We start from the raw sequence: 215,363 nt of genomic DNA on the forward strand, positions 1-215,363 counted from the left end.
TGGTGAATATTAAGTAGTTCCGATCATTTTGTGGGGGGCACTGGGGCCACGCATTAAAAGTAAATTAATCCACAAAACTAGCGTAATTTGTATTGTTGACCTATTTCTAAAATATCAGCGCAACTTTCGTTCAACTTTGACCCCTCTATCACATGGGACTATTTTTGGGCGTAGTGATAGAAAACATAGTTCCGTGTGATAGAGGGGTAAAAAATGTTGCACTATATGGTTGAAATAGGTCAACAATACAAATGATGCTAGTTTTGTGAATTGATTTACTTTTACTGCGTGGCCCCCTGTGCCCCCCACAAAATGACCGGAACTACTTAATATTCACCAAAACCTGAGCAGAATTCCCAATACGGGACTCGGGCAATCAAACAATACAGTTGCAACCACTAATGGTGTTCAAAAGTTCAAAAAATCAGAACTATCCCTTTAAGTCATTGAATTACACTGGAAGTACAAACTCACCGTAAAATTCCTTGGGCTGCCGTCCTGGTTCTTTAGAATCTTAACCCTCTGATCGCTTTCGGTCATGCAGAGGAAATAGCTCTTGATGTTGGCCTGACACTGTGAGAAAACAATATGACAAATGAACAGTGACTGATACAACAACAATGATACCACACTGTATATGATCTTTTAAGAGATATTTTAGCTCAATATGCAGTAAGTGTGAAAAGTATAAATGAAAAAGTGGAGAAACAAGATTTAGTACTAACTATTAACTATTATGAACTGTTCTACATTGAGTACCCGTTAATGCTGCTCGTGTTAAAATAAAATATACTGACTTCAATATCACTAGATTGGTGCCCACCACCAGTTAATAATAAATGTGCTCTCTAAATGTCTGTGGACCAACCCTCTGGCCACAAACACTTTTTAAGATTTTCCAGTGGGCCCTGATCCAGGAAAGGTTGAGAACCAATGCACTACACTACAGTACAGTAGTACAGTACACCCAAGGCTGCAGAATGGCTGGGCAACGTTGAAGCTGCCGTCCCTATACTGGTCAAAAGTGGTGCTGCAGGCCCAGGTTACATTTACGAATGAATCGTGACGTAGGACATGGCGTAGACTCGGTACCACCAGAGCCATCTAATAGAAGAGTTATACGATATTGAGGGGGCAGAAACCGCGCTCTCGAGCGCTGTTCATGCAGCCTGAACTGAGACAAGCTGGAGTTGGAAATGGAAATACATTGTTTTCAACAAGGGCGGTGCAAATAAGAGCTATTTTAAGCATGTGTGCAACATGCCAACTGTTTTTAAGTATTGTACAGTAACAACTAAAGCCTCTTTAATGTTTGTTTTGTAGTAATAGTACAACATAATCTAAAATAAAGGGATTTAAGATCATTAAAGCTGGGCTGTTGCCTGAGTCCAATGCATTTCTGCCTACTTCCGGTCCAGAACTTGTCTCAGTTGGTTGTCCCCATTCTCAATAGAAGTCTATGTGTAGGAGAGCCGCCATTGGACTGAAGCCCCATGAAGTGAACGCAGTTTGCGTAACTCTATATCTGTCTATATCTAAGGCTCTGGGTACCACAAGAACAGCGCGAGGAGTACTATGATAGGAGCCAAACAATCATATCAACGCTCTAGGGGTACTACCTGGAAGACTTTGTTGTTTCGTCGTTGCTTCAAAACACCACTGAGCAATTTACATTGAAGTGAAGGGGGCCATCGCTCCTCAATCCGTTGTCTAGATTATATTATAGCTCTATGAGTACACCTACTGCTTTGTTCTGCCTCAGAGCCACGAGGTCTTCCTGAGCTTGGAACCTGTCTGCCAGGACCCGGTGTCTCTCTCTCCAGGTGAGGCACTCGCTGGTCCGCTCCTGTCTCTCCTTCTCGGCCAGACGTCTCTCCTGCTCTGCCTCCCGCTGAGCCTGGTTGGCCTTCTTGCTCTGCTCCTCTGACACCATGGCCCTGCGCCTGGAGTTCTCCTCTCTGTGAGGTACGCACGCACACACACACACACACACACACACACACACACACACACACACACACACACGCATTGGTAACTTGATATTACTATACAGGCCTATTGGTGAGGACATCAGAACAGTGGTGGAAAAAGTACTCAAATGTTTTACTTAAGTGTGTGTGTGTGTGTGTGTGTGTGTGTGTGTGTGTGTGTGTGTGTGTGTGTGTGTGTGTGTGTGTGTGTGCGTGCGTGCGTGCGTGCGTGCGTGCGTGTGCGTGCGTGTGTGTGTGTGTGTATCAATCAGGAGCCAACCAGCAGCAGCTGCAGGTCAATAGGTCATGGTACAAACAGACATTCCATGCTCAAACAGACAGACAGACAGACAGACCTACACACAAAGCTGTTCCTTGAAGCAGCTAGCACGGCTCAAAAATAATTACGTCGCTTCATTGCCTCGTCATAGTCACAAACAGCAGTTTACATTAATCACGCAGAATAATTACACACTCCCAGTGTGTAATTATTAACAATTTACAATTTAGCAGACGCTCTTAATCCAGAGCGATTTACATTAAGCAAGAACAAAAAGCATGGGAATACATCACATAAATAAAAAGCATTTATCAAGAAACATGCGTAAGCTAAGAACGTAGCTAGAACATATCTATATAATGACACTGTACATATAAACTATACATATATACTATACTACGCTGTACATATATACTATGAAGTGCTATGACTACATACAATGCAATGATTGTGCTGTCTACATAACATGCTATAAGTCTGTATCAAATGCTGTCTAAGTCTAAAAAGTGCTGTCTAAGGGGGTAGGGTAAGTGCTATGGGCCATGGTGGAGTCTGAAAAGGTGGGTTTTCAGACTACGGCGGATATCCTTAAGGGATATTTCACTTCCAGACATGTTTGAAAGTGAAATATCCCCTAATCCGCCAAAATAGATGCTCTGACTTCAGCCCAGCACCTCAAACCTGCATATATACTCACTTCTCTTTAACTTGGATGTTTTCTTCTGTGAATTGTCTCAGCTTGTGTCTGAGCTCATCTCTTTCTCCTTCCAGAGTCCTTTTCTCCTCCGTTAGAGCCCGCTTATCCCCGGACGCTCGTTCCAGCTTCAGCTTAGTTTCAAAGTAGTTCTTCTCTGTTTGCGCAAGCAGTAGCTGTGCATCTGTGTGCTACAGGAGAGGAAAGGACAGAAGGCCACTATGCTATCACAAGCTATAAATGCCACACGATTATGTATTTATGTTATATGATGTTATTATTTTATTTGCTGTAAATTGATGTGGTCGTGGTAAAGAAGAGCAGATTGGCTTGTAAGATTATTCCTTTTGAGTTCAATGGGAAGATGTCACTGCAAAATGTATTCTACAGGAAAAGAACAAGTACAACGAATTGGTCCTTCCCTCAAATACAGACATACATACACACATTTGTATGTATAGGCCTACATTATGGATATATTGTATTTAGTTATCTTTATTAGTAGTAGTACATGATACGCAGTTAAATTGCACGTGAAGTTCTCAATTTCCATATAGACTTCTGTACTACATTGCTACAGACTGTTTCAAGTCAAACAGGGGGCATTGAGCTCTGAGGTAGTATTACAAGTTGTACTGAAGTTGTTACTCTGCATCGTTACTAACAACACAGGAAATGGATATCATGATTGTTATTGTGTGTGCGTGTGTGTGTGTGTGTGGCGTGTGTGCGTGCGTGCGTGCGTGCGTGCGTGCGTGCGTGCGTGCGTGCGTGCGTGCGTGCGTGCGTGCGTGCGTGCGTGAGTGTGCATGCGTGTGTGTGCTAATACATGTAGTGGAGAGAGAGTAGGGGAGTGACATGCTTCAAATGGTTCGAACTGGGAACTTGCTGTTAGGCGAGCCCATACTGTGCACAGTACACGTACAGTGTACACCCTAACCACTCGGCTATCGCGTCGCCCCGTAATTGGAATGTAATTAGGCTCTTGTGTCAAGTGTCAATGACCTTTCTTGCTTTATTTGTGTGGTCTTCCCTTTGTGTGTGTGTGTGTGTGTGTGTGTGTGTGTGTGTGTGTGTGTGTGTGTGTGTGTGTGTGTGTGTGTGTGTGTGTGTGTGTGTGTGTGTGTGTGTGTGTGTGTGTGTGTGTGTGTGTAGTGTGCATGTGTGTGATTCCCCACATTAATGTGCATTTTCAGCTTTTTAAAGCTGCAAACTGGAATTATGAATTAAAGGGACATTTCACCCTTTTTGTAAAAAAATAAATACAAATAATAATAATGACGTTTAGAAGATTTAGAACACTTTCCTGGGGGTCTTTATGTGTGTAATATGTGGTTTTAGATATTTTAGATTTTAGCAGTGAGCACAGTGTCTCACTGGGCTCACTTCCTTCCTGGACTACAATTCCCATAATGCTTTGGTGCACTGCTCCTCCTTGTGGATAGGGGGAGGGCTATCTTACTGAGACAACATGTAGTCCAGGAAGTAAATGAGCCCAGTGTCCATGTCATCAGAGACACTGGGCTCACTGCTAAAATCTAAAATATCTAAAACCACATATTACACACATAAAGACCCCCAGGAAAGTGTTCTAAATCTTCTAAACGTCATTAACATGTTTTGTTTTTTTTGCAAAAAGGTTGAAGTGTCCCTTTAATAAAACATGATTGTATTTGTAACCAAACTGCATGTTAATGTGACTGTACTAGCACATGTGCAGTGGTTGGAATGGAGTTGGTCTCCCTCCTCTCCCATTGAGACGCTGGTGTCTGGCAGGACACCTCCTGGTTGACAAGTAGCCCTGCCTGATGCTCATAAACATCTCCCATGGCCACGTGGCGATGTACTCTATATGTATTAGATGTAATTAGATGTATACATACATGTAGGTATACACATATGCGTGCGTGTGTTGTGTAACCTCTTTTTTAAGGTGCTGCAGTTCGTCGTTCAGTCTGTTCCTCTCCGCCACCGTCTGTTCCAGCTCCTGCTTGCAGCTCAGGAAGCGCGTCTCTGCCAGAGCTCTGGTCTTCTCTGCCTCCTCTCGAGAGTCGTCGGCGTGCTCCGCCGCCCGCGAACACAACGTCGCCCGCTGCTGACTCTGGTACAGCTTCTGCTTTGCCTGGCAGTGGTTGAGAAAAGAGGAAAAGAGAAGGGAGAGCAGACAGATGTACATACATACAGATAAAGACTGAGCGTCTGAGACTCTCAGAGTTAACCCATTTTGACCTGAGATCAGATTCTAAAAATGTCTTCTACATCCTGACAGTTTTCTGAAAAAGCTATGTTTCTATGTCAGTCGTTCTTCGATTTTTCAAAAATAGCAGACCTACAAGCTCGTAGCGCGCCACTCGGTGGCGCGCTATGAGCTTGTAGATCTGCTATTTTTCAATAGCTAAAGCATAACATAATGCTAACACCAAAAGGGGTTCCCGACCAAAATGGGTGAACGGTAACAGCAAGGATTCTGCTGTGAGTATACAGTAGTGAACAGGGGCTAGGTCAAGACAGTGTAGAGGCCATTGACATCTTTTTAAGATGAGGAGGGATTTTACGTGGAAGTGGAACATTAGAATGAAGCAGGTCATGACATGGCGATAGTGTAAAAGATCAGCAATAAAGACTCGGACTTGAATTAGAGTCCGATGAGAGTCCGATGACTCCAAGTCAAATGATTTCTCATAATCACTATGGATCCTGGTGGATCTCTACAGTGACTCTGATGAATGTATTGTTAAACTGATAACTATGCTGAGTATCTCTATTAAATGCTGTGCTGTGAGTAGGATGGGCACTTATAAGTGCCTTTTGATCACCTTCACGGGTCTTTATTCTTTTTTTTTCTTCTGCTGATGTAAACCATGCACTTGAATCTGTTCTGTGAAGATGTTCAAATAAACTAAACTACTTGTAAAAAATTGCGCCTGAGTCTTGTGACTTGCAGGGAGAGTCCTTGCAAGATTTCTATTTGGCAATGTGATGCTTTATTTCAGATTACAGGTCAGTATAGACTAGAGAGACAGGAAAGTGCAGAGAGAGGTGACACATGTCAGACAAGACAGTGGTTTTGAACCCAGGTCCTCGTGCTCAAAGGGAGCTTATTGTCTGTGCTTATTGTCTAAATGGCTGAGCCACCATGCAGGCCCCCCAGGGCGTACCTCTTTGACCTGCGCCTGCAGTTCCTGGTTCAGGTTCCTCAGGTTCCTCATAGTCAGCTCACTCTCTGTACGCATCATGATCCTCTCCATGTGGATCTCATTGGATAAATACTTGTTTTCCTTCCTCAGATCCTCGCATTCCTTGCGGGGAAAGATCATATGCCACACAGTGATCAAATGCAACATTTTAAATTGTTCATCTCTTGTGTTTTATATAGATATATATACAGGTATCTGAACAGCAAATGATGTTCAGTGTGGTGTCGAAGCGCGTGTGTTCACGTTAACATGCCCCGTCCGAGTTGTTTTCCCTGTGTGGGTCTGTTACGCGGAATTTCCCCGCGTGGGTCTGTTATGCGGAAAAGTGTGTCCCAGTATTAATCTGTGTCCGTCCCAACATGCATTTCACTGGTGACCCGGAATAGGACAGACAGTGATCGGTGAATTTAGTAATGATTCCACTGCGCTTGCATACAGCAGTGCATCGATAGGCCGCTGAGAGCGACTGAATCCTCTATACTATACGAGTACTGTACTTGGTCCCTCTACACCGAATCCTTTTGCCGAAAGTAGGCGATTTACAAGCTCACAACATGCTATACTTGTGTGACGCATTAATGAGCTTGTATATCCCAGAATAGGGATGCTTGTGTTCAAGTGGTTAAAGCAAACGGTTCAATACATTGCAAGCGTTTTCGCTGACAAAAGAGCAGGTTTCAGTGTCTTTCTCAATGACACCTGCACTTTGACTGGTCACATGACGAGTCCAGCTGTGATGAAGGACACTCACACCTGATTTGTGCAGTTCAAACGTGTGACTTATTTACATTACAGGACTAGGTCTCCGCAACCAGTTGCCCTCCTATACTGGCATAGTCAAAATGTCAAGGACGTGTGACACGCACGCACACACCACATCCCGTCTTACCTTTCTTTTCCTCACCACTTCTCCTTGGAGGTGGTTGATTTGAAGGAAGGACCCGCTGTTGCCGTGGGCGCTGATCGGCCGAACGGCTCGCACCGGCCTCCGCGACGGCCTCTGCAACACACTCACCTCCTCCAGCACTCCTCCTCGATCCCCCTTGCCGAACCGACTCGCTCCATCGAAGCGACTCACTGCATTCACATTGCTGCTGCTCATGGAGAAAGGCTTGTCCAGCAGCGAAGGTCTCCCCACAGGGGAAGACAAGGTCTGCAGGTCTCCGTGAGACGTGGCCCGTAGGGACATATCGAGAAGGGCTGCAGGACCGGGCACGGGTCCCAAGATTTTCTGGCTTCAGGTGTATGTACTGTATACGGTGCTCTGAACGCAGAAGAGACTCGTACTGCTCTGCATGAAGGGTAACCTAAATGAAGGTTGTCCGGTTTCATGTTTGCTTCCCCAGGCAGATCCTATCCCTCGTGGGGCATCATTTATCATTCATTAGGTAACATGATAGTTGCTATTTTTTTGCGCGATGGTAGAGAGTGAGGAAAGAGTATTCACAATCTAGAGACTTCCAATGAGTGCTGCCTAGTAGTGCTTAATTACTCACAAGCTGCGGAGCCAGTGTCAGTCCTTGCAGGACCACCGTGGCTGTAAGAAGGATTACGATGACAGGACTGTTCAAAGGGGTATTATAAATGCATCGACAGACACTATAACAGCCATAGATGAAACCAGTAAATTATAAAGCAGAACAATTAGGCTACTCCTAATTTTTCATGTTTAAACCCATTTAGGCCCGACGTCGAAAAAAAACAAAAACGTTCGCTCTGAAAGAATATATACCTATTCAAACTAAGATTTGTGCCGCATTTTTATGGGTTTTTTCAAAAATAGCAGATCTACAAGCTCATAGCGCGCCACCGAGTGGCGCGCTATGAGCTTGTAGATCTGCTATTTTTCAATAGCTAAGGTATAACATAATGCTTAGTTAAAACACCAAAAGGGGTCCCCTCTCCCAGAATGGGTGTTAGAAACTTACTATGAAATAACATCAGCATATAAAACATTTATTGTTAAGAACAAATCATATGAAAGCCTGGCTGTAAAAATATTTCTATTCAAAGATCAACCATAGCATAGTATATCTCTCCTCCCTGAGCTCTATTAGCCATGATGGAGACTACGTGAGATCTCAAATGTCATGACTGGGAAAGTGTGACTAATCAGCTTCCAATAAGTTCCTGTTCTCTGTCTTAGTTTATTCGACCATGTTGCTCCCTGAAGCAGACAAGAAAGAAAAACAATTGAGATCCATTATTCACACACACACACACGCACACACGCACGCACGCACGCATGCGCGTGCACGCACGCACGCACGCACGCACGCACGCACGCACGCACACACACACACACACACACACACACACACACACACACACACACACACACAATGTGTAGCAACAGAATAGCAACGGTACAAACATTTCAACAACATACAACAAACAACATAACATAAAAAAATACAGTGTAAAGGAAACAATAACAGCAGCTGTAGAAAACATACAATAGGAACCTCAAAACACTAACTAGGGAAGCAGTCACAACGAGTGCAGATGGAGTCTGCCCTTAAATCAGACATTAAACTTTTAAAAGACCTAAACGAGATCAGTTCCTTCAGCTTAAATTAAACTAGGACAAGTTCCACTGCCCTGCCTGGACTGGTTATTCTGTTGCTTCAAACCAGCTAGGGCAGCACAGACATACATAGATGATCTAGCACAAAATGGCAAAATTACTGCAAATAGGCCAGTATCATTATCAATTAATTGAATTCAATTCAATGAATTCAAGGGCTTTATTGGCATGAGAAAACATACGTTTACATTGCCAAAGCAGAAAGCACAATACAACAATACAATCAAAACAAAAATGATGTACATTTGAAAGTCAGAATCTTCAATAGATCAATTTCTATGTACCAAGATCACTCGGTGCAGGTAGTGCAGGAATACACACAATGATTAGTCTTTAGGGTGGTTGTGTTCCATTTGATATCCTCCTCCTATCACAGCAGCTCACGAATCTTGCTGCTGTGTTTGCACATTGTCGTACTTCGCCCAGCAGATATGGGAGTTTTTTTGTCATTAGTCATGTTTTCAAAATCTCCGTGGGTGGTTGTAATCTGTGTCTCAACCACCTACCCCGCCTCCAAAATGTTTTATATTGTCACTGCGTCAGGCAGAAACCTTGTATGTCCAAAACCATTTACCTTTTAGAAAACGGACAAAAAATAACCTGTGTTCTAAATTCTTCTAATGGATCCAACGTGGTTCATAATCATTTTCATTGGTTAATATTTTATAATCACACAGAAATGATACGTATAGCTTGCGGAGTTAGTTCAGTCAGACATACTCGAGGGGGTTCATGCCATGCTCAAAGGCGCAGTATATACTCAAGGGGTTAACATGCTGCATTACTATGTGGGTGAAGAAAATTAAATTCTTATTTTTAAATAGTGAAAATTGCTGGTCTACAAGACCTGGAGGCGTGATCAATGCCATTTGGCTATTCTGAGTGGCCAAACAGCATTGACCACGCCTCCAGGTCTTAAGTTAGGTCATAAGACCTGGTAATTAAGACACGCATAATACTGCCCGCATGTCATACAACAAAGAATAAAATAGGCCTATAAATCTTTCATGCCCGGCAGCAGCGATATATTTAGTATTAAGTTCAAAAGTGTATAATGTTTGACATTTGTATTCTGAATTATAAATAGCGTGTCACACAGAGCTGTCGATCATGGTGCTAGTCACCTTTCAAACTATAAAGAGACAACACTGCCGGAAATGTTAATTTTAGCAAACACAGGATTAACCTAGAGCAGCTAGAGCACTGTCCATGCTTGGATAGGAACATAGTGTCCTTGTGACTACTTGACACCAAGACAACCAGATGATTAGTCTAAGAGGGGGGTATCATGCACCCCCCGGAAATATACTTCTAATCAGTGTTTTCTTATTGCTGAAAATGATGAGCTATAAAAAGTTGTCAAAATGTCCCACCTACCTCAAAACCCCCTTTTTGGTATATGGCTCTGGCGAAATTGTGTAAAGGCAAATATTAATTCACTAAAATTACATAAATAGACATGGAAGTCTGAAATGTGTCATGGAGTATTCTGACACATAGAGGTAAGTAGGATTTGGGGGGTTGCTACCATTATAGTTTTAAATATGACCTACATTATCCCCAGAAAAACAAAAAAAGATGCTGTCCGCTTGACTAATAATAACAAAGATGGTTATTTTCCAACACATTATGGTGAAAATCACTGCCTCACTTGTATATAGAAAACTTCCCATATCCCTAAGCTTCATTTTGAGCCCAAGATAACCTTTCTATCTTGAATATTACTCTTTAGTCAGGGGCAGGATGTGCCTCATGCAGTAACCAGTAAACAACCGGTGTATTTGTAGTCGACAATCTCTGCCCCATGGGTCCATGTGGCTGTAGCAGCAGGGTCCACATTTCTCAAGGACATTATGTTCATAGAAACACATCCAGAATGAAAAACAGTAAAGATCATACATAATAGAGCCTCATATGAGTGTGACTGACATAGGCTCTGTGGTTGTGAACAGGATCACTGCAGATGCCCCTGCAGTGATCCTGTTCACAACCACAGAGACTATAGGCGTTGAGATCGCCCATGTCACGGTAACATCCGCTTTGGCTGTGTTTTTCGTGCATGGGAGTGAATCTGTTAGAGCAGGGGTTCTCAACGTTTTTGGCCGGGGACCCCCGGAAATGCTTTGGCAATGTCTCGGGACCCCCGCCCCACCCCCTCCCGACCCCCAATATAAATTGACTGCTACAATAACCTTAAACCATTTTGGGCGGGAACCCCTTTTGGTGTTTTAAGCATTGTTATAATTTAGCTATTGAAAAATAGCAGATCTACAAGCTCATAGGGCTACGAGCTTGTAGGTCTGCTATTTTTGAAAAATCGTGAAAATAAAATTAAAAATTTGTTTTTTTGTTTTTTTTAAAAAAATAATTTGGGGACCCCCTAAATAATTTGGCGACCCCCCGAGGGGTCGCGACCCACGGGTTGAGAACCCCTGTGTTAGAGGAGGGTGACCTCTGTATAGCTGCCTGTGACTCAGGTTAGTCAGAGAGCCTGTTCTTCAGCAGGGTGCCGATTCGCCGAACCAAGAGCAATAGTGTGTCATTGTGTATTCCTACGTATGTGTTACGACGTCGTCCTGGTGAAACGTCTCGCTGTCAGGTGTAAAGAAGCAGACTAGACTGACTATCACATGTATGTGCTCATCTGCACCCTCCATTTTTTGATGAATTGAACAAGGTGGACCCTCTTGTAAACAAGTGTAATGCTTAATTGGGTCGTCCACTCACAGTCTTTGCATTGAGTTTGTGCTTGAAATGTACTGTAATTCTGCAAACTGTTAATACATATTTCAATCAAAAGAAACAGTATAGGGCTGGTTCAGCAGTGACAAGAAGGGACTACAGTAAAAGGGAAGGGACTAAATTGGGAAAAATAGGAAATAATGCGCGTGTGTGTGCGTGCGTGCGTGCCTGTGTGTGCTTGAAAGAGGGACACATACAGAGAGAGAGAGGGAGACATACAGAGAGAGAGAGGGAGAATGTGACAGAAAGAATAATAGTTGGAGGAACAGACCGTGTAAGAGAACTAGTATAGGCGGAAGAGAGAGAGAGATAGAGAAGCAATGCACAGGAAGCCTCGCCTGCAGTGGGGTCTGTCGGACCAAACAGAACTGTGTGAAAGATGCTGATGCTGGCAGAAACGCAAAACCCATTCAGAAATCGTGCACTCTGTGTGACCTGTTGCTCTTTGGCTGTTATTTTCCTGTGAAGGACACCATTTTGCAATGTACTGTATAGTATGTTATAGGCCTAAATGTGCTAGTTGCTCACTAATATTTCCGTTTATGGATTGCATGCATTATTGAAGTAAATTTAACACAGGAGAGGATGTGTTCTCCTTTGCCGTGCACAAAGAGTTGAGATTCTTTCTAGAGTGGATCGACTAACTGGAAAAGGAGAAAGAATTTAGAAGCAGCAGACAGCAGGCGGAGATATCTTTCCCGAGTTCCCGAGCAGAGGCATAATCATCCCTTCGGCCTGACGAGAGTGACAACACACGGTCGCAGAGACAAGGGGCAGTATTTTGCGTGTCTTAAGTACCAGGTCTTATTACTTATCTTAAGACCTGGAGGTCACGGCCACACAGCCAACTCAAGGTACGGCCACGGAGCCGACTTGGGGACCCAACGCAGCTCCTCCAAGGAAAACAAACAAATGAACGGAGCTGAACGTGAATCCCCCCCACCGCCCACCCCTTTTTTTCCCTCACTGTATATGTTTCTTCTCCCTTTTGACCTCCTTTATGATGAATTCCTGTTCTGTCCTTTGTCTATATAGAAGTGTCTTTTTGAGACAATTGAACATTGTGGACCCTATTGGAAACAAGTGTAATGCTTAATTGGGTCGTCCACTCACAGTTAACAGCCTTTGTATTGAGTTTGTGCTTGAAATGTACTGTAATTCTGCAAACTGTTAATACATTTTTCAATCAATCAATCAATCAAAGGCGTGATCAATTCCATTTGGCTATTCTGAGTGGCCAAACAGCATTGACCACGCCTCCAAGTCTTAAGTTAAGTCATAAGACCTGGTACTTAAGACACGCATAATACTGCCCCTAAGGAGTTCAACAGCTCCACAGCTGTTTGAACTTTGAAACTCTGCATACACACACACACTTGTACTTTTCTAACAGACTTATAGCATGTTACGTAGACAGCACTAGAATTGCATTTTTATGTAGTCATATCACTTTATAGTACACATGTATAATATATAATATAGTATAGTATGTATAGTTTACAACATAGATACTCCACTGTTACGTTCTCAGCTTACGCATGTTTCATGATAACTACTTTTGATGTATGCCATGCTTTTTGTTTTTGTTATTGCTTAATGTAAATCGCTCTGGATTAAGAGCGTCTGCTAAATGCCTAAATCCACTTGCATTAAGTTGCTCAAAAGCGCTGAGGAAGGAGGCGATTTCACTCCTCCTTCCTTGTAGGAACAGAGTGCATTCTGGGATTGATTGGGCCAAACACATGAACGCGCTGCCATTGCACTGAAACCGCGTTCACGTGTCATCATGAACGTGCGCAATGATAGTCAACGGACCAGCGCGTTCATGTGTTTGGCCCACGCTGCAATACCAAATTCGGCCACTATGTCCATTGCGCCTCAGGGTTTCCTCCGGGTGCCGTCTCTATTCATATATATACTCTAAGCCCTAGAACCCCCAAGCTCTAAATTGGGCGCAGTCAGGAAGGGCCAGCACAATTAGGTGTTCTGAGTTCTGACATGCACCAACAGAATGTGAGCAAACCATCTGTTCTTTTATCAAAAGATAGTCAGTAGCTATTACGATGCCTAGCCTGCTCTAGAGCCAAATTCCAATACCCCAAAATCTCGGTCACTCCAGCATGGTGGTGTTTACGGTGAAATTGGTGACCTGCTGAAATGTGTGACAATCGTGTAGACAATCACATAATGTCCGTGTCTGAATGTAAATCGTTGCACTTTGTTATTTGCAGAGTTAAATTTAGCGTTATTCAGGCCACGTATTTAAAGACCTCCATGTAAGTTGTGTGAAGTCCACAAGGTGGTCACATTTCGGCAGGGTCACCAATTTCACCATAACACACACACCCCCATGCTGGAGTGACCGAGTGTGAGTGCACAGCGAGGGGCCGAGACTTTGGGTAATTGGCATTTGGCTTAGGGGTTGTTTGTTTGAGGATGTCCGGACAGCTGAAAGACAGGCCCTTTTAGAGAGACTGTCCCATGCAGAGAAATATGAAAATTGTGTTACATTTGCATGTTTTACTATAGGCCTTTTTACACATTTTGGATAAAAAAAAATTAATTTGGATATAATCGTCATTGCCATGAGAGAAAGAGGGGTGGGGTGGGGGATCTTTAATTTAAGGATTTTAGTGCTACTGGTGTTGAGGTTTGCCTCCTGTTTAGGTGTGTGTTCTGTGATAGTGGGGCATCAAGCAGCTTTGACCTTGGTTTCCTGCATGCTTCCTCTTCCCATCTAGTGCTGAAGCAACAGCCACCCAATTGCTTCACTGTGGTTTTTGTTCAGATCCTGACGACGACTACACGTTCATTTTCTGCTATCAGAAAAACCATGACAATGGACTGTCTCTTTGTGTTCTCACTGCTATTGTTTTTTGCAGTCAGTACACTGGCATTGCCATTATTGGACAGCGGAGACATTAAAGGTAGGATATTTGTCTTGTGTATCTGCGTGAGGACGTTACATTTCACAGGAAACTCAGCAAAGATTTGCATGCAGCAAATAAGTCAATTTAAGACAAGTAAGGTCAGCAAACATTGTTAGATTAGATATTTTCATATTTGCGTGACAATACAAATGATGTTGTTAATATGTCATCGTCATCTTACGATATAGGAAATACATAAAATATTATCATGTGTATATATTTTATACTGTAAGTGGGTATACATACCCAGGCTCACACATCTTTATAGAACATTAGCATGAATTTGTTATATCATACTAATATTATATGATATATAATATTAAACAAAATATATGATATTTTTGTCTTGTCCAGAGGTCACTGGGGTCTTCATATATCCTGAGCCCCCTCAGGATGTATTTAATGCCAGTGCAGCTAAAGATGCATGCAGATCTCAGAATGCTGCCTTAGCGACCAAAGCTCAGGTGGAAAGAGCACTTCAACATGGACTGGAGACATGCAAGTAGGCTAAGTGTGGTGGGGCAGCTAGACAGAGGAATATATGGCTAAAGATATTTACATAAAGAATATCTCAAAATGTGTATACAGTACACACACGCATGCACACACGCACGAACGCACGCACAAACACACACTGTCAATATTTACTGACCATATACAGGAATACAATCTCATGGTTCAAATCGACCGCAAAAATTGACGATGGGGTTTAAGTTTAATTCAAGAAAAAATGCATTATGATGAAGAACTTGTCTCAAGACACTTAAAGAAAGAAAGAAAATAAATGAATAAACCTTGAGGCATGGGTGGGTTGCCATCTGCCTTGATGGGTGTGTACTGTGGACTAGAATAGTTTTTTCACTTTTGGTGAATCTCTCATGCTGTTTCCCTCTCAACTTTTAAGCCAATTGTCACATAAATATAACGTTGTTGTTTTTACTGTCCAAACAGGTATGGCTGGATAGATGAACAGATTGCCGTCATCCCACGTATATTGGTTAAAGATAAATGTGGCCAGGGCAAAACTGGGTTGGTGGTCTGGAAGGCAGCACTAACCAAAAGATTTGCTGCATTCTGCTTCCAAGTATCAGGTATATTTATGGATCAATTAAAACATTTCAAAATCAGTTTGACTCACTGTTACTGTATGTCATTGCTCTGACTTTAATATTCAGTATTACAAGTTTTTTTTGTTTTTTAGCAGACCCTCTTATTCATAGCAATGCTGCACAGTGCACATGTCCATGTCAAACACAGAAGAGGAAGCAATCAATCAGTGTGTGTGTGTGTGTGTGTGTGTGTGTGTGTGTGTGTGTGTGTGTGTGTGTGTGTGTGTGTGTGTGTGTGTGTGTGTGTGTGTGTGGGGGGGGGGGGGGGGGGGGGACACTTTTGTTCCATACGAAGATGTGTTTGTTATGGTATCGGGTGGTATCCATAGCAACGAGTGTTAGTTCCCCTGCAAAGTCAGGGACGGACATTATGACACTTATGAGTGACCCTATCATTCAATTGACATATGATTTGGAATATCGGATAACACAAATTCAGTCGGTAGAGCCATATTGCTTTCTCCACCCCTATTCTTCTTGTACCGGGTAACGTAACGGGAAACACTCAAGATCTTTGCTTTTTTTACCTCATCACCTGCAGATTTAAAGCAAACACAGACGATGACCACCGACAGCGTACTGAGTCTGACCTCTACGTCGACCACTACACTGCCAGCACAGGTACATGCTTCGACAGCAATGACTCCCCCGGTCACAACGAAAATGAAGCCTCCAGCCTCAATACCATCAACAGCACCACCAGGCTGGAAGCTGCAGGCTCCTGTAACCTCAAACTCACCTCCAACACTCACATCAAAACCGTCAACTGCAGCCACATCATCCTCCATCTCTCCAATCTCACCCCCCACACTGGCATCAAAACCGCCAACTGCAGCCACGTCATCCTCCATCTCTCCACCCTCACCCCCCACACTGGCATCAAAACCACCAACTACAGCCACGTCATCCTCCATCTCTCCAACCTCTCCTACAAGGGCATCTGCTTCCTCCACCACGGCACCTCCTTTGCTTTCTCGCTCGCCGCTGACCTCCATCCCTGCTCGTTTCTCCTCCTCCTCCTCTTTGACTGTTCTGTCTTCCACCTCCTTGTTCACTCCATCTCCCTCACCTGCAGTCAGCCGCGACCACGCCAGAGGCTCGACGTTGCAGACTGTCAGCTCTGCAGACACCTCCCTGGGAGGTACTGTATGTGTTATTCATTCGGAAGCTGAAATCCAGGACTTATTTTTCAATGAATACAAATGAATTTGAACAATTTGTATGGTAGAGTATGTTAATACAATTATAACTAGGCTACTGTAACACATCTGCAGTGGTTGGAGGTGGTCTCCAATAGTTTTAGGGTTTTGGTCCAGACTTACGTTATTTAGTTACGGTATTGATATTAAAACAAAGGTATTCCCATCATAATGGTTAAATTAGAACCATCAATCAAAATGGTCTTCAAGCCTTTTTACTTATCAATAGGATTGTCCCGATCACGTGATCGGAAATCGGGGCCGATCACGTTATTTTCAAATGATCGGAATCGGATCGGGAGCAAAACAACGTGATCGGGACATCCCTAGTATCAATATTATATCCATATCATGATGTTGAACTGGATATTGTCTATGATTTTAGATATTGTACTGTTGTGATATGGTATATGTGTTCTATAAAAATATAAACATCAGATCGGGAAAAATCGGTATCGGCACATACTCCAAATCAAATGATCGGAATCGGATCGGGAGCAAAAAAACATGATCGGGACATCCCTACTTATCTGTTTGACAATGTCAGTAAAGTTATTAGAAGTAGACGGCCATCCGAATTGAACACTAGGCAGTATTATGCGTGTCTTAAGTACCAGGTCTTATTACTTAACTTAAGACCTGGAGGCGTGATCAATGCCATTTGGCTATTCTGAGTGGCCAAACAGCATTGACCACGCCTCCAGGTCTTAAGTTAAGTAATAAGACCTGGTACTTAAGACACGCATAATACTGCCCATATATATATGGTCTCGTCTTGACATTTGAAAGAAAGCTGTGAGTCTGCACCCGTCCCTCCTTTTGTATTGTATTGTCAGTAGAGCAATAGAGCGTGCTTAATAAGGACTTTTGGATTTGGATGTTTTTAATTTTGCCACAGTGACGCCAAGGCAATATGACAATAAAGATTCTATTCTATTCTATTCTATTCTATTCTATTCTATTCTATTCTATTGTAAAGTCTAATCCCAAACTCATTGTGGAGGTTGTCTCCTGAACTTAAAAGAGAAACGGAACTGTTGTGTATGTGGCCTATGAACACAACTAATAAGGAAATAAAACACTGGAGAAGGGAGCTCAGGTTTATAGTACTTTACTGGTCAAAGCCAGAACTGACATACATCAATCAAGGGTATTATACAATGCAGCTGCGCAGGACCTAAGAGCACCTAGCACAAGGCAGAGTGGTCTGCCACATAAAGTAGTCCCTGGATAAGCAATACACTACAGGAACAATTCACATTTTCAGAGCACTATAACTTGCTGCAGGCTTTGAGGCTTGGCCAGAAAGTAGAAAACACATTTGATAGGTTGTCTCCTCCTATAAACAGCGTGTGCAATTTATTGTATTTTTTTTCCTCAGGAGTACCTAAAGCCCTCATCGTTCTTGCAGTAATACTCCTTCTGATGGCAGCAGCAGGCGCTGTGTGGTACTTCAAACTGTGAGTAATTATTCATGTTCATGTAGGATCATCATAACGGAAAATCATGTTTTTTTATTTGTCTTTTTGAGTACTGCATGGTGATTGCGATTTGAATTGTGCTCTGTGTGGGTTGTTTCTATAGCCTCGGTCCCAGCCTTACTCATCTGCGAAGAGAAAAGCCTGGTCACAACCTAAGGTAGCCCAAGATTTAGACTCTCGTAGAGTTTTTTACGATTCTGACGAATCTCTCTACGAGAGTCTAAGCGGCTCTACTGCCAAATGCTTGCCAGGGGTGAACATTTTTGCCTCAAAATCACTCTTACCTTGTACAAATACAAAATCTAAGCTCCTGTATCCTTTGCCCCATTTGTCCGGTGGGTGTACGCAAAACAATTACACACCGTACGACCGTAGTTTTCAATAAAAAAGGTATTTTGATCCACTCTGTCCATACTCTGTCTCGGAATCTAGCGGCCATCTTGGTTTTCTCTCCATTGTAAATGCGTAAAAGCGCCCCTAGCGGCCAGGGTTCTGTTGCGCATTTACAATGGAGAGAAAACCAAGAAGGACTCTCGTAGAGAGATTAGTCAGAATCGGAAAAAAATTCTACGAGAGTCTAAATCTTGGGCTAAACCTAAGGCAGAGAGAGCATAGAATGCATAGCCAGAAGTGTCTGGCCAGAACATCCGTCAGATGTATTTCCCCTGGATACGATATTTTCCGACCAATCACAACACTTGTTTCATACACAGAGAATGTAAACAGATTTGTAAAGCGTCAACATCATTTCCTTGAGCACTACTTCCTCCAAAATCCCATACTTCCGCCAAATTCCAGCATGCACTCTACAGCAGGGGTTCTCAACGTTTTTGGCCGGGGACCCCTGGAAATGCTTTGGCAATGTCTCGGGACCCCCGCCCCGCCCCCTCCCGACCCCCAATATAAATTGACTGCTACAATAACCTTAAACCATTTTGGGCGGGAACCCCTTTTGATGCTTTAAGCATTGTTATAATTTAGCTATTGAAAAATAGCAGATCTACAAGCTCATAGCGCGCCACCGAGTGGCGCGCTATGAACTTGTAGGTCTGCTATTTTTGAAAAATCGTGAAAATAAAATATATATATATATATATTTTTTGAAAATATTTTGGGGACCTCCCAAAATAATTTGGCGACCCCCCGAGGGGTCGCGACCCACGGGTTGAGAACCCCTGCTCTACAGCATACTGCAGGTCTTGCCCAGTGTGGTGGCCTCCCTACTCTCAGACTTTTAGGAGGTTTCATTTGTACACTCGGAGTTCAGAGTCCTGTAGGGGTCCGTCGGTCCAGGTCCCTTTCTTTTCTAATTACCAATAATTAGCTGTGGACCTCCCTGGATCCCCTCAAGGGCCCATCGTGGTCCCCAGACACCATGTTAAGAACCAATACAACATACAGTAACAGATGAGATGACACTCTTGGTTTTGTGGTTTCTTACAATGGTAATATGTTTTATGTATTTTTAATTTAATAGTTACCGTCTCTAACACCAGAAAGAAGATGAGAGAAATTTACTTTCAACACTGCTGACATGGGATGAAAATACAAATTAGCTAAAGACTATAGAGTGTATGCGCATGCATAAAGTGAATGGCAAATCGAGTGGCAAATGGAGTGGCAAAGTGAGTGGCAAAGTGAGTTTAGCGTCGTTTAACGTTGTTTAATGCAATCATATTGGACTTTTCTGTTTGGATGTATGGGCTGTCAAGGCCAGAAAGTAGTTTTTTGGCACTCAGTAGGCATTCCCGCATAACTTCCTGGTTTGATGATGATGTCACGCGCATACCCTCTATAGGTAATCATTTGATTTCACCTCTAACCCAGTCAAACTATAACTGACTCAAGCAAAGCAGTCAAGCAACAGTGTACGGAATGGATAGGCTAAACCCTAAGAGATTAACACATTAACCATATCCACAAAACCAAGCAAGTTCACATGTTTGGGCGTGACATGCATAATACAGCATTTCCTAAAACAACTTTTCTCCCCCACACATTTCTCAGAAATGCTGAAAAAAAAACCCTGCAAGGGCTGATAACTTTACTTCCTATTTCTGTATTGTATTCTTGCCTTAATTTGTGCAGGGTGGCACCCATCATAGTAAGAAGACTTTTACGTTTTGAGTTTAATAACCAGTTTCTTTGATCCTTTATACTAAAATACAAAATGACCTATGAAGGCATGCAGACAAGCAGGTGCCAGGTGAACTGGTTGTGCATGTGGCTGGGACCTTACCTTCTGTTAACACTAGCATGTCTGAAGTAAAAGGAGACAGAAGTAGCATGTTCTTAGATTCATATTTAGAAAATGTTTCAGATGTCAAACATTTCTGAGATGATAGAATGGTGATGGATGATGATGGTCATGGAAGGGGAACCTTCTGAAAGCTTCATGAGCCAAAGATAATCAACTTCAAAATCTAAAACAAACGGTCAAAATGACCTGACATTTCAAGTTTTTACAGGAACTAGAACAGCTAGTGCCCGTTTGGGGGTGATTACAATTTACAATTTACAATTTAGGCATTTAGCAGACGCTCTTAATCCAGAGCGATTTACATTAAGCAAGAACAAAAAAAGCATGGGAATACATCACATAAAAAGCATTTATCATGAAACAAGCTAAGAACGTAACAGTGGAATATCTATATAATGAAACTATACATATAAACTATACATATATACTATACTATGCTATGCATAGTACTATGATGTACTATGACTACATACAATGCAATTATAGTGCTGTCTACATAACATGCTATAAGTCTGTATCAAATGATATCTAAGTGATTAGGTGTGCTAATAAAGGGCGAGGTCGCCCATCATTGTGACGCCAGAACATCATTGTTCTGTCCGGAGCCTGGTGCAGAGGCTTTTGTGCTGGTTCTGGACGACTGGCGATCCGACAGACTTGACACCGGGCACAGAACTCCCTGGTGGTGTAGCACGTGTGTGTCTATAATTTGGACTCAGGGGGGTGTACGGTACGCCTCTGCCTTGCATAGTCCCCAGTGAATAGGCATGTTGCTTAATTGCTTAATTAATGGTACCTTAATTCTGGTTTTCAAATGTCTGGATGTATTGTAGACTTTGATTAAACAATGGACGCCACTTGGTGGCCAAATAAACTGATCACAAATCTCATAATGTTGAAACAGTTTTAGAAGCCACTTTTTAGGCCAGTGCAATAGAGGATACTTTTTTTGCCTTTTTTAAGGCATTCTAACCCAATACACAGAGATGTGGTGGTGGATTTATATTAGGATTATTGCAATTTTGTTTCACACACCACTCTGCTGTGTGTGTGTGTGTGTGTGTGTGTGTGTGTGTGTGTGTGTGTGTGTGTGTGTGTGTGTGTGTGTGTGTGTGTGTGTGTGTGTGTGTGTGTGTGTGTGTGTGTGTGTGTGTGTGTGTGTGTGTGTGTGTGTGAATGAATGAATGAATGAATTAATTAATTAATTCTTATTTTCGTGTCTTGTCGTTAAGACCCATCCCTTACGGGATCAACAACATAAATAAACAATATCACGTTTACTTCCCACACAGAAGTTACACCAAGTATTTGTAAAAAACAGAAATAAGCAAAAACATAAAAATAAAAATAAAATACATCACATATAAGTTTTCTTTGTCCGTATGTCCCAAGCTTTCTCTATATATTCTGCTAATGCAAATATCATCTGTTCGAAAATCCATCTCAGTTGCTCTTGCATCACTTAACCACATCAGATCTATATTTTTACATCTGTTACATCTGTGTGTGTGTGTGTGTGTGTGTGTGTGTGTGTGTGTGTGTGTGTGTGTGTGTGTGTGTGTGTGTGTGTGTGTGTGTGTGTGTGTGTGTGTGTGTGTGTGTGTGTGTGTGTGTGTGTGTGTGTGTGTGTGTGTGTATGCTTTAAAGGAAGAACCCTGGTTCTCGGAGACAGCAGAAGGATGACACAGAGACAGAGATGTGGAAACACGCCGACAGTGACCTGGATCTCCATGGCAACCAAGAAGTACAAGAGGAAGCAGACAAGAAGTTTTCCGACGACATCACCGCTTGTTTGAATTCAGACAACAAAATAAACTCTTCATAGTATAGCTCTAGTGTTCGCTAGTATGGGAATGTCTGTACTGAATGTTTATTTTGACTTTGGACATATTTCATACAATAGGCATCATGGCTAAAACATTTTCAAACTGCCTTCATTCGTTGCCTTCGTTTTGGGGATACTTTGATTCCATTTACGTGTGTGTGTGTGTGTGTGTGTGTGTGTGTGTGTGTGTGTGTGTGTGTGTGACGGTTTGTATTTGCCGTGGTGGAAAGTAACTAAGTACATTTACTTAAGTACTGTACTTGAGTACAATTTGAGGTATTTGTACTTTCCTGAAGTATTTCCCATTTCAATACTTTTAGTTCTACTCCAGACAAAATTTTCACTTTTACTCCACTACAATTTGAAAACTTTAGTTACTTTGGAGATTTTAATTTGAATTACAATACATACATTAACCACTTCAGCCCTATATACAGATTTGGGCCATTTGAACCAAGCTCACAATGCGTCGCAATGCGATGCGACGTGACGCGAGCTTGTAGAGAGGCTATTTTCAAAAGATCTTCTACACATTTTGAACTCATGGGACATTCTGCAATATGAGTACTTTTACTTTTAGTACTTTAAGTACATTTTGATGACGATACTTTTGTACTTTTATTTGAGTACATTTTGAATAAGAGACTTCTGCTTGTAACAGAGTACACCTACATTGCAGTATTGATACTTTAACTTAGTTAAAGGTAAAACATTTTTCCACCACTGTTCTGATGTCCTCACAAATAGGCCTGCATATCAAGTTAGCATGCGTGTGTGCGTGTGTGTGTGTGTGTGTGTGCGTGTGCGTGTGAGTGTGTGTGTGTGTGTGTGTGTGTGTGCATGCGTGTGTGTGTGTGTGTGTCACTCTTTGATAATAATTGTTAATATTTTGAATTGAATGTACGCAATTTTCGGTTAATAAATAGTATACATTTCGTATCTTGGGTGTAATATCCTGTTCCAGTGTAAAAACAAATACCGCCCTTTAATGGGTGCTTGTATTTGTAAGTAATGTTTTTTAAAGGGTGGCGCTGAGGTGCTCTTGGGAGGAGGCAAGAGCAACAACCTAATTAAAATCACTAAGCACTACTAATGTAAATGATTTCAAGGAGTTGACGACAGTAATCTCCAGCAAAGAAGAGATTACATATATTGGCTGTATTCTTGACAACAAACTGACAGGTGAAATCATGGCAACAAGGGGAATCAAAAAAGTAAACCAAAGAAGAAGATTTCTGGGCAGAATGTCCTCGTTTGTCAACAAAAGTGCTCTCAGGACTCTAGCTGGAGCCCTAAGGCCTCACTCACACCTTTCGATCTAGCATACAACATTGATGCATGCTAGATGTAAGCAAGATGTAAGTGTCATGGCCGCCCCAATGCATTTCCAATGGAAGTCACATGGTTTGATACAACATTTTGGACTACAAGCTGTTGTATGGCTTTTGGCTGTGTTTCGACTGCCCCCCTCCCCCTCATACAACACAAATGTTGTGTCAAACCATGTGACTCCCATTGGAAATGCATTACGAGCTTGCATCAGCTATACATCTCATACAACAAGCATACATCAGTCTGTTGTAAAGGTGTGAGTCGGGCCTAATTCAGCCCCCCTTGGCTATGCTTGCACCTGGTTCTCAAACATCTCAATGTAACTAAAGACTAAGCTCCAAACCTATCGGCCTGGGGCCAATGACCCATCTTTTTGCAACCCATTTTGATAGTCTAGGGTGGCCGGTGGCTCCAGGTAGAAAACAGAGTTAAGCAATTTAAATTGGGACTGACAGCTTTGCCCTCTATATATGCCCTCGATCTGTACCTGCATACCTGACAAACTACCTCAAAAGAGTGAGCGACACCCACAGCCACAATGGGGCGACTGTGGCTCAAGAGGTAGAGCAGGTCGTCCAATGATCCATGGGTCGGCGGTTCGAATCCCGGCTCCTCCTGGCTACATGTCGAAGTGTCCTTGGGCAAGACACTGAACCCCAAATTGCTCCGATGTGCTGGTTCGTAGCCTACCTTGCATGGCTTCCGCCGCAATCGGTGTATGAATGACTGGGTGAATGTAATGCACAATCTATGTAAAGCAAAGGCGCTATATAAATGCACCATTTACAATACAAGAGGAAGCGAGAACAACAATCTGGTACTACCAGTAATACCACCCACTTTCAAAACAAACATGGGTAAATTCTCCTTCTACAGCACTGCCACCCAAGTGTGGAATGCCCTGACTCCCTATAGCCTGACTAGTAAGCCAGACTAATATCCCACCACCGGCAGATTCACGTCTGGCCACTACGAGGCTTCTATTCTGACTCCCTCCCTCAAAAAAATGCAAATCCCTGGCGTCCTTTAAAACAGGCCTGAAAATCCACCTTTCAACATGCCAAAGGGAGAGGAAATGATTGCCCCCCCACTTTAGTCTAGTGACTACCCCCACCTCCTTGTAACCCCCTTATTTTTCCCCAACCTGTACGTATATCTTTTATTTTATTTTATTTTTATTTTTTAAACACCGCCGCAATCGGTGTATGCATGTGTGTGTGAATGGGTGAATGTAATGCACAATCTATGTAAAGCGCCTTGGATAAAGGCGCTATATAAATGCACCATTTACCATTTACAGACATGATACTGACCATGATACTGACATGAAACTGAACTCAACTCAACTTTTATATAGCACATTTAACATGACAAAGTCAACCAAAGTGCTGCACAGGTTAAAAGAAAACAAGGGCGAACAATGCAATATAAACAAACATTAAAAACAAACATATAAACAGGCAATAGAAAAACAAAGGAAACTAGAAAAAGTGCCCTTCTGGGCACAGGTCTCCACCAGGAGGATAGGACTGTGTGAGATGTTTGGCAAAATGTTTAGGAGTAATATAAACATGTTTGCCTTTGATGTCAATTGGATGACTTGAGGCATTTGGTTCCAAAAATGTGTTTTGCAAAAATCAACCTGTTGGTGGCGCTATAACAGGCCAATGTGAAAAGGGTGGGATATATTCCTCAGCCTAGTAAGAAAATGTGTGAAAGATTTCACGTAAATTGCATGCTGCGTTCATGATTTGAGGCTTTTGTTCAAAACGGGGCAATCTTGCAAACTGTGAAAGCCAATTATAGACAATTAGGATGGAATATGAAATATCGGACAGATCCGACTTGAGCACATGACCATAGAGATACTGTGTAACGATTTGTGAGATTTTTGGACAGAATCTGGAGGAGTAATATCAAAAAATGTGTTTTACAAAAGTCGGCCTCCTGGTGGCGCTATAAAAGGCAGATGCGGAAAATGCAGGTCAAAGGTTTGTCCTTGGCCTCTAGGGAGTGTGCATGCAACGTTTCACGCAGATCGGTGCAGTTTTAGGTAAAAAATGTGAAAAGCTGCCTCATGGTGGCGCTATAACAGGCCGTTCTGGAAAATGCGGGGCAGAGGTTCATCGTTGGCATCCAGGGAGTGTGTGTGCAAAATTTGGCATCGACCGGGTTAACGGTGCCGGAGATTAGCTGTTCACAGACGGACGGAAGGACGGACGGACACACACACACACACACGGACGGAGTGCAAAACATACTCTCTCCCCATGCCTTCGGCCTGGTGGAGACAATAACTGAGAAAACGTCACAAACACTGAACTGAACAAGAAGTGACACGAAAACAATGACTGGACAAGGACTGACTGGGGAACAAGACTAATATACACATGAGGGCTGATTAGTGATTACACATGAGAAACACCTGGGGAAGACAACATAGAACCAGAACATAATATAGAAATACAAGAGCTAGACAGGCAAAGTATGTGACTGTGACAAGGTGTTGCATTGGTGTGGACTGACCTTAACTTAAAAGAGATCATGAAACACGGAAACTGTGTTCACTTCTACCTTCTGTTTCCTGTACAATCTACAGCTTCCTATAGAATTGTATTGCATAAGAAATGATGAAGAACCACAGAGTCTAGCATCATCATGGGAGAAGTGGTGCTGTACTTGTGTGTGTGTGTGTGTGCACGCGCGTGCGTGCGTGCGTGCGTGCGTGCGTGCGTGCGCAGGGACAGATTAACCCCCATGAGGGCCCCTGGGCCGGTAATATTTGCAGGGACATTTTCGTGTTTTTCTGTGTTTTTATCATATTTTTAACCTAAATTGAACTAAATCAACAGCCAATGAAGGCCCCCAGGAGTCCTTTTCAGGGCGTCAAACCTAGTACCTCACGGTCCAATTTCCCCGAAGGGCCCCTGAGAGCCAAGGGCCCGCTGGGCCACGGCCCCACTGGCCCAATGGCTAATTTGTCCCTGCGTGCGTGCGTGCGTCTGTGTGTTGCAAGTGCATGTTTACATTTAGGGAAGTACAGTGAGGATACACTACAGTATATCTTCAGAGTGTTGTGGAGAGGTCGAATACCTGCAAGAAGAATTGAAGTCATAAAGGTACAAATGGCTGTAGCTAGGCATTGTGAGAACATTGAGGTCCAAGATGAAGACCAAGACGATACAATCTATGAGAATGAAACCACCATCACTACAAGAAGAACTAATGTAGAAATGTCTGAAGAAGGACATTATGAGCGTCTTGATCTGCAAAAGATAGACGATGCATATGAAGATCTACGGACCAAGACCAGGAAGGACAAAGGCCTACCGAAGAAGATACGGCAGTCTGGTGAGATTACTGAGACAAAAACATTTGGGATCTACTTTCAATGTGCCGAGCAGGGATATCAGAGAGAAAATAATATTCACACTTGAATTTACATTTTAAATTAAATGTTTTCAATCTATTAGCATTTAATTAACTATCAGGTGACATTCGGATCAGGCTAACAAGGACAGGAGTGTAATATTAAAGATGATGGAGACTGAGGAGAGATGAGGGACACTGAGACTAAGGACAGTGGACAGTTAGAGGAGTATTTTGATGTGTAAAAGTATTGTTAGAGGTCATTTCAAAGCACTTGGTCCGGTTGGGTTTAGCTAGCAGGACTTAAGACTCTTATCTTGTTTTTGTCTAACAGGGAGAAGGCCTTTCAGAGTTGCTGCTGGGTGTCTGGGGATGCTGTGTCTTATATCACTGGGTGTGAACATAGCCCAGGCTGTGCTCTGTGAGTATTCCATGTCACTAAACTACCACATCACTCACTCAGGGAGTTTGCCGCCTAGCTGTGACATCTATAAAAGCCAACAGTATAGAGCGTCGCAGTCCCGCCCCTTACCATGGAACAGGAAATGAATCCCAATGCATTTTTCCCATAGACATTTCGTAAAGTATTTATTTAAAGACCTTTTAAGCGTCGTACGAAGCCAACTCGAGTCGTGACAAATCATGACAACACACACAATATTTTGGACCAAACAAATAATTACATAGAAGAAAAACAACAAAAAAAGTGTTGTAACCTGCCGTTTTTTTCTTCTTTCTACTTATTTTTTCGGCCCCAAAAATTGTGTTTGTTGTCATGATTTGTCACGACTCGAGTTGGCTTTGTCCGCGGCGTAAACGTCTTTAAATAAATACTTTCTGAAATGTCTATGAGGAAAATGAACGGAGAATCATTTCCTGGTCCATGGTAGAGGGCGGGACTGCGACGCTCTATAGTCTCTCAAGACAGATTCAGACCCCCCCCCCCCCCCACTCCTCTTCTGACGATGGGCTCCCAGATTGCCACAGTATAAACCAAAAACCTTTTTTTTGTTCTTTCTAATTAGCATTGTTTCTTTATGTGTGTATTATTGCATGCATCTGCAAAGTACAGTATGATGAATAAAGTGGCATGTCAAGTTAGTTAATTCACATGAACAATAACAACAACCGTGCACTAGTGGCAACTCTTTTTTTCTTAAATCAAAATGTCCACACAGATGCTTGACCTCATCATGAACAGTAGCAACAACAGAGTTTATAATAACCATTTCTGTCCTCGCAGATCGTTCCATCAACAATAAGCTGACCCAGGAGAAGAACTGGCTAAAGTCTGACAACAACCAGCTGAAGAGACGAATAGCAGGTGAGAGAAGATACAAGATAAATATTAAATTGTGGATTATTATTGATATTTTAATTATTATTTATTATTGGGGATATAGAGGTAGAAAATCTGAGTAAACTCATCACTGCTGGTGTATGACAACTATCATAGAACAATAATTATGGGCTGCAGGACAGTTCAGGTCAGGAACCTGCCTACCAATGATATCTTCAATGCGGGGATGCTGAAATAGAAGCCATTGTTTTAGCATCAACAGAGGGAACAACAGCAATGGAAACACAGACACATGTGTGAGGAGGATGAAATGGCATAGAGAGAGTTGTGGGAATAATATCTGTAAGGTCACATGTGCAAGAGGAGTGTTTGTGTCATTTTGAGTTCATGGCATACTTATATACTTGTGTGAAGTGAGGGGCGATCATCTTACAACATGAGGATGCAAAACAAACATTGAGACAAAGCATTTTTAAAACAAACGCCCCTCCTATATATTCAGATATATATTCATCATATACATCATCCAATAAAACAAACATAGAAAATTGATATTGACCTTATACCGACCTTGAAACATACCTTAGTTACATCACCAATAATAGTGGTCCCTTATTGGCCAAGGGTTTCCACCGACATACAGACGGACAGACCGACAGACAGACATACCGACAGACATACCGACAGACATACCAACAATGGCATTTAATGGGTTAGGCTATAGCCTATAGCCGTTCATAGGAGGGGCTAGCGCCCCTCAAAACCACAAAGTCTAGAGGGTCTAAGTGATAAACTGAAGTGACATTGGTCAATTCCAAATATGAATAAAGTATTCGGAGTCACCCCTAGACATGTGCCACGGCATCCACTTTGAGAAACCCTGATTTAGAGTTTACGACATCCTGTATTCGAAATGTTACTGGCATCAAAATACCAACGTAAATGTACTCCAACGTTTTATGAAATGAAGATCTTCCACCTCACAACACATCTGGCTGGCTTGTAGATCTGCTATATTCAAATAACTTCATTTTAAAATGGGGCATACCGGTACATGTTTCATGTATGCTTTGTATTAATAGTCTTAGTAAGCTGACTGAGTAAAAAGTATAATATATCGGCCAATATTTGAGATGTAGTGGCGTAGAAGTATAAGGAAACCAAAAAGTACTACTGACTAATACTTAACTGAAGTAAAACAATTGTATGAAGTGAGCGGCGCCTTTCATCACAATAATGAGAACGTCATCATACATCAGCCAATCAAAGTCATCGATTCTGTGCTCATACGACAGACATCAGCCAATCAAAGTCATCGATTCTGTGCTCATACGGACAGACAGAGAGACAAAGCTGTGCATATAGGAGCGTCTAGCGCCGCTCAAAAATACCAGACAATTGTATACTGTAAACATGTGTTGTAGAAAACACCATTGATATAATAGAAATAGATTCATTGTGTTACCCTTCACTCCAGTACCAATGGCGTATCCAGGAATTATGTTTTGGGCAAGATGTGTTAATTGTCGTCTCCCCGCTCACAATCAGTTTCAAAGAGATATACCTGCCAGACGAGTAGGATACAAAGGCTGAAAGGCATGCATTTACATTCCAATGGGTGATATTGAGGGACGCGCTCTACCGCGACGGCCAATCAGCTGTCCACTAATAGTTCTCAGGTCTTGTTTTTGTCCTCTTTTTGAGTGGTGTAAACCACTCCTACAACTGGCTTTTTTGTGCAGAAAAAATTAGCATGGTTGCTATGTTCACCCTGTTGTAATGACGTAATGAAATCACACCCGGGTGAACAGGGTGAACATAGCAACCATGCTCATTTTTTCTGCACAAACAAAGCCAGGTAATGAAATCACACCCGGGTGTGATTTCATTACGTCAGACATGATTTCATTACGTCAGACAGGCCTTACACCACTCAGTTCACACGGGTGTGATTTTTTTTTCTCATTGTATTGATTTTGGCCAGGCCAGAAATGGATTTGGACAGGCGGACGCCTGCCCTCGCCTTATTGTAGATACGCCTCTGTCCAGTACATCTCTGACTATTATTATTATTGCAACTATATGTGTTAGAATTGATTATCACTACATTGAAATCTATCTGTTTGGTGTTTTTAGACAAGTCGTGTCCCAGTGGATGGAAGAAGTTTGGATGCAGCTGTTACTAAATAACTACTGAAGAGAAAACATGGCAGCAAAGTAGAGATTACTGTCGGAATCAAGGAGCTGATCTGGTTGTCATTAACAGTGGAGAAGAACAGGTTGTGTGTGTGTGTGTGTGTGTGTGTGTGTGTGTGTGTGTGTGTGTGTGTGTGTGTGTGTGTGTGTGTGTGTGTGTGTGTGTGTGTGTGTGTGTGTGTGCGCGCGCGCGCGTGTGCCTGCGTGTCCAGGTGTCCATCATCCACATAGTTGCATGTGATCTAATTCCATGAAGTGAAGTGAATGTATTGGATAAAATTAATGATGATTCAATCATGTAATCAGGTATTCATCAGAGGATTGAACCCTGGGGGTCATTCATGGATTGGTCTGACCAGGACTGAGGCCAGATGGACGACGTGGGTGGATGGAACACCACTGACAACACAGTGAGACATTTGACATGTTTTTATATTGTAATTCTATCAAAGTCACTGTATGTGAGTGACTGAGTGGATGTGGTTCAATATATTGTTGTTTATTGTGCAGGTACTGGTACTGTATGTGAGTGACTGAGTGGATGTGGTTCAATATATTGTTGTTTATTGTGCAGGTACTGGTACTGTATGTGAGTGACTGAGTGGATGTGGTTCAATATATTGTTGTTTATTGTGCAGGTACTGGTACTGTATGTGAGTGACTGAGTGGATGTGGTTCAATATATTGTTGTTTATTGTGCAGGTACTGGTACTGTATGTGAGTGACTGAGTGGATGTGGTTCAATATATTGTTGTTTATTGTGCAGGTACTGGTACTGTATGTGAGTGACTGAGTGAATATGGTTCAATACATTGTTGTTCATTGTGCAGGTACTGGTACTGTATGTGAGTGACTGAGTGAATATGGTTCAATACATTGTTGTTCATTGTGCAGGTACTGGTACTGTATGTGAGTGACTGAGTGGAGGTGGTTCAATACATTGTTGTTTATTGTGCAGGTACTGGAGGCCTGGAGAACCTGATAACGTTGAAGACAGGAAATGTGCAGCCTTCGATCCCGCGACTGTCACTGGGTCATGGTATAATGAGTACAATTCATCTACAAAGGCCTCAATCTGTGAAAAATGATATTTGTTTTCACTTCATTGATGAAACGGCAGCTCAGTGTTCTGCTACAGTAGTAATTAGTAGTGAAAATTATGAACATTTTATAAACTGTTGTAGCCATAACCCCTTTAATACAAAGCACCAACTATGATGCTTTATTCCTTTTACTTTCACAACTTGAACCCTAGTGACCCATGTGCATGGGGGGGTGGGGCATTCAAATAGCAGGTTTACAAGCTCACAATGCATCACAACACGATGCATTGTGAGCTTGTAGATCAGCAATTTACAGCGAGGAAATTTGCTGAAAATATACTAGAGCAGAGGTTCTCAAAGTGATCTTTGAGGGAGTCGTTTTTGATATACTAGCACCTAAATAAAAGGCTTAAAATGTCCGTGCTGCTTCAGTGTCCTCTCCTCCTTCTGCACTTAAGTATTATGCGTGTCTTAAGTACCAGGTCTTATTACTTAACTTAAGACCTGGAGGCGTGATCAATGCCATTTGGCTATTCTGAGTGGCCAAACAGCATTGACCACGTCTCCAGGTCTTAAAGCGCAAATAACATGCATTTTAAAACTGCTTTTAATATTTAATATCATATTGTCCATGTCCCTCAAAGTTATTTCTAATGGTTTGAGCCTCAATCACCACTCTGATATAACCAGGCCTTGTCATTTATTTCTGGACTTTGAAAGCAGTTTTAGCTGCAGTACCACAATGTCCTGACTGAGGTGGTGGGGGTGCTGATATGCAGATTATTTAATATTTGAGTCATTATAATACTGATGCTAGATAAAACCAGGATTGTTTCCATTCCATGCCAGCTTGGAAAATCAACAATGGCGGACATTGTAAACAAAGTGGAAATGCAAATTTGGAACTGAAGACTGAAGAAGAGGAGGAATTATACAAAGTAGGGTGACATTGATGACATCACGATGAGGCCAAAATCAATTGAGCTGTTCCTGAGAGCAATTTCCATTAAAACACTCATATGATATGAAAGCCTGATTGTTCAAAATTGGTTATTTGTGGGGATAGAAAACACATATGGGAGCCCCAAAAACACAAAATAAATTGAAAAAGTTGAATTTTACGTTATAGGTCCTTTAAGTTAAGTAATAAGACCTGGTGCTTAAGACACGCATAATACTGCCCTATATAGTGTCCTTGCTGCTGTGATGCACCGGACCAGCCGGCAGACTCCCAGGCTTGAGGCACGTTGGTAGACGGGCCAAAATATGTCTAGGGTGACATGCTGAGTGCCACGGAAATGTTATTTTATTAGTTAGAATACATGTAGAAGACCTATTTGACAGTTGCAGAAACATGCCTTGATGCATTAACGAGCATCAACGAGCTTGACACAGAAACACCTCTCCTCTGCATTAACGTGACTGGATTTGTGATTTTTTTATTTTATTTTTGCGCTACACACAGAAGTAGGTCAACAACTGTGCTTGACTCCGAAGGCACCGCACACTTCACATTGGTGTGATTTTAAGAAAAAAAGTGTATCCACTTGTGTCCCTTTATATAAAATAGCCGATCTCACACCGAAGTTCACAACGTCACGCAGAGACGAAATGTTGGCATCGCTGTTGCCAGCCAGGGTGTTCTTGCTGGTGGTGGTTTCATTGTGAACAAGTAGCCTAAGCAGAGTACATTACTGTATGCATACCTTACCTGGCAGGTGAAAACAAGCCACCAGATTAGCATTTGAATGCCCGATCTGCATTGTGTAGAATCGGGCACCACCCCCCGGGCCAGGACAGAAGAGGTGTTAAAGGTGTGTTAAGACTTGGATGGTTAGAGCGGCGCGATTACATACAAAGTCAATGCAAAGACAAGAATTGCGCGAACGGGCGCGGCGCGACCTGGCGCAGTACAAACGGGATGAACCGAGGCGAATATATATAAGGTCTAATTCCTCATGGGGGCCGACGCCCTGTGGCCCCCACGGACTCTACGTCACTGACGTCACGCGTTGTGAGTTTGTACATATGCTATTTTTGATCTTTTTGAACGTTTTCATATTTCTGGAATAATAATGTTTGAAATGTGTTTAAAATGTGTTTCTTTTACAGAAGGCCCTTGCATTTATATAGGCTACCTGAACCTGAATATATTCCTAAAATTGTTGCTATACAAATTGCACTGATCTGTTCAGTACCACCTTGATAAAAAATAAACAATATTTTGTTGCTTAAGCTTATGTATTTACTCACTATTTATTGATTCACTCGTATACCAAGGACTCCATTTCCCCCAATGACCTCCAGCCTGATAGAGTGAGTGGGAACGCACTGCATGGAACAAGAGCACGTCTCTGTCTTGTGTATTCTGTCAAATATCATATAGGAAAATACATTTTGAACAGACTGGCAAGTACATTACTTAAGAAGATCAGTCAGGGCTGGACTGGGACAAAAATTCGGCCCGGGCATTTTCGCGTGAATTTGGCCCAGACCGGCCCACCACAACCAGCGCGCAGATAGGCAACATAATATTATGTGCCCCCCCCCTGCACTGCACCGCCGGGGGGGGGTCAGGGGGGGCGCTACCCCAGAATGGCAGCACGCCCGGACCTTTCCTGGTGGCCTGCCGCCTATTGGCCTGCCTGCCTGTCAAAAAAAAGAAAAAAAAAAGAAAAAGGGTTTTTTTTTTTGTTTGTTTTTTTTATCATGGCGGCCCCCTACGGTCGCGGCCCACCGGGAAAATGCCCGGTATGCCCGGTGGCCAGTCCAGCCCTGAGATCAGTTGTTTGAAGGTTTCAAACCAGCATTTTGATTTTAAAAACTGTCTCAGAGTTTTCATTAAGATGCTTTGTCTGCTGTGTGTATTGATGTATAGCCTAATGATGATGTAACAGAACCAGATTTTATTGTATGTTATGTGAAGTATTGAGGTTGATGATGTACAGAACCAATTGAAGTACAATACCTCTGCACATGTCCACACTTTCCACAGCTCAGCTGCATTTAATACCTTATACATATACATACAACATATATTTTCTAGTGTTTGTGTTGCAACCTGCTCTGCAAAACTCACACACAAATGTCTTGATACTTTAAACTTCTACTCCACTTGTACCTCAGAGGCAAATGTTGTACTTTTTACTCCACTACAATATTTTGACAACTTTAGTTCCTACATTAGTTGATTAATAGATGAATTGCATAAAGAACAGACCTGAATACTAGAAAAAGTGCCCTTCTGGGCACAGGTCTCCACCAGGAGGATAGGACTGTGTGAGATGTTTGGCAAAATGTTTAGGAGTAATATAAACATGTTTTTTGTTTGTTTGTTTTTTGCAACAATTTTCTTCATTTTGTTGAGGAAATGCAGAGCCAGATCACTCATAGCATCTCTGAGGATAGAATTCTGGATTAGCAGCATTTTGAACGAAACGGGCCACTCCTGAAAACTTTGGAAGGCAATGTTAGCCAATCAGTGTAGAATCTGAGAAATCCAACAGACTCGTCTTGATCACATGACTACAGAGATCATGTGTACCGATTTGCGTGAGATTTGGATGAAATCTGTGCGACTAACATAAGCAATGTGTTTTGCAGAAATCGGCCTCATGGTGGCGCTATAACCGGCAGATGTGGAGGGATGCAGGGACAATGTTTTTCCATGGCCTCTAGGGAGTGTGCATACATAAGTATACAGATCGATGCAGTTATAGCTATATAGCCTGTTATAGCGCCACCATGAGGCTGATTTGGAAAATAATTAGTGGCATGTCGTGCTCGGCCTAGTGGAAATGTGCGTGTATAATTTCACAGAAATTGCACACTGCGTTTGTGATTTGTGGCATTTTGTTCGAAACGGACCAATCATGTGAGCTTTGGAAGCCAATCTTAGCCAATCAGAATGGAAGATGGGAAATGGTGCAGATCCGTGTTGATCACATGACTATGGAGATAATGTATACCGAATTGTGTGATGTATGGATAAAATGTGTACAAGTAATCTACAGAAATGTGTTTTGCCTAAATCGGCCTCATGGTGGCGCTATAACAGGCCTTTGAGGAATATTTGGGGCAGAGGTTCGTCGTTGGCATCCAGGGAGTGTGTGTGCAAAGTTTGGCATGGATCGGGCCAACGGTGCCGGAGATTAGCTGGTAACAGACGGACGGAAGGAAGGAAGGAAGGACGGACGGACGCACACACGGACAGAGTGCAAAACATACTCTCTCCCCATGCCTTCGGCCTGGTGGAGACAAACAGTGCAATATATACAGACATCTGTAGGCAATATAAAAAGACTAGAAAACATTTGCTTACAGTGAGGGAAAGTATAGGGCTACAGTACATCAGCTTTCACTAAAAGCCAAGGAGAAGTCTTTAGCAGGGATTTATAAATATTTATCGACTGGGCGGCTCTGATATGTAGAGGCAAGCTATTCCAGAGCCTGGGGCCAGCTGCCGCAAAGGCCCGGTCACCCTTATTTCTTCTATTGGTCGCAGGCACATTCAACGGTAGCTGATCGTGATCGGCCGACCTTAAAACTCTGGGTGGGTACTGACCATGATACTGACATGAAACAGGAGAAGGAGAAATAGTCCGCACACTGTTGTGTAGCTCCCACAGGAAATGTATTTAAGTTTAGACCCCTTATGGGTCTTCGTTCCTACTCTCACCTATGGTCATGAAGTGTACTGGGTCATTACCGAAAGAATAAGGTCGGGAATACAAGCGGCCGAAATGAGTTTCCTTCGACAGGTGGCTGGCATCTCCCTTAGAGATAGGGTGAGAAGTTAATTGAGATCATTGAGATCTTGCCTCCTGTTTAGGTGTGTGTTCTGCCACTATCACAGATCACTATCAAAGCAGCTTAGACATTGGTTTCCTGCATGCTTCCTCTTCCCATCTAATGCAGTGCTGAAGCAATTAACAGCCATCCCCTTGCTTCACTTTAGTTTTTGTTCAGATCCTGACGACTACACATTCATTTTATTATCAGAATTATCAGGAAAAACCATGGCAATGGACTGGCTCTTTGTGTTCTCACTGCTATTGTTTTTTGCAGTCAGTACACTGTCATTGCCATTATTGGACAGCGGAGACATTAAAGGTAGGATATTTTATGTATAGGTATAGATTTCACAGGAAAGATTCTCAGCAATGATTTGCATGCAGCAAATAAGTCAATGTAAGACAAGTAAGGTCAGCAAACATTGTTAGATTAGATATTTACATATTTGCTTGACAATATTAATTATATAAATTGTTAATTTGCTTGACAATATCAATTATATATATTGTTAATATGTCATCGTCAACATACGGAAATAGTCATATCATACGAATATTATGACAAAACCAAATATATGATATTTTTGTCTTGTCCAGAGGTCACTGGGGTCTTCATATATCCTGAGCCCCCTCAGGATATATTTAATGCCAGTGCAGCTGAAGATGCATGCAGATCTCAGAATGCTGCCTTAGCGACCAAAGCTCAGGTGGAAAGAGCACTTCAACATGGACTGGAGACATGCAAGTAGGCTGAGTGTGGTGGGGCAGCTAGACAGAGGAATATAAAGAATATCTCAAAATATGCATACAGTACACACACATGCAGACAAACACACACACGCACGCACGCACGCACGCACGCACACACGCACGCACGGTGAATCTCCCATGCTGTTTCCCTCTCAACCTTTAAGCCAATTGTCACATAAATATAACGTTGTTTGTTTTCCTGTCCAAACAGATATGGCTGGATAGATGAACAGATTGCCGTCGTCCCACGTATATTGGCTAACGATAAATGTGGTAAGGGCAATACTGGGTTGGTGGTCTGGAACACACCACTAACCAAAAGATTTGCTGCATTCTGCTTCCAAGCATCAGGTATATATTTATGGATAAAATCATTTCAAAATCAGTTTGACTCACTGTTACTGTATGTCATTGCTCTGTTGTTTGGTTTAATTTAGAACACAACCAAGCAAAGTGGTTAAAACTCAGCGATTAAAACCCATTTTGGGCGTGGGAACCCCTTTTGGTGTTTTAAACATTATGTTATAATTTAGCTATTGAAAAATAGCAGATATACAAGCTCATAGCGCGCCACTCTTGTAGATCTGCTCTTTTTGAAAAATCGTGAAAATATTTATTTCAGAAAACTGGAGGATTTAGAAGATTTTTTATTAATTTTGAGGTCAGGCCTAAATGGGTTAAAAAAGGTTAACAACCATGCATAAGAATTAAGAATACATATATAGAATACAAACCCTCTTATTCATAGCAATGCTGCACAGTGCACATCCATGTCAAACAAGCTTTCTCCTTTTTACCTCATCACCTGCAGACTTAAAGACGATGAACAGCGTACTGAGTCTGACCTCTACGTCAACCACTACACTGCCAGCACAGGTACATGCTTCGACAGCAGTGACTCCCCCGGTCAGTACAAAAATGAAGCCTCCAGCCTCAATACCATCAACAGCACCACCAGGCTGGAAGCTGGCTCCTGTAACCGCACCCTCACCCACCACACTGGCATCAAAACCGCCAACTGCAGCCACGTCATCCTCCATCTCTCCAATCTCACCCCCCACACTGGCATCAAAACCGTCAACTGCAGCCACGTCCTCCTCCATCTCTCCAACCTCACCCCCCACACTGGCATCAAAACCACCAACTGCAGCCACGTCATCCTCCATCTCTCCAACCTCACCCCCCACACTGGCATCAAAACCACCAACTGCAGCCACGTCATCCTCCATCTCTCCAACCTCACCCCCCACACTGGCATCAAAACCGCCAACTGCAGTCACGTCATCCTCCATCTCTCCAACCTCACCCCCCACACTGGCATCAAAACCGCCAACTGCAGCCACGTCATCCTCCATCTCTCCAACCTCACCCCCCACACTGGCATCAAAACCGTCAACTGCAGCCACGTCATCCTCCATCTCTCCAACCTCACCCCCCACACTGGCATCAAAACCGCCAACTGCAGCCACGTCATCCTCCATCTCTCCAACCTCACCCCCCACACTGGCATCAAAACCGCCAACTGCAGCCACATCATCCTCCATCTCTCCAACCTCACCCCCCACACTGGCATCAAAACCGCCAACTGCAGCCACGTCATCCTCCATCTCTCCATCCTCTCCTACAAGGGGATCTGCTTCCTCCACCACGGCACCTACTTTGCTTCCTCGCTCGCCGCTGACCTCCATCCCTGCTCGTTTCTCCTCCTCCTCCTCTTTGATTGTTCTGTCTTCCACCTCCTTGTCCCCATTCACTCCATCTCCCTCACCTCCAGTCAGCCGCAACCACACCCGAGGCTCAACGATGTTGCAGACTGTCAGCTCTGCCGACACCTCCCTGGGAGGTACAGTATGTGTTCATGTTGTCATGTGCTATATATCTGTTATTCATTCTGAATTGTTATTCCTTATTTTAATGAATACATTTTTATTTTTTACCAATTTGTATGGTAGAGTATGTTCATACAATTATTAACTATAGCACATCTGCAGTGGTTGGAGGTAGTCTTTCTCAGTCTCCGTATAGCCTGGCCCAGCCTTAGAGTATAAGGGCCCAGCCTGTGTGTGTTTTGGTCTAGAGGGGCGGGTGCCGGCCGAAACAGGTGGTGGATCCTATTCCTATAGTTCACCAATCTGAGCGAATGCGAACGAATGCAAACGAAAATAAAAGCCCATGGGTACCGAGGCTACTCTTCCAATGAGACCTTTAGATCCTATAGTGTTCGGGTAGTAGGACAATACTGTTTGACAATGTCAGTAAAGCTATTAGAAGCAGACGGCCATCCGATTTGGACACTATGATATCTCAGAAAGTAAAAGACACATTTGATAGTTTATCTCCTATGAACAGAGTGTGCACTTTATTGTATTTTATTTTCTCAGGGGTACCTAGAGCACTCATCGTTCTTGCAGTAATACTCCAGGCACTGTGTGGTACTTCAAACTGTAAGTAATTATTCCCAATGTAAGATAGAAAATATGAAATGGTGACTGGATATACATGTAGGATCATCATATTAACAAAAAAAGCATGTTTTGTCTTTTTTTGCTTTATATATTTGAGCACATCAATTTACAGTATACACATACACGTGCTTGTATCATTACATTGTAACGTTCTTGTGCTTTTTTTTAGACAAATAATAAACCACCTACATTCAATACATTCAACGAGTACAAAACAGGCTAACAGAAGCCTTTTTAAGTACTGGTGATTGCAATTTGAATTGTGCTGTGTGTGGCTGGCTAACCCCCAGATTAACCCATTAACCATATCCACAAAACCAAGCAAGTTCACATATTTGGGCGTGCATTTCCTAAAACAACCTTCAACAACCTTTACCCCCACACATTTCTCAGAAATGCTGAAAAAAATGAATGCATCCGTTTCCTGTCGCTGCCTGCTGTGCGTGATCAAAAGGGCTGATTACTTCATTTCCTATTTCCTATATCATAGTAAGAAGACATTTGAGTTTGGCACACCAGTTTCTTTGATTCTTTATACTAAAATACAAAATTACCTACAGTATGAAGGCAATCAGACAAGCAGGTGCCAGGTGAACTGGTTGGCTCTCGTATGTGGCCGGGACCTAAGCTTCTGTTAAGAAATTTCAGGTTCTTGTTTTTACAGGAATTATTGCAATTTCGTTTCACGCGCCGCACTCTGCTGTGTGTGTGTGTGTGTGTGTGTGTGTGCGCGTGTGCGTGTGTATGCGTGCGTGTTTTAAAGGAAGAATCAGGTTTTCCTACCCTGGTCTCGGAGACAGCAGAAGGATGAAACAGAGACGACATCACCGCCTCTTTGAATTCAGACAACAAAATAAACTCTTCATAGTAGCGCTAGTTTTCGCTACTAGTATATATGGGCCAGTCTGTACTGAATGTTTATTTTGACTTTGGAAATAATTGTACATACAATAGGCTACATGGCTTAACCATGCCTTCATCGGTTTTGGGGATGCTTTGATTCCATTTACGTGTGTTAATGTGGCTGTGTGTGTGGTTGTGGGTTGTAGGCCTAAGTGTGTGTGTGTGTGTGTGTGGGTGTGTGTGTGTGTGTGTGTGTGTGTGTGTGTGTGTCACTCTTTGATAGTTTTAATATTTTGAATTGAATGTACTCAATTTTCGGTTAATAAATTGTATATCCTATACATTTATTTTGGGTGTGATATATCCTGTTCCAGTGTAAAAACGAATACCGCTATTTGGGTGCTTGTATTTGTAAGTAATGTTTTTTAAAGGGTGGCGCTGAGGTGCTCTTGGGAGGAGGCAAGAGCACTGATCCTACCCATGATACTGACTAGCTCTGGTCCATAGCCTTCTACTGCTTCTACGATTCTGCCCTGAATCGTAGAAGCAGTAGAAGGCTATGGACCTCCGACCAGAGCTAGATACTGACCATGAAACTGTCATGATACTGACACTGACCATGAAACTGACCATGATGAAACTGACATGATACTGACCATGACACTGACCTGATACTGACACTGACCATGAAATTGATATGATACTGATTACTGACCATGGTGCACTGCTTACATGATACTGATATGATACACATTTTTGATTGATTAAAGTATTTAATTTAAATACTTTAGACAGAAATGTAAACAGCCCTGTGGTACTGTACAGTAAGACGGCTAAAATTATAACAAAACTGTTTTGAGGGATTGATTGATTGAATACTTTATTAACAGCAGGAAAAAAGCACAATAAAGTACAGTTCAATACAAGGTCTGCTAAACATAGCTCGAAAAAGGTAAAACACTACAATACCCATAATTCTCATCAACGACGCATGCGCACAGAGCTGAGCAGTCATCCGCAGTTTCCGCACATGGATGGAGCGAGCAGCAGATTCCAAACACAACAAACAGTCGAAGTTCGAACGTACTGCTCGTTCTTTTATTGAATACAAAACAAATATATGAAAATGCCACGTCTCGGTTCCGTCCAGGAGAAAATACCGTGTGTTTTCCAGACTGAGGTGAAAGAAGAACAGTCCAGAAAACGCGACTGCCAGGTTTGTGCGTACAGCAGCGAAACAGCAGCCATTGATCAGTGTATCTTTCATGTAGGAATCGGATTGGAGGCTTTAAGCACGATGACAACCGAAATAGAATTACAAATCGTATATTAAAACGCGTCCAAATTAGTTTTTGGATTGGTGTGCAGTGTGCACTGCCATTACTATTTGGTTTGAGGTTAGGGCAGGCACTGTCATGCCATCCTCATCCCAACCATCTCGATTTCTGCTGTCATCCGTCTGCTGTATTAAAGTCCTGCAGCTGTCGAGCATTTAAATAAATCACATGTACAGTTGACTGAAAGGTGGACTGATGGCTGAGGACGATTTATGAAAAATGTTGAGACACCACAAAAGTTAAACCAAGTCTCATCTGTTATGTTGCACTGAACAGTGAATTAGCCCTTTCTTTGCCACGGTTCTCAACATGGTCTCAGGGGTGGTCTTTGGGTCCCAGGGACATTTTATTTTATCTACTTCAACAACGTTAGAGTACAGTATTGCATCCCAGGACTCCTGGAGAGTGACTGACAACTGTGACATGATTGCGTCCTTTCTCAATTTAGTGAGTCTAAAGCCCAAACCACACCAAAGGGTCGCGTTGGGAGTCTTGGGACAAAACAGTTTATACGGTAAACCACACCAATGCAACTGATTGAGTTGCATTGGTGTGGTCTACCTTAAAATCCGTTTTGTCCCAACCCGACCCTGCAGGATGCAGCCTATTTGCATCACTGCAGTTGGGTACCAAATGGACCCCTCTGAATATTCCTTTTTAGGATAATGTGAGGATTTTTCATTATAGATTGGGTCATTGGGTTTTAGTACCCACTACCCAGTACCCACTCCCCGGTTATGATAATCTCATGAAGTGGGGCCTGTGTGGCCTAAATGCAAAACAAACTGGGGGTCCTTCAAAATTAAAAAGGTTCAGAATGTCTGCACTATGTGTGTTATGTCTGTGAACTTGCCTCGGCTGATTGATTGCATGATCTTGTTGCGATCAGTTATGCGGTGCAGACATTTATGAGACAGTCATATTGTCTGTTTGTTCCACTACATTCTTTATGTTGTACATATCATGCCTTAAATGAATGCACTTCATTATTGGTCTGTTGTCTCAGCCATTTCAGGTTGTTGCAACTGAAAATGTGAATCCTGTAGCACTGGAAGCTCACATTGACTGTGCACTTGCCACAGAAAAACTGGATGGCACGTGCTGTTATGTTTCAGATTATAAAGGTGAGTTGTTTTTTTTTAAACGACATAATTAACCGCTTGAATTTTGTTGACTGGAGTTGAGTCCCCCCCCAAAGTCTGTAATTGGTCCCCTCCATGATGTGCCATTTACGCCATATTGTCTCTTTATTGTTAATTTAATATATTAGCGCCCCTCACTTCACACAGGCGTGATTTTTCCCTTACATCGCTTTGCTGAAGATTGACGATCTACAAGTTCACAGCGCATTGTGAGCTTGTAGATCTGCTATTTCCACCTATTTGCCTATTATCACATGCCCAGAATTGTGTCTGTATAAAAACACTGTAATCTGTAAAAAACTGTAGGACAGATTTCCCAAAGGTGCCATACCCATTTCATTTTCTTTTTCAAGTATATAGCCTGTACTAGGGCTAGTGTTACATTTTTCCCAGATCATATCTAGTGTTACATTTTTCCCAGATCATATCTAACTTGAAAGAGAGGAAGCCTAAAGGTGGCCTTACACTAGCCGATAATCGGGCATTTTTGACGCTCGGGGGGTGCCCGACCGCTCAAAGCGCGATCGGGATCGGCCCGATCAACATCAAGAATGTTTGATATTTGCTCTGCCCCGCTCCGATTATCCTGTAGTGTGTGGTGCTATCAGATTTCAGATTGAAAAAAATCGGCTAGTGTAAGGCCACCTTTACTTGTTTGAAGTGAAATGAAAAATAATTGAAATTGACATGTTTTTCTGTCTCTAGGTCGACCTTACCTCTGGGCTCGACTAGACAGAAAGCCCAACAAACAAGCAGACAAGAGGTTCAAAAAGTATCAACATTCTCACAAGGGCTCTAAAGGTAATGGCAAATTAAATGAAGTTCTCTATTGGTTCTGGACTGGGCCGTTTGTAAGGTGGGCGGCAGATAACTCTAATCCTGTGTTGGTTCTTTATAGGTTTCACGTGGAACTTGGAGGAGGATTTTAAGACGGTTCCGGCAACATGGATCCCAGCTCACAGGGTCAAACATCACAACGGACACCCTCTGCCCGATGAACATGGACACACGCCAGGTCGGTAGAACACCAACCCATTTAGACCTGGGACACACATACGCTGTTATACCTTTCAAGCCGGGAACAACTCTGTGGCCCCTTTTCCACCGGTTGGTTCCCAGTGGGAACCGGTTCAGTTCTTTTTGGTTTTTAGTCCATGAACTGAACCGGTTCCAATTGGGAACCAACCTGTGGAAAAAGGGTCTGTGTGTAGTTGTTGCTATATACAGTTTATTCATTCATTAATGGGTTAAATGAATGGGTTTAATGAATGAAAAAATATTTTATTTATTTTATTTTATTAAGGGGGAGGCGATAGACTGACATATTGAGCATACGACACACAGTATGGCATCCCCCTTGTATCCACCTTCACATTCTGTAGATCCCATGATTTTTTTGTGGCCATATGTAATTGGCCACAAACTAGGACTATAGTGCTAGTAGGAGTAGGACTATAGTAAATAACAATAAAGAAATCGTCGTAAACTTTTGTAAAAAAATAATAATACATATTTAGCCACTTCGAATGCCCCCGTAATGCCCTGTAAAAATGGCAAAAATGAAAGAGCAGCAAATTAAAAAAGTTTAACTAAAAATCATGATTCACACCTGTGTGAAGTGAAGGGGGATCTTATCATCGTACATCATCATCTCATTCCGGCCAATCGGAATTTGCGTTCTCGCCTTTTTGTCTTCGATGTTTGTGTTGCGCAATGTTTGTGTTTACACGAACACTCAAAATTGTCCATTCATTGTCAATGGGATTTAATGTTTGTGTTTAGGACAAAGTTTGTGTTAGCACAAGCTGGACATAGGAGGGGCTATCGTCCCTCAACAACCTAAAACATGAACCTTGGTTGAAAAAACAAGACAATGTTGTCCTTTAACCAATCGATATGGTAGAGTAGGTTAGGTTATTACATTATAACTGCAGTGGTTGGCTCCTTAATCTTCTGTGGAGAGATTTAAACTGTGCCTGGTAGGACACCTACTGGTTAACAAGGTTACAGTTGCACTGCATCAGACTGTAGATGGATAGATATAGATGTACAGCCATATTTACATCATTGCAATTACCCCTCTCTGCTGGGAGAGGGAGACAATGTACATGAGACTTAGTTATGGATTAGGTTTTCTGTATTCGAAACAGGGTAGTGGAGAGATGGGAAGGTGAGGGCATCACAAGGCAAGGGGATCATGACATGGTTGGGAAATTGAGGTGACGTGGTCATTGGTGGTTAATCTGTATCGCTCGTGTGTCCTGCTCAGTGTGAGACGATTCCATGTTGTGCTTGTGCTGTTTTACAGTACTTTTTTTTAAAATATAGCTTGTGCACATTGTAGTCCCGTGTAGTCTATCTCTATTGCTTTTGGAGAATTTTTTATTTTATGTGATATTGATATATATAAATACATGTAGATATTTTTTGAGGCGCGATAGCTCCTCCTATGTCCAGCTTTTGGTGTATGTGCTAACAAAATCTTTGTCCTCCTACACAAACATAACATTCCATTGACAATGAATGGACAAACATTGAAGACGAAGGTGAGGACCTCATCAAACCCTGTACACTGAAGACACACTCCATAGTATGGCCAGACCTCATCAAACCCTGTACACTGAAGACACTGCCCCCGCTGCCATGGAGCTGACCTGTTATGACAATCCATAATGTTGATTTGACCACATCAAACCCTCTACACTCAAGACACGCTCCATATATGGCCAGTACAGAATTCATTCCTTGATCTGACCCCCCCCCCCCATGCCAAAGCGCCAGCAGTCTGCCGTCACCCAGGCGGATGCGTGCATGCTTCTCGCCCTCAGGGCGTCTTACTGGTGTGTATATTTCCCCCCCCATGTACACTAAATATCTTCGCTGAAAATGTTGCCCCACAGAATCAGGATGCTAGAGTTTATGTGGTGGAAAACAAAACCGTTCTGTTTGCCTGTTGAAAGCCTCACACACTGCGTTTCTGGTCTGGACTGATGGATTGTTTTGCTGTCTACTAGGTTGGATTCCAGTAGAGAAAGACAACAAACCGTACTGCTGGCATTCCTCCGTAGTGGACTATGACGCTGGTGTGGCGGTCGTTCTGAGGCCCAGCTCTGAGAACGAAGACGTGTTGTTGGAGATCGCTTTGGTTCCACTGGCTGATCTGCTGGAGCAGACGCTGGAGCTGATTGGAACCAACATCAATGGGAACCCCTATGGTAAGTGTGGTTCTCAGAGTGGGGTCGGGCGACACTCGGAACAAAGATGAGTTGACCCATTTTGACCTGAGATCAGATTCTAAAAAATGTCTTCCGCATCCTGACGGTTTTCTGAAAAAGCTATGTTTCTATGTCAGTCGTTCTTCGATTTTTCAAAAATAGCAGACCTACAAGCTCGTAGCGCGCCACTCGGTGGCGCGCTATGAGCTTGTAGATCTGCTATTTTTCAATAGCTAAAGCATAACATAACACCAAAAGGGGTTCCCGCCCAAAATGGGTTAAAATAAAAAATGTTCACTGTGAAAGAATATATCAAAGCTTTGCGCCGCATTTTCACAATTTTACCAAAAAATAGCAGATCTTCAAGTTGAGCTTGTAGATCTGCTATTTTTCAACAGCTAAAGTTAAAGAAATAATGGTTAAGATGGTTAAACACTAAAGTGATAGCAGATCTTCAAGTTGAGCTTGTAGATCTGCTATTTTTCAACAGCTAAAGTTAAAGAAATAATGGTTAAGATGGTTAAACTAAAGTGATAGTTTAACCTAAATGGGTTAAACTAGTATCAATATCATTATTGACACCCCTACAGGGGCGTGTGTGTTTGTACGCGTGTGCAGCATATGCATGTCTGTGTGTGTGAGAGAGAATGTGTGCATGTTTATGTTTATTTATTTGATATGGACATAATTGCATTGCTCATTGCACAGTTGTACAAATTGTAGATGCATCATTTACAGTGTGTTAGCACATGTGCTAATTTTCACCACTTGTCCACAGGAGACTTTTCTAAAAAATACAATTTAGTTTAAAAGAAAACACCCAATCAAATACAAAAAAATTATACATTCTAATAATATTTACAGCAAAATTACAGTACCCATTACATAATCTCAAATACGCAAGTAAACATAATCACTCAAGCTGCATGCATCTATTCTATATCAGAGTTTCTTTCCGAATTGCGTAAATTAACAAAATCTCCCTCCCCCCTCTGAGAGGAATGGGAAGTAAGAAGCAGCCCATCCATGTCCTGGTGTCTCATGGAAGTGTGTGCGTGAGAAACCCTCCGACTGTGGACTTCCATCAGTTGCGTTCGTGGTTCCAGAACAGTCCAGATGGCGGCGTAGAGGGCATCGTGTGGCACTGTAATAACGGCACTATGGTCAAGGTATATGCCTGCTGCTGGTGGCGCTCCTGTTTTGGGCATGTTATTATAGGAGACGTTTTGAAGTAGTGAAAATGTACAATATCTACCAGCAACTTCTCGCTGTTTGTCGGGCCAAATTATGTCTAGGGCAGGGGTTCTCAACCCGTGGGTCGCGACCCCTCGGGGGGTCGCCAAATTATTTTAGGGGGTCCCCAAATTATTTAAAAAAAAATAAAATAAAAGATTTAAAATAAAAAATAAAAAATCACGGTTTTTCAAAAATAGCAGACCTACAAGCTCGTAGCGCGCCACTCGGTGGCGCGCTATGAGCTTGTAGATCTGCTATTTTTCAATAGCTAAATTATAACAATGCTTAAAAATGTCTTACCAAGCCGAGGGCCACAACATTTGTATTTGGATCACAGCATATGCTCAAGTCAAAACCCAAATTGAAACTGAATCTGAGCGATTTAGCAATTGAGCAGGTAGATGAAACAAAACTACTTGGGGTTACATTAGACAGTCATCTAACATGGTCTACTCGTATTCAAAACATAACTAAGAAAAATGGGAGGGGGTTTGTCCATGATTAGGAGATGTGCTGAGTTTTTAACTCCAACATCTGCTGTCCAGGTCATCCAGGCACTAGTGATATCCCACCTTGACTATTGTCCAGTTGTGTGGTCCAATGCAGCTAAAAAGGACCTGCGTAAATTACAAATAGCCCAGAATAAGGCAGCTCGCCTTGCCCTGAACTGCAATACTAGATCTAGTACACTGTTAAATTATCAGAAGCTGTCATGGCTGTTGGTGGAGCAGAGATTAGCTGCTAGTCTGGCTGGATTTTTTAGGAACATTTGTTCAAATAAAAAAACAAAATGCTTATATAAAAATATTCATTATACCAGTGATAGACACAGACATAATACCAGACATGTTGCAATGGGTCGATTTACAGTGCCTAAGCCAAGAACTGATGCAATGAAGAATACAGTCATGTACAGGGCAATGACTTTCTGGAACTCTCTACCAGTAGCATCACAGAAATTAAGGGTAAAGGGCACTTTAAGAAAAGACTGAAGGATTTCTTATATATATGGCGAAATTGTAATTCTGTTTATGTCAATATACCAGTTAATGTAATCTAGAGTGAATGCACTAACCGTAGTTTTTTTTGTGATATCTGTAATGTTGTAATGTTTTTTTGTATGTATATTATTCTGTGAGGACCCCAGGAAGAATAGCTGTTGCCAGCTAATGGGGATCCTAAATAAACTAAACTAAACTAGCTTAAGTGGATATACAGTTGGGTGCCACCGATATTGTCCCTTATCATTTGACCCATTTAGGCCTGACCTCAATTCTAAATCCTCCAGTTTTCTGAAATAAATATTTTCACGATTTTTAAAAAATAGCAGACCTACAAGCTCGTAGCGCGCCACGAGCTTGTAAATCTGCTATTTTTCAATAGCTAAATTATAACAATGTTTAAAACACCAAAAGGGGTTCCCGCCCGAAATGGGTTAACTGTCCTTTTGCGCAGATCACGCAAACCTCAGCAAAAAGAAAAGGACAATATCGATGGCCTCCAACTGTAGTAGAGAGAAAGTTATGACATACCGGTACATTTGATCATAAAAGAAAGTTGTCTTGCCTTTTAGTAGTTATCCTGTCCTTGTTGAGTAACTGTTATGAGAAAACATGACAATAGACATCACTAAAATGTTGTGATATTATTATTATTACCCAGCACTAGATTAAGGAAAGAATATGCTATCAAAAAATTAAGCAGCACATTACTGATAAAAAAAAAATTAAATGTGAAGTCTGGCTGAATCCTGCAACTATGATCTCTATGGTATAGACTAGAAAGAAGAACAGAATGCAGAGACAATTATTTTCTCAAGCTGTCGATTGTTGCCAAATATTAGTTTTTATTGACTACCGTGCCATTTCAAATGTACATGGCTGACTCTTCGATTTTTCAAAAATAGCAGACCTACAAGCTCATAGCGCGCCACCGCCACTCGGTGGCGCGCTATGAGCTTGTAGATCTGCTATTTTTAAATAGCTAAAGCATAACATAATGTTAACACCAAAATGGGTTAACATTGGATTAGTATTACCCCAGGAAATTTGTAATAATCACGGAGGGCGTCTGTTTTTTTTTAATCCAGTGCGAATCGACCATGTCTGTAATTTGGTCTGTAATAATAATTACAGGCCCAAATTACCTACCAAACGGGTATTTCTTTCTGAACATTACAACAAACAATACATTAACATTTTGGTTCTGATGACCCTTCCAGGTTCACCGACACCACCTGGGCATCAGGTGGCCAGATGAGCACACGTCCCTGGGCAGCAGGCCTCTGGTCGTTCACGTTGAAGGGACAGTGGAGGAACACGACGGCACCAAGAAGGACCTGTTCACGTCCTTCTCCAGGCTGAACGGACGGCGCTTCAGCCGGCTGCTGGATGTTCACTTTGACTCCTAACTCCAGTCAGACTTTGAGAGCCCACCACACACACAGTCTGGCAACATTCCTTTTCCATAACCCATTTTGACCTGAGATCAGATTCTAAAAAAGCTATGTTTCTATGTCAGTTGTTCTTCGATTTTTCAAAAATAGCAGACCTACAAGCTCGTAGATCTGCTATTTTTCAATAGAAAAAGCATAACATAATGCTAACACCAAAAGGGGTTCCCGCCCAGAATGGGTTAAAGCCTCCAAGCTGCTGTGAAGTATACGGATTGTGTTTACATGGTTGGGATTTGAACATTTGCCAATTCCTCTTTGACTTTAATTGCCATACCTGGTTTTTTGCCATTAACCCATTTTGACCTGAGATCAGATTCTAAAAATGTCTGTTTGAAAATGACAGTTTTCTGAAAAAGCTATGTTTCTATGTCAGTCGTTCCATATGCGTATCATTTAATTACCCAGTAACATCGGAATGAAGTGAAGGGTCAAGACTCTATTCAATTTGGTAAGTTGGAAGTGTTTATATAGTGATGGCGTCAACTGACAAGTGACCAAATGGCTGAACTTTAAATTATGTTGCATAAAATATATTGTAAATATGGAATTCCAGATGTTATATTTGTAGGTGGACAATGAATGAACGGGAATGTAAAGAGATTTGTTTTATATATACATAAATATTTAAAAAGAGAGACAGAAGGTTGCATGAAATTGTTTTATTGGCATACAAACAAATCTTACTGTAAATATATCCTTTAAAAAAAAATGTCTACCTCGCCTGAACTTGGTATAAAACGCAGCTGCCTTTGAGAAGAAGTAAGCATTACATTCTTTATGATCTAAGTCACAGCTACATGGATCCAATACTAATGCACTAATGCTCGTATTCAGTGAACCCTCGATTAGAAAAGCTTTATGAAAATTACTGGTTCATACGAGTAACAACCAATATCTGACAACCAGGAATTGGGATCACCAAAACCTTTTATAGTAAGTTTTAGAATAAAAATAATAAATAAAATAGGGCTGGTTACCTACCGAGGCATTGATCATGAGCCACAGTCTAAATGTATCAGAATTCAGCTGATGGCCATTACACTGTAATTTAAAATTAAAAAAAATCTAAATCCTCCAGTTTTCTGAAATAAATATTTTCACGATTTTTCAAAAATAGCAGACGTAGCGCACCACTTGGTGGCGCGCTATGAGCTTGTAGATCTGCTATTTTTCAATAGCTAAATTACAACATGTTAAAAACACCAAAAGGGGTTAACACAGGTACTGAAACGATATAGTAGTTAAGTGATTGACACCCTGGGAATATCAGCTGCCACACCAAACCGGTCACACACTTTTCTCAGTCGCTCCTCCAGCAGAATGTTTTTCTTCACCTCCAAATTGTAGTTGAATTTTAGGTCTTCGATCTCCTCAAAAAAGGTGGGGTCGAAGTTCTCAAGTTCCTTTTTTAGCCTTTTGACCTCCACTTGTAACTGCGTGTTCTCTCTCTTGGACGAATTCAGGAAGGTTTTAAGTTCAGCGTAACCTGAGAATCCAGAGCAGTGTGATGTTACAAGATGATTCTTTACCAGTCGCTTATGTTAGAATGGCAGTTTGATGGAGACTGGTTTATTATGTGGGTGATGATTGGAGCTACTGTATAGAGATGGCAGAGTCTGAGGAATCACATGGCCAGTGGGGTTGAAGGGCACTCAGGGCAGTATTATGCGTGTCTTAAATACCAGGTCTTATTACTTAACTTAAGACCTGGAGGCGTGGTCAATGCTGTTTGGCCACTCAGAATAGCCAAATGGCATTGATCACGCCTCCAGGTCTTAAGTTAAGTAATAAGACCTGGTACTTAAGACACGCATAATACTGCCCTCAGTCTTTTAAGAAGGAGAGGGTTGCTTCCAGAGGCTGGCCCTCAATCTATGTTTAAAGTTACAGAGTGAAGATGAGGAGTTGGCAATAAGTATGTGTGAATTCCAGAGTAAAGAACCTCTGACTTTAATGGAGAATGGTGGTACGGCTGAAGGGAGGATGAATATTGTCAGATTGGGTGCTTTGAGCGCCCAGAGTGGGAGGGCAGTCTGTTAACCAGCGTTGTCGCAATGTTTGTAAAGATGTTTAAGTAGTTGGATACATCAAGCTTGTCAGTGATGAGGGTGTCGTTACCTCACCTGATTGAGAGGACGTTTCTCCATGTTCAATGTGATTGCTAAGCCTCTGTTTGAGTTCCAGTTTCTCCTTCTCCAGCTTACGGTTGGCCAGTCTTCAGATACAAAAATGGAATTGTTAATATATCTATTACCATATGCAAATTCATTATTTAAATGGTGCATTTCAATGCACCGCAGAGGCAGGAAAAGTACATGAAAAGAATGTGGGAAGCCAGAGTGAAATGCTAACCGATTTGTCCATCAGTCACTTTTGCAAGTAAACACCACCATACTCCTCGAAAGAATGCTGATGCGGACACTTAAAGCCACGCAAAATAGTTTTCACGTGCTGTGTTGTGTAATGTGTCACCTCAAAACTGGAACGCCATACATACAAGCATGACTTGCTTGGAGCAATTAAGGGTTGCAGCCAAGCAAGTAAGCAACAATAGAATGAAGCGGTTTTCTTGTTCTGCTTGGTCTTTCATAATATACTGTAGAAGGTTATAGTTTAAAATGTAACTATTACTAATTATTACCTCCACGGGCACATATTGAGTATGTATGTCAGGGTTCCCCAATTAATTTTCCTCAAGGGCCATATTTTGACTAGTGAACCAGGCTGGGGGCCGAGTCCGCACGCGCGAAAAATGTTTTAAATCTTTTCATGAATTAATTAAAAATTGTTCTCAACCAGTGGTCCGGGGACCACCAGTGGTCCTTGAGGGGGTGCCCAGTTTGACATGCATAGGCTACTGACCCCCATTTAATGCCATTTATATCTGGGACACCCCCCCCCAAAACAAAACAAAAAACCTTTTTTTTAAAAAAAATCTTCCAGGGGCCACAAGGGGGCGCTCCGCGGGCCGCCTATTGGGGAACCCTGATGTATGTCATGTTGACAGACTGCTGATTAATTTGTATTATAGTTGGTTTTTATGTTGATTCCTTTTGATGTTGTGTGCATGCATGCTTTTCTTTATTATTTCATTTTGAATTACAAGTTGCAGTGTTTTGGAGGCCAGTCTATATTGGTGGCAGCAGGTCTGTAGCCTGGCTAATAAGCCAGACCGAATCAGCCGTTGGAAAAAAAAAAATTGCCTGCCGGCGGACGACAGTGTGATTTGAGTCTGGCTTATTAGCCAGGCTAGCCATGTAGACAAATAAGTTGAACAGGTGCAGGGCATGATGAGCTAGCGATGTAAAGGCTCTCCCTATTTCAATTGGAGAGAGGCAGTTTTGCCCTAGACACGGTGACGGCGCACAGAGAGAACTACAGCAAGGACCTGGATTTGAGAAGGAACCAAATGGACCCCCCACTGGAAAGGGAAGTACAAATACTCATGAACAAGACACTTTAATCTGCTATTGGATTTTAAAACCCATTTTGGGTGGGAACACCTTTTGGTGTTAGCATTATGTTATGCTTTAGCTATTGAAAAATAGCAGATCTACAAGCTCATAGCGCGCCACTCGGTGGCGCGCTATGAGCTTGTAGATCTGCTATTTTTGAAAAATCGAAGAACCACTGACATAGAAACATAGCTTTTTCAGAAAACTGTCAGGATGTAGAAGACATTTTTAGAATCTGATCTCAGGTCAAAATGGGTTAATCACTGGAACTTGTGGCTGTGCATTCTGCATCTCGCAGTGCTTTTAATGACTTAACCCTGGACGGCTCAGTCCTTTTTCTTGGACATTGAATATTGATGCATTCCCCTCCTATGCCCCTGCCCCATATTCCACTTGCTTTATTGTTATATAATGGCATAAAATAACGGACTTTGGACTTCGTGCCTCACTGTGTGATTTGTGTGGTCTCTACCAATCGTGGTCACATCTTAGAACTGAATTATTTGATTGTTGACACTACTGTGTAACGTGCACCAGGGTTGCCAGGTTTGTGCTGGCTGGGAAAGGTGGTGCCATATGCGTTTTGCTTACTCGAGTGGAGTATGTTTCAGGCTTTAGTAGTATTCATCTGGTGGGTCTACACACGGTATTATACAAAGTGCTTCAATTTTGACAATATTTGGTGTATTCTGGGCTTTAACACATTTTGGGCGGGAACCCCTTTTGGTGTTTTAAACATTATGTTATGATTTAGCTATTGAAAAATAGGAGATCTACAAGCTCATAGCGCGCCACCGAGTGGCGCGCTACGAGCTTGTAGGTCTGCTATTTTTGAAAAATCGTGAAAATGCGGCACAAATCTTTGAATATATATATTCTTTCAGAAGACAAAGGTCAAAATGGTTTAACAAACTATGGGAACAATTTTCATCCCCACATGTTTGTCAGCACGAGAACAGTGTTACCGTAGTGCCTGGAGCTCAGTAGTGTTGCCTGGTTGTTCTCTCATTCCCCTGATGGTGGGTTTCTTCAACGTCTCAACCTGGAGAATGTAAACCACACAAACACATGATTGTGAGCTTGTAGAATACAACACTGTCCTATAACGCATGGGTTTTCAACAGGTGGTCCGTGGACCACTGGTGGTCCGTGGAGGTATTGCATGTGGTCCCTGACCATGCATTTAGTAATGTAGGATTTGTTGATTTGTTTTAAATGTTTCCACTAGTTGAGAAACCGTGAACTGTATGACCTGGTGACCTATGATGAGTCCATCCATGTAGTAATTTACTGACAAGTTGGAGTTCAAGGAATTCAACAGAAAAAGGGAGTTAGAATCTCAAGAAGGGGGAAGTGCACCGGATTGTCTGGTTGAGTCATTATTAGGACATTTTACCAGTAGTAGTCAACGGTTGAGAACAGTGGGATGTATACACATGGGATGCATAGCAAACGTGTTAACTTACAAAAGCACTAATCTTATAGCCCATATCCCCACCCAACACAATAGTGGTTGATTCTAAGTCAGGGTGGTGGTCCCTGGTTCACAATAAATTGAAAACCCCTGCTATAACGCAATTAGGGGTGGGGCGATTCACGTACCTCCCAATACGATATCGATACCTAGGGTGCCGATTCGAATTATATTGCGATTCTTAATTATAATGCTGATTATAATGCTTGTTTTTTTCGTGATTAAACTAATGTTGCTGTGTAGTGTGGTTGATGAGATCAACAAGATGAGAAAGGCAAAAATCACTAAACTATATAAAGTAAGGTTGTACTTGTACCTGATCTTCAAGCTGATGTACGGTCTTAAGAGTTCTCTCCTCCCTGTCGCTGACATCCTTAAGCTGTTGTTTGAGCTCCGAGACGTTGGACGTCTTCTGCGAGAGCTCCTTCTCCAGTTCCCTCATCTTGTTCTCGAACATCCTGAGGACCAGCAAACATGGCTGATTTACACCCTTTTATAACCCATTTTGACCTGCGATCAGATTCTAAAAATGTCTTCTAAATCCTGACAGTTTTTTGAAAATGCTATGTTTCTATGTCAGTCGTTCTTTGAATTTTCAAAAATAGCAGACCTACAAGTTCATAGCGCGCCACTCGGTGGCGCGCTATGAGCTTGTAGATCTGCTATTTTTCAATAGCTAAAGCATAACATAACGCTAACACCAAAAGGGGTTCCCGCCCAAAATGGGTTTTAATGTAACAAGAAGACACCATCTGGAGTTTTACTCTACCTCCTAAAGTGAGAATTTGGAACAATGGATTATGTCACATCCTGTGGATTTGGTAAATGTGACTTCATCTTAAAAAACGTTACGTAAATTTATATAGCGCTTTTATCCAAAAAGCTTTACATAGATTGTGAATTACATTCACCCATTCATACACCGAAGGGCAGAGGAAACCATGCAAAGGCACCGACCAACACATCGGGAGCAATTAGGGGTTCAGAGTCTTGCTCAAGGGAACTCTGGGGTAGCCTGGGATCGAACTGGGTACCCCCTAAGCCACTGCCGCCCCATGTGTTTTATGTTTCAATTTTGCAAAGTCGGGGAGGTCATGTTTTCCACCGGTCAGTCAATAGGATATTTAAAGCAGTTGTGGTCTTGGGGAGCAGGAATTTTGCACAAAACCTGCTGAAAAGGTTGGAGCTGATTTACAATTTGCCAAAAGCGGTTTAATAAGGGAAAATTAGCTTAAGTTGTGGCAAATCTGGAAAAAAAAATGCTTACCACTAGCTTTCTTCACAGATGTGTTCATAAAGGTATCACAGAAAAAATTGTTCCAACCCAACTCCCTTGGGAAACTTTGTGACAGCTGCTGAAAGTTGGGGTACCATTATCAACCAATATAAGGCATAAATTACAAATTTCATTTCAAGTAGCATGTGACATGTCAAACTAGGGGGTTTTCATGATGCTGAATCCATTGCAAGCATTAGTTTTGCACAAAAAACACTCCTCACAAATGTGATGAGGTCAGCACATTTGGGCACATTTGGGCAAGTGGCTAAGGCCGAATTTAGCCCAAGGAGTGTGCAAAACTAATGATTGGAATGGATTCAGCATCATGAAAACCCCCTAGTTTGACATGACATGACACTACTTAAAGTATAATGAAATTTGGAATGATTTGCCTTATATTGGTTGATAATAATGGTACCCCAATTTTCAGCAGAGCTGTCACAAAGTTTCCCAAGGGAGTTGGGTTGGAACAATTTTTTCTATGATAGTAGACACCTTTATGAACACATCTGTGAAGAAAGCCTAGTGGTAAGCATTTTTTTCTTGCAGATTTGCCACAACTTAAGCTAACTTTACCTAACTAGTTGTATGCAGTAGGCATGACATGACACCAAATGCACAGAGCGGATTAACATTAACAATACTCTGAGACGGGCTGACCTTGTTACAATAGAAGCCTTCCAGGTCTTGCTGTCTGCCCCCTCTGGGATGGTACGGGAATAGGCAGCGTGTAACCTCTGCTTGGTTTCTTCCAGCTCCGCCTCTAGCCTCTCATTGGTCACCTCCAGGCTGGTCTTTTTCACCTTCAACCTCTCGGAAGCCTCCATTTCCTGTAGAAAAAAAGGAAAAGAAGTAGATCCATGAAAAATGAGGGGAAACAAAAATGGAATGGAAATATGAATGAATTACTGTAATATTATTGGCTACCCAATAGTATTTTACTTGCCCTTTTTATCTCCCTTCGTAAGCGTTCGTTCTCCATTGAAACCCTCTCCATTCCTTTGGTTTTGGATTCAAGCCTGGAGTTCACCTCTGCTTCGGTTTGCTTCTTCAGTCTTTCATGGTCAGTCTTAACGGGGATATACAGTACGGACAAAAGTTGGGACGTTGGTGAGAGAGTAGAAATATCTAATAATCTTGTGTTACAGACAAACCGATTATCCCATTTTGGGGCGGGAACCCCTTTTGGTGTTAGCAGTATGTTATGCTTTAGCTATTGAAAAATAGCAGATCTACAAGCTCATAGGTCATCTACGAGCTTGTAGGTCTGCTATTTTTGAAAAACCAAAGAACGACTGACATAGAAACATAGCTTTTTCAGAAAACTGTCAGGATGTAGAAGACTTATAGGATCTGATCTCAGGTCAAAATGTTTTTTGTGGAATATGTTTGGGTGTTAACCTTGAGCTTCTCATGTTCCTGCTGAAGGGTGGAGAACCTCTCCTCGAAGCCAGTCGCAGAGGCTTTCTTCAGCGTCTCATTCTCTCGCTGCACCCTGTCCACCACCTTCTTCATCAGACCGATGACCTTCTCCAGTTCAGGTGCGGTTTTACCGCTGTGACCCTCCTGGATGGGAAAGGGTTAAATCAAATGTGAGAGTCGATCTAGAATCAAGAGTGGGGCGTTTTCTATCTGTGACAGCAGGCCTCGACAGGTGAGGGGCTCAAACAAAAGTATGTTTACAGTGCAGAGTCAACGTACTCCGCGTGTGAGGGACAGTCTTTTCTCCACCTCCACCTTCTCCTTTTTCAAAGCGCTGCACATCTCTCTGAGGTGCGATACTTGATCCTGTCAAAGAACACAATGTACGAGAATTAAATACACCTAGTATAAACATCTCCACACACTCACATCATACGTTCTAATGCACAACGTGTTGCGCCTCATACTGTTCTTCTTAGATCATCCGACTCCTTAATATAAAATGGATAAACTCTAAATCAGGCTATGGTGCTTTGTCATTATGGTTAGTCTCTGTCTGGAATTCTCTACCTATTGATTTAAGATTTGTGACCTCATTGTCTTAATTTGTTTAAAAGCAAACTAAAAACGTACCTATTTTCACTAGCTTTAAGCTAGATTGTGAAATGTGTTATTTTAAATGACTCATTTTTGTATTTTAATCATATGTAATTCTCTTTTTTGTATAATTATTGATTTCTGTACTCTTATTATTATATATGTATTGTATTTCATTGAAGCATATTGAGTCCTCGCTTGTCGTGTCTCGTGTGAAATGTGCCATACAAATAAACTCGAGTTGACTTGACTGCTCTAGTCTAAGCAATCTTAGAGTATACTATGTTATAGTATAGTATAGTATAGTATAGTATAGTATAGTATGTTATGTGTATATCCCCATATGCTGTTCATCAAAGGCTATCAAAAATGCTAAATACTGTAAGCTACAACATTTACAAAATATTGTACAGTGGCGAGAGCGACTTCATTGTATGTGCATATAACTCTTTGCACCTTTAGCCTGGGCACGTCTTTGTTTGTCTGCTCCAGCTGAAAGCGGAGCTCCAGGTTCTCAGAGGAGAGCCTCAGGTTCTCTCTCCAGAGGTCCTGGTCTTTCTGTGACGGGGTGCCGGTGCCTCGCCCTGACGTCTACAGGAAGGAAGGCAGGGAGAAGAATGTTATGTACAGCATGCAGCCCACAATTACTAAGAGCTGATTACCGGTAAAAATGAAGCCTTCGGTCAAGAATAATGGTTTAATGTCGTCAAAAGACCAAATTAGAGTCGACGCTACAGGTTGTATACTTAACCCATTTTGGGGGCGGGAACCCCTTTTGGTGTTAGCATTATGTTATGCTTTAGCTATTGAAAAATAGCAGATCTACAAGCTCATAGCGCGCCACCGAGTGGCGCGCTACGAGCTTGTAGGTCTGCTATTTTTGAAAAATCCAAGAACCACTGACATAGAAACATAGCTTTTTCAGAAAACTGTCAGGATGTAGAAGACATTTTTAGAATCTGATCTCAGGTCAAAATGGGTTAATGTCATATCATCAAAAGACCAAATTAAAGTACAGTATTGTGTCGTCGACGCTACAGGTTGTATACTTAAAGTGTCCAAATGATTTGGCCTGGGTTTATAATTTATAAAAGATTCCACTTGATTCATTCATTCTTTATCTGAAGGCTTCAGTTGAAGAGATGAACGGGAGGGGAAAGGTTATACCAACAACGACAACGATACTGCCACAAACTGTACACACAAAGTACACACAAAACCAATCACAGCTGTTGGATGTGGAACGATCTGCTATAGCACTACTGTCTGACACTACCACCTCCACGGACGACGGCGGTGAACGCCTTGAAGAGTACCTTCGAAGGGCTAGAAGGTTTTGATTTTCTTTTTTGCACACAAGCCTTGGTAAAGACCTTAGAAAGTCTTTCTGTAATGCCAACTTCTCTCTCTGCGATCGAGGCCGTGTCAGGTTCCGCCACAATGACTTTATCGGGGTCTTCATTTAAGGTGGCACCGGGGTCCACGTCCAGCTCGGGTAAGAGGGACCCTCCAACAGACAGCTCCGGGTTAATGTTCTGGGCTTCATCTCTCAGCTCCACCTTTTCCTCAGCCTCCGGTGGGGTGTTTGTCCCATCTCCCACAGCATAATTTGGCTCTTCTGGAGTCACCTCTGCTTCGTTGCCTGTCACTTCGACTTGTTCCAGAGATGAAGTACCTAATTCTTTTGGGTCCTGCAGTCCACCATCTCTCTCCACCGGAGAATGTTGTGGATTCACCTCCATTTCACCGCCAGTCACCTCGACTTGCTCTGGAGACGATGACGTGCCTAATTCCTTTGGGTCCTGCAGTCCCTTCCCCACAGCATGCTCTATACTCTGTTGCTCGGCACAGTCTGAATCGGGGTCTCCCTCATCTCTTGCATCTACAAGTTCACTATATTCTGTGCTACAGCTTTTTGTCTCGTATGCCTCGCTTGTCTCTGGGGTTTCTGTTGAGCTCGGTGCTTGTTCGTCCGTCACCATTTGTCCAAAGCCGTCCTGAGTTTCTTTATGCTTTTGCTTTAGCGCCCTCTGCATGCCTGAGTGGTCTACAATCACTGAGCGACGGTTCATGATAAAACAGGGCTCTGCGTTCCCTTTCCCAGGTTTATCCTCAACATCAAAGGTGGCAGAGTGACTCCCCCTCCAAGAGGAGCGTTCCTCCTTCATAATGTATAGAATGAAATTAAGTCCAGCGAGAAATGAGAGGCATTGAAAAGAGAGATGGAGAAAGAAGAACTTAAGAGAGAGAAAGCGTTTTGGTGCCAATAGAATAAATTGCATTAGAACATTCTATTCATGATTTGTTACAGCTCACTTACAGCCTACTAGAAAGTACAGTTGGGTGCCACCGATATTGTCCCTTATCATTTGACCCATTTAGGCCTGACCTCAACATTTTAAAAAATCCTTCTAAATCCTCCAGTTTTCTGAAATAAATATTTTCACGATTTTTCAAAAATAGCAGACCTACAAGCTCGTAGCGCGCCACTCGGTGGCGCGCTATGAGCTTGTAGATCTGCTATTTTTCAATATCTAAATTATAACAATGTTTAAAACACCAAAAGGGGTTCCCGCCCAAAATGGGTTAACTGTCCTTTTGCGCAGATCACGCAAACCTCAGCAAAAAGAAAAGGACAATATCGATGGCCTCCAACTGTACATGCTAAAAACAAGGTTATTTCCAAGTATCATAACTGGGTATTGAGAGAAACATACTGTACTGCAGAATGAAAAGACCACAATTCAAGCTACATTGCTGTATTTTGTGTCCAGGGTTGGACATTACCACATACAGTTTACTGTATGATGACTGGTTGATATTTCTATCCAACCTTTGTTCAGAGGGCCGGGATGCACACGCAGATCCGACACACCAAAGATCTGACTTACAGGAACAACGGTCGGACATGCGCTGCTCCGTGCTTGCGGTTAGGGTTACGTTAGGGTTTGAGGTAGGTTGTCGGTATAATGACACTCGGACCAGTAGTATGTCGGAAACTAAAGCCTGTACCCATTCAGAGGTTGTGGTAGGAATTTGTACACCAGATTTTACGGGGGGCCAGTTTCGGCTGCAATTCGAAACTGGCCCCCCGTAAAATCTGAATCCCCCCCCCCCCCTCACTGTATATGTTTCTTTTCCCATTTTACCTCCATTATGATGAATTCCTGTTCTGTTCTTTGACTATATAGAAGTGTCTATTTGTACGTCTCTAAATGTTTTGATGAATTGAACATGGTGGACGCTCTTGTAAACAAGTGTAATGCTTAATTGGGTCGTCCACACCAGTCCACACAGTCTTTGTATTGAGTTTGTGCTTGAAATGTACTGTAATTCTGCAAACTGTTAATAAATATTTCAATCAATCAATCAAAAACCACCACCAACTACTGCATCATCATGTAAATGAAAACATTGGTGTCCTGTCCAGATTGTGTCTATTTGACGTTAGACTGGAGTCTGGAACCCACCTATGCTTTCTATGGCATAGGCAGCTCCCGGTAGGATCCGCCGGGAGAATCTAGCAGCTGTGTGACATGAGACTAATTAATTACAGCGACAGAGAGAGAGGAGTGTGTGTGTGTGTACGTCAATTTAACAAAGGTGCAGACGATAAGAAATTATCAACGTTTGCGCTACTGTATGCCGAATTGAAGTGGACTCGGCCCCGGACTTTTTTCTCCCTGGAAATTATGAAGTGAACAGTGAAACTGATATTATTACAGGACTTACAGAAGGTCTAGACTGTTCCTCTTTTGCCATCAGGCTCTCCATAGAGTGGAGTCTCTCCTCAAGAAAATGGTTTCTTAGGGTCAGGTCCTCCATGACAGCGTCTCGAGGCAAGGCCTGCTGTTGCCTGTAAGTGCAATAAGGGAATAGGTTAGCGTTACCGTAGTTCTTCTCACCACTGTTACTTGTCGGGAAATGGAAAAATCACTTGTTGTTCCAATGGATCCAATGTAGTGTAGTTATTACAGACTTAAAGGAGAATTCCATGCTAGAAGGCTTTTTTACATTTCTTACCTTTCTTTGTAGTCGTTACGTCCCCACCAAAGAGGTCCAGGTTTTTTTTTTGTGCAAAAACTCCTTATTGGCTATTTCCCCTACCATAAGCCCTCAATGAATTGCATTGAATGGAATGGGAATTGAATGGGGCTATGGGGTGTTGTGCTAATTCGCTTATTTCCATAGAAATAAGTAGTAAAGTGTGCCGCTTGGGATATTATTTACATTATGAAGAGGGGATATATACAAAGAAATAATAATTTTGAGCGATGGAAATAAGCGAATTAGCACAACACCCCATAGCCCCATTCAATGCAATTAATTTACTGTAGGGCTTATGGTAGGGGAAATAGCCATAGCTATTGCACAAAATAACACCTGGACCTCTTTGGTGGGGATGTATGTAACAACTACAAAGAAAGGTAAGAAAACCTTTTAGTATGGAATTCTCCTTTAAGAAACAAAAGTCGTCTTATCAGGACATACTTTATATTGCGTATTTGTGTCTCCAACTCTGCGTTCCTTCGTCTCAGCTCGTCCATGTCTCTCTGGGCTTCGGCCGACCTCTCCCCCACCACCTGGTCTGCGGTCACCCCACGACGACTCTGCTTCTTCTGCAAGGCCACCTTCTCCTGCTCTAGTCTAGGCGCAAAGCCACATTGAAAAGAGACAGATTAAAAGAGCTTTAACCACTCATGACAGGCACGCACAGACCCTGATCTTCAGACACAGTGTATAAGGTAACAGGTACGCTCGCCCCTTTTCCATCTCGCCCCACTACTCTACCTAGCTGTAGATAACACACATAATTCATGTTTGTGATTATTTAAAAGGTATTATCATATTAATTTATCATCGTTAAGTTCACTCTGTATATCCACGGGCATAATAGCATGATGATGCCATTACAAAACATGGGCTACATGGAAGAAATGTGATTAATAACTGCTAGAAGGTCCTAAATTAACTTAATTAAGCAGTCACCGTCTCTGTGACATGTTCTTTCTAAATTTTACAGAGTATAGAGATCGACTACTAATTTCAGATAGGGAGGGAAATACTAAATTAACTGTTAACTACATTAAAAATAATCACGGGGGCGAGTTGGTAAAGGGGCGAGCAGTCTCGTATTCGTGTATAAGACCCTGGGAGGGTCTTTTGTAGAAGGTCTTTGAGTACCTGGCATAGAGGTCTTTGAGAGTGGCGAGCCTCTTAGAAAGACCGTCGGCCTCCCTCTCCTTTTCCTTCAACTCATTCCGCATCTTCTCCATCTTGGTCTGCCATTTCTTGCCCTCTTCCCATCGCACGACATCTTCTTTTGACTGGGAGTTGGAATACAAATACATAACTCTTGACTACGACAAGTACAAAAATAAAGATTTCACATTGTGAGTGGACGGTACTAATGTAGATAACATGAAGATGCAGATATTCATTTGGTATACCTTGTCATCTTTGACACTCTTCTGTTCCGACGGCTCAGACAGAGCTCTCGTCTCGAGTTCAGCCTCCAACTTCCTGATTTTCTTCTGCAGAGTCTCTACTGTGGGTGCCTTACCATCAAGCTCTGATTGTTTCTGCGTGCAAAAAGTACAGATAAGCCAGTTTTATACTTAATCGAAAAATGGTGTTGCGTGGCGGAAACAGCCGATCTACAAGCTCTAACAAGCCGGTAGATTTACCATTTTGCGGCACGCTATTGTACGTATAAATGAAGTAATAAGCAATTGTTCGACTATAACGAACGGTTAAGCATTTTTAGAAGCATCTAACTTTTTGTGATATTCACAGTTTGGAAAGGCATGCTATTTTTGACAGTAGTGGTTTTTAATGGTTAGCGAAAATAGAAGGTTCACTTCCGCTTGTATGCCAGTTCTCATGCATGTCTTGCCCAGGCGTTTTTTTTTTCTCTCCTTTGAAAACAAAACTTCCGAGGCTAGAGTGACCCTGACCTGCAGGCCACCGCTGAGCCTCTTGATTCGCTGCTTGAGCTCCTGGATCTCCTTCTCCCTCTCCTCCTTCTCCGCCTGCCATCGGCTCTGGGCTTTCTGACTCCGCTGGAGGTCCTGGTTCAGGACCTCCACCTCCTCCTTGAGGGCCGTCTCCCTGCCCCGGGCGGCTCTGGAAGACTCTTTGGCAGCGTGGAGTTCCTCGTTGAGCTCCTGCACGCGGACCTGTAGAGAGGAGAGAGATCTCCTGTTACGTTGGTACGTTTGTGAGCTTTTCCGCCATTAGGCCCCCCGTCATCCACACGTGATTATGAATCCCACCAACGTTCTAGGTTAGACCTACTGGCCTACTGAGCTTGTTAGGGTTAAGATTAGGTTTAGTTTTACTGAGGTTAGGTTTAGGGTTACGTTTAGGCTAGACTAGAGCCATTGAATGGAGAGTTGAGGCCAATGAGGGGGCAGAAAACAGCCAAGTCACGTGTCAGTCTAAAGCCAATGGATTCCAATGCATTCCGTAAACTTCCGGTTTGGACACGGGGGTGCACAAAATGCCTTTATATTATGATCATTAATTTAACTGTCTTAAAAGCAATAGCTTAGTCCCCTGCAGAAAATAGCCGATCTACAAGCCAATCTAAGAGACTTTGAGTACTTATAAAAGCGCTATATTAATTGCATGTAATATTCTTATTCGAGACGTAGGGCAACGGCTGGATAATGCATGCATGGAACAGCAGGTGGAGGATTTACGGTATGGGTTTCCTTACCTTGAGGTCTTTGGTGTGCTTATCTATGAGCACTTGGATATTGAGGCTCTCTTCTCTCTGTGCAGCGCCGGTGATTATTTGCTGTTCAGCGTGAGCCGTCATCTCGGCTCTCAGCTCCAACAGCGCCTTGCTGAGAGCCTGAGGGTCACAGACACAGACACAGACACACAGACACACAGACACACAGACAGATGTAAGAACTTGCTGAGAGCCTGAGGGTCACAGACACAGACACACAGACAGACAGACAGATGTAAGAACTTACTGAGAGCCTGAGGGCCACAGACACACAGACAGATGTAAGAACTTACTGAGAGCCTGAGGGCCACAGACACACAGACACAGACAGATGTAAGAACTTACTGAGAGCCTGAGGGTCACAGACACACAGACACATATAAGAACTTACTGAGAGCCTGAGGGTCACAGACACACAGACACATATAAGAACTTACTGAGAGCCTGAGGGTCACAGACACACAGACACATATAAGAACTTACTGAGAGCCTGAGGGTCACAGACACACAGACACATATAAGAACTTACTGAGAGCCTGAGGGTCACAGACACAGACACATATAAGAACTTACTGAGAGCCTGAGGGTCACAGACACACAGACAGATGTAAGAACTTACTGAGAGCCTGAGGGTCACAGACACAGACAGATGTAAGAACTTACTGAGAGCCTGAGGGTCACAGACACAGACAGATGTAAGAACTTACTGAGAGCCTGAGGGTCACAGACACACAGACAGATTTAAGAACTTACTGAGAGCCTGAGGGTCACAGACACACAGACAGATATATAAGAACTTACTGAGAGCCTGAGGGTCACAGACACAGACAGATGTAAGAACTTACTGAGAGCCTGAGGGTCACAGACACACAGACACAGACAGATGTAAGAACTTACTGAGAGCCTGAGGGTCACAGACACACAGACAGATGTAAGAACTTACTGAGAGCCTGAGGGCCACAGACACACAGACACAGACAGATGTAAGAACCTACTGAGAGCCTGAGGGCCACAGACACACAGACACAGACAGATGTAAGAACTTACTGAGAGCCTGAGGGTCACGGACACAGATAGATGTAAGAACTTACTGAGAGCCTGAGGGCCACAGACACAGACAGATGTAAGAACTTACTGAGAGCCTGAGGGTCACAGACACAGACACAGACAGATGTAAGAACTTACTGAGAGCCTGAGGGTCACAGACACAGACAGATGTAAGAACTTACTGAGAGCCTGAGGGTCACAGACACAGACACAGACAGATGTAAGAACTTACTGAGAGCCTGAGGGCCACAGACACACAGACAGATGTAAGAACTTACTGAGAGCCTGAGGGTCACAGACACACAGACAGATGTAAGAACTTACTGAGAGCCTGAGGGTCACAGACACACAGACAGATGTAAGAACTTACTGAGAGCCTGAGGGCCACAGACACAGGCAGATTTAAGAACTTACTGAGAGCCTGAGGGTCACACAGACAGATATATAAGAACTTACTGAGAGCCTGAGGGTCACAGACACACAGACACAGACAGATGTAAGAACTTACTGAGAGCCTGAGGGTCACGGACACAGATAGATGTAAGAACTTACTGAGAGCCTGAGGGCCACAGACACAGACAGATGTAAGAACTTACTGAGAGCCTGAGGGTCACAGACACACAGACAGATGTAAGAACTTACTGAGAGCCTGAGGGCCACAGACACACAGACACATATAAGAACTTACTGAGAGCCTGAGGGTCACAGACACAGACAGATGTAAGAACTTACTGAGAGCCTGAGGGCCACAGACACACAGACACATATAAGAACTTACTGAGAGCCTGAGGGTCACAGACACAGACAGATGTAAGAACTTACTGAGAGCCTGAGGGCCACAGACACACAGACAGACGTAAGAACTTACTGAGAGCCTGAGGGCCACAGACACACAGACAGATGTAAGAACTTACTGAGAGCCTGAGGGTCACAGACAGATGTAAGAACTTACTGAGAGCCTGAGGGTCACAGACACACAGACACAGACAGATGTAAGAACTTACTGAGAGCCTGAGGGTCACAGACACAGACAGATGTAAGAACTTACTGAGAGCCTGAGGGTCACAGACACACAGACACAGACAGATGTAAGAACTTACTGAGAGCCTGAGGGTCACAGACACACAGACAGGTGTAAGAACTTACTGAGAGCTTGAGGGCCACAGACACAGACAGATGTAAGAACTTACTGAGAGCCTGAGGGTCACAGACACAGACAGATGTAAGAACTTACTGAGAGCCTGAGGGTCACAGACACACAGACGGATGTAAGAACTTACTGAGAGCCTGAGGGTCACAGACACACAGACAGATGTAAGAACTTACTGAGAGCCTGAGGGTCACAGACACACAGACAGACGTAAGAACTTACTGAGATCCTGAAGGCCTATTCATAGTCTGGATTTTCGGTGGTGAGGTGAGCTGAAATAACGTTGAGCGGTGGTGAGTAAAAACAGAGAGAAGGGCTGGAGCGGTGGCGGTGGTTTGCTCTTCACCGCGGCTCGTGACGTCATGTTGTAGTTCGGTGGTCACCTCACCACCGAAAATCCAGACTATGTATGAGCCTTAAGGGTCACAGACACAGACAGATGTAAGAACTTACTGAGAGCCTGAGGGTCACACAGATGTAAGACAAGGCCATCTGAGCTCAGACACACGTTATTGCTAAGAACAGGCAAGGAATACAATTTGGCATTGGTGGAGAGTGCAGACAGACACATGTAAAACACAGAACGGTGTCCACATTGATCTACAGGGAATGAAATGTCCACTTGTGCTGGAATGAATAAGTCTTGAGAATTTTATTGTGTGGGGGTGATATTTCCCCCACACTTCGTCAATATACATGTGTCTTCTAGACTGAGCCTGTTAGCGTGCAAGTCATATGTCTCTTTTAGACACATGCATTAGGGTCTCACACGGGGAAGACAGATGTATACACAGCATTGGCGATGATGGAGACAGCTGTTGAATGCTTATAGCTGTGCAATTCAACTCATGTTATCCCTTAGATGCAGCCCAGAAAAACAAAACCCTAATGATATATTATTGATTTTCTTTTCAAAGTTGATGCAATTGAGCAATGAGCATTGGGTCTTCTTTATTTTTCTTTCAATTTAGTCATTGCCAGTCTATTCCGCCAGTCTACATAGTCCCAATTCAGTAAGAGGTTAAAAGTAAAAATATTTAGGACGACTCTATGGCTCCGAGACATGGACACTTTCAAATAAATTAGAGAAACGGCTGGATGGCACTTACACGCGCCTCCCCCTGGCTGGCCAAGGGGAGGCAGTTTAGAGACCAGGATTACTGCATGTTTTTTGTGAGGGTACCTACCCTAGGGGACACGGGGAGAACATGCAAACTCCACACAGAAAGGCCCTTTCGCCAACCCCGCCTCGGGTATGGGCACTGATGACGCGGAGGAGGAAACATGCCGCCAGCACCCACAGCGTCCCGAGCGGGAATCGAACCCAGGACCTTCTAGCTGTGAGGCGACAGCACTACCAACTGTGCCACCGTGCCTCCTACACGTGCCTTCTAATGAGATAACAAAATCTCTCATGGAAGAGCCACCCATCGACTTCTCTAATATACGGCAACCTTCCCCATGTTTCTTCACTAGTCCGATCCAGAAGAATACAGTTTGCAGATCTGATCATGACGTTATATCTTCCCTTCTCTGGAATCCTGTCTCAAAGCAGAGGTAGAAAACTGTCGTTCCCTGATGTCATCGCTATAGGGCCACATGCATCAGTAAGCAGGAACTGGGGACCAACAATGAAGGACCGGGTAGTCTGGCGTGGCATTGTGAAATCAGTGATCGCGGTCGAAAAATGAAGATGGACATAGTCCCTGTCATTGCTATTCCCTACCGTTACTTGGGCAGGTTGTAGACAACCACATCTTGACACTGGTCCGATTCACATTGGACTTGCTGCCAGTTGCTAATCTTTTCACCTGTCGAGTGAGGAGTTTCGCCATCGCATGTGGAGGAACACTCTATTGCTCCCAGTTCCACCGGCTCCTGCTGACCAACCTGTAGGAGTCGCTATTGCACCGACAGAGATTGACCTCCCCTGCCGGCTTCCCACCCATGAACATCCATGTGTGTGTATGATGGAGGACGTGTTATCCGTAAGATGGCTACACACGTCAAAAAGGGCTCAGATCTCTGACACATGTATTACCGCATTCACAAGATATGTAAGAACAGACGAGGAATATGATTTAACCCATTTAGGCGTCAAAATTAAAAAAAAACGTTCGCTCTGAAAGAATATATATTCAAAGATTTGTACCACATTTTCAAGATTTTTCAAAAATAGCAGACCTACAAGCTCGTAGCGCGCCACTCGGTGGCGCGCTATGAGCTTGTAGATCTGCTATTTTTCAATAGCTAAAGTATAACATAATGCTTAGTTAAAACACCAAAACGGGTTCCCGCCCAGAATGGGTTAATTGGCGTTAGTGCACACACACATGTAATACATAACATTACTCACTCAGAAACAGCTGACACTTGACCTACAATAACACTTCCTGATGCGTTCTGTTCACACTTTTTGGAAGATCTCCACCGGACGTTGAATGAACGCAGTTGTGTTTGAAGTTAACCGGCTTAAATCTCACTCATGATGTTTACCATGTGTCCGATTTAAATCCAAAAGTAAAACAGAGCATATATCATGTAGGCCTGCTGCCAAGGTTTTGAGTACAGAATGTTTGGGAAATTGAGAAAATTACCCCCTATAATTGAACTTTCACCTACATCCTTGCAAAACATATAAAACAGTTCATCATCAGCGTGTTTTCTAAAGTGCCTAGCTGTTATTTATCAGAGTCAAAGCATACAGTATTATTTGTTAGGTCTGCTGTAGCCTGGAATATGGGGCAGGTTTATCACCAGAGGCCCCCTTGGAAAAGCAGGTTCCACACAGATTCCAGACCAATATCTACTAGGGCATTCACTTCTAGTCATTTTTACTAGTTGACTAGTTGCCTAGTTTACTAGTCGACTAGTTGTTTAACTACCTATTATGGAAATAAATATTTGTACATTTAAAAACTGTGTACATGGTGACTATAACTATAATCTACCTGATCTTGAGGCCTACAAAATCGAAAAAATCAACTAGTCAACTAGTACCAACAAGGTCGACTAGTGGATTTACTAGTCGACTAGTAAACTAGTCTACTAGTTGCTTAATGCCCTAATATCTACGCAGTGATATTAGTCTGGCCATGCCAGGCTATGTCTGTCTGCTGTTCCTTATGATTGGTCGACAAGCCTTGTGATCTCATCCAAAATGCCATCAAATATTAACCTCAAGCCCAACACAATAAAAAAAAGAATGGTCTTAACCTTGAGCTGTTTCTCTTTCTGGTTGAGCTGTGCCTTCAGTCGCTCCACCAGGTTCTTCATGGTGTTGCTGGGGGAGCGCGTGTTGGAGTCCTTCTGCGCCTCCAGCTCCACACGGAGATACTGCAGCTCCTTCTCCATCTGGGCCCTCTGGATCTGCTGCTCGTCCACCTCCCCGGAGAGGGCCTTCACCTGGCCCACGTGGCGCTCCTCTAGCCTGCGACACATCATCATCAGCTCTGTTAACCCGTTTAGACTGGACGTCGAAATAAAAAAAACCCTGAAAAACCTTATGTTTCTGTATCAGTGGTGCTCAATATTTCATGTCAAGGACCCCAAAAATGATATGTAATATGCCTCCGCCCCCCCCCCCCCCCCCCCCCACATCTGAAAATATGTTGTTCCCCCCCAGAAGCAAAGATTTGAGTTAAAATGTTCACTCTGTATCTGTAATAATATATATTCAAAGATTTGAGGCACATTTTCACAATTTTTCAAAAATAGCAGACCTACAAGTTCAGACCTACAAGTTCATAGCGCGGTAGATCTGCTATTAGCTATTCAATAGCTAAACTATAACATACTGCTTTAAAACACCAAAAGGGGTTCCCGCCCCAAAATGGGTCCGGTTGGTGCCCCAAAAAAAAAATTCAGACAAAAGAAACAAAAACCCTTGGTTCTCACATTCCACAATCTGACACATGATGTTGTTGTTGTTGTAAACCCTTGCACTGTATTGGATTGTTTTTGCCAGGTGCTTGAAAAGCGCATGGACTACATTTCCCACTACCTCTAGTAGCGACCGTAGTGGACGTTTTCACGATTGGCTGCCTCGTCTCTAGGCTTGATTTCAAAAATACTCACAGAATTGATTTCAAAATACTCACCATCACCTACAAAGCCCTCAACAACCAGGCTAGCCTGGCTAATAAGCCAGACTCAAATCACACTGTCGTGTGGTATTTGAGTCTGGAGATGCTGTGTATGGATCTTGTTTCCCGGCGGGCGGGTTCAAACATTTTCTCTTTGACACAATTGGTCAGAGCTACTGTCAGTCAAAGGTCACACACACACACACACACACACACACACACACACACACACACACACACACACACACACACACACACACACACACACACACACACACACACACACACACACACACACACACACACACACACACACACACACACACACACACACACACACACACACACACACACACACACACACACACACACTTCTTGTTTGTCCACATTTGATTTTGATTTCCAGTTTTTAACCTTTTAACTAGTTTTCTAATAAAATTGTTTTTACTTCTGTTCTGTAAAGCGACTTTGGGTACCTTGAAAAGCGCTATATAAATCGTATACATTATTAGGCTGCCTCTAAGCCAATGGGAGACTTACCTATAAAACCCATGGTCTGAATGGCATAGAACCCATACTCTGAACGCCGCAACGTGAAGCTGTGAGCTGAGGCAGAGGCTGCAGCACGCACACTGATTATACTGCAGATGTTCATAAACAAGAGATTTCTGCACCTGGCAGTTATTCTTGTTTGTTTGTGCTCGACTACAATGTTAAGAATGTTATTTAGATAGCATATTTTGTTTAGACAGGTTTGTGATTTTCCTGGTGTTGTTGCAATTGAGGCAATATTTTGTCTTAATTCGGGGGTCGCGCGTGGTTTGATGCAGATCTTTCAAACTTTGGGGTGGGATCCCAGATTATCTGGCTGGTTATTTAAATGTGAAATGAAAGTTTTTGAAAAGATATCACAGAACAGCAATGCTTAATCGAAGACCTCCTTTGAGAGAAATCCCGCACGCACCACACACACTGCTTATACCCACAGAAATATAAAGACATACTCGCTTCAATGACAATGTGAATAATAACAACAGTGGGCTCACTTTGCCCACTCCTGGACGTGCTCTTTCTCCTGCATGGCGATGACGTCCCTCTGGCGCCCCAGCTCTGCCGTGGCGACGCTCAGCCGGTCCGCGAGGGACGACAGAGAGCTGTCCTGCTCCGCCACCGTCTGCTCCATCTCGGACAGACGTTCTAGATGCTTCGAGGTCGTCACGCTGATGGAGGGTTTCTTCATCAGTTCCTGGACATTTTGCACAGTTGCAACGTTACAGTAGTTGGCCCTCTATTAACTCGGATTATTGTTGACGGTCGAACAAACGTCTAGATTACAAAAGTTGTTATATATGGTGTGAAAATGTCAGGGAGAAAAGAGGAGAGGAGGAGATAGTGTGGGGCGACACACACACACACACACACACACACACACACAGACAGACAGACAGACAGACAGACAGACAGACAGACAGACAGACAGACAGACAGACAGACGCTTTGGCATGGGGGGTCAGATCAACATATGGAATGAATTCTGTACTGGCCATATATGGAGCGTGTCTTGAGTGTACAGGGTGAGGTCAGATCAACATTATGGAATGTCAACAGGTCAGCTCCATATATGGAGATCTAAGGGTGGCAGCGGGGGCAGTGTCTTGAGCTGCCGGGCACAAATAACTTTGGGGAGGGCCCGTCTAGAGTTTGAATGGACAGGTACCAGTCACAAGGGAGACATCGAAGAGGAAGGATGGATGGAGAAGGACCAACAAATGGAATGTCAGAACAGGTCAGCTCCATATATGGAGATCTACGGGTTTGAGGTCAGATGTAGAGTTGCTGGCCAATACCGATGACAGCAGGGATCTCCATATATGGGCATTTCCATATATGGGCTTAATATTGATGACATCCCTGATGATGTCACGTGATGTCACGAGGCATGACCATATATGGAGGCTTGGGGTGACGGACTGATGGGACATGCTCGTTTTCATAGTAAATACCATAGGACACAGACTAAACAGACAACACTAGGACACAGACTGAGGGCGTACCAGTGCGGTGCGCTTGAAGCGGTCCAGGGAGGTGTCCGTCTGCAGGTCAAGCTTCTGATGGAGCGCTCTCACCTCCTCCTCGTGTCTCCTGGTCATCTCCTCCTGGTCCTGGGGAGGACCAGCAGTGACAAGGTGTCAAGAGATGGAACAAAATCTATACTGTGTCCTGCACACCTTTCCTCTCCCATATATGCATATAAACCGTTCATGTCACACATTATTATTAAACATGCTCTGAGGAAGGTCGTGTGTGTGTGACCGAAACCTTGCTTAATAAATCCTTCATGTGCGTGTTATTAGATAAAAATGGTGTCCAATCATATGCCAGACAAACATTACAGTACCACCAAATACTAAATAGCAACCAATTCCACTGATCTGTTGCCCGAGTTAACCGATTTTGACCTGAGATCAGATTCTAAAAATGTCTTCTACTGTACATCCTGACAGTTTTCTGAAAAAGCTATGTTTCTATGTCAGTCGATCTTCGATTTTTCAAAAATAGCAGACCTACAAGCTCGTAGCGCGCCACTCGGTGGCGCGCTATGAGCTTGTAGGTCTGCTATTTTTCAATAGCTAAAGCATAACATAATGCTAACACTAAAAGGGGTTCCCGCCCAAAATGAGTTAATGGGGACATGATGATCCTGGCTAGCTAACGTTCGTTCCATTACTAACCGTACAACTAAGCCGCCCTCCGTGTCTCTCTGAAACAGTGCAGATGGGTTGAAAGGTTTACCACAGTGATGTCACTTGACTACAAACCGTGAATGTGAAAACTACAACTCTTTCATCCCGCGACACGGTTGACCTTGTTCACTGTGTCTATGGAGAAAAAGTGATGATGTCATCAGAATGTGAACATCTGATTGATGTAATGGCCAGCATAGGTCATATAGGGCCTGGCCTGGCTGTTGCTTGGTAAATGGTGCATTTTATATAGCGCTTTTATCCAAAGCGCTTTACATAGATTTGTGCATTGATTACATTTCACAAACACACACATTCATACACCGATGGTGGAGGAAACCATGCAAGGTACCAACCTGCTCAATTAGGGGTTCAGAGTCTTGCTCAAGGACAATTCGACAAAAACTCTGGGGGAGCCCGAGGTTTGAACTGGGAACCTCACGGTTTTCCGATCCGGCCGTTCTACCGGCCGCTCTACCCCTGAGCCACTGCTTGCCACAAAATGTGGAAATATACAGAAAGGCAGTTTTTCCTGTGGACATGGCTTGTATAGTAAATATCGCTGTTTCCATAGGCTTTTAACCCATTTTGGGGCGGGAACCCCTTTTGGTGTTAGCATTATGTTATGCTTTAGCTATTGAAAAATAGCAGATCTACAAGCTCATTCCCCGCTACGAGCTTGTAGGTTTAGCTATTTTTGAAAAATCGAAGAACGACTGACATAGAAACATAGCTTTTTCAGAAAGCTGTCAGGATGTAGAAGACATTTTTAGAATCTGATCTCAGGTCAAAATGGGTTAATGCACAACAACAGCAGCATGGACTAGCCATCATACCTGTCTGGCTCGGCTCAGGAGGTTCTGGCATTTCTTGAGCACGTCCTCCTTCTGGTCTAGGCGTCCCTGCAGGTTGACGATGGTTTGATGTGCGACCTTGAGCGCCGGATGCTGGCTCTCCTGCTTCTGCTCCTCCTCGTGGCTGGAGAGGTGGGCCAGGAGGCGCTCCCTGTCGGCGGACGCGGGGAGACGGAGACGCAGCTCGTTGATCACCCGGTCCCTGGACATGACGTTCTGCTCCGCGTGCCATAGCGACGCTTCCTTCTCCTTCAGCTTCTGCGAGACGGACGAGAGTTAAACACGTTAAAGATGGAGTGCCGTGAGTTTTGTACGCCGTATGTGTCTATGGAGTTAACATTACTCTAACAGACCCCCAGGTGTGGTTAGAATAGGCCTATCTCACAGCCCGCTTTCCACGCCCACTTCCGGTAAATAGTGGTGTCTTTAACATTAGCATTTACATGTTTCTTTCTCTGGAGAATCTAAGTACATTTTCTAATGTAAAAATGTGACAGACCAATATTATTATGAAGCAAACAAGATGGTAAATCAGCTCGAACATCAGCTCGAACAGAACAAACCTTACCTTGAGAAAACAAAAGTTGTAGACTTCTTAAATTACCTCTGTTAACATGTAGCGTCTATGGAGTGACGTCACGCTATCACCACTAACCCCGAAAGGGGGCGTATTAAGGGGGGCGGGGAAATTCTGTGAGATAGGCTTATATTCAAATATGTCTTCCCTGTGTCATTTTTGGTTTCTTCTTGAAAGCTGAAAGCCTTTTTAGTCAAGGGCCAATAGAAAATACACAATCTTTGTGACATCATAGCCCTAACCCCTCCCCCATTATCATACAACACACAGCTGTGGGAAAGGCAGGTGGGGTGGTGTTTTTGGTCAAAACAAAAAGTTTTTTGTTAAAAGGTTAAATCACTATATTCTGATAGTAAGCATTGCTATAGAGTGTTTCTTTCAGTAACAGAGGTCTCCCCGTCTCTCCAGCTCTTTAATAATCAAAACGCTAAATGTACATGTTAATGGCATGACTGTAACCTCTGTGCCCAGAGTCACATGCGTTTCTATTTATTTTTGTTAAAATGTTTTGATGTGCTTTCTTATTTTCTAAGAAGCCTTAATTGAGTTATTTCTCGTGTTCATGATGGCTGTGGTGCATGTTGTGATTGTGATGGAGAAACCCCAGACTAACCTGATTGAGTGATTGGCACTCACAGTGTTTGAGGCACCTGCAGAGTGTGGCTCTGTCAGTCCAGGGTGAGAACAGAGAGTAGAGACAGGCTACTTTTGCAAGAGGATTATTTCCCAAGTCTTGCTTAAGTTGTTTCTGTTGGATCTTATTGGATGTACTAATACCACTGAAGATTCCTTTTATTTCCATTGTGGATTACTACATTTCCCGGATCAAGGCTTTCGGTTTGTGACCAGACTTTGCAGAAGAGTTAAAGGTTAGTAAGTACTCACTGCATAGACTTTTGCAATTTGCTTTATTTTGGACATTTGAGTTTAGTATGTTATTCAAAGACATATTTAAGCTAAATGTTGTTACTGATTATTTTAGTAATTTATTCAGAACTGACCCACCTCCCTCATTTTTGCTATAATTGGTACTTAAATTATTATTTTCTTTTTTTAAATTTGTCTTACGCCTTTATTGATAGTTGAAGTGAAGATGGACAGGAAAGAGTGAAGGGGAGAGATGTGCAGCAAAGCTCGTCATGAACGAGACGCAAACACGTCGCGCTGCCAGGCCAGAGCCTACACGTGGCATGTACCTGGGCCGCTGTCGCAAGCGTTCTACGACAGACAGCATATTTAGATGTAATCTGAACGAGTGACACCAGGGAGCAAAGTGCAAACCCACGGTACTGTACCTCATCCAGGGTTTTACATGTGGCCTGCGTCTCCAGGATGGCGCGAGACTGTTCCTTGATTTTCCGCAGGGCAGACTCCAGCTGATGGGCCAGGGGCAGACTAGGGTCTGGCAGGGCACCGGCAGCCTCCTCAAACTGCAAGAGAAAGATACATTAACCCATTTTGGCCTGACCTCAAATTTTAAAAAAAATCTTCTAAATCCTCCAGTTTTCTGAAATAAATATTTTCACGATTTAAAAAAAAATAGCAGACCTACAAGCTTGTAGCGCGCCACTCGGTGGCGCGCTATGAGCCACCGAGTAGCACAATTTGAAACTTGCACCCTATGGCCAGAAAAATAATGTACTCTGTGTGTTTGACAAGGGTTTGACTGGATTCCTACAATGACCATAATGCTTTGGTGCACTGCTCCTCCTTGTGGAGAGGGGGAGGGCTGTCTTACTGAGACAACATGTAGTCCAGGAATATGGTGAGACCAATGCCTGTGACATCACAGGCATTTACTATACTATTCGATCCGTCAAAGCTTATTATTTTTAATTAATAAAACACACATTACACACATAAAAAACCCCAGGAAAGTGTTTCTTGTGTCCTAAACATCATTCAAATGAGATGTGGTTGCGAAAGGCGTGAAGTGGCCCTTTAAGAAGCAGAACTCAAATACAAAACACCTCGTAGACCTCCGCCAAGGCAGCACAAAATGTATTCTTATTTCCATATCTGCTTTGCTTGTGTTTCTTTATCGTGTACTAAAAGGACGACTTTGAGATCCGTTTCACCGCGTAATGGAAGTCAACAAGGAGACAATTTTGAAACACTCATTTCTAATCGCCGGAGAAACTAATGAAGATATATCAGCCAAAGTTTTCAGTTCATGGCAAATGTCTTCTACATCCTGACAGTTTTTTGAAAAAGCTATGTTTCTATGTCGTTCTTCGATTTAAAAAAATAGCAGACCTACAAGCTCGTAGCGCGCCACTCGGTGGCGCGCTATGAGCTTGTAGATCTGCTATTTTTCAATAGCTAAAGCATAACGTAATGCTAACACCAACAGGGGTTCCCGCCCAAAAAGGGTTAAGATCAAAAGTAGATATCTAGAGAAGGCGGTGCTAGATGGTCCAAAGGGAATGATCTTTACATCTGTAAGCAAATAGGCACCTTTTGGGCAGTGCCCAGAATTTCCTTCTGTTGCTTTTCATAGTGTTCCAGTTGGTGATCCAGGTCCACCTCTCGCTGATCCCAAGCCAGCTGGCGCTCTTCATAAAGCTAAGAGAAAGACAAAGAAGTGCATCTCTGAGTATCAGCAAAGAAAGATGTTTTGTTATCCCAATTTTCCCCCATGCATGTGTAACGTAACCCCTGTCACTGCTGACACCTACAGTTGTTCATGTGGGAGGGTGTAAACAAGCATGTGTGTCCTCTGATTACACATGAAGTCGTCAATAGTTTAATGACAGTCAACAGTTTAACATTTTGTCCAACCTAGTCCTTTTCCCTGCTGAACCATAGAGTATATAAAAGGATAGAGACTGAACTGGCGCGAAGCTCCGCCCCCCCAGCTATTCATGTCAGTGGAAGTTGCTCAGTGGCGTTTTGAAGCACCCGGAAGACTGCCGGAAGTAGCTCCTCCGGACGTAGGGAGCATAGAGTATATATATAATAGAGACTGAACTGGCGCGAAGCTCCGCCCCCCCAGCTATACATGTCAGTGGAAGTTGCTCAGTGGCGTTTTGAAGCACCCGGAAGACTGCCGGAAGTCCCTCCCAGGACCTCAACTTTGAGGTCCTGAGTGACGTAGGGCAACCGAGCGCTCAACGTTAAAGCCCAGCTGCACGGGGTTTCCCGGTCATGAATCCACGGGTCCGCCTGTAGTCCCTCCTCCTACCACTAGGACCCAGAGCTTCAACGTTGGAAAGTCTGCCTGCCCCCTTGGTAGGGAGGGATGGTCCTACATGTTAAAGCCCAGCTGCACGGGGTTTCCCGGTCATGAATACACGGGTCCGCCTGTAGTCCCTCCTCCTACCACTAGGACCCAGAGCTTCAACGTTGAATAGCCTCACTGGCCCCTTGTGCTGAACAGGTGAGCAATAGCCTGGAACTCACCTATGCTTTTTATGGCATAGGCAGCTCCCGGCAGGATCCGCCGGCAGAAACTATGCGCAGCTGCTAGACATGATGAGACTAATTAATTAGAGCGACAGAGAGAGAGAGGAGTGTGTGTGTGTATATGTGTGCGTGTGTGCGTCAATTTAACAAATGTGCAGACGATCAGAAATCAGCAGAGAGTGAGTGCTACTCTATGCCGAATTGAAGTGGACTCGGACCCAGATTTTTTTTTCCTCCCTGGAAATAAAAACGTCTGGGTTTCCGAGGCTAGGTGAGCAACAGCTGAGAACATGGCCAATGGTGTTAATCCTGCAAAACCCCCAAACAAACCATTATTTTGGACACAATTCACTAAAGTACTGTTCCGTGCCTGGGCCGGGTAGGACTGCACAATATGTTGTTTCAGAATCATTGCAATTGCAGGATATTGCAATTTACACGTGCAACATGTGTCATTGCAATTGGTAACAGGTCTTGCACGCACATACAGTACAGTACTGCATTCACGGATGTATCATGTCGAGTCCACCAGAGGACTGAACAATGATTAGAGGGATAACCTTATTTGCCCCCCCTCTAATCGTATACATCAAGTAATCAGAGCGATAAATGTTTTCCAAATGGAGCTATTGAAGTGAACATGGTGAACAATCAAACACCACCTGTGCTTTTGCAAGACTTTTCGTGTTTTGGAAGCTTTCTCAAATTCACGCCCCCCGAGACCTTTCTCCACACATAATGCAGTGATTAATGACAGATGAAAGTGTTGACTGGGTCTATATTTTTAAGTCTTAAGGGCCGTGTCCACAGAACGTGTTTTTTTTAGCTACAGTTTGGTGCAACACACCTGCGACTCACCAGACCTCTCGTGTGATCCAGGCAACAACGTGTGCGTTCCTCGCTTCCCGTTTGAAAGGCCCTTAACGCAGATGTTGTCGCCTGGATCAACGATAGGTCCGCTCCAGGTTTGCTCCAGAGAGGGGCGCGACAATGCAAGTGTAAAAAAAATCACACCCGTGTGAACTGAGTGGTGCAACTCCCCCCCTTACACCCCCCCCCCCCCCCCCCCTCCTCTCTCTCTCTCTCTCTCTCTCTCTCTCTCTCTCTCTCATTAGCAGGCAACAGTGCAACACTATCTCTCTCTCTGTTTCTGGCACGACAGCGCCCCTACTGGTACTCATGAGTCACACATGAGTCACACACATAGGTTAACACATAGGTTAACACGAGTCACAGACATTGCTGTTCGTTGGAGTGGTTGCACCACTCAAAAAGCTAAACAGAATCCAGGTCTGGTCAGCCGCGGGCGTGTGCACGTAACGAGCACGCGCGCGACAATTTCACGAGGCCGCGCCCGCGAAAATACGCTTGCGTTGTCGCACCCCTCGACCTCTCTGCGCACACAGGGGCGGCGGTGGCTCAGGGGTAGAGTGGCTGGATGGTAACCGTGAGGTTGCCAGCTCGAACCCGGGCTCCCCCAGAGTTACTGTCGAAGTGTCCTTGAGCAAGACACTGAACCCCAAATTGCTCCCGATGTACTGGTTGGTACCTTGCATGGTTTCCGCTGCCATCGGTGTATGAATGTGTGTGTGAATGGGTGAATGTAATGCACAATCTCTGTAAAGCGCCGCTATATAAATGCACCATTTACCACAGGGAAAACAAAACAAAAACGCAGGTCTCATTGAAAATGAATTACTAAGCGCATTAATCACTAACCGTTTGAAAGGACCTTTATGCTGTTGGCCACTAAGCAGCTCCACTGTATTGTGGATATGGTAGATCAACTTACATATTTATCGACAAAATTAAATTACATAATATTAGTATGGCGCGGCAGTGGCTCAGGAAGTAGAGCGGCCGCTTGTTCGATCCCCCAGAGTTACTGTAAATCAATGACTGTACTGTAAATGTCACTGAAACCTAACTTGCTCCCGATGAGTAGGTTGGTGTCAGTGAGAGTATGAATGCGTGTGTGAATGAATGGGTGAATGCAATGCACATTGCCTTGGATAAAGGCGCTAAATGGACCATTTATCATTCAGTATATATCTCTCAAAAAAGGCTTACAGGAGTATAAAAACGACTACTTTAGTAACTCCTTACCCATATAACTTTTAACCCATTTTGGGGCGGGAACCCCTTTTGGTGTTTTAAACATTGTTATAATTTAGCTATTGAAAAATAGCAGATCTACAAGCTCATAGCGCGCCACCGAGTGGCGCGCTACGAGCTTGTAGCTCTGCTATTTTTGAAAAATCGTTAAGATTTAGAAGATTTTTTTAAATTTATTTCGACGTCAGGCCTAAATGGGTTAAATCTGTATGGCAAATATAAAAGGTTCTTAAAATTGAGGTCCTAAAATTGGTTGAGTTTGAATTTGAAACCAGCTGCTTGTAAACAGGCCGTGTGTCTGTGTGTGTGTGTGTGAGTGAGTGTGTGTGTGTGTGCAACGACGTGTATTTCCAAGAGCTCACAGTGTTTTTCTGGACGACGTCCTCCTCCAGAGAGCGGATGGTGCATTCCTGCTCCTCCACCAGCTTCTTCAGGTATCTGACCTCCTCCTTCTGCACCGTCAGCTCCCTGGCCCGCCTCATCTCGTGCAGCCGAGCCTCCTCCATCTTCTTGTGCCACTCGATCACCTGTTGGCCGTTGACGTAGTGTGTTACGCTATAGGGCAGTGCTTCCCAAACGTTTTCATGTCAAGGACCCCCAAATTGACACTAATTAGCCCCGCGGATCCCCCCATTTGAAGAGATATGCCAGGGATCCCAATAAGAGAAGATTTTTATGGCTCTAGCAGTGATTTTCAACCTGTTTAATTTCAAGGATTTTTAATTTAACTCTGAGAGTGTACAAATGGAACGGGTCCATTTGGTTCCATTTGTACACACTCTGAGTTACAGACCCATAAGGGTCCATTTGGTTCCAAATTATCATTTAGCTGGGTACCCCTGGAACTCCCTCAAGTACCCCTGGGGGTCCCCGGACCCCGCTAGGGCCATAGAGTATAAAGAAGGATAGAGACCGAACTGGAGCGTTAGCCCCGCCCCCCCGCTATTCATTCCAGTGGAAGTTGCTCAGTGGCGTTTTGAAGCACCCGGAAGACTTCCGGAAGTATGGCTCAATGTATGTAAGAACCTTTTTTTCTGTTATAGTCCAAGTTTCTATATTTTAAAAATAACCGTGAAATTTTGTCAACTGAATCAAATCAGTTTATTGATCAACACGTCAATAAGGTCAATATGTCAGAGAGCCGGTAAGTCAGGCAATCAATAATCTAGAGCTACACCCTTCCCCACCACCCACCTTCTGAGCTCCCTTCCCATCCCTGAGTGTGGAGATCAGCTCATGCAGCCCCCTCAGCTTGAGCTCGAGCTCCTCCGCCTTCCCCTCCGCCCTCCTCCTCTCCTCCTGCGACCTCCTCTTCTCCTCCTGGGCGTTGGCCCGGTCCTCCTGCATGCTCATCATGGCCAGGCAGAAGCGCTCCTGCTGGTCCAGAGGCACGGCCCCGGAAAACTGCCTGCCGTAACAGGGGCGGGGTTGTCACAGTTATTACATAATCGTTTAACCCATTTAGGCCTGACGTCGAAATTAAAAAAAATAAATCTTCTAAATCCTCCAGTTTTCTGAAATAAATATTTTCACGATTTTTCAAAAATAGCAGATCTACAAGCTCGTAGCGCGCCACTCGGGGGCGCACTATGAGCTTGTAGATCTGCTATTTTTCAAGAGCTAAATTACAACATAATGTTTAAAACACCAAAAGGGGTTCCCGCCCGTAATTATTTGAGATAATCGCAATTATTTTTGTCATAATCGTCAATCGTTTCCACGTTGACAAATACAAATAAAAATAGCTGGAATAGCAGATCTACAAGCTTACAATGCGTCACGGCAATTTCCGCTGTTATATTTCTTATAGTATGAAATTGATTGATTGAAATATTTATTAAAAGTTTGCAGAATTACAGTACAATTCAAGCACAACTCAATACAAAGACTGTTAACTGTGAGTGGACGACCCAATAAAGCATTACACTTGTTTACAAGAGGGTCCACCTTGTTCAATTCATCAAAACAAAATTAATGAATAATTAGATTAAATGTAATTTCTCTGTATTTTTCAGTTATTTGTCATGGCTGCCCTGTGCATTTTTGATTACAAGGCAAACATTCATATATTCCAACGCTCAGTGCCAATAACAGAATTAAATCGTTAATTGCAAGTAATTATTATTATGACAATTAATCATCAACTTGTGTAATGGTGACAGCTAGAGATGTCCCGATACTGTATCGGTATCAGAAAAGTATCGGATCGGCCCTTATTTGAGTCATATCGGGTCATATCGGTATAAATATGCTAGTCTAACCAGCAATCCGACACAGGGGTAAGGGGTTGACACTATGGCAGGTAAATAAAATGTTGGGGCATGTGGAGTTTGCTTTTGAGTTGTCCAAACTACAAGTGCACATATGAGTGAGGAGTCTGCTATAAACACAACAAGAGATATATAGCTAGATAGCTATAAAGTACTATTCCTAGTCTGTGGACTTCAAAATAAGATTTATTTTATTTAAAATCTTATCTTATTATTCGGTATCGGCTAACACAGAAATTGTGGTATCGGGATCGGATCGGAAAGGAAAAAAAGTGTATGGGGACATCCCTAGTGACAGCCCTACCTGCGTAGTGCCTGGATGGTCTGCCGGAGGTGTTTGGCTCGGTTCCGGCCCTCCTGCCGGGCGAGGTAGAGCGCCCGCTCCCCGGCGTCCAGCCGCTGCTCTGCGCGGAGGTTGTAGGCCTCCAGCTGCTGGCCCCGCGTGGCGGACACCTCCAGCTTGCGCAGAGCGGCCGCCTCGCTGAGCTGCAGCGCCAGGATCTGCTGGTGGAGCTTAGCGATCAGGGCCTTCTCGTCCGAGAGGGACTGAGGAGGAAGTGAAATCGAAGTGAGATCGAAGGTGACAGGAGGAAATGTCAGACGGATGGTACCATATAGACATATATAACCCATTTTGACCTGATATCAGATTCTAAAAATGTCTTCTACATCAGTTTTCTGAAAAAGCTATGTTTCTATGTCAGTCGTTCTTCGATTTTTCAAAAATAGCAGACCTACAAGCTCGTAGCGCGCCACTCGGTGGCGCGCTATGAGCTTGTAGATCTGCTATTTTTCAATAGCTAAAGCATAACATAATGCTAACACCAAAAGGGGTTCCCGCCCAAAATGCGATAAAGGCTAGATGGCTCAAGGCGGAGTCTCTGACGTAGTTCACCCGGCGGCCATCTTGCTGAGGGGCTACAGTACAGTATGTTCTATGGCAGCTCAAACAAAAATAGTCATAACTCGCTCAAATCTTGACGGATTTACAAACGGGTTGGTTTAATACAAACCTATGATTCAGGACGCCATCTGCTTAATTTTAAGTTATGGTTATTTAAAAAGTATATGCCCATAGACACAATGTTATGCTGCCCTTTGGTAAGATGGCCACCACGTAGCAATGTCGCTCTCATTGGCCAGCAGCGCGGGTGAGCCATCTAGCTTTCTTATAACCTCGCCTCACCAGTCTTTCCACCTCGGAGGAAAGCCTGGTCTGTTTCATTTCGGGTATATGATCCACTCGGGAGTGGATGATATCGTTACGTCACGTTGTAGTATTGTTTTGTAGTCGACAGGCAGGAACAACAAACGGAAACTTCCTTTTCCCTCAAACCGGAAGAATTAGCCCTTCACTAAGTCCCTCCCCAACCCATCCTTGTCCAATAGGCACATTAGCAGCGAAGAAAGCTTGACCTGCATAGCAACCGTTGCTAAACTATTTGGATTGGCATTGGACAATCGCTTTTTGGGGTGGGATTTAGTGAAGGGCTAATTAACAATAAAAGCTCTCGTAGCCTGCAGCTTTTATTGAGAAAAATCGGTTTGAGGGAAAAGGAAGTTCCCGTTTGTTGTTCCTGCCTGTCGACTACAAAACAATACTACAACATGACGTAACGATATAATCCGCTCCCGAGCGGATCATATACCTGAAATGAAATGGTGCCCAGGCTAGCTTTCTTATATATCTATGGATGGTATCTGTTCGTTCCAGTATTTTAACATTTCCGCAATTGCATTCCACACGAGTTCCATGTGTGTACTTTTTGTTAGCTGACCAGAGAGAGGCAGTATCTAGACAGTGGCGGATTAAGCTCTCGTGGTGCCCGGTGCTGTACGACCCGTTTCGGTTCCCCCCGGGACAGTTTTGTCAGCGCTCCTCCAGCTGCCTTTGCTTCTAAATTTCGGCACTTGCTGGGTTAGTTGAGTCTTCTTTCACTTTCTCCCTACCGTTTGGTGAGCCCCCCCCCCCCCCCCCCCAAGTTTGATGCCCTGTGCTGCAGCACCTAAAGCCTGTTAGCCTAGTAGCCAAAAAGAGAGGTCGTTTTTAGCCCAATGTGTGTTTTTTTGCAAAACTAATGCTTGGAATGGATTCAGCATCATGAAAACCCCCTAATTTGACACATCACATGCTAGATAAAGCATGATGAAATTTTGAATATTTTGCCTTCTATAGGTTGTTAATGGTATGGTCACATATTATGCCAATTATGAAAATTGCCCAACATATGCAAGTTAGCATCCGGCAGTTTCTACATGCTGGGGACCCATACTAAACATTTCTAACATAAAACCTTGGTGTACTCAACATGTCCGGGTTCACAATGGGGCTCTATGGGCTGGCTACTAGACTATGTTGGTTAATCTTAGCCAAGAAGTACCAATAACGTTGCACTTTTTATTAGTGGCACTGGTGCTACCATGTGACATCCCTCATGCGTGATCTCACACACACACACACACACACACACACACACACACACACACACACACACACACACACACACACACACACACACACACACACACACACACACACACACACACACACACACACACACACACACACACACACACACACACACACACACACACACACACACCTCCAGGATTTGAGGTCTAACTCAAGATAAATTAAGCTCTTTATACAGTTAATATCCCTATATAAACCTCTTAAGGTTACAGCAGTGACCTTGGGGCTCGCATGCAACCTCAGCACATACTGTAGCATGAGCATTGAACGCATCATCAACAAGGATGCATGTTACATTTCTTAGTTAACCCCTTTTGGTGTTTTAAACATTATGTTGTAATTTAGCTATTGAAAAATAGAAGATCTACAAGCTCGTAGCGCGCCACCGAGTGGTCACGAGCGTGAAGGTCTGCTATTTTTGAAAAATCGTGAAAATATTTATTTCAGAAAACTGGAGGATTTAGAAGATTCTTTTTTAAATGTTGAGGTCAGGCCTAAATGGGTTAATATTTTAACTAAGAAATGTAGATGTCCCACAAACATACTATGGACCCCCCTTTACGGTTTTGTGAATAGCATGCATAGAACAATTACACATTGCAAGTAGAACATTACAAAATGTTAAATAATCCGTAGCTTTGTCAAAACCATAGCTTCATTTATTTTTTTATTTTTTGAAAATGATTAAAACCACATGGCTACGGCATTTTGAGGATTACACAAAGGAAAACCAGGGACTTATTTATTTCCATTGAGGTCCTCTCTTTCTGCATTGATCAAATGCAGAAAGACTAGTGTCTAGTGACAGTCTACTGTATTCTACTGTATGAGGCAGTCCAGCTGCTCTACAGTCCATTGTTCAGTCAAATGTATGATCATAATGCCCTCTAGGCTCTTGTCCTTCAACGATGATTTTATTGGTAAAGAATATATTTCAAGCATGAAATGGCTTCGCAGCAGACGGCCCAATTAGACGAATATCCAACATCTAGGCCTGCACACAGCTATTGTGGTCATGGACACTAATGTGTGACAGACATACGAATGAACAACCACAGACCACACAAACTACTGTATGGACCAACCGTGGACTTCTGTTAACAACCCAGCCAATCAAGAGGATTTGCGTTGGCAAAGCCCAGACATGCTGACTTGTGATTCTGACTATAGTCTCGCTAGCTGCAATTTCCGAATGCTTTCATCATACAGTCTGGAGAACGGAAGCTCTGATCATGTACAGTATGCCAGTGGTTCCCAAAGTGGGGTCCGGGGACCCCCAGGGGTACTTGAGGGAGTTCCAGGGGGGACCCAGCTAAATGATAATTTGGAACCAAATGGACCCTTATGGGTCTGTAACTCAGAGAGTGTACAAATGGAACCAAATGGACCCTAACGGGTCCATTTGGTTCCATTTGTACACTCTCAGAGTTATATTAACAGTGGTTTTACAATATAAATTGGGGTACCAGAGATAGAAATACCATTAAATCGGGGATCTGTGGCATAATTCGTGTGAAACTGGGGGTCCTTGAAATTAATATGTTTCGGAATCACTGCTATAGAGCCGTAAAAATCCTCCCTTGTCGGGGTCACTGGCATATGTTTTCAAATGGGGGGTCCGTGGCCTAATAAATGTTGATTTGGGGGTCCTTGACACGAAGAAGTTTGGGAACCACTGATGTATGCGATGAAGCGCAAGTGAAGCCTCCTCACTCCCACTTCCGTTTAGTCTTTACAGTCGCGCAAATTTATCAGAATATAAATAGAAATCATCTAAACATATATAGCTTGCTGCTTAGCAGAAATGGAAATAAAAAAATAAGCTCTAAAGATTTTTTTTAAATATATTTGTTGTGAACGGAAATGACAGATTACTCAGATTTGTAGTGTAGTTCCAGACTCTATATAGCATTCAGAGATTGTGGAATAGTTGTCTGGCTATGCAAGACTAATGTGAGACTAGATATAAAACTGCATCTTGGTCTAGGAGTGCGTGTTGGTAGAGTGAAGGCACGCCGGAACGTGATGTAGATCAGAAGACGTTTGGGAGTTTGGACAGAAATGTTATTATTCAATATTATACCAATGAAGAAATTACATTATTAAATGTAATGAAAACCTAGGCTGGTAAAAACATGGCAGTCTGCTTAAGACTATAGTACGATCTGACGCAAGTTAACTATTTGTGTTTTGGTGTGCACCTGTAATTTGGCAGTAAATCATTTCAGATGGGGGTCCGCAGATACATGGAATGATCTTGTAAGAGAGCCATATTACGGTTCTCAAATATTTTCAAGTAAGAACACAGGAATGTTGTCTGCACATGACCTAGGAATGTGAACATGGAATTCGAGCTTGTTCTTCTAGGAGGTCAGTGGAGTTGCTGACATGTAAAATGTTCAGGTTCATTACCTGGTAGTCCTGGACCTGTCTCCTCAGAGCATCCACCTCCTTTTCTCTGGACTGCTGCCTGGCCTCCAGAGCACACACCTGCATCTTCGCCACGTCTGACACCTCCCGTAGTCTGCAGCGATATAAGCACAGGTTAGAGGTGGTTACTCACTTAAACCTAGTGATGCACCGAATATTCGGCCGCAGAAAATATTCGGCAGAAAATGGCAAAAAAAATTCGGCCTATTCGGTTTCGGCCCAAATAGGCAGAAAATATATCACCGAATAGTGTATGCAATTAATGCATTCAAAAGAGCTGAATAAATGTTTTATGGACCCATAATAGTGATTATTATTTAAGTTAAGTTTTGCCATAAACATTTCTTTTGCCATAAATCAGGTAGCTTTAAGGTACGGCAATGACAGCAATGGTAGGCAAAAATATATATAATATTAAACATATTCGGATATTCGGTATTCGGCCAACTGTTTCCTATATTCGGTTTCGGACAAGAATTTCCCTTTCGGTGCATCCCTACTTAAACCCTCTAGATTTAGTAAACTGGACCTGAGTTGGCTCTGTACTTGGACCGCCTTTTCCCGTCCACACAAAGCTACACAAAGCTTGTAGATCTTCTATTTTTGGCAAATGTCGCCCCCCCCAGAATATGGATGATGGGGCTCAAGGGGTTAAACGCTATATGAGAACCCATCAGCAAATAAAGGAGAAACAGTGCCCTCTTTTCCTTTTGAGTTGACGTCAGTCAACAGTGTGTCTCGAGAGACTAGGTTAAACAGAACACAATATTTGAAATGATATGAATTTGGAGGCCTTGACATGGAAATGTTTGAGAACCACTGGTAGAACCCATTCTGGGCGGGAACCCCTTTTGGTGTTTTGAACATTATGTTATAATTTAGCAATTGAAAAATAGCAGATCTACAAGCTCATAGCGCGCCACCGAGTGGCGTGCTATGAGCTTGTAGGTCTGCTATTTCTTTTTAAATCGTGAAAATATTTATTTCAGAAAACTGGAGGATTTAGAAGATTTTTTTTAAAATTTGGCCTGAATGGGTTAATACAATATAATTTAGCACATTTGCAGTGGTTGGAGGTCGTCGTTTCCTTACTTTTCCATTGCGACGTTTAGACTTGGGACACCTACTGTTTCACAAGTAGTACAAGCTCGAGTGCAAAATGTCCTCTCGCCAAGTGGTCGTGAGTATGGTAAAGTAAGTATCCTTGCCGAGCCATGGGGCCCATAGGGCAGGAGCCTATCTCCTGTTTCTGTAGCGTGAGGCAGCTTGATGTACAAGTACACCCCCTGGACATGACGCTAGTATGTCGCAGGGACTTACCCCCAATCCAACCCTTGATCCCAGTCTCAGGGCGAACACTCTAACCACAAGGCCAGTGAGCTGGTTCATGAGTATGGTACTATGGTACATTGGCTATTGGGTGAGGGTTGGGTTGGATGTTTGGTCTCTGAAGCAGGAGACCTGTGGCTGGGTTTGAATCCCGGGTAGGACATAAATAATACACATTTGCAACTCTAATGGCATGAGAACTTTTTTACCTAACTTAACCACATTATCTCTGGTGTCCCTATTTTGGGCATGTCATTATTTGCTGTAATTTGGGGGGGTTTCTATTTATGTTTCGCCTATAATTTATAGGCGAAACATAAATAGAAATCCCCCAAATTCCGGAGGGAAAAGAATAAATGGAAAACCAGCACACAATGTGTTGCATTGAGCTTGTAGAAAGGATAATTTATCGCTTTCTTTTTTTGAAGATGAACACTGTCATATGATAGTATAAAACAGGGCTTAACCCATTTTGGGCGGGAACCCCTTTTGGTGTTTTAAACATTGTGTTATAATTTAGTTATTGAAAAATAGCAGATCTACAAGCTCGGTGGCGCGCTACGAGCTTGTAGGTCTGCTATTTTTGAAAAATCGTGAAAATATTTATTTCAGAAAACTGGAGGATTTAGAAGATTTTTTTTTAATTTCGAGGTCAGGTCAAAATGGGTTAAGTGGTTAACATATTGATGCATCGTGAAGCATTTTGAAAGTTGGAAAAATCTTTGAAGATTTTCACCTGAAATGAAAAGTGGTTAATTAACACTGCTAGACATACTTTGATGCCTCCATGCGGAGCTCTGATTCTGCCTTTTCCAACTCTGCGACCCTGGCACGGTCGCCGTCACTCGTGGCTTTGCTCACGCTGTCCGCCAGCTCGTCTCTCAGCTCTCTCTCCACCCTCTGGGCCTCGACGTTCAGCTTCATCAGCTGAGGACAAACCAGAAGTCATCTTACTGTATGTCAACGAGTTAGGTCTGCAACAGTTCATCTAATGAAGTTCATTCATCTATTTATCGCGCATTGCCAAGGTTTTTCCACTTTCTTTTTTTTAAATAATTTTTATCCCACGATTTTGTAACCCATTTTTCACCCCGTGTCAATTATCTAATGTGATCCTGGGCTCTACACACCCTCCGCCAACCTGGGGAGAGCAACGGACTTGAACTCATGCTTCCTTCATGCCTGAGTGTCCAAGTTGCTCCTTTACACCTGACAGGGGGGAGTTTCCCTGGTTGGACGTAGTGTGTGGAAGGAACACGTTATTCCAACCAGTTCCTTTCCCCTCCATCAGGCGCCCTGGCTGGCCAGGGGGAGGCAGTTTAGAGACCAGGATAACTGCATGTTTTTTGTGAGGGTACCTACCCTAGGGGACACGGGGAGAACATGCAAACTCCACACAGAAAGGCCCTTTCGCCAACCCCGCCTCGGGTATGGGCACTGATGACGCCGGAGAGGAAACACGCCGCCAGCGCCCACAGCGTCCCAAGCGGGAATCGAACCCAGGACCTTTTAGCTGTGAGGCGACAGCACTACCGACTGTGCCACCAGAGCCAGATATCCGTAACCGGATGTTACAATGACATGCTGTGTGAGGTTTCTTGACCGGTTGTTGTTCTCTCGCTCAGTGCAGATTGTTTTCACCAGAAACGACATTCATTGCGGCGATTTGGAGATACAGGCCATTGAAAGCAGCACATAAGAGTGCAAGTGGATGCGCGCGCATCTTCAAAATGGCCACTGTCCCACTTACGCTGTGATGCTAACGAGCGGCAGCTATCGATTCGATCCGATCAAAACATGGATTAAAGAATATAAATCCTAGAAAACGTAGGCTACGGTTCTGGCGGGCTGCCAGACAAAAGTAATTTTACGCTTTCTACACTTCTGGCGGGCTCCGTGTTAAGTAATTGAGTGAATCGATTATATCGATTCAATCGATTAACCCATTTTGACCTGAGATCAGATTCTTAAAATGGCTTCTAAAATAGCAGACCTACAAGCTCGTAGCGCGCCACTCGGTGGCGCGCTATGAGCTTGTAGATCTGCTATTTTTCAATAGCTAAAGCATAAAATAATGCTAACACCAAAAGGGGTTCCCGCCCAAAATGGGTTAATACAAAATATTAATTGTAATAAAAGGATAGATTTTCACGAATAGTGGAAAAACAGCAGATCTACAAGCTCGCAACTCACCCCCATCGCGACACGCTGTGAGCTTTGTAGATCTAATATTTCTGCACTGGCTGACGACCTACGTACCTCAGTAATTTTGGCTTCCAGCTCCAGGTTGCGCTCTTCCACCTGTCTGAGGGAGTTCCTGGTGTGCTCATACATGTTGTGAGCATGCTCGGCCCTCTGCCTCTCGTTCAGCTCCTTCATCTCCAGGGTGGTGATCCGCCTGGAGGACGACACGATCTCACTGTTTGCCACGGCCTTGTCTGCCTTGTCCAGGGTGTCCCTACTAACACCTGATGGTCAGGGCGAAAGACTTGGTGAGCATCTATAAATAAAACTTGTTTTTTTATTAACCATATTAGCCTCTCTTAGCCTCCTTTAAAGCAAAGGAGCAAAAAAAATGAAGAAAAAAAGATAGTAATAATAAATAAAATTAGTAGTGAAAACAACAATGATTATAATAATGATAACAATAGATGTATATGTATATGTACATATGTATGTGTGTGTATATATGTATAAAATATATATAGATCAACAATACATGTGATCATGTATTATTTTGATCAGAATTATTGTGGATATTGTATATTATGGAATATGAAGCAAAACAAAAAAGTTATACTGATTCTGTTTGTTTTTCTTCCTATAAAGACAACATTTAGTTTTTCTTTGTACATCATATATATATATTATAAGTGGTAAGGGTAGGCATAAGCTAATGCATTTATTATTTGTCTGTTTATTTTATTATATACTTGGAATGTATTGTACATAAACTGATGACCAAAATACAACATTGAAAGTGAAGTGAATGTAATTGTTGTGTTGACGAGGTCTGACATGCTGAAACACGATGCAACAATAAAACAGACATTCACTTGCTTACCAACTGAATTAATGTGCTCCCACGCTTGCTCCAAAGTGTGCAGTTTCTCCTTGGTGATCTCCAGCTCTTTGTTTAGCCCCGAGATTCGCTCATGGAGAGAACTGTTCTCGTTCTGAAAGTGGAATAGACAGTTTCTGACATCTGTCAAAGGTCAACGCCGGTTTTACGGCGAGCAGACAAGACGCTCATTCAGATACAGTGCTTTAACCCATTTTGGCCTGAATTTTAAAAATGTCTTCTAAATCCTGACAGTTTTCTGAAATACTATATGATTCTATATCAGTGGTGCTCCATATTTCATGTCAAGGAACCCAAAAATGTTATGTAAGAGGCCGCTGAACCCCATCTAAAAATATGTTGTTCCAGGGACCCCCCCAGAAGCAAAGATTTGAGTTAAAAACGTTCGTTCTGAAAAAATACATATTCCAAATTTGCGCCACATTTTCAGGATTAAAAAAAAATAGCAGACCTACAAGCTGGCGCGCTATGAGCTTGTAGATCTGCTATTTTTCAATAGCAGACATAACAATGTTAAAAACACCAAAAGGTGTTCCCGCTCAAAATGGGTTAATACCTCTAGAAGTTCAAGGTGACTAGTCCTCTGTACGAGGTTGTTGTCTCTCTGCAGCGTGTCTCTGTATTTCACCGTCAGCTCGTTGTACTGTTTGTTAGCGCTCTCCAGGTCCCCAGAGGGGACACTGTCCTCCAATGCCTTCTGCAGGGCTGTAATCTTATGGGCGGCCATTTCCTAGAAACAGAAGGAAAGCATCATGCATGATGATGCAATGTGTCTTATTCCTCAAGAAACCAGTTTAAAAATGCTGTTTCCCATTTCCTAGAAACAGAAGGAAAGCATCGCTCCCCAGGAAAAGTGGTAGCTGTCACGCTGATCAGTCACACACACACACACACACACACACACACACACACACACACACACACACACACACACACACACACACACACACACACACACACACACACACACACACACACACACACGTAAACTGCCCCCCCCCCCCCCCCCCCCCCCTTTTTTTCCCCCCTCACTGTATATGTCTCTTTTCCCTTTTTGAGTGGTGCAAACCACTCCAACAACCAGCTTTGTCTGTATCTATGTTTGTGTCTATGTATGTGTGTACCTGTACGTGTGTGTACCTGTACGTGGGACCCAAAAAAATGAGCATGGTTACTATGGTCACTGACATTACGTCAGACCACAGCTGATCTGGCTATATAAGACCTTGCACCACTCAGTTCACACGGGTGTGATTTTTACCTCTATGATGAATTCCTGTTCTGTTCTTTGACTATATAGAAGTGTCTATTTGTACGTCTCTGAATGTTTTGATGAATTGAACATGGTGGACCCTCTTGTAAACAAGTGTAATGCTTAATTGGGTCGTCCACTCAGTTAACAGCCTTTGTGTTGAGTTTGTGCTTGAGATGTACTGTGATTCTGCAAACTGTTAATACATATTTCAATCAATCAATCAATGTCTGTTCGTGTCAGTGGTTCCTCGGGGTCTTTTTATGTGGTACATGGGGAGCTTTAGTATTTTATGTCTGCTGTTCTGGTCCAGGTTAGGGGGTGGGCATTTGAGTACAGACTGCACGCAGAGTGCCCCGCCTGGCTTTTTAGCTGTGCCGTGTACAATTTACATGTAAAGTCAAATCAGCCGATGAATGAAGGGCAACAGCTGTGTCATGATGCTGCTGCTCCCTTGGACAAGCTCCTCTTGAAAAAAAGACATTTATGATCCACAGAGAATTTGGTAGCAATTTAGGAGATGTCAAAAAGCGTTTTTTCAAACATCTTGAAATGGCAGAATAACAAGCCAAGATGGACTTTAGTGTCTCTTCAGGCAAATTTGTAGAGTCCCACTGGGTCTCCTCCCAGTGGGACGTGCAATCGAGGACCTCCCTAGGGAGACGCTCAAGAGGCATCCTAACCATAATGCCCAAACCACCTAAGCTGGCTCCTTTCCAAGTGAAGAAGCTTGGACAGGACTACCTGAAAAGGACTACCTGAAATGAAATAATTAACCTTTCTCATGAAGAATGTCCCTCTACCTTGTATCTCTGGAGGTAACCCATCCTCTCCGTGACGGAGGCCTGCATGCGGATGCTGTCGTCCTTCAGCCTGCCGTTCTCCTTGCGGAGATGCTGCTCCTGTTCCAGCAGGATGGTGTAGCGCCGTGTCAGAACCTTCTCGTTGACACGCAGCACCGTCAGCTTGCGCACCGCCTCGCCCGTCCTCCTCCGCATCTCCTCGGGGTCCATCTGGATCGTGTCCAGCAGGGTCTGTTGTTGTGTCGATGAGGATGGAGAGATTACTGAGCAGATAAACATTTAAGTACTACTGCACAGTCCAATGCACATTCTTTGCAGTACAAAGCAGGTACATCCTGTAGGCTCCACTTCACTGAGCATGCGATATTTCAACACGTTGATAAAATGTACTAGACTAGGCCAATGCAATATTTCTCCCCCACATCAGGCGTCCACAGATTTCCTGCAAAGGGGCCCCACAGAAACATTCAAAGCTATAAAGGGGATCATGACTCCAAAACGTTTGCGAAACACTGTATAAACCAGGGGTTCTCAACGTTTTTGGCCGGGGACCCCCGGAAATGCTTTGGCAATGTCTCGGGACCCCTGCCCCGCCCCCTCCCGACCCCCAATATAAATTGACTGCTACAATAACCTTAATACACCATTAATAAATACTGAAACCAGATATACATTAGTTAAGGTGTATGCATGTACTATTTGTACTATATGTAAACTCTTCATTTCCTTTTTCCAGCCATTCAGTTGCAAAAAAGAAAAAAACCTTTTTTTTTGTTTTTTTTATATATAATTTGGGGACCCCCCAAAATAATTTGGCGACCCCCCGAGGGGTCGCTACCCACGGGTTGAGAACCCCTGGTATAAACTATAAAGAGTCATAGTGGTGGCAAAACAAGCCTGATCCATTTGATTGGTCCTCCACCCATGTGGCCTTTTGTTTTGACTTGAGAGTATATTTTCATCACTAGTCCAGAGTATGTTTAAATGGCACTGAACAGACTCACGTTGAACTCTTGGATTCTGATGGCATCGGCTTCTTTCTGCTCCTCCAGGTTGTTCCTCAGCTCTTCAAAAACGTCTCTCTCCTTCTGCCATGACTCCTTCTCACTGGGCAAACACACAGTGACATGATGACTTAACCCATTTTGGGCGGGAACCCCTTTTGGTGTTAGCATTATGTTGTGCTTTAGCTATTGAAAAATAGCAGATCTACAAGCTCATAGCGCGCCACCGAGTGGCGCGCTACGAGCTTGTAGGTCTGCTATTTTTTTTAAATCGAAGAACCACTGACATAGAAACATAGCTTTTTCAGAAAACTGTCAGGATGTAGAAGACATTTTTAGAATCTGATCTCAGGTTAAACCAGTGGTTCTCTATGTTTTTACTTCATTTAAAAGGACTCGCATAACTCTGTGTACAAATGGAACCAAATGGACCTGGAAGGGTCCCTTGGAATCCCCTCAAGAAACCCTGGGGGTCTCTCGACCCCACGTTGAGAACCACTGGCTCAACTGTAGACATAAGACAATACAGATGACGGTTTATAATCTCTGTGATTAAAAAAAAGTGAGGGGCGCTCTTATCATTATACATCATCATCTCATGAACAACTGCATTTATGTGATTGGTTAGCCGATTTGCTCATCTACATATGACGTAGATTTTCCCTTCATTGTAAAATTATGGCATTTAATGTGTGTGTTGCCACAAATTGACATCATATTTGGCGGACATTTGACCTAATTTCTCCTTTCATTGTCAATGGCAAATATGAGACGTGTGTGGACAAAAGCTGTATATAGGAGGGGCTGGCGCCCCTCAAAAATAGTAAAATAGAGATAATTCTGGGGGTCCTTGACATGAAAAAGGTTGAGCACCACTGACATAGAAACATGGGTTTTTCTCAAAAATGTTAGGATTTAGAAGACTTTTTTTCGACCTCAGTCCAAAATGGGTTAAAAACAACATCAACGAAGCCAAATTGGCGTGCGACGGCCAATGAAAATGACATACTGAAATGTGAAGAAAATACATTATTTGCGACGTATAGCCTGTAGATTGGATGTACCTTTGGTGCTCTTCCTGCTGGTGGATCAGTACAACGACCTTCCCCTTGTACTCCTCCAGCAACGTCATAAGTTCACTGGTTGACTCCTCCTTGTTTCTGAGTTCCTACAGCACATATTTATTCGAGTTTATTTTGAGTTTTACAGACAACAACACAAATAATTAACAGCATAAGCAATCAATAATCAACTTTTTCAAATAATGATATAACTAACTACACGGCCCATGTGACTCTCAACCCCCAATTCACCCTTTGTCAAGTCCCGCCCATGGTTCTGCCCCTCTTCGCACCCATTGGTTGCCGTTTCGTGGTTGGACAAAAATCCTCTCTCTCCATCCACTACCATTGAAATAACAGGTTTTTCAGTTGCTTCGTATTGATAATCTGTGCATTCAATTCCTATTTTAAACTTTGTGTCAGTAAAAAGGAACATCACAGGTGCACCTTCATGGTGACTGGGCACATCATGTTTGTTTTTAGTTTTTTACAAAAAGGATGTTTTAGCAAATTCAACATAAACTAGGCGGAACCAGGGCGGAACACGGCAGAAGAGCCTGCTGTTTAGTCAGTCAGGGACCAATCAGAGACTGACAAAGGGTGAATTGCCTCAACAATCAGTCTGGGGGTGGGCCGGTGGCACGGTGGAGGAATCGAACACCAGCTTCAACGTTTGGTGGAGATACATGGTACTTTATTCCACAACTCCATTTTCTTTTAATGTTTACAAAGTTCGAAAAATACACAGAAAATTATTAAATTAAAGGAAAAGGAAAAAAGTGCTGTGGAGAGAGCCTCTAACCTGCAGCAGCTGCGTGGCGTAGTCGTTAAGGTAGCTGCTGGCCTCCGTGCTGGAGGGAGCCAGGCCGTCAGGCAGCTTCGCCACTTCACTCTCCAAACGACTCAACTGACCAGCACAGGAGAGAGAACATGTAGCGTAGCATTTTAGACATTTCATGTGGCACTTTAAAACCCATTTTGGGCGGGAACCCCTTTTGGTGTTAGCATTATGTTATACTTTAGCTATTGAAAAACAGCAGATCTACAAGCTCATAGCGCGCCACCGAGTGGCGCGCTACGAGCTTGTAGGTCTGCTATTTTTGAAAAATCGAAGAACGACGAATTTGAAACATAGCTTTTTCAGAAAACTGTCAGGATGTAGAAGACATTTTTAGAATCTGATCTCAGGGTCAAAATGGGTTAAAAAAAAGAAAACAGAATGGTGACGAGCCTCATCATTTCAGAGATTACCGAAAGATCTGCTGTTCTTCACTTTATGAGAACAGAGATGATGCATCAACTAAGTAGAGAATGTCCAAAGCAATGCTGACTTCCAACAATATTTGTACGTGCTTATTATTAGACATAATCAAATTATTGAATAAGTGGATAAAATGTACAGTATAATGCAAAGCTAAAACTAATACTTTTCCCTGGCACTGAATTGCAACTGTTTTGTTGTGAGCATTAATCACATAAACAAACAACGTGCGTGCGCGCGCGCGCACGCACGCACGCACGCACGCACGCACGCACGCACGCACGCACGCACGCACGCACGCACGCACGCACCATCCTTATGTCTTGTCAAAACAATCTTAATCTCAATTATAGGCAAAAGAATATAACGGCAAAGTGTTTCATGTGGAGGAGGAAGGAAGGCACTGGAGCAACTCAGCAGGGTGCAAGTAAAAAATGACAACGTTTCGATGTATCGGTCACATCTTCGTCAGGTCATGACGAAGATGTGACCGATATATCGAAACGTTGTCATTCTTTACTTGCACCCTGCGGATTAAAAAGGCTTAAACTGTCTGAGTTGCTCGAGTGCCTTCCTTCCTCTTGCTACCAGTCCTCAGGGACAAATTAGCCATTGGGCCAGTGGGGCCGTGGCCCAGGGGCCCTTGGCTCTCAGGGGCCCTTCAGGGAAATTGGACCGTCAGGTACTAGATTTGACACCCTGAAATGGGCTCCTGGGGCCCTTCATTTGGCCATTTATTTTGTTAAATTTAGGTAAAAAAGGTGATAAAAACACTGAAAAACATAAAAATGTCGCACTCACGCGCGCCCTGCAAAGATTACCGGCCCAGGGGCCCTCGTGGGGTTAATCCGTCCCTGCCAGTCCTGCCTCTGAGATGCACCAGACCAGCCTACCACAGGCTTGAGGCGTGGTGGAACTCCCTTTTACTTAATCCGTGTGGAGCTTTAGTAAATGATGGACACTAGAGTTTTTTTTTTTTTTACCAAACGGATGTTTGTGATATCTTATGATAATCCCAGACAGTGCATGTCCATCATTTACTAAAGCTCATGGATGGATTTGACTACAACACTAACAAACTCAAGTACCTGTTCTTTGGTTTGGACGAGCTGACTCAAGGTGCTGGCCGCTTCCTCCCGGGCCAACCTCATTTCCTGCCTGAGCTCGTGGTTTCTCCCCGTCAGCTGGTCGACCTGCGCCTTGAGGTGGAGGCTGACATCAGCCAGCCCACCTGAGTTTTTGATTTCTATCGCCTGAGATGTGGGAAGAAGAGAAGGGGAGGTGAACTGGTGTCAGAATAGTTTGTCTGTGTGCTAAAACCTATGTACATTCTGTGTGCTAAATAAAACCTGAAGATGATGGCTATGAATTAGGGATGGTCCGATCAGGTTTTTTGGGGCCGATCCCGATCACCGATTGTCTTTCTCACGATCGGCCGATACTGATATGGCCGATACCGATCTTGTGCGTAAGAGGCAAATTTGAATATTTCCAAAATTATTATAATTACCGGTATGTCAAAACTCACTGTCAAAACTGTCCCTGTGTGTGGGGTCCTCCCCACACACAGGGGCGAATGTTTAGGCTGTCACAAAAATGCAAAATGAAATGACACTATATATCTGATTGACATTTATATCACTTAAATAGTGTAAAAGATCGGTTTCTCTAGATAGGGTAAATTGCCGATCACATATAGGGTAAATTGCCGATCACCGATCGGAGTGAATATTGGCCGATACGGCCGATCTCCGATCGGTGGCTGATTATCGGAGTATCTCTACTGTGAATTGTAGAGCAATACTGATTTTTGGCTCTGATGCTGATCCAGATAGTTTCTATTAGTTTCTATTTGAGAATATTTATATACTGATTAGCAAACAAATAAATACAAATAACTTAAATCAATTTTATTTAACCATTTAAATCAATTCAAAAATGAAGAAAAGGTCACTGGTAGATCTTCTATTTTTGAAAATTGGATAGAAATCTGTACACATCGACTGCATAATAATAATAATAATAATGGTTGATGTACTGTATAAATAATAATGGTCTGGCTCTAATGAATTGTTTCCCTTACATTGACCAGCCTCTCCAGGCTGGGGATGAGCACGGATTGAGACGGAGATGACACTTGGTTGACCCTCATGGTCTTAAGGATATCTGTCAGCGCGGCCTCCAGGTCAGTTTTCACTTTTGACAGCTCATCCACTATGGAGACACGGGAGCAGGATAGGAGGGGGGGAACAGTGACTCGTCAAACCTCAAACATCTCGCCCTCGAGGCACTGCACGAGTCACATCACGACACATAATATCGTGAGCGGACCTGGAGGGTCTGTTCGGGGTTGTGTTTTAACCCATTTTGGGCGGGAACCCCTTTTGGTGTTTCAAGCATTATGTTATACTTTAGCTATTGAAAAATAGCAGATCTACAAGCTCATAGCGCGCCACCGAGTGGCGCGCTATGAACTTGTAGGTCTGCTATTTTTTTTAAATCTTTGAATAGGTATATATAGAGGGTATGCGCATGCATAAAGTGAATGGCAGATCGACTGGCAAATCGAGTGGCAAAGTGAGTGACAAAGTGAATTTAATGTTGTTCAAAGTCATTTAATGCAATCAAATAGGGCTTTTCTGTGTGGATGTATGGGGCTGTCAAGTCCAGAAAGTAGTTTTTTGCCACTCAGCAGGCGTTCCCGCATAACTTCCTGGTTTGACGATGATGTCACGCGCATACCCTCTATTCTTTCAGAGCGAACTTTTTATTTTATTTCGACGTCAGGCCCAAATGGGTTAAAGGGTGGGTTTTTTACAATGACATTCTTGAGGGGCCACCGCTGCCCCTGGGGGGACTGCCACAGTACTTACATTTGACCTGCAACTGAGCTGACATGGCGCGCTGAAGCTCCAGTTCTATCTCTTTATTGTTCACTTCCATCTGAAAGTATTCATTCTGCAGAAAAACAAACATTCATCACTGGGCGGGTTTTGGGCGAGTTTTGCTTTTTTTTTCCCCTGACAGGAAAGCGAAGACAGGCAAGGCAGGACACGGCACGCAACACGCTCTCCAGCTGCTAAACGAGCCAGGAGGGACTTATTTGTTTGACCATGTGGTCGGCCGCATTAACCAGTAAGCTCCCGGTGGTGCACCTTGTGCATCATTAAGGTGATTATGACAATTATGATGACCGTGTGTAAATGTTGACAGAGTTTAAGCTCAGCCTAATTCAGTCTTTTGAATATATATATAAGAGAGCATCCAGCTCTATCGTAAAATGTGTTTCTTCTGACATTCACTCCTACCCCACAAGGCAAAGACATGATTTTGAATTACCTTTTTGTCGCACTTCCAAACATCAATCTTTCATCAAATTTAGAGGCCCTCTTCTATGGAATTCCCTAGATGCTTCACTTAAATCCTCATTATCCTTGCCAATATTCAAAAAACATCTAAAGAAATATCTTATTTCTTCCTCTCTGTAGATTACATGATTTACTTTGATGTGTTATATTTTCTTTTGTGTGTTTGTTGTTTGTATTGTTTATTTCCCTTTTTTGTGCAGTCTGTGTTTTTTATTTCTTTATTGCACAGCTGCCCCCCTTTGCCAAACTTTTGTATTGTTCTTAATTGAACTTTTAATCTGTTTTAAATCAATGACCTCTTCCATACAGGAAAGGATTCCAAATAAGCCAGCTGGCTTCTTCCTTTCCTTGCATTGTATTTTTGTTCTTTGATATGTATCGTCTATATTTTGTACTACGTGCTAAATAAATAAACCTAAACCTAAAGAGATAAACGGCCACCATCAATGCAAAGCAGAACGGTACTTTCTTTCAACAAATAAAGGGTTTGGTTCTCATCCACGCTGAAATGAATCCGGTTATCGTGTACTTGTCTGTAGCTGACCTTGCGTCTGAGGTCCTCCTCCACAAAGCTGGTCCTCTGCTGAACTGAGCGGCTAGGCCGGGCATCGTCCTCCAGCAGTGAGCTGGACACAGTCACTCCTAAGGAGAGGAGACGTAAGGGGCATGTTACAGTTGGGTGCCACCGATATTGTCCCTTATCATTTGACCCATTTAGGCCTGACCTCAAAATTTAAAAAAATCCTTCTAAATCCTCCAGTTTTCTGAAATAAATATTTTCACGATTTTTCAAAAATAGCAGACCTACAAGCTCGTAGCGCGCCACTCGGTGGCGCGCTACGAGCTTGTAGATCTGCTATTTTTCAATAGCTAAATTATAACATAATGTTTAAAACACCAAAAGGGGTTTTGCGCAGATCACGCAAACCTCAGCTAAAAGAAAAGGACAATATCGATGGCTTCCAACTGTAGTTTGTAATAATATTTGTTTAGGCCTGGCCAGAATATAGTTACAACACCACATACTGTATGGAAATGTTCAAATGTATACTAATTCACACTAAGTGTTGTTATTTATTTTATTTTATACAGCTATTGCGTTGTTAAATCTGGAGTTGTGGTCTCCACACACACACACACACACACACACACACACACACACACACACACACACACACACACACACACACACACACACACACACACACACACACACACACACACACACACACACACACACACACACACACACACACACACACACACACACACACACACACACACACACACACACACACACACACACACACACACACACACACACACACACACACACACACACACACGCTGGAGACAGACAGTGTGGATCTCGGGTGTCTAACCATTGGCATATTTTCTGGGAGTGTCCTGTCCAGTGATTAAGACCTTCTGGGCAGAATTTCATAGATCAATAAATAAAATGTTTGGTACAAATTTGTCCTTAGTAGTTTACTACATTATTTTTGGGACATGCTTCTCGAAGCCCCCACCATAAAATAATGGATAGATATAGTAAATGAAAAATAATTATTAAAAAAAAACGAAGAAATGTTAATTGAAAATGTATGTAACATGATTATAGATGTCCTTAAATAAAGAATATAAAAACACACACTGTATTAGTAAGGGTTGTAAAACAATAAGATTAGATTAAAAGAAATACGGTAATGAGTTAAGTGCAGTTAAAACTGTGTTGAGAGTGTTTTATGTGTACACATTAATCTAAAAAAGATATACGGTAATAGCACTTGACAGTGCAACTATTTCACTTTTGTGACTACATTAGATGTGTGTTATTTTGGAGATTCAATATATTTTATTTGAAATGGCTTAAATGCTCATTTTCTGCACTATTGATACCAGACTCGCTCTCTCTCAACAGCAGGACTGCTGTTTAGAAATACTTCCACACCAACGTGTTTTTCTTTTGCACAACTTACCCCCGGTGTGGGATAATTTAATCTTGTAATAAAGCTCATATGTTCCCATTCTACAATCTTCACAGATTTTGTCAAGATTAGACCTGAGAACAGATTCTACAAAATATCTTCCAAATCATGACAGTTTTCTGAAAATCCTATATTTCTATATCAGTGGTTCTCAAACTTTTTCATGTCAAGGACCCCTGAATGTGTTTGGCCGCGACCCCCCCATCTCAAAATAATAGTTGTACCGGAAGTAAGGATTTGAGTTAAAAAAAACATCAAAAATAGCAGATCTACAAGCTCGTAGTGCGGCACTCGGTGCCGCGCTACGAGCTTGTAGATCTGCTATTTTTCAACACGTAAACGGGTTAAAAGCTAATGCGACATCAGGTCTAAATGGGTTAAATGGTATGTAGTAATTGAGAAAGCCATGTGGTGTATAATCATTTTAATATATTGTAATCTTCTCACCACTGATTTTAATATAAGCCCAACTTATCCCAAACTTTGCTCATTTTACTTCATAGTCACAATCTGAACAAATACAATGGTACCCAGCCAGAGTCAGACAGACTAAACATCACATCTGCTCATCTGTATAACCTTGTGCTATAAATAACTAGCATGAACACAACTATATGATCCAGTCAAAACCATCATGGCTGCTACTGTATAACGTTAAGATCAACCTATCATTTCTACTGCACCATATGCACAGCACTGCATATTATTTTGGTGGGGGACGTAACAACTACAAATAAACAACTACAAATAAAGGTAAGAAAGCCTTCTAGCATGGAATTCTCCTTTAACCCATTCTGGGCGGGAACCCCTTTTGGTGTTAGCATTATGTTATGCTTTAGCTGTTGAAAAATAGCAGATCTACAGAAAACAGAAAACTGTCAGGATGTAGAAGACATTTTTAGAATCTGATCTCAGGTCAAAATGGATTTAAGGAGAAAGACATGATTTGATATAAGAAATGTAAATAAATAATAATAGGTGTCATGCGTTACCTCTCTCCTTCACCATTCGTCTGATCTGTTTCTTCATCTCCAACCTCTCCTCTTCCAGCCATTGGATCTGTACAAGTTCAGGCGGAGAGGTCAAGTATGAGCGGAGAGGTCAAGTTTGAGAGGTCAAGTATGAGCGGAGAGGTCAAGTTTGAGAGGTCAAGTATGAGCGGAGAGGTCAAGTTTGTAAATTTAAGGATAATTAACCCCTGAAGCTCCCATCACTCTTGATGTTACCTCTTTGGTGAGGACCTGATTCTCTGCTCTGTACTGCCGCTGTCTGAGTTCCTTGGACCGCTTAAACTCCGTCAGATCCACTTCTTCTCTGGGCTCCAGACCTGGGGTATTGAATTCAATTCAATTCATTAATGTATTGTCGTCATGGTCACACATAAGAACATTTTAACCCATTAAGGACTGGAACGCAACTGTGTCACTGAGTGCCGCACTATGAGCTTGTAGATCTGTTATTTTTGAATAGTTGTGAAAATGTGTGCAATTCTTTGAATATATATTCTTTCAAACGTTTTTTAACTCATATCTTCGTGGGGGGCCTGGAACAACATATTTTCAGATGGGGTCGGCGGCCAATTACATAAAATGTTTGGGGTCCTTGACATGAAATAGTTTGAGCACCACCGATATAGAAACAGGTTTTTCAGAAAACTATTTTCAACTGAATACAATATGAGTCACTATAAATTTGACTTGACAAAAAAAGAAACAACAAGCTGACCTAGCCTTTCTCTGAAGTCCTCGTTTTCATCCATCAGGTCGTTCATCCGCATCTCCAGCTGATTGATCTCTTTGGTCATGTTCTCCACGTTGCGGTCACGGAGCCTTATTTGGTTTTTGCACTGCTTGATCTCTGCAATGGCTGCCTCCAGTCCGTCAGTGCCCTGTGGCGTAAAGTTACCCACAGACTAGAGTCAACAGGGTTCCTGCTTTGTCATCGACTGAAGGTGTTTTGCGGGACATTTGTTTGCCGTTTGGCGTGACATGAAGGATAATCAAATCTAATTAATTGCATTTTTATAGCGCTTTTCCAAGTGCTCAAAGCGCTTTACAAAGGTTCATTCATTCATACATTGGGAGGTGAAGTGCCGAACAGTCGACGCCAGCGTCCTCACTTCCCACATTCACACACCAATGGTGGCAAGCTCACACCGATCGACTCATTGGAGGCAATGTAGGGTTCAGTGTCTTGCCCAAGGACACTTCGACATGTGGACAGGAGGAGCCGGGATTCGAACCGCCGACCCAGGGATCATTGGACGACCTGCTCTACCTTCTGAGCCACAGCCACAGCCTTCAGCCTTCTGAGCCACAGCCACAGCCAAATCTAAGTCTTTGTGGACACAGATTGGAGTCAATCAAACCAGAGCCATACAGTCTTTCAATGGCTCTCTTTCAAAATAGAAGTGTAATAGGAGAACAATAGACGAGGCGATGTCCCTCCACATTATCGTGTATTATCGTGCTCATACCATGAGCACTTGCCAAATAAAGTTAAAAAAAACACAGGCTGTGTTTATCTCCCACAATAACAACTGAAATTAAAAGGCTAATGTAAATATTGTAGGTTAACTAACCCCCAACGCCTCATTCCTAGGGAATGAGATCTTTGATTTTTTTTTTGGCTAAAATGTAAAAACACAAATAAACCTTTGATGAAAGCCTGCTTTGTACATTAATGAGAGACAGATGAGAGAGAGAGAGAGAGCATGAAAATTAAAAAAGCTAAACACAAGTTGACAAAAATCACGGGAGATATCATCGCCTTTATTTATACTCTGGGGTAAAATTGAGGGCAAGCCCTCATTTTCAATGTAGCCGAGGTTAAATTACAATACCAATCAAATTACATCCATTACATTGTAAAATCAGGGTAAATTACAAAGGGACTTTAACCCATTTAGGCATGAACTCGAAATTTAAAAAAAATCTTCCAAATCCTCCAGTTTTCTGAAATAAATAGATTTTTCAAAAATAGCAGACCTACAAGCTCGTAGCGCGCCACTCGGTGGCGCGCTACGAGCTTGTAGATCTGCTATTTTTCAATAGCTAAATTACAACATAATGTTTAAAACACCAAAAGGGGTTCCCGCCCAAAATGGGTTAAATCACTAGAGCGAGTCTGATGGGTGCTATTGTTCAGTTCCAGCATGGAGCAAATATAGGCAGGGAGCATCCCAGCAATGGCTTTATATAAAAATAGGTGCCAGTGTTTACGCCGCCTCTCAGTCAGAGAGGATAAACCTGAGTTCACATAAAGTGCACAGTGGTGGTTAGCATAATTAGATGGTAGACGGTTGTCTAGGCGCTTTTAAAGGGATGGAGCAGCAGACCTATAAATCATGTCACCATCATCCAGGAACGAGAGGAAAGTGGCCTCAAATATATATATATATATATTTTTACTGTAATTGGGAAAACATAATTTGTTGCTGTACAGAAAACCACGTTTTTGTCTTAGTTTAGAACAGTGGTTCCCAAACTGTGGTGCGTGCACCCCTTGTGGTGCGCGAGCGCCTTCTAGGGGGTGCGCGATATGAAAAGTCTAATGGTGGTGCTATGTCTATGGTTTTAAATATATTAACATATTATGCCAATATATGGCAAGTAATGCAGAATATAGCCTATGCTGCATATATTATGCCATATTCAGGTTCATATATGTGGATAAAAAGGAAATATATGTCTCTATATAGCTTATGCAATTTATATTTCCATGTGGGGGGGTGCATCGGCTAGGTCGGGAGGTTACAGGGGGTGCATGGCCAAAAAGGTTTGGGAACCGCTGGTTTAGAGACAAGCTCAACTATTATGGTATTTAAAAGAAAGTTTGTCATCAAGCCAGATGCCAGAGCCGCTTGCTGATGTTATAAGTACTCTTATCAAAATCAATGTTCAAAGCCCTAGAAAACAACACAAATTTAGTTTTGCTTGCGTTTAGAACAAGTCTTATAAGCCATATAAATCGATTGATAATTGCACTTAATTGATTTTTAAATTAAGATCGTGCCATCGTGTTTGGTGCCAGAAGAGACAAAGAGAGAGAAAAGGGTGACAGTGCATGCAGACAGTGATAGAGTGGAGGACAGAGAGGTGTGTGTGTGTGTGGGTGAAGCACTTTGAGCTGCATGTCATGAAAGGTGCTATACAAATAAAGTTGTATTATTATAATACTCACACTCTCATACATCCTCAAGTGGTTCAGGGTCTCGCTGAGCTCTATGTCCTTCTCCTTGGCGTCGGCCTCCGCCAGCTCGGCTGTTCGCTCCGCCTCCATGGCCCGGGTCTCTGCCACCAGCAGATTAGACTGCATCTCCTCCATCTTCCTCTGTTGGACGGTTAACGTCAGGCCTGGGGGGAGAGCGGAGGACATCCATGCATCTTAAACCATAGTGCTTTGTTTCAATAGCTAATACTAGCCACTACTTCCTATCAGCCAAATAAATTATGCAAAGTCAAGATGCTTGATTGGCTGCCACTGCAATGAAGTACCGGTAGGTCAGTTTATTGAAATTAATGCCAATGGGGCCGCCCGCTGGCCTAGCGGTCCAGGCGCATACCACACACATAGGCTCTAATGCAGCCCGACAGCTCGTTGCGGGTTCGAGCCCCGGCCCTCATTCCCCGTCTCTCTCTCCCTGTTTCCTATCTAAACAGGGATGATGAAGCCCTGATGAAGACCGTATAGGTCGAAACATGTCGGTTCAATAAAGTTTTCCTCCTTTTAACATTAAGTGTGCCCGGATCTCCTCTTTGTTCTATATCGATGTGTTATCCCGATTGATCCCTGCAGGAGCACCTTTTTACTAAACCTGCACACCTCCTGAGCACCTGGTTGCCTCCTTGCCTCTGCCTAGAGGCTGAAACATGTTGCTGACCTACCTCCCATACTGTAGTCCAATAAATACTTTTTAACTGCAAGAGAGAATTATTTTGTCAAGAGTTCCAACACATAACAAAGATGTTATGTTAGGAGAGAGGTGTTTAAAAGTGAAATCCTCCAAAGTCGCCCGTCCCTCCTCATGAACCAGAAACCCATTAAAATACTGCAATATACTGTAAAACAACATGTGAGATGCCAGAGAGTTAACAATATCCAGTCCTTCCCATCCTTTTGGTGAGCACTTTTACAGGGATCCTCCCTATGTTCCCCGGGTCTACGTTCCTCAGAGTTAAGCCAATATGTTTTGGGGAGTGCTCGTTTTTGTCTACTCGACAAAAGCCTCGAGGATCAGCCAAGCAAGCCGCCAGGCGAGCGAGAGTGCAGCGTAGCGTGTGTCGTCAGAGTCGGCAAGCCATGGCGGATGGAATAGGTTGTGTGAACCAAAACAAGCACTCCCTCTGTGTGTCCAGCTGGGGGAACATAGGACCCTGGGAACACAGCAGGTACGCTCCCTACCATAGATGGAAAAAAATAGATGCCTCATTGGCCGCTGCACTTCATTTGGAACGATGTCGGTGGAAGCCAAGTGGAAGTGCGGACGGCACGCTGCTTTGCTGCCAATCAAGTGACAAGTGACAAGTACTGGCCAATCACAGCGCGTCTTTTCCGGGACTTATCAATTAAATCCTCCAGTTTTCTGAAATAAATATTTTCACGATTTTTCAAAAATAGCAGACCTACAAGCTCGTAGCGCGCCACTCGGTGGCGCGCTACGAGCTTGTAGATCTGCTATTTTTCAATAGCTAAATTATATATATATATATAAAGTATGATCTATTGATGATATGATATACTGTATATAATAGAATACAGCATATACATATGTATAAATATATATGACTTACACTATTACATTTAATTATCTACTTAATTTCTCTGAAGTGAATGATTTTATTTAAGTTTATACCATGTTGGTATGTACTGACGTCAAGTGATGACGTTGAATGACCAGTAATAAAGGGGTAGGGTTATATACGTTTTTATTTTTACTTCTCCCTACTCCTTTTCGAACATGTAAAGAATAGAAGAATTATAATACTTGCGGCCAGTGAGGCTTGTTTTTGTTTTTTTGTGAATATTATTTTATTTGTTCTATATTTTGTCTAATTGTATCATGTTCGGAATAAAGTTTTTCATTCATTCATTCATTTATTCATCAATCCAAGGGAGGTTTATTGGCATGAGAAAACAAACGTGCCTCTGACTGGCCCACCGAATGTCCCCCTCTGTGGAGTCTTCAGTGAGACGCAAGCTTCCGCTCATGCTTCCACTATGCTTCACAAGGACTCTCGGGAAAGCTTCCAGGACAAACGCATATTATTAGCTGCCTCAACTGCTGCTAAGAAAACAATTATCAAAAACTGGTTTGAACCGACTGTTAACTTGAAGAGAAATTTGATTAATTGCTTTTCTGATATTTATTTACTGGAGCGTTCTACTGCCAAGATGAATGGCGCCAGAGCGGACACTGTGGACAACTGGTCCAAAGCTCTTGACGCAGTTCAATTAATGATTTAATTGATATGACGTTGTGACCAACGGTTTGCCTTTGGCTCCCTTGTCTGTATCTGTAGCCCTTGTACTGTACACACACTTATTTGTCCTGTCTCGTCCTTGTCTGTGTTTGTTTGTGTTTGTCTCGTACTGGTCTGTAGTGTCTGTATGTTTTGTATTTGTTATGTTGTTTTTCCCCTTTTTTTCTTTTATTATATTTAGCTGACTCATGAGTTTTTCAAGTTACAGTATATTTATGAATATTATATATTATATGAATATGTTTTTGTCTTTAACGGTTCTTTTTTTTCCTCCATTCCCCCCCCCCCCCCCTTTTATTGTCTTCGTTTCATTGTTTTAGCTGTCCCTGTGTAAGGCCACCTATGTGCATTGGTGATTTACATGTTTGTTTTGTTAGAAAATATAAAATAAAATAAAAAATTGATAAAAAAAAAAACAAGGACTCTCGGGAAAGCTTGCCTACTCTCAAGAAGCACACGCCCCAGAGCCGAAGGAGGAGTCTACCTTTAGCACACACCCCAGAGCCGAAGGAGGAGTCTACCTTTAGCACACGCCCCAGAGCCGAAGGAGGAGTCTACCTTTAGCACACGCCCCAGAGCCGAAGGAGGAGTCTACCTTTAGCACACGCCCCAGCGCCGAAGGAGGAGTCTACCTTTAGCACACGCCCCAGAGCCGAAGGAGGAGTCTACCTTTAGCACACGCCCCAGCGCCGAAGGAGGAGTCTACCTTTAGCACACGCCCCAGCGCCGAAGGAGGAGTCTACCTTTAGCACACGCCCCAGAGCCGAAGGAGGAGTCTACCTTTAGCACACGCCCCAGAGCCGAAGGAGGAGTCTACCTTTAGCACACGCCCCAGAGCCGAAGGAGGAGTCTACCTTTAGCACACGCCCCAGAGCCGAAGGAGGAGTCTACCTTTAGCACACGCCCCAGCGCCGAAGGAGGAGTCTACCTTTAGCACACGCCCCAGAGCCGAAGGAGGAGTCTACCTTTAGCACACGCCCCAGCGCCGAAGGAGGAGTCTACCTTTAGCACACGCCCCAGAGCCGAAAGAGGAGTCTACCTTTAGCACACGCCCCAGAGCCGAAGGAGGAGTCTACCTTTAGCACACGCCCCAGAGCCGAAGGAGGAGTCTACCTTTAGCACACGCCCCAGCGCCGAAGGAGGAGTCTACCTTTAGCACACGCCCCAGCGCCGAAGGAGGAGTCTACCTTTAGCACACGCCCCAGAGCCGAAGGAGGAGTCTACCTTTAGCACACGCCCCAGCGCCGAAGGAGGAGTCTACCTTTAGCACACGCCCCAGAGCCGAAGGAGGCGTCTACCTTTAGCACACGCCCCAGCGCCGAAGGAGGAGTCTACCTTTAGCACACGCCCCAGCGCCGAAGGAGGAGTCTACCTTTAGCACACGCCCCAGAGCCGAAGGAGGCGTCTACCTTTAGCACACGCCCCAGAGCCGAAGGAGGCGTCTACCTTTAGCACACGCCCCAGCGCCGAAGGAGGAGTCTACCTTTAGCACACGCCCCAGAGCCGAAGGAGGCGTCTACCTTTAGCACACGCCCCAGAGCCGAAGGAGGAGTCTACCTTTAGCACACGCCCCAGAGCCGAAGGAGGCGTCTACCTTTAGCACACGCCCCAGCGCCGAAGGAGGCGTCTACCTTTTTATGTCTATGCTCCCTATACACCAGTGGTTCAAAACATTTCGTGTCAAGCACCCCCAAAAATACATTTATTAGGCCACGGACCCCCCATTTGAAAACATATGCCAGTGACCCCGATAAGGGAGGATTTTTACGGCTCTAGCAGTTTTTCCGAATCATATTAATTTCATGGACCCCCAGTTTCACACGCATTATGCTACGGACCCCCGATTTAATGGCATTTCTATCTCCGGTACCCCAATTTATATTGTAAAACCACTGTTAATTTAACTCTGAGAGTGTACAAATGGAACCAAATGGACCCGTTAGGGTCCATTTGGTTCCATTTGTACACTCTCAGAGTTACAGACACATAAGGGTCCATTTGTTTCCTAACTATCTCTAGCTAGGTACCCCCTGGAACTCCCTCAAGTACCCCCAGGGGTCCCCGGACCCCACTTTGGGAACCCATGCCCTACACCACTCACCTCTGTCCCTCTTAATGGGCTTCTTCAGCTCTTCCAGGAGCATTGTGTTCTTGTCCATGTCCTCCGTGTGCTGTTCCACCTTCTCACTTAGCATCTTGATTTGATCATCCCTCTCCTGGACTGCCTGGTGGTAGAGAGAGACAGATCAAACACTCACTACGTCATCACCACATGCGAGCATGACCAATCATATATAATACAGAACGGGAGCGCGTGCAAGCAAAGGAAGTGTCAATGGATAGAAAAAAACCACAGCAAAACAACAGGTGTGTGTTAAGACAGAGGAAACTTACGGCACAGAGTTCATAAATGACCTGGAGTCACATGGCGCAGACGGTTGAGGACAGAAGAAAAGGAGAAGGTGATGAAAGGGCTCAGAAGATGAAGAGAAAAAAGAGCAGGAAACAAATTGACAGACACGCTACTGCCCACAAGGACACACAGGCCCATAAACGTGCACGGATGCACACCCCCACACACAAACACCCCGCACACGCACACACACACACACACACACACGCACGCACACGCACCTGCTGCAGAGCAATAATCATGCTTTTGTCTGAGTCCATTTGGGCTGAGCGAAGCCTGTCTCTGAGCTCGCGAACGGTCTGTTGGTACTCCACGACTTCTTCATCTTTAGCAGCAAACAGGCTCTGCAGGGGTGACATGATATATTAGAAAGGTGACATGATATATTAGAAAGGTGACATGATCTATTAGAAAGCTGACATAATATATTAGAAAGAGGAAAATAAATCCGGCCTCACTTTGTCCTCGTATCCAAAGCTATAGATATATAGTATAACAACGACAGATCACTATTGATCTAAATTTGCATGAAGACAAATTAAGACAAACTTTTATCAGGATCCTTAAAGCCATGATGCCCAGCTTTTGCTAGACTCCTTTAGGGCTGCAATTATTATTTTCTTAGCGATTATTCTAGCAATTATTTTTTAGAATTCTGATTAACTAACTACTTAAGCTCTATTTTATACTCTATCCTATAATGGTGTCAGCTAATTAACCCATTCTGACCTGAGATCAGATTCTAAAAATGTCTTCTACATCCTGGCAGTTTTCTGAAAAAGCTATGTTTCTATGTCAGTCGTCAGTCATTTTTCAAAAATAGCAGACCTACAAGCTCATAGCGCGCCACTCGGTGGCGCGCTATGAGCTTGTAGATCTGCTATTTTTCAATAGCTAAAGCATAACATAATGCTAACACCAAAAGGGGTTCCCGCCCAAAATGGGTTAAGACAAACTGCCATTCTCTCTTGAATGCAGATATCCGTGAAGGTATGATTCTCCTTGTCTGCTCTGCTGATCTAGGATTTCAAGCTCATTTTGACGTTTCTGTGCAAGTCCTACTGGATAAGACCATCAGCTAAACAGGTACATTGTGAAACCAAGTCAAATGAAATGAATGTGTTTTGAAATAATGTCTACCTTCCACTCCTCCACCTTGGTGTTGACCAAGACCATGACCTGGTCATCTTCCTCTGACCTGCTGTGCATCTGCTCCGATAACTCTCTGACCTGCAGATGGGACACACACACTTATGATAGGAACATGGACATGCATGCACAGTCAGGCGCTCATACACATGCAATGGCACGGATGTTTCACTGATGCTTTGGGGCAGGACACCTGTGTCTCTGTACTGTGTGCACCTTCAAGGCACACAGACATGTACAGTTGACACATTATGCTCACACCCACAAATGCATGTAAACACCCACCAGCACGTGTGATGAAAGGGCACAGTGGATGAAGAGAAACAGGGTGAAGGTAGTCACTAGGCAGCTAAAAACACAAGGCCACAAGGAGTCAAGGACACACACCACTGGCAAGTCTCTCTCTATGCACGCACGCACGCACGCACGCACGCACGCACGCACGCAGACCGTTATCATACCATTAAATCGGCGAAATCATCCGTTATCATCACCATCGAATGGGGCCAGTATGGCCATACTGGCCGACATTTCCAACTCTTGTCGGCGCATGGAAACTAGGGGCTACTAATATATACTATTCTCTGCCTATCGGGACGTAACTCGGACGGCGCCGAGTCGGGTCTGGTGGCCGTCGCAACGCTCGGCACGGCGACTCGCTCGACTAGCGCCTCGCTCGACGGTGCCTCACGTGGCTCAAGGCCACCAGACACGGCGCGCCTCCGTCAGGACATCAGTGACATTATCACCCGTCACAATCGGTTATAATGACATACTGAAACAGTATGGTGATGATAACGGATGATTTTGCCGATTTAATGGTATGATAACGGTCGAATGGGGTGGACAGAGACACACACAGGTAATATAGCACAATTGGGGAGCACAAAGCTTATCATCACAAACCTGTATCTTTGCTTGGTCCCTTTCCTTCCTGAGCTGGTCCATGATGGAGTCGGTCTGCTGCACCACGATCTTCATCTTGTTGTACTCGTCCGTCATCCTGTCCATGTCCACCACCGACTCCTCCAGGTTCTGTCGCATCTGTTCGTTCTGCGTCCTCAGCTCCAAGGCTTCGTCCTCCGCACGCTGTCGGAAACGGACACGTACAGTGACATGGCTTTGATATGAACTTGGCCAATTACTAGTTACAGAATCTGGCAGTGTGCTCAGTGCATCAACATGTGCCCATTAAAGGGGAAAACCACCCATTTTCAACATTTTACTATGTCATTAATATACCTTAGAGCTGTTGTGTGGAAATAATAAAAAAATGTCCCCCTATTATGTGTTTCCTAGAACTGTAATTATGAAAATAATCTTTTTTTTCAGACCTCTAGTTCGAATGGGGGGAACTTTTTTTATTATTTCCACACAACAGCTCTAAGGTATATTAATGACATAGTAAAATGTTGAAAATGAGTGGAATGCCCCTTTAAATATGGCTACGTGTAGTAGATAGATGGATATCTTCATTATCCCACAGGGGAAAATCAGTAAATCCTTATCCTCACCACAGATGATCATATACACAGTACACACACACTGTTACTGTATAATAGTACAGTACATCCCATCCACTGGCATGCAGGTTCATGTGGGTGTTGTTTAGTTGCATTGTAATCTTGTTATTGCTTGCTTTTGTTGAGTGTCTTCACACTGCATTTTTTTTGCATACGTTTTCCTGTTCTTTTCTGTTCTTGTATTCGATTGGATCGAGTTCCTCCTAACGTTGTTTACAAAGTGCTCTATAAATAAAGCGTACTAATATGTATTATTATTATTATTATGTACCGTGTTGGGGGAGGCATACTATGGTCTAATATATAGCATTGGTTCGACATGCGTCCTCACCTTGGACTAGCGCCTGCTCCCGTGCTTGCGGTTATGGGTTAGGGTTTGAGGTGGGTTGTCGTGTTTCGGAACCAATGACTTGTCGGACCAAACACATGCACTCCCGTGTTGGAAGCTATGTGCTAAATTGTTACGTTGTTTCGAGATAAGCCGAGGCAAAACCCCTCTTTTCCGTTATGGACCCACTAGTGAGGGAGACGGCCAAATACCTGCAGGTCCTCCATGCACTGGTACAGTTCACGGTTGGCTGAGATGAGCCTTTGTTGGGTCTCACTGCTCTCGTCCCTGGCGGACAGAGGCTCCTTCTGGGCCAGCTCTCTGTGGTAGAAGTCGACATCCTGCTGTAGCTGCTCGTTCTGGCCGGCCACAGGAAGGACAGAGCAGAGGTGAAGTTAGCCTATTTAGGCCTGACCTCAAAATTAAAAAAGAAATCTTCTAAATCCTCCAGTTTTCTGAAATAAGTATTTTCACTATTTTTCAAAAATAGCAGACCTACAAGCTCATAGCGCGCCACCGAGTGGCACGCTATGAGCTTGTAGATCTGCTATTTTTCAATAGCTAAATAGGCCTATCTCACAGCCCGCTTTTCACGCCCACTTCCGGTAAATAGTGGTGTCTTTAACATTAGCATTTACACGTTTTTTTCTCTGGAGAATCTAAGTACATTTTCTAATGTAAAAATGTGACAGACCAATATTATTATGAAGCAAACAAGATGGTAAATCAGCTCGAACAGATAGAACAAACCTTACCTTGAGAAAACAAAAGTTGTAGACTTCTTAAATTACCTCTGTTAACATGTAGCGTCTATGGAGTGACGTCACTCTATCACCACTAACCCCAAAAGGGGGCGGGGAAATTCTGTGAGATAGGCTTATTATAACATAATGTTTAAAACACCAAAAGGGGTTTCCGTCCCAGAATGGGTTAGAGGAGAGAGGCTGAACCCAGTTGGCGTCATCTAAAAGACTGCACCACAATATCTAGGACTAGGCCAGTGGTTCCCTTTTTCAAGGACCTCCGTCACTCAGAAACTGTACAAAATGAACCAAATTATGGACTGTTATGGGTCCATTTGGTTGCATTTGTAAACTCTCAGAGTTAGAGACCTGTAAAGGTCCATTTGGAACCCCAGCCGCCTTTTTTTTAGGGACTCAGACTGCTGCACTTTTTAAGGTCATGAACCGTCTGTCCCCTGTGTGGTACAGGACAACCCCTCTGAAGTTGTATCTAACCGTAGGGGCATTTTGAATAGACTTCTGTAGGCAAAGAACATAATTTTGCTTTGCCTCACTCACCGTCTCCCTGAAATACACCAAAATAAGGTATATTTAAATTCCATTTGTAGACTGCAGATGACTGATGATGAGGTTAAATTAAACAAACTATCCTTTTTGTGATTAAAAACATGACAGCGGGTATTATCGTACAAATGTTTTTGAATGGCATCTTTGACCAAGTTCAGTCAGACTGTGACAGTCGTATAAACACACAGAAGCAGCTACTAGATGGTGCTTCACAACATCTCTAAAATGTGTCTAAACACAACCTAATTGTACTACAGTTCAAATACTACCCGATGGATTGGAGACTTACTTCAGAAATCTTACAAATACTTCTAAACTCGCTACACTGACTGCCTCTTACCTTTTTCTTAAGCTTTTTATTCTACATTGGCGGAACAGAGATGAGAAAGAGATGAAAGGAGATGAAAGGAAAAGATTAATAGGGACAGCACAATGACTGCAGTGAAAGGTGACAGTGGGTAGGTACAGTGACAGTACAGTAAAGGAAGGCACAGTGACAGACTACAGTAGTACAGTACATCACCCAAAGACAACACAGAGCTTCGTCATGACAGTATCTGCGGGTATTAGCAAACGTAATTCAATATATTTTTAAGAACCTTTCACTATATTATTATTATGCCACTTTGAGTTCAAACTGGTTACATCAGTATCTTTAAAGGGTGGTTCAAACCAAATAAACATGTTTGTCACATGTTTTCAGAATGCAAATGTAGTCTTGTGATGAGATCAGTCCACATACACAACAGTTTGAGTTGTGTAGATACAGCTGTAATTCATGAAAGTGAACCAACCCAAAAACAACAAACATAAAAACGATCGTTTTCGGTTGATTAACTTCCATTCCTTTCTTGTTGCGGTCCTTGATTACATCCGCCCCACAGACAGAAATCCCACGAGCGCCAAAACACGTTTGTGTAATATTTAGCCGTGCAACCCCACTTCACCTTATTGCATCAATATGCAAATGTAAAATACAAAATCAATCTTTTCTAAATGGATTCATCACCGTCCAATACTTTTGACTAACACCATGGGCTCCATTTTCGTCACTGCTAAACCCATTATCCCTAAACTTCTTTGCTCTTTTCTTTTTTACTATTTTGCAAAACATTTTTGAATAGTTAAAATGGCCAGTCTACAAGCTCACAACGTGTCAATGTAGATTGGCTATAGTTGAACTATTCAAAAATGTTTTTCAAAATAGTAAAAAAATCACACCCATGTGAACTGAGTGCTGCAACTACCCTCCCTCGCCCCCCCCCCCCCCCCCCCCCCCCCCCCCCCCTCTCTCTCATTAGCAGGCAACAGTGCAGCACTATCTATCTCTCTCTGTTACTGGTACTCATGAGTCACACACAAACATAGTCTCACACACAAACATAGACACACACAAACATAGGTTAACACGGACATTGCTGTTCCTTGGAGTGGTTGCACCACTCAAAAAGGCAAAGAAGTTTAGGGATAAGGGGTTTAGCGGTGACGATAATGGAGCCCCATGTCTAAGAAAGATGTATCAACTGTGTGACGTGTTCACAGGTATCATCAGACCTCTCTTTTAAGCTTCCTGACTTCATCTTCGGCCTCCTCCGCTCGCACAAGCACCTGAGGGAACACAGTGGAAATAGATGAGGGTTAATAAAAAATAATAGGTAGAGAAGACTGGGAGTTTAAGCACCCTGAAGGTGAATTATTACATGTAACCAAAAAATATATATATGTCAGCTTCGCCTCGGTGGTTAACCCATTTTGACCTGAGATCAGATTCTAAAAATGTCTTCTACATCCTGACAGATTTCTGAAAAAGCTATGTTTTTAAAAAAAAATAGCAGACCTACAAGCTCGTAGCGCGCCACTCGGTGGCGCGCTATGAGCTTGTAGATCTGCTATTTTTCAATAGCTAAAGCATAACATAATGCTAACACCAAAAGGGGTTCCCGCTCAGAATAGGTGTAACTCCCTGTCTGTGAATTATCTCCCGGCAATGACCACCTAGCCAGATATTATCCCTTACTTATTGAATCTTGTTTTGCTGATGAGTTTCTTTGGCCACTGAAATTACCAGATTACTGTACCAATAGCCTCCAGTACCCAGGCATTCATTTTCATTCGCTATACGGCTCAAAAAAATGATAGCCTGGGGGAACGAGAGACATTTCCTGGTCTAGGAGTGGGAGTGAACTACAGTGCTGCAGAGGGGTGTCGCTCTCAATAGAGTGACGAGTGGCTCTGATAGGTGAACCAATATTTCTCCAGCGCTTGCTCCAGACCAGAAATGCCCCTCTAGACCAGAAAGCCTGTTGCCTGGGCCAGGCTACTGTACCAATCCCCCCCAAGGGATTAATAAAGGTTTAAATGATCTTGTTACACAGGGCAAATTGTATTCATTGGGATGTCTAATACCATAAGATAACCATACGTTTTTAACACTTATTTCAAGTGTTAAAAGATATAATAAATGATTCAAATCAGACTTGGATATGGAAATACCTAGGTTTTCTAATTAACTGTAATAAACTTGAGGAGGAATGCAAAACGAATTTGGGGATCAAACAAAATTCACAACAGCAAGTACGTGAAATATTTTTAAGAGAATCATCCGATTCTACTAGGGCTGCAAAGTATGGAATACTCTCTTGGTTTGATGAACTGCGGCACCCCTAGATCATGAGGCAGGTTATTGTCTTTTTTTTTATGTCCAATCTATTCGTATTTAGTTCATAAAGTTAACATAGATAATTAAAAGGCATTTGAAATTTAATACAATTTTTACTTTTCAGGATTCCAATTCCTCCACAATAGCAACAAATATTTCAGGATTTAGCTGATCTACAAACTCAAAATCTCTTTTGAGCTTGTAGATCGGCTATTTTTGCTACGCCCTCTGGAGTGAGTGTGGAAATATATAGTGGCCCTTTTCCATCGTCATCAAAGTTGCCCACACCTGATCTAAATGATGGATAACGAAGGGGTCGTCATACCTCCTCATTGGTCTTCTTCTCCTTACTCATCTCACACCTGATCTAAATGATGGATAACGAAGGGGTCGTCATACCTCCTCACTGGTCTTCTTCTCCTTACTCATCTCCCTCTTCAGCTGAGATCCTTCCTTCTCCCTTTGCTCCAGTTGGCTCTCGAGCTGCCGAAGTTCATCACGCATGAAGCGAGTGTCTCTCCCGGTGCCCGTGCGCTGCTGAGCCATCTGGACCGGAAGCAAGGCAAATAAACACCACCACCAGCGCCACCACCACACGGAAAACTCTCAGTCGCCGTTCATGTCCATCTGTTTACAATACATACAACACTAGCTTGTGCACGCATTCTTAATTGACAGGTTCAGGAGGTAAAAAAAGCCACCATTCTTCTATTCAATGGAAACCAATTTCATATTAGAAGATTCTGTGGGGAAGAAATAGAAATAGAAAAAGAAAAGAAAAGTTGCAACTATAACAAATGGCTGTGTGCATACAAGGAATTAGCCTTAATCTTCTTACAACGTACACCCAATCCCCCTTGCAGCTGGAGATTCATTCCACCATTGGCTCAAAGCACTGCTGCTGCCAGACACAGAGCGACGTGAGCTGTAATCTGTAATCTACTCTACGAGTTGAATAGAGCAGTGGTTCTCAAACTGTGGGCCCGGGGCCCACTGGTGGGACGTGAAGATATTGCAAGTGGGCCCCCAATTAAAGGTATATTCAGTGATTTCACTTAATTCTTTTTTTGTTTTGTTGTGATAATCCACCCTACTATAGAGCGTGCTGACCATATAAGGAGTTCCTCCCTGTCCCCAGATAACCCCTGGGGTCAAAAAAACGAAGGTTTCGTTTTTGGCTGGGTGGCCCAGCCTTCATCCAATCAGGATAGAGAGGGGCCTTCCGCCAATCATGATCGAGAGGGGGCGGACCTTGGTGTGCGTGCTGTTGGCCTGTCGCATGTCCCCCCACTGTAGTGCGTGCATGTGCACATCTTGTTACCGGGGCAGACCGGGGGGTTTTCCAAATCACCCAAATCACTGAATGCTCCTTTAATTGTTAAAAAACATCATGGTCATCATATTTTGTAAAATTTTGTAAAAGCTGACCACTCAATGGCTTCCGTGTTAAGTGGTCAGAGGGGACACTGACACGTGAACACTTTCAAGATTCTCAATTGGATTTTCAGAAAATAAATTCTATGTTTAACATAACTTAAGCTTAAGACAGTTGCATGTCTCTGTGGCTAAGTAATCAACCCATAAATCAACCAACCTTAATGTACTAGCAATCCACCCAAGATGCTTCCCATAATGTAATCAGCTCTTCAGCCACACCGCTTTACCATTGAGTACTGTTCAGGTAGTAGAAACATCACAGCTGACCATTTGTCACGTGTACCAGGTATGCACAACCCAGAAGGAGAGGGGGTATGGGCAGATTCACACTGATTCACACAGGTCCCACAAGATTTCAAACTGGCCAAAGTAACCCCCCTGCACAAGAAAGGGAGCAAATAAGACCCCGGCAACTACCGCCCTATTTCTATTCTTAGATTCTTATGATTCACATTGGCCTTGAGGGGGGATTCACACTATGGTCCCGGATGCGCACTCGCGACCACTTGGCAGATGTTGTGGTAGTGTGAAATTCTGTGAATGCTGCGTACCGTTCCCGGGAGCGGATCACCCAAACGTTCCCGGGACCTCATCGGGACCGGTTGAAGTGTACTCGGATACGGATCGCTGCAATGTGAAAGCATTGAGGGTGCGGAAGAATCAAGGCCAGCGGGGACCAGGCAACCGTAGTACACTTCATCCAACTGTATTCTATTCAATGCTTTCACATTGCATCGATTCGTGTTCGAATACACGTCCCGAGAGTACCTCCATGTGGTCCCGGGAATGGTTGGGTGATCCGCTCCGGGGAACGGTACGCAGCATTCACACTACCACAACATCTGCCAAGTGGTCCCGAGTGCGCACCCGGGACCATAGTGTGTATCTGCCCCTTGAGAAATGTGACAGAGCAGTCTCTGACAGACTAATTGTCTAATATAATGTTCAACAATACACCCACACGTAATGTAGAAATGGTCGGAAATCTCAGCACGCTCCAAATACGAGCGTAAATTGCTTAATGAATCGGCCGGTCCATTGCATTTATGCTTTATTGTGGTAACATGTAGATTCTCAGTCTCCCAGAAGGTGCACATTCTGCTGTGACATGGACTCTAATATGCTTGTGTCTGCACAGATGCTGTTATTGGGGGAGCTGCCTTGGCTTGAAGCCTGTGTACTGTGGTGTGGTCATAGAGTATATAAAAGGATAGAGACTGATCTGGCGCGAAGCTCCGCCCCCTCCGCTATTCATGTCAGTGGAAGTTGCTCAGTGACGTTTTGAAGCACCCGGAAGGACCGTCTCAAAACGTCTACTTCCGCATTTGCCAACCAAATTTTGGTTGGCAAATGCGGAAGTGCAACCGAGCGCTCAATGTTAAAGCCCAGCAGCACAGGGTTTCCCCGTCATGAATCCACAGGTCCGCCTGTAGTCCCTCCTCTTACCACTAAGGCCCAGTGCTTCAACGTTGGAGTGCCTCACTGGCCCCTTGGGTGTGGTGCCTGAAGAGCTGATTACATTATGGGGAGCATCTTGGGTGGATTGCTAGTACATTGGGGTTGGTTGACTACTTAGCCATGGGTGGAGTCTGTAGACTATATAATGTGTAATGGTTCAGTTGAGTGAGGGCTGCCATGGGGAGAGATTGACACCTGTTCCTTGTGTTGTTTGAGTTGCCTGCGCTTTAGTTATCATTTTTCCATGCCTGGAACACATAAAACCTTTTTTCCCTGCCTGCCTCCTGGTCCATTCCTGTCTCTTTTGTTTTAGCTGATCCAAAATCCACTTGGTAACAGTCTCCTCCTAGTTTAAAATGTATTAGTGCCTTTACATTTGTGGACATATCTTAAGCCTTTGTTTAATACTGATCTTAATTTATTCAAAACTCAGTACAAAAGAATCCATTGGGAATTAATTTCAGTGGGACTGGTAGTGGGAACCTACAAAAGCCTACAAAAAGACATCATCTATGTAGCACTCTATTGGTCAAAGTTATTTGGTCATATTGTATTTCAGAGAGAGAGAGAGAGAGAAACATGCTGAGGGATTTACCTCCAGTTCTTGTTCCAGCTTTGACACCTTGGTGTGCAATTCATTTTCTACAAAGCAGATAATACAAACACATCTTGACTACAGCTGATTTGAAAAAAACAGACAGAATGTGTATGGTGGTAAATTAAAAGATTTCTCTCCACTAACCAGTTTGCGCTTGCTCTAAGCCCGTTTTATCAAGGAAGTCATAGGCTAGGGCAACTTCCCGATCCTTCTTCTAAGATACAGAGAAAAGGAGAGGGGGTGGGGAGACATTTAATTATCAAGCATTACTGTCACCATGTACACAATATTTTGAATATATCGTCCAAGCAGATTGTGAACATTTGGATGCTTGTTTCTTAATTGACGAAGAAAGGCTTTTGCTTTTAAATATGAATCATGATCATCATAATTAGTGATGACACTAATAATGCTGATGCTCTGTTGAAAATAAATCTCCTTTCAGAAACCTTTTTTGTAGCTCATGAACTTCAGAGAATATGCGTTTCACGTACATTACATTACTATAATAAAAATGTATAGGCCTGAATGGCCTCTATAATTGAAACAGATTGACGGACAGATTTTAATTTCTTCCGCAACATAAGATCAGTGGAGTCTGTTGATACATCTTGGGTGACAGAGTATTGAAGGGCAGACTTGAACAAACACTTTTAGCAGGGAGAAATAATGAAAACAAAATCAATAGGGTTCCACTTGAACCTTAATGATACACTTTAGAATCAGATACAACACCTTCAGCAGGGCCTGAGTAACTCTGAAGAGTTGGACCATTTGATCTGAGGATTTATCATTCAGCTCCCGTTCCTCAACCTGCAAAGAACCCATCGTTAACTGTGGAAATTGGTTGCTGATTGATTGAATATGTTATTAGACATAAATGTACAGTTGGGTGCCACCGATATTGTCCCTTATCATTTGACCCATTTAGGCCTGACCTCAAAATTTTAAAAAATCCTTCTAAATCCTCCAGTTTTGTGAAATAAATATTTTCACGATTTTTCAAAAATAGCAGACCTACAAGCTCGTAGCGCGCCACTCGGTGGCGCGCTATGAGCTTGTAGATCTGCTATTTTTCAATAGCTAAATTATAACATAATGTTTAAAACACCAAAAGGGGTTCCCGCCCAAAATGGGTTAACTGTCCTTTTGCGCAGATCACGCAAACCTCAGCAAAAAGAAAAGGACAATATTGATGGCCTCCAACTGTATGCAAAACAGTACAAGTATAGTCAAACACTTTGTCTAAAAGGATTGCGCCAAAAAAGTCCTTGTGGCCTTGTTTCCATTGGGGTCCTGCACCATTGCAACACACCTGTCAGTTTGTCTGTCCCATTTGTTTGTCTGTATGTGTTCGTTTACTTAATTGAACTAGTTCACATGTGTTCATTCAGTGCTTCTGTGAAAGCCATCTGTTGCATACAGAGACTGTGGTCACTAGTCCGTATTCATCGTCGTGTAAAAGTGGAGATATTTTACGAATTACATTTTATGCCAGAAATTACAAATTGCTGCCAAGATGAAATTGAATCCCTCCACAAAAATGCATTTTGTGCTATATGGCTCAATGTGGAAAATCTGGTGACACAAGGTTATATAGACTATTATGGCTGTGGATGGAATATATAAAATGTATTTGTACGTCTCTAATTTTGATGAATTGAACATGGTGGACCCTCTTGTAAACAAGTGCAATGCTTAATTGGGTCGTCCACTCACAGTTAACAGCCTTTGTATTGAGTTTGTGCTTGAAATGTACTGTAATTCTGCAAACTGTTAATAAATATTTAAATCAAATATTCAATCAATATCATGGAATATAATTGGCCATTCTAGGCCAGAGCAACTACTGGTACAAGTTACTATTCGGCTGCCATGAAATGGCTGTGTTGAAACTGAAGTGAAAAAAAAGTGATATTGACACCCAAACCCTTTTAGCCAGCATGCACATTACATGGTTTAATGAATTATTAACGTTATACCATCACGAGCATATCGAAGAGGGGGTCTGCTTGGTTCTCTTCACTGTCAGGTAGGGTTGCTGGGTCTGCTCCCATCACTGTCCTCCAATCGAGAACAGCAGGCATCCTGGCAGCAAGGTGTCTGTCACTGAGGTGCGTTGTCTGGCAATATGATCAGCTTGGTACTTGGTAGTAGGGCAAGTAGCCAAGTAGGCTATCGATCCCATACTTCATGTTTACATTAGCATCAGAGCTAACCTTGGTTTCTGATTTAAATGATTAGGTTCGTAAAGCGATATCCTGTTATTTTATGCTGATCGGGTGATCTAATGTAAATTGTACTTTGAGCTGGAAGGGCACTTATATTATCATACTCTAAACTTACGTTACAAAACATGAGCTAAATCGACATAAGTTGGCACTGTGGTGGCTGCTAGGATACCGTTGACAACAATCGTAAAGCGTTTTTTGTTGCACTTTCTGGCTGTCGTGAAATACTAACGATCGTGTCGTGAACTCAAACGATTGGATTATACTTGAATGTTATTTTTTTCTACTCACTTAAACAACAAACAAAACAACAAACAAACAAACACACACACACACACACACACACACACACACACACACACACACACACACACACACACACACACAGATAATACATTACGAATAATTATTAGTAAGAACTTAAGCATTATAAAAATAGATGACATGAACTATATTCAGTTTTTATACTGATTTTAGAATATTTTATTCTTGTATTCTTGAATATATGCTGTTTTAGGAGAAACATAAAAAACAAATTACAAAAAAAAATCAATATTGATCTTTAGCAGATGAGTTAAATAGTTATGTATGTAAAAATGACAATGAGTAACGTTCTACTCTTAATATAAAGTATTTTGTTAAAATCATTGTTCATAATGTATTTTATATAAATTATTTGATGATGATGATGATAGTTGATGATAGTTCACTCGCTTCAACTCTGCACCGGAAGCGGTGGTCGTTGTGTTGAACGTGCTAGCTTTAGCATCATGCACTGAGTGGAATATCGCTGGCAGATTTAATGCACTAACGTATGTTTTCTATACATTACAACAACGTTCACATTTAAAGCTTCCGATTCACTCATTCTATTTCATTGGAAGAATTCCGTGCGTGGCTAACGAGAAACGATAATACACGGGCAAATGTTTTGCTGTTGAAGTAACCCGGGTAGCTTTATTAAGTCATCGTTAGCTTGCTTGCTATGATATGTTAATGATGTGACTATACTAATGTAATGCATGTATGTATGTAATACGTTATAACATATATTATGTAATGTAATACCAGTTAACAAATGTAAAATGTTAGTTTATACTTTAGCTGGGTGGATAACTACGTTAGCTACTTAATTAATTATTATGTATTACTATAGCAACAAGGCGTGTCACCAGCTGTCATTCCTGTCCATGCACACTATAGTACTGTACTGTAGTCTCAGACTGGCTAACTATGCACTTAGGCTATGTAGTCAAGATAGGAAACTTTGTTTTTATAACCAACTGCTTGAATCCAGTGTCCAGGAAAGGGAACAAGACACAAAGTGATAATGATGTGCCAAGATTCTTGGAATCAATAAACCATGACAGCTGACTGTGAATGTGACACTAGCCTAAGATTTAGAGTTAGACTCTCGTAGGTTATCGATTCTGATATTGAAAAGGTCAGAATCAATGAAATACATCTGCGAGAGTCTAATTCTTAGGCTAGCTGTGAACAGGGGGGAAAGAATGAAGCTCACACATGCATGTTTTAAAACCTGTCTTTTAAAGAAATAGGGATGTTGCCCCCCCCCCCCCCCCCCCCCCCCTCGCATGATTCATGGTCGCGATCAGTCTGCATAATGCATTTGTAGTGGCATTCTGTTTGACGTATAATTGCAGACAACATGGCTGTGGCACTGAGACTACTTGTTATTCAGTAACTTTTGGTTCTATTTTTGGACAGTGATCAATGAGGCCCTTGGTCTGCAATGGCTGCCGTGTCATGGAAGGAGGTCTTGCTTTTGACTGGACTGGTGGTGGGGTGCTACTGGAACAGTTTGTCATGCGGCTTCGTGTTTGATGACGTCTCAGCGATCCTAGACAATAAGGACTTGCGGCCCACGACCTCTCTTCGCAGCCTGTTCGCTAATGACTTCTGGGGGACACCTATGTCTGAGGTAAACTGATTCCCCCTATGCATCAGATTCATCACCAGTGCACAAAGACGTGAATAATACTGTTTAGAATGATCATGGGACATTTGCATTTACCTTTTTGGTGCAAGTACTGTACAATAGACTAGACTGAATAGAGTAATGTATTTCAAATTTCACAATGAAATTTGCTCGCATAATTAAAATGATGATCTGAATAGTGAATATGGCTTTGGAAGATATTCATATAACCTTTTCCTTGACACTGTGTGTGTGTGTGTGTGTGTGTGTGTGTGTGTGTGTGTGTGTGTGTGTGTGTGTGTGTGTGTGTGTGTGAAAATGTCCTAGAAGTGAAGTCGCATAGCCTCAGAGCTGTGTGTAATTGTGTTGATGTTTTGTTGTTGATGTTGTGCTAGTGTTGCATTGACAGTGCAGTACTGGGTGCATGTCATTTGCGGGCATCATACAGACATCTTTGCATGTACCATAATTGTGCTGTTGCACACTGGTTCACACATAATGTCAAAGCTGGGCATACATTTCTTACCAATGTGTTTGTAGGGGTGTCTACTTAACACATCCCACATTGGTTTCTATTCAGCCACCCTAGGGGAATTTTTGACAGCTGCTGAAAGTTGGGGTACCATTAACAACCAATATACGGCAAAATGTTCTAAATTTCATTATTTAAGTAGCATGTGACGTGTCAAACTGTGGGGTTTTCATGATTCTGAATCCATCCACGAAATACACTCCTTGGGCTAAACAGGGCCATAGCAGGTGTGGCCATAGCCACAAATGTGATGAGGTCAGCAGTCAGCACATTTGGGCAGGTGGATATGGCCGTCGCTTCTCGCCCTCAGGCGTCTGACTAACATGGCAGCGCTGTGAGCGCACTCCCTTTGGTGCGTAAGCAAGACACACCCTGAATATGAACATTTGGTTTTACGGTTCTCGAGATTAATAGACTCACTCACTCACTCTTGCTCTCATATTCCAAACTGTGTATAACTGTGTATAACAGCTGTGTCCTGTTTCCTTCGATCATTCTTGAGGTATCTTTAGAGCTTGATTGGACTTTAGAGCTTGTTTGGACTTTAGAGCTTGATTGGAGTCTGCTTGTGAAGAACTAAATCGATTGGACATTTATGTCTGCACTTTAAAATGTATACTACTGTGCCACAATTTATAGTGCTGCTGCAAATCTATAAGCCATGAAAGCTCTCGTACAGTAGGCATAGACTTGGCGAAGGGTTTACAATTACAACATTTTATGAAGCACTGAAAACAGTGGATGGGATGCAACCATTATGAAATGGATGGCTCTTGGAAGGAACCAGACTTGATTCAAGACTTGACTTGAATCAAGAATTGATCTTGGTACAGGATGTTCCAGAACTTTATACAATGTTCAGCTGGATGGAAATGACAGGTAGTTGCACGTGACATCATCACGTTCAAGTCCGTTGCTCTCCCCATGTACCCCATATATGGGGACTAGGTTGGCGGAGGGTGTGTAGAGCCCAGCATCACATTAGATAATTGACACAGGGGTGAAAAATGGGTTACAAAATCGTGGGATAAAAATTATAAAAAAAACAAACCTGGAAGTTATGCAGGAAGTAGGAACGCTTACTGAGTGGCAAAAAACTACTTGCTGGCCTTGACAGCCCATACATCCAAACAAAAAAGTTGTATTTGATTGCATTAAATGACTATAAACAACATTAATAAACTCACTTTCTCATTTTGCCACTTGATTTGCAACTCTATTTTCCATTCACTTCATGCATACCCTCTATAGTGGGAGTGTATTTAATAATCATATAATGGCTAGTGGCTACAACAGTTTATCACACATTTTATTACTGAGTTTGTGAAATTTGCTGCCCATCATAATATGAAAATGCTTGAATGTGCCTTTGAACTATAGTGTGGCCAGACACATGCGATTCGTCAACTGTCAAATACAAGCACAATGAGTCAACATTTCAACTAGACGGACACGTTCTCTAAAACGCCAAATCAGCACAGTGATAGATAGGCATGAGAAGCAGCTTGTAGTAATCTAAAAAATATAAAGTCACGTTAAAAACATTTCACTCACCTGCTGCTAGTAGAACAATGGTTCAGATGCAACATGCGACAATGAGCAATGCAGATTAAAGGTATATTCAGTGATTTCATTCACTTCAAATATTACTTTTTTCTTTTTTTTTGGACAATCCTCCCTACTATAGAGTGTGCTGACCAGTTCATCCCTGTCCCCAGTGAGCCCCTGGGCCCTTTTTGAAACTAGCTCCTCGCCACTCGCCCTACACACTTCCACTTGGTTTGAGCATAGATATATAAATAATAGAGATAGCACTGGGATTCCCATCCCATCCAGTGCCGTCTCTATTATTTATATATCTATGCTCAAACCAAGTGGAAGTGTGTAGGGCGAGTGGCAAGGAGCTTCAAAAAGGGGGCTGGGGTCAAAAAACCCTAGTTTCAGTTTTGGTGGCGGGTGGCAAAGCCTTCATCCAACCAGGATGAGAGGGGCCTTCCTCCAATCATGATCGAGTGGAGGCTGGCCTTGGTGCACATGTTGTTGGCCTGTTGCACTTCCCCCCACTGTAGAGCGTGTGCATGTGCACATTTTGTTACCAGGGGGGACTGGGTGGTTTTCCAAATCACCCAAATCACTGAATGCTCCTTTAAGTCGGTTGGGATCATCAAACGTAACTTATTTTGAAAGAGTTTTTAACAGTAGCCAAATAATGTGGTCAAAAGCTAAATACCAACGGTGTGGTCATGGTGACTAACTAAAACGATGGGCTTTGTTGTACACAAGGATGATATTATGTATATTAAGTTTGAATTGTTGTACATTTCTAGTGTGATTAAGCCACTCCTGAGTAAACACAATGCAGCACTTCTGGAGTTTATCAAACGGCGTTTAAATGACTATGAACATGAGGAAAATATTATCCGGAACTCTGGCCTCAATGCCAAGGACTTACGTCTGGTAAGAACCTAATGTTCATCATCTGGCTAATTGCATCTCTAGGGTGATGCTTGGTACATCATACTATGGGGATGTTAATTGTTTCTCAACTTTCTCAGCGGCAGGGAGGTCAGGAGTTAAGAAAGAAATTACAGAGAGGTCTTTGAAGAACACTGCACACTACCTCAGACTGGGCAGAACATTCACCCTTTTTTGCTCGACTATGACCCGAAGCGCTCACACACAGCCAGAACCAAGTCAACGCTGGAGTGTGTCCTTGCGTGGCCCAGTCAAAGCCCAACATTTTAACCCCACATCGAACATCTGTGGCGAGACCTGAACGATCACAGTTCACCAACCTGACAGTGTGAGATGAAACCTGTGAGAAACTTACACGGTGTGTACTTATCTTTATGATTTGGTGTGACTAGACAGTTATACCTTAACTTATGACATTATTGACAAACTTGTGACTATTTTTTTTAGCACGAGAAACACTGGGATGTTCAGGTTTATGATTACATCTATCTAGATCACTCTCATTAGCTTATTGAAATGCCCACTATCCACCAAACCTTATTCAACATATATTTTCATCCAGATTGAGTGTAGAGCTGTAGGAACAACCTAAAACAACCTATGTATGTTTATCGAAACAATAACAACAACGCACACGCTCACTCACTCACTCACTCACTCACTCACTCACTCACTCACTCACTCACTCACTCACTCACGTGCACACACGCACACATACATGGATGTTCTTATACTGTATGTCAGGGTTCCCCAATAAATTTTCCTCGAGGGCCATATTTTGACTAGGGTACCAGGCTGGGGGCCGAGTCTGCACGCGTGAGGTCGAGGTCTTGCCCTGAAAATTCATTTTTAGGGCAAGACCTGAAAATTCTTCCGCGGGCCGCAAGGGGGCGCTCCGCGGGCCGCAAATGGCCCGCGGGCCGCCTATTGGGGAACCCTGCTGTATGTTGTAATCTGGACCCTCATTTTTGGTGCAGGCATCCTTACATGATGGTGTACTCGGTCGGTAGAAGGCTTGTCTTTCAACCACAAGAGCATGGGTTCAATCCTGGGCACCCCAACTCACCGTATGAGTAGCATGGCTTGGGCCTGGCAAGCTGTGTGGTAGCTGCTCCACCTCAGAAATCCATCTCCTATGGGTCTAGCCAGTCTAGTACATTGGAATGGGAATAGTCCTGCGTTCTGGCTGGTACTGTTAACACATTAAATCCTAAGGACGGTTATACTCGTCCTATAAATTAATTATGCGGGGCGCTCATGAAGTGCAGGCGCGTTCGTCTTAAGGTGTTTGATATCGCTATAAGAAAGCCTTGCTGTGTTTCATTTTTGGAACCGCTCTGGTTGCTATGCACGGTTGCTAGGGCCCCACCCGCACTGTTTCTGTTTTTCCATAGCCATTAGCTTCTGTATTAGCCGCGGCCTTTGCATGCTCTTTTCTCAGATACTACGGCGCTGTCCGTGGTTTTGAACAAATCGCCGATTGTTCGGATGTCAATTGTGATTATCCGGTGATCGCTATTGGAACATTGGCGTTTTCTAGAGCAAGGATTGGCCTATTTTTGCTTGTTAGCATTTGACGCTAATAATTTACCATCCAAAATGGAACCCAAAACCGGATGGCATCATACTAAAACAGATTCTGATCCGGTGGCACCCAAGCACCAGCACTTTTCATCCACCAGGTGGCACTCAATGTGTTTATTAATAAGCCACAATTGTACTTACTGTTGTGGAGTCCCAGTACTATCCCCACATACTTAAAAATCAGGAATATGACAAGCACGCAGACACGATAGCAAGAGGATGAGACTGCAAGGAGTATGAGGAGTAGACCTAAACACAGTTGGAGACGGAGAGGGCATATTTTACGCAGTGCAAAGATGTCACATTACCGTGGATAGACCCGTCTCTGCTGTGCCTTCGCAATGTGCCCAAAATAACCCACACAACACACACACACACACACACATACACCACACACAACGTCCAGTCCCCGTCTCCTTGACAACACACTGCATCCATGTACCCTCACTTTACGTCCTCACTTTTACTAGAAGTATAATTTTGACACCATAGATTTCACTGTGTAGTTTAACTTTCAGCGCCATTTCTGAAAACCTTTGTCAATTGAAGCCTAATTTTGATACTAACACTTAACGCCATTGCCGAAGCCCTTCGGCAATTGCGCTTTTATAGTGCGTTCGATTGCTCGAGCCAAAATGCTGCTTACGTTAGCCGGTTAGCTAGCTGTGTTGTTAGCACAGCACTGGATCGCCCATCTTAGATCGTCGCCATAATAATCCATTCTATCCGTTTCTTTCAATCGCCTGTATCTCCTATTCCTTGTCCCAGATGGCATTTTGGTCAAAACAGCGTTTCTTTGACGGCACAGAGCTGACGATCTGGAGCTCTGCAGAGCTCCGGTCTGGATTCACAATGTAAACAAGGCCGGCCCAGCTCCGTGTAAATTCCTAATTTAGGACTACTGCTAGTGAAGCGGAAATGGCTCAAATTTAAAAAATGCTGGCGTGAATTAGATCCTAATTTTTCAATAAATGATAGCGCTGAAAGGGTTAATTGAACACATTGATAAAGTTCCCTGCCTGAGGTTCCTTGCTGCGGTTATACAGCGCAGTGTGAACGCGAACGCAGCAAATAAAAAATGCAAGAATGATGCAACTTCTCCTCCCATTTACATCGAGTCCACCGACTTAGAGGTGAGAATGCGACCTAGGGTGACCTGCCTATGAGATCTGGTGTTGCCTCCCAAGCTGCCTAACAAAATGTTCCTATGGTCCAGGAAGGCTGATTTAGTATCACATCCTGTTATTATATGGGAGACCGTGTCGAAGTGTCCTTGAGCAAGACTCTGAACCCCTAATAGCTCCCGATGTGGTGCCTTGCATGGTTTCCTCCATTTTTGGTGCATTTATATAGCGCCTTTATCCAAGGCACTTTACATAGATTGTGCATTACATTCACCCATTCACACACACATTCATACACCGATTGCGGCGGAAGCCATGCAAGGTACCAACCAGCACATCGGGAGCAATTTGGGGTTCAGTGTCTTGCCCAAGGACACTTCGACATGTAGACAGGAGGAGCCGGGATTCGAACCGCCGACCCATGGATGATTGGACGACCTGCTCTACCTCTTGAGCCACAGAGCCTCTGCCTGATGGCCTCACTAGTCTAATATCTCCCCCGGTCCATAGCGATATATCCCTTTGGTCTAGTTGTTAAGATATTGGACTTCCATGCGTGAGACCCGAGTTTGAATCCTGGCCATTACATTGGTGCCGTGACCCGGATCGGGTTTCCCCGTGGGAGGAGGTCAAAAGGGGGGGTGAGAGTAGCAGAGTGGCTCAGAGCCTCTGCCTGGTGGCCTCAAAAGTCTAATATCTCCCCCGGTCTATAGGGATATCCCTTTGGTCTAGTGGTTAAGATGTTGGACTGGTCATGTGAGAGGCCCGAGTTCAAATCCCAGGCGTTGCATATGAATGTGTCAATGTCATATGAATGTTAACCCATTTTGACCTGAGATCAGATTTCTGAAAAAGCTATGTTTCTATGTCAGTCGTTCTTCGATTTTTCAAAAATAGCAGACCTACAAGCTCGTAGCGGCCACTCGGTGGCGCGCTATGAGCTTGTAGATCTGCTATTTTTCAATAGCTAAAGCATAACATAATGCTAACACCAAAATGGGTTCCCGCCCAAAATGGGTTAAGCTCCTTGAATAAAACCTCTATATAAATGCACCATTTACCATTTACCAAGAGAGGCAAAGCCAGTGACTTCTGGCTTTGGGGACCGGGAGCATTGCAGATCTCATGAACAGGAATGTCCCAGTAGTTCCATCTGCAGCCAAAGTCAATCCAGAGCTCTTTGATGCTTAATGTCTTAATGAAGTCGATTGCAAAAACTACAACAGTGTGAATGTCTTTATTGCCATTGGCCCCGGCATGGAGCCAGGTGCAGAACCATTCTTGTGTCTTTTTCAAGATGGTTTCTTGGCGAACTGTAGATAAGTAAAATCCAGGTCATTTGGAGAGCACATCATCATTCTTGGTTGAAAGCAGCAGTTCACCCTGAATGTCATCATTCGTGAGCTCATCACTGATACGTCCAAATAGTCGCTGCAGATATTTGAAGATGTGTGTGTGTGTGTGTGTGTGTGTGTGTGTGTGTGTGTGTGTGTGTGTGTGTGTGTGTGTGTGTGTGTGTGTGTGTGTGTGTGTGTGTGTGTGTGTGTGTGTGTGTGTGTGTGTGTGTGTGTGTGTGTGTGTGTGTGTGTGTGTGTGTGTGTGTGTGTGTGTGTGTGTGTGTGTGTGTGTGTGTGTGAGAGAGAGAGAGTGTGAAACATATTGTTCAAATTCTACTGTTGAATCTGTATGAGAGCATTTCAAATTGTACTTGTACAAGTACAAGTTGTACTGTTTCATATTGTTAGCTGGATTGTTCTCTTCTCTTTAATTATTCTTTGAATAGTTATTAGGCCATATTGGTAATGAGCTAAAGTGCTCTAGATATAGATTTAATCGTAAACAGAAATGTGGTGCTTTTAGACTGAATAGCATGAAATAGCCTTTTTTCTCCCTAAGGGCCTGGAGGACTAAACGAAGCTAAACGTGTCAAAAGTGCTGAATAAAGGGGCAGAGTATCATTGTAATTGTAAAAAGTTTTTAATTTTGAGTAAATTTGAATTAAAAAAAAAAAAAAAAAACTATAAAAAGCGTACCTTCTGAAACTGACATGTAATGCACCTTTCAGAAATCTTGAATGCATTCATTGTTCTGAAAGTGAACTTACTGTAGTCCAGGTAAATTAAATGTGGGTATGGGTGGACATTGACGGTTGGATGACTTAACCCATTTTGGACTAAGGTCGATTAAAATAAAGGCTTCTAAATCCTATTTTTTTTTTGAAAACCCATGTTTCTATGTCAGTGGCGCTCAACCTTTTTCATGTCAAGGACCCCCAGAATTATCTCTATTGGGCCACGGACCCCCATCTCAAAATATGTAGTTCCAGGGACCCCCCAGAAGCCAATATTTTAGTTAAAAATGTTCGATTTGCAGCCCCTTTTTCACGACTTTTCAAAAATAGCAGACCTACAAGCTCGTAGCGCGCCACTCGGTGGCGCGCTATGAGCTTGTAGATCTGCTATTTTTCAATAGCTAAAGCATAACATAATGCTAACACCAAAAGGGGTTCCCGCCCAAAATGGTTTAAGGCGTTCATGACTCCTGATTCAGCGGGATTTACACACTGCCACTGACAACAAGCTGTAATATTTCCGAAACTCCACAGGAGCGCAGCCACAAATCCTACCGACCCCTGACCGTGCTCACGTTCCGGCTCAACTACCTCGTCAGTGAGCTGAGCTCCGCCTCCTACCACCTGCTCAACGTGGTGCTCCACGCCGTGGTGTGTGTGCTCTTCCTGCGCGTGTGTCGCCTCTTCCTGGACAGGGCCTCCGGCCTGGTGGCGGCGCTGCTGTTCGCCGTGCACCCCATCCACGCCGAGGCGGTAAGTGTTCATCTGATTATTATCCCATTGAGACTTGAGACCAGATTCTACAAAAATGTCTTCTGAATCCCGACTGTTTTCTGAAAAACCTATGTTGCAACCACTCCAAGGAACAGCAATGTCCGTGTTAACCTATGTATGTGACTATGTATGTATGTGACTATGTTACTATGAGTACCAGTAGGGGCAAAAGTGGCACTGTTGTGCCAGAAACAGAGAGAGAGAGATAGTGCTGCACTGTTGCCTGCTAATGAGAGAGAGAGAGAGAGAGAGGGGTGAGGGGAGAGGGCAGTAGCACCACTCAGTTCACACGGGTGTGATTTTTCTATAATCCGTGGTGCTCAAACTTTTTCATGTCAAGGACCCGCAAAATTATCTGGTATTTTGCCCACGGACCCCCATCTCGAAATATTTTGTTCCAGGGACCCCCCAGAAGCAAATATTTGAGTTAAAAAACATTTGCTGTGAAAGAATATATATATATATATTGAAAGATTTGCACACGTTTTCACGATTTTTCAAAAATAGCAGATCTACAAGCCCGTAGCGGTTCCCATACTTTTCTGGGTCAGGTGGTCCCACTTGAAAATCTTTAGAGCGTTCTGGCTTGGATCTTGGATAATGTATTTCATGTTTCTATGTATCGGCGTCACTAACCCATTTGAAGGTTAAAGAAAAAAAAAATACCATGACTCAGAGAGGCCTCATGACAGAGGCCTCTTCAAGTAGCTGGTGATTCACCAGCTACTTTTCAGGCCTCTTTCCGGTCCAAATTATAGGCTCAACAGGACCCTTGGAGTGAGTGCTGCTGGTTACCTGCAAAAGTGGTTTGTAAATGGTGTTTAGCTGGTGGCCAGTGAGTGGCTGTTAAACATCCCAACCTGTTTGTGATCTGTGACTGAACTCGGTCTGAACTCAGCATTCAGGTTTGTTTGCTTATTTGAACTTGACCTTGTTCTCGTCCCCACGTCCCCCCCCTCACACACACACACGCACGCACGCATGCGCGCGCGCGCACTTGCACACTACCCCAATTAGTACTTGTATTTCATCCCATTCAAGTCGGCTGAATTGATAACCAGACAGGCCCTGACCAGAGAGTTAGAAAAGACAAAGAGAACATTCTGCTTCCCAGGGGTGGAGCGCTATTCCTTTACACAGCAGCTTGTACAGCTTCGACACCCCACCCCACCCCACGCCACCACCTCGCCCTGCCCCCCCCCCCCACCCATGTCGTTGGTCCTAATCTAAGTGCAGTCTCTTAGAACCTTGAAAAAGAGATCATTTGCCTAACAAATGAGTCCTTAGACTTGTTCCTAGCGAATGTCCTTCACATTATCTTCGTCTGGAATCTCGCTCTCAACGGATCATTTGTTTTTCATTTTATGCACAGAGCACTGAAGGTCCCTTCATGATAAACTATGGACAAAGAACCTCCTGTGTCCCCCCCCCCACCACTCCCCCTCTGTCTTTTTTCTGAACGTTTTTTTTGGGTCGTCTCTCTGACTGGTGATGTTAATGTTAATTGTACTGACATCCTGAAATGCAATTATTTAATTTACGGTATAGTCTCATAATCCAGAATGAGTGAGGAGCGAGGTGTCATTTGCGGTCGAAATAATAATAATAATAATAATAATAATAATAATAATAATGGTTCAATTGATTACTCATAGTCGTCGGTGGGTTTCACATGCTCGTTCAAACATAATTAGAACCTTTTTCCGAGTTCCCTGGACATAATGTCTATTGAAAAAGTTTGTATCTCTTCAGTCAAGCAATTACACTGTAACATGGCAGAGAAATATTGTATATTTCAAGTTATTGTTTTTGTTTTACACAAATTAATGCTCTACCTGGTGACGGTCGTACATAAGTGTGGCAAAAACACTGATGCATTTGCCTTGCAAGTGAAAGTGAATGGAATCGCTACTTCTAGCTTCTCCCTCATGGAGAACAACAGTCAGAACAACAGATAAAGATGATCGACAGAAGTAATTATGTTTGACCCTCAAGAATGCATCTACGCCCTGACCGAAGCTTGTGGCCCCACTGTCTGCTAATGTGCACTGGATTTTGAAGTTTTGATTGATTGATTGATTGAAATATGTATTAACAGTTTGCAGAATTACAGTACATTTCAAGCACAAACTCAATACAAAGACTGTTAACTGTGAGTGGACGACCCAATTAAGCATTACACTTGTTTACAAGAGGGTCCACCATGTTCAATTCATCAAAACATTTAGAGACGTACAAATAGACACTTCTATATAGACAAAGAACAGAACAGGAATTCATCATAATGGAGGTAAAAAGGGAAAAGAAACATATACAGTGAGGGAAAAGGGGGGGGGGGCCTTAGGCTGAAGGGCTGCTTTTATCAACTCAGAACCATAGCTAAATTAAAGCCGGTTGTACCACTCAAGGACTTCCTCTCGATTTAACTACTGCAACTCCCTAATACCTGAGAGTGACGCAATTCACTTTATCACGCCTACAGATGATTCGAAACGCAGCTGCCAGGATGTTAACCCATTTTGACCTGAGATCAGATTCTAAAAATGTCTTCTACATCCCGACAGTTTTCTGAAAAAGCTATGTTTCTATGTCAGTCGTTCTTCGATTTTTCAAAAACAGCAGACCTACAAGCTCGTAGCGCGCCACTCGGTGGCGCGCTATGAGCTTGTAGATCTGCTATTTTTCAATAGCTAAAGCATAACATAATGCTAACACCAAAAGGGGTTCCCGCCCAAAATGGGTTTAACTGGCACAAAGAAAAGTCAACACAGAACCCCTGTTCTAGCCAATTTGCCAGTGAATTTTTAGAATTGATTTTAAAGTTTCTCCTTTTTAGTTTTTAAAGCCAAAACGGAGTAGCTCCACAGTACATCGCTGACCTGCTAAAGGCCCGAGGGCACTCGGAGTCATCACCGTTGTTTTTTTTTTGTGGAGTTTGAGGGACTGAGAGGAGCTGTTTACCACCTGTAAACCTGATGTATTATCAGTGGAGCAGGTCTGCATGTTTACAGCTTGATGCATAGTCGTCAAACAGTGTTTGAGGGACTGAGTTTGAGGGACTGAGAGGAGCTGTTTACACCTGTAAAACCGATGTGTTATCAGTGGAGCAGGTCTGCATGTTTACAGCTTGATGCATAGTCGTCAAACAGTGCCCTTGGCCTTGGTGTTCTCACATCTCACTTGTCCCTGGCCCACACCTACGCATCACTTCTTCCACTGCTACAAAACACATTCAGTTCTGAACATTTCTGCAGGCTTTTTTTTGGAACTGTGGAATCGGGTATTTTTTTTTGTGCTCTGTTTGAAACTTGAGGGAACGGGAGAAAGAAGAGTGCCTCTGGCAATTGGCTTTGGGGAAAAACAGTTCAATATCCAACCACCTGGGGGCAGTCCTCAAGTATACAATTTAGTTACCTGCCACCCTTATTTACCAATCTGTCTTCTCCAGCTGGAGAAAAGTATTTTATGGAACAACTTCGACTGAGATACATTGACTCAGATTACCGCCGATTCATGTTATCTTTGTAAAGGCTGTAACGGGTCACATTTCAAATACTACTGACCGTACAAAACTACTTAATTAATAATATGTTTTCACTACATACGATACTGCACTATTACACCTGCTAAGTTGGTTCTACTGTTACTACCACCACGGCAACCATAACTAGTACCTCTACCAGTACTGCTTCAAACACCGCATCACCACATCGCAATACTTATTCGTACTACGAGGAGTACTACGCTGTCCATTAAGCGCCATCACTACTATTATGTATTACTCCTTCTATACTTATACTACAGTACCAATTCTACTACTAGTACTCACCACCCGCCACTACTTACTTATAATTAATATTATACTGCTTTATTAACCCATTTTGAGCGGGAACCCCTTTTTGTGTTAGCATTATGTTATGCTTTAGCTATTGAAAAATAGCAGATCTACAAGCTCATAGCGCGCCACCGAGTGGCGCGCTACGAGCTTGTAGATCTGCTATTTTTGAAAAATCGTGAAAATGTGCCTCAAATTTGGAATATATTTTTTTCAGAACAAACGTTTTTTAACTCAAATCTTTGCTTCGGGGGAGGTCCCTGGAACAACATATTTTCAGATGGGGGTCGGAGGCCAATTACAGATCATTTTTGGGGTCCTTGACATGAAATATTGAGTGATATAGGCCTAGAAACATAGGTATTTCAGAAAACTGTCAGGATTTAGAAGAAACCTTTTTCAGGCCTAAATGGGTTAATATCATACTACTTTGTATCCTTAGGTAACTGGTGTTGTTGGGCGAGCTGAGCTCCTCTCCTCCATCTTCCTGCTGGCTGCTTTCCTGGCCTACGCTAGATCTACAAGCACAGACCACTCTATTGGTAAGTCTGGCCTGATCACTTGCTATCTGTCGTCAGACAGCCATACCAACCACCCTTTGAATGCCAGTGCGTACGTACACAGTAATGCTGAATCCACACCAGCAGCACTACCGTTATTATTTTTTCCCTCCTCACTAAATTGGCGTGTATTTCAAAATGTCTGAAACACCACGTCTAGTTTTATGTCTATTTCAGACCACAGCACTCTTCTTGGCTGCCTCCCTGAGCTTCTCTCAACTTTGATTATCGATTAATTCATTAAGAGACAATTGATATGTGTACTACACACGTCCTCTGGATCCGTCGGTTGGATTGCTTATGACGTGCCCACACGTCGTACGGTCTGAACCAGTTAACATCCCTACACCGAACCTTGCCACTTTCTCAGAACACAGAAGTCCACTGGCATTATGTTTGTAACCGTTTGAGTCTGGCACTCAGGGATAGGTACCGACTAGAACCAGTTCGAATTTGTCACCGGCTCCTGACTGGTTTGAGCCAAAATACTAATAAGGTTCTGGACAAAATACCGGTGCTGCTGCAGTCTGTATTTTACAGCCAATTCATTCAAGTGTTTAATCCATTTAGGCCTGACGTAGAAATAAAAAAAACGTTCGCTCTGAAAGAATATATACCTATTCAAAGATTTGTGCTGCATTTTTACGATTTTTCAAAAATAGCAGACCTACAAGTTCATAGCGCGCCACTCGGTGGCGCGCTATGAACTTGTAGATCTGCTATTTTTCAATATAGAATAGCTAGTATAACAGAATGCTTGAAACACCAAAAGGGGTTCCCGCCCAAAATCGGTTAACAAACAAAGGCTTTAAGGCTTGTGACGGTCTGGTATACTAAGAGCTGCCATGGTTTATTTTATATCCATGAACAGGTTTCTATTTCTATCGTATGTCCAAGAAAAATCACCCTGCCAACAGAGATAAATCTGTTTTGCATTATCTGCGCAACAGTAGATAAAATGTCCAGCAGATACCATTGCATCTTTTAAATCTCTTCTCAAAACGTATTTGTTCAGAAAAGCATTCCCCCCCCCTGCCCCGTTAAATGTTTTTTCACTGAACTTTGTCGGTATTATTATCTATTTTTATCTATTACATTGTTGTTTTTTATATTGCATCTTTAAATATGCTTTCTACTGTTGGCCAGCTGACTGTAAGTTGTAGATTTGCTATGTTGCATCTATCTAATTTTGTTCGATTTTCCTGCTTTTATTGATTGTGTTGTACAGCACTTTGTGACTCCGTCCAGAAAAGTGCTATATAAATAAAGTTATTATTATTATTATTATCCAGTGAAGCCTTGAATTCATGGATAATTCCTTTACAGTGAATAGAAAGAAAATCAAAAAGGAGGAAATTACTGAATTGTTTGATGAATTGAAGAAAATAGGTTTTCCCAAGATGAACAATAACAAAACTATATAAAAAAATCAGTTTATAAACTCCCACACTGCTCTTACTTACAGTATAATCCAAGTGCCATGTATCCAGTCATATCCTCCAGTACTTCCAAAACATATTTTTTGCTCAAACCTTACTAAAACACTCTGGTATAAACATACATGACACATGGATTATACTGTGACAGTTGTGTGGGAGTTTATGAATGTATTATTTTAATGTAGTTTTACTGCTTGCCAGGCAGCACCTGTCTTTTAGCCCCAAGAAAGACATAGCCCTCCCCTCTCTGTGTGCCTGTCTTTCAGGGTGGCACATGTTATCAAAGCCAAGTTAAGCCGGGTTCACAATACAGGAATTGTAATAGGATGTTGAATCATAACTGATTCAGAAGTTGGACAGTTAAGTTATTGAGTAGCATTACAAGTGCGTTTGCAAGTTATGATGCAACATCCAAACTGTGCTACACCCTGAGATGGGGGGAGAATAGGTACATTGCACTGACAAAAATTAAGAAGTACCGTAATTTCCGGACTATAAGCCGCACCTGAATATAAGCCGCACCAGCTAAATTTAGGGAAAAAAATAAATGTGTACATATACAAGCCGCACTGGACTATAAGCCGCAGGTGGCCATATAGATAGATTTAGAAGATCCCCTAGTGGCCGTTAGCTGTAAAAATCCATAGATTAGCCGCACCGTTGTATAGGCTGCAGGGTTCAAAGCATGGGAAAAAAGTAGCGGCTTATTACGGTAATGTTTAATATTTACAAAAACATAAAGCAGCTTCATCGATAACAAAAAAAATAACCATTCACATGCACCTATATTGTCTCGGTTTCAGCTGTAGGAGACTTGGCTCATCCATGACTAACCGGACTTCTGGGCAGGTCCAGGTGAAAAAGTAAAAACAAAGTATCCATGATAGGTATACTGTACTGCAGTGGTTCTCAACGTTTTTGGCCGGGGACCCCCGGAAATTCTTTGGCAATGTCTCGGGACCCCCGCCCCGCCCCCTCCCGCCTCCCGAAATTGACTGCTACAATAACCTTAAACCATTTTGGGCGGGAACCCCTTTTGGTGTTTTAAGCATTGTTATAATTTAGCTATTGAAAAATAGCAGATCTACAAGCTCATAGCGCGCCACCGAGTGGCGCGCTACGAGCTTGTAGGTCTGCTATTTTTGAAAAATCGTTAAAATAGAATAAAAAACAAAATCTTTTTTTCTTTTTTTTCTTTTTTAAATAATTTGGGGACCCCCTAAAATAATTTGGCGACCCCCCGAGGGGTCGCGACCCACGGGTTGAGAACCCCTGCTGTACTGTATATGTATATATCTCCTGTTTCTCAGACAAAGTATAGAGCCGTGAAAGGTCTGGCTATGTGAGACTAGAAAGACCAAAATAATATGAATTAAGAAAAAAATAAATAATAGTAAGTAAATGAAAATAATAATAAATTACTTATAATGATACATAAATTGCATGATTCTTCAAATAAGTCATCAGTTTAGCTTTTGGATAAAATGACAGCCAAGTTCTGGAAGAGGAGGAACTGATACCTTGACGATCGATACTTGGAAGTACCATGATCGAATTTAAGGTTGAAGTGTAGTTGCTTTTTCGATGTGTGATATTCTGTATTTAAGTCCGACGTCATTTTGTAGTCCTATGTTACGTCCGGGTCCAAGTGGCACCAGCTCCCGCCCGCTTCTCATTGTAAATAGAATATCTAAACGCGTGAATCTTTTTACAATGACGTTATTTTTCAGAAAGGAAGCCATTGAGGGTTAAAATGGGTCTTAATGCTTCCAACTCGAGTAGAATTATTAATGTTCTGTACACGTGTACAGAATATGTGTCCATGACAAAGAAAATATATGATGTGGAGACAATAAATACTAGTATTATCATTATTATTGAAGGTGGTAAAGGTCCATTTGCTCAGTACAATATTTCGGGGGCATTTAGAATGTGTGCAGGGTTGAGTATGTTGAATCTAGTTTGCATTTAATGAGGATTTAGTTGACACAATGAAATAAAATGGGATACCAGTAGCTTTGTTGTTGCAAGGAAAGCGGTAAAATGAGACTTTCGTGGTTGTTTTCGTCTCAGATTTAGTCCGACGGAGGGACACAGTATAACTCTATGGGGGACACAAAAGCGACACAAAAGTAGGACCCGGAAGTATCTTTGGAGAGGGGCGCTTAATACGTCACGGCTGAAATACTGAATTGCACTGATTCTCAGAAAAAAAAGAAAACAGCATGGGGCCAGTGAGGCTATTCAACGTTGAAGCTCTGGGCCCTAGTGGTAGGAGGAGGGACTACAGGCGGACCCGTGGATTCATGACCGGGAAACCCCGTGCAGCTGGGCTTTAACATTGAGCGCTCGGTTGCACTTCCGCATTTGACCACCAACATTTGGTGGTCAAATGCGGAAGTAGACGTTCTGAGACGGTACTTCCGGCAGTCTTCCGGGTGCTTCAAAACGCTACTGAGCAACTTCCACTGACATGAATAGCTGGGGGGGGCGGAGCTTCGCGCCAGTTCAGTCTCTATCCTTTTATATACTCTATGGATTTTACCCCAACACATGATTTAGTAGTGCATTGCATCATTAAGCTGCCAATTTTTTGGCAGATCTCTCAGCTGATACTGTAGAGTTCATATGCCATCTGGCTGTGCTCACGCAGACCAGCTTGTTCGAGTCGCTAAACCATAAATTGACTACTTTAGTTTAACCCATTTTGACCTGAGATCAGATTCTAAAAATGTCTTCTACATCCTGGCAGTTTTCTGAAAAACCCATGTTTCTATGTCAAGGACACCCAAAAATATATGTAATTGGCCGCCGACCCCCATCTGAAAATATATTGTTCCAGGGACCCACCAGAAGCAAAGATTTGAGTTAAAAACGTTCGCTCTGAAAGAATATATATTCAAAGATTTGTGCCACATTTTCACGATTTTTCAAAAATAGCAGACCTACAAGCTCGTAGCGCGCCACTCGGTGGCGCGCTATGAGCTTGTAGATCTGCTATTTTTCAATAGCTAAAGCATAACATAATGCTAACACCAAAAGGGGTTTCCCGCCCAAAATGGGTTAACATCCTCACTTCACTGGCTCCCAGTGAATTTCATATTCACTTTAATCACGTATAAAACATAGTCTGGCTCCCGACTATATTTATGATGTATTGTTCCCCCTGGGCCATACCATAGCCAAGTAAGACATCTTAGATCCTCAGATCAAGGTACGCTTCAAAATTAATTTCCCATTGGGTTAAATAAAGTCATCTGAAATCAGGACCCGTTAGTCAATTCCACTCTGCCAAAGTTCATTGTGCAAGGCACATTTATTTGTGTCTCTCGTTTCGACACACAAGGTAATTCACAATGCTTTTCGCAACATTAACCCATTTTGGGCGGGAACCCCTTTTGGTGTTAGAATTATGTTATTCTTTAGCTATTGAAAAATAGCAGACCTACAAGCTCATAGCGCGCCACCGAGTGGCGCGCTACGAGCTTGTAGGTCTGCTATTTTTGAAAAATCGAAGAACGACTGACATAGAAACATAGCTTTTTCAGAAAACTGTCAGGATGTAGAAGACATTTTTAGAATCTGATCTCAGGTCAGAATGGGTTAAGACGGCATGCGTCTGGTTGGCTGCCACTCTGTCTCGCTTACACGGCAGTACATCATGTGTTTAAACTATTTAAGTAGCATGTGACGTGTCAGACTAGGGGAGTTTTCATGATTCTGAAATCTGAATCCATTCCAAGCAATAGTTTTGCTAGCTCTGGTCCATAGCTCTAATGCATTATAATGAATTGCATTTTTATAGCGCTTTTCCAAGTGCTCAAAGCGCTTTACAATGGTTAATTCATTCATACATTGGGAGGTGAAGCGGCGAACAGTCGACGCCAGCGTCCTCACTTCCCACATTCACACACCAATGGTGGCGAGCTCACACCGACCGACTCATTGGAGGCAATGTAGGGTTCAGTGTCTTGCCCAAGGACACTTCGACGTGTGGACAGGAGGAGACGGGATTCGAACCGCCGACCCAGGGATCATTGGGCGACCTGCTCTACCTCCTGAGCCACAGCCGCCCTGAGCCACTCCACGCATTGCATTTAGAGCTATGTTACTCTCAAATTCCGCCACTCGACATGAATGCAGACCAGGCGGGTCGTGCCATTAGAAAGCCTACTTTCCTTAGTGGATGCACTCTGAGCCCCCCCACCACACGTATAAACTGTACTTTTTGGCCAGAAAGGGATTTCTTTTCACCGGAGGAGAAATATTCTCTATGAGGCAATTCTCTGGGCAATATCGGTAGAAGGCGCAGTGGAGTAACAAAGTATTTTTTTCCCGGTGGAAACAAAATCCCCTTTTGGCCAAAAAGTACAGTTTATACGTGTGGTGGGGGGCTCAGAGTGCTCCCACTAAGGAAAGTAGGCTTTCTAATGACACAACCCGCCTTTGTTTTGGTGAGTAGCAAAAACATTCTTTTTATTTAGGCTAAAGAGGAGAGGCTGGTCTGCATTCATGCGAGCGGCGGAAGTTGAGAGTAACATAGCTCTAAATGCAACGCATTAGAGCTATGGATCAGAGCTATAGTTTTGCACAAAAAAACACTCCTTGGGCTAAGTTTGGCCAGTAGCCACTTGACCAAATATGATGACCTCATCACATTTTGTGATGACGGCTAAGGCCATTTTTGGATTCATGAATGTATGTAGACAATATTTTAGGCCAATAATAAAAAAATAAAAAATAAACTATATATCAATTAATTTCCCACTCCACGCTTCCAGCCTATAGGGAACCCATTTTGGGCGGGAACCCCTTTTGGTGTTTTAAACATTATGTTGTAATTTAGCTATTGAAAAATAGCAGATCTACAAGCTCATAGTGCGCCACTTGGTGGCGCGCTATGAGCTTGTAGGTCTGCTATTTTTGAAAAATCGTGAAAATATTTATTTCAGAAAACTGGAGGATTTAGAAGATTTTTTTTTTTAATTTTGAGGTCAGGCCTAAATGGGTTAAGACCCTGAGCATAGGGAGACTATAAGACCCTGACCATTAGCCTGGTTCCAGCCCATAGACCCCGCCCCCTCCACTGAATGGAGGCTCAGAGTCTGATAATCAGGCTACCTGTACATACAAATGAGACTAGAAGACCATGAGTATAGGGAGACTAGACCAGGGGTTCTCAACGTTTTCGGCCGGGGACCCCCGAAAATGCTTTGGCAACGTCTCGGGACCCCCGCCCCGCCCACTCCCGACCCCCAATATACATTGACTGCTACAATAACCTTAATAATAGAGACAATACACCATAAATAAATACTGAAACCAGATATAATCATTAGGGAAGGTGTATGCATGTACTATATGTAAACTCTTCATTTCCATTTTCCAGCCATTCAGTTGCATATTTTCATTTTTTTTTAAATTTATTTGGGGACCCCCCCAAAATAATTTGGCGACCCCCCCCCCCCCCCCCCCCCCGAGGGGTCGCGACCCACGTGTTGAGAACCCCTGGACTAGGCCAACATGAGGAAAGTACTTCAGGCTGTTGGCAAGCAGTGTTCATGGCAAGCAGTGTTCATGGCAAGCAGTGTTCATGCCACGTTCAACAGTCTGTCGTTGCATCTGTGTGCATATCAAAGTGGTGAAATCTGGTGTCTGATCACTTTTTACTGTATGCTAGGTCCTGATCTGTTCCCTTCTTTGGCGGTGTCACACACTGTTCTGTATTTTTGAACATTACAAAAAACACTCGTGTTCAGGTGTGTATTATTGGAGAAATGCTTGGACTTGGCTCAGCTAAGCTCCTCGCAGACGTTCTACACAGCCTGGGAGTCGTGATTTAAAAGGCCGGGTCAGGTTTTATTTGCTTTCAAGACTCTTTGGACGAGCCAAAAGGGCCCTCGGAGTACACCAGGAAAATGTAAATGCATGTTTATGAGTATGTATCCCTCAGAATGAATTTTCCTCATGCAGATTCTGCACAAAATATAGTGACTAGGTTTGGGGATTCTGTAGGATTTTAATGATTGCGGTTTAATTCCTTAACGGTTTCCTGTTGTAACTCTAGGTGGGGTTGGCGAAAGGGGCCTTTCTGTCACTCTGTGTGGGGTTTTGCATCTTCACTCGTGTCTCCTAGGGTACCTGTAGGTACACTCCCAAAAACCTGCAGTAATCCTGGTCTCTATACTGCCTCCCCCTGGTCAGCCGGGGTGCCTGATGGAGGGGAAAGGAACTGGTTGGAATAATGTGGCCACGCGCTATATGTCCTACTGGGGAAACCCCCTCCCTGTCAGGTGCTCACTCCTCATGCATTGAAGGAAGCATGAGCTCAGTTCAGGGCTCTCCCCAGGTTGGCAGAGGGAGAGTAGCGCCCAGGATTACAGTTTTTTATGCAATTGGCACCGGGTGAAAAATGGGTTACAAATTTAGAGAAAAAACTATCTACCCGTAACTCTTGAGGGTGAACAAATGGATTCAGATGTTCCATTTGTACATAATTATGGCTGTCCTTGATATAAAAATGTTTGAGAACCACTAGTATCGTAATCGTATAGCAGACGTGACGTCCACATAACCAGCTCTTGACAGTGTGATCAAACCGGTTCCCAAATGTGACGGAACCGATTCAGGTTCCTCAATGTTGGACCCGGTTCCTCCTGCATTCATTTTGGGGTTAAAAAAAAACCCCAAAACATTTTGAAGAAATATAACTGTGCTTTTTTTCTCTTACGTCCAGGCTGCATAACACACGTGTTATTATTTGTTTTCTTGTCGGTTTTTTTCCAGTATGGACCCCCATCGCTTTGACCGTGGTCCTCGTGGCGGCAGCCACACTATGCAAGGAACAGGGAATTACAGTTGTTGGAATCTGCTGCGTTCACGAGGTGTTCGTTGCACAAGGGGTAAGGTTCATAACCTTGACAGTTTACAATGCTCGCACACTTTGCCATGCTTTCGACAACAAATCTCAGAGGACCTTTTTGGGCCATACAGGGTCAATCTGATTTTTCAAAAAACTGGGCTTCCAGTTCCAGCACAATGTTTGTATGTATAACCTGTTTTGACCTGAGATCAGATTCTAAAAATGTCTTCTACATCCTGACAGTTTTCTGAAAAAGCTATGTTTATATGTCAGTCGTTCTTCGATTTAAAAAAAATAGCAGACCTACAAGCTCGTAGCGCGCCACTCGGTGGCGCGCTATGAGCTTGTAGATCTGCTATTTTTCAATAGCTAAAGCATAACATAATGCTAACACCAAAAGGGGTTCCGCCCAAAATGGGATAAAGCAGTGATCGCAAGCAGCTGTGTCTCTAGTTCCTGCTGCCTGTCTTGGTGTTATATTTCACCACTATATTTTCACACTCCATGTGAAACCATCGCAGAACACCAAATGATTCCCCGTCCCTGTGATGTATCGGTTAATTTTTGTTTTTACGCGTCATGGTACTGCCATTGTGCCATGGTTCACAAGTGTCAGGGTTAGCACGAAACTATGGTTAAGTGGAAAAACACCCACAATTAATTGCAAAAAAAACTCCAGCGATTAATTGCTGATTCAATTACGATGACTAAATTAGTAGTGGACTAGTGAATTATTATTCATTTACAGTAGCCTCCTCCTTCCTTTTGCATTTTCGTCGCTCCGACATCGTCATCTATATCCCATTTTTGGGCGGGAACCCCTTTTGGTGTTTTAAACATTATGTTATAATTTAGCTATTGAAAAATAGCAGATCTACAAGCTCATAGCTTGTAGCATAGTGGCGTGCTACGAGCTTGTAGGTCTGCTATTTTTGAAAAATCGTGAAAATATTTATTTCAGAAAACTGGAGGATTTAGAAGATTTTCTTTTAAATTTCGAGGTCAGGCCTAAATGGTTTATATGCCTGCAGCAGAGTCTGAATTGACCCCAAGGGGCCAGTGAGGCACTCCAACGTTGAAGCACTGGGCCCTAGTGGTAAGAAGAGGCACTACAGGCGGACCCGTGGATTCATGACCGGGAAACCCTGTGCAGCTGGGCTTTAACATTGAGCTCTCAGTTGCACTTCCGCATTTGCCAACCAAAATTTGGTTGGCAAATGCGGAAGTAGACGTTTTGAGACGGTCCTTCCGGGTGCTTCAAAACGCCACTGAGCAACTTCCACTGACATGAATAGCGGAGGGGGCGGAGCTTCGCGCCAGATCAGTCTCTATCCTTTTATATACTCTATGATTGACCCCTGTGGCTGTGGCAATCCGACGTGGAATGTGAACTAGCTTTCGGTTTCAAAACATAAAACACGGCAACATAAAATAATGAAAAACACTTCTGACTTTGATGAACACTGACAGTGACTTTTCATGTGTTTGTCCTAGTTCACCCTGCCCATGCTGCTGGACACACTGGTTCAGGTCCTGCGGGGGAAAGACGTTTTTCCCTACGCCCTTCTCCAAACCCTGCTGAAGCTCATCGTGCTGGTCATCAGCACCCTTCTGCTGGTCATCGTGAGAGTCCAGGTCATCCAGTCACAACTTCCTGTCTTCACCAGGTGGGCACCGTCTTTTTTTTTTACCCATTTTGACCTGAGATCAGATTCTAAAAATGTCTTCTACATCCTGACAGTTTTCTGAAAAAGCTATGTTTCTATGTCAGTCGTTGTTCGATTCGCTATGAGCTTGTAGTTCTGCTATTTTTCAATAGCTAAAGCATAACATAATGCTAACACCAAAACGGGTTCCCGGCCCAAAATGGGTTAACACATTTTTTAGACCTAGAACTGTGTCACCTTATAGGTTTTAACCACTTTAAAACATTATTTGAAACTTTAGCTGTTGAAAAATATATACAACCACCCCCCACCAAAAACGATCTACAAGCTCATAGCTTGTAGATCGGGGGGGGGTCAGCGGCCAAACTTACTTTTTTGGGGCCCTTGACATGAAAAGGTTTGAGAACCACTGATGTAGAAACATAGGGTTTTTTACAGAAAACTGTCAGGATTTAGAAGACATTTTGTAGAATCTGGTCTCAGGTCTGAATGGGTTAATACTATCTCACTTGCCCAAATGATCCAAATGAGTGTTTCCTTCTGCTCTAAAACATTTTACTTCCACGTTTTAGGATTGTGTAACTGCTGTACACGCCACCGATCTCTGTTCGAGAGCTCATGCTGACTCGTGAAAACCTGTGTTTTATTTTTTGGCTCGATAGATTTGATTCTCATGATTTTGTGATTGTTACGGCATCGCTCATCTGCAGGAGAGGGGTCTGGGAGTGTAGTCTGTGAGTCCGGGGCCAAATCTCGCAAACCGCTGGACCCATGTGTTCCAAATGTCTCTTGCATTCTGCCAATAGGCCAAAGATGTAACTCTCTGAATCTCCCTTTCCACATATGTTTTATATTCTATTTAATATTTAACCTTTTTAACCCATTTTGGGCGGGAACCCCTTTTGGTGTTTTTAAGCATTATGTTGTACTTATTTAGCTATTGAAAAATAGCAGATCTACAAGCTCATAGCGCGGCACTCGGTGCCGCGCTATGAGCTTGTAGGTCTGCTATTTTTGAAAAATCGTGAAAATGTGGCCCAAATGTTTGAACGTTTGAACGTTTTTAACTCAAATCTTTGCTGGGGGGTACCTGGAACAACATATTTTTCAGATGGGGAAAGGTGGCCAATTACATATATTTCTGGGGGTCCTTGACATGAAAATGTTTGAGAACCACTGACATAGAAACATAGGGTTTTTCAGAAAACTGTCAGAATTTAGAAGACATTTGTAGAATCGTCCTCGGGTCTAAATGGGTTAAACTTTAATTTCATAATTAAAGTCAATGGCAGTTGAACCCGGGCTGAAACCTTTCCCAAATATAGTCCTACGTCGTACAGTACTACATCATAGAGGACTGCATACTGTGCAGAGACAGGCCACATTATGTCCCATCGTCCAAGATCCACATGGATGTTCGTAGACCCCATCTGATTTCATCACTGCATAAGTTAACATTATTTATGGTCATATTCCATCTTCCTATCTTTTGCATTATGCACACAACAGCCTGTCAATCTATTTGCTGACTAGTTTGTCTACAATACATGGTTGTTTCAAGGTTTATGGTTACAATGACAACTACAAGTGCTCTTTGACGCACAGGTCGCCGACCTCATGTTGGCCTCCGACCATTGTCCTGGCACTATACCAGTGCGTTCAAAGTTTGCGTTCAAAGTTTCTCAATGATGGGTCAAGACAACTTCCGTGAACCGAATTCACTGTAGCCTTTATTTCATTTGTACTTAGGCTGTCGTGAAAGTTTATAATAGTTAGAGAAATTCAAAGTTTCAACACCAAAGTAGTAGTAGCTGTGAATTAGCAAACTGGACATTGAATGTTTCCTTTATCCTCGTGTTACACTTCTGTTTTTATTGTTGTTGTTGTTTCTCATAAGCACACCTGGAGACAAGTACTGTGGCTGGATTTAAGCTTTCTTAAAGTCTCTCTTGTAAACATAAGACTAACTAAAATTAGTTGGACAGCCAACTAGTGCTGCACGATTCTTGCTCAAATTTATAAATGAAATTGCATAGGTGTCTTAACCCATTCTGGACGGGAACCCCTTTTGTAAGATTTAACCCCGGAGGTCGCCAAACCCGTCAGATGACGGGTTACGATTTAACCCCGGAGGTGTAGGTTGGTGCTCGAAAAAGTTTTTGCGCCTCTACTCGTGGTATTGGGCTGTATTGACGGTAATAGAATGGCGCCTATATAGGGTTTATAGCTGGCTACCTGCGGTCATTTCAAATGGCCAGCAGGAGGCGCTGAAAGTGTTAAAAAAAACTGCAGGTTTCCCAAAACAAAGTTATACGACTTGCACTAGGGCGAGCCTCTAGAGAGCATGTGCGTAAAGAATACTTTCAATAGCTGGGCTGGCTCCCTGCGGTCATTTCAAATGGCCAGCAGGAGGCGCTGAAAGTGCAGGTTTCCCAAAACAAAGTTTTACGACTTGCACTAGGGCTCGCCTCTAGAGAGCATGTGCGTAAAGAATACTTCCAATAGCTGGGCCGGCTCCCCCTGACAGCTGGGTTTGTCCAAATTCCAGACTCAGTATGCAAATCTTGTGTTTCACAGTATAACCTTACAAAGTTTTAAAGGACACTGCAGGTTATCCAAAACAGAGTTATACGACTTACACTAGGGCGAGCCTCTAGAGAGCATGTGCGTAAAGAATACTTCCAATAGCTGGGGCTGGCTCCCCCTGAAAGATAGGTTTGTCCAAATTCCAGACTCAGTATGGTCCATAACAAATCCACTCACAGGTCCACTAGTCATATATACTACTACTGACTTTATTGTATTTTCTTATGGTGTTATTTCAGTGAATGCATTGTATTCTACTTATATTTCCTTTTAACCCATTTAGGCCTGACGTAAAAAATAAAAATAAAAAAGTCTTCTAAATCCTGACGGTTTTATTAAAAACCCCATGTTTCTATGTCAGTTGTTCTCAAACATATTCATGTCAAGGAACCCCAAATATATATGACATTGGCCGCCGACCCCCCCATCTGAAAATATGTTGTTTCAGGGACCTTATCAGTAGCAAAGATTTGAGTTAAACACTCGCTCTGAAAGAACATATTTTCAAAGATTTCAGGCACATTTTCACGATTTTTCAAAAATAGCAGACCTACAAGCTCGTATGAGCTTGTAGATCTGCTATTTTTCAATAGCTAAATTATAACATAATGTTTAAAACACCAAAAGGGGTTCCCGCCCCAAAATGGGTTAAATATGTATATGCATAATATTGATGAATGTACCTGTAGTTGGAATCATATCAGGTAACATTCCAAAACGATTGTCCTCGATTGGCCTCTACGGTGCTGGCATTGTATGGGTGGGTACATGCCAGGAGGATTAGATGCCATGATGAATGGTGTTCTTACTTTGTAGCACGCATGAGTACTCGTCCCGCTTTATTATTTCCTGTTGAAATACTTTTGATTGTGTACTGTGAGACTTGACCCATTTAGGCATTTAGGCCTCAGTAGCAAAGATTTGAGTTAAAAACTCGCTCTGAAAACATATTTTCAAAGATTTCAGGCACATTTTCACGATTTTTTTTCCAAAATAGCAGACCTACAAGCTCGTAGCGCGCCGCTCGTAGCGCGCCACTCGGTGGCGCGCTATGAGCTTGTAGATCTGCTATTTTTCAATAGCTAAAGCATAACAATGTTTAAAACACCAAATGGGGTTCCCGCCCAAAATGGGTTAACATTATCCCATACTCTGAATGACCCTGGCTCGAAACCAAGTTTCAAGTTGGCTTTTCCCCATGTATTACAGTATGTTCTGTATGTTCTAACGTATGTTCTAACATTCTGGACCAAATCACCAGCAAAATAACTTTGACGAAACTTTTAAAAGCACTCCGCTATAGCCAGAAAAGAAAAATACTTGCAGATTACAGCTTTTTCTTTTTTTGTAATGTTTTTTATTTTATATTTATATTATATATTATATTATATTTTTAGAGGGACAGACAGTAGGCTGACAGGAAATTGGGAGAGAGATGGGGGAGTGACATGCAGTAAAGGCCGTCGGGATCGGGAGTCGAACCCGCGGCACACTGCCAGACTGGATTACCAGCCAAGGTGCCTGGACCGCTGAGCCACGGCCCAGGCCGCAGATTACAGCTTTAACTCAAATGTGCAAATGCTAAGGTTACATTTATCTACTATCTCTATCCTGTGTCGGACGTCAGCAGTGCGCTGACTTAATGCAAGGACATTAAAGTTTAAGGGCCCCAGACGGAGTTCTCAAGTTGAGTATTTTGCCCAATTACACCAACGCCAAATTGCAAACTTTCTCTTAAGCAAACTCAACATTCTTTCAAAAAACCAGTTTAAGGCCTGTGGCAGCAACACCTTCAAGAACACACACTCTCACCTCAAGACAGCGGTACCAAGGCAATACATGACCACTGATGTCAAACGGCTCAGGAGTACCAGAGACACATGCCCAGGGGTAGTAGACCTTACTGACGTATCTTCAGGACTGGGAGGCAGGTTAACCTGTTGGAATTTACCCGAACGCATTATAGCATTCCACCCCTCAGAGATGGAGGGGTGGAACCCCCAGTCACATTATCCGGTTGCTGTTGGCGGTTCAGTACTTAACCCATTTAGGCCTGACCTCAAATAGCAGACCTACAAGCTCATAGCGCGCCACTCGGTGGCGCGCTATGAGCTTGTAGATCTGCTATTTTTCTATAGCTAAATTATAACATAATGTTTAAAACACCAAAAATGGGTTAAGCCATGGGGAATACCCACCCACATGGCCCTGAAGGCCAAACAAGGAAGCAAATCCTCGATGTTGCACAACAGCGAGACGTGGAATGAGGAATTATGAAACACTGTCTTAACCCATTTAGGCCTGACGTCGAAATTAAAAAAAAAAAGTCTTCTAAATCCTGACAGTTTTCTGAAATACCCACGTTTCTGTGTCAGTGGTGCTCAATATTTCATGTCAAGGACCCCAAAAATGATATGTGATTGGCCTCCGCCCCCCCCCCCCATCTGAAAATATGTTGTTCCATGTGACCCCTCAGAAGGTTTGAGTTAAAAACGTATGTTCTGAAAAAAAAATATATCCAAAATTTGCACCACATTTTCACGATTTTTCAAAAATAGCAGACCTACAAGCCCTGCTGTTTGCTCGTAGCGCGCCACCGAGGAGCGTGCTACGAGCAAACAGCAGGGCGTGAAAGCAGACTCTACTATCGTGGAAAGGGCGGCGAAATATTGAACACTCTCTCACTCTCTCCCCCTCCTTCTCTCCTTCCCTCTTCTCGCCCTCCCTCCCTGATGGCTAGTCAACTATTCTGATGTATCCTTAAGTGAACCGGTAACACAGTGAGACGCGCCAGCAGCGGATGGTTAATCCGCCCCACCCTGGACGTCAGCATTGATTGATTGAAACCTTGATTTATTCTCCCTCATTTTCAATGCTGACGAGATTACATACAGTATATGAAACAATTTAAGACATTGCAGGTATAAATCCAGCTCAGTGGCCTTGTGGTTAGAGTGTCCGCCCTGAGACTGGGAGGTCGGGGTTCAATCCCCGGCCGGGTCATACCAAAGACTGTAAAAATGGGACCCAATGCATCCCTGCTTGACACTCGGCATCAAGGGTTGGATTGGGGGTAAGTCCCTGCGACATACTAGCGTCATGTCCAGGGGGTGTACTTGTACATCAAGCTGCCTCACGCTACAGAAACAGGAGATAGGCTCCTGCCCTATGGGCCTCATGGCTCGGCAAGGCTACTTAGGTATAAAACACAAATTCAGCATCTCTCCATTGAACGACTTGATCGAATCTCAATTCTGTGTAACATCTCAGCAGATTCCACTTACGCATGCCGTAGCATTCCACAGAGACGCACGTCCCACGCATCCGGGTGACATTTCAGATCACTGATCAAAAGATGAAAGAAACTTGCAATAGATGACCTCCCTAGATAATCTTCTAGTGTAACTCCAAAGGTTGTTGTCAGATCGTTATCAGTGTGCGTTTGTTTGGAATTAGAGCAGTACAGTCATAACAGTGAGGCACATTCAGACTGCCACCATCTAGATGGTGATTGATATCGATGCCTCACCGAGTCACGCCTTATGAAAAGGTCTTCAGACAGAGGTTATGGCTTGCTTGCTTCATGGTAAATCCTATAGAGCGTCGCAGTCCCGGAAAAGAAATCCCGTTCATTTTCCTCATAGACTTTTCGGAAAGTATTTATTTAAAGACGTTTACGCCGTGGACAAAGCCAACTCTTGTCGTGACAAATCATGACAATAAACACAATGTTTTGGGCCAAACAAAGTAGGAAAAAACGGCAGGTTACGACACTTTTTTTGTTGTTTTTCTTCTTTGTAATTATTTGTTTGGTCCAAAATATTGTGTTTGTTGTCATGATTTGTCACGACAAGAGTTGGCTTTGTACGACGCTTAAAAGGTCTTTAAATAAATACGTTTCGAAATGTCTATGGGAAAAATGCATTGGGGAACTATTTCCTGGGCCTGGCGTCGTCATGAAAGGGGGCGGGACTGCGACGCTCTATAGTTTTGAAGCCACCAAGAGTCATCGTTGATGCAGGTTTTCCATTTCCCACTAGTGTTTGTTTAATGTTCAAATGTGATACTTAGTTGTGGTTAATTTGTGTTCATATTGTTTAACTGGCATTTCATTTAATATACTGTAAATATAGTTTGTTAAAGTGCTGTTTTTCTATGGTCTTAACACATTGAGAGCCCACGCAATACTGCCCAAAATCACTTTCACCTAGAAAATCCATTCACATTTTTTATAATTCAGCTGACTGTGGAGACACATGCTGGAACTTTTTACTTTGAAATGTTTTATAGTTTCTGAGTTATTTAATTTAAACGCCAAATGCATTCTCAATGGCGAAAACACAAACTTTGGCACCATGTGTTAAAAAAAAATGTGTTTTGATTTTTCTGATTTTTTTTTTGGAAAGACGTCCACAGACGTCTTGGGCTATGCACGTGCGGTAATACCCAGGACGTCCACAGACGTTTTGGGCACAAAATGTGTTAACTGAAAATGGTGAGCGAATGACACTTCGGTACTCTGTCATGTTCCCGGTTTGACGGTTGTAGAGAGACACACAGCCACAATCATTGAGCAGAGGCGTCTCGCTCAGTGCACATGTAGGCCATGATATCCAAGGCGTTCCGACGCTCTCAGAATACACTTTCTGTAGTGTGGACTAGGGCATTAAGCAACTAGTCGACTAGTACATCCAATAGTCGACCTTGTTGGTACTAGTTGACTAGTTGATAAGAAGAAAAAAAAAGTTTTTATTTTATTTTTTTTCCCCCGATTTTGTAGGCCTCAAGATCAGGTAGATTATAGTTATAGTCACCAATGTACACAGTTTTTAAATGTACAAATATTTATTTAAAAAAAAATGTTTTTTTATTATTATTATTTTTTTTAACATAATAGGTGGTTAAACAACTAGTCTACTAGTAAGCTAGACAACTAGTCAACTAGTAAAAATGACTAGTAGTGAATGCCCTAGTGTGGACGTAGTTCCTTTATCCTACATTACAAGGCAAATTAAAGTTTTTTTCTCCTGCCTTTCTTTGCCGTTTTGAAGATTCGATAACCCGGCGGCGGTCAGCCCCACACCCACCAGACAGCTGACTTTCAACTACCTGCTTCCTGTGAACGCGTGGCTTCTCCTGAACCCCTCGGAGCTCTGCTGCGATTGGACGATGGGCACCATCCCGCTGGTGGAGTCGCCGCGGGACCTCCGCAACCTGGCCACGCTGGCCTTCTACACCGTGCTGGGCCTGCTGGCCTTCCACAGCCTGCGCTACAAGCACAGCTCTTCTAAGACCGTCATCATGGTGAGTGAATCTTCTAAATCCTCCAGTTTTCTGAAATAAATATTTTTACGATTTTTCAAAAATAGCAGGCGTGCTATGAGCTTGTAGATCTGCTATTTTTCAATAGCTAAATTATAACAATGTTTAAAAAACCAAAAGGGGTTAATATCCATATCATTGTTTTGTATCACCTTTTAGTTGATAACTCTAGTGACTAGTTAGTTTAAATGAAATAGTTATTTTATAGCATTTTAACTTTAACTTTTTCATGTCAAGGACCCCCAAATCGTAATTTATTACACCTTGCCAGGGACCCCCATAAGAGAAAATGTAATTTCATGCCTCGGGACGCCTTCGGACGCCTTTCCCGTGACGCCCTCGTTGCCACGTGACGCCTATGGACGCCTTTTTGGAGAAAAAAAAGACCCCCAAATCGTCATTTATTACACCTTGCCAGGGACCCCCATAAGAGAAAATGTTTACGGCTCTAGCAGTGATTTTCAACAATTTTCATTTCAAGGACCCCCCCCCCCCAGCCCAGTTTGACATGCATTAGGCCTCGGGACCCCCAGTTAATAGCATTTCTATCTCTGCGACCCCGATTTATATTGTAAAATCAATGTTAATTTAACTCTTGAGAGTGCAAAGCATTTGGTTCCATTTCCAAAAGGGTTCATTTTGGTACCCAACTCCCTTTAATTTAGCTAGGGGCCCCCTGGAACTCCCTCAAGTACCCCTAGGGGTCCCCGGACCCCACTTTAAGAACCAATGGGTTAAGGGCCCCACCGCTGATGAAAACCTGATTTCTTAAGTAGTAATAGTAGGATTGGGCAAAAGTTTTTTTTTTCTTTCAAAACTTTATGTATTTATTTTTTACAATAGAAACGCTGGCCACTGGTCTGCGTTTCTATTGTAGTGTACTGGCATGGATTGTGTTAACACCTTAGAAGCCCGGAACTATTTAATCCATTTCATCCAGGGTGCCCATCATTTGTAGCGCACGGACCACTTTTACCGGCGCACCGGAAGCTGGTGTGCATGTCTGTGTAGCAGCTAACAATAGCCACACCACGCTAGAGTCGATCACTTTTTGACACGTCATCGGATCGGGCAACAAGCGCTCCAAGGCTCGCATCGCTCTAGAGTCTAGAGCGATGCGAACGGTTTTGTTTTCATTAATCTCAGTCTTGTTTATCAATCTCCGGCTTGGGCACTTGACCATGACCTTGAACTTGGACGGAGAACTCCGGCTTGGACATCCAAGGTAACCAAAATAGGTGCATGTGTACATGTACAGTAGTGTGTGAAAATTGCCCAAAACCGCCTTGGAGTAGATGCGCCAGCCGGCACTGGTAACAAATAAAATGAAAAGCAGGCTTTTCACAGGTTCTGTGGAAAACCACTCCCAGTCTCTGCTGGCCCCCAAAAACCTGTGGTCTGAACGAGTCTGTCTCCAGGAAGACCTACAGTATGTAATGTAGTTCTGCTGTATGTATAAGGCCAAAAGCAACATTTCCCCTCTTTAGCATTGCACATGTTTTTCTCTTTTCAGCTAATCCTCCCATTATTTTCTCTCCTCTCTCGCTTTCTTCCACTCTGTGTGTGTGACTCGATTAACCCATTTTGGGTGGGAATCCCTTTTGGTGTTTTAAACATTATGTTATAATTTAGCTATTGAAAAATAGCAGATCTACAAGCTCATAGCGCGCCACCGAGTGGCGCGCTACGAGCTTGTAGGTCTGCTATTTTTGAAAAATCGTGAAAATATTTATTTTAGAAAACTGGAGGATTTAGAAGATTTTTTTTTAAATTGGGTTAACAGGTCCTAAATGGGTTAACAGGTCGATTAATCATCAACCTGTATTTTTTATAGTTTGAGCATTACCTCCTCCGAAGTGCTATAAAGCGTGTCATTTCATCCACAGAGATGAAAATAACATGTACAGATGATCACCGTTTAACCCATTTTGACCTGAGATCAGATTCTAAAAATGTCTTCTACATCCTGACAGTTTTCTGAAAAAGCTATGTTTCTATGTCAGTGGTTCTTCGATTTAAAAAAAATAGCAGACCTACAAGCTCGTAGCGCGCCACTCGGTGGCGCGCTATGAGCTTGTAGATCTGCTATTTTTCAATAGCTAAAGCACAACATAATGCTAACACCAAAAGGGGTTCCCGCCCCAAAATGGGTTAAATCTGACTGGGTTTGGTTGGAAGTCAGTGGAAGGTTTGCTGGTAAATGGTCTGCCTTGGCTTTAAGCCATTTAGGCCTGACGTCGAAATTTAAAAATGTCTTCAAAGTTTCTGAAAAACCTTATGTTTCTGTTTCAGTGGTGCTCAATATTTCATGTCAAGGACCCCAAAAAACGATATGTAATATGCCTCCGCCCCCCAATCTGAAAATATGTTGTTCCAGGGACCCTCCCCGGAAGCAAAGATTTGAGTTAAAATGTTCACTCTGTAATAATATATATTCAAAAATAGCAGACCTACAAGCTTGTAGATCTGCTATTTTTCAATAGCTAAAGTATAACATAATGCTTTAAAACACAAAGGGGTTCCCGCCCTAAATTGGTTAAAATAGTATATGTCTAAAGCATTACATTCACCCATCTAAAACATTCACACAGAATGGTGATTATTGTAGACCATGGTCCAACTCATTTGTATTCATGTTCATTTCAGCCTTGGAATTAACAGTTTGGAAAGTAAGTAATGTATGGTCAATCTAAATGTTATTATATGGGGCACGGTGGCACAGTCGGTAGTGCTATCGCCTCACAGCTAGTAGGTCCTGGGTTCGATTCCCACTGGGGACGCTGTGGGCACTGGGGCCGTGTTCCCTCCTCCGCGTCATCAGTGCCCATACCCGAAGTGGGGCTGGCGAAAGGGCCTTTCTGTGTGGAGTTTGCATGTTCTCCCCGTGTCCCCTAGGGTAGGTACCCTCACAAAAACATGCAGTAATCCTGGTCTCTAAAACTACCTCCCCCTGGCCAGCCGGGGCGCCTGATGGAGGGGAAAGGAACTGGTCGGAATAACGTGTTCCTTCCACGCGCTACGTCCAGGTGAAAAGAAGCAGCTTGGACACCTCATGCATAGAAGGAGGCATGAGGTCAGTCCGCTGCCCCCCCAGGTTGGCAGAGGAAGTGTAGCGCCCAGGATTACATTAGATAAAAATGAAAAAACTGGGTTGCAAAATCGTGGGATAAAAATTAATAATAAATGTTATTTATCATTGTGTGTCTATTTGTCTGGCCCCAGGCAGGCTGTCGGTTTAGTTTTAACTAAATGATGTTGTATTATGTTGTGGTTCATTGTACAGCAGCTTGTAACTAATTGATCTAGAATAATCTTGATGAATAAAGTTTACTTATTTTGAATGTGCTCCTTCAGCACCATGGATAGAGGCATAAAAACGTACATATTCAGTAGTTTATATAATCTGCATTATATGAAGCCTTTTTTAGAACATGGTTTATACTTTACATCGTTTACTTTTGCCAACCTCTGCTGAAATGATGATGCTAAAAGTTTAATCAAAAATGAATCTGCTATTGATAAGGAAAAACACTCTCTACTCTCACTCTCCTTCCCTCCCTCCCTCCCTGATGGCTAGTCAACTATTCTGATGTATCCTTAAGTGACATATGGAAGAAAAATACTAGTAGATTCCAAAGATGTGGGAGATTGTCTCTGCTATAGTGAGTTACTACAAAGACTTTAGGGGTTCTGGAGGCCCATATCGTGAAACCTCAGAATTCAAGCCAAACAAAATTTCTCATGCATACTGTGTGGAGATGTGTGTATTACATTGTATTCAGGCCCTGGAAAATATTGTGCTTTGCAGAAACATGTACAGTATTTGAAGATGTTTTGCCAAGTTGTAAAGCGATAGACCACAGAGTGCAGACACTATGTAATTGAATAACCATTCTTCAGTGCATCACTTCATTTCTAAACTAAGTATGCACCCCCTGATATCAGTGTGTTGCTTCCTTTACAATTAGGTCACCACCACAAGGCCTCCTTGTCTTCCTTCTCAACTATCCTCTTTCTTATTCCTAACACCTTCTTAAATAATCGTCCTAAGACTACAGGAATAATGTCCCTGATTTGCACTGTACCTGATTTGCACTGTACTCTAAACCAAATCTCTTTGCCCAAACACACCCAAGCTCAACTTGTAGATCTGCTATTTTTGGCTAATGTCTCCCCCCAGAATATGGATGCTGCTGTGGTTCGTTTGGCCGATATGTTGACCATTATGCGAGCAATGTGTTTGTGTATCAGAAATACTACACTGGAGCAGAAATTTAAGTGCAGCATGGAGCGGTTTCAGGCAGAAAGATGTGCCGAGCTTAAGACGGCTCTGTGTGTCTGTTGTGGAACATACAGATACATTTGATGCAGACACAAATTTCATCTTTTAACCCATTTAGGCCTGACGTCGATATTTTTCTGAAAAACCTCATGTTTCTATATCAGTGGTTCTCAATATGTCAAGGACCCCAAAAATTATATGTAATTGGCCGCCGATCCTCATCTGAAAATATGTTGTTCCAGGGACCCTCCAGAAGCAAAGATTTCAGTTAAAAACTGAAACAATGAAAGAATATATATTCAAAGATTTGTGGCACATTTTCACGATTATTCAAAAATAGCTAAAGTATAACGTAATGCTTAAAACACCAAAAGGGGTTCCCGCCCAAAATGGGTTAACGAATCAGCATGAGCAGCTATTTTCAGTCAACCAGTCCTTGAACAAGTGGACTGATTAACAAAAGAATCTCAGCATTGACTTGACGTGCTACCTGTCTGAAAAGACGTCAATGTGTGAAAACGACAAATACCCATGAGTCTGAGTTTTTAACCATTTCAAAAGGTGTCCCACAAGGATCAATACTGGGCCCAATCCTTTTTAGTATCTATATACATAATTTCACCTCATCTTTAAATAACTGTAGCTGTCATCTCTATGCAGATGACAGTCATTTATTGTACAGCAGACTCTATACAAGTCACAATAGAAAACCTACAACTTTCTTTTAACGTCCTCCAGGATGCCCTTATTGGTCTCAGATTGATGTTGAACATCAGCAAAACAGAATTGATGCTGTTCTCCAGAGCCAAAAAAAATCCTATAATGACATTCCCATATCTTCTATGATTGGAGCTGATATAGAAAGAGTCACAGAGTATAAATATCTTGGTATTTGGATTGATGAGAGACTTACTTTTTAACACCATGTAGTTTATGCTCGTAAATTGCGACAGAAAATTGGCTTTTTGTATAGAAATAAGGCCAGCTTTCCTGTCATTAGCAGAAAGAGGGTAGTTGAGGCAGCGTTCCTGTCTGTCTTGGATTATGAAGACATAATCTATAGACATGCAGCAGCATCCACTCTTAAATCCCTAGACTCTTTTTATCACTCATCGATTCGATTTATTACAGGTGATAGTATGGTACTCACCATTGTATCTTATATAACAAGGTTGGATGGTCCTCCCTGACAGAGAGACGACAACTGCATTGGCACCTGTTCTTGTATAAAGCCATGCTTGGATATTGTCCTAAATACATCTCCTCTATTCTGAAGTGGGACTCTGAGCCCTACCACACCCGGTCAGGTGGTTTCCCCAAATTCAAGGTACCAAAAGTTAGCTCTGAACTTCTGTAGATCTGCTTTTGGCTTCTGTGGCCCTAATAATACATGGAATGACCTGCAAACGACATTGAAACTGACCACATTAGTACCCTTGAGTCGTTTTAAAACCTTGGCGAGCATACAGACCCCCACAATATGTAACTGTTTTTAGATCGTTTTGAAATGTGTCTTTTTATTTGTCTTTTTATTTGTAAACGTATGTAATTCACATGTATATCTTTTGTTTTTCTTTTCCTGATCTTCTGATGTATTGTGATGTTTTTGAGTGGTGCAACCACTCCAAGGAACAGCAATGTCCGTGTTCAACTATGTTTGTGTGTGACCAGTACCAATGAGTACCAAAAGTGGCGCTGTTGTGCCAGAAACGGAGAGAGAGAGATAGTGCTGCACTGTTGCCTGCTAATGAGAGAGAGAGAGAGAGAGGGGGGGGGGGGGGGGATTTTTCTATATGATATTGTATTACTCGACGACACTGAAAATGAGTTTGATTACTCAGTGTAATTTCGAGAATAAACAAAACTAAAATGTGTGTGTGCGTATGTGTGTGTTAGTGCTGTCCAATGATTACATATTTTAATCACGATTAATCACATGATTTACGGTATTTAGTTAATCATGCGATTAATCACAAAGTATTTTTGAATCGGCCTCGCAAATGTGCAGATACCCTGTACACTACTGTGTATTAAGGCTGTCCCCAAACATTCAAGGTTCGAATGTTCGCTCGTTAGGGTTGGCACTCGAATCTTAATTAATGGGCTTGAACCATTCGGTTTTTTTATTTTTATTTTTGTATTAAATAAAAAATATTATTATTTTTTCCCTTTTTTTATTAACTCGAAAATATATCTCGGCGAGAATGCGATATGAGCATGTTAAAAAAAGGTAAGTTTCTTGTAATTTGGTGATTGGCCTGCAGCTGAGGTGAATTGAATGGAATGTCTGACGCGTCTCTCTCTTTTTTTTTTTTTTTTGGGGGGGGGTCCCAGATATAAATGGCATTAAATGGGGGTCAGTAGCCTATGCATGTCAAACTGGGCATCCTTTTCAAATGGGGTCCTGCCCTGAAAATTCATTTTCAGGGCAAGACCTCGACCTCACGCGTGCGGACTCGGCCCCCAGCCTGGTACCCTAGTCAAAATATGGCCCTCGAGGAAAATTTATTGGGGAACCCTGGCATATGCTCTCAAGCATCACATCACAAAAAGCAGGGAACTCTGATCATTGTTAAGCAAAACGGTCACGGAGGATCTGCTTTTGCCCTGTGCCCACTTCACTTCAATGCGCCTCCCAGAATACACAGGTGGAACAAATAACGAGCAATATACGCTGTCTTAGCTGCCTGCCAGCAAGCTCACGTGAGCTTGCAGATCAGCTGTTTTCGCGGAGCCACTTGACGGTGTGTGTGTGTGTGTGTGTGTTGGGAGAGACGAGAGAGATTGATAAAGAGCAGGGGAGACGCGCTGCGCTCTGATCGAGACGGATATCTCAAAGGTTATTTTTAAATTAATTGGAAACAAATGGTCCGGATGTTCGCTCGGGAATTCCTGCCGAAGTTCGAGTCCAAAAAAAAGGGCTAAGGTACAGCCTTACTGTGTATAATACTGTATGTTGTTCTGTGTGTGTGTGTGTGTGTGTGTGTGTGTGTGCGTGTGCGTGCGTGCGTGCGCGCGCGCAATGACTGTTGTATAACAGGCCCTTGACTTTCTTAACAGAGAGGTCATTAAACCCTTCTTGCACTAGTGATCCGAGGCCTGCCTTTGAGAAAAATCAACACGGAAAGTGATTCTAATGTTGACCGTGTCAGAGATCCTTCCGTAAGGCATCAGCCTACTAAGCCTATAGTTGCATGGGCCCTACAGTACTTAACCCATTCTAAACGGGAACCCTATTTTTGAAAAATCGTGAAAATGTGTCGCAAATCTTTGAATATAATATATTCAAAGATTTGCGACACATTTTCACGATTCAAATCGTTCGCTCCGAAAGAATTCGGAGCGAACGATTTGAACTCAAATATTACCTTCTGGTGAGGTCCCTGGAAAAACATATTTTCAGATGGGGGTCCGCAGCCAAATAGAGATAATTCTGGGGGTCCTTGACATGAAAAAGGTTGAGCACCACTGACATAGAAACATGTTTTTTTTTCCTAAAAACTGTCAGAGTTTAGAAGACTTTTTTTTTTTAATTTCGATGTCAGGCCTAAATGGGTTACGTGAGAGATGCGTAGAGATGACTGAGATCACACATTTCTTTCCTGCTCCTACGTCTTTTTTCCCCCTCTTCCAGGCAACATTTTAGTTCACATTAGCAGTGATGTAAATTGGTTTTCAAAATTCTTATGGGCCCCCAAAAAAGAAGGAAAAGAAAATGTATAGGCTATTATTGCGAACGCAGTGATTGCGAACGCAGTGATTGCGAACGCAGTGAGCATTTACTATGAGACCCAGCAGATCATGTCTGTGTGTCTGTCTGTGTGTCACGCTGTAACACCACCCGCCCACCACTAGAGGGCGCAGCTGTATCACACACAAAAACACACACACACATGCACGCACACACACGCACGCACGCACGCATGCACGCACACACACAAAACTTAACTTAAAAAAAACTTAACTTAAAAAAAAAAAACTTTAAAAGGAAAAACTTTAAAAGGAAAAACTTTAAAAGGAAAAACTTAAAAAAAACTTAATTTAAAAAAAACTTTAAAAAAAAACTTAAAAAGGAAAAACTTTAAAAGGAAAAACTTAAAAAACACTTGACTTAAAAAAAAAACTTAACTTAAAAAAAAAACTTAAAAAACACAAAAAAAAGAGAACTTAAAAAAAACCTTAAAAAATTACGTAATTTATTCTAATTGTTGTTTTTGCAATTTGCGAGCTGCGTTCGCTTCCCGCGTTCGCGCGTCTTACTTGTAATCTGTAGTTATTAGCACACCTCAATGTTGAGGATGTAAAATAAAGTTGTCTTTTTTATTTTAGGAAAAGTGGAAGTTAGAAGAAGTAACACACCACACCTGTAACTTTCATTAGGCCTAAAAGGGAAAGAAAATCACACCTGTGTGAACTGAGTGGTGCAACTCCCCCCCCCCCCCCCTCTCTCTCTCTCTCTCTCTCTTTCTCTCTCTCTCATATTAGCAGGCAACAGTGCAGCACTATCTCTCTCTCTGTTTCTGGCACAACAGTGCCACTTTTGCCCCTACTGGTACTCATAGTCACACATGAGTCACACACATACATAGTCACATAGGTTAACACATAGGTTAACACGGACATTGCTGTTCCTTGGAACACCACTCAAAAACAGTGTTGTTGATGGATACTGCGTTTGGTCATAATGAAGCAGGCATCATACAGTTGGGTGCCACCGATATTGTCCCTTATCATTTGACCCATTTAGGCCTGACCTCAAAATTTTAAAAAATCCTTCTAATTCCTCCAGTTTTCTGAAATAAATATTTTCACGATTTTTCAAAATACAAGCTCGTAGCGCGCCACTCGGTGGCGCGCTATGAGCTTGTAGATCTGCTATTTTTCAATAGCTAAATTATAACAATGTTTAAAACACCAAAAGGGGTTCCCGCCCAAAATGGGTTAACTGTCCTTTTGCGCAGATCACGCAAACCTCAGCAAAAAGAAAAGGACAATATCGATGGCCTCCAACTGTATGTCCCTGATGCAGGGTGTGATACCCAATTACTAGAGCTGGGACTCGATTACAAATTTTAATCTAATTAATCAGAGGCTTTGTAGTTAATTAATCTCGATTAATCGCATTTTAATCGCATATCATTATTTGACCCGAGAACAGTGAGAAAGCTATTTTTTTAAATGGATTTTGGTATACTAGTGAATCAATGAATAGTGAATTACATAAGTTTAAGCAATAAAACATTGTTTTTGTAGTAATAATAGGGGTAATAAATTATAATAATATCTCAAATTTAATAATTTATATAGAGCTTTTCTGAGTACCCAAAAATGCTTTACAAGGGGGACATGATAAATCAAAACCAACTTTATTAGAGGAAAAACACTAAGGAATTAAATAGATGAAATAGCTGGGGAAAGCAATATTGAAGGTTTGGATGGTGGGGGCATGTTTCTGAGAGTTTGGGGAATGCATTCCACAGGGTTGGGGGGGGCTTGGTGCAGCAAATATGTGACATGACCATAAGAAAGCACCTCTGTGTTTCTTCCGTGGACATACAGTAACAGCCATTCACAGATTTTACATTTTATTTGGCCATAACCGTTTAGTTAGAAACCATGTCATCTGGTCGGGTCCTTGAATTGCTACTGGTAGTTGGAATAACGTTAGCTCTGATCCATAGTGTTAGAAGGAGGAAAGTAGGCTTTCACATATTTTTTTGTGCTAAAAACGAGGGGCTGCACAGCCTGCACTTCCGTGGGTGTGAGGGGAAAGGATCAAATTAAGTACCATAGAACTCCTCCTGAGTCCTAACTACGCTAAGGACCAGAGCTACTGTTGTTGACGTTAGCTTCCAGGCTAGGCAACATGCAACATGTTTCGCATCGAGCCGATACTGGAGGCTTGACGAGGTGCGGTCTTCGGTGATATGCGAATTCTTTATTGAATAATTGCACACAACTGTGCTGTAATCCACACTATCATCGGATAGCCTTTTAAATCCTATTTCCAATCCACGGGGACAAGCAAAGTGATCTCAGCGGCTTCCCCCGGTCTGGTGAACTGTCTGGTGGTGTTATTGTTCCCCCAATGCTGCTGGGGCATACCATTCTAAAGGGGGGTGGTTTCCACTCCCTGTAACAACGGACACTTCACTCGGTGAACTGGGTGGTGCGCCGGTCCATCTGAAAACTGTCCAGTGACAACGTTCCGCGGTGAAAAAAATAGTGCGATTAAAATGCGTTAATTTTTTTAACGCGTTAATTTTTCTGTAGTTAATTAATCTCAATTAACGCGTTAAAGTCCCGGCCCTACCAATTACCCATGCTCAGTGAATAAACCGATGTGCTTGTCTTGTTGGGACCCCCGGAAATGCTTTGGCCATTTCTCCAGACCCCCCCGCCGCAGCCCCCGTCCCCACCCCCAATACAAATTAACCGCAACAATGACCTTAATAATAGTGAAAATACATCATCAATATACTGAAACCAGATATACCGGTAATCATTAATGAAGGAAAGTTTATGTCTGTTAATTTCCATTTCCAGCCATACAGTTGCAAAAAACAAATAAATATTAATAATAATAATCTGGGGGGACCCCCAAAATAACCCCCTCCCCCCTTTCTCTCATTGTATTTGACCAACAACAAAAAAGCATCCATTATTGTGTGTGAGATCTAGACTGAGACCTGATTGATAATTTCGAATAAGGTTTACCACCTACCTCATTTCTTCTCAGACGGGTGTTCTTTAACAAGTCCCTGCAGGATTGTTCACTCCCTAATGTGGTATTCTGCCATTCTTTTGTTGCATGGCTGCATGTGGCATGGCAAGCTTATACGGCTTGATAAAATCGTTGACATTGTATGTTTATTTTATGTTATATATTATGTAATCTGCATTGTAAGGATCTGGAGTGTATTAGTCAGTTTGGTATTCACTTGATCATTTTGTTTGCAAACCGTCATGTCGGTTTATTGTAATCGTTCATGTAAACTGTAAAAAGTGTCCTATAAGTCCATAATGGGCTGGGCTTCTTCGAAAGCATGAAACTTAAATAAAGAATCAATCAATCAATCATGTAGCTTAAAGCTAACTCAATCATGTTTGGTTGACTGTAATAAACCACAGATGTTTGAAGTCAAACAATCCTGTGTCCCACTCCCTGATGGGTGAAGACTGGTGGGAAGAGGGCGTGTCAATGAATTATTTAGCGTAAAAGCAGCTAATAAACCTACAGTTGGAGGCCATCGATATTGTCCTTTTCTTTTTGCTGAGGTTTGCGTGATCTGCGCAAAAGGACAGTTAACCCATTTTGGGCGGGAACCCCTTTTGGTGTTTTAAACATTATGTTATAATTTAGCTATTGAAAAATAGCAGATCTACAAGCTCATAGCGCGCGCGCTACGAGCTTGTAGGTCTGCTATTTTTGAAAAATCGTGAAAATATTTATTTCAGAAAACTGGAGGATTTAGAAGGATTTTTTAAAATTTTGAGGTCAGGCCTAAATGGGTCAAATGATAAGGGACAATATCGGTGGCACCCAACTGTAATAAACCTAGGCCTACTGTATGCCGTCGTGACGTGTGTTCTATGTTTTTTCTTTTTTTCCCTCTTTTGAATAATCCAATATTCATTATTAAAATATTGCAGTAGCGGGTCAGTCATGCACATTCCTAGTTATTACAAAGACATGTTCACGTTTGGTCAAAATAACATATTCACGCTGTGTAAGTGTTGCAATAATATTAACCCATTTTGGGCGGGAACCCCTTTTGGTGTCAGCATTATGTTATGCTTTAGCTATTGAAAAATAGCAGATCTACAAGCTGACATAGAAACATAGCTTTTTCAGAGAACTGTCAGGATGACGTAGAGTAGAAGACATTTTTAGAATCTGATCTCAGGTCAAAATGGGTTAAATGTTTATATAATATGTTTTGAGTGACAACTGCATGGAACGGTATCCCCAGTATGTGGACAGCTATACATTTTTTAATCCGCGTGATGACAACCAGGAAAATGGGACAAAACTAAAAACCACACCCTTTCCTTTTAAGTGTTTTATGTGGACTTTGACTAATCTTTATACACAATTCTTCAAAAGAAGAATTATCGTCTTCATGCCAGTTCTTGTACCCACCTTTATGCTGCATGACTTATAAATGGCACACTGACAAAACAACCTTTTAAAGGCAAAGGGAGGGGTTGTGACATAGTTGGCTCTAGTTTGAGGGTGGTAACTGTAATGTTCTTTAGAAAAGCAACACCGAGGAGCTCTTTGCGGAGTGTTTAATAGACTACTTACGAGTTCATTGGAACAATACAACTGAACTGGACTGACAACTCTAGAGGCCCTCTTCTACAGGAGAGCGAGCTAGGGCTGTTCTTCCATGAGGAGTCACAGGCGCGCAGGCTAACATTTCACTGTACTGTATGCTGGCCAGAAGGAGGCATGAGGTCAGTCCGCTGACATAGGGTGCCACCGAGTGGCGCGCTACGAGCTTGTAGGTCTGCTATTTTTGAAAAATCGTGAAAATATTTATTTCAGAAAACTGGAGGATTTAGAAGATTTTTTTTTTAATTTTGAGGTCAGGCCTAAATGGGTTAATAGACTACTTACGAGTCACAGGCGCGCAGGCTAACATTTCACTGTACTGTAATGCTGGTTGCTGGCGCGAGCATGGAAATGGTCACGCCCCCCCTACTACTATAGTAAGGGATGATAAAGTATTGTTTTGGACCGTGGCGGACGGGCGCCATCTGAAGCGAGCCACGAGAGACGCCACCGCCGAGCGCACGAGTTGCCGTGTCGAACGTTGCGGAGTTCCCTTATAGCCGACTCGGCCCTGTTTCGAGTTGCGACCCGATAGGCAGAGAATAGTGAATGATGTTCTGGGCGAGAGCTGCCACTCAAACTGGCTACTGGTCGATCACAGCGCGTCCTTGCACAAGTGCACTGGCCAATCACAGCGTGTCCTTAACCCATTCTGGGCGGGAAGCCCTTTTGGTGTTAGCATTATGATATGCTTTAGCTATTGAAAAATAGCAGATCTACAAGCTCATAGCGCGCCACCGAGTGGCGCGCTACGAGCTTGTAGGTCTGCTATTTTTGAAAAATCGAAGAGCGACTGACATAGAAACATAGCTTTTTCAGAATGTAGAAGACATTTTTAGAATCTGATCTCAGGTCAAAATGGGTTTTAAACAAGCCCGCAACGCAGGCTGCGGCAGATGTTCTGCCAGTCTAGAGTAGCCAATAACCTCCTCTTTGCCGTGATTTGTCGTGGGGTAACATCAACACCAGGGCAGGGATGCCAACAAACTGAGCAGGATGGTGATGAATATCAGCTCCAAAGTTGGAATTAAAGGACCACTTCACCACTTTTCAACATCTCTTCATATAATTGGTCCTCACTAATGTTCATGATAAAACACCACCATTTTTTCCTACTCAGTCTGTGTCTCATAGGAGGGCTTTGGGCACTTCGGACACCCGTCCACCAGTGACATCATCATTATGCAGATTTGTTTTAAAATATATTTAGATTTGTATTATCGTGAGAACGATGGCTTCAACTTTTGCATTGCAACTTTTCAGGGAAAAGAAAGCCTGCCTTTTCTATTAGCTTGGATTCACCATCGATGGTGTCACTGGTGGACGGGTTTCTGAATAGCCTTCCTATGAGACACAGACTGAGTAGGAAAAAATGGTGGTGTTTTATCATGAACATTAGTTAGGACCAATTATAGGAAGAGAAGTTGAAAAGTGGTGAAGTGGTCCTTTAAACTGGGCAGCCTGGAGGTGGCTGCAGAGGGGGGAGGATGAGGCAGGATGCTAATGGGGACGAGGAGCATCTCAGACCCAGACTCAACTCATCATTCCTGACACACCAAAAAAGGACTTGAACAGTGGCGCTTTAACTTGAATAAAGTACCCTGATTTTATATCCGCCTATCTCCTCCTTGTTTAACTTTTTTGTAGTACTCGGATCACCCCTCTTTCTTGTTCTATTTGTCCCTTTGATCCTTAAAGCACCAACCGTACCTTTTTTTTTTAACTTTTGTACCTCCACCGAGCATTTCTTTTTTTTGGACTCAAACCATACTTTTTTGCAAGTAGCCATCGTTTTCAGAGCCTCATATATTCTTTGGGATAAGATTAAAGATTATGTTTTATTTATTTTTCCTCAATTTATGGGTACACAATAGTCTACATTGTAGAAGCAATAATGAACAATAGGGTTAGATGAAGGTAGACTTTTTTTTTTTTTTTTTTTTTTACATCAGGCCTAAATGGGTTAATAACTCAAATGTTTTGAAGAGTTTCATTCTTTATTTTAACATATTGGTTACATATGATTTGGCAGACCCTTGTAACTAGATCAGTTACTTAGGAATACTTTCATATAAAGCCTAGTACTGGTTTATTCAAATAATTGTGGCTGTATTGTGTTGTTTGTTACATGTCAGACTCTGTGCTGTGACACTTGTTGGCCAGGGTATGCACTCTAGGAGTGCAATCTTTCTAATGCAGTGGTTTTCAACCAGTGGTCCTTGAGGGGGTTCCAGGTGGTCCCCCAGCTATATGATGGAGAGTTGGTAACCAAATGGACGGACCCTTATAGATCTTTAACTCTTGAGAGCGTAAAAGTAAGATTATGTTTTATTTATTTTTCCTCAACTTATGGGTACACAATAGTCTACATTGTAGAAGCAATAATGAACAATAGTAGGGTTAGATGAAGGTATATTCATAAGAGCAGTATATAGAGCAGTATATTCACTGGTGATACATTTATATTTGTTGATAGAATTCAAACAGTACAGTACATATATTAACCCATTTTGGGCGGGAACCCCTTTTGGTGTTAGCATTATGTTGTGCTTTAGCTATTGAAAAATAGCAGATCTACAAGCTCATAGCGCGCCACCGAGTGGCGCGCTACGAGCTTGTAGGTCTGCTATGTTTGAAAAATCGATAGAAGACATTTTTAGAATCTGATCAAAATGGGTTAACACATCCAGACTAAGTGGGCGTCTAGTGGCAGACTCCAAGTAAAAAAAAATGTTTTCTATTATTACAATTTATTATTATTGTTATTATCATCCTCCAAGCACTCTCAGTGAATGTTGGGCCCCATTAGATTGTGAGATAACTTACACGTACAGTATGTTTTGGTGTGTGTGTGTGTGTGTGTGTGCGCACGTGTGTGTGCGCGTGCGTGTACAGTACGACATACACCCCCTCTCTTGGCTTTCCCAGAGAATCCTCTCACACCTGTCAGCACAAAACCCAAGTCTCTGTAGGGTAGATGATTATGTTATCTATATATTATCCCTCGTTTCCTGCTGGAACGAGATCCGTGCTATCAACTTGCACAGCTTTTTTCAATCAGGGATGATTATTTATTGTTGGCTACATGCTGTATACTGGGGAAGTGGGGGGTGTTGTTGGCAGGCCTCGTTACCAGAACCTGCTTCACCTGCGGCTCTCCACTGTAGTGTAGGGCCACTGTGCTATTCTCAGATCCTCTGCGCTTTATGTGAGTTACGGTAGTATCGAGGAGGTCATAGAAATGTTGAAATATTGCAATATCCCCACTAGATCTATAAAAGAATTACAGGCCCAGTGATGTGCCGTATAACCCATTTAGGCCTGACCTCAAAATGTAAAAAAAAAAATCTTCTAAATCCTCCAGTTTTCTGAAATAAATATTTTCACGATTTTTCAAAAATAGCAGACCTACAGTTGGAGGCCATCGATATTGTCCTTTTCTTTTTGCTGAGGTTTGCGTGATCTGCGCAAAAGGACAGTTAACCCATTTTGGGCGGGAACCCCTTTTTGGTGTTTTAAACATTATGTTATAATTTAGCTATTGAAAAATAGCAGATCTACAAGCTCATAGCGCGCCACCGAGTGGCGCGCTACGAGCTTGTAGGTCTGCTATTTTTGAAAAATCGTGAAAATATTTATTTCAGAAAACTGGAGGATTTAGAAGGATTTTTTAAAATTTTGAGGTCAGGCCTAAATGGGTCAAATAATAAGGGACAATATCGGTGGCACCCAACTGTACAAGCTCGTAGCGCCGCCACTCGGTGGCATTATGTTATACTAGCTAAATTATAACATGATGTTTAAAACACCAAAAGGGGGTTCCCGCCCAAAATGGGATAAAGTATCCACCAGGATTCATTCACTGGCCATAACCTCTCGCAAGGAAAAATACAACTATATCATGAGAAGAATGCAAAGCAGAGGCGAGAGCAAAGTAGCAAAGCATCTGCACCATAAAGAGAAGCTGGAAGCAGAACAAAATTAGTTTCCCATGAGTTTTTTTTTTATGGTCTACTATAAAGACAGCTACCTTTTTCACGTATAGGGCCAGGCCTGCACATCCTTTTCACGCAGTGAGCGTGTGAAGTTTGTGAACCTGTACAGTTGGGTGCCACCGATATTGTCCCTTATCATTTGACCCATTTAGGCCTGACCTCAAAATTTAAAAACAATCCTTCTAAATCCTCCAGTTTTCTGAAATAAATATTTTCACGATTTTTCAAAAATAGCAGATCTACAAGCTCATAGCGCGCCACCGAGTGGCGCGCTATGAGCTTGTAGATCTGCTATTTTTCAATAGCTAAATTATAACAATGTTTAAAACACCAAAAGGGGTTCCCGCCCAAAATGGGTTAACTGTCCTTTTGCGCAGATCACGCAAACCTCAGCAAAAAGAAAAGGACAATATCGATGGCCTCCAACTGTACATTTGAACTGTTGCTTGGCCCCGTTGTCTTGTTGAAGTAGTTCTCAGGCCTATAAAACCTAAAGAACACACACAAAATGTCGTAACAAAATGTCAGTAGGCAGTCTTTGCTCTGCACCAGATCTTCCGTACAGTATCACCCGAGATATGACTTTGGGCGTGGAATAATTAATTAAAAAAAAAAAAAAAAAGCTCTTTGTAACTGATCTGTTTCATATACTGTATGAAGTGTATGTTTTGTCACTAACTTCAATATAATTGATTCCACTGGGATTGTATTAGCTTATGAAGCTAAAACTGAATGCTTCTATCTACCTCTATCCATTATATCCCATTTTGGGCGGGAACCCCTTTTGGTGTTTTAAGCATTACGTCATACTTTAGCTATTGGAAAAATAGCAGATCTACAAGCTCATAGCGCGCCACTCGGTGGCGCGCTATGAGCTTGTAGATCTGCTATTTTTGAAAAATCATGAAAATGCGGCACACATCTTTGGCACACACATATATATTCTTTCAGAAGACTTTTTTTTTTATTTCGACGTCAGGCCTAAATGGGTTAAATACTGCATATAATAACACGCACAATCTTTTCTTTCACTTATCCACACAAAGTTAACTTCTGTCAACGGGCAGCCTTGAACATCTTGAGCAACATCACATCACTACCTCACTGCTTTGGACGTGAGCTATACAGCCAGTTCTTTGCCTTTATTGTCTTTCCATTTGAGATGGAACTATCCAATACAGATTCCATCCAAGAGAAGGGATTTTTTTTTTTATATAATTAATATTTTGGCAGACTTTTTTTTTTGTCTTCTTCTTCTGTACACCAATTACCACAATTGCTTATAACCCATAACTTAATAACTCAAATGCTTTGAAGAGTTTCATTCTTTATTTTAAACATATTGGTTACATATGATTTGGCGGACCCTTGTAACTAGATCAGTTACTGTAGGAATACTTTCATATAAAGCCTAGTACTGGTTTATTCAAATGATTGTGGCTGTATTGTATTGTTTGTTACATGTCAGACTCTGTGCTGTGACACTTGTTGGCCAGGGTATGCACTCTAGGGCCCTTATTTATCAACGCAGTGTACACCCGTTGTACACCAGGTGTACACCGGGTGTACACCCAATTGTGGGTGTACACCGCGTTGATAAATAAGGGCCTAGGAGTGCAATCTTTCTAATGCAGTGGTTTTCAACCAGTGGTCCTTGAGGGGGTTCCAGGTGGTCCCCCAGCTATATGATGGAGAGTTGGTAACCAAATGGACAGACCCTTATAGATCTTTAACTCTTGAGAGCGTAAAATGAAACCAAATGGACCCGTAATGATTTTACGCTCTCAAGAGTTCAATTATGGTCTCCACCAGGCCGAAGGCATGGGGAGAGAGTATGTTTTGCACTCGGTCCGTGTGTCCGTCCGTCTGTTACCAGCTAATCTCCGGCACCATCAACCTGGTCGATGACAAATTTTGCACACACACCATGGATACCAATGAACCTCTGTCCCAAATTTTCCAGAACGGCCTGTTATAGCGCCACCAGGAGGCCGACTTTTGAAAAACACATTATTTGATATTACTCCTCCATGCAGATTCTGTCCAAAAATCCCGCAAATCGCTACACATCTCTAGAGTCATGTGTTCAAGCCGGATCTGTCCGATATTTCATATTCCATCCTAATTGCCTTCAAAGTTTGCAGGATTGGCCCGTTTTGAACAAAAAGCCTCAAATCATGAACGCAGTGTGCAATTTATGTGAAATCTTTCATGGACTTTCCTACTAGGCTGAGGAATATATCCCACCCTTTTCCCATTGGCCTGTTATAGCGCCACCAACAGGTGGATATTTGCAAAACACATTTTTGGAACAAAAAAATCCTGAACACAGCGTGCAAATTTATGTGAAATCTTTCATGGACTTTCCTACTAGGCTGAGGAATATATCCCACCCTTTTCACATTGGCCTGTTATAGCGCCACCAACAGGTGGATTTTTGCAAAACACATTTTTGGAACAAAATGCCTCAAATCATCCAATTGCCATCCAAGGTGTGAGAAGAAATGGCACCCTTATAGCACCACCACCAGGAGACCACAATCTGACCTGCCCTGGTGGAGACCTGTGCCCTGAGGGGCACTTTATCTAGTTGTTAACACTCTTATCGCTCTAGACGGAGGTCTCCGCCCTATCAAATAATTACGCCCGCCGCCCAGGATGGAGATTAATCAAAAGACGCCCCCTCACTTCCCACCTTCAAATCTGCACTGAAAACCCACCTGGTCACAATCGCATTTCCAAGCTGATGTGTTTTTAAAACTTTTTATATGCAGTTTTATTGGTTTTATTCTTATAATTGTTTTTTTCTAATAAAGTTGTCCTTTTTCTTGTCCCCCCCCTGGCCCCAACACATGTAAAGCGTCTTTGAGTGTCATGAAAAGCGCTATATAAATCCCAGATATTATTATTAGTATTATTAAGGCGTGAGAAGAAATGGAACCCTTTACACATTGGCCTATTATAGCGCTGCCAGGAGGCCACAACCTGACCTGGCCTGGTGGAGACCTGTGTCCTGATGGGCACTTTATCTAGTTGTTAACACTCTTATCGCTCTACACGGAGGTCTCCGCCCTATCAAATAATTACGCCCGGCGCCCAGGATGGAGATTAATCAAAAGACAGAACATTACTCGTTTCACAACAGAGCGCACCTCTTTACAGGCTGGGGGCGTCAATATGTCATTTCCGGGTAGTCCGTCATCCAAAGTGGTCCTGCTCCAATTTTAAACATCTGCATCAGATTTACAAAAATTCTACACAATTAGAGAATGTACTGTAGAAGATGGACGGACCCTTATAGATCTTTAACTCTTGAGAGCGTAAAATGAAACCAAATGGACCCGTAATAATGCTACGCTCTCAAGAGTTCAATTATTGTCTCCACCAGGCCGAAGGCATGGGGAGAGAGTATGTTTTGCACTCCGTCCGTGTGTCCGTCCGTCTGTTACCAGCTAATCTCCGGCACCATCAACCTGGTCGATGACAAATTTTGCACACACACCATGGATACCAATGAACCTCTGTCCCAGATTTTCCAGAACGGCCTGTTATAGCGCCACCAGGAGGCCGACTTTTGAAAAACACATTCTTTGATATTACTCCTCCATGCAGATTCTGTCCAAAAATCCCGCAAATCGCTACACATCTCTATAGTCATGTGTTCAAGAGGAGGATTTTTCCAAAACACATTTTTGGAACAAAATGCCTCAAATCATCCAATGCCATGCGTAAGAAGAAATGGCACCCTTTACCCCAGGGTTCCCCAATAGGCGGCCCACGGGCCATTTGCGGCCCGCGGAGCGCCCCCTTGTGGCCCCTGTAAGATTTTTTTTTTATTTTTATAAATGGAATTAAATGGGGGTCAGTAGCCTATGCATGTCAAACTGGGCACCCCCTCAAGGACCACTGGTGGTCCCCGGACCACTGGTTGAGAACATTTTTTAATTAATCAATGAAAAAATAAAAAACCCAATTTTTCGCGTGTGCGTTCTCGGCCCCCAGCCTGGTTCCCTAGTCAAAATATGGCCCTTGAGGAAAATGTATTGGGGAACCCTGCTTTACACATTGGCCTATTATAGCACCACCACCAGGAGACCACAATCTGACCTGCCCTGGTGGAGACCTGTGCCCTGAGGGGCACTTTATCTAGTTGTTAACACTCTTATCGCTCTAGTCTAGACGGAGGTCTCCGCCCTATTAAATAATTACGCCCGACCGCCCAGGTTAGAGATTAATCAAAAGACGGAACATTACTCGTTTCATAACGGAGCGCACCTCTCTGCAGGCTCTCTATGTCATTTCCGGGTAGTCCGTCATCCAAAGTGGTCCTGCTCCAATTTTAAACACCCGCAAATCGCTACACATCTCTATAGTCATGTGTTCAAGACGGATCTGTCCGATATTTCATCTGATGTGTTTTTAAAGCTTTTTATGTGCATTGTTTTATTGGTTTTATTCTTATTGTTTTTTTCTAATAAAGTTGTCCTTTTTCTTGTCCCCCCCCTGGCCCCAACACATGTAAAGCGTCTTTGAGTGTCATGAAAAGCTCTATATAAATCCCAGATATTATTATTAAGGCGTGAGAAGAAATGGCACCCTTTACACATTGGCCTATTATAGCGCTGCCAGGAGGCCACAACCTGACCTGGCCTGGTGGAGACCTGTGCCCTGATGGGCACTTTATCTAGTTGTTAACACTCTTATCGCTCTACACGGAGGTCTCCACCCTATCAAATAATTACGCCCGACGCCCAGGATGGAGATTAATCAAAAGACATTACTCGTTTAATAACAGAGCGCACCTCTCTAGGCTGGGAGCGTCTATTGAGAAACATTCTATGTCATTTCCGGCTAGTCCGTCATCCAAAGTGGTCCTGCTCCATTTGAACCCATTTTGACCTGAGATCAGATTCTAAAAATGTCTTCTACATCCTCACAGTTTTCTGAAAAAGCTATGTTTCTATGTCAGTCGTTCTTCGATTTTTCAAAAATAGCAGACCTACAAGCCCGTAGCGCGCCACTCGGTGGCGCGCTACGAGCTTGTAGATCTGCTATTTTTCAATAGCTAAAGCATAACATAATGCTAACACCAAAAGGGGTTCCCGCCTAAAATGGGTTGAACATCTGCATCAGATTTACAAAAAATCTACACAATTAGAGAATGTACTGTAGAAGAATTTTTATTTTGGGGCCGTGATATGAAAACGGTTGAAAACCCACTGTTCTAATAATGTCATAATGTCTCTGTTTTCAGGCCCTGTCTTTGATTGTCCTGCCTTTTATTCCGGCGTGCAACCTCTTCTTCCCCGTGGGCTTTGTCGTGGCAGAGAGGGTCCTCTATGTGCCGAGCATGGGCTTCTGTGTGCTCGTGGCGCATGGATTCAGGATCGTCTCGCATAAAGGGTGAGTGCATGTCCTAAACCAGGGGTTCTCAACGTTTTTTGCCTGGGTGGCGACCCCCGGAAATGCTTTGGCCATGTCTCGCGGTCTCTTTAGGCGGTCCACACAGGTCCACATGTCGAGGCCTGTGTAAGTTGAGCCTATATGGTTGGTTGGTTGGTTGGTTTAACTGACTGTGGGAGAAAGCAAATATCTGGTATTGATAGTGCAGAAAATTAGTATTGAAACCATTTAAAAAATGCTGAGTGTCAAGCAGGGAGGCACTGGGTCCCATTTTTAGAGTCTTTGGTATGACCCGGCCGGGGATCGAACCCCAACCTCCCAGTCTCAGGGCGGACACTCTAACCACAAGGCCACTGAGCTGGTAACGTTAGCAGTGGTTGGTTACAATTCCTTTCAGACGACCCGGACGGTAAGCTCCACCGTCTGGGCACCTATAGGCTGCCAAACCAGCCGGACGGCCTATATGGTTGGTTGGTTGGTTGGTTTAACTGACTTTACTGACTGTGGGAGAAAGCGAATATCTGGTATTGATAGTGCAGAAAATTAGTATTGTAAAAAATATATTTTTTTTTACAGATCATGTATGTATTTTAAGTCACAAATGCGAGTGGTAAAATGGTAAATGGTGCATTTATATAGCGCCTTTATCCAAGGCGCTTTACATAGATTGTGCATCAATGCACCCATTCACACACATTCATACACCGATGGCGGCGGAAACCATGCAAGGCACCAACCAGCACATCAGGAGCAATTAGGGGTTCAGTGTCTTGCTCAAGGACACTTCGACACTAACTCTGTGGGAGCCTGTAGGTTCGAACTGGCAACCTTGCGGTTACCATCCAGCCACTCTACCCCTGAGCCACCGCCGCCCGAGTGAAATGGTTATTCTCATGCGTGAAAGGCACATTCTTTTTAATTATAAACATTTACACGTTTCCTTTTGTAGTCACCTGAAAAAGATCTCGTGGTTGATGATCGGAGTGCTTCTGACAACCCACGCCATGAAGACCTTCAACAGGAACTGGGATTGGGAATCCGAGTACACGCTGTTCACCTCAGCCCTGAAGGTGAGTTCAAAACCAGCTCCTCTGCCTTCGCAAAACCTTTAACCACAAGAACCATAATCATCCCTGTTCCAACATTTGCCAGAAATAGATGTAAATGGCAACCCATTGCGCTGAGCTTGTAGATCAGCTATATTTACGGTGGCGATCAGCTCTGGTTTAGACATCTCAAGGGGGTTCTGCTGTATTGAGGGCCAGGGGTTAGACGTTTAACCCATTTTGGGCGAGAAACCCCTTTTGGTGTTAGCATCATGTTATGCTTTGGCTATTAAAAAATAGCAGATCTACAAGCTTGTAGCGCGCCACCAAGTGGCGCGCTACGAGCTTGTAGGTCTGCTATTTTTGAAAAATCGAAGAACGACTGACATAGAAACATAGCTTTTTCAGAAAAGTGTCAGGATGTAGAAGACATTTTTTAGAATCTGATCTCAGGTCAAAATGGGTTAAGATCCCGTCCTCACCACCTGTCGTCGTTCCGACAGAAAGGATCCAATAGTCACTCACCATTCATCAAGTGGAACTGTCCGATTTCGATAAAATATGGGTGCAAAAAGAATAGTGAGTCTGCACTATCGAGTAGTAGTAGTAATATTTCATTGTATAGCACCTTTCTTAACTCTTAATCCGCCAGCATTTATTGTAAAATTAGGATCTAATTCACGCCAGCATTTTTTTCCATTTGAGCTCTTATTTTGAAAAGCCACATTTCCGCTCCACTAGCAGTAGACATAACCTACAGTAGGAAGCTGAACGGAGCCGGGACAGGCCTTGTTTACAATGTGAATCCAAACCGGAGCTCTGGAGAGCTCCAAATCGCCGGCTCTGTGCCGTCAAAGAAACGCTGTTTTGACCAAAAATGCCATCTGGGACAAGGAATAGGAGATACAAAATGGGTTAAGATATAAGCCTACACAGGAAAATGAATGCTATTATGTATCACTTGCTTTTCATACTTTGTCCGGTGAGTACAAGAGCTTTCCGCACGCCATGTCCCAAGCACATCCAACAGCGCTTGAGCACACCTACAGCATAGTATGATGTGCACCTGTAATGGACTGTGTGCATGGCGAAGGCTATTAGGATTTTGTACTGAGAATAAGGCAATTCTGTATACACTTGGTATGGCTTAACTTGGTATTTTGGCATCTTGATATACAGGTTGTAATGCAGGTAACTGTATATCAACCTGGTTCTTTGGGGGCGATGCATGCACTCCGGTTCGTACTCTGGCTCCCGAACCGACGGTGGTGGTGTCCTGAGTCGTTCGACGCGAAACAGCCCCCCTTGGTCAGCCACGGCGCCGCGAATGCAATGTGCCGTCGGCGTGATGATGCATCAAAGAAATAATTTTTCAACATTCTGTTAACTCTTAACATGTGCAGGTCAACAAGAACAATGCCAAGCTGTGGAATAACGTTGGCCACGCTCTGGAGAACCAGAACAAATATGAGAAGGCCCTGCGGTACTTCCTGCAGGCCACCCGAGTCCAGCCAGGTACGTAGGAGCTGCTGCTCATCATCACACAAGGCAATCTGCAGAGCTTCAAAGTACCCCGGGGGACATGATGACATCACACACACACACACTCCCACACTTTAGGTTGTATTTGTTTATGCGCTGGTTTTAACCCATTTAGGCCTGACTTCGAAATAAAAATAAACGTTCGCTCTGAAAGAATACATATTTCAAAGATTTGTGCCGCATTTTTACGATTTTTCAAAAATAGCAGACCTACAAGCTCGTAGCGCGCCACTCGGTGGCGCGCTACGAGCTTGTAGATCTGCTATTTTTCAATAGCTAAATTATAACAATGTTTTAAAACACCAAAAGGGGTTCCCGCCCAGAATGGGTTAAACCAGTGGGCCGGGGGACCACCAGTGGTCCTTGAAGGGATTCCAGGTGGTCCCCCAGCTAAATGATGGATAATTGATAACCAAATGGACCCCTTGTAGATCTTTTAACTCTCGAGAGCCTACAATGAAACCAACTGGACCCCATATGGGTCCATTTGGTTCCATTTTCCGCTCAAGAGTTAAATTATTGTTAAACATCTGCATTACCGGTACTTAATTTACAAGTCGACTACACAATTAGAGAATGTAGAAGAATTGTCATTTTGATCAAGGTTTGCCTGTTATCTCTCCTATGGTACTGTCATGAATTGGCTCACATCATGACAAAAAGGGAGACGACACACAGGATTAACTTAACATTATTTTATTTATAACTAAATAAGGCGTGAACAGTGCAAAATATATGAGGTGTGAATGGTCAGTGACATCAGTAGTGTAAAGTGTGTATGGCTGTGTGAACATGGACTGTATGTGCGAGTGCAGAAAACAACTGAACTGAAACTACTTCAACCAAACAAAACCAAACAGGCAGTGTGACCTGTGCAGGGGAGAGAGAACAACAATTAGTATCCAACCAAACCAACCCCACACACACCCCCATGGGATGGGTCATCACATCAATACAGCACGGAATTGTGGACAAAAATGGTGGTCCGTGGCTCAAATGCACAATAAATAATGGGCCTTTTATATGAAAGGGAAACGGATGAAAACAACAGATGTATGTATTCATTCATTCATTCATTCAGCGTCAATGGCTACTTTGTAAGGCCTGACTCACACCTTCACAACAGATTGATGTATAGCTGCTGCATGAGACTTATTGACTGATGCAAGCTCACAATGCATTTCCAATGGGAGTCACATGGTTTGACACAACATTTGTGTTGTACGAGGGGGTGGGGGGCAGTCGAAAAACACAGCCGAAAGCCGTACAACACAAATGTTGTGTCAAACCATGTGACTTCCATTGGAAATGCATTGGGGCAAGATGTAAACAAACCCTTTCTTTACATCTAGCATGCATCAATGTTGTATGCTAGATCGAAAGGTGTGAGTCAGGCCTAAGTGCTCCAAAAATAACATCATATTTATTTATTTTTTATTGTCTTAGCACAGTGCTGTTTTGATAGTGGTTCAATTCATCACTACATCAACAGGTTATTCAGCTGGTCTCATAGTTGTTGTTGCTGGCTGTGGCACATTTTATGAATCCACGGGAGGTATAGTATCTGAAAATAAAATAACATCAGACTCAACGGTCTCACGCTGACACACGCCCCAAATTTACAAATGAATGTAACCACCAGATATTATCTATGAATCAATTTTGATTGAGGGTATTGATATAGTGAGCAATGCATCACTAGCTCAGTGTGAAGATGTTATTCAACAAGTCTCCTTAGCTGTTGTTGTTGGCTGCTGTGGCACGTTTTACTACTCCAGGGGAGTCATGTCTTGTCTATCTGTCAGTCGCATGCGGAGTGTACAAATCATTGCAACCACCTGCTCTGCATACTTAGTTTAGACTAGTCATTGGTTAGACATGGGTTAAGTTTAGGTTTAGGTGTGCTGCCCCCTGTGGGAGGTTAGGTTTAGGGTGAGGGTTTGAGATCGGTTGTAGTTGTAAGACTAATGACTGGTCTAACCAATGACTAGTCTAAACCAAAAACTGTCTAAACTAAGTACTGCACCCGCTCTTTATATCTATCGCACTGTCGGGCAGAAACCTTATAGCTCCATATTTCATCTTTTTACGTTTTATTTATTTATATTTTCCATACATTTTAAATGAATGCGCTACTTCGTCTTGTGACAGTGTCGCGAAAGTATCGGATATAGCAGATACTTTCAGATAGAGCGCCCCCGAGTGGCGCGCTACGAGCTTGTAGGTCTGCTATTTTTGAAAAATCGAAGAACGACTGACATAGAAACATAGCTTTTTAAGAAAACTGTCGGGATATAGAAGACATTTTTAGAATCTGATCTCAGGTCAAAATGGGTTAAAAGTAAAACAAAAGATTATTTCAGACGGGTGAATCAGGACAGTAGAGGTTAGGGTGTGAAACTCAATGCCCGGGAATGTGATCCAAAATGACTCCATTTAATTCCACTAACTTCATTTAATTGTTTTAGCCAGACAGTTTAAATAATAAAAGGGACTGGTCGGAGGAAGTTACGTCACACAGTCAAAACATCGCTTTTGTTGAGTCACCACCCACAAGTGTTTCCCCTAGATTAAGTACGTAAACACATTAACTTGATGAGGATTTCCTTTGTTTTTCTAATCGTCAAGCAGTCGCTTTCTACAGTAAACGTCATAACAACCACTTTCAGCACTCGACTTTATTCATTTTCCAAACAAAGACAATGTATTCTATTGAGAACTACACACACGGCATGCCATATTTTGTTTTTGTTTTTTCCCCCTCGTTCGTATTATTGGCTCGTCTTGCTCGGCAAGTTATTTTGCCGATGCCGTCCAAGACACACTGTAAGCTAATTCCTATTTGGCAAGAGGACTTAAGTTTTCAAACCACTTCCCTTTGATCTGTTGTAATCCTTTTGTTTGTTTGTTTTTTTTGTTTCTGCAGATGATATCGGTGCTCATATGAACGTGGGAAGAACATACAAGAACCTGAACAAGTCCAAAGAGGCAGAGGATTCCTACTTGATTGCTAAATCCCTCATGCCACAGGTGTGTGTCATGAATTGTGTCATGAATTGTGTTTGTTCTTGTCAAAGGTATTCAAAAGTGTGCCTCACAAGAAAAAATGTCTCCATCATCCAAACATAACATGTTTATATGAAGGTTATACCATTTGTTTTGACAACTCGCAGCTGTTATCGTAATTGGTCTCCCTGGTTTGATATCCCTCTTTTTGACAGAATGTTGATCACAACATGTAGCTACGTAACTTGCAGCTAACTTTACCTTTTGTTGGCATTAATGTTACATGCTCATGGTCTTTGATGACCAAAGAAAGTTAATTGAGATTTAGCCCATTTTGGGCGGGAACCCCTTTTTGGTGTTTTAAACATTATGTTATAATTTAGCTATTGAAAAATAGCAGATCTACAAGCTCATAGCGCGCCACCGAGTGGTGCGCTACGAGCTTGTAGATCTGCTATTTTTGAAAAATCGTGAAAATATTTATTTCAGAAAACTGGAGGATTTAGAAGATTTTTTTTTTAATTTCGAGGTCAGGCATAAATGGGTTAAAACTAAATATTTGTATCTTAACTAATTCTTATACAAATAATATTGTTATTTCATAGCCTTAAGAGTGAATAGCTTTTATCTTGAATAATGTTATTCAAAGCATTAAGGTTTGGGGTTCCATAATCTGTGCAGATCAATCTGTAAAACATTCCCCCCTGGGACCACTCATGTTAGACATTGTTAGGGGTGCAACAGTTAATCTAATTAATCAATTGAATTATTAGTATTATTAATATTAATTGATTTGAATCAAATATATTTTCAAAATGGCAAAAAGCTGGTGTGTATAGGCTCGTGCATTGTGAGCTTGTAGATTGCCTATTTTCCTGTGACACTGTTGGTGTTGTGCTGCACGTCAATGTTTAACCACATGAATCCCGGCATCTATAATTATTCTGGGGCAAACGTTCGGTGAAATTATCTGATCTACCCTGCATATTTGCATATTTTGGAACAGATCATTCCCGGTAAGAAGTATGCCACGCGTGTGGCACCCAACCATCTGAACGTCTACATCAATCTGGCTAATCTGATCCGTGCCAACGACTCGCGGTTAGAAGAGGCCGATCAACTTTACCGACAAGCAATCAGCATGAGACCAGACTTCAAACAAGCCTACATTAGCAGGTAAGAATGTGAATCATTTTGTTCACACCTCCTGCCCCAGCTCTTTCCTCGGAAACACACACACGCGCACGCGCGCACACACACACACACACACCCAAACACCCACACACTCTCACTCTCTCTCTCTCTCTCTCTCTCTCTCTCTCTCTCTCTCTGTGTGTGTTTCTCAAGCTCTGACTTGCCTTAGATCTGCTGGTTGTTGCATTCTTGCATTACCCTGTGTTGACTAACAACATTTTTTTAAGTAAGGTCGTGCTCTGACCCACACACTGTCATACATTTGTACATGGTAAATAAATGGTAAATGGTGCATTTATATAGCAGCTTTATCCAGGGCATTTCACATAGATTGTGCATTTACATTCACCCATATAGATAGATCTTTATTGTCATTGTAACATGCACAACGAAATACAACAAAAAGACCCACATAACCATACTTCCTGTTATTGCGCAACCCCTATTGCACTTAGTATATGTTGCACAATAAACGTGTAATTGCAGCTGTTATTGCACAACCCCTATTGCACTTAGTATATTTTGCACAATAAACATGTCGAAATGTCTTAACCCATTGAGACCTGGAACGCATCCATGTCACGTTAGCGTTTAACCACATTAACCATTAACCCATTTTGGGGCGGGAACCCGTTTTGGTGTTTTAAACATTGTTATAATTTAGCTATTGAAAAATAGCAGATCTACAAGCTCATAGCGCGCCACCGAGTGGCGCGCTATGAGCTTGTAGGTTTGCTATTTTTGAAAAATCGTTAAAATGTGCCTCAAATCGTTCCGAAAATTGTCATGATTTAGAAAACTTTTTTTTTTTTAATTTCGACGTCAGGCCTGAATGGGTTAATGGGTTAACGATCAAAGTTTAGACTTTTATAAGGTAAGCGTGCGTGCGGCCACGTGCGCATCGGATCGGGAGAGTGATGTAAATAGGTTTTCAATGTAATGAGTCCCGGGATGCAGGGATGGTCTTTTAGATGAGTCCCAGGGACATTTGATGAGTCCCACTTCAACGATGTTAGGAGTCATATTTTTTTGCCATTTTTACAAATTGCAGCATCTAACTCCCATTTAATTTGATATGGTGGAGAGCATTCAAACACAGGTCTTTACTTGGTGACTCTCAATGCAGAACTGAACACACACAGCACACTCAGAGGCTACAAACAGGCTGCAGGGGATCTTGCTAATCAGCACAGGTGGAAATAATGTTCTCAATCAGTGGCATGCTCTTTCACCTAGAAGACACTCTATTACAGTTATAATGTGGTTATATTCATGTAGAAAACAGAAGAAGAAATGATTATTATAACTAAAGCTAGCAAAATAAACTAGAATAAAACACAGTACAGTAGTACATCCCGTGGATGCAGAGGTCGTTGTTTTATTGCGTCCCTTAACTATAAACTGCGTTTTGGGATGCAAAATGCACCCTATTTTAATCCCTGATCGGGATGTAGGTGTTTCTACCATGTATCGGAAACGGGCCCCGATACTCTGAACCAAGTACCGAAACATTCAATTGACACTAGGCTGAACGATCAATGCAACAGGAGCAAGTCTGACCCAACACTGCAGCTACATGAGCAAATCTCCAAAAACAGCCGATCTACAAGCATAAATGACAAGTGTAGAACGGAGATCCATCTGCAGCTATGTTTATATTCGGCGGCGACACTATCGGATGAATGAATTAACATTTTGATTAGCTGGCTTGATGGCCCGGGTATCGGAGGAGACCCGAGGCTTTCTTCACCCTCCCAATGACTGATTGTGGGGGTTAGCAGAGATGGAGTACTTGTAGAGAGGCTGGGGAATTGGGAATTGGCTTTACTAAATTGGGACTTGAAGGGGAGAAAATGTTTTTCTTTTGTCTTGAAGGGGCATGTTTTGCACAATAACAGTCTTTTCATTATATCTGCCCATGATCTCTAATTCATACAGTACGTTTGTTTATCTCAGTCACTGATACTAAAATCTGATATTTTATTTTTATTTTTTTGAACCTGTGACTTGACACCCATACTGTTATAAAACGAAAATAAAAAAAGATTTTGAAAAGAAAGAACATTTTTAAGCATTATTAGCTTAATAAATGAGCATTAATTAACCTACATCGTGACGTTCTCTCCACTCAACGCAGATGCAGGTCATTGAAAGTTATTTCCATCAGGCGAGTTCCAACAAAGTTATCCGTGACTCCAGATAAGATGAGGACAGAGCTCACTACAACTTACGTCAATAGATCGTCGCAGTCCCGCCCCCTACCAGGGCCCAGGAAATGATTCTCCGTAAATTTTTCTCATAGACATTTCAAAAAGTATTTATTTAAAGACGTTTACGCCGCGGACAAAGCCAACTCTTGTCGTGACAAATCATGACAACAAACACAATTTTTTGGGCCGAACAAATAATTAGAAAGAAGAAAAAAAGGCAGGTTACACTTTTTTGTTGTTTTTCTTCTTTGTAATTATTTGTTTGGTCCAAAATATTGTGTTTGTTGTCATGAGTTGTCACGACTCGAGTTGGCTTTGTCCGTAACCGTCTTTAAATAAATACTTTTTGAAATGTCTATTGGAAAAATGCATTGGGAATCATTTCCTGGGCCTGGCGTCGTCATGAAAGGGGGCGGGACTGCGACGCTCTATACCTACCAAGCGTACACGTGCATTCGTACGAGCACGACCACAATACTTGCGCGCTCTGCTTGCGCAAGTAATTAGAATTGGGACTTTACTTTACCTACACTCTCGTTACCAATACCTTTATTCAGGTGTGCCTTATTGTGACAAAGCACATTCATAGGTCATGCTTAATGTTGGTCTCAAGGCTGTAGTGCACCGATCCTAGATGTACGGACCGAGTAACGAATCCTTAAATGTCTAAATAGCCTAAAATTGACCTCACAATTATAATATAATTCACAATTACAGACTCATAGTGGGCGCAAATAGCTGAGCCGTGGAGGGCAAGCTATTTCCATCTGGTTATGAATAGTCACTCTGTTATGGTTTTTTTTTATGGCACATACGACTCTGCAGGAGTCTAGCCGTCTATAATTAGGGTTAATTTAGTCTGTCTGTGGTAGGGTTAACTCATTTTGGGCGGGAACCCCTTTTGGTGTTAGCATTACGTTATGCTTTAGCTATTGAAAAATAGCAGATCTACAAGCTCATAGCGCGCCACCGAGTGGCGCGCTACGAGCTTGTAGGTCTGCTATTTTTTTTAAATCGTTAAAATGTGTCGAAAATCATTGAATATATATTTCAGAGCGAACATTAACATTAACATTGTTTACGAAAATATTTGCTTCTGGGGGGTCCCTGGAACTACATATTTTTAGATGGGGGTCCGTGGCCCAATATAAGATAATTCTGGGGGTCCTTGACATGAAAAAGGTTGAGCACCACTGACATAGAAACATAGGTTTTTCAGATTTTTTTTTTAGGATTTAGAAGCCTTTTTTTTATCGACCTCAGTCCAAAATGGGTTAAGTTAGTGTGTCTGTGTCCGGAGATGATCTTGCAAACCCCTCAGACCGATCAGCGCCAGATGTCTTGTGCACAACTGCTGCCAGTAGGCCACAGAAATACCTCCACTTGTGTTTTTCCCATACATGTTTTATACTTTCATTTAACCCATTTTGGGCGGGAAGCATTATGTTATGCTTTAGCTATTGAAAAATAGCGGATCTACAAGCTCATAGCGCGCCACCGAGTGGCGCGCTATGAGCTTGTAGGTCTGCTATTTTTGAAAAATCGAAGAACGACTGACATAGAAACATAGCTGTCAGGATGTAGAAGACATTTTTAGAATCCGATCTCAGGTCAAAATGGGTTAATTGTATAATGGAAGTCAACAAGGGTCAGCGTGGATAGAAGCCTTTCCCAAATTCATAGACGACTGGCGTCATAATAGGCTTGGTCATGTGACATCCAAGATCACCATTGGAGCCATGCTGGTCCCATGCATGTGTGGGTCCTCCAGAGATCCTACGTGATAACAAATGTGACCAGATTTGACTGAGAGACTGCCATCGCGCAAATTACAGCTTTTCACCAGAGGAGAAAAACTTTTTTTTAATTTTTTTGCCCAAAATGAGTTAATAGCACAGGCAGACTCTTCATACTAGAGCATGTCTGAAATAAGTGTCAGAGCTGAAATCGACATGTAAATATGAAATAAATGCTTAAACATGTAGCTAGGTGTAATGTTAGAGACCACAGAAGTGAACCTTTCAAGCCTGTTTTCTCAACTCGCTGTTTTCTGCAAGACATAACTCTATGAGCCATATCTCCAAAACTGGTGGGCCAAACTGAACAACCAATATGTCAATTTGAAGCTATGATTCCCTGCTTTCATATGACATGAAAACACGAAAATTCAAAAAAATCCAATGGCAGTCCCTCTGTCCTCAGTCAAATTTAGTCACAAATGTTAAACTTGAAAAGTGTGCTCCTTGTAGCACATTATCTCTAGGAAAAGTGTGTTTTATTTAACCCATTTAGGCCTGACGTCGGGGGAAAAAAAAAAAAGACGTTGGCTCTGAAAGAATATATATTCAAAGATTTGTGCCGCATTTTTACGATTTTTAAAAAATAGCAGACCTTCAAGCTCGTAGCGCGCCACTCGGTGGCGCGCTATGAGCTTGTAGATCTGCTATTTTCTTTTTTTTTCCTTTTTTTTTTTTTAAATATTTTTTATCCCACAATTTTGTAACCCATTTTTCACCCCTGTGTCAATTATCTAATGTGATCCTGGGCTCTACACACCCTCCGCCAACCTTGGGAGAGCAACGGACTTGAACTCATGCTTCCTTCATGCATGAGTGTCCAAGTTGCTCCTTTACACCTGACAGGGGGGAGTTTCCCCGGCCGGACGTATACGCGTGGAAGGAACACGTTATTCCAACCAGTTCCTTTCCCCTCCATCAGGCAACCCCGGCTGGCCAGGGGGGGGCAGTTTAGAGACCAGGATTACTGTATGTTTTTTGTGAGGGTATACCTACCTACCCTAGGGGATCTGCTATTTTCAATAGCTAAATTATAACATAATGTTTAAAACACCAAAAGGGGTTCCCGCCCCAAAATGGGTTAACAAAGAGGGGGGCCGGGGTAGCAACCAGGACTAGGGATGGAGCTCGTTCATTTTTATTGATAACGATCCCCTTATCAATCAGGCTTATCGAGCCGGGTTCTTATCGAGCCCACTATCAAGCTTTTTCTATTATTTTGTGGAAAGACGATACATTCTGAACAGAACCAGTATATTTTACTAGGGCCTTCAAGTACAGTACATTTCTAACAGGCAATTGACCTTTTTACCAATACAATAATATTAAAGAAACTGTTAAACTTAACAGTGTTATGTTGTTTACCCTGGCAGCGCTGGTTGGCAGGTATCAATACACTTTAAGACCGACATGTTTGTGCCAGCATGGATGATTACATTTATTTCTTGATTGTTTAAACACTAGAATTTCGCGGGCCTTCGGCCCGCTCATCCCAGAGTTGCGTTGCCCCGCGTTGCGATACAGAAGTCCACAGATACAGAAGTCCACAGTGACACGCGTTGTATGCAGCTGTTTTGTGTTGCAGCGCGTGCGCGCGCGCGCGTGTAGTGTTGTTGTTCTTATCCATAACAATAAATGGATCAAATATGCTCTATATTAGTTATGTATAGATTTAAAGCAGTGGCTGTCAAAGGTGTGATCCAGGGACCCTCATGGTTCCTTGAGGGGGTTCCAAATGGACCCATTATAGGTCTGTAACTCTGAGAGTGTACAAATGGAACCAAGTGGACCCTACAGGTCTGTAACTCTGAGAGTGTACAAATGGAACCAAATGGACTCTGTTATAACGTTTAACTGTGATACTGTACAAATGGAATCAAATGGGACTCTTATGGGTCCATTTGGTTTTACTCTCAGAGTTATGGGGGTCCTTGAAATTTAAAAGGGTTGAGAAGCTGTATGCAATGGCTTATGTCTTGTAAAAAGAGAGACCAGCCTATTCTCCAAAGCATGATATCTTATGCTTTGCTAGGTTGTACAAATTAATATTGGGTCAATATAATTTGCAGGACTCACGTGTGTGCTCTCTGTCTCTCTCGCTCTCTTCTCTCTCCTCCGTCTCTGGGGTGTGTGGGGGGGGGGGGGGGGGATTAGTGGCGCTGCCTGCGACAGTGCTATACTTCTCCAGCAGCGGTGCAGAACCGAGAGAGTGACACATTCTTGTGGATGTAAACTGCGCAAGTTGTAGCTTTAAAGTTCGGATTGTGTAGTCGCACCGGTGGTACAAAGTGAATGTTACAACTCGCACGGTGATGTTGTAAGGCGCAAATGCGAGTACCTAGTCGCACTGTCGAGCCCTGTGTAGTGTAGTGGCATTTTCGCTGCATCGCGAGGCGATCCAAATTCCCCCCCGCGCACGCACGCACGCACACACACACACACACACACACTGGACGTAGCTGTGTGTTGTTGCAGCGCGCGCGTGTGCGTGTAGTGTTGTTGTTGTTGTTCGTGTCGATATTTGCGCGTCGGTTTGTCCCGCTTGTACCACGCCAGGTTTGCACAGTGCGCTCAGTGCGATATTTCCGAACGTGGGCGTTGTGTGTGTGTGTGTGGGTGGGTGTGTGTGTGTGTGGCTGGCTGTGTTTTGTTGCGTGGGGATCGCCATGTGAGGGGGCTAGCCAATAAGGGCCCTGTGTTGCATGTGGAGAATTGTGTAGGTGAGTGTGTGTGGTGTAGCCGAACGGGGTGGTGAGGACATGAGGGGGATGTAGCACAGCAATCGGTGACCCCTACATTAAGCTGTGTTGCTCCCAAGATGCAGTGCAAATGCGTGTTGTAGCAACCGTAGCCAATGGGAAAACAGGATGCAGTGTTGCCAGGTCCGCGAATTGTAAGCGAGTTGTAAGTAGCGTGTTGAATGGCATTTTTTCTGGGCTTGTTTTCATAGACCTGGCAACAAATTAGGCGGGGGTGTCGGTGCTTGTGGCGTGTTTGTGTTTATTATTGATATTGATGTTGTTTGTGAGTGTGGACGGGAGGCGGCTGTAGTGGCAGTGCAATGACAGTTTTTACGCGGGTGTTGTTGACTGTGGGCGTGCGGCGCGACATGAGGAGATAGCCGTGGATCGACGCGGAGGGTAAGACTGTGTCGTGTTAGTGTGTTGTTGCAGTGTGTGTTGCAGCGTGTTGCAGCGTGTCAGTGACGTAGTAGCTGGTGCCTTTTGTTCCTGTGCGTGCTTTTGGGGACATGTTTTCAATTGTATATAAGGATGACGTCATGGGCTGCTATGCTCGATAACAGGCTTGATAAGCCCAAAGCTTATTGATAACGGGTACTCAATAAGCTTGTTATCGGATTTTATCGGGTATCAGTTATCGAGCTCCATCCCCAACCAGGAGTGAGTGGGACAGAGCTAGAACGTGGTCAAAGGAGTGAGCGTGGGAGACGGGCGAGTTCCAGGGGGAGCCGAGCGTGAGTCGTCAAGTTGGAAGGGCTAGGCAAAAAGCCTAATAATCCGTGGGACAGGTCCAGTTTACTTGATCAGATAATCCGTCCCAACAGGCGGAGGTATACAAATGGACAAGAGCAGAGGTAATTCCATGCAACAGGCTGGGGTCAGAACAAGAATAATCAGGCATAAATAAATAAATAGCTGGATAAATCCATAGGATCTAGGCTTAAGGAACAGGCAGAAAACTGGTCTGATTAAGATGTTGAGGGTGGCCTCAGACTTTAGATGTTTCTGGATACCATGTGATTCTGCATTGGCGCCACCATTCTTAATTATGTGTCATATTTTGCTTTGCAGTCAGTAGTGTCTGTGCATGTGCAACTATCAGCAGATTGTGAAGGGAAGAGATCTGGAGATGGCTCAATCCCCGCTTTAGTGTTGCTGCACTGCCTGTCTTCTTTGGGCATTGCATATAGGAGTAAGAGACTCATTGTCTCACTGAAATATCCTGGTAAGGTTTTGAAAGGTCATTGGTATTAAAATGTTTCCTGATTCTAGCTATTAGTAAAGTGAGTTATCTTCTAAGTCTTATCATGTAAATCTAGATTCTGGCATTTTGTTGTTTCCCACGGCTATTCAACTTATTCGGCCGGTGTTGTATACCCCAAGGGCAATGCATGTGCACGGCTCAGGGCCATTATCTATTCTTCAGATACCCATGACATCCTTTTTTAGTCATTCTTTATCATTTTTTTCTTTTTTTATTTGATCTTTATTTTTTACCATATGTTATTAGTTATTACCGTGTTTGTTTACTGTGTGCTTCACTGCTTATTTGTGCCTTTGAGTTGTATGTCTTATTGTTTATGTCAATGGTTTCTGTAATTTAGCTATAATTTAGCTCAGTGGTTCCAAAACTTTTTCATGCCAAGCCAAGGGCCCCCAAATCAACATTTATTAGGCCACGGACCCCCATTTGAAAACATGCCAGTGACCCCGATAAGGGAGGATTTTTACGGCTCTAGCAGTGATTCCGAAACACATTAATTTCATGGACCCCCAGTTTCACACGCATTATGCTACGGACCCCTGATTTAATGGCATTTCTATCTCTGGTACCCCAATTTATATTGTAAAACCACTGTTAATTTAACTCTGAGAGTGTAACGGGTCCATTTGGTTCCATTTGTAGAGTTACAGACCCATAAGGGTCCATTTGGTTCCTAACTATCTCTAATTGAGCTAGGTACTCCCTCAAGTACCCCTAGGGGTCCCCGGACCCCACTTTGGGAACCACTGATTTAGCTACCTTCTGCTCTGTGTTGCACTTTGGTCAATGAGAGTTGCTTTTAAATTATTTGACTTATTTGACAATAACAAAATAGCATCAATGCAGAACCTCACCTGTGCGTTGCCACGTATGCCATGCTTATGTGACAGTTCACCGAGTTCAGTGTGTCGTGGTGGTGCTTTAGTTTGCACTGTGATTGTGCAGAAACTGCCATATCACTCCCTCTCACCCAGGGGGGGAAAAAGCTGGGTATGTCATGCTCAATTGTGTGGCAAGTGAGCATGACAAGCAAAGATCACTTGCATATCCTCTTTTTGTTCAATAGTGTGCACAGTGTAAAGGGCAAAAATGCAAAAGGGCCTGTTCAATGCTTTTTTAGTATTTAAAAAAAAAAAAGTGCTATTTGTGTGCAATAGTGTACTTAATCTTCCATTAGAGCTTGTTAGGTTTTTGTTGTGAATGTTAGTTTAGGGACACGGTCCTCTCTCTTGAAGCAAAGAGGTAAAACAAAGTTCCTTTCAAGTCCCGCCGAACTTCCAACTGTTCTCAAGTTATGTCCAGACACACGCACGCACGCACAGACACGCGCACGCACACACACACACACACACACACACACACATACAATACCCTGCCACACATTAAATAAAATGAACATCCAACGGTAAGAAGGACATTTGTCATTTGTATACTACTGTAGGTGTGAAAATGAGCCGTAGTAGGGAGAAAACATGAAAGGGAAAACGGATAACCTCAGATAAACAGATAACCTTCTGAACCCTACCTGTCATTCATTTGAACATTGTGACCCACACAGGGGTGAACTCCTCCTGAAGATGAACAAGCCCTCAGAGGCGAGGGACGCCTACCTCCGGGCGCTGGAGCTGGACCGCAGCAACGCCGACCTGTGGTACAACCTGGCCATCGTCAACATCGAGATGAAGGAGCCGTCCGAGGCCCTGAACAACTTCAACCAGGCCCTGGAGCTCAACCCGCGCCACAAGCTGGCTCTCTTCAACTCTGCCCTGCTCATGCAGGAGTCCGGTGAGTGTGGGCGGGCTCAAGGTTGGGTTTGTGGACCAATTTTTATGGGTCGCTTTATTTTGTGTTTCCTACATTTTTGTTTTGAATTATTTTAACAACATTTTCAACAAACCATTCCCCCCCCCCCCATTATTATTCCATAATTTTGAAAACAAATGTTTATTTAAGAAGTAGTGAAAATAGCCGATCTACAACTACTACTTGTAGATCTGCTACTTTCACTAGTTTGGGTCCCGGGGGGAGACATCAAATGTCTCTTTTTGGGACCGCTGGCATAAAAGACTCAACTCTTTAGACTTGAAACAATTACATAACACATGTATATATTGGTCAATATAGAGATCTTGCGAAACAGTAATTTGGTTCATGATTCCAAAGATTGTGAATGTCAAGTACATTCTAAAAAGCATTTGCTAAAAAAACATCCCCACTGCTATACAAAAGCGTGTGCCACTACTTCTGGAAACACCCTAGTTAATAAAAACAAACCATGGAAAGATAGCTAGAAGGTTGCAACACACAGCTCTGTCCTTTTGACTGTAACCTTTACTGAACCCGTGGGCTGTGCTGCTGGCTAAGGTCCAGACCTGGGATGGGTATACCATGCTTCGTTGGTGTGATGTGTGGGAGTCTTAAAGTTTTACAGAACCGGTTTAATGACGTTGAGAGAAGTGCAGTAAAATAGGCCTCTCTGTGCCATGCCACCGCGCGCAACATACACTCTGCTCCCCGCTACCGCATTCTCGCTGCAGGTTAACCCGAGGGCACATGCTACCTTAGTGGACAGCTCATACAGCTGTCACATACTCTCCTGAATAGAGCAAGTACATGCCTGTCCGTGTGTAAATACAACATGTGAGTCATTACGGCTGCATCACAATGCTTACTGTACACGCTCCCCTCAACAGGACGCTATATCCACTAACTCAGTGATTCTTAACCTTTACAATTTCAAGGACCCTCATTTTTTAAATGCATTAGGCCACGGGCGTGTTATTTTACCTCTGAGAGCCGAGTCCCGAAACCCAACTGACTTTGGTTGTTCTGGCATTGTATCATGCTAGCCTCAAGCCTGGCCGTCAGCCTCTGAACGTTATGCTTGTGTTTCAGAAAAGTACTCACTACAGTTGGCCAAGCTATTTCACGTTTTTGAAAGGAATGTTAGAAGTATATTGGGGAGTAAAAAATGCTATATCTTGAATGAATTGTCTACGGACGGGCACACAGGCTATGTTCAATCCTGCAACTGGCAGGCTTTCGATGTGCTATTTCAGCACCATGGAGAGAGACGTGAAAACATACACATTCAGTAGCCTATAACATACAGTATTATAAAACTGTTGATTAACAACCCATTTTGGGCGGGGAACCCCTTTTGGTGTTAGCATTATGTTATGCTTTAGTTATTGGAAAAATAGCAGACCTACAAGCTATGAGCTTGTAGGTCTGCTATTTTAGAAAAATCAAAGAACGACTGACATAGAAGCATAGCTTTTTCAGAAAACTGTCAGGATGTAGAAGACATTTTTAGAATCTGATCATTTTTAGAAACGGATTACTTTTCTACCCCCTAGTTATTATTTACTGAAATGACACTGTCAAAAGTTCAATCAGAAATAAATCTACTGTTGCTTGGTAGCTATGCAGCATCGAGGGTTGGGATTGGGGCATCATGACCAGAGATGGGCTCTATGCCTGCTATGGACCACATGGTCTTGGGATCCATTGGCTTTCAAGGCTGCCTACTCCTCTATCTCTCTCGCCGCAAGATAATAATAGACGTGGGTGGAAAGCCTAGAGAAGGTTATGTTTATTTAATTTAACCCATTTAGGCCTGACGTCAATTTTTTTTTTTAAATCTTCTAAATCCTCCAGTTTTCTGAAAAATATTTTCACGATTCAAAAAAATAGCAGACCTACAAGCTCGTAGCGTGCCACTCGGTGGCGCGCTATGAGCTTGTACATCTGCTATTTTTCAATAGCTAAATTATAACAATGTTTAAAACACCAAAAGGGGTTCCCGCCCAAAATGGGTTAAGTAATTTCACTAAGTAATTTAACTCTAATTATATTGTGCGTAGCATATTTTGACTGTCGATTCCAACCCGACCCGTTTCTGCGGATAAACCCATGGCTCCCGTCGGTTTCGTTGAGAGCCACACATCACACTTTTTTTCCCACAGTTCTTTTTAATTTTCTCCCAATTAACCCATTTTGACCTGGGAACGATTCTGCAAATGTCTTCTAAATCCTGACTGTTTTCTTGAAAAAGCTATGTTTTTCTATGTCAGTCGTTCTCAAACACTTTCATGTCACTTTTCACGATTCTTCATAAATAGCAGACCTACAAGATCGTAGCGCGGCACTCGGTGCCGCGCTATGAGCTTGTAGATCTGCTATTTTTCAATAGCTAAAGCATTACATAATTCAACACCAAAAGGGGTTCCCGCCCAAAATGGGTTAAGTCGTTATAGCAATTCCCTGTGTATTCTAGTCCCTTGTCCCACTGCTAACTCCTACGCTTGGTCCTCCAGCAGGGACAAATCATGCGTCTCCTCTGATACTACGCGTGATGTCAATGACGCTTCTTTTCTACTGAAAAGTGCTGAGTTTCACTGGTCGGTTTTCATACGGAAACCCGACCAATGTGTGACCGCCTGTCATAGATGCTGCTTAGTTGTTCATCTGAATCAGAACAAACTAATGTACATTGTCACGTTATTACAGGTGTAAAAAATGGGTGAATTTTATTTTGTGCGCTCTCTCTCTCTCTCTCTCTCTCTCTCTCTCTCTCTCTCTCTCTCTCTCTCTCTCTCTCTCTCTCTCATTTCAGTTACAGCACAAGTTTACAATACTTGCAAATGAGAAAATGTAGAAGAAAGTAACACGGAATAAGTAAAATAACGGGAAGGCACAACCAAATGAAATATGCAATGTTCAATATGGTGCATGATTTAAATTTAGTAATGGAGAGATTACTACGGAAGTCAGAAATGCTTCATAATTGTTAAAGTCATGAAAAACAAGAGTATCCGATATAAAATCCCATCAAATAGCTGAAGGTTAAAATAAGTTTAATGGTTTAAAGAAAAACGTCAATATAAAGCTCAATAAAGTGTTTATTAACCCATTTTGACCTGACGTAAAAAAAAGAATAAAAAAAAATCTTCTGAAAGAATATATATTCAAAGATTTGTGCCGCATTTTCACGATAAAAAAAAAAATAGCAGACCTACAAGCTCGTAGCGCGCCACTCGGTGGCGCGTACAAATGCATCTTGTCGAGAGTTTTCTTCATGCTGATATTAATAATGTTGGAGGGAGCTTAAATTGATACTGAATAATTATCCAAACCAAATGAGAAAGAGAGGTTGCGCATCAGCAATGGTTTTCAGTGGAGTGCCAAGTACTCACATTTCCATTTCCTTATTGGCACACACCAAAAAGGAACGCTCACGCGTTTCGGCTATGCAGCCTTCATCAGAGCAATTATCCAAACCATGACATGACGTCGAATATGAAGGAAAGCTGGCTGACTACTGATCAACCCCAAAACATGTCATAATAATATGTCATAATGCCATAATAGAGGAGTCCAATTACCAAAATGTTCAAATAACTAGATTGTAAAGATTGCGGTTGGAACAATCTAACAAACTGGTGCTTGTAAATTATGTTTTCCAGTTTGAACATAGATATTGAATTGCAAATTTTTATAGCTCTTTTCTTTGAATGCTTGGTGCTTTAGTCTCAATATTTCCTCTTCTCCTTCAATCAGGAGAAATTAGCTATCTCGTAACGTCACACCGGAAAAAGCCAGATGTTGGTGGTGGGTGTTACTGTGGTTTTTGGCCAGTGGAAAGGGGACTTGATATTGTTCTATGGGAACAAGGAGTAGGTCAGTGCTGAAGTTAAATGGAATACAAGGTTTGGTCTTTTTGTTATAGCCCCATAAATCTTAAGGATTTTTTATTTTAGCTATTATGTTTGCTTGTACAGGCCTATGTCAACGTCTTTACTGTGTTCCTGGCTTTTCAAGTGCTACCTTGAACTCTGTTCACTTCCTCAGTAGGACTAATACACATTCTGTAGCATTCCAAGGAGCCTACTACTTTGTTTCTTCCTTCACCGTAGTGGCAAATGAATGGTAGTCAAGGTTTAATTTAAAACTATGTTTTGATCATAGCAGCAGTCTGATCAAGGATGTTGTCAGAACTTGTCACAGACGTCTGCAACTGCCTTTGACTCCACTACCTTTTACTAGGATGCCATACATTCTTCTTTCAGAATGTTGTGACTCTTATTGATTTATAAAAGACTATTGTTTTCCTAGTAGCTCTCCACACATTTCTGCATTCAGAGGAGGTGGCTTTTTCTTTAACCCATTTTGACCTGAGATCAGATTCTAAAAATGTCTTCTACATCCTGACAGTTTTCTGAAAAAGCTATGTTTCTGTCAGTCGTTCTTCGATTTTTCAAAAATAGCAGACCTACAAGCTCGTAGCGCGCCACTCGGTGGCGCGCTATGAGCTTGTAGATCTGCTATTTTTCAATAGCTAAAGCATAACATAATGCTAACACCAAAAGGGGTTCCCGCCCAAAATGGGTTTTAATCTTTTGTCTTATTTCTATATCAGCAGGGCAACAGCCCACTACACTGTCTACAGCATTTAGCAACGGCTTCCAATGCTTTCATTTAACATATGAAAAAGGTTTACAAAGGCATGCACATCCCAACGATAAAAGAGTAAATAAATAAAACACCAGGTGCTGGACAGAAGAACAGAACCGACCGTGACACAGGCGTGTTTTGCTGACTAGCGATTAACACCGTCATGTTAATCATAACGGTGTTGCGCACAAATAGCCAATCTACAATCTCACAACGTGTCACGTTGTGAGATGCAGAGCTTGCAGATCTGCTATATTTTCTTATTTATAGATATATAGAGGGTATGCGCGTGACATCATTATGCCCGAAGGTTATGCGGGAACACCTACTGAGTGGCAAGAAACGACTTACCAAACAGAAAAGTTTGATCCGATTGCATTAACCCATTTTGGGGCGGGAACCTCTTTTTGGTGTTTTAAGCATTATGTTATGCTTTAGCTGTTGAAAAATAGCAGATCTACAAGCTCATTGTATCTACGAGCTTGTAGGTCTGCTATTTTTGAAAAGTCGTAAAAATGTGGCGCAAATCTTTGAATATATATTTCAGAGCGAACATTTTTAACTAAAATATTGGCTTCTGGGGGGTCCCTGGAACTACATATTTTGAGATGGGGGGTCCGTGGCCCAATAGAGATAATTCTGGAGGTCCTTGACATGAAAAAGGTTGAGCACAACTGACATAGAAACATGGGTTTTTCAGAAAGATGTTAGGATTTTGAAGCCTTTTTTTTTTAATCGACCTCAGTCCAAAATGGTTTAAACAACGTTAAACTCACAAACCCACTCGATTTGCCACTCATGCGCATACCCTCTATTGTTTGATGACATGGCCAATATAGGGACGCCAGTGGTTACGCCTGTCTGTGGGTTTCATAAATATTTTACCAATAAATAGTACTAAATAAGCGGGGGCACGGTGGCACAGTTGGTAGTGCTGTCGCCTCACAGCTAGAAGGTCCTGGGTTCGATTCCCGCTCGGGACGCTGTGGGCGCTGGCGGCGTGCTTCCTCCTCCGCGTCATCAGTGCCCATACCCGAGGCGGGGTTGGCGAAAGGGCCTTTCTGTGTGGAGTTTGCATGTTCTCCCCGTGTCCCCTAGGGTAGGTACCCTCACAAAAAACATGCAGTAATCCTGGTCTCTAAACTGCCTCCCCCTGGCCAGCCGGGGCGCCTAATGGAGGGGAAAGGAATTTCCCTGGTTGGACGTAGCGCGTGGAAGGAACACGTTATTCCAACCAGGGAAATTCCCCCTTGTCTGGTGTAAAGGAGCGACTTGGACACTCAGACTTGAAGGAAGCATGAGTTCAAGTCCGTTGCTCTCCCCATGTCCCCCATATATGGGTGACTAGGTTGGCGGAGGGTGTGTAGAGAGCCCAGGATCACATTAGATAATTGACACAGGGGTGAAAAATGGGTTACAAAAACAAAAAAGTACTAAACAATAACTTCATTGGAACACAGGTTCTGTTTTACATTTCCTGGGAAAGTAATGCTTTTCTACATAAAGGATTTCTTGCCGACAGCAACGATACGCTCCATGGATTATTTATTAGATTTCCACCAAAGGTGAATATCCGGCCTCGATTCTTCTCTCTTTCTGTTCAACACCTGGTATGTTATCATTTGGACTATGCGTGACTTTGAAAACCTTTTTCACATGTTTGAAACAAAGCATTAAATTTAAGTTATTTTTTTAGTGGAATGTTTCCCAGGTAATTTTGCCATTTAGAGTGAAAGAAAGAGCCACCAATTTATTAACCCATTTTGGGCGGGAACCCTTTTTGGTGTTTCAAGCATTCTGTTATACTTTAGCTATTGAAAAATAGCAGATCTACAAGCTCATAGCGTGCCACCGAGTGGCACGCTATGAACTTGTAGGTCTGCTATTTTTGAAAAATCGTAAAAATGCGGCACAAATCTTTGAATAGGTATATATTCTTTCAGAGCGAACGTTTTTTTTTATTTCGACGTCAGGCCTAAATGGGTTAAACATTTGGCCCATGACTGATCTGGTGCAGAACTGCAGATGGTATATTTGTGCATCTATCTGTATTTACAGTATATCCATGCTCTTCTCGTTTTAGGAATCTTGTGCAACTGTAAGCACAACTTCCTGGGAGAGCACTAGAGCACATCATCACATGCATAGCCGTTGCACATATACAGTACCTGTGCACTCTGACAGTAGGCAGAGTACAGTATGCTGTGTACAGTGTACACCACCAAGATACCCATTGTACGGATATAACTAAACTTTGCTGTTTCATAGCTTTGCTTAATTACTGATTCAGACCCTCCGCAAAGGGGTTATAACAAACAGGTCTGGTAACTGTGATTTAACACACACCAAGGTAACATTTATATTACTCAAACACACATAGCCTCGACGTTGCAATAATGCCCGTAAACAATCACTTGATTTTGGCCATTTTATTACTATTATCTCATAACACACTCACACACGTACAAACATACTTCTACTACACTTGTGTACAGTATAAAGCCTTATTTGCCTTGTCTGGCCCGTGTTAGATCTAATACAATAGCATGATGATCATTACAACAAAGGAATCTGAGACCGTGGCGTTTAGGTAATAACTGCAAACACAAAGAGAAACACAAGATACATACTATTAATTCACAGATATAGCGACTGCATAGATGCATCATTTATGACTGAATTTAGAGCATTTAACGAACATATAACACATTAAAAGGACTTACTTAAACGCGTCATCCCGTTTGCTACATTGTTTCTGTATGAATGAACGAACACATCGTGCCCCCTGGTATAGCTCGCCCCTTCCTCTGTCACCCGACACTTCCTATCCCCATACCATGTCCTGTCCTAGTATGAACTCGCATTCCTGGTATATAGTATTAGTAACACATTGGTAACACATTTACCCCCCAATTAGCTGTATTAATATCTACATCCCTGAGATATACTGCAATTGGTTGATAAGAGGATCTCTGTTCTTATATAACACAGAGTATTTACTGTATAGGCAGTGAACTTCATAATAGCACCAACATTCTATACATAAATGACACAACATGAAGTTACAGATATAAGCTGGGCCGGCACTTAATATTATAATGATCCCACTCACGGAATAAACTCGACACCTCCCACTTTTAGGCTACGGTTTGAAATAAACCCAGTAGGCTAAATAGATTCCCCACAATCATTTGCAAACAAACATTCAAACAAAAATAAAAAATAAGTATATCAATCATGCTTCTAATCGATGAACGCCTCCGGATGGCACTCACCAGCTGAACTTATGAAATAATAAACCTAGTTTACTTTCATGCACTGAATTAATTTTGACAAGTATGACAAGTATGCCTCATCACCCAGCTGCCTCAAGTAAACACCCACTGACTAGTCTTACTCGCGCAGCATGCATATGGAAGAGTTCGTTAGGGTATTTCTCAAGAGGACTTTCTAGTCTAATTCACTGATCTTCAACCGGGATTAGGACAACCAGCCGCCGCACATCACGATGGAGGATGACGGATGGCCATGCCACCACGTCTTTCACCACCTGCGACCAACTGATGGGCAGACTTGGACATGTCCGCACCTTTACGTCCCTGACGACACCCTGGTTATCTGGATTCACCTCCACGACACGACCCATCCGGAATCGACCTCGTAGAGCATTCTGGTCCGCGACCCACACCAGGTCGCCGACGGCCACATTCCGTGCTGGAACGTGCCATTTCTCTCGGATGAAGAGATGAGGGCCCGCCAGCTGGCTCCACCGCTTCCAGAACTTGTCCACCTCGCGCTGGACCGCCCGAAGACGACTGTACGGGTAGCTAGGGAAGTCAAAGCCCAGGATGTCTCCCCTGGGCCCTGCCCGCCCCAACAGCAGAGAGTTGGGAGTGATGATGTCCACGGAATCCTCGTCGACTTGAGTTCTGGCTCCGATGGGTCTTTCGTTGGCCAGGTTAGCAGCAAGGTAGAGTAGAGTCTGGAACTCCAACGCCGACAGATCATCGGTGTCGCCGACGCTGCTCAACGCCCTTTTCAGAACATGGACGGCAGCTTCGGCCGCCCCGTTCCGGTGCGGTGAGTCCGCTGGGCTAAACTCCCATGCCCAGTCGGTCCCTGCAACTGCTGCTCTTTGCTGGATCTGCTCCTTGTCAATGTCCCCTAGGAACCTGTATAGATCCTCCAATGCTGGTCTCGCGCCAACAAAGTTCGTACCCTGATCAGACCACAACTTTTTTGGATGGCCTCTCAGAGCAGTGAATCGCTGGTAGGTCTGCAGAAAGCCTTCTGTAGACAAGTCCTCAACTAGGTCTGCATGGACAGCCCGTGAGGCCATGCAACTGAAGACCACGCCCCAGACTTTTCTCTTAATGCGTCGCTTCACAGTGCCCCTGACAGTGTAAGGACCGAACAAATCCAGCGTTGTGTACTCGAACGGAGCTGCTGGACTTGTGCGCACTGTAGGAAGATTAGCCATCACTTGACTGGATAGCTTAGCCCCCCGTTTGCGACAAAACAGGCAAGAGTCGATCACCTTACGTGCGACCCTTGGCCCCTGAACCACCCAGGCTTTCTTCCTGACTCGCAGGAGTGTCCCAGCCACGCCCTCGTGGTTTGCACGATGGGCCTCCTCACACAGTAGTGTGCTGAGTCGTGCCTCGTAAGGAATGATGGGCACGCCTTGGCTTTCTTGGTCAACGGTCTGAACCCGGCCTCGGCATAGCAAGAGACCTGTCTTGTCGTTCTTACTAACTACAAGACGGTTTAGTGTCGTTGTCGGGAAAGAAATTCCCTCTTGGGCGGCAAGGCACAGCTCCTTAAATGCTGTGTCCCGCTCTCCGACAGAGAGCACCGCCCCCCACTGTACACGACTGCCGGACTTGAATAAGCCTCCGTGGCCGTGCAACACTCTGCGGACGTAGCCAACTGCCCCGCAGAGTTTTGACAGTGTGCTGCATCTAGCCAAGTCCATTTGGTTCACAAGGCCTGACCCCCACAGCTGTTCAGTTTCGTCATTAGATGCTGCCACAGAACCCCCATCACTGACTGGTGAAGGACCCCTGCTGACCGCTGGAGACCCCCCATTGTCTGGTGAAGATCTGCCACTGACTGGCGAGGACCCGCCACTGTCTGGCAGTGGCGCGGACCCCTGGTTCTTAGTTTGGGATCTAGTAACAGCAGCAGAGAATGCTTTCATTTTGAACACTTTTCTCTGCAATGTACTCACGATTTCCCGCGATGAAGAAGCCACCTCAGCAGCAGACTTCATAGGCCATTGGTCGACTGGTCTGGCTAGGAACTCTGGTCCCTTTTGCCACAGGGAATCACTGTCTAATTGCTCAGGAGAACCCCCCCTCGTGACTAGATCAGCTACATTTTCCACCCCGGGAACCCACCACCAGTCAGTCACAGGCCCCGCCTTCTGGATTTCCCCAACCCTATTAGCGAAGAACGTTTGGAACCCATAACTGTCCCTTTGAATGGCACCCAGCACTGTCTGGCTGTCGACAAAGTGGTACCACTTCTCGATTGTCAGCCTGCTATGCTTCAGCACGTACCCTTTCAGTCGTGCGGCAAAGACAGCACCGCAGATTTCAGCTTTCACTGCATCACCCTTTTGGTCTAGAGGAGCCAACTTGGCTTTTGACTCCACCAGACGAGTCTCCACCCCGCTAGCAGTTTCCCACCGCAGGTAGAGCACCGCTCCGTAGGACTCTGAGCTCCCGTCGGAGAAGGTGATGCCCCAGGGTTTCCCCACCCATCCGGGCGGAGTGATACACCTGGGGAACGTGATCGCACTCAGCTTTGCGTATTCCTCAAAAAGTTCAACCGCTCTCACGCGGAGATCGCTAGACAACGGTTGATCCCAAGTGTCTTTGGTCAATGACCCCGCCTCTTGGAACGCCCTCCTGACTAGAATAACGCCCTTCTGTTTCAGAGGCGTCACAAGGCCAATGGGATCATACAGCCCCGCTACTTGACTCAGCAACATACGCCGAGTCAGAGGATCTGGCGTCTTCTCCGCCACCTCCTTCAGAGCAAGGTTTTCCTCGCTCCGCACTTTCTTTTTTCTGGCGGAAAAGTTTATGGCAACCATGATGAAGAGGCTGTCCTCCTTCACATGGTAACCAACCCCCAGAGCCTTATTGTCCTCCTCTCTCATCTGATTCGGAAACAACATAGTCTCTGGTTTCATTTCTCCATCTCCTTCCCTCCCACTTTGGCCTGACCGTACCCAGGGCTTTAGGTGAAACCCCCCGGTAGCCAGAATGGTTTTAACCCCCGCCAGTACCTCCTCCAGCCTCTGGGGGCAGTTGTGAGATAGAAAAATGTCATCTACGTAAGCGTTCTCCACGATTACGTCCCTCTCGTCAACCATGTGGGTGAACTGAGGTAGATACGCTGTCTCGCGCATCGCTATTTGAGCTATGCTACCCGCTGGACGGTCTCCCATATTGACCCGTACAACTGCATAGTCTTCAATCTTGCTGTCAACTGAGTCTCTCCATAGGAACCGGTGCAAATGTACCTCCCGCTCTTCTAGCCAAACGGAGTGGTACATTTTGCTTACGTCGCCAATGGCGGCGTATTCCCCCTCTCTGAAACGCAGCAACACTGCTCGGATCGGGTTCAAAACATCGGGCCCCTTTAGCAGGATACTGTTCAAACTCACGCCCCGGAATTCTTGACTACTGTCCCAGACTATCCTAACTGGCGTGGAAACTGAGTGTGGGTTTGGTGCCATAAGATGGTTGATCCACCAAACAGCCCCGCCCCACATGTCCATGGCAGCTTTAGACAGCTTGACAGCAGCACCTCTTTTGAGCATCTCATGCACCTGGCTAGCATAGGCCTGGTACCACACGGGATCTAGCCTGAGACGTTTCTCAGACTTTAAGAACGTGGCCTCAACCGCCGCCCTATTATTTGGTAAAGTAGACGGGTCCTCTTTCCAAGGATAGCTCGCGTCCCAATGCGACTCATCGCTGTGAGAGTCGCTTGTCTTAAAAGTCAGGCCCCTCTTGACAATCTCCATTTCTCTCTCGTCAGCGAGAGACATCTCTTTGCCACCAGGGGCGCATTTTCCACAACGACAACCCCCACACAGGGGATCGCATGCCGCTCCAATACTGTCCCAACGCCACCAAGACAGTGCCGCGCTGGTGTCAGTATGGCACGTAGCAGCCTTAATTTCAACGGCTCCACCTCTCATTGAAAGAGCAAAATGGGTTGACGCCCACTGTCCTGTGACCATTTCACTGGCGTCGAATAGAGACGGATGACATCCGCTAACCGTCTTACCCAAAATCCCCGACCAAAGTACCAAATCTCCACATCTAGCCAACCGCTGTGGGGCTAAACGACCCTCACGCGCACTGATAAGTATTTCCACCTCCAGTGGACGTCGCAACTCCTCCGGATCGGTGCCCGGGAAAAGATCTGCAATGCACCTAGGATTAACTGGACAATTGATCTTTGCAATCTCATTCAGACCATAACAAGTCATGTCATGATCCAGTGGAGAAGAGCCCTTCTCCCCCATTGTCTTCAACCTAACGGAGTATTTCTTCGTCTTGAATGTCTTTTTCATCCCCCCAACGCCCTGCACGCTCAGAGTGACAGGTCTTCCTTTCAGCCCGAGCCTGTCTGCAGCTTTGTGGGTGATATAATTCGTATCAGAGGCGAGGTCAATCAAAGCCCCCACCCAATCACCACTTTTCGTGGTTACTTCCAACGTCATCATCAGAGCAGGCAGCTCTCCGCCCTCAGTGCAGCCTGTCGCGGCTGTATTGTTCGTGTAAGCTTTGCGCACTATAGCTAGTTGCTTTGGCGTCAACTCGGCCTCAGCAAGCTTAAGTTCAATTTCATGTGTAGGCCCACGTGAGTCCCTCCCCACGCTACTAGCCCCCCCTCTCGCGCTGTCACTATTATTATTACTAGTGCTACTATCCCCATTACGTGGACGCGCCTTGGGGCACAACTTGAAATTATGAGGAGGCGACGAGCCGTCCCTTTTGCACTCACTTAACCTACACAGGAAATTGTCATTGCGCACTCTGCATTGGCCGTCATGTAGATATAAACACTTAAAGCATGCTTTATGTTTCTTCGCATACGCACGCCGGCTTTCCACGTTGGCTTTCATGAACATTTTACAACGGAACAATGCCCCTGAGTGATCGCTCTCCCCGCAGATTACGCACGAACCCCGCGCCTCCTCGCCGCTAAACGTAGCCCTTGTCGAAGCACGCTTCTCGCGCGCCCCGTTCCCCGGCTTATCATTCTGTCGGTCATTATTACGGCTACGTGGGCTCGGATCACTTCGTTTGGTCCCTATGCCCTTTGCATTTAATTGTTCTTGTTCAACGAGCACCTTTGTATGCTCGCGTAAGAAGGCAATGAAATGCGGGAACCTGTTTTGGCTATCAATATTATTATTTGGATTACAACGCATCACAAGCCACCGTTCTTGCATTTCTGGCGGCAATTTAGCCTCTAAATTGTGAATGACGAGCTGATTTTGAATGACGTCGCCAGCATTAAGATCCGCTAGATCCAGCACCGATTGCTCTATTAATCTAACAAGATTTAATGTCTCCTTTGGCTGGCCACTGCTTACAGCGGGCACACTTTCCAACTTCATTATAATCTCCTTGACAATCTGTCCTACGTTTCCGTAGTGGAGTTCTAATTTCTGGTAGACCTCATCTGAAGTCTGGCAATAATCAAGCCTTAATTCATCATTTATCCTTTTATCAATGGAATCAATCAGTAGCTGGTAACGCATGTCATCACCCCATCCAGGATTGTCAAAGAGTGCATAAATCCTATGCCACTGTTTCTTCCATCTGAAGTATGACATGCGTTCCCCACTGAATTGGGGTAATTTCATAGGCTGAGCCACCAGCTTGCTACCGGCTGACTTCTTTCCTCCATTGTCAACGGCGAGAGGTACACTTTCTTGTTTAATTTCCTCTTTCATTTCTATTACTATTTCGCCTTTGTGCTTTAAATCCTGGAGATTGGCACTCTTACGTGCTTTCAAAGCATACACCTCAGCTAATACCTTGGCCAAATTCCCGTCAGAAATGCAACCTTCCCATGAGTTTAATAACGTCTGCATGTCTGTTAATGATCGCTTAATTACACTCTCTAGCCCGTAAATAAGACTTAGGTTAATATCCTGTTCTTCGTAACGGTCAGGACGCGCTCTGTCTGCTGCCTCTGCCGCCCACTTGAGGGTGCGCTGCACAGACTCTTCTATGAACCGCTTCCATAAGTTTTCCTGCAATTCTGTCCGAGCCAAAAGATAGGATATCTTTGCGGCATCGAGTCTCGTACTAACAACTTTTATGTCCATAGCGTTTTCATCAGCCTCTTCCATTGCACTTTTATAATCCGTGCTACAGGTTAGAAACTCATCAAAACCTATATCCATGTCTTTCAGTAAAGCCTTGAGTTCACTTTCGGACTTATGGGCAGCCGTACTTTTGGCTTTGGTCGTTAACCTTGTTAACGCGCCTTGGCTCGCCGAGCGCGCTTTCTTTAACGCATCTAAGGCTGCCATGGTTACACGAGGCTACTCGCTCGCCCCCCCCACCAACCTTGTCTCTCTTTTTAGATGGCCGGTCGGCGTTCCTCTCTGGCGGCCAGTCGTGCTGTGAAACATACACAATGTGGTAGCCCCAACCCCTATGCTATTAGCGTTAGCATTGGCTAGGCTAGCCCCAACAACATCCAACTGGAGTTAACCTCCTTTAGCTTAGCATTAGCGTCAGTCAGCCCTCCTTTAGCTTAGCATTAGCGTCAGTCAGCCAGTTAGCCACCGTTAGCCTAATGCTAGTTGGTTGCTAGGCACAATGCAATGTCAATGGGAAGGTGGCTAGCTCCTTGCTTGTTTACAATTTAGCTTGGTCTGGTATACCCCCCAAAGTCAATGCACAGTTCCTTTCTGCAACACACAATTCCAGCGATATTCCCCCCAATGCACAAGCACTCATGTGGGCACTGAAACTCTTTATTTAGGTCGGCAAAACCGGATGCTTCCTAGCACCCAGGGCACAACCTCCTTAGCAGCAGGATCACGCCACTAGCATCCTTTCCCGAGTTAACTCAGGTCACCTCAATGGTACGGATGATTCCCGCAGATATCAGCTACTCCGGCAGCCTACGGGTTTCGGTCGCTGGTCCTTGGACACGGCGATCGATGACGGGTCAGCGATGCTCCGCAAACGCTGGATGGCCGTCCCTCGTTGTCCTGCTTCTCAGCTAGCGTCACGCTAACAGCAGACAACCACCATTGCTCACGTAGTAGCTAAGCTAACAGCTAAGCTAACACGGGCCGATGGCTTTCATTAGCATTGCGGATCACACAATGCTCGTATTACTTTGAATAGCTACGGTGACTTAAGTACCGTTGCTTCAGTAACACGTCGGTGGGTTACACCGCAATGAATTATTACTCACCGGTGATTACACACGGTTAATTATTACTATGGTGAATTACACCACATTTAATTATTACTCTGGTGAATTACAGAGCATTTAATTATTACTGTACGGATATAACTAAACTTTGCTGTTTCATAGCTTTGCTTAATTACTGATTCAGACCCTCCGCAAAGGGGTTATAACAAACAGGTCTGGTAACTGTGATTTAACACACACCAAGGTAACATTTATATTACTCAAACACACATAGCCTCGACGTTGCAATAATGCCCGTAAACAATCACTTGATTTTGGCCATTTTATTACTATTATCTCATAACACACTCACACACGTACAAACATACTTCTACTACACTTGTGTACAGTATAAAGCCTTATTTGCCTTGTCTGGCCCGTGTTAGATCTAATACAATAGCATGATGATCATTACAACAAAGGAATCTGAGACCGTGGCGTTTAGGTAATAACTGCAAACACAAAGAGAAACACAAGATACATACTATTAATTCACAGATATAGCGACTGCATAGATGCATCATTTATGACTGAATTTAGAGCATTTAACGAACATATAACACATTAAAAGGACTTACTTAAACGCGTCATCCCGTTTGCTACATTGTTTCTGTATGAATGAACGAACACATCGTGCCCCCTGGTATAGCTCGCCCCTTCCTCTGTCACCCGACACTTCCTATCCCCATACCATGTCCTGTCCTAGTATGAACTCGCATTCCTGGTATATAGTATTAGTAACACATTGGTAACACATTTACCCCCCAATTAGCTGTATTAATATCTACATCCCTGAGATATACTGCAATTGGTTGATAAGAGGATCTCTGTTCTTATATAACACAGAGTATTTACTGTATAGGCAGTGAACTTCATAATAGCACCAACATTCTATACATAAATGACACAACATGAAGTTACAGATATAAGCTGGGCCGGCACTTAATATTATAATGATCCCACTCACGGAATAAACTCGACACCCATGTACCAACAAACCACGTGCAACCCAGATTTGGCTCAAACAAGGGATTAAATTCAATTTCGCTCCTATGCCACTAAAATGTGGAATGACCTACCAATGGCCAAATGTGAATCCCTTGACTCCCCCCACCCCTTTTTCCCTTCTTTTAAAAAAAAAACTTTCTTTATGTGATGATTTCCTGTTTTTGTGTATATTTGTACATCTTTAAATGTTCCGATGAATTGAAAATGGAGGACCCTGACGTAAACACGTTTTAGTGCTTTTCATGGTTTCGTCCTCAAAGTAGCAGTTTTTTGTATCGACTTTCATTTGAAATTTACCCATTCTACATACTGTGATTTTTTTGAGTGGTGCAACCACTCCAAGGAACAGCAATGTCCGTGTTAACCTATGTTTGTGTGTGACTATGCACCACTCAGTTAACACGGGTGTGATTTTTTTCTTTCAATCAATCAATCAATCAGAATGAGCCCCCATGTGTATAATGAGCTCACATCTTGCACCGGGGCAGTGTATGAAAAGATGTTACATTATTTGTTTTTAGCCCGTAATAATAAATGGGATCTTTCTGATGACAGGCGAGGCCAGGTTTCGCCCGGAGGCCAACCGCCGCTTCCTCGTCTACGTGGAGGAGGAGCCGGACGACGCCAACGGCTACTTCAACCTGGGCATGCTGGCCATGGACGCCGGCGAGAACGCGGCGGCGGAGCGCTGGATGCGCCGGGCCATCGGCCTGCAGGCGGGCTTCCGCAGCGCCCTCTTCAACCTGGCGCTGCTCTACTCGCAGTCCCGCCGCGAGCTGGACGCGCTGCCCGTGCTGGACGAGCTGCTGGCGCACCACCCGGAGCACGTCAAGGGCCTCATCCTCAAGGGCGACATCCTGATGAACCACCGGAAGGACACGCGCGGCGCCAAGGCCTGCTTCGAGCGCATACTGCGCGCCGACCCCGGCAACGTGCAGGGGAAGCACAACCTGTGCGTGGTCTACTTCGAGGAGCGCGACCTGCCGCGCGCGGCGCGCTGCCTGGAGGAGACGCTGGCGATGGCGCCCAACGAGGAGTACGTGCGGCGCCACCTGAGCATCGTGCGCAACAAGATGGCGGCCATGAGCGCGGCGGGGGAGCCGCTCGGCCCCCCGGCAGAGGGAGCCGCAGTCCCGCCGGCGGCGGCCCCGGGGGAGGGGGAGAGCGGGAGGAGGGCGAGGGGGAAGGAGCGGACGGAGGAAGCGGTGGAGGAGGAGGATGGGAGGGGCGCCGCCAGGGAGGAGAAGAATGAGAGGAAATCCTCTGCCGAGGGCGTGGGCGGCGTGGGCGCGGACCAATCGGAGCCCTCCGTCAGTGGCCAGCAGGCTGACAACAAGCGGACTAAAAGCAAGTCCACCGAAGAGATTAAAGACATAGAGAAGAAAAGGGAGGCCGCCCTGAGGAGACTGGAAGAGATTGAGCGTATATTAAGTGGCGACTGACGCCGACGTTGTATTTTATGGCAGGACTTTTATAAAAAAAAACCTTCTTTGACTGATCCAGAATCAGACGGCAGATTTGGTTTTGTTTGTTGTCTTTTGCTTTCCTTCCCCAGTAGACCTACACACACACACACACACACACACACACACACACACACACACACACACACACACACACACACAACAAGCATCCTTTGATCCATAGCCCGTTTCTCCACTTTACTTTGGTTGCTATGTCGACAGGCCGCTTTTATCGCCAGTCAGCAAAAGAAGGGATCTTATACACGTAGCACATGTGTAATAAAACAAAGGAAAGCACAAAGGAAGGCGCTGGGATCGAATCTATTTAAAATGTGTTACAGATGCAGTTCAACAATGACTCTGCTTCATATGAATGTCTTTGTTTTATTTGCATATCCTATAGTCCTAGTTATTTATGCTTCTGTGTGTCGTCATTGTTTATCACTGGATATTTTCTTCGGTAACGTGTGACTCACTCCTTGTGCATAGTTATTGTTTTTTAAAAGTGGAATGATTGTATTGCAAACAATTAAAGGAAATGACGCTTTCTTTTCGCTTCCTCTCGAGGCAGGATGATATCAGTACTCATGCTACTCAGAATAACCCGCATGGAACAGCAAATGAGTTGTGTACACACACACACACACACACACACACACACACACACACACACACACACACACACACACACACAGCATAAAACCGGACACAGCAGACAGTACTTAACGTGTATTGATTGATCTCTGTACTTCCTGCCCCATACATCCTTGGTGTCTGTTCTCATTGCAATTTCATTTAAAATCCCATTTAAAGTCTGTTATCGCACTCAATTTGTCACCCAACCCCTTATTCTGTCTAACCCTTCTTCCACCGTCTCACTGCCTCTTCTGAACGGTGCTGCATTTCGCGTAGCGAAAAAAGGACTTAAGTAGGTACTGTAATAAATGAATAATAATGATAAAGAATAATAATAGAAATAACTCAAAGCTGTGTTGTTCCAGGCGTAGCTCTCTGCCAGGCCGGCTTGTCTACCCAGGGCAGTTTGTAGCCCAACACACACCGTCTGTGAAGCGTGGTGCGCAGCGACGCGGCACAGTATTGTACAGTACCGTCCTAGCCGCTGTGGGATAGGTTCATTGAAAATAACGGAGGCGGCTGTTTTTGAGTGTGTTGGGCTTCAGTCGTGGGGGTGCCATGCAGTCATGTGCACACATAGACATCAAAGGGGGCTTCAGCCGCTGCCCTTTTACCCGCCTGTAAAAAAAAAAAAGAACCTGCTCTCTCCTTATACCATGAATGCAGCATTTAGAGAAATGCTGATGGTGAAAGAAATGCCAATTCCCCCACCCACCTTCCATGCCATACCCTAAGGGCCGATTCATACTCCTATTTTACCACTGTAGTGCCGAAATGATTTCGGCTCGTCAGAAATTTTCAGTAGCACCGAAGAGCCGACTTTAGGACGGTACCCGCCCCCCCAAATCCTCAAATGACGTCACATTGTAGGCTCTACAGAGCCGAACCGACTTTTATTCGGCTCTAAAATAGGAGTATGAATCGGCCCTAAGGCAGCATTCAGGAGAATTGTCTTTTTCCGAACCCCCTGAACTTGAATGCAGCATTTTTGCGTTAAAATAATTTGTCCTCTGTGTAGAAATCCACGTCATACATTATGCCGCATCTTCAGTAGCTAAAGAGTGCAGCGTTCGCTCCCTGGAAATAGCTCGTCTATCTCTGTTGTGAGCTCGTAGATTCCGCAATTTGTCTCCAAATGTGC

At 43.1% G+C, this 215,363-nt stretch overlaps 5 protein-coding genes and 1 long non-coding RNA gene across 9 annotated transcripts; 5 read left to right on the plus strand and 1 right to left on the minus strand.

The window, feature by feature from the left end:
• The first annotated feature begins 14,272 nt into the window (after nt 1-14,272).
• On the plus strand, nt 14,273-23,182 carry LOC306923011 (uncharacterized protein). 2 transcript variants are annotated; one of them, XM_079500954.1, is made up of 6 exons: nt 14,273-14,397; nt 14,755-14,902; nt 15,352-15,491; nt 16,051-16,650; nt 18,090-18,168; nt 22,097-23,182. In XM_079500954.1, the coding sequence occupies exons 1-6, from the start codon at nt 14,304-14,306 to the stop codon at nt 22,272-22,274; spliced, it is 1,239 nt and encodes a 412-aa protein (XP_079357080.1). In that variant the 5' UTR covers nt 14,273-14,303; the 3' UTR covers nt 22,275-23,182. The 2 variants fall into 2 exon arrangements, with proteins under 2 accessions (XP_079357080.1, XP_079357081.1); XM_079500955.1 differs by having other exon boundaries at nt 18,090-18,184; nt 22,101-22,222.
• Nucleotides 23,183-26,827: 3,645 nt separating this feature from the next.
• LOC306922894 (uncharacterized protein) lies at nt 26,828-31,722 on the plus strand. Its single transcript, XM_079500780.1, has 6 exons — nt 26,828-26,957; nt 27,310-27,396; nt 28,219-28,299; nt 30,412-30,554; nt 30,778-30,881; nt 31,430-31,722. The coding sequence occupies exons 1-4, from the start codon at nt 26,840-26,842 to the stop codon at nt 30,459-30,461; spliced, it is 336 nt and encodes a 111-aa protein (XP_079356906.1). The 5' UTR covers nt 26,828-26,839; the 3' UTR covers nt 30,462-30,554; nt 30,778-30,881; nt 31,430-31,722.
• Nucleotides 31,723-38,448: 6,726 nt separating this feature from the next.
• On the plus strand, nt 38,449-40,577 carry LOC306923012. Its single transcript, XR_013789989.1, has 3 exons — nt 38,449-38,900; nt 39,439-39,501; nt 40,286-40,577. It is a non-coding gene; the product is annotated as an uncharacterized lncRNA (long non-coding RNA).
• Nucleotides 40,578-41,348: 771 nt separating this feature from the next.
• On the plus strand, nt 41,349-50,392 carry rlig1 (RNA 5'-phosphate and 3'-OH ligase 1). Its single transcript, XM_079502137.1, has 7 exons — nt 41,349-41,581; nt 42,709-42,826; nt 43,550-43,645; nt 43,743-43,859; nt 45,859-46,059; nt 47,059-47,228; nt 49,517-50,392. Exons 1-7 carry the CDS (start codon nt 41,486-41,488, stop codon nt 49,703-49,705), a joined length of 987 nt encoding a protein of 328 aa, XP_079358263.1. The 5' UTR covers nt 41,349-41,485; the 3' UTR covers nt 49,706-50,392.
• A 142-nt stretch (nt 50,393-50,534) lies between these two features.
• cep290 (centrosomal protein 290) lies at nt 50,535-124,776 on the minus strand. The gene is made up of 52 exons (XM_079502132.1): nt 124,354-124,776; nt 123,107-123,184; nt 122,516-122,585; nt 122,369-122,415; nt 119,278-119,424; nt 117,774-117,827; nt 115,122-115,268; nt 113,965-114,147; nt 113,050-113,139; nt 112,131-112,253; nt 111,598-111,721; nt 107,197-107,369; nt 104,740-104,902; nt 104,241-104,341; nt 104,007-104,073; nt 101,571-101,668; nt 100,532-100,616; nt 99,742-99,872; nt 98,747-98,911; nt 97,200-97,304; nt 96,401-96,504; nt 95,337-95,439; nt 94,333-94,563; nt 92,834-93,007; nt 92,260-92,371; nt 91,455-91,663; nt 89,971-90,122; nt 87,849-87,960; nt 83,268-83,509; nt 81,888-82,101; nt 81,056-81,220; nt 77,631-77,738; nt 76,469-76,603; nt 74,579-74,854; nt 73,053-73,160; nt 72,045-72,244; nt 70,130-70,343; nt 64,699-64,836; nt 63,935-64,156; nt 63,428-63,559; nt 63,162-63,304; nt 62,469-62,624; nt 61,710-61,833; nt 58,434-58,568; nt 57,660-57,746; nt 57,360-57,524; nt 56,905-57,027; nt 56,619-56,788; nt 54,996-55,137; nt 54,171-54,247; nt 51,874-51,965; nt 50,535-51,236 (listed from the first exon to the last, which is right to left on the minus strand). The coding sequence occupies exons 1-52, from the start codon at nt 124,456-124,458 to the stop codon at nt 50,992-50,994; spliced, it is 7,266 nt and encodes a 2,421-aa protein (XP_079358258.1). The 5' UTR covers nt 124,459-124,776; the 3' UTR covers nt 50,535-50,991.
• Nucleotides 124,374-214,135, plus strand: tmtc3 (transmembrane O-mannosyltransferase targeting cadherins 3). 3 transcript variants are annotated; one of them, XM_079502134.1, is made up of 14 exons: nt 124,374-124,403; nt 126,331-126,544; nt 134,862-135,080; nt 139,379-139,478; nt 147,722-147,837; nt 149,292-149,464; nt 157,102-157,354; nt 179,242-179,390; nt 180,340-180,460; nt 181,840-181,951; nt 184,905-185,008; nt 185,991-186,160; nt 195,748-195,974; nt 212,679-214,135. In XM_079502134.1, the coding sequence occupies exons 2-14, from the start codon at nt 126,356-126,358 to the stop codon at nt 213,563-213,565; spliced, it is 2,820 nt and encodes a 939-aa protein (XP_079358260.1). In that variant the 5' UTR covers nt 124,374-124,403; nt 126,331-126,355; the 3' UTR covers nt 213,566-214,135. The 3 variants fall into 3 exon arrangements, with proteins under 3 accessions (XP_079358260.1, XP_079358259.1, XP_079358261.1); XM_079502133.1 differs by lacking the exon at nt 124,374-124,403 and adding an exon at nt 125,307-125,414; XM_079502135.1 differs by lacking the exon at nt 124,374-124,403 and adding an exon at nt 125,518-125,626.
• The last annotated feature ends 1,228 nt before the right edge of the window (nt 214,136-215,363 follow it).

Source organism: Electrona antarctica (genome assembly GCF_951216825.1).
Source record: "Electrona antarctica genome assembly, chromosome: 5".
In the NCBI taxonomy this organism is placed as follows: Eukaryota; Metazoa; Chordata; class Actinopteri; order Myctophiformes; family Myctophidae; genus Electrona; species Electrona antarctica.

Excerpts from the sequence above, each read along its gene's own strand:
- LOC306923011 (XM_079500954.1), top strand. The coding sequence starts at position 14,304 with ATGACAATGGACTGTCTCTTTGTGTTCTCACTGCTATTGTTTTTTGCA. Across the intron at positions 15,492-16,050 it reads ATTCTGCTTCCAAGTATCAG|ATTTAAAGCAAACACAGACG; the intron begins GTATATTTATGG and ends CATCACCTGCAG. Across the intron at positions 18,169-22,096 it reads GCTGTGTGGTACTTCAAACT|GAAGAACCCTGGTTCTCGGA; the intron begins GTGAGTAATTAT and ends TATGCTTTAAAG.
- LOC306922894 (XM_079500780.1), top strand. The coding sequence starts at position 26,840 with ATGTCTGAAGAAGGACATTATGAGCGTCTTGATCTGCAAAAGATAGAC. Across the intron at positions 26,958-27,309 it reads GAAGAAGATACGGCAGTCTG|GGAGAAGGCCTTTCAGAGTT; the intron begins GTGAGATTACTG and ends TTTGTCTAACAG. Across the intron at positions 27,397-28,218 it reads CATAGCCCAGGCTGTGCTCT|ATCGTTCCATCAACAATAAG; the intron begins GTGAGTATTCCA and ends CTGTCCTCGCAG.
- rlig1 (XM_079502137.1), top strand. The coding sequence starts at position 41,486 with ATGAAAATGCCACGTCTCGGTTCCGTCCAGGAGAAAATACCGTGTGTT. Across the intron at positions 41,582-42,708 it reads CCAGAAAACGCGACTGCCAG|CCATTTCAGGTTGTTGCAAC; the intron begins GTTTGTGCGTAC and ends CTGTTGTCTCAG. Across the intron at positions 47,229-49,516 it reads ATAACGGCACTATGGTCAAG|GTTCACCGACACCACCTGGG; the intron begins GTATATGCCTGC and ends TGACCCTTCCAG.
- cep290 (XM_079502132.1), bottom strand. The coding sequence starts at position 124,458 with ATGCCTGCTGTTCTCGATTGGAGGACAGTGATGGGAGCAGACCCAGCA. Across the intron at positions 100,617-101,570 it reads AGGAGGACCTCAGACGCAAG|AATGAATACTTTCAGATGGA; the intron begins GTCAGCTACAGA and ends GTTTTTCTGCAG. Across the intron at positions 74,855-76,468 it reads CATGTAAAACCCTGGATGAG|AAGCTGAAGGAGAAGGAAGC; the intron begins GTACAGTACCGT and ends TCCGTCTCGCAG.
- tmtc3 (XM_079502134.1), top strand. The coding sequence starts at position 126,356 with ATGGCTGCCGTGTCATGGAAGGAGGTCTTGCTTTTGACTGGACTGGTG. Across the intron at positions 157,355-179,241 it reads CTTCTAAGACCGTCATCATG|GCCCTGTCTTTGATTGTCCT; the intron begins GTGAGTGAATCT and ends CTCTGTTTTCAG. Across the intron at positions 181,952-184,904 it reads GGCCACCCGAGTCCAGCCAG|ATGATATCGGTGCTCATATG; the intron begins GTACGTAGGAGC and ends TTGTTTCTGCAG.